Source organism: Megalops cyprinoides, chromosome 14 (assembly GCF_013368585.1).
Source record: "Megalops cyprinoides isolate fMegCyp1 chromosome 14, fMegCyp1.pri, whole genome shotgun sequence".
Classification (NCBI taxonomy): domain Eukaryota; kingdom Metazoa; phylum Chordata; class Actinopteri; order Elopiformes; family Megalopidae; genus Megalops; species Megalops cyprinoides.
The window spans coordinates 20067029-20355386 of NC_050596.1; the positions used below are offsets into that span (position 1 = coordinate 20067029).

Genomic DNA, 288358 nt, shown 5'->3' on the forward strand with positions numbered 1-288358 from the left:
GACATGAATCCCGTTGTGTTTTATAACATGCTAGGATCCCTTCATTTGACAAATTAGTCTTAAGGTTTAGTTTGCAAAACAAAGAAACAAAAGCATGCAAGTATTGTTCTCTTCGACATTAAGTCCCATTTATTGTTTCCCAAGAGAATGGTTAGCCAGTTCCAGGAAAAAAAAATGTTTTAGGGAGCTACAATGTAGCAATTAACTTCGTCAGTGGTGGTTTAATTTGGCTTTATAGCCTCATTTGGTATTTTTAGAGTCAAATTTGGCATATAGCCGCCCGTAAGATCTGGCAATCCAGCGTACTAGTGGTTTCTCCTACTGGCACAATGGTAACACTTTTCCCGGCGCCAGTGCTGCACATGAACATGAAGCCATATTTCATCAAGGCATTAATGAAGAAACCGCAAAACAGACGGATATGGACATCTTTATCAAAACCATAGCCAAATAAATCTGCAAACGGAGAAAGGCAGAAGAATACATAGGAGTGTCTTCTATACGATGCCACAAGAGGGCTTCTTTACAGCGACCTGCCAAGATTAAGGAAATGGCTAGCTAACTAGCTACCAAATTTGTACTTCAGGGCACATTATATCAAATAACCTCTTGAGCAGATTCTGCGCTTTAGCTAACCATCTTGAAGAAAAATACACTTATCATATGGTGTCTTACAACGCAAATCACAACATTGTCTTCCTCGTTCTTAAACAACGAAATAAAGCCACTAGACTAGACTCAGTTGTTTTATTAAGACCAAACTAGTAGATAGATACCTGCTCAGAATCAGACACGTTGGTAAGATAATTGGGCTGTTTAAGATAAAAAAAAAATGTTTAATTCCTTAAAGAATGTAGCCATAGTCACCTATTTTGATCGAATCGAAAGTCGAGAGCTTGCTGACTGGAATGCAATAATGGCATCGAGGAGTCAGATTTCACTATCATAGTAAGTTAGCTAGCTAGCCAGCCAATTCACAGGCATTGTTCTTTGAGTGGCCTTGCCGCTAGCTTAAGTTTGTCGCTACGAGGTCCAATTACTCACTCGTTGCATCGTTTAATCAGGTCTGCCTATGCAAGGAAAATCACCGAATTTCAAACTTTTGTTGCGAGAGCCAGCAAGTACTGCCACGATGTGGACAACTTGTGGAAAACTGATTCTGCTAACTGCAGGCCTTATAATTGTCTTCTGCCGTTATACTGAAGCGAATCACGGTTATTCATATGCAGGTATGATCAGTTGCCGCGAACTACAGCTCCCTTACAGCAAAATATTGCACCAGTAAATGAACCAACTCGCTGTAATGTTTTATGTACCTAGCTAGCCAAGTCTACTTCCGTGTTATGATTCTGTAACGAACGTAGCTAGCAAGTGAACTACAGTAATAACTGGATATCTGGCTTACCTTGCAGATTGCACTTTTCTAAAAGCAAATGAAGAAACAACGCATTACGGAAGTAGATGCTTCTGCTACAGCTCCGGCACGATGATCAAATGGAAAGACATTTGGTCTACATTTCAGGTAGTTGGCTCTAGCTAACTAATGTCAAGCACTGTTGTCACACTTAGCTGGTGGATATAGCTAACGTTTAGCATCACAGTTTTAATAAACTAGTTGGCAGGATTGCTAATAAACATGGATTCGTGTTATGTCCAACATGTCTAGCTAACGAGCTTCCTGTTATACCTATTTTGCACAAAACACTAGCATGTCACACCGCCTTTCAGAATTAGCTATATAAAGTTAAAGATATCAAGGTTTTCCTTTCTTGTGTGAATGTTATGATTTGTTCTAGCAATGTTGTCCTGCAGAATTGCAGCAATGGCCACACATTTTTCTACCCGTGCAGTGTAAGATGTGGTCGGTTTCCGCTCCACAGGTGCGCGTTATAGGTGACGACGGTGTCCACCTTGAGTTCCCGATGCGACCGCGGGACTGCTATGAGCCGGAGAACGTCGTAATGGTGGCCAGATGCTTAATTAATCACTACTGGCCAACAAGCGCCGAGGCAGAGCAGAGTCTGGACATTCCTTTGGTGGCTCAGGAGGTGTGCTTCAGGGTGAAGACGAATAGGGCCAGCGCTGAGTACAACTTATATGTTGCGGGCAAAAGTACGTTAAGTCTGGTCGCTTAAATCAAGCAGCTTATTTACCGTCATATCGAAAGTGGCACCCATGTTGACTCATTACCCCCATTATTTTCAGAGCTGAACAGAGTACGTTTTGGCCTATTTGCGTGCGGACTCATCCTCTTCTACTTTGCTGGGCCGGTGTGCAGGTAAAGATGTCACCTTCATCATATCCAGGGTTACTTAATCTAGATGCTTAAAGCTTGAGCAACGTAAGTTAAACACCTAAAAGCAGAGTGTCACCGGTGATCCTCTGGTTCCAAGTCATGTTTACTGATCCTCGCTGAACACCTATGCCCTGTTGTCAGACTAGCAGCTAGTGAGAATCAAGTAGGCTACATAACATCCTTTTTAAATCAGTCGTGTCACCTAGTCATGTAATGTGATGCAGCCTCTATTTTTCTTTCAACAGGAGTTCCCTGTTTTACTACAGTGCAGGAGTTTCGCTGGGGGTGATATCTATATTTGTCTTCCTGCTGTTCATACTGAAAAAATTCATTCCAAAGGTAATCATTTCTCCAGAACTCCCTCTTGGTCGCAGACCATTTTAGGCAAGAGGATAACTTGTGGAGAAAGGCAGGTCAATGCTTGATAACTGGCTTTGATATTTTCTTCTACAACTATAACAGATTCATACATTTTAGATTTAATAAGATACACTAGACAGCTGTTCTTGTGCATCAGAACACTAGGTTATGTAAAAGCCACAATGCGTAAGCACAACTACAGAGTAGAATAGTGAGCTAGTCAGCTTTGTTAGAAAGAGGTAATGCCATTTAATGTTACACACCCTTTCTCCTCTGTAGAGCTGAAACTAGGTTGGCTCACTGAGTTAAGGTTCTGGATGTTTCCATATTCTTGTCATTTGACATATGCCAGCTCAGTGTGCCAGCTAACATTACTTTTGATGGCTTGCTTATGTTCATGTTCCTGATGCTTTTCCTCTTCCCCACACGCAGAGGGGACTGTTTCTTTTGCTTTTTGGTGTCAGCTCTAGCCTGTCCTACTTTGGCCTCCAGCAGCTGCTGTTTAACTGGAATGAGGTCTTGTCTCTGTACTGGAGAGAAGTTCTAGGTAAGTGACAGTATATGGGCCTATCTGTTCTGTGTGAGCTAAAGGCCTCTAAACCTACTCAGACCTAATATATAGGGAGATGAGTTTTATAAATGCTTAGTTTATGTAACACATCTGCAAAGGTCTATTAAATTGTGTGCGAGTACGTGGTACTTCCAACTACACACTTTCCCTGGCATCTTGTTTTCAAAGAAACCTAAAATAATCAAAGGATCAATTTGAGACATGTTATATGGTAGTTATAAATTTGACATCTAGGTCCTTTTTCCAGACAGCATTAAAGGTTCATGCATAGTGCATCCACATAAATTGTTTATTAATTTTTAAAACAGGTGAAAATTATTTTCTAAAATTACAAGACAGCTATGAACTCCAGGGTATACAATTGTGGAAGCCAAGTTGTATAGATTACACAAGAAAGTATTTTTTCATACTCTACACAGGCTTCAAGAAAGCTTGTGTAGGTTTCAGCAAGCAAGAGCTGAAGACCTTTGAAATAACCACCTTCCCTTATGACATTTAAACATAGCTCCCTTGAACTGAATAAAACTGAATAATCCTACTGAACCACTCTGCTGATTTTTGTTACATTTCGTAAGTGAACATTAACCTCTGAATGAGCAGAATAATTTAGGTTTCCCTCTTTTTGGGTTATCCTTGTTTCCTGTATTGTAACAAGAGGGGCAAGTGTTTTACTGGTGAGATGACAGTCTCTTGACAGCTCAATAGATTCTGTGCACTACTAAATCAATTTCCCTGTCTAAAGCACTTGCATTGAGCACATCAGTATGTAAATGTGAGAACCATGTGCGTATTGGGATCAAGAGAGAGTGAAGCTGCTGGAAAATTGATTTCCATGCTCAAAACAAAAGGACTGGGGAATTACAGTTCAAAAGATACCCCCCCCCCCCCCATCCACACACACATACACACAACTGAAATTCTCTAAGTGAATATTCCCAAATATTCTACATTCTCACAAATGCACCCATTAACTGTCTCATCAAATACAGGAGATTGGGGTTGTGGCTTTTTATCATCAGCAGTACTTTCCTCCCACAGGTTACCTGTTGGTGTCAGGTTTCTTAAGCTTTGCTGTGTGCTACAAGCATGGCCCAATCACAGATGATAGAACTCTGACCCTGATGACCTGGACACTGCAGGTCATCGCCATGGTGATGATGTACCATGGCATCACGTACCCCACTGCTTCGTACGCTCTGTTGGGGGTCCTGGTAGGGGTGAAGTGCCTCCCGCATTTTTGGACCCTCCTGCTGACCACCTGCAGGTACACTGGGAATAGTAATGATAAAAATAACAACACTAATAAGTATAATTTTTCTAGCAGATTTTGGGTATGAGATTGAATTTGACCATGAAATCATGAATCATCTTGGATCTGTATTAATTTCAGATGCTTGTTAATTAGCATCCAGAGTGGTAACTATTTCTGAAGGAGAGCCAAAAAGCCTGCATACAGCAACAGATAATTCATTGATATTACTCATTTCATTAAGATCGCTTTGAAATGAATTGTTACTTGAATTGTTACACAGGAAGGCCTAGAGTTTTATACTGTGTTTAGAGAAAAACTGGGTCTAATTATTAAATCCTGGGGGCTCTTGGGAGAATATTCAGATATCAAATGCTTTGAAGTGAATATATGGACCCTTATCTTGGGCAGCTTTTTTATGTGTAATACATTTATACACCAATATATTTTACTGTGGCAGCTGAAGTTAAGTACCTTGCTCAAAGGTGCAATGAATCTAGACTGTGACCTTCTAGTCACAGGCCCAGTTCCTTCACCACTGTGGTTCCTTGCAGAGTCTGAATACTATCACTTCATTGTCTGTGTTCAATGGGGTTAAATGTAAGTGGATGAGACACCATTTTAGCAAAGGGGCCCGACAACCAGTCACTGTCGTTTCACATTTATTTGGCTGCTGAAAGTTAAGAGCAGTATTTGTATCTGGTTTGACATCCTGATCCTATGTTTTGGGTCGGCACCTTTTCCCACTCTCCTCGCTTTCCACAGACAAATGGGACGGCTGCTCAGCTTCACCCTGGGCCTGTTCAAGAGGCAGCGGCGGCCACAGGTACGATTTCTGACAGAAGAGGAGTACAGGGAGCAGGGGGAGGCGTATACCAAGGCATCGCTGGACGGGCTGAGGGAGCACTGCACCAAAGCTAGCTTCCCTGCGTGGGACACCGTCCTCAGACTGCGCTCCCCTCAGAGGTACAGCAGAAATGCAGTAACCACCACATCAAGGATGAGATCCTTGCCATTCTCAAGCAGATATGTTCTTCAGATCTCCGAGTGGAGAAATCTGCAAATATTATATTGTACTGATCACAGACCTATGGTCACAGGGGGATTTGTTTCAGACACAAAACACCCCTTTAATGTAACAGTGCAATAACAAGTGATTAATGTGTATATTCATGTAGTAATGCAAATTAATATTCAGAACCGTGGGGTGCAAATATGAGGGCTCATGTAATAATAATAATGACCGTTGCTTCACTGATCACATGAAGCAGTCAGATACACAAACCCTTAGGCTGACAAGTCAGGATTTCTCATAAGGAACTTACAGAAAGTTGCATATATACTGTGGCTAATACCCTTAAGCTTCTATTACTGGGGTTAGAATAATGCAGTCTGTTACAAGCTCATGTAAAACAAAGAGACATTGGGCGGAACTTACCCAGATAACATTCTTCACTCCAGGTTTGCAGATTTCCTGCGGGGGGGCTCCCATGTCAGCCAGGAAGAGTCCCACACACACGACCTGCAGTACGGGATGGGGGGTGCCTACTTTGAGGACATGATCTTCTCGGGCAGCAGGGGTGGCCCTTTTACAGGGAGAGGGGGCTCTCAGCGGGGGGGTGGTGATGACATCAGTGAGGACGAGCTGGAGTACTACAGTCCGGCCCCGCCCACACCCAGCCCTCTCCCTGCCCCTACCCTTACCCCTGTCGATAACCCATCCCTTCCCTCTGGTGGCTCCACCCCTCTCCCTCCAGCTTTCAACTTCCCTCTGTGCCCATACCCTGCCCTCCCCTACACCCCTCACCCAGAACCCGAGATGGAGGATCTGTTCTGAGCGGAGCTCTTTTGCACCCCAGAAAATGTGAATTGGGTCGCCTCAGCCAACATGAACATGGAACTGTGCCTTGTACAGTCAGCTATATGTAATATCTTGCAACATCCTACTTTCTTTACTTCAGTCCTGTCAAGTGTGTCAGGTCACTAAGGTTCCTTGGAATTATAAGGAGTCGACAGTGCACAACCACCAGAATCTTACCTTACATCAAATGCAATTCAGGAGTGTGTGGATAGGGGACTGGGACAGAGGTCTGCGCCTTGTCATCTTCAATGACTCTCAGACCCAGCTTCCCTCAAGGCTGACACCATGGTATCACATCTTTTCTGCACAGTAGCTGTGTTTTTACTCTGCTAATACAGTATCAGACTTTTCAGCCCTCTGTCAGAGTAAGAATCTCCCCTCATTCAAAAACTAGCCTGACTTCCTTTTACTTCCTTTAACTGTGAGAAAAACCACAGCCATCAGTAAGTCGCTCATGCCAGAGAGCTTGTTACTTGTTAATATGTTCTGTACTGCCCTCTGGTGTTAGCCTCTGGAACATCTAACCAAGGAATCATATTGTGTGCTGTTGAACAGGTTTTTAAGATCTTGGCAAACTCTCAGGGGACAATCAGCAGGGCTCATCCTCTCATCTTAGTTTTTAATTCAGGAGGCTTTGCATTTGCCTTTGCATTACAGCCATATTTTTGTAAATGCAAGCAACATTTTAAGACACAGGTCCTTGGACATAGTGCACTGCAATGGTGTGTTCAGGAAACTGACTGTGTGGACATTAACGATATTTTGAATATGTTGAATGTAGTTAATAAAATGGGACTTGATTTTATTTTTCCTTCCGTTTTGGCGTGTATTTTGTAGCACATTCTTCTGAAAGGCGCATAATGTAAACGGCATTTCTCTAGATAACCGAAAGGTCACAGAGCCACATGTGGGCAAACGGGAAGCAGAAGGCACACATATTTCAATACGCAAAAAAAAAAAAAAAAATCCTCAAGGACACAAACAAGTGCAATTAAAATCAAGGTCAGTTTGTCCCATTATTAGTACTTGAAGTCAATGGGTCAGCTTCACCTCTGACACCTGTAGATGCAGTTTAAATACCTACACTTCCTCATCAGTAGTCTACACATATTTACAGTGAAATCAGCAGTGGAAATTCTGGGCATTGAGTGGGGAGGAATCCCCATATCTCCAATCCCTCAAATCCCTTACACTTCATAAACAGCAGTTTTGTACTCAGAAGCACGTGAGGAAAACGTGTCACTTAAACAAAGGCTATTTGTTGGTGACAACTGCATGACGGGCCAGGCACTTCTTGCAGTTTAGACAACAGTCATACAGACACGTGACAATGAGCAGTTTAAATCAGTAGTTTGGGAATGTCACCTGGGTCCTGACCCTCTATTTCAAAGAACCCAGTCTCGGCACTACAGAGAGTCAGGGACTTGGAGAGACATTTACAGTCTGTAACGGAAGGTGTTAACTGACGACGACTGGCCAACATCATAGCTGCAGAGTGAGCGTTTTCCCTTGTGAGCTGGAACCAGGCTGGCTAGCTTCATTCAGGCTCGGAGTGGTTTTCTATGGTCATAACTGTTGACCTGCCTCAGCTCAGCCTGTAAGTGTTACTGCTTCTGGCCTACTTAGAGGTGGGCTGGGGCAAAGCCGGGAGTTTTAGAATTATGCTGCTAAAAACAGTAGATGAACATGGGGTCTAGCTTTCTGTTTCAGAACTGTAGCCTTGGACTGCTGATGAAGTCCAGGAAGTGGTCTCATTCTGAGCAGACAGCAGCATTCAGGGTGAAGTGATGTTCTGGTTTTCTATAACGCAATGGAAATGCAATCTTGCTATACTGGGGGTCAGCCAGCTTTGGTTTGAGCTTATGCTAGCCTGGTTCCAGATTAACAGTGGAAAACGGGTATTAACGTCAACCTCAACCTAAAGGCACAGAGTCCCAGAGGCAGTTTCTCTGTAGTCCACATGAAATCACTTAGGCCTCCCCTCATTTTTTGGTCTGGTATTGTGCTTGACAGTTGCCCAATACTAATAAAATGCCTCAGTGTGCCCCCTGACACTGCAGTTACACATGCTAACACAGGTGAACAGTGCCAGTTAGCCCGTCCCTCTGTGTGCGTCATTACTGTTGGAAAGGGTTAAAGGGGTTACTTGAGGACATCTGTGGAGGGGCCTGAAAGTTCCCTGGGAGTGGAGTGGGGTTCTCAGCTGAGTGTCTCTGGTCTGGTGGGAGTGGGGCTTGGCTGGGTGTCCCAGCGGGCTCCGCGAGTTCTGGGGGGCCCTTGCTGGACGCACTGAAAAGCCCCTCGTGGGGCATGGGCTGCTCGGACGTGCCGGGTGGGTCCGTGGGGTGCGTTGTGCCTGAAGTCTCCCCTTCTGGAGGAGTTGTGGAAGTATCATTTGTCTCCTGTAAACACAGGAAGAAAGGACATTAGGCTGGATTGCTTCTGCAGCAACAAAACAAAAACACAAAATCAATCAATAGGTGTTGAAATTATTAGAATTTGTAAGAAAATTGTATTTTCTAGTGAATATACAAAACCCTTTTTTCACCTCGGGGAATTATTAAATGTTCACAGAAATCCTGACCCTTACAGTTTCAGTACATGAACAGACATGTGTTTCTGTTTAATCAAAGCAATATACTTTAAATCATTTATAATACAGAAATCCTTAAGTTATTTAGTAATTTCTCTTCCATTTTAAGTCCTCATATAACAGTGAGAATAAATGCATAAAATATGTATTGTCTATACATGTTGATACAGATATAATGAGCTTGGACATAGAAGAGAATAATACCCCTCTGTTAACATAATTAAATGACATTTCATTTCGCCATTGTATATAACAAAAGTACACACACGACAGCAAAATGAAAAAACTGAAGGATATTAAACGGCAGAATCAACCCAGAGAACACACTTCCTCACCTTTCTTCTGCTCAGATATGACAGCATGAAACAAGACAAAGAAAGCACATGAGTTCATGTCACGTTCTACAATTACACAGCAAATTCACAGATACTGCTTACTGTCAAGGTCCATAAAAGGGGGTCTTCTGACGATGTGATTGAGCGTGTCTGTGCCTGATCTAATCAGTGTGCTTCTCTAACACATACTTAAACATGTCAATCTACCCGTTTCATGTTTTCTGGTTGCAGTTCTCTGGGATACACTTAAGGTTATGCAGAAAGTAGTTCTGTGTCGATCCAGAGCTACGTCTGCCACAGAAACCCCTCGCACCCCTCATCTTCACGGGAGGGTAGTATTCACTGTACCTGCAAGGGCTGGATCTCCGTGGAGGGGTTGTTCTTTGCCATGACAACCATCTCCCGGATCTGGTAGATGGCAAAGGCGATGGTGACCCAGGGGGAGGCGGAGATCACCCAGGCAGGCTTGGTGACGTCTTCCTGCTCCTCTTGGTGCTTGGTCTTTTTGGGTGGAATCTTGGGCTCCACCCGGGGTGCCGCCAGCTCTGAGTGGCTCTGAACCAGGTCGATGGTTGCTATGGGAACTGGGCTGGATGGAACCGGAATATTCTCAGCCAGCATCTTATCCTCTGGGGAGAGACAGAGAGAGAGAAATCCAATATTATCAGTGACGGCAGCATTGTAATCATCACAGAATTATTCTAAGGTGTGACACAACTGATTTCTTACTCTGCATTGTCACAGTAAGAATTCAGAGTTTGCGCTTTGGCAATGAGTACTAACAGCATTTCATGCCAATAGAGAGCACTGAAATGAAGAGACAGAAAGGCAGAGACAGATAACGTGAAAGAGAGTGAAAGAGATGATCAAAATCAAGTCAAGGTTTTTTCCGCTGTGCATTATCAGGCATGGACATGACCTTCAAAGGCCCCTGCGCTCCAGTATGCTTGACATTCCAAGCATGTCATGCCACACAGTGTCACAAAGGACGGTTCATCTTTTCGGCGGCGGTCAAGTGGATGGAGAAAGGGACAGTGCTGCTCTGAGAATTGTGTGACACAGGAGGGCCCCACCTTTGTCCTCATTCCGTCCTGTGAGATATTGGATGAGGGAGAAGATGAGCAGAATGACTAGGGAGGCCATTCCAATTCCTCTGAAGGTCGATGCCAATCCTGGAGGGTGCACATGTGCGAGGACACACAAAAACACACACACACACACACACACACAACATGGTCAGAGGGAAGCACACGGGCCTTTTATCAAGACCTTTTTCAGCCTACATGGAATTTCACTTCACTCAAAGCAGGCCCAAGTAAAACATACACGAATGGCTCAATGATCAATCCATGTACTGGAAAAACATACCTAAAACAATAAAATATTTCAATTTATTTACATCCAAATCTTGGAATAGTATTCTTGAGGCTGAGTAAAGCAATTACTATAACATGCCATAACCACACAGAGGACAAAAGTCATCACAGACTTGGCTATGTGCAGTATGGTGACGCTCTGGCCAATCAGATAAGCAGGTTGGCTGCCAAGCATATTCTTTCCATTTGACTGCATTTCTGAGTAGTCTCACCTTCATGTGACCCCACCGCCTCCTGCAGAGCTAAGGTACAAATACCACTTTTGTGGTGTGAGCTTCAGGCATAAATGAATAAGATGTTTTAAATATATGTTAAAAAATGCTAATGCTGATGCTAAACACTGAAATGTGGCAGCACTGGCCAAAGCAAAGCTTGCACATGGAGTGTGCATTCAGGGGGTGTGGAGTGCAGTTAGCTGAACTGCAGTGACCATGTTGAAAATAGTGGAAAAGGCACAGAGTTCTGATGACAATTTTAAGATCATGATAATTAATGAGGCAGAAGCATCAAACTGCTGCTCTGCTAAAAATAAGAACATACAGCGTGACAAAAATGATAACTGCACAAGCAAAAAAGAGCATCTTTGAATGTTAACTCATGAGGACATTATTTTGTGGATCTACATGCAGTTAGTCTGAAGAGACGGGCAAGAGGGTTGTTGAATATGTAATCCAGATTAGAAACAAGGGCAATAATTATTTTTGTGACTGTTCCAAAGAGCTCAACATATCAGAATTCTAGACGACAACCTTGTCACTGGATTACAAACACAAGCTCTATTGGATTTCTGACACCCTTGATAGCAAGTAAACAACCAAACAAAAAACAATTTCTCCATTGATGTGGTTTGATAGAGTGCATTTTTGTCATTTTTAAAGTGATCTTTTAGGGAATGGGGAGGGGTTGCCTTATAATGAGAGCTGCCTTATATTCCAGCCAACACGGTAATAGATGAGCAAAAAAAAATGTGCGTTGTTGCTTTTGTTAAATGCATACCAAAGAAGTTGACGAAGACTCCGCCCACCATGGCCCCGCAGCCCCTCCCCAGGCCCAGGTGGAGGCCCTGCAGGATGCCTTGGGCGGACGTGCGGAGGTCAGGGGGCACGGCTGCGCTCAGGTATGAGATGCAGGCTGCCCAAACCGAGGCGTGTGTCATCCCTGCCAGCGCAAACACAGAAATACACACGGAGTTAGTACATTAGCTCCAGACAGAGAACCATGGGATACTGCCTGCCAGCTGTGTGGGTCTGCATTCGATCCTTTCGTCCCCCATACACTGGACACAGGACTTACTTTAAACGTGTAGTTTCATTAATGCCAGCGACACTTCATACTCAAAACAATAAGTGGCCAAGAGAGGGCAGCAACGACAGCAACAGTAGGAGCAGTGTAGCGTTACATTCTGTCACCACTCAGATAGCACTGAAGCCAGTTGCTTCTTCCAGAGCACAAAGCACAAAGGACAGTCTTTCTCCCTGCCTGTTTATCTACAGTCTGAGCTGTTCCTGGAACAGCAGGCTTTTTATGGAGGGAAGCCATCCGCATCTACACACATCATCCAACACCTGTCTCCAGGCCTGCCAGAAGGGCGGACAGCCAGAACTATGGCAGGTAGAGGCAGAGAATAAAAAAAAGAGGGTGGACAGCCTGTATACTCTTTCTACAGGAGAAAGGCACAACACAGTCACATCTCTGTTAAAAAAAAAAAAAAACCTAAGCTAACAGCTGCAGCTCAGGAATCAATACTCAAATCCAAAATCTCTCCTGCTGCTAATCTCTTAAACGGTTAACTTCAAAAGAAGGTCACGCTGCAGTCATGTGAATGGCCTCTTAACGGACACTGATCGTTATTGGATGCATGAAGGCTGTAAACAGACAACTCGTGGTATAGTGCTGGGTTGACAGGGAGGGTTTCTCTGCTTCTCAGACCCTGATGTTGACAGCAGGGAAGTGCATTTCAAATAATTATATAGTATAATTATATATATACTCATTTACTTCTGTGTAAGTAATGACTTGCGAGAGATCTACGTTTGCTCACGTTCAGGCAGGAAAAGGAATAACATCAATGTTACTTTATGCAGGGTCCTTAAGCTCACCTTCATTAACATTGAAGGGAAAGAATGCAAGTGGATTTTCACATCCTGCATTCAAACACCGATCCATGTAAATGACAGTGATGTCAAGGTTAGAATATTCAGAAAGTTGAATACTCTCTCATTCCTAGCTGACAGCTGACTGCAACTTAAAATAACCACTCCTTCGGTACTCAGACTTGATTATGTCACGCATGGGTGTGTCTTTAACTCGGGGAGCATACCTTTATGACATGTGAAGCACATACCCCTGGTGAGCTGGGCATGGCCTGCGATTACGGTTTATCATCATCCTGGCACAAGCAACTGCACAGTTGCTATCAAACCTGTTTCCTAACCCTCCTACCATCCTGCCCTCCTGTTAAACAACAAAAATGGTACCTTGGTGGCAGTATTATGACCACCAAGAAAAAAGTGCCATTATCACATACTTTATCATGTTGCCATTGGCAATCCATTAGCATTTCCTTTTGAGATGTGAGATTTTGCATCAGTAAAGGATGTTGTGCTTTGCAGCATTTATGTGATCAGAGCATAAAGTTGCTCCTACAGCTCAAAAAAAACAAAAAGAGTGGAGTTGCCCTCGGAAAAGGGCGTCTGACAAGCAGAGATTTAAAATAACAGAGAGTTCCTGTCCTGAAATGCACTCTGAGCTGAGGCGGGTGCTGCATAATGGCTCTTAATCCAAACACTTCCCGCCCTGCAAAGTCAACAGAGGCTGCCTCCTGAAGGCCCGGCCCTCGCTTACCTTGAAGCACCTCCATGGGCAGAACGATCCAGGCGTTCTCCAGGTAAGAGATGTAGAGGTAGCGCGCCGTGTTGCACGCCAGACCGATGTACAGCACCCTGCGATGGAGGAGGAGAGCCAGACCGTTACCAACAGAGATGAGACACTGCGTCACACCATTATTTACACAGCAGTTGTCTTTCTGGTTGCAAGTCCAGTTTCCAAACCATCAATATTTCTCTCTCTCTCCCCCTCTCACTCAGCCACATTCATGCACACACACACACGCCCTCAGAGTATTAAATTACAATAGCCTCGATGAACAAAGACACCTGAGAGCCTTTCTACTGGACAATGCTGAAAACATGGTGACAGCACAAACAGGGAAAGGGAGGAGGGAAGAGAACTGCTGTCCCAGAGTTCTCTCACACGACCCCGAATGTGTTTAACATTCCGTCTGAAATATTTTTCTGCCGTAAATGATTTATTTTAAATCTGTTTAACAGGGAAAAGGAGGCTTCTTAGAACAGGAAAAGTGTTTAGGAGTGATAACACCCTTAATGAGAGCCCGGAGAGGAAAAAAAAAACGCCTGAAATGTGACGTCTGAGACTCCTGAGTGGGCGTTTTGTGCAATGGGCACTGCAGAACAGGCGACGCATCTCCGTGACAGCCACCCCCCCCCCCCCCCCCCCCCCCATACACACACACAGTGTCAGTGCTCCAGTCATCAGTGGGTGCACCAGCAGCCCCCCCCCCCCCACCTATCACCGTGGAGCCTAAGCACCAGAGTGTGTAACCAATCAAGGCGTCAAATCCTGTTTAGCTTGAGCTGCGTTCCAGCAAAAAAATGAATAAATAAAAATAAAAAGCATCACCTAAATACTTCACCATAAATATGCATAGAAAATCAGCCACGCAGAAGGCAGTCAACCAAGAGTCACAAGCCCTGCTGTGAGCTGATTTAGCAGCCTTCGTCTGCTCCACCACATGGAGTGAATGCACTCAGCTCAAATGGTGTCCAGCAATTACTGGAATCTCATTTTAAAATCATAACATTGTTTCAGATTTAATCTGGGGTAAAAACTGGAATGATTCAGCATATCGACTGATGAGTAAGGCAACAGAAGACAGCAAATATCTCTTTTAAAGTGCCTCTTGAGCAGAGGTGCATTAAACTCCTCAGTACCTTACATTTGACTTCAAGCCAGATTTTGTTTTATGTTGCTGTGCAGTCAAAAATGATCATTTCTGGGTTCTACATAAAGGTTAGACAGGAATTTTAGCAATACGTTTACATACATTTATAACTTAACTAGTTAACTATTACGTAATAAAGGGATAGGTAGGTGTCTTCTTGTAGGCGTGACTATAGACTCTGGCTTAAAAGTGTGATATCGAGCTATTAAAATAATTCATCATGTAGATGCTGCTGAACTTGTCCATTGGCACATACATAATGAATGTCAATGACTAACACGGACATCCCCTTCAAGCATTCTTCCTACACAGGTGGAATAAGAGGTCATACTTTGAATGTACTTTTTAAAGGTTTTAAAGGTCTCACAATGCAGATGGAGTGGGGTGGGGGGGGGGGGGGGGGGGGGGCACTATCCCACTATTTAATCTCACCTGGGATTACAATGTCAAACTAGAAAGCAAAGACTGAAGGCAAACTTTATATTGGTTTGAAAAGGCAGCTAATATTCACAAGCTTTGCTTGACAGATGGGTCTGCATCTGTGGCTGCTGTAGCAAGCCCATTGTGACAGCACATTGTGACTGCCTGTTATGAATACTCAGATTCTGAACACTACATCCATGTTAGTCATGGGAAATGTTTCAATGTAACATTGTAAATGTCTCAAGAAATACTTCAAGTATTGACACAAAAAGCACTAGAAATGCAATCCCATATTAGCTGAAGGTACTGGACAAGTCTCATGATTGTAACTGAAAAGCTGTAGGATGCGTTGTGTACAGAAAATTGGATGGAAAAAGGAAAAGAAAAAAAATTAGAAGTCTGTTGCCCTTTACAAGCAAGCGTAATAAAATTGCTGTACCATATAAATAATGATACCATTTCTGAGAGGTGCCTGCAGGATGGTTCAACATGTGCCAATGTAGTGCCCAATTTAGCTGATAAAATCAATAGCTCAGTGGCCTGGAGACCTTCAAAAGACAGAGAATTGATCCAGTACTTTCATATGAACCCCTCTGTTGAAAGGGAACGTTTAGAAGCACTTGATCACCATTGTTAAGCCTAAGACAAAAACCCCACTGCCCCACTCCCCCATTCAATTACACCAGCAGTAAAAACATTCAATATTAATGAGTATAAAAGTGGTTCTGAGTGAGAGTGTGTTTGTTCAAGCCACAGAGGAACAGAGGTGGCCGGCGCCCAGAGCGAATGCTGAACCTTTGGAGAAAGTGGGCATGCCTCTTTTGTCGATGAGCAATGGCAGATCCGACATTGTGCCCGGCTCCTCCATCCCAGGGACAGACACTCCTGTCCAAAAGCGGCCTCATGGACGCAATGGAGAGAATTCAATGTGTCACCATCGAGCGGGTCACAGCCCTGCCCCTGGGGGCCTCCCCTCCTAAATATAACACCCTGCTCTTGAATGTTGCGGACGGGTGAGAGAGCGGAAGAGTGATGCCGATCGGACAGGGGAGAGACTTTTGCCAGTCACAGACACGCCCTGCCAGTAAATTCAACTATCAGATCTCCAATCAGCAACATAAACAGGATGAGACAGCCTTTTACACATCAAAGGAAACAAATGGAGATAACTCTTAAAACCGAAGAAAAACAAATGAACACCAACAAATGTGCCACTGAGATGAATGGCCCCAAAAGCGAGAAAATTACACACCACATTTTAAATAGTCTAGCTGTTTAGTGATCCATCAGAGGTATATGCCTGAGCTCTCAGACAGCTGAGGCCAACCTCCATTAACTGAATGAAGAATAACTTCACAGTAAAGCCTTTTTTAAATCAGTGCGTGGAAACAATTACGTGTAACTGTGATACACAGAACAGGTTGCCCTTGTGTGGTCTCTGGAACATGAATTCCAGCTAGCCCTGATATAAACGCAGTGAGTGATCACTATAAGAATCATCTTAATGTGAAAAATACCACAGTGGTTGCTGTAAAGCTGTTTTGGGAAAACCTGGAGCATATGCATAAATCACCCATTCTAGAACCCTCCCCATTCCCTTGCCACGTACCGGATGTGGCCCACCAGCTCGATGAGCTTGTGGCTGGTGAAGTAGGCCGCCAGCTCGGAGACGTGGCTCAGGACAGAGCAGATGCCGAACAGTGTGGTGGTGCCCTTCAGGTCCTCCAGGTGCCAGTAGAGGAAGGTGAAGACGAAGCCGTACCCGAAGCCCATGAACCAGGCCACGAAGAGCACGGTGCCGTAGCGCACGCCGCACAGCAGGCGAATCAGGTCCCGGTAGTGAAACGGTTGCTGGGCAGAGCCAGCGGACACCGCCGATTCTTGCAACCCCCCTTCAGGAGAGGAGGGAGTCCGGGCCATCTGCGGGCCCTCTGCCGAATCCCTCTTCTCCGCCTCCTCCCGCTGCGCGGTCACGGGCACGTGGTCGCCCCGGTCGAACTGGAACCGCGTCGCCACCAGCAGGGAGGCGCTCATCAGGACACCGAACACGATGAAAGCGATCTGGTAATTCTTGTAGTCGGGCAAGATGCAGCCGGTGCCCTCGATGAGGAAGGTGATGTGCGTGTGGTCGATCCAGATGCCCACGGAGAGCATGGCCAGGCCCCAGCCCAGAGAGCCCCACATCCTCTGCAGCCCGTAGCGGTCGCGGTGCCGGCCGAGGTACTGCAGCGTGACCGTGTCCACGATGGTGACCGCAGGGGCGCTGAAGAACTCGCCGATGATGATGACCAGCAGGATGAGGAGGAAGATGGTCTCCACCTGGTCTTCGTTGTAAGTGATGATGTACTCTTTGGGCTTGGCAGTGGTAGTTGTGGGAGTAGTGGTTGTGGTGGTTGGCGGGGTGGTTGTTGGGGTGGTTGTGGGAGTGGTGGGGGTCAAGGTAGTTAAGGGGCTGGAGGTTGGGGTGGCTCTGGGGGTGATGGTCCGGGCGGTGGGGGTTGAAGTCATTGGGTTATCCACTGTGTTATTGGCGGCGGATGCACGCTCTGTCACAATTGGCCCAATGGTAGTTACTGTGGCATTGGCATCAACGTTTCTGACATACCTCCGTCGGGAACCATGGACAGACACGAAATTGTGAAAAAGATGGGGGAGGGTGAAGAAATCTCCCACTGCGTCTCGGCGACTCCTGGAATGGTTGGCAGGGGTGGGGGGGACAGTCCTGCTGCGATTGGCTGTCGGGAAGGTGACGGAGGCGTTCGGGGGAGGCACCGTGGGATTCTTCTCTACGCAGCTCATGGCGGCTGGCTTGACGAAGCCGATGCCGCAGTTAAACACAATCCAGCACAGCACGGAGAACAGCAGGACGGCCTTGCCCTTCTTGAAACGGTCGGCCACCACTCCCCAGAAGGGGGCGCTGCAGAACTCGATGAAGAAGCGGATCCCCACCAGCAGCCCGCCCTGGCTGGGCGTCATCCCCAGCTGCTTATAGTAGACGGCCAGCAGGGGGTGCAGGGAGCCGTAGGCTGCGTAGAAGAAGAAGTAGAAGACCTTGGAGATGAGGAGGTGGTTGTCGATCCGTATGCAGCACCTCTCCAGGCAGCCCATATCCTGCAGCGAGGGAGAGATGGGCAGCTCGGCGGGGGGTTCTTCTGGCGTGGCCGACGAAGAGGGAGGGTCTCCCACTCCCTCCAAGGAGAGGGTCCTGAATGGCTCGGCCAAGACATACTTCCTCTTCAGGTCCTCCTCGTCATCTGTCAGGATGGCCACTCGGTCGTCACTTGCCATCTCTGTGGGGAAAAAAAAAACATGAAACAGAAGGGTAAAGTGGTGGGTGGGAATGATATGCAAAGAGACTTAAGACCAAACCGATGTAGGGTATAACTTGCTCACCAAGGACCACCTAAAAAATGTAAAGTAAGAGTATGGGAGCAACTGTTGGTCGCACACATTTCAATCTTGCAGCCCTTCCTTGTGCTCCTGTTTTGTTTCTCTTGTCACCTGTGTTTGAGGGATTTCCGGCTGTGTGCACACAGAGGTGGTCAGCTCACTAAAAATACTTTGTGATCAACAGCCATCGACTTATATTTCTGGGAAACAATTATTGGCCTGCCCGATGCAGTAGAGAGGTGTACATGTGTGTCTGCTGTGGATGCAGGCATCAGCATGCCCGTAACCAGCTATGAGGTCACCGAGGTCCGGACCTCGGTAATTTTTTAGCTAAAAATAAAATTTGAAGCTAAATACAACTGGATAAAAAAATGAGTGTATGAGAACTTCTCATAGATGAGTGCCTGCTTAATTCAGTTTAGAATTGTTATTTAGTGTCCGCTGTGTGAGAGTTTTGAGAGAGGGCGCGAGTGCAGCCCCTTGCATCATCAGCACTTCCACTGACAGCAGCAATTAGAATTCACGCACGTTGGCAGCAGCAGGTGGCTTGTGTATGAACTGGCAGCATACCATTTGGTAAGACAAAGCAATGATTGTTATGCCATTATCTGTAAGAAACGTTCAAAACAGTAACCTGGTACAGCGTCTGGAGTAAAGGGAATGGTATGAAACATGTTTAATATGCGTACTCTGGCCATGATGAAGGCTAGGCTATTTCTTTCATATTAGTAGGATAGTTAACATTTCACACAACGCCATTGATTAAAAAACAGCTTATGTAGGCGACAGTATCAATAATAGTAGGCCTACGAAACATTTCAAAGCCAAATCTGGAAATGAATATAGGTGTATAATGACATTAGCTTGTAATGGTGCTACTCTCAAGCATTTTTCTTTTATTTTTATAGCTAGCTAAGGTAACAAATCACCTTAGCTTAATTATCATGCTTCATACTGTAGACCTATGTATTTTGATGCTCTAGATAATGTTCTTGCGATTTATAATTCATCAGCAATGTGTATTAATATGAAAGCTGCCCCCCGACCTCACTATTTTTCAAACCCTGATTACTGCCTTTGCAGTCACAGCTGGCATCAGATTCCTTTGTGAAAGCTAGCTGGGTCTTCTGTGCTGTATGGTTGCAGGTTCAATCCCTGCTCATTAAACACCAGCCATTACACATAATCCAGGGTGGTTTACAACTGACACCTCATGCACCTGTACAGGTGGATATTTAATAAAGCAACTGAGTTATTATTATCTCACTTTCCAAAAAGTACAATAGCACTTCTCCATCTTGTAATTTAATCAAACCTGCAGGACCCCCTTTCTTCACCAGAACAGAACATCACATGTAAACCCCTGTCAAATTGAGGTCACAAGTTTGTAGCCTGTGCAATAGAAGCAATAAGGCAACTGACACACACAAACACACACAGAATAATTGGCAATGACATCTGGAAATCCGGGCCTGCTTTATTGGAGGACTGGTATTCTTTCCATCCATTTATTGCCATGACAACAAGCAGCTGCACTAAGGGTTGGTCTAATATTATGAGTACAAACAGTTGTCCTCACTCAGGACTACTGAATCTGCCAAAAAATATTGCTGCAGTGTCCAAATGGTGTTGACTCAACAAACACTAACACATGAGGCTGAACATTTTGGGAGAAAAGATAGATGAGCTCAGATCAATACATTAATAGGGGTTTTAAGCTTCACTATCATTTACAGTACCTGACAGTGCTTTCTACAGTTCTTAATTTTGAACATGTCATCCAATATTTTACGAAGCAAACGAGGTTAAGTGCATTGCACAGGGGCAGAAGGACCGAACTGCAACCTTCAAGATTTATGACTAGTTCCGTCTGCGCCACATTGCTGCCTCATTATGTTTTGTATACCCAACGTAGACAAAGTCATGCTAGTAAATTCTCAAATGAGGAAGCAACTACTGACCGATGTACGAGCCTGAACAGTGTTAAAACTGTAAATTCTGTCATTTTTCCGCCGTTACGATAGGAATATATTTCTTTTTGCAACACAAAAAATAAACCAGGAACAAATATTAACATTCCACCTGCCAATCAATGTAATTATAAACAAGAGTTCAGTTACAGGTTAAGTTAAAAAATATTAACTACAAAGTTTAACTGCGACTTCCAGCTGCTATACGAAAGAATTTGTTATTTATGTAGCTATACGTAGGCTATTTATACCTGTTTAACCTTTACAGTGTAGACGCTGCGACAGTCGAGCCAATCGTCGGTGCCACCTGATATAGACCAATGAGTGTGCCGTCATCTCTAACGTTAGAGCTTGTTAAATAAAAATGAACTCAAGAACGGCATAAGCATAGCAGAGAATATTAAACTTGTTAGCCTAATCACCAAAATCTGAAATAAAGGAATGAGATGACAGCTGCCTTTTTTCACCCGCGCCCTACGTTTGCGGAAGTATCATCGCCTGCGTCCCCTTGTGAAGCTTATTATCTTACCAAGTCATTTTGAGAAATTTAGCTCACTACAATTTCATAATGTACGCTCGCTGCCTCCATAAAATTATGTCTTGGATAAAATAGCTAGTCTAATACGTGAGCGTTTTACATAAATTTGAACTAGCGTCATAATTCACAGATTGGCCAAAATTAGAGCAAGATAGCAACACAAAATAAGATACAGGTAAGTTACGTCGGTAAGTCGTCTAGACAAGTTAGACGGCTACCCCGAGGTGGTTGAACAGCCAAAAATGCATCGCAACAAACCAGGGATAAGCCTTCAAAGTCTTTCTGAAATAAATTCACTGTCCATGAGCACTAATTAGCCATTATTGAGAGGTATACAGAAGTAAACCAGAATTCTTGATACCGCCTTACCAGAAATTCTTGTTTTGGAGTTTAGTCCGTTTCGCCACCTCGGCTAGGCGGCAGGTAACCTAATTCGAGCTGTCCGAATGTCTGTCCTTCCGCACATCATCTGCGCATTGTGCGTCGCTCCATCGCAGACTGGTGTTTGTTTTAACAGAAGGGAAAAGTTAGGTCTTTTCCTAGAAAATTAGCTTATAGAGCAGTCGAGTCTCTTCACCATGTTCAGACCAATTCTGAACTAAACCCTAACAGTGAAGCGTCGTTCCGGCTTGACGTCAGTTCTCACCTGCAAAAACGACCAGCAACAGGGAGGGGTCGAATCAGCGCGGTGACGTAGACGGAAGCTGCCAGCCTCCGCCGCTGGAGCCGGCCCGCTGATCTCAGTTCAGCTGCATCTCCACATTAAAGGTCAGCGGGGCCGACGGTTCCAACAAGCTAACTTGGCGGAATGGTTCACATTCCTGCGTTCATTAAGATAATCGATTTTAAACGTCAATTCAACACACATGGCGAACAGCGCAAAGCTGTAGGCAAGCTATGTACAGTTATGACTGTGGCTGTCACTGTCAAATTGTGAATAAACCTCCAATTTTAAACAATTACAAAATTGTAATATTTTAAAACAAATACAGTTCTGCATATATGCCTGTGTAACGTTTCCAGTGCCAAGTATTACTCCTGCCAAATAGGCTATATAAAAGCATGCTGGATAGCTTTGTAATCATTTGGATTACCTTCAATCATACAGTCATAATCTACTCAAATAATTTCTCAAGCAAGGGAGCGGCATTTAATGTTTCTCGTAGTAGGTCATTTAGAAGGGTGTTTTGTACAAGCACTACCACTATGATATCATGTAAACTGACATCGACAATTGATGATCAAACACACATTTTAGCAGTTTAATTGATTAGATATTCAGTACACAGGGATATAATCTTTACAATTTATAGTATAACATATGTTGAAATATACTGGAAATAACATTTGAAACAATTCTGACAAAAGAGACACATAATTCAAAGAAGTACTCATTTCTAAGTGTAAAATTCCACGTGAACACATTGATGTTGTATTACAAAATCAAATCTTGGCAGACAATACTAATGCAATACGGTCCCTAAAATCCTTATCAGTCTTTGTTCATAACAACCTGCTTCAGTTTTCTGCCCTGATACAGTAGGCTAATGTTACATAGGTGAACACACTGGAGATTGTAATTGCTGTGTCAGTTACAGATTCCCTAAAAAGAAAGTAGAACATGTCATCAGCTGAATCGGCTCCAGATACATACTTATTCTGCAATCTAACCCCTGAAAAGTATTATGTAAACTAGCTTCAAAACCATAATACTGATCTGGTCTAAAAACATGTCTTGATGTCTCACTGCATTTTACAATATAACTACTATGTCCCCCTCCCACCAAATGGCAAATAATATATTCTGAGATCCATCGCCCGGAACAGTTAAAGTAAAACCACTTTCAATATAGGTATACATCTGTCACATCCACGCAATATTAGCTTCTCTTTTTAAAAGATCAGTTAACTACACACAATAATGCAGTAACACTGGTTGAACAGTCATTGTGGCAGTGGTCTTACATATGCAGAATATATTCCTTCTTCAAAAACATGACTGATGTGACGTACACACTCAAAACATGAGTAAAAAATATTGCTGCATAGGACTACACTTTTTTAATTTACTCTTTTATCCAATGCTTAAGATTAAGATGTGTATTAACAAAGAACAGCAATAATGAGATTTCTAAGCCAAGACATCACAGCCCTCTGCTAGAAGGGAGACTGAAAAGTAGATACACAAAATCCTGCATTAAAGCAGGTCACTCCAATAGTTGCTGTTTGTAAGTGTGCACCCCCCTATAGAACAGTGTACTACAAGTCACTATCATGCCTCTGAAACCTCCCGCCTTCGCCACAGCTTGACGGGAACTGCACCTTACGTAGATGCATGCATATGCATATTCTGCCAGAATAACAATGGAATAAGCGCTTTTTAGAGCTTTTTAGACTGATAATGACAGGCACCGTGGCTTACTTGCCTGTTTGCATAACTGAACCTGAGGCCATTGCTGATTGATCACACCCGATGCATGCTCAATCATGTCTGCTCTAGAAGGGGAAACAAGCTCATTTTCGATGGCAGGCCCAGTTCAGCTCAACTTACTTTGAAACTCATGTCAAAGGAACGGCAAAACTGAAAGCTTTGGGAAACCGCACAGGAAGTTTCTTTTTTCTCAAATGAAAATGACAGTTACAGTTAGATACAAAGGGCCATTAAACATTTTCAAGTTTTAGAAGACAATAAAATTGAAGGCTCTCTCCTATTTTTTGATATAAAAAATAGCAGGGTTTTGAAATTCAGGCTTCTTAGGATTTAACTTCAAAATTCCAGTTGTTAATCAAAACAAGAAGATGAGAAAAGTCTGTTCCATAGCTAGTCTTTTTCTCCTCATCCTGTTTCAGTCAGAGATGAAGCATAGAAATGTTTTTTAAACTGGCAGGAATCCTTCCATCAAGGGTACTGCATCGAAAAAACAAAGGTATTTGAAAAATAAAGCACTTGCTATTTAGCCTCTGCACTTCTTAAGTATAAAAATAAATTAACCTACAGTTTGAGGTGGTTTGGGTTTGTGTGCATTGAAAAAGGATGAAAGTGCACAATATAAAACTATTTTCTGATAAACAGTGACAAAGAAAGGCTGCACAATACACTGCATGAACAAAAACAACAAACACAACATATTCCAATTCCCCTAGCATACACCTTTCCCTCTGTAGACCTAGACCTGGGTTGACTTCTTTTCCTCCATTTCCACTGTTTTGATGGCACCAGACTGTCTTGCTTAATTTAGGTTCCTGGTGGTTTCTACTATCTTTATCATGCTGACCTGGATTCTGCAAACTGTTTCACTGTGTTGCTTCCATTGATGTTAACAACTCAAGAGACGGACATTTGAAGTTGCCAGAGTTGCTTACAGTTATAATACTTTGAATACTTTCACTTTCAAACCTAAGAAAAACATTAACTCAGGATTAAAATCGGTTTAAGCTCTGCCATTATTTCTACCTTGATATGACTTCCTTCTTCTGTTTCAGAGGAAATGGTGGGTCTACTACACCACCCACCATGATCCGCTCAATGGGTTTGATGTCGTGTGGTGAGTATAGTGAAGTGGGAAAGCAATTAGAGGGTGTACCAGGTCAGTGACTTTTAGATCCAACTCATGCTAGTCTGGTTCAAGATCAGCAGCAGAAAAGGGCTATTAGTTTCTATACTGGGATGGTGGAGAGCAGCTTCAGGACTGCATCAAGGTGTGCTTGTGACCTGTATGCAATTAGCCCGCCTTTATTTGCCCACTTGTCAGCTCCGGTGGCATTTGTCACTGGGTTGTTATACACCAGCTCTGGCCGTTCCTCCAGTTTCCCATCATGCCTCAGCCTCAAACACTCTTTCAGGTCAGCCATGCCGCCACCCATGGAGCGCAGGATGGCGTGCGGGGAGCAGCAGTCCCATTTGAATGTTGTATCCTCGGAGAACACGTACACATCCACCAACCCAAGGACCACACACAGGCTTTTGTACCCAGCGCCTGCAGCATAGTGCACCTGCCCTTTGCAGGCCTCCAGGAGAACACTCTTGACATTCTCTGCTTCCCCAGTGCTAAGAACTGCAGAGGACAGTGCCCCCTTCTGGCTGGAGGTCATACGCTTGCTGTCGGGTTCCTCTGTGGCACACTCTACCGGTGACTGGAGGAAATTTGCATTACACGAGCCAGATGAAATCCCCCAGTAGTACTGTCCAGTCCATCTGCACAAACAACAAAGAAATGCACTCCTTACATTATAATTCTGAAGGTAATTGCTGCCAGCCTATTAAAACAAATGTCAAATAAATATTTAAAAAACAGAAAGTGAATAAATTGACCTCTGAGTCTTTGGATCCAAAACAGCAAATGGCTGGTTAATGACCCCCATGACAGGGACCCCTGTTTGCAGATGGTACGCCCCAATTAAAACTGTCACACACTGCAGTCCCTGGCTGTAGATGTTATTGTTTGGCACAGAGTCATCGATGCCTTTGATATACTGAAACGTGGAATCTGGAAAATGAAACAAGCAAAAATGAATAAATAATAATAAATAATAAATAAGAGGCTACATCCTTGCAAATACCTTTTACTCCAAACATGTGTTGCGAACCATTGTATGAGGCAGTGCAGGACACATCCTCAAATGTATGCTGCCTATGATGACTTTACTCCTGCAGCAGGATTTTCAAGTTACAGTATAGTCATACTCGAACTACATTACCTATGCTTGCTCACTGTTAGGTATCTGTTGTATGAGTGCAAATACTTCAGTATGTCAACTGATTGTATGAAGATCTCCAGTGTGACTGTAAGATGAAAACCTTTTGGAATTTAGATGCGTATAATTTTGTAGGATTGTGTGGTTTTGCCAATGTAAAGACTACTCGGTTACTGTGAATTTCATGGCAAACAGCCCACCAAGCCCAGCTACTGGGTGTTACCTATTGGATCCACCCACACTCCAAGGTCGTCCACTGGAATGTCGATGTCACCTGTGCCCAGGTTGGAGATGACAATGTCAGCGTGCGCCGCTCGTGCCAGCACCTCTGCTGCCTCCATGTTGCCCCCCAGCACCTTAGAGAGCAGTCTGGAGGTATCTTGCTCTGTCTCACACACCTGCACCTGAATCTTCTCACCTGACAACAGTAACAACAGCCATGGTAATTGCAAGGTGATTCAGGAGTTGCAGGTGTAGCTGACTGGCCTTTGAAATGAGGATCCACATACTGCTGCCTTCATTGACCAGGTGTTTTCACTTGAGGAGAGCCAAGTCTAGCAAATACATCCAGTAACTGCTAAAAGATGTTCATGCGTAAACAACTTATCATGAAAGTATCTTCCAAAATACATACCTAATCCATTCATGAATTCATTTGATTCCTCTCCAAAGATGTTGTTTCCAAGGCCTGGGAACTAAAACAAAATGAAAATGTCAAACTTTGAGAAAAATGAGAAAACAAAAAGGCTTCTTTCAGCCTTTTGTGCAGCTCTTTAGTTTGTACCCAGAAAAGGGAAGTTCTACCTGTTTTCCAACGTCATGCTTTATAACCTCTTGGACAAGGACATCTGCGAGTGTTTTGAAATCCGTCACAAACTTCTTATTCTTCTCACCCTCCTTCTTCTCTTCGATGAGCAGGCTGAAGAGGCTCTCTTCCTGTCTGCATGCCCGGGCGATGTTTGCAGCCTTTTCAGATGCCCGCACCAGTGCGTGCAACAACTCGGACATCTTTACCCAACCAAAAACTGAGGGACAGTGACAGACAGCATTAGCTCAAAACAATACTACTGCAAGTAAAAAAGTCAGTTAAAAAATGGTAAAGGCTTTCAAAAACTACTCTAAATAAGCATTTGCAAGACCACAGGACATACCTAAGGCAAACGCATGACATCACCAATGAAATTCGTGAAACAATTGCTCATGAAATACTTAAACTTCAGGTATGAAAAACAGACAAGGGCATAGATAAGAACAGTAGTAAAATATGGCTATGAAGTATATCCTGTAAAAAGGCTATACTATGTCAGCAATTTTCTGTTCTAGCAGTGGTTGCAACAATGTCACTATGGAAGTGTTTCTGCTACACAGACAGGCTGCTTATTTCCAAATTTTCGCACAGACTATCAAATAGGCTACTGTTGGGTAATAAGATTACAGTGAGATAATGTTCTGTTCACTGGGACATAATCTTAAATGCACAATTTCTGTGTAATTCCAGGCATTACTGTGGTCAGTAACATGGAATCCTAGACGATGCCGACAAACGATGTGACCTTTTCATGAGCACAGATACTCAGAATGCCTTGGTAATTGTTACTAACTAAAATGACCACTTTGCAATCATTGCAATTGCAAAGTACTGACATGACCTGTGACTGTGGTCACACAGAGCCTTAGGCTTACCAGTATTGCACTGGTCGCAACAGAAGCATCGCAGTAAATGAATGATGTTCTTGCCCCTGCTGCATGTTATCAGCATGGTATAGTATCACCTGCACTCACAGAACTGAAATGTCTTTACCTGCCATAAGAAAAAACCACAAGGCTACACTAAGTCTTCCAGGTTGCTGTTTAGACAAATTAGTGGTAGCTAGATCATTCAGGCTATTTCAAAGATTAGGTAGCTAAAGTTAACTGCACAGTCACATAATGATTAAGTACTTTTAGATGCATTCAGATATGTCTTGAGTATGAAAGCAGATTATCAAATATTTCACCTTAATGCATTTCTCCCCCACTGTCATATTTTTTTTTCTTTTTGTGGGCGTTATTGGTAAGTACTGACTAAATCCTTTCTTTGGAAAGAACTGGAATGCAATCCACAAACCTGCAAACTAACAGGCTTGAAAACTGTGTAATTCAGACAGCCAACATGACTATCCCAACATAGCTCACTTTTATCCTTGTTTCTTAGTTTATGTTTGGTTTTGTACTTTTACGGCATACCTTTCAAATAAACCCAGTGCATAATATTTATCTTCTCTTTAAACTGCCTATTCAAGATCTTTCACTCAACCTAAAGTAATGCAGTCCTTTGCCATAGCAGAGGGTATCCAAAATTCATTCCTCAGGCCTTCCTGTATGCGTTGATTTTTGTTTCCAAGCACTGTTACAATAATCTCTACCCTGAATTAGCTATTTACAGTGACTTGCCTTCTAAAGTCACACTGTGATAGAAACAGAGCGTGACAGGCAACTCGAACAGATATCTGTGGCTAAGGTAACAGACTGTATGCTACAGACGATACATCCATTCAACTATACGTTTTCATAATTAACCATACTGTAAAGTAAAAATAACACCCATTTTCAATGCAGAGGTTTGTATTTAAAAACCAGTATTCTTTTATGCGCCGTCATTTTATATTCTGGGATATAAGTGAATGTAGCTAACATATTGAAATAGACAGCAAGACACCTATACCTAACTTTGACGGTAAGTATCAACTGGCTAGCTTGCACAATCAAAGAGCGCTGTTATCTATCTAGAAAGGTATAAGTTTCGATTTTCAAATATAAAACCTGTGTCAAATAATACTCGACTAGCTAAATGACACTGTGGTAAAAATGCCAATTCAATGACGAATTCGACCAATGACTGAAATACAACTAGCTATCTGGGCTAATTAATTAGTTAGCGAGCAAGACTACCAACAAGTAACGTTAGCTAGCTAGCTAACGTCACCTACCTTTCAGGTTAGCGAAGAAACATAAGACCGAATGGATTTCAATAAGCTCTTCTTAAAACGTCTTTATGTAAGAGGCCATTCTTAAAGGGTGACACATTTTTTTTCGGGGGACCACCCGCTATTTACATTTAGTTTAACCTAACAAACGTACGCAATCCTGTCATTGTACAATGACGATGTCATCTTTTTGCACCGCTGGAAACCACTCATGTCTCTGTGATGACGTATTTTCCTTTACGTCGCAACACAGTGTCGCCATATGTAATGTACAGGAAATGCATTTCATATTTGAGAACCGATGAAAAAAATAACCAAATAAACATTTATTTGCATGAAACCACGAGCTCTAGCAATATAGTCAAAATAAGCAAAATAAGTCCGTCATACAATCCCTCATCTGCCCGTTAAAAAGGATGACGCGTGAATTAGTTTGGATCACTTTGTTGATCAAATATTGTGGATGTTACCTGCTGTCTTGTTTTTTGTTGGCATAAATTGTGTAGGTTTATAGCAGACCTTTGCGTACCGTGAAGATACAGCGAGTGAGATTTCATGGATTTAATAACTGCGGCTGTTTTAAGTCACATATAGTAATTTCTTTCAAATATCGCCCCCAAGTGATTGTTTAGTGCATAGAAGACCAAAAAAGACTGGACAGATTTTGTTTTGACCAAATCCGATGTCTTGTATTTTCATCAGGGGGCGTGACCTCAACAACTAATTTTGAACAAAATGAACTTGCTGTATTGCCCTTTCGAACCAGATGGAGAGTCCCTTAACATTCTGCGACTCACGAAATTAACCAGTTTTTAAATTTTCATTTGATTTATGATTACCAATGTGATCCCTCGAACTCAGCTATATTATTTTTAGAGAAACATACTCATATGCACACAGTAATATGCATGACTTTGTGCTGACATATGTACGAGAACCCCGGTTGTGTTGTTTTGTTTATGAAGAGAATGGAATCCTATTCCAACCTTAGGCATTCCGTGATGCATGAAAAGGATATAGTGTATGTTTGTGCAATTTCAGTGTTAAGAGTACGAGAATAGCATCAAATAAAAAGGACAAGACCTTTAAGTTTCAACCAAACTCAGTTTTGTTTCATATGCCATACACTGTATTTACTGATAAAATATTGTTCTCAGTATAATAGAGAATAGCAAATACAGTCTTCCTGCTTCAGAGCTCTTTTACAAAGTGTTACACAATCAGATGAGATTTTAGAGGTGTCCTGACAATACATTTGCAGTTGAAGCAATTTAAACATACAGCACATGAAAGTCACAGAGAATTTTAAACACGCATAAAGCTGTCTTTAAGCCTGGGTTTGATGAATCTTACAAAAACAAAACTTCTTTTACAGCCTTTCTTGTTTTTGTTATCATGGACATTCCTCAATAATGCAAATCCATCATTGCTATTAAACAAATCTAAAAATAGCTTGAAAGTATTACCACACTCTAGTACTACTCTGAGTAAGCTGACCACTTCTTTTGGGGGAGCAAAATTGCTGGGAATTTAGCATGTAAAGGTATAATTAGGCTACATAGGCTACATATGTTTCAATAATCAGTTTTCATATATTTACCTTCCCACAGACACTGCACGACTTTAGAGAGCCTTTACTTCATGTTACATTAAGGACTGGTCTACCAAGGAGCCCCAAGCTCTAAGAGTCACAGTACATGTCATTCTCCTCGCTCCACTGCTTAGTGGAGCTGTCATTCCTGTTCCTCTCGGCGATGATTATGGCTGCCAGCACGGTGATCACCACGGTGACGGTGATGATGAGCACGGTGACGGTCTCGGCGATGCACAGCTCTGTGTCCACCTGGCTCAGCCAGTAGCCCCGCAGCTCGGGCGGCTCCCCGCAGCTCAGGTTGAGGTAGTCGTCCAGGAAGAGCCTGTGCACGCTGCGCAGCTTCCTGAACACCCTCTGCAGGTCGCAGTCGCAGTTCCAGGGGTTGTGCGCCAGCAGGATGTGGGTGCTGTAGGTGCGGATGCTGAGGAAGGTCTTAAACTGGATGGTGCTCAGACCGTTGTGGGACAGGTCCAGCACGGCCAGGCTCTTGAGGGGTGTGAAGACCCCCACCTCTGTGCTGGTGATGCGGTTACCCCGCAGGTCGAGGACCTCCAGGGACCGGAAGGTGGAGAAGATGGCATTGCTTAGGTAACTGAGCTGGTTGTTGCGCAGGTGCAGCTGGCGGAGTGTGCTCATGCAGCTGAAGGCCCTCACCTGGATTGAATGAATAGCATTACTGCTCAGGTCCAGTCTCAGCAGGCTGTCCAGGTGCAGGAAGCTTCCTAGATCCAGGCTGGTCAGCTGGTTGTGGACCAGCAGCAGCTCCCTCAGGGAGCCCAGGCCCAGAGAGAAACCCTCGCTCAGGGCTGAGATCTGGTTGTGGCTCAGGTCCAGCCTCTGGAGGCTCTCCAGGAAGGAGAAAGTCCCTCCTGACACAGCACTAATATTGTTGTCATTCAGGAGGAGAACGCTCAGTCTGCGGAGTGCCTGGAATGACACTGCAGTGATGTGGCTCAGCTGGTTCAGGGACAGGTCCAAGTGTTCCGTCGTAGGGGGGATGTCAGTGGGGATATGGGTAAGAAGTGAGCTCGAGCAATTGACAAATCTGAGCTCCCCACTACAGTCACAACCATTCTCACACAAGCTGCTGTGCCGATGCTGTTTGGAACATACCAATGTCAGCAAGGGGAGAGCCCAAACGAAGAGCTGCATTTTTAGAGCCTCTCTGATGAGACCTTTCCAACAAAGAAAGAGGGGCACTTTGTGTTATTAAAATGAATTTATGGCAAGAAAAAGTATTTATTGAATTCACAACTGTGTCTTTCTTTCCAAATGAATTCTGAATGTGTGCATGTTTTTAGCCTGACATAAGGTGACCATTAAACAGTTTAAGTCCTTCACTGAATGACAAGGGTATGATATAGGTGAAAACAGAACCTGTTGTTAAATCACATGGCAATTCATCATCAAAATATTTTTATTTGAAAACCTTTGCAAAAAACATTTTGTACATTTTTTTTTTGCTTTGACGCATCTACTTTGCATTTAGCTGTTCTTTACAATTTTTAAAATGCCTACAATATCTGAGAGCAAGGTCAGCATAAGTGCATTGTATAATGAGAAGTAGTTCTGAATGAACAAAAAGGCTGAAGGTAAGAATGAGTTCACTCATTACCAGTGTGCATGAAGACCTACCTGTGTGTTTGAAGTGGTAGAAGTGTAGGGCCCTGTCTCTGTGAATGAATGAATGTGAAGCCTTACCTGTGTGCTTGGAGCTCTGCTTCTTTATGCGATGATGAGGTTTCTGTTGACAAAGTCAGGGTATGTGGTAACACAGCTCAGGGTGGCAAGGGGCAGGGGTGCTGACAGGGGTGAGAATATGGGAGAGGGTGAGCTTATTAATAATTCACACCACCATGGGAAAGCAGAAACAACCGAGACACAGAGATGTTAAAGAAATTGCATGGGAATTTAGACCCAGATGTGAGATGCAACCCATATTACACTCCTAAAACAAGGTTCTGGGTTACTTGTTATTGCAATGCTATATTGATATTTCTCAGTGAAATATGTGTGTCTATCTATCTATCTATCTGCATGTTTGTGTGTTCATCTGTCTGCCTGACTGTAGGTCAATTTGCCTGTTTCTTTAACAATATGTACTCCAAACGAGGTTGCACAGTCATGTTGATATGTTATGAATCGCTCTTGCTAGAAAGCATTTACCCTTTGTGCTGTGCAAAGGATAATTATGTAATTAGTATTATTTTCCTAAACCTCTCTGTTGTCTCTCCAAAACAGAGATAAAAAACGCACATACATCTGGAATTGTTCTCTATCCTAAAAAAAAGTACAAGCGTGGTTAGAGACCTGACGTATTTAATTACAAACCTGCTTGTTGTGGCCAGTGTAAGTGGAACTAAAGAATCTCAGCTCCAAATATGTTTATAGGTCAGAAACACTTGAGCTGCAAGTGAGACGTGATCAGCCAACAGGCAAACTTCCCTATTGGGTCAAATTAGAGCAGTGCACCAAGAGCCAAAGCGGGTCAGCGAAAATGAGGCTAATGATGCAGAGACGTGTCAGAGAAGTCCCACTGACCCAGTCTGGTCCAGAATGAAATATGAGAATACAAGAAAGATTAATGAAAGAGTAGGTTGATCTGATCTCAATCCCATGCTTAGTAATCCAACACATTTCATCAATTCATCAATACTGTCCCCTCCATCTTCCTCCATCTAGCATCTCAGCCTGTGTATATGTGTGTGTGCGTGTGTGCATGTGTGTGTGTGTGTGAATGTGTGTGTGTGTGTGTGTGTGTGTGTGTGTATTGTTTGGGGTTGGAGCTGCTCTCTTTCTTTTGACCCCTGGGATTGTGTGTCTTTGTTTTCCCTGTGAAGAGGAAGTCAAAAGGGGCCCGGGTTTCATACCGCAAGACCCAGATTCACTTGTCTCGGGCCTGACTCAGGTATAAGGAGCGCTACTCATCACTGGACAGCAGGACCTCATATGAAGGCTTCACCAGATTAGAATCAGCCAGTTGGTAGAGAACAGATTAAAATCAGACAGTTGGGAGTGTGATTATGTTGCCTGCATTTATTCCCAATACCACAGTTCATCCATTCCACTGTCAACACACAGCTGAATCAAAAACAATCAAGGTAGACTAATGTTGATTTCACACTGCCAGGCTTTTATTTTTTTTTTCTAAAATACATTTCCATTTAATGTAATGTGAACTCCTCATATTTTCCAAGCACAGCCATAAATGTTGTTAATGCAATGATGACTCTTTTCTAGAGATTTTTCTGATGTTTCAGTCAGTTAGTTGAAAATGCTACAACATGTAGTATCTTGTGATAGGATAAATTATTGCTATACTCCAAGATGACGCTTCTTACACAGTAAATGGAAAATATTGTATTAGTACTCCCCTCGGTTCTCATGTAAATATTGCTTCTTTGTCCTCAGAGCCATAGATAGTATTGCTTCACCAGTTGTGTGTATGTCTTTCAGAATCAGCAGGATCAATCATTCCCTAGAAGGCTTTCCTGTTATCATATCAACATTCTGCTCTTTGACGGTATATTTTTCCACACAAGTGGTTACACAAGGAATACTTGTTCATTAAATCAAGATATTGTGAGAAATTATGCAAACCCCCAATAACACAGATGATTAATCTTCAGGACCCATTAGCAAAGCAACAAACAAATGATGCATTTGAAGAAAATATGTATACAAATTTTGATAAAAAAAACAGAATGAGTAGAAATAGGTAAAACACCTACCTTTCCTCTCTGTCCTGTTTGTGTTTTCAACTTTCAAACCACAGAGACCAGAGTTGTGCTTGCAGCCCACAGAGAGAGATGCTATTAATGCCCCCGAGACTTCTGAGGCGATGAAATGAATTGAACTTGCTGCTTATGAACTGGGCATGGTCTGTGGGTTATTGTTGATCAAGTCATTCCACTGCATTATGATTCCAAGTCCGATTATCAGGGATGGCGCGATATTGGAGATAAGTCGGAATGTAAACATATCTGCAAGTAGCAACATGAAAAGGAGGGGAAAAGAGAAAAAAAATGATGAGTTTGTAATCCTCTCCCTGGATTATGGGGCAATAATGACATCACTCTACGCTGACCTTTATCCCCAAGTGGTCACTCTCATCCCGGATCTAAGACGCACCACCCCAAATGCCACCTCCATGATGCCAACATACAACGCAAGTTATACTCACTTAGGTGGTGTTCACATAGGTAAATAGGTAGTTGTCCTAAGAGTCTGACATTGACATCAAAGGGTGAATTTTGACTTCATTCTGCCCTGAAGAACAGACTCAATAAAGCATTAAAAAATTTTATTTTGTGGTTACAGTTCTTTGCTCATATTTTCTGATTATGGGCATGGTAGTTCAGATTAGCTTTGATCAATTTCTTAAATGCATTCCATGAAAGACTATGTGCATTCCCAAAACAGTGAGTACAAGCCCCACAAGAGTATTTCTGGCTTGGCAAAACAACGTATTTCAGCTGCAAAAGGCCCTAAGATACTCAATACATTTAACACAAATAACACACAAATAACACAATCCAGAACATAATGGAAAGCTCTCTTTGACAGCGTATACAGAAATATTAGTGTCACAGTAAAACCTGAGTTCCTTTACCTTATAGCTTATTGACACTAGTGATCAAAGATGTACTGTAACTATATTCCATATGCTTTACATTATCGCCATTTAGTAGATATTGTTGTCCAGAGCGCCATGCTGTTTTCAGAATGTGCATAGTGTTTCAGGAAATGCATTTAAGCATTGAGAAAAACTGTAATACATTCATATAAAATTCATTAAAGAAGACAATATCAGAATACAAGAAAATGAAGACAATCTGATCTTTGCAATACTTCCTATCAACAGAAGAGGCAGGGTGACTCTTACTCAAGTATTCTATTTATGGAGCTATTTGAACTTGTGCATAAACGGGAGACACTTGCTGCACACTAAGTGGAACCCAGAGCCAGAATGAAACCACTTTCTGTAACCACCTTCCACTGCTTCATCAATTGTTGATTGATTAATTGAATTGATTGATTTTGACCCACAGAGACATCTGTTCTGCCTGGCTGCAGGCAGAGGCTGGACATGAGAGTGGACAGTTGGCTTGGCCTGATATCTCTGTGTTGCACACAACCATCTCCAAGGACACCTCCCATCCACCAACACATACACACACACGCACACGCGCACACGCACACGCACACGCACACGCACACGCACACGCACACACACACACACACACATGTACACAGACACATACACATGCACACAAGTGCACACACATAAATATACAAAAAGACAAACTAAAATGTGACTAATCAAGCATATGAGCTGAACGGCCTGGTCCTGGAAATACGTGATTATGAAATGCGAGGGTTGGACAGCAACTGATAAACATCAGGATTGCATGCAAATCCATTTCACATCATAGAAAGTACAGCCTGTGATGAAGGCATTTCTGAAAACAGTATTGGAGTGTCCAGACACATACCACAAATATGAGGATAATGAAATAGTCATATGCGCAGTATGCGTGACCTGGTTCTTCAACACATTGCTGCATGATACAATATTAAAAATGTACGACATATTTCTCTATATGGGACCACAGTTTGACTCTGGGTCACAATCAGCTACAGTGCACACATTATAGCCTTGTATTTAATGTATGCACATATTACAAAACCATAAAATGTACACCTTTTTACAGGAGTAAGGCTGTTTAGTTGTTTACACATATGTTTTCCTATAATGTGACAATGCTTTATTGCATAATGCTCCTCTAACTTTTCTGTGTACAATATATCATACGTAACATTCATTTCCTCTCTCTACTGGTTCATTTCACATTTAGGTCTTTATATATCACATTAATATTGTTTCAATTGTAGAAAATATTGATTCCCACAAACATATGGACCATAATGTCAGTGCAATTTATGATTTTTTTCCATATCCAGACTGATTTTATTTAAGGTACACTGAATTACTGTATGTTAACACATTGTTATCTTTGGATTCCTAACTTTAATGTACATTTTGTATTATTAAACAATGCCAATACAGAGAACTCTACCAAGCCATCAGTTCTTTTTATGTGTGATGCAGATGGCAGATTCCTCCCATTATGCTGAACTCCCATCTGCAGTTCCACTATTGACCAGCAGATGGGAAGCATCTCTCGTGCAAGATCAGTCCATGGTTTGCAACTGAAGCAAGTCGTTGAAATACGCTAGTTTTTATAACAAAAGCACATTTGACCTGAACATGATTTGGAGAGGTAAAATTGGGCACCAGGTATCAGAAGGTTGTACTATGAATGACCATCCATGAACCATTTCACTCTTTCCAAATATTTAGATGTAACAGTGAAGCTATGTTGCCTCATTCAGGTCACAAATCAAGGGCTCTGCCTAAAAGCAACATTTCATTCTCAGTGTTTACATTTTTGGGGACTATGTCACACATGTTCCCACCATGTTCTGGTGACACAAATGCAATGACACGTGTTCTGTCTGCTGGTGGTTTCCAACCAATGGGCCTGTGGTGGAGTGTGGCTGACACCAGAAGGAAAGAACAGAGTGTCACTCTCATTGTGAGGGAAAGGGGGGGGGGGGGGGGGGGGGGGGTAGAAGTAGAGAGAAATGGGGATAGAGAGAATAAGATAGACAGACAGAGACAGAGAAAAAAGATAAAAAAGGAAGAGAGAGGGTGTTGAGATGGAAAGATGAAGAGACAGCCAGAAGAAACAGACACGGCATGAAAAAAGTATCCTAAATTTGGCGCTTCTGGCCTCTGATGAAGTCATTTTTATCCAGTTATTTCTTTGCTCACAGGAGAGAAAAGCCTCTTGCTGAGAGAGAAAAGCCAGAGAGTGCAGAGAAATGGACAGCAATAAATATGTAACAGGTAAAGTGCCCAGCAGTAGAAGCATAATGGTGTCCAATCCTTTCCTCTCGATGGTTAAAAAAACAGCAACAGCAAACCACAAAATACAGCAGTTAGAGTTGACTTATTGGACTTATTGATGGATACAATCTTTTGAACAGTGTTTCACAATGTTGGCTTTCAAAAAGTCAGAACATTCCAATTTATGTATTACACAACTTGTTTTGTTCAATTTGAGGCTTAAGACTTTTCTTTAACCAAAATATTTGGTTTTTCATGAGGATACAGAAGAGCTGCGGTATTTGTGCAAAGCCCCATTTCAGTGTGTTACAGTTTTTCTCAATTGATTTGGTTCATTACTGCAAACTGAAGTCTGTGCTGTCAAAACAGCTACCACAGCCGTCTAAACAGAATTTCCACCTTGCAGAATAGCCAAGTTCTACCACAAAATGAGGTATTGTTTGCATTTCTGATAATACCTTTATCGTCTGCATGAAACTATGAAACATACATGTCACCTATTGAGGAGATCATATATTCACCTATTTCGCCATGGAACGCTAATGGTAAAGAATGTTTATCAGAATGTACAGCAGTCCCTTTCATTGAATTTTCTGTGTGTGTGTGTGTGTGAGTGTGTGTGTGTGAGAGAGAGAGATAGAGGGAGAGATTAATTTTTTTGTAAAAAATTTGATCAATTTTTGTAATAGTAAAATATATGGATATTTATATGGCTTTACACAAGTTTGTTGTTTTCAGGAAAGCTGTGTCAAATGTGAGATTTCAAACATTTTCTCACAATGTTTCAGTAAAATTAAAGCAAAGTAAAACAATACTTTATTGCAAAAATGCTGAGATGTTATGCCTTATACAGGCAGCCATCCATGATAACCATTTCAAGGATCAAAATTGCAACAGATTTCCAGTGCTGCCCATTTAAAATGTGAACCATGATGTATCAACCAAAGCAATGCTTGACATGACCAGTTTCAGATATCTTAATTCTAACTGGGTCCAGGAAGGGAAAGCACGAACACGGGCCCTCACGCCGAACATCCAGCTCTCGGATCTGTCTGGCCTCGGCAACAGTGATGTCAAAGCCGTGCATGTATCTCCCAGGGGCTGACTTCGTGATTGCAACATCGAGATGGATGCCAGTAAGGCTCAACGTTAGCACCGCCAGCAAATTTAACACCTATCAGAGAAGAGAAAAGGGCATGTCTATGTTTGTGCATGAATGTGTTGGTTGGGGTGTGTTTGTGTGTGTTTGGGGGAGGGGCTTGAAGGGAGGAAGGAGTAAGCTTGAGGGGTCAAAAACAGAGCTGAACGGAAAAAGGCACAAAAGCAAGTCTATTTTTAAAACAGATGAAGTACAAGTCCATGGTGGTCAACGTCCAGCCTGGGCTTGTGGTTGTCTGGGGATCGTTAGAGGAAGAGGAAGCAGACGTGGCTTGATCTGGATGGCTTATCAAGCCCAGGTTGTGAAGGATCTGCTTTTAACAAATAGTAGCCCCCCCTTCCCATTCCATGAGCCCATGACAGGAGTATTACACAGAGGAGACAAGATACCGCTGACAGCCAATGGTGTGCTTGCCCTTGGCTTTAAATGCTTTTCTGCTGCTGTGGCAGCTGGGATTTGCCAGTGGGGGGCAGTAGAAATCTGCTGATACAGACATGTATGAGCAGAGCTCGACTTCAGCTGCGCTGTGGATGTGTTGTTTTGGCTCGACATATTACATCCGCTGTTTGAATCACTGTAACCACACGCTCACACAGATAGAAACTGACACACATACACACCCCACCCACGCCCAGGCTCGCCCACAGATAAACAGCAGCCCCTGCTGCGTTCCGAAAACACCAACATCCCTTCATGTGTCACCCTCTCATCCCCCTCCTTTGTTGAGCGCTAATTGTGAAAGAGAGGCATACATGAGATTACGCTTTTCATCCCGTCTCTGTCCCCCCCCCCCCCCCCCCCGTGAGTGTATGTGTGTGTGGGGGTGGGGGGGGGGGGGTGCGTGACATGGATCAGAGACATTGATGAATTGTTCCGGGATTATAAACCACAACAACAGTGCAACCATGGTGATCGCTGGTGGGGGCAGGGGTGTCGTAGGGATATGGGGCGACTCCATCAGCACCGGGTCGCTATGCGTCCACCCATTCACTCGCTAGTTTGGGGCAAGGCAACATGTGCTGTCCCTGTCACAACGCAGGGGTGAAGATGTGGCGCTCATAAGAGGCTTCACTGTACCTTAAATACATCATGTGAAAGTAATTAACGCTACATTCCTGACCCACACCCCTTGTTTTCATGCTGGCTTTTCCTGTACTATTAATAACAAATATCATTAGCCCGTGGGGCCCAGCTCTTAAATGGCATATGTTCAGTGTATGTCAACAGGAGCAGATGTAAGCAAATCCAAGCTCTTATAGAGAGTCGGTGTCGTGGCAACCTGGGACCTTGAAAAAACCTTCCTAGAAACAAACTGCAGTGCAACAAGCAAAACAAATTCTAAAGTACTGGTGCCAGCCCAGTAATGTAACCTCAGTGTTTTCCAATACATTCTTCTACTCATTGATGTATGAGACCCACAAAGAATTTGTAAATGTGGAAGGCATTTCTATCCATGAAGGGGTGGGGGATTGTCACCACACCGATATAGGTTATATTATAAATAGTTCATGCAGGCTTAAATGCAACCATTCACTCTTTGCATTTACATTTGCTCTCTCGTGGCAAAATGCCTGAGCAAGATAACTACATTAGGGCAGATCACTGAGGTGTCCATGAAGATTAAGCGTGTTAATAAAATGCCGCAAAGCTGTGTGTTGACGGTGCCATGCTTGGCTAATTTCTGCTACCTAAAGCTTCAAACGGACTCAGGATTCCTGCTACTCTTAAGCAGATTTGATCAAACCTATGAAACCAATGTACTGTAAGGTAAACACATGGCTGTTTCGTGCAAACTGCAACTAATCTGTGGCTGAGAATCAGTGGATTAGTGTCACACAATAGGAACCGTTGACAAGGCGGGAAGGTGATGATCAGGAATGTGAGAGACTTGTCTCAAACCTGCGTACTTTAAGAGCTATACTTCCTTGTCTATACAACTATGAAACTATCAGTAATTATAATGTTATATTATGTATATACATATATGTCATATATATGGCATTATATATGTCATATGTATCTCACATACACACACACAGACACACACACACACACACGCACACACAGACACACACACACTTCACAGGTAAGACAGGTTGGTTTATGGTTTTTGTCTATTTCTTACAAAATATTGCACTAAAAACACCTTATTAGGACCGAAGAGAGCAATCTTTTCTGTCTTTCCTTGTGTATAGTAGGTCCTAAGGTTCCTTAACAACTGTATGCTGAGTCAGTGGCACCAGCTTCTCACCCTGTTTAGCCCTGGCAGTAATGCTACCTCCATTGAAACAACTGTACTCTTGGTCTGTTTACGGATAACTGTCCTTGTCAGGTTACCCTGTGCATCGATATACAGTATTACCTTACATGTTATACATTATGAGGTTGCTTTTCATTAATATACAGTACATAGAAAAGCCAGAACATTTTAAGATCTTGCCATAATGTGAATAACATAACTAGTCGGGTATACGATTCCGTTCCATTGTATCCTTTGTGTCATTTTCCAACCCTGAGAGCTTTTTGTTTTCAAACAGTGCTGCATCGGTCATCAAGAAAAGGGCACTTGAGCTAAAGAGTCTGTAGAGTCCAGAGGAAGCAGGGACTGCACAAAACTCATTTTCCCTCAGAGGGGATCCGCAGTCACAGCGGAGAGGCCACGGTTCGGATAACCCAGATGACCATTGAACCTGACGATTCAGAATGGAGATGCAGAGAGAGAGAGAGAGAGAGAGAGAGACAGAGAGCAAAAATAAAACTGGAGGGAAAGACCGCCAGGAGAAAAGGTAGTGAAAGGTCAGCATGGTGATGGGATGATTCATACATAAACATTTAGATTTCTGCTCTTTGAGGGGAATGGACATCATTAGCACACAGTCTGTAATTAAAGGCAGATGAAATCAGGCTCAAAAGCCCACATGGAGATATACGAGTCTGTAAAGATGATACATAGATTTGTTTCTTCAAGTGGCAGAGTGACACTGGATATTGGCAGGAGGCCACATTTTTATCCTTTTATTCAATTTAGTTATGTTAATTAAATCATGTCTTAGCAATGTCTCCCTCAGCCCTATAGACTTGTTCAAACTCATGGAATGTCATTATCAATATTTCAGACTAAATACATTTTTAACATGGATGAAATCTTTTTTTCAAGATGTTCAAGTTATCATAATACATTCATGGTGGGAGCTTTGTGTTGTGGTTTGTGTTACGATTTTCACAGATTTGCCTGATTTGGTCAGATCCATTTGGTAAGCCCTCACTTATGTTGAACATCTCTTCTAATAAACATCCTTGGTGTAGCTACAATGAGGCAATTGTAACTCTAAGGGTGATGTCACTCGTTGGAATTCCTGTGCTTTTTTGAAACCAGATCAGCTAAAACCAGGCTCATTCAGAGTGGAAAATATACAGTTGTCTAAAGTACATCTCCAGTCTAACACTAAGGCATTTCCCCAGTTATTTCCTTGGTGACAATTCACATTTCTCAAGTCACTGAACCTCAGCTCAGGACGCTGAGATGATAAAGTTATTTGCTCAATATGTTACCCATATCTTGTAGCCAGCTGAGCCCGACAACACTAATGTTTGAAAAAATGTACATTAGATCAGTAATGAGACCCTTCAGCGCTGATGGGACCTACTCAAGCGTGCCGTGACATACGGAGTGAACCAACACACACGGGGAAACGCAGCGCGACCCCCACGTCTGCTGATCGAAAGTGACATACACTCTGTGCCTCCTTGACATTCACCTCAGAAAACCCTAAATATTGCTGCTCCTGCCTCAGTTTCCCCTAGACACAACGAGTGGACTTTTCATGAAAAGTGAAATCCCCTCCGGCGATGATATTTTAGATATATGTAGAGAGAGAGAGAGAGAGAGAGAGAGAGAGAATATAGCTGAAAATATCTTTCTGCATTAATAGTGCTGTAAACAATAATATGTGCATTTCTGTCACTCGATCTTTGTCCCTTTTCTGTGAAAGTCATCATTATAGTGACACAGCGGTGACGTCGTATTGTTTCGGGGAACACTCTCATGTCAGATCCCTGCATGCCTTGTTTGGAAAGTGAACGCAGCATTTAACGAAGTGAATCGAGCGACATGTTTGTTTTTCGTTCATTGGCTGATCCTGTCTATGACGTCTGTTGAAACAGGCGCCATCCACATTGAGACACGTTTCAGATTTAATGCTTCACCTCACACACATCACCCGAGGCATTTGGTGAATTGATCACGCGCGGCAACAGTAATCTCTGTGGGTTTATAAAACTGATATAACCCACGGAGGGTTACACGGCATTGAACGTAACATCATTCCCTCACTCTAAAAATATCGTATTAATATCCGCAATATGACTGATGGTGTGTGAAATTCCTAACTGCTGGACAAACAGCTATTGTCTTGCTATTGTGTGGCCTATTGTCTGTGTTTTTTTCCTTTCCTTAAAAAAGATAAAAAGCTGTATGGCATGTCCTGTCTGGAGTTTAAATTTGGCATCAGTCCCATGCTAACCTGGCCTCAAAGTCTGGGTGGTGTGGCCTGCAGAATTTGGAGAGCATACCTTTGGGTGCTGCGACCGTAGTCTCTTTTGTGTGTGGCATGAACGTAAGTGGGGACAAAAGGGCTTTGTCTCCACCTCTCCCGGCGGTGTAGATTACCATCTGATAAGACAGGGAGAGGAGAATGCTGTTACCACTGACATATGGAAATCTCTGAACTTATTACCTTCCTGAAAGGAATAAAGAACCCACCTCGAGATAAAGGCAGGACTGTACCTTGAAGGGACACAATGCTTTTATCTGTGCCATCTCCAAAATAGTTCTGACCTTCAGAGGGAAAAAAATTAAGTGCTTAAACACATTGCAAATCCTAAAAGTCAACGTTTGTCCTTCCGTCTTTCGCCTGTTGCTAGTTTTTTAGCTTCCTGTTGGCTGTATGTGACTCTGGTTGGCGGTATATGCAGTGAGGAACAAGGTTCCCTATAACCCCAGATGCTAGGTGCCACACCTTGACCCTAAAGTCCGCGTGGACAGAAGCCTGGCAGCATGTGGCCCATTGTACACGCTGAGGCACGTCTCAACATGCCTGAGGCTGGACACAGGCCCTGGGTCCCTTTTGGGTCCCTCCAGACGCAGCAACCTACATGTTCAGAACGGCCAGCCTCCTCAAGGTTTTGCTCCGCAGTCTGGGAGTGGCTGATCAGTGAATCTGATCCCAGCCCACCCTGGCTTATAAAAATAAGTACTGTGTTTGCTTTAGCTGAGAAGCCCCTGTTTCCCCCTACTGGCCTTGGCGGGGCAGCATCAGTGCACTGGCCCCCCGCATGTCTGATTAGCCAATCATCTGAGAGATGAAGGCTCAGTCCCAGTGCTGCAGTTTTAATGTGAGGGATTAAGACATTATTTAAAGCCAGATGGGCACAGAGCTGGAAGAGCCCAGGGTGTTGGCTGGGGGGGAAGGGGGGACATTTCAATAGTAGGAATACATGTGTTAGGTGAAGGCTAATTTGTCCATTGAAGACAACAGACATAATCATCTCATCCTCCTCACTGTCAACATCATCCTTGTCTTCATTTTCGCTCATTTTCATCGTCTACAACAATAACAAAATAAAGAAAAAAGCAGTAAAGGGCTAGGAAAAAACTAAATTGTAGCATATTTAGTGTTTGGCTTCAGAGGGAGCGAAGAGATGTGGAGATTTGCTAATGAGCTACAGCACATGACAACTGTTAGATATTTACTACTTTGCGGTCACGAAATGATTCTGAAATGGAGCCAAGAGCCATTCAGTAAACAAAAAAGCATTTACTGACCGCTGGGTGATAATGGCAGCATCTGCAAATGATACCCGGCACTCTTTATGAAGCTGGAGTGTTTTCGAGCTGTTACAACCGGCTTTGCGTACGCACTGCCGAAGACTCGGCTGCAGTTGAAGAATACATCCATATATGGTCAGGCCAGCACCTGCGGTACATTTCAAAGAGCTGGCAGGGCTTTCTCTGCTTTTCAGAATAAATTTTGCTCCCGATTTCTGCTGCAAAAACTGTATCCTTTGGCCATCCCTCTGACCATGGGATTACATAACACACCTTTATTTTTATACAGTGGTACACTGGAGAATTCTTTTTACCTTCCATCAGTCCCTTTTAAATCAAAACATGTTAATCAGCCATTCTCTCTGTCTCAAAAAAAAAGTCAAGTTACCTACATTTACAGTTCAACATCTACATTAGAGACGAGCTTGATGTCAGTTTTACAATTTTCAGGAAGCTGGACGCCAGTGGATGTTTTACCCATATTTGTCTCCCTGTGCCAGCCTTTAAAGCACTCCCCTGTCACTTCCAATCAGGTCAAGTCCTTCTTATGTTCCTTCTCTCTCCTCCTCCTTTCGCTCCCTTACCCCTATGCCGGACTAGTAAAGCGCATCATAGCCATAACTCTCTCTGTGTGTACCTGGCTAAAGGAGTCCTATTAGAGAGCGACTACAAGGCGCGCAGACGCGCTGTAATCTCGCTTTATTTGGGTCGGGTGGCCCTAAAGGAGGTTATTGCAGACGCTGCACTTTAGAGCCGTGGCCTGAGTTTGTATTCTTAATGCACCAGTTGTTCACCTTGCGGCCCTTTCCATTTAATCCCAGACAGATGACTGCCTGCCTGGGCCTTCCACCATAAAACCTGAATTTACGGTTGGAATTACAGATGCCCTTTATGGCCTTCAGGGGGATCACGGAAGGACAACCCTGATCCTCCTGTAAATTCTCAAATCCCTATTATTTCTTTTGCTTAAAGGTGATATTCTGCGGCACCAAACTGGATGTGTAACCCTGGGTGTAACCTTTTTTACCCGCTTGTCATTGCAAGATCCTGTGTGACCTTCCTTGTGAAAGTATGTCAGCACCTGAGTAAAGACTGCTTTGCTCAAAAACATGCCATTAATAAAAGAAAAATAGCAAAACCAAAATGATTTATTTATTCAGATTAGACAATCTAAAGAAATAGTTTGGAAAACCAATATTAAAGTACAGTGTGTTGTATATGGACTGGATGGATTAAGGTTTAGGATCCAGGTGGGACACTGCTGTCACAGTGCTTCCTGACATTGCTCCTGCACACCTGCAGCTGGCAGTGATGAAACGTGAAAGACTGTAAGTCTGTAACTCTTCAGAAGCGGCTGGTTTTCATTGTAGGCTGAGGGGAATTTTGTTTGAGAGAAGGAGACTTATTTTGTATTTGATACAATAACAGAACATTGTCATTCATCTTGATGGCAATGCCAGCTGGTTGTGATCTGTTGCATTGTGCATTTGACAGTTTTTGTTTTAGCATACATTAATTTTATTTGATATTTTCAACAATTTGTCATGTTCAGTTCTTGTAAGGTGGTAATTTGCGCCTTTGGGCAATATCTGAAAAAAAAACAATGTGCACATGAATTACAAAATGTATGTTTGGTAGTGTTTTCTGACGCATTCTAATTAAGTATATTTTCCTCAGGACAAATAAACCAATAGCTGTCAAATTAACTTAGTTGCCTGCTTCTAACAAGTCTTCTTAGAATTTCTACAAATGACAAATTGCAGAGTGACTTTATGCAACAGGCAATGTTCATCTGACATTGATTTTGTTTTTTACATAACTGGCACACCCATTAAAACATAAGTATATTTAATGCCACTTATTAAAAACACAAGCACAAAATTAATTTAGGGGCCAAATTCTGTTTTCTGCACACAATCATTTTGTGCACACTAGTTCACATCTCACTCTCTAAGATACAATCATCTATGAAGAAAACATCATATCCTTTGAACTCCCTGCCCTGCCCCTAACCCCCCCCCCCCGTGACATGCTCTGAAATAACAGTCTGGCAAATGTACCAGGGCAGGCCTCCATGTTACTGTAGCCTTGAGGACCTGGTGTTCTCTTCCTCTAATTACTGCTTCACAATGACGCAAAGCAGACAGCCACGTAGTCAGAGAGGGCACAGTCTTAATTGTAGGTCCTCTAAGCAAACATACTGAGATATGAACCCATGGGCCGCTGTCACAGAGATCATACTGAGCATGCTCCAAAAACACCCATTAAAACTGCTTATGCTACATGAAGTGAGCATTATTAGAGATTTTTCCATAGCTCTGGGATACACACCAAAGAGATAATACCTGTAGCAGTACAATGGCAAGTGTCTCAGTGTATGTTTGTGTTTATGCTGGATATATGGGCAACCCAGTATGAGATTTAATCACTCTTCTGTGTGCAGTTGGTCCAGCAAATTAAACATAATTATTTGGGAAGTATTTAACAATACTCGCTGACTTTCAGTAAGTGCAAAATTAATTTTATGCTCCAATTAGATACATGTTAAATGATTTATGTGCAAAGTACATATAATTATTCAGTCAGCGGCCTTAGGTTCCCTTTGAGAAACTTGTATTTAGTTATGTTAATTTAACATGCATCTTGTGTATAAGCTTTGAGGGATATCACATTTATGAGCAAAATCTGGAAATGCAAAATCTTCCTCATTGAGAGTTGCATCTGCCAGTATTTGTGATGCAATATTTACTGCTGAATGTGTATTTACAGTACCATGCCTTATGGCCAGATTGTACATATAACTCTAATTTGTGAAACAACATCATCTAAGTATGCATTTAGAAATAAACTCTTGTATGCTTCTATGCTCAGGCCAGTTTTCAGGTAGGCAGTGACATGTTAAGATCAGGTGAAGGATAAATTGTTAAATGTGCAGAGCACTTAATATATTTGGAGCAAGTTCATCCAGCCCTGTTGTTGATATTCGATTTGATTATGATAGAAAAGTTGGTGTAACTGCTTTGAAGTTAAAAAGATGCAGTAAGGGATCACTGGTGTTTCAGTGCACTTGAAAATGTAACAGTTGCGTTGCTAACTTGCATGACACAAGCAATACCAACTGAAGCAAAGCTAATGATTAAAAACATCAGCGATCTGTGATTTTTTTTTGTATAAATCTTCCTTTAAAGAATATGACATTATGCGGTTTGTCTTCCATTCATTATGAGCATGGAGAGAAACATCTGTGGGCATAGAGTGTGGTCAGAGAGCGCAGTACACTGGAAACATGCAAAGCAGTAAGTAGAAAAGTGTCATGCATCAGAAATGGCAATGGCCCTGGAATTCAGAGGCTTGAAATGTGGGAATGCGTTTGGCAGGGAGAGAACAAGAGCAATCAGCCAGCAAGCAAGCAAACAAAGAAAGGAATGAGCAAACGAACAAACTAAGAAATGAACTAGCAGACAAATGAGCTAGCGGACCGTGTGCTAATTCAAGCAAATTCAAGAACGCTTACTGAAGGCAGAAGACTGAAAACGATTTCTTGCCATAATTCCCTCATACTCTCATGCAGAACAATTGCTGAGATCACTGACAAAACCTGAAGACGTGGCTTTGCATTTGTGGAGAGCAGTATGAGAATAGAGGCCTCTGCCTCAGCTCTGCCCGGTTCCTCCGGCACTGTGTCCCCGGGACAGAGCTGGAGAGTAAGCTCAGTGGAGTGTTAAGGCTGAGACGTGCTATCAAAATATTATGAGTGTGTCTCCTCCTTCCGCACATTGTTTGTATTCGCTTCTGGCGGTCCAGCAATCACAAAGCATTACTGTGAACAGAGTCTGGTGGGTCTGGGTCACTCCATTATAAAGCCAAACAAAAAAAAAAAAGAAAAGAAGAGGAAGATTCTCTCTGGCTGCCGATGTTTCAAAAGAACCGTAGTGAAAAAGAAACCCTTTCATTGACCCCGTTTTCAGCTCTGGTGCATGGAGAGAGAGTGCTGTCCCTGGACGATAAACGCTGGCTTTGACTGGGATACGAGGGAACATTCTGAATCCTTTTTAAATTTAATTAAGGTCCAAAAGAGACATGAAGACAAATGCCCTCCATATAAAAAAGGCAGGGGGCTCGGGCCAAGCTCTTTATAGGGTTGTTTAGGCCAGAGAGCTGATGCTTAGAGGTCTAATAAAATCCCATTAAAGGCTGGCTACGACGGCCAAAAAACAGATGAGTTTGTCATGTGCACGGTACAATATGCAGACCCTGTTACCCATATCTAAATCTGCCCGCTTCCACGTAGTCCTTTTCCCAGAAGGGTGTCCTGCATTGGCCAGGTGTTTCTGCTGTCTGCTCAGAAACCCTACCACGGTGGGCTGCTTCCAGGGACCAGTTGTGGGGGGTGTAGAGAGTTAGACAATGCCATGCCGGAGGGCAGGACCCATGTTAATATTTGATGCCCACTGTTCCCTGCTGCATCCACTGGGGCCTTACGCACCAAGCGTTTTAGCAAACCTGCTGTGGCATATTGACTAGAAAGATGGACAAGCTAATTGCTGCCCATGGGAAAGGGCCGTGAGGAAAATCCGTTTCACTGGTAAGTGCCTGCTCATTGACAACACCCTAACAATTGAAAAGGAAGGCAGACAGAGTCACGATGGCTGCCATAAGTTATTGTATGTGTTGTCACTCCAAGACAGAAGGGGTAGAAGCAAAGAAATACTTCCTCCCACATTGTGAAGAATATTAAAAATGAGGAAACCATATTTCAAAAGATTTTCCCTAATCAGGGAAAAAAAAAACTTCCTTTCCATAACAAATAGTGAAAGCTCCTGTTAGAGAAGGGACCAACAGCCCCACATACATCTCAGCCTGTTGAAAACTGAGAGACAGTGACTCTGAGAGACAGCCCTGCATCGACTAAATCAAACTAATGACAAGAGAGACACATATAATAATGAATTCTACAAATGTTTTGTTCAAAACTTTGTCTGCTAATTTACTAATTATAGCCATTACTGTAATAACAGTGTTTATCCATGTGATTCAATCATTCAATGGTTTAAATATTTCTTTCTGCTCCAGCTTGCTACATTTACAGAATGTATTTCCCGTCAATAAAGCATTGTTGACTTGAAAAGGGCGGCAGTGCACCATAGTGGTTAAGGAGTGGGACTCGTGACCAGAAGGTTGCTGGTTTGATTCCCTGCTGGGGTACTGCTGTTGTACCCTTGGGCAAAGTACTTAACCCACAATTGCCTCAGTAAATATCCAGCTGTATAAATGGATAACATTGTTTAAAAAAAACAAGTGTAACCTATGTATGTTGCTCTTGATAAGAGTGTCTGCTAAATGCAAATGAAATGGCAAAGAGAGCAAAAGCACACATATATCACATTATTTTCTATGTGGACATCTCTGCATGTATGTTCATATTCTATGTTGTGCTGTAGGCTTTTTGTCGTAAATTCACTGTTCTCTGTGTGATTTGAATGATTTGGCATCACTGCTTTGGTGTTCCTGCCAGTGAAGCACAACTGACTTGAACTGACTTCAAAAGAGAGAGAGAGAAAGTGTGTGTGTGTGTGTGTGTGTGTGTGTGTGTGTGTGTGTGTGTGTGTGTGTGTGCACCCGCACACATATAGGAGTGCTGGCACCATGCCTGCATTTCAGTCAATATGAATTTTGCATTAAGTTGCTGTTGACGAGACCATGGGATACTGATCTTTGGTTTACAGTCTGATAAATGGATTGTATGGGCTTGAAGTTGCTTGCCCCCCGTTAAGACATCATAAACAGGGATCAAAGAAAAGGGTAGACGGGGTGGAGGAAGGATGCCATGAACAGTTATCAAAAAGGAAGTGGATAAGTGGATATGGATAGGCCCAGGTTAATTGTCTGAAAATTCTCCTCCTGAAGCTTTGTTTGGAACTTCAGTTATCATTATGAGTGTTGAAGGTTCCTGTATTTTGAGTTGTGTGTGTGTGTGTGTGCGTGTATGTGTGTCTGTGTGTGTGTGTGTGTGTGTGTGTGTGTGTATGTGTGTGTGTGTGCGTGCCTGTGTATAGGCCCATCTGTTGCAAAACAGGTTGAAATATCGACTCCATGCTGGGCACACAGACCCCCAGCGGGGGTGATGAAGATTCCACGGTACCACGCTGCCCTTTTTCTTGGAGGCACCATTTCTAGAATAAATTTGATTCCCATCCTGTACTGTCCTGCCAGGTCCATACCTTCCTCAAGGCCTGCTGGGAACCTTGTCCCGACCTACCTTGCCCAGGGTGCTGCCTCCCTGCTGTGGCGGGGGAGTTAAGACAGAAAACACATGTGACAGACTGCCGTGGCAACTGGGCTGACTTCCTGTGTGAGATAGGGGAGGTCAACACTTTATTTAAGGGACTGTTTCTCCTCACCTGTGGCCCATGGGCCTGTGGCAAGGGCAGGAGATTTTTTTGTTCAGACAGAGGAAAGATTTTAGGGTTTTATATCCCGCAAAGAATGATCAATAACATTTCCTTTTTGGCCTTGAGCGAGACTGACCTTTGAAAACACAACCTGTTGAAGAGTTGCAATAGTTTTTGATTGGCATCTTTATCTTGGCTGTCTTATCCACGAGCTGAGCAAACAGGGGGAAGTATATTAATGAATATTACATTGATATTATTATTGATACATTCAGCTATGTGTTCATCAAGTCAAATGGTCAGGTGTGGTCAAGCACTTTGTGTGTTCGGAGTGCCATGTTCAGTACTAAAAGGTGCCAAAACATGCTCTCTAAATTTGTGTGTGCATTTGTGGGACACTGGTGGTCCTTAGGAAGGTGGCATCTTAAACATCTGGCACTGCATTAAATTATGCTGTATTGTAATTTCTTGGCTGCATGTGTTGAGAAACACATTTCAGCTGCACTGTAGAGACACATTGAGTCAAAGCAGAACCTCTGGAAGGAAGCACTGAGTGAAGCCTTTCACATTTGCCCTTTGAAAAGGCAACGTGGCTGGAGGAGGGATATAGGGCGGAGGTTGAGAAGGCTGGTAACACAGCCTGATGCTCACAAGGCATTCTGTTTTTTTCTGTTCCGGCACCTTATGGAAAAATGGGTTAACCAGGTATACTGTCTTTGAAGACACACTCTCTGTCAAAAGAAGGTGTGTCCTGGTGTCCTCTTTCTGCTCTATGTCTCCCATCTCTCTCTCTCCCTGGCCTGGAACAGCATAGTTTGTGTGGGCACTTAGCAGGATGTACCCCTCAGTGATTCTACTCAGTTCCTTCAAGTGAGAAGTGAAAAAAAAAAACATGATTGAGGAGAAAAGAACAGTTGACTCCCCTGGGTACCACAGATACCAGCATACAGTGCAATCTGCTGTGGCCTCCTGAAGAGAGACAGGGAACAGACTGGTTCCCTCCCATGGTTGTTCAGCATGGTTCTGTACACTTACAGATATCGCCATAAAAAAGCTCTCCTGGGGACATCCTGGTTCAAGGGCAACCACAGGAAAAGCTCAAAGTGTTCCCTACCCCATCATTGCAGCTGACCCACTCCATTCTACCACGCCTGACCCCGCCTTTCTGAAATGGTACTTTTCTCTTCCTGTTCCTAACGCTGATGTCGCACCCCCGCAGAGCTCTGTGAAATGACTGTCACTGTTCAACGGTGCTCCGCAGTGCACTCTGTGACCTTCACTAGCCTGCAGCCACATCCCCCTGCTACCTCCTCCTGCCAAATGGCTGAAGCTGTGTGGGCCCGGGCTTGGCTAGCACACGGATGGGGGAAAACAGAGCCGCTGCTGGGTACAGTATCAGGTGCTCAAATGGGTGCTGTCTTCCCTCTGGACCAAGTCAAAAAAAATCAATGCCCCACTGCAGTAACCAGCACACAATGCTGTAGGATATGCCTTTGTTCAGATGAGATGCTAATCTAAGGTCTGACTCAGTGTGGTTATTATAGACCCATGGAGCTTTCAGACAGACCATGTAATCATCCCCCATTTGACCTGGCAGAATAAATCCCTCCCTCTCTAGCTCAGCTGATTTGTGGTGAGCATTCTGGTGCAAACTGGCCACAGTGAATCACCCAGGTTAATTGTAGCAGCATAAGGTGATAGTGGTAAGGACACTATGGTTAAGGTGCTGAGTTTGTAACACAAAGGTCCATACATACATACATACATACATACATACATACAGCATATTGTGTGTAATTGTCAATCTAGTACTTTTCCTAGGTTTAATTTTCAGACCTTCTCTTCCTGCCTTAGTGTTTTGAAATGTACTTAGAGCAACTCTGATGACTATAAAAACAGTAAAATAAACTCTCTCAGCTCCAGGCGATAGACATAATTTATTACATTACAATTTAACAATTACGTAGTCCTCCACCTAACTCGCCAACTGCGGTAAAGTCTAGTCTGAGCCAACAGCCCTGTGGATGTCTTGCGTTCGTTTCAGTTTTGCTCAATATCATCAAGTTTGTCTTCCGCCTCATTGAGAAATGGACTAACATCAAAAATCAATGCTGGCAGGAATGGGGGAGAGGAAAAGGGGAGTTTATGTGTGCAGAGGTGGAAGTAATCTGCACTGACAGGCTATGGTGGCAGGCTGGTCAACGGTGAGGGACCAGCAGAGAGAGAGAGAAAGAGAGAGACAGAGAGAGAGAGATCTATGTCTGAAGCATAGGGTGGAAGAAAAATAAAAATAGTAAGAAAAGAATGAAGAAATCAATGAACACTCAAAATTCCGTGACTGTAAATATCAGAGCAGATTCTACAGAGCTTGGAAGGCAAAGTTCAAAGGACTGGTTTTGGATAGCCAAGAAGTAAATAGGGTTGTGAAAATCTTAATATCTCTTAAAGAAACATGGTTATGACCCTGTTGCAAACCAAGAAGGTGTTGTCTTTCTTTCGTTTCAGAATTGCAGATGTGTTTTAAACCCATTTTCTGTCTCTGCTATTGATATAATTGTAATTGTGGCGCTAGTGTGCAAAGCTTAACTTTCACACTCAAATTTGTAGATGTTCGTAAATTTCATACTGCTGTCCTGGCTAATTTGGAAGGACATACCTAGATTCGCACTGAGCGCTCTCTTAGTCAGTCCATGCTGTCCATCGTAAGGTTCCCAAAATACATTTTGACAGTAATAATGCATTGATAATAGCCATATGTGCACAATATGTTCATATAAAAATTGTAAGGTATGTGATTTAGAGGCAGGCCCATGGGTTGGCCAGTGATGACGTTGCATGGGTTTTACCATTTCCTTTGTTTTTTCCCTCATGGCCACTCTTTATTTTAACCTTACCAAAGACCCTGAGTTTTGGTGCTATTCCCAAATGGCAGCATTCAGGTCATCAGTGATTTTATATGGGTTCAAAGTCATGTTCTTTTGCACTGACACCTTAATGCACATGTGCTCACATCCATCTTTTCCTTAAATATATCAACAGGACAGAGGATGTATGGTCACAAGTTGGGTCAAGGTATGGGCATGACCAATGATAAAGTGGGGTGCTTTGTCAAGCAAGGTAGGGGCATGATTTCAGTTGAAATCCTGAAATGATGCAACAGATGTCCTACCAACAACAGGTCAGGGTGGAAAATACCACTAAACACACATACATAAACACAAAAAGACATTTATCATATGTGCACACAAACATTCCACTCTTCCACAGACATAGACACACAGTCAGTACAAATTTTGCACCAGCCTCTCTGTGGTACTCTCCTCTGTCTTGCAGCTTTGGTCCTCAGTGGCCCATGGACAAGCCCAGTCGCCATGGTGCTCTGAATCCAGGTCACTATGCTCTTAAGATTGCCCGCCAAGCATCCCTGAGGAAGTGCATTACTTACATTTACCATTAGGGAAAATGGCTTGTACTGTATGGAGACGTATTGAATATTTAAAATCCTTTCTATGCGTTCAGAGATCGGCCCTTGTGCAGGTTGGGGATGTACAGCGAGAGTCTGTTAATGGCGCTGGTAGCTGGCATGGCCTAAATGAGCATGCTCAAAGCCAAAGCTGAGCCGGACCATTACTGCACAACACATCTGCCCTCCAGGAGACCCCCTCCCCCCCGCAAACACACACAACATCTCCCAAGATCTACACACTGGGAAAATAGTTCAAAGTAGCCCTACTGGGGGGAACTATCAAGGTCCCTCTTGTGTCCCTTTCGCACGATTGCTTGCGTCTTAAAGCATATACACAGCTGTCGCAAAAAGCCAACGCAAAGGCAAACACTTGTGAATGTATTCATGTGGATCATTAAAGTTGTAAACAGAGAGGCACATGGGGGAGGGGGGGGCAGGGGACAGAGGCCACCCCACAATGAGTCTGGGGATGGGAGCGCAAGGGAGCATTAAAGATGCAGAAATGGTACTCAAGCACATCCTCATCCCTGAAGACTGATAATAAGAGGAGGGGAGCCATGCTAGCCCAAATGTTGTCTCCAAGGCCCTCAGGGCAAGAGAGCCAAGGAACTTGAGCCAATGAACACCACGCATGAGATCAAACAAGTTTTACAAATATCTACATTTACAAAATGCTAATTTTCTTTGGGTCTGCATGACATTTCTGAACAGTGTGAATGAAGTGTTTCTTAAAGTAGATTTATTGAGACAGAGTAGTGAAAACTTAAAAAAAGGTTGCCAGGAATTTGAATGTTGTACTTAAAAAGAATGGACCCATCCCAAGTCAAACACATCAAAGTGGAGGGTCCTGGAAAATGAACCCACTCTTTGGAATGTGATACAATTGATTTAAAGCCTTTGGGAAGGACTGACTGGAATATGTCGAACACGTCCAAACTGAAGTTTTCCATGACTTCGGTAAGTGAGCAGTGGCATCAAATTTCATTTGATGTGGCCTGTTTGGACAAGCTGTCTGTAATTCCCCAAACCTCCAGGCCCATGAAAGGATCCATCGAGGGAGTTGGACCTGGGCTCTGAGTGGGATGGCCCAGCTGGGGAGGGGGCCTATGTAGGTACAAATGGCCCATTATTGCAAGATCCCTCCAGAAGGTAGGGAGGGAACAGCTGGAACTTTTGGGCTGAAAGGTGGACCTCTGAGCAGAGTGGGTCCACCATCATTGTTGTGCCCATTCCTAAAACACATGAAGGCTCTCCTTTTGGTGTGTGTCGGACCCCAGTCTGAATGCTTTGAAATCAGCAACTGATGAAAACTGCATGAGGGCTGGACTGTGCAACTTCAGAGAAAAGGGAGTCTTAAAAGTGTAGGCAGACCAGTGAGGGAAGAGAAAGCCACTTCCTAAAAACAAATCAATTCACTATTCCCTACTTTGCAGGACAAAAATACAACACCCATCCTCCTTGGAGAGGAACAGAGGTATGCTGCAGATTCAGCCCAGGATACTGGGGCTTGCCACAATCTGAGACACAGTTAGTGGCACAAAAACACTGCAATCTTCACTCTTTGGGTCAGTTGTATGACATTGTCTTACATTTTAATTATTACATTTTTATTACATTTTTTCATAATTGTGTCTTGTTGTTTATTTTATTTCAGTTCAAATTCAATTTCACTTTTTCAAATTCAGTTCTGGATGATTGTGAATTACCCATTGTAGCAATTGTATTCTTGTCTGCTTTATTGTTGCATCCTCTGCTCAATATATTATGTGACATGCTTTGGCAGTGCAAATGCATGTTTGTTGTATCAACAAAGCAAAACTCACATTGACATTAAAATTAAAATGATAGATAGGAAAGGGAGAGGGTAGGAGACAGAGAGCAGAAGAGAGATGGGACACACCAAATGCATCCTGAGTGGTATGGCACACGTATGGAACACACATGGAAAAGACGCTTGCTGCCCCGCCGCTTCTCTCTGTTGGGCAGCGATAGTTATTTTAGTCTCCTGCGTGGAGCAGGGGTATCAATGCATGTTTGTTTGCTCCAAGCAGCGAACCCTCACACATTGTCAGGTGTGAAAAGGGGAGATCGATGAGAGAGAGATAAAAGCATCTCCGGAGAAACAGAGACACTTTGTGAGAAATGCAGGGTGTGCTGTGAAGCCCTTTATGGACTGACTGACATGTCCCCCCCCTATTCTCACTGGACCAGAGTGGCTAGCCTCTGCTGCAAACTGCAAAGTACCGCTAGCTTGTTTTTAAAGTACGTCCTTCTTAGTGCATGAAACAAAATGGCGATGCTACATGGTACACAGACATTGGAAAGCTAGATCTTTCTCTCTGTGTAACCACAAGCATTATTATGATATTAACATTATCATTATTATCATTGCTATTGCTATCTTTTCTGCAGATATCCTCATCAGTAAGAGCAGAACAGTGTCAAAGAATAACATCACTTTCATGAAAGTAAATGATTTTCAAGGACACTATCACAAACTGTAAGTAAGACATAATATAAGGCAGACCCACAACAAAGTGGTCACACCTCTTCAAAATATGTTTAACCAAGGAGGAAGCAAGCTGCAAAACCACAAACAGAGGCAGTCAAGGAAGTATATGAGGGCCTTGAAATAGAAAAATGGCAGAATCTCCCTGAGGTTTGAAGCATCTTGAAAATGAGTGAAAACATAAAGTATGGACATGGAACAAGAGTGACAAATTTAGATTTCAAATTAGGTTAACTAGACAGTTAATGTCTTAGCAGAGCTATTTATGCTACTTATGCTATTATACAACTGCCATGATGACTTACGCAATGCAATATACAGAAACAAAATCATATAAGCTTGCTTTAACTTGCCTCCTCAGCTCTCTAAAATGAAGTGGTGAATTTCCCATTGAGATCCAAGGAGATAGCAACAAAGGATGGCATATGGCATGCCAGTGGGCAAGAAAAAGCAGGCGTGGCATGGCTTTTTTGTATCACTACAACTTATTTTGGATCCTGCATATTTGTATCATGCTGTAGCTACGTACATGCCTGGAGCTTGGATTGTATGTTTTGGGTGGTATTCTGCATCTAACGGGTGTTACTGGCTATCTATTACAGATCAACTATTTCAGGCTGCAGTTGTCTATGAAATCACACTGAGGTCTCAACAGTCAATCTTCCCATGCACAAAATCTCACAAAACCCAGCTGCCCTAATTTCAGTCTGGTCTGTGGCTGGCACAAAACATATGGTAGTTCCTACAAATAAAAAAAACCTTGTTTTTAGGTCTGTTATAATGAGCACGTGGGGGAAAATGTAGGTTTGGGCAGCTGGTTATGTCAGTCATTATTTGCAACTCAATTTTCATTTCTTAAAAATGTGTGGAGCACACCTCCCAATTCTGTGTTGATTGTCTTCTTGTTTTATGTAAGATCCTTTACCTACGAAAGACAGGTTTTCACATTCTATAAGTGCAGCTCTGATTAAGCAATTTCACACTGTAAATAAATCAATCTTTCATAATAAATTGGAAAATGCACTGATGAGCCAAAATATTATGACTGCTCACAGGTGAACCAAATAACATTGATCATCTCCAAACAAGGGCGCATGTCAAGGTCTGGGTAGATTAGATGGTAAGCGAACAATCAGTTCTTGTAGCCAATGTGTTGGATGCAGGAGAAATGGGCAGGAGTAAAGACCTGAGCGACTTTGACAAGGGCAACATTGTTATGGCCAGATGACTGGGTCAGAGCATCTCTGAAATGGCAAGGCTTGTAGGGTGCTCCTGGTCAGGAGTGGTGAGTACCTACCAACAGTGGTCAGAGGAGAGACAAACCACAAACTGGCGACAGGGTGTTGAGTGCCCAAGGCTCATCGATGCGCAAAAGCAACAAAGGCTATCCAGTCTGGTTTGAACCAACAGAAGATCTACTGTGGCACAAGTCACAGAAAATTTTAATGATGGTTATATGCCATGCCTGCATGCCATTTTCCCTTGCAAATGCAAGAAGCTTCATCTGAATAAATTATTAATTTACTTTTAGGAGAAATAACCTGTCTACTTTTTAACATTCAAAAGGAGTTTGAGCACTTCATTTTACTATATCATTAACAAGAATAAAAATCACTTTGCTTTATTCATTATTTTGGATATGTACACCTTGATGGATACACACAGAAGACTGGGACAGAAATATGCAACGTTTGTTCATTGAACCAAAGAACCAATATCATTACTTCAATTAATCATTTACAGCAATATTGCTGTGACTACCTAATTGCATGAAACAGAATCATTCAATGTGATTGCACAAGTCCTTTATTTGAATACATTATAACAAGCAGTCAAAAGACATACAGGTCAACTATCTGTTTCCTTTCGTTTTACATCTACAATAACTTTCAGTGTGTTAGCATATTAAAATAATGTGATTAAAAAAAAAAAAGATTCAACATTGACAAAACTTTATCGCTAAACAAAAAAACAATAAGCTCTCCAAAGTGAGTTTCACCTGTATGGCACCATTTTCTTCATATCTAAAGTGTCAAACCTTTCTTCAAAACATGACTTGGAAATGATACAGTACTGAAGGTTTTTATTGAATAAAAAACACAAACCTTCCACAGACCTACGTTTAGTGCTAGAGAAAATAATCTGTTAAATAACAGTGCTTTTTGTCATTTTTTTAAATAGTGCTTTCAACAAAAGTAATAAAAATCACTTTGACTATTTACAAGCCTGCAACTTTAAAAGTCCATTTAATTGATTGTCAGTTTGCTCTTTACATATATTGATTTCAATGACATCATTTAACTGAGTCTCATCGATAAGAAACATCTCTATATATATAAAAAAGAAAACCAAAACAAAATCAAAAAGGCGAGTCCAGAAACATGAGACTGGTTGTGTTGATTGCCATACTTTGTCATAATATTAATAATTATAACAATAATAACAAAATCACCTTTCAGCACCTTTATGATGAAGTAATGACATTTTTAAAAACTCTTTTAAATTATGCACAAAACATTCAACAATGTATTGTTCTAGAAGAATCTCTTATAAATGAAAACTTGCTCGTTTGTTGTTTTGTTTTTTGGATCAGTGCATTTGAGTGAGTCTGACAGTGAACTGGAGCAAGGCGTCACCTGATCCACTCCAGCACCATTGACCCGTCTTCAGTATACTGCCTGCGATATTGTGACATGGACCCCACGGAGAGGTGAAAGTGGCCATTTCTTAGGAAAAAATAACACTTGAAGAATGTAGGGAAAAAAACCCTGTTTCAGCTGAATTCTGAAGTCTTTGAATTTCCCTGCTATACGACCACAGTTTGTCTTGGTACAATTATGCATAACTTTGTAGTTATCCCACATACAGTTAAATACGATAACAAAGAAAAGTGAACAAGTGAAATGAAATGTTTCTATTGATCTCACCCCTCTGTTTACAGTAAAACTGAGATTAAAACTGACCACAAGGTTTAGTGAACCCCAATAAAAAAAAGATAAAATTCAATTAAAATTCAAAAATTCAATTAAAATTATCAGTTGTTTACCTCGACATAAGCGCTTTATGTGCACTTCCAATATTAGAGATAAACATTATTTAAAATTTACTCTAAAACACCAGTAAGTATTTAGAAATGAAGCTCAGGGTTAGTGTTTTGTTGGATGTGCCAAGCAAAAATCAATGCAGATTTATAAATACCTGGAAAATCCAATCGTATTTTCTAATAGGTCCATGACAGGATGCTTTAAATTATGAAGAACAAATACTTGAATTGATTTAGATCCTGCATCTTCATACTTGCCTGATTTTTTCTACTCTACAGATGGCAAACAAAACAAAAAGTACAGAAACCACAGCTACAGTCTGACTTACTCGGAACCAAAATGTACCACACAAATTAGACAGCAGGGGCTAAATTAAATGACTATTTTATATTAAAAAGACATTTTAGATTTAAACAGACTTGCATTTCCTAAATCTTGCAATTTTTAAGAAAAGATTTTCCCTGTGTATTGGCATTTCCTAACCTATAAATAATTATAAATAAAATATCAAACCCAGGTGAAGGAAAAAGAAACACTTTCTACTCCCTCCCCACACCCAAGAGTTTAAATTATCTGACCAAAATATGATTTGGAGCAGTTCCTCTGTCGAAAAAACCCCATTTGTCAACATACTGCAGGAATTTCTCAGTGCTAACAATCATATTACATACAGATACTGTGTTGACAGACTATCGCGAATGGAACCAAGGAAATGAGAAAGTCTTAGCAACATCTTCATCCATCCACCAGCCTGAATAACTGCATGAACGTCAAAAAAAAGGAGACAACACATTCTGGAGAGAGAAAAAAAGAAGTGTATACACAAAAAAGTGATCTCAGCTGTGTCTCTGAACTGTGGAGGACCTGATGTTAACTGTGAAACACACACAGCTTTACCCTGAATGTGTTCAAAATTGATCCCAGACAAACTAAAAATGGGCAATATTACATATGAGGAAAAAACCCCAACAAAATAAAAGTCAAAGCACAGTTTTGTTTTTCCATTTTCAGTACAATCAGAGGTAAAACCCAGAGGTCTGTGGGTCTGGGAGGCTGGGCAGGACTTCAGGGCAGGGTTGGGTGGTTTCAGTGGGCACTGCAGTGCTCCCGTTGGGCACAAAACAATTTCCAGTGTAGGACACGCTGGTGCCATTTAGGATGCAACCATTCTCCATCTGAAAAGGATGAAAAAATACACATCGTGTCAATCATGTCACCTTCATTACCCCCACCCAACCACACACACACACACACGTACACGCACTCTCATTCTCTCTCCAGAGGGGAACCAAATCAATGCATTCCTATTTTGACATTCACTCCTTCAAGGTCTTCTAGTATAAGTAAACATACCATGCATGAATTGACCTGAATCGACCCACTGCTGCCAAAAGCATGTCTGCAATAGCATGTGACACTCCAGTCATTTGATGAGTGTCAGTGATGGAATGCCACTCATCTAAACAGCAAACTTGAGAGAGAATTAGTGTGCCATAACCTGTCAGTGTACTCCTTTATCTTTCTTAAATCAACAAATGTACTGTGCTCTGTGAGAAAATTTGCCTTTACTCCTGAAATGATGCATCCTCAAAACAGAGTTGAACCACCAACCTCTTTAATGTTTTGTTGGAAGTAAATATCCTCAATACAAAGGCAAGGAGTTCAACAGACAATTAGAGAAAAGCCACAGTGTTTGTGTGTGTATGTGTGTGGGTGTTTGCATGTAACACTGTTCCAGAGAGGACGCAATTAACACCTGTTCATCACTGAAGATCTTTACTGATTTCTTTGTGGTAGGTTTTGACGAGTTACCCTGCTAATAAAGAAACAAGGCACAGGAAACTGTTTCTGTCTGTGGGATGAAGAATAGATGATGGTAGAGTATGTCCGTTCATGTCATTCTACAGGACATAATGCAGCAGTTAGTAAAGGTGAACAAACACAATACTGTTCTGTGTGAATTTGGTTAATATATGTTGACCCATTGACCTTGAAACAGTCAGGCCAGTGGCCTGAATCCAGACTAGGACAGGCCTGGACATGGAGAACCGACACTCTACTCTCCCGGAGTTAGACAATGATACAGAACACCATGCTGAGGGAAGGAGTGCTGTGCCAGAGATGGCTGGAGCCAAAGACAGCACTGCTATTGAAGAGCGATTTTTATGGTGCAAGCTTCCATATGTATTGCTTGCTCACTGGCTCACATACTCACCAAGTGTATTCCTGTTTTCCCCATGATTCTGTATGAAATGACTCAACAATGTTATATTTTGTTGGGGGTGGAGTAACAAATACAATTTACATTTTTTTAGCTAGCAAGGTATTTTGTCTGTGGTGCACTATTCAGTCATCACACCCACAATGAATGGAGCCCTGACACTCCAGTGTTGCCTACTCATACAGAGTTTGTGCCTGTGCTCTCCAAACAGAGGAGAGTGCAGTGTTGTGGACCAGCGCACAGACTTCTCTGTGTCCATAACCCATCTGAGAGGCGGGTCTTGGGATAGCAGCTCTGTCCTGTGATAGCCATTCACCTCGTCGCCGCTGTAATCCTGCTCCATACCTGTAAATGGATTATCCAGGAATGATCCTGGTAAAGAAGCTCGCAGAACACCTATGGGTCAGACCCAGCGGGTGTCCTCTGCCCCCTTACTGAATCAACACCCTCGCTTTCTGACTCTGCCCCTAGCTCCCGCTCACCCTCATTCCGGGGGAAAAAGGGGGAGTAATGGGGAGGCCTGTTTAAATAAACATCTTGACTGCCACCTTTAGTGGGAAGTCACTGAGAATATCCAGCATTCAGCTCCCCGACCACCTAGCCAACCCTAACCCTCCATCAGCTAATCTGCACTTCTTCATCATGGTAGCATCAGGAGGAAACTGTAAGTCAGAAAGCTCATGCTTAGCTTGCCACCTATGCTTTCCTTTCGGTGGGTGTTGCTGACCCCTAATGAAATCACAGCAAAGCCAAAGCAAGAGCCCATCCTGGTCTCATCCTCTCCATCACTTTATCTTGCTCCGTCTCTCCCTCCCTGTCTTTCTTCTTCCCTTCTTCCCTCTGTCTCTGGCTCTTTCTCACAAATTCAAATTCAGACTGTGCTTCACTGGCATGACTTAAGGTTCAAAGAGTTACAAATGTGAAATGTATGATACAAAAATAATGGGGGCTATGACCAATGTTTTGCTTCGAGATGTCTGCTGCTCTTGCCTCTAAGGCTATGGGTGGGGGACAAATGGCGGCAGTGTAGCGGCAGCAGTGTAGCATAGTGGTTAAGGAGCAGGACTCGTACCTGAAAGATTGCCAATTTGATCACCCACTGGGACACTGCTGCTGTACCCTTGGGTACTTAACCCACAATTGCCTCTGTAAATATCCAGCTGTATAAATGGATAACATTGCAAAGAACCGTAACCTATGTAAGTCGCTCTGGGTAAGAGTGTCTGCTAAATAATGTAATGTAAATGTCTGCATGCTGTTCCTCCCCAGGAAGAATCAGGATTTTGCTACAGTTTGAGCAGACATTAAAGTTTACCAAGCAGACTTCAGATATGGGGAGCTAATCCTACCTTATGCCTATGTATTTTAAAAAGGATGACATAAAGGGCATCTGTGACACTCTCTCCCTGTCTGTCTCAGTTTCTGTCTCTCTCTCTCTTTCTCTGATGCACTACTGTACCAGTTTTGTTGTTGCTTTCTTGAATCTCCAAAACTGACAACAAAACAATAACAACCACGACAACCAACCAAGGGAAGGATATGGTGGCCAACATGTGGCAGGCCAGGCTGCCCTCCCTGACCAATGCAGTCAGGACCACAATGTCTCAGTATCACTTTGACTGGATGTAAAGCATTTGGTTAAGGCTCCTGTCCACCCCCTGATTCAACAGCACAAACTCCAGATGAGTCAGCAGAAGTGCACTCTCATGGTCAGCTAGCCCTGAGAGGTAGGCTTACTCTGAGCATTAAACAGGTAGAGAAGATTTGCGGTGACCTGCAGGGTGAGACTTCATTATGACATGTTCAGCTGGATCAGATCCAGCACTTGGGGCCATTTTAGGACAGTGGTTTCCTTGGGGATATGTGGCCATTACGTAAAAACCAAAAAAACAACAAAAAAAGGAGGGCTCTGTAAAAGGTCTTTTTTAGGGAGTGACTTTAATTCTTCACTCGTATGTGCAGGAGCAATCCAGCTGACACAGAACGCTCTCACAATGCTGCCTTGACGTTGCAGTGACATTGCCAATGAAACGTCAAAGCAATGTTAGATAACATTTTCTCTACTGGGTAACAGCTGTGATGGAACAGCATGGCTGCTCTGGGGTGATTCTTTTCCAGGAAAACAGTGCTGTGCTCAAACTGAGACATTTCCAAACGTTGCATATGAGCATGTTGGTTTACGTGCACCTGTGTGTGGTGTATTTTTGTGTGTTTTTGTAGTTATTTCACATTTACATTTTGTCACCTGGCAGACAATTTTAACCAGAGCAACTTACAAAGCAAATGATGAATTAATGTTTGGTAAATAAAACATCAGAAACTGAATGTACTGCCATTGTACAGCACAGCAAAGCATTAGAAACAACATTGGCCAGATACAATGATTTTCTAGAAGACAAGGAACCAGTTCTTCATATAGAATGTCCATTATTTTCAAACAGAATTTCATAGTAGGCTTGGACGGGGTTCATCACTTCTTTCTCGATGCTCAGCAAAAAGCCTGGTTCTATCAGATGAGATTGGTCCTTAGTGTACCCTTTAACTGTTAAAAGCTGTTGTACCCTTGAGCATGAACCTTAACCCTAACCAGCTCCTGCTCCTCCATCACTGTGTCCAATCTGATTCCCACATGCTTCTCTTTTGTGGTACTGTAAAGCCCAGCTAAACCCAGATCACCCTTGCTCACATGGGAGAAAGTCAACCCAGGATGTTCCAGGTGACATGGAATAAGGATGTATCCCTTCTTCACCTTGTTAGGTCTCACATAATAAGAAGTCAAGCAGACTTTGCTCAGACACAACCTTCATAAAACACCCCCATACATTCCTGTAGGGTCTTCTGTGGAGGATTGCCTCTTATTATTGTGCATACAACTCAAAAATTAAAGAGCAATGACATTATAAGCAAGAAGTTCACTGAATTTGCATTCCATTGAAGCAACCATCTCCAGTAGTCTCCGTTAGTTGTTAAGTTGTCATATCAGACATTAATTCCACTCATGAGAACTCTCAACTGCTAACAAAATTGCTTAAGCCAACAGACACATGGGTGTGCTTGCAACTCACTTTCACACTCTTTTGTGTGGCAGGGTCCTTACCTTACTGTGAGAAGCGTCTGGTGGCAGCGTGGAGGTGAACAGTCCATAGGATTCCAGAGAAGGCAGCTGATGGGACGTCCCCAGACCCAGAATGTGCTCTAGGGCCGAGTCTTGGGTGGCGTACTGAGAAAAACATGAGGGCGTGGCCCCGTCTGGGCAGGGCAGCTGCTGTTTCTGATGGGCCACAGGACAGGAGGACGTGGAGGCCGCCACTCCCTGGTACACCCCGCTGTTACCCAGTGCTCCGTTCACTGTGAACTGGCCTGCATTGTAATCCGCAAGGGACACTCCCTGAGCATGCGTGACAGACGCCACGTCCACCCCTTCAGCCACGCCCTGCCCGTTGGAAAAGCAAGACCCGTTAGTTGCCAGTTCTGTCTGGCTAGATAGAGACCCCTGGTGGCCATAACTGTAACTCTGCCACTGGGGGTTGCCCGCGGGCTGCTGGCTGAGGGAGGGATATACTCCGTTGACTGTATCACCCCCTTTCTGCTTGAGATGACATTGGGAGTGGAGCTGCAGGAGGAGCTGGTTCTGCTGCCACTGGTTCTGGTGCTGGTGCAGGCCCGGTTCCACTGCTTCGCTGTTGAACAGCGCCTCCTGCTGGTGGTGGTGAGCATGGTCATTCCCCAGGTCCTCCTGGACTCCCACGCTTGTATGAATGTGCTGGGTGACCCAGTGGCCATTGTGAAGGGGCTGCTCCCAGCTCTGCAGTCCGTTCTCTGCTGGAAGAACCTCAGGGTCACTGTGCTGGCACTCAACTTGCTGGCTCCAGGCGTCCCCTTTCCCTGGGGTCAGGTGGCCGCTCATGTGCTGCTGCATCTGCTGAGACAACTGCACGATGGGCGGCTGCCTCGGTGGCCTGTAGGTGGTGTACGGTATGGGCGTAGCCTGAGGGCCGGGGGCTGGGCTGGGGCAGGGCAGGGACAACGTGGGAGGGGCTTGGGACTGGGGGGCAGAGGATGGCAGGGGGTGGGGCGCCTGGCTGTCGCCGACACCCCCGCTCGCCTCAGTCCTGCCCCCCAGGGAGTCGTGGATGTAGGAGAGGATCTCATTGTTGGTCAGCAGGTCGTTGAGGGAGGGGATGTAGTCTGGCTCCATCTCCACGCGGATCATCCGCTCGTCCAGAAGAAGGAGCTCCAGGTCCTCGGCGTTGAGGCCCAGGCTCTCCAGGGCGCTGAACAGCTCGCTGTTGGAGCAGCTCTCCTCGCCGCCCAGCGAGAGGGAGTCCAGCGTGGCCAGGAGCGGGTCGAAGCTCGAACCCTCGGGCCCCACCTCAGCCACGCTTTTCGATGGCGCGCTCCAGCTGTCGTTCCCCAAAGGGCCGGTGAAGCCCGCATCACCCTGCTCACTGAACAGGCTACTGTGGAAGGAAAGCTTGGGTTCGACGGCAGGCTGGCAGACATAGACAGACTCATCCTGCCTCATTAAGGCCCCCAGTAATGAGCTGGGGTCTGGGTCATCCTTGGAGCTCTTGCTCTTCTTGGACTTGCTGTTCTTGCCTTTGCCCTGCAGTGTGTCGTTGAAGCCCGGGATGGGGTAGCTGGTCTGGTACAGCAGGGCTTCTCCTGTGGCAAAGGTGAAGGGGAGGTGCATGGAGCGTTTCCGAAGGTGCTCTCCACCTTCCTCCTCCCTGCAAATGCAAGATACATCACTGTCTGTCTTACACTTACTTCAAAAACCATGTTTTGAGCCAGGAAGTACAGTCTCAACCAAAAACGAGTCCTTGTTTAGGACTTTAAATAACTTACTATGTCAAATGTAGAAATTGTTAATAATTAGCTGTTTTCATAGTGCAATGAACATGCTCAAAACATTAAGTTAATGATAAATTATGACATAACAGCCATTTAGTGATTCATGGATCTGAGATTCTACAGTGTAGCAGACACTGCTTTGGTCCTGTAATCTTGATGGGAAGTGTTAATAAACTTGTACCTATAATGAAAAACAGACCCCGAATGGCCGTTTTTGGGCGTGACAAAAACGAGTGCACTTACACAAGGGGCCTCTGGGTGGCAATGATGTAGTCTGGCTTGCCGTTCTTATAGACCAGCCTGGCGTTTGCCTGGACCCACTTCCAGCGGTTGTCCTTGGTGAGGAGTCTGAACACAGTCAAACCGCTCTCTCCCGTCTTGATCACTGTCATCAGCAAAAATAAATGAGTCAAAATGGGAATGATTTATCACCGTAAACACAAACGTGAGTGCTGAATCACTAGTTATAGGGCACACACAATTATGGGGTGCCTAGGGCTATGTTCTGAAATAAAAAACTATTTTATACTACCATTATAATTTAACAAGTAGTTTAACTTGAAAGAACCTTTTTGTAGAATTTTGGAACGTACAAATATGTGGAAATAATTTGGACATTTTTGGGAAACTGTAAAATGAAGCCCAACAAAGGTGTTTCCATGGACATACCGACCAAACATAGGGTCAATGGTCAACTGACTAATGTTGATTTATAAGTATTTGGTCCAGCCATTTATAACGTTTTATTAAACCATGGAACAACTCGAGGCGCTTTAAAAGTGGACTGGCTCCTCTCTCCTCCCTGAGCATCCAGCCTTGCGGCAGGAAGTGAATCCTGTACAGGAAGTGAGCCCTTAACCTCTCTTCCACGTGTCCCATTGTTGCCTCTGCTGTTTCCTTCACCCCTGCAGCCACCCCTCAGCCGTTCACCATTCTGCGGCTGCTGCATTATAGGGGGGCAAAACACAGGTGCGAGACACTGAAGACCCATTGTTCTCAAAGGCAGCTTTGCCAGTAATGAGATTAGCAGAAAGGCTTTGGCCCAGGCCAAGATCACAGAGGTGTCCAAAACTGCAGGAGCCACTACAGGAAATGTGAAAATGTTAACGGTAAGAAAAATAACACCACATTGTGAAGGTTATGCCTTTGGTATAGCTTTGCAGTGCCATGGAATTTCCAAATCCATCAGCGAGGTTAGGTATTTTGAATACTGAGACATGTGGAAACATGAGGGAAGAATAGTTGGGTAACAGTTCAGAGAATTGGATTTGCAGTGTCAGAAATAGATATAAAGCACCTGGTATTGCTATAACAGCTTTCATCTTTTGAGAAGAAAGATGATCTAAGTTGATCTATAAGCAAAACACAGGGAGGTAGTTGGAGATATCAAGCGTTTATAAGTCAGCCTCACTAGGGCCATTGAATATGTGTGACATTGAGCTCAACATTTTCCATGGGGTTCATTTTCAAATATGTATCGACTTATCTAAAAAGGTTGAAATGATTTCGAAACTCTGAAAAAATATACATGTCAAATGATAACCGTAAGGAAAACTACCGGCAGTTATTCACATAGCCCCAGGTGCCCTTTAAGAATGGAAAAAATGAAGGTTAACATCTGTGACATACAAACCCCATTTGTTCTCAGTTGTGGTTTTTGAAGCGGTTTGCTTTGGGCATTTTTTCATTGTCATCTTATCATCATGTAGTACATGGAGCCTATCTATTTAAATTTTCATAGGAACATTAAAAAAATGCGTACAATTAAAATAAATGCAGTAAATATAAATCATTGAAGGGGGAAGTCCAAGACAGTGGCAGTTTGGTTTTTGTCTTCAATACTCAACCCCTGCACTCTTTTAAGTTTTAAGTCTCAAAATTCTGAAAAATCTCACTCCATTTTCAGGAAACCCTGAAAGTCACTGAGAGGGATAACCTGCTGCTACACTGAATTCTACATGTTCTGGAATCATTAGATTTCCATGTAAATTAAAATCAAGAGAACAATAAGTACAAGTATACATCACATAATATAGCGCAAGACATACTTGCAATGTAGTTCATAAGAGCATGTGAGTCTGCTACAGCACGTGAAGTCACCCTCAATCGTTCACAATATGATTGCTTTCCTGAGCTGGGGGCTTGGGTCTTCAGATCACTGAACCAAATGTGTTCATAGTCTGATTAAGCCACAACAAATATGATAGCTGAAGCACACAAATTCATTGAATTGACTGTCTTAGATCAAAGAGAAGAGAGCCATCTTGTCTTTTTTTGGCAGGACCGAAATCTGTCCTCCAATGACAGAGTGATATACTAATTATTTAGAGAATGGGTGTGTGTGTGTGTGTGTGTGTGTGTGTGTGTGTGTGTGTGTGTGTGTGGGAGGGGGCGTCAGAGACAATTTATATTATTTATTTACTCAGCAGATGTCCTTACACAGGTCAGTTTATGCACCTAGCAATGTTTTTCAAATATTATCCAGTTATACCGCTGGGTATTTACAGTAAAGTAAGTCAGGTTAAATACCTTGCTGAAGGTTACAATGTTAGTGCTGCAACGTTTGGATTACAAACCCTGCTCCTTAACCATGAAGCCCACGCTGCCAGCACAATCTCCTCCCCCTTCTTTTGGTGCATTTTTTCAGATGGGTTTAATGTGTATAATGTCCCTGCTCTTAACTGTGCTGTAATATCGTCATTGTGTCACTTTCAGTTGACTCCGGCAGATCCTGGATCAGAATTAAAACTCCTGATGTGGATTTGCAGCCCCAGTTCACATTTCTATCCTCTCCACGGTTCTGAGGCTTTGCTCAATCTCTTATATAATCTGCGGGATTATGGGAAAACATCCGGCCCGGTACTATGAGTCCAGTGTGGACTGCCTGTTTGCTGGCCTTGACACAGGTCAATCCACCGGTCTGGCTCCGGCCTACTTTTCCCCCTGTGGACCGGAACTGTAGCGTGCATTTCACAGTCTGTGATTCTCTCTGCAAGGCTGGGCGTGGATTCCTACCCATCAGCACCCGAGGTTGGCGGTTAGAGCACGGCAGTATGCCATGTGGCATGGCTCAAAGAGCTCTGTACTTAAGTGGGCAGGGTCGCTGGGTTCACATGCCTTAGTGGAACAAACTGCTTCATGGCTATCCTCTTTCAAGAGTTCGCCATCCCTTTGTTCAGATCAACATGTGAGCAAGAAACGAGGAACGCATTCAGACGTTCCAACCAAACTACTTTTGTAATTATGACTTTAACTGAGCCTGCTATTAATTTCGCAAGCAGCTTGCATCATATCTGAAACTCAATACACTGACCCTGAGAGGAGGTATTGTGGTAAGTCTCACCTGTGTTAGCCTAGGAGGGCATAATAAAGTGCTACCACAATCCTGTATGTCACTTCAGGAGATGGTGGAAAAGTTTAAAAGTAGTAGAGTTTATATGTGACTCAAGGTAGGGGGGTGGAGCGTGAGCAGCCTTACTGCGGACGTGGTTCTCTGCGCAGTACAGCATGTCGGCCGCGTGGATGAACTGGTACCCAGAACCTCGAACACGCAGCTCTGCCTCGGTGTAGCCCAGGACGATCTTGCCCCTGCAAGACACAGCATGGGAGCCGTCAGGAATGAAATACTGAATATCATATATTAATTAAAGTGTATGTAAGTACTTACATTACATTTACATTAAAATAATTAAATATAGATTATTAATACTGATAATGACACCAACAACAACAATAATAATGAGGGTGGGCGTACTTGGCATCGCAGGCCATGGGAGTAAAGTCCAGCTTGTGCTTGGTTCTGAAGATCATGTTCTTGGTTCGGATCTCCAGGATGGAAGGGGGCTGCAGAGGGGTGGCGATAGCAAACAGGGCCAGCTGGGGGGGCACCTGGCCCCCATCATCCAGGCGTCGGTTCTGCCCATGTAGGAACTTCAGCCTGCCCTGCAGGTTTAGTGCCTGGAAGGGCGCAGATCACACAATGACCACGAGGGGCACCAGCGGTGATAGTGTCAGAGTTGAGACTGTCTATTTATGTGCTAGACACTACTTAAAATACCACTCTCTTAGCATGATTAAAAAATAATTTTAGCCCACCTTAACAAAGTAACCTTTCAACAAATCTGGTGTGGCTAGATGACAGGCAGAAGAGCCTGTTTGTGTGTGTTGTGTGTGAGACGTTGTGAGCGCGGTGTGTATGTGTTTGTCTGTATGTGTCTTGCTGTGTACATGTCTCTGTGGCTGTGCGATTGTGTACGTACGCCTTGGAACCGCATGCCAAATCACTGTGTGTGTTTCTGTGTGTGTGAGTGTGTGTGCCTGTGAGAGAGAGGGGGGGGGGGGGGGGGGAGAGAGAGAGAAATGTTCTTCCTTCAAATCACTACTCACTACTGTATTTTGAGAAGTAATGCCAATAAAGCATATCAGAATTTGAATTTCAGAAAGAAAAAGAGAGAGAAAGCAAGAGAGGGGAGGATCAGAAGAAGAGACAGAGGGCATTTATGCGTGCCTAAAGGTTGGTGTTCATGCTGTACTGAGTATATGTGTGTCTGTGTGTGGACTTCAGTGTAGCACTCTAACCCTTTCATGGTGTTTAATTAATGCACCATAGCTGGCTGACCAACATGAACAGTGCCCCTATTGTGGAGGGGCAGTATTAACTGCACCAAGGCATGTCTGGATTCTGACAGACAGCCATACTCCCGGGTCCTGTCACACAGACACGTCAGCTTCCAGCAGTCCATAGTGTCACTGAGGCAGTGCGGAAAGACCTACCTCAATATCCACTTAAGGGTAGGACTTACAGTTCAACAAATTTTCACCCTTTTGAGTTTACATCTGCAGATTTATCACTTTCTTTCTGTAAACTCCCATCGTATTTGTTTTATTTACCCAAACACTTAAGTCCAAAACAAAAAAAGTGCAATGCATGATCTGTGTTTAGATTACATTTTGATATGTCTTCACAGTGTACAGTTTGGTTCTGAGACTATACATCTATGCCAGCACATTTCACTAAACAGACAACATGTTGGTAGGATTGCATTATTTATCTTTAGGGTATTGCTGCTAACAGTTATTTTAGTAACACTTTGCTAATTATAATGCTGTCCTCTGTTTTTAACTGCACTTATATTACATGATATTCTCTAATGCTCTATATGTTAACCCCAGGCAGGGGCAATTAATTAATAAAAACATTCAAGGATGAGCTCCTGTCTCTCCTGGCAAAACTAGTACAGATGCATCTTCTTATCAGGATTCCTCAGTGTGACAGTGAGTGCTGTTGGAGTAGTGGTGTGCTGCAGTGTGTTGGGAGAAAATCAGTTGAGAGCCCAACCTTCAGATCCCGTTTTTTACACACGGGCACTTCGCTGCTATGGAAGTGAGGTTCAGTCTCTATGGAAAAGCAATTGCCATGGTCAACAAGGCTGGGGAAAACAGTTTACCTGCACATATAGTACCAAGCATTTCAAGGGCTTTTGATGTGATGTAGTAAAAATGAATATTTTTTTTTCTTTTTCCAGGAATCTTTTAGTGAAAGCCTCAAATAGATATGCAAGGTAAATCTGACCAGTAAGGCAAATGACTGTTAACATTTTGGAAGAACAGCCCAAGGTGGCATGTAAAGGCAGAAAAACTCTGATGGTTATGAGCGAGTCACCAATCAGACATCCACATTGGATCACATGGGTGGAGTGTCATGAAAAGAGGATTGTCCCTAGGGCAGTGTTACAAAGAGCCTGATACCCAATCTTGATATCCATCCAACAAACCTGAATTAAAAGGGCGCTTTATTGGCGGTACGCAGATTTGTATTGCTAAAACATTTGCTTTCAGAAGCAGGAAAAATATCCAAACAAAAACAGAACAAACCAAACTCTTCCCTTACAAGCTGTGTGAAAAATCCCTTTCCACCCCCTCTTCCCGCCATTCAAGGGTTGGCACGGGTATGTGGATTGGAGGGCGTGTCCCCACTGTCTCAGGATATAGCAGACTGCCAGCTAAGCAGTTTTCCTTCTCTCCAAACCTCCTTTCCTCCCTCTCCATCTCCCTCTCCCATGTTTCTACACAATGTCTCCCGTAAGGTGAACACTATGGATATACGGATTTTACAGTATGTGTTACATCTGGAGCAGATGTTGGAGCTAGGGATTCAATTTCAATCTGTAAAGAACACTACGACAGGAAATAACACAGGTGACATGATTTATGGTGAGTTTCGGTTACCTTTCTCAGCGCGTCTATAACTTTATGGACATATTCTTGTTTTGATTCCACAAAGCGGAGAGATAAAATAAATTCTTAAATTAGCACTCTGAAAGATTTATGCCATACTTTCACAACCTCAGTTCTGCTGTTTTCTTGTTAGGACAAGAGCTGTCCTAGAGCTGGCTGACAAGTAGGCCTAGTAAATATTTAATGGCTTTGGCTCTTCTGCATGTCATTGACATTAACATTGAAGAATATAAAAAAGTTTAATGATGAAAGCAGGCCATTTGACCCATACAGCCTCATCATTACTAGGGCTGTGTCAAGCCTGGTCTCAAAGACTTCAAGGGTCTCTGCTTCCACTGACAGTCTTGGTAAACTCATCTATGCATTGTTAACCATCTGTGTGAAAACTTCAAAATTTCCAAACATCCAACAGAGTAGAAAACACTGGATGGGTGTATACAAGGATGAGACGAGATGAGGGTCTCTTATCGTTGATCAGTGAATAATTAGTTGACTCAATTATCTATCTGGTCTCGCCTTGACAAAGTGACTACCCTAGCGTTGATACAAAGTTGACATTAGTCCCTTAGGCTGGCATTGGGTGAGCAAATTCACACTAATTACAGTATAAAAGAAATACACATACAATAAAACATTTGTATTGTAAATCTGTCATGATCTGTCTGTCCTGTGAGACCTGTTTTCCCCTGTTGATGTAATGTGAAAAATACTTTGCTCAGGAGGATTTGTCTGGAAAACAGTGGGTAAAAAGAAGAGCAGCCCTGTTCTGACTAAGCAAATTCTGCCTTTGCTCTCACCCCCCTCAGATTAAACCCTTTTCCCCACGACCTTGGTGCACTTTTAAGAGGGATTATTTAAGAGAGTGTACATCACAGAGTGGTTTGAAGAGCCATGGTGCTAATAGGGTGGTGTGCTGGGAGGCTACCCCCTGTTCCCTTGCTGCATGTGGCTGGATTTTAACCAGGGAACACCAGGGAATACCCTTATGTTTGGGCTGGTGTATGTGTGCGTGTATGTATGTGTGTGTGTGTGTGTGTGTGTGTGTGTGTGTGTGTGTGTGTGTGTGTGTGCATGTATGTGTGTGCCTGCATGCGTGCATGTGTGCATGTGTGTGTGGGGGGGGGGTGGGGGTGGGGATTAGTGCAGTCATGGGATGTGGCCACAGTGGAACAAGGGAATAAGAACCCTCTACATAGATAATCATGATGACTGTTGTGCTCCGGCCTGTTACACACAGAAGCACACATTCATGTGTGTTCACATATGCTCACACCACACAGAGCTGTATTTATTTTAGTAAAAACCGGTGGCAGTCATTTTACTATATTAAAATAACTTCTAACCCATGGTGCACATAAATACACAAGTACACACACAAAGACAGTACACACAAACAAAGGGAATCATTGTAATGCTACTGTATCCAAGTGGTGATGAAAAGCCTTTGAATAAAGTGCTTTGATTCTTTATGACTAATGGATTGTAAAGGTAAAAGCTTAATGTTAAATCTGTGTTATGAATGTAGCAGAAAAAGCTATGGTTAACCGTACATTTCAATCACATGGAAAACCATAAACAGGTATGCTACTGTTTTTACGCTAGGATGAGTACAGATCCCTCTACTCCTTTACAGGCATTCTCATCCCTCTTAGCCAGTGTTCCACACTGGGATGAGCCTAAGGATCGTACCAGGAAGCCGGAGGAGTTGTCAAGGAGACAGCGGAACCGACACACAAAGCTCCTCTCCAGGAAGGAGGAATTCTCTGGCGGCAGCTGGTCAGGGTCATAGGTCACTAGAGATGAGTTTGTGGCAGGTTCTCCATCTGGGGAAGAGGATATTACTGAACATTACTTTCATTTCATTTGGGCCAAAACCATCCCAGGCATGATTTGTCTGTATGGTCTCATGTGCAGTTCTACTTCTAGTTATTATCATATACCCAGATCCAGGCAAAGGCAGGCACATTTAGTACACAGAAAGATATTCACAGGTAATTCAAGTTCAACATCTTACTCAGGAGCATGTTTGCCGTACATCACCTGGGACTCAAACCGCCAACCTTCTGGTTGCAAATGCAGGTCATTAACCGCTACCTTAAATTCCCAGTGTTTCTGAGAAGTCTGGGTGTGCCAGCACCTTGAAACAGGGACACAGGTGAGACGTTTCTCTGTGGCTCTGCCCCGCCCCTTTTCAGTCCCCCTCCTCTGTTCTGCATCACGGCGTGTCACACCCCTCTCCGCACGGCCCCTGCTGCCCTGCCTGTCTGACCCAGCGGTGTCCGTGCTGCGCTCCGGCTCTCTAATTAGAGCAGACGTCTGCGCGTGCTGTAACATTTACCCCGCAACTCAGGGAGCTTCTCAGAAAGGTCAGAGCAGTTTTTAGTCGCTCCCCTCCGCTATCTGTCTCCCTCTCTCCATCCCTATTCGGTTCGTGAACTTTGAGAAGTTTCCCCGCCCGACTCTCGCTCATTCTTATCAAACACTACAGCCTGATATGATGCTGTATCTGCAGGTGTGGATCCCAGGTGGGGCACTACTGATGTTTGCCTGGGCAAGGCACCTGCACTGCTTCAGTAAATATCCAGCTGTATGAATGGTTGATACGTAAAAGTATAAGACAAGCAAGCCACACAGGATAAGGGCATCTGCCAAACAAATACATGGTGAAGGCTTCATTAACAAACAGTTAGGGTAACAGGCTTGTCATCATTGTTGCTCACCTGCGGGAGACTCCTTTGGTTCAGACACAGAAGCAGGTGGGTTCAGGGCCCAGTGCAGGTTCCTCCGGAACTCCTGCTGATCCTCGGTGTGGATCAGCTCAAACACACTCTGGTGCATCACATCCGTCTGAAGAAGAGGTAACAGAGAAAGGACATCAGATCATCACTGATCACCAATCACCCAGCCACTGACCACTCATTGCAAAGCCATTGACCACTAATCACCTTGTCACTTACCAACAACTAGTGTGTCTACCAGCCCTCACTGGCCACTTATCACCAAGACAGTCACCACAAATCACCCAGTCCCTCACCATTAATTTTCAAATACCTGATCACCCCTCAAAGATTTACATTCACCTTTTACCTACCACTAAGTACCCCCTCATTGATAACTAATTACCCCTCACAAACCACTATTTAATCCTCAGTAACCACTAACCGCTAATCACTCCTGATCACTAATGACCCCTACGATTACTAATGCCCCATCACAGACTGCTAATCTTCCCTGCTCTGACCACTGATCACTATGCTATTGACCACTAATCATCCGCTGACCTTCCACCACTAAACACCAGTATCTGCAGCTTTGGATATATCATACATCTTACAGGATAATCACATATATTAATACATCTATAAAAACATACAAACAATAGACTGCAATCTATCCATTTATCCATCTGTGTCTTTCCTTTTATGTACCTTTCCATGTGTTTTTCTATCTGTTGAGGTTTTCTGTCTGTCTATGCTATTTTCTACAGTAAGCTGGGACCCCCCCCCCCCCCCCCCCCCCCTCCACACACACCCAGCCTTTCATACTGGTTTGCCAGTGGGATCCATCAAGCACAGGAGCGAAATGTCAGGTTATAAAAAGCGCCAGACAGACCCCCTTGTTACCATGGACATGCTGAGAGGAGTCAAATTCAATGTGCCACCCCAGCGTTTGCGGCACGATGGCATGACAGCCACCGACAGACACACATGCGGGCTCCTGATCGTGCTCCAGACTCGCTGTTATAGTTGGACCACCACACACAGCCAAACAAACATCCAGGGCCATGGACTCTCTGACCAACAGCTGTTTATTAAATTAAGAGGCAGCACGACAGAACTACCCAACCCTTGTGAGCTGGACAGTGACAAGATCCTAAAATGGGGAAAATATCCACTAAGAGGCCTTAAAAATATGTCTAATCTAATTTTTTTAGGATAGAGGAGTAGCCACTGTTCCCTCTGTTTAGAACATCTTTAACTACATAAAAAAAAATGAACATAGTACAACCACATTCCTGATTCCCTGAATACTGTAACTATTTAACACTTTAAAAACCCATATCTATCTGGAGAGCAGAAAGTCAGTGGCCGCAATATGCTACGCAAAGAGGGATTTGGAAGAAGATGAAGAGCACTGTGAGCACTGTGTCATTGAGTAGGCTGTACTGCAACAATGGCAGCTCTGTGAGCTGTCTGTTGATGGTATGCCTGAGTCGGGGGGGAGTCAGGGTTACATCACAGATACGTCACCAAGACCAACAGGGCTTTCCCCTATCTTCTTACTGTTATCTTCTTAGTGAGAAACTGCCAAATTGTGTTTGTGTGTGTGTGTGCGGCGTGTATGTGTGTGTGTGTGTGTATACGGGGTATGACTGCCTGTGTGGGCAATACATGCCCAGGCTGCTCTCCATCTTCTCTCTCTGCCTCACTAACACACACGTGCACACTTGCATGCGCATGACAACGCACGTGTACAAGCGTGTGTGTCTGTGAAACAGAGAGAGAAGAAGAGAGAGGGACGCTTGATGCCGGTAGCACAGACCAGTCCTTGGGTGATAATTTCATAAGTAAATTATGTCAAATTGGATTAGATGAGAGGGGGCAGCGTTGTGGTCCAAAGCCTATTTAATTAATCTGACTCAATCCATGGGGCTACAGCTTGGCTATTCTCCTCCACACAAAACAAAGGTGTAAGTGTGAGCGGGGGCATTTGCAGCACACCACACCACACCCACCAATCACCTTCCTGACTGCTCTCTTTCTCCCGCCCTGTTCTTTCCTCATTTAAGGAGCAAGTGATTCTATTTCCTAATGACTTTATCTTTGTTGCAGTTTATTAATGTGACAGAAAACACTATATGTTGTGACAGCGGCTGAATGAAAGTGGTCTTTTTTAATCATCTGTGTGAAACGAGGGAAAGCATGTTATGCAGTCACTGACGGTCGTTTGTGACATCCACATGACAACAATCATCCCACTATCGCACAAAGCTCCAGTGTCTACAGAAAATATGTGACCCTCTCTCTCTATATATATATCTGCGTGTGTGTGTGTGTGTGTGTGTGTGTGTCTGTGTGCGTGCGCAATATGTGTGCGTATACAAGAAACTCACAGAGTCATAATTACAAAGCTGAAATCAGACTGAGGCCTCTACTTGATCAAACCACAATGCGTTTGCCTCTAATTTTCTGACACAACATGGGTTTGCCACTGAAACATCCTGATTCAGATGTGGAAGAAATATAAACAGCATTGCTTCAATTGGCAACTCGGGGTTAGAGCCTCTATGGAGAGGTAAGACGGGTCTGAGCTAAGATCTGCTGAACTAAAATCCTCCTCTTAACCAATAGGATTTTGCCCCAGCGTAGCATTAGCTCCTAAGTATTGCAGCGTCAATGCTTACTGTGTCAGCCTTAAACCCTAGAGCTGCAGCCTTGTCAAAACAAATTCATACCAGCGTCCTGCATACAAAGCATGCCAGTGTCAATTTGTGTAAACAGCAGGGACACAGCAATGTCTTGCTGTTGCACATAAAAGATGCATGAGTTTAACGTTTCCTAAAAAGAACCCCATACGGTGCATCAGATGCATGCCCTTATTACTTCATGTTTTTAATATATAGGGCCTCAATTTAATTGTGCTGAAACATGGCACAGACTGGAAACGCAAGCTGTGCAGTGGGTTTGCGTAATTTCATGTCAGTGCCTTTGGCAAAAAAAAAAAAAAACACCAGGGGAGGGTGGAGGGTTTGCAGTTTGCCTCTCCATTGCGCTAACACTTTTTACCCTGTTTAAGTGGAGTGGTTGTGAATATTTTGTGAATCTGTAACTGCACATTCCTCGTTTCACTGCAATATCCTCAGCACTTGCACAGGAGCGAAGGGGTGGAGCGAATTCCATCCTCTCACAGTCGGCTGAAGAGTTTTCGGGTGCCGAGAGCCATGCGACAAGGGAACCCAGGCCGAGAAAACAAACCCTACCCTGGCACAATGAGGCCAATTGTGATCCACCACTATGGACTCATTGTTGGCGAAAGACACAGCTCCTACTCCAAACCGGATCTGAGCTGTGGGACTCAAAAGAAGTGCCTTAGCTGACTGAACTCCATAAAGGATTAATTAACCTGGCAGAGGTGCAACACAGGGCAGCTACCCTTGCTGATATCTACACAGGATAAAAATAGCAGTGAGGCTGGCACTGATTAACTGATTAACCTGCACCTGACACAACTGATCCAGAGGAAGTCCTGGCGACGGTGCCAGACTAAAAGCAGAGCTTCCCTTTTCAGAGAAACAGTGGAGCCGTACAGACTTGGGACAGACAATGAGGGGGGATGGTCATGGTTGCTGGGTTGGAGACAGGAAGAGCGGGAGGTTACAGGCCAGTTTCTTTTAGGGTGGTTCTTGGAAGCCCTGGCCCTGCCTGAAATAGGCTGGGCAGCGGAAGAGTTCCTTCTGAACCAATGGCAGCTTACCTGCTGGAATCCCAGGAAGTCCTGGATGGTGTGAGAGGAGTAAAAGATGGTCCCCTCTGCAGTGACGACCAGCACAAAACCATTGAGGGCCTACAAAAGAACAGAAGGAGAGGTCACCAGAGAGTCCATTAGCGAAGAACAAGCCTAGGGTTTTCTGCCTTACCAGCGTATAAATTTGGCAGAGAGAAAGAAAGACACATTGTGCTTGGCTACACACTCGGCCACAGGGAAATTCGTTTGCAGTGACCCTAAAAGCTTCCATGACCTTCACTGATTCATTCGTCCCACCCCGTTTCCATAGTGCTGTTATGAGATTTATTTTTGTCATCTGAATGTTTTGTTTTAAAAGTGCACAGAGCATGTGCTTTAGCACTTTAGCTGTGCAAACCCAGATCGGCTTCCATTTGTTTTCCTCTCGAGGGGGGGGGGAAGAGAAATCATTGATGTGAGGTAGCGATTTGTATGGGGGTGACAGGCAAGAGTGGTGCTTTGAGAGACCGGGTAGGGGGAGGGACCCAGTCCAAGATTCAGAGGAGCAGCCACCCCCCCCCCCACCAATGTTGCATTTTGTTTCCTTCTCCTGATTGGAGAATTATGCTGCTCGCTGGCCTTTGCCACTGTGCAGGGCAGAGAGGGGATTTTTCTTCCATTCATCACCATCTGTTGTTTCCTGGGCTCTTAGTCAGTGCCTGCTATTTCTGATTACTGTAATCTGATCACAGTAATCATCTGCCCAGGACGTATGGATGCAAAACATGGATGCCACCATTCGTGTCCCTCTCAGTTTTAGTCCCAGCTCAGTTTTTTCTGACCTCAGTCCAGATATGCAGCAGCTTGATAGAGGCTTACCCTGGTCCCTATACCATGCCTGGAGTTTTCACTCTCTATTCTGGCTCACGGTCTAGCTGCTGAATATTCCCACACGGCAATTCAAACAAACGAAACATGCAGAAGCAGAACCAGCTGCGAACACATGTTCCTACATTCTGCTGATTCGACTATCTCCCTTTTTCCTCTCGAAAGAAAGCCGCAGAGGAAAGCGGTCCCTGGGGAAGCTGGGACACGTGTATGTAAGAGCTGACTAACACCGCTTTTCCTGATCCTTCATTGCAAACATCTGGAGAACAAACACGGGCAATCTGTTTATGAAGCAAGAAAAACACAGTTAACAAATATGGAACAGAGTCTGGCAACCGCACAAGGCATGTACAGCACAAGGCACTATGTGTATGTGTGTGTGTGTGTGTGTGTGTGCGTGCGTCTGCGTGTGTGTATGCTATGCCAGTGAGGTTTTGTTTCCTTCACTGAGTTTTATGAAATTAAAAATTATTCTTTCCGATGAATTTTCAGATCTACACTTCTTGCAGTTACCATGCTCTCATTTAACTTCAAAGCTTAGAGTAATTGGAGTATATTTCATTTCCACTGAAATCTGTAAACTATGTCATGGCATTTGAAAATTCTACAAAAATACACTCAATAGAAAGTTCAAAATGTACAAGCCTTTATTCTGTGATAAGCAAATACAATACATCACACCTCATAACACTGAAAGATCATAGATTTCTGAATTGTACTGATTCATAACTGAGCTAATTGTGGAAGTCACCTGTACACTAGGACATTCATAAAAATAAGCTGGATGAAAATGATATTGTGGCCATCCCATTGTATGTGAAGTTGCCACAGCTCATTGGCTGAAAAGAATATATATTAAAACTGAAAACTCAACAACAAAGGCAGCCTTTGGAAGTGTCACTCATTAACAACAAAAACACTGCCATTTTTATAGACCAATGACATTTTTATAGTTAATTGACAAATCTAAAACTGACATGCTGTTTCTTATCCTACATTCACAAATCCTTAGAGGGGAGAGGATCAGTCTGGATCCAGAGCCTCACAATCTTCAGAAACATATTCGTTGTCCTACTGTCCAGCTACAGGTCGGCCCAGCAGATATAAATCTCTATATGGCTGCCATTTCCTCGGATAATACCATTCTGGCTCTAAATATGACGACTAGTCTAACAACACTCGTATCTCTCCCTCTGACACTTCATGATCTCAAGACATAAAATAACACCAAGGAGACACCCAATACTGAGACTTGGACAGAAGTGGGAATCCGTGTGGCACACTGATTAGGGAACTTGACTTGTAACCAGAGTAACCAGAAATGGAGGTCGGATCAAATCCTATGTGGAAATTCTGTTGTACACTTGAGCAAGATACGTAAGAATAACTGCTTTAGAAAATAATCAGTCATAAAAGTGGAAGATGTGCACAATGCAAAGCATGTAATTTGAGTTTGATAAGGGAATCAGCAACGTGGATCTATAACAGAATGGTGTGCACTTGAAATGGCAGGGAAATGTCACAATGTTACAGTGAAAACAGACAGTGATCTGCCCTGAAGAGGATGTGACAGGCACCGCAGAGGTCAGAAGGAACTGATGTTGTGCTGAGATAAAAACAACACGCTTTAGCTGATTTTGGGTGACTGAGAAACAAGGTCTTCTCAAGGCAGGGCAGAGAGATAGAGAGAGAAAGAGACCGAGTGGGAGAAACAAACCAGGGCACCAAATAACCTGGGGACAGGAGGTAGAGGATGTTTAAGGACGTCCCACTTCAACACAAAGACAGGGGGTCACTGGCGGTGTCACAGATACATCCAAACAATCCCACACAGACCTGTGACTCATACCTTGTTATTCTGCCAGAAATTACCCATCACCCCCCTCCCTCCTTCCTGCACATCCTCGCGCTCGTACCGTCCCGTTCCCACAATTCCCCAGAGATGACCCATGGAGAGTCAGAGGCTTTTTCCGCTGATCCAGTGAGTGGTAATTATCTGCAGCCATTTCTCCTTTTGGCACGGTCCAGTGAAACGCAAACCGTATAATGTGTGGTCGGGTGGTTCCATATTTTTTCGTCCTCTAGTAAATCTATGTATGGAATCAATCGCGCCGGTTCATTCGCGGTATCAAATATCTGATTCCCAAGGCTATGCAGATTAAGTTTGGATGGGTAAACTATAATATCCCCATCCACAGCAACAGGCCCATCCTAGTCTTTCATTTATGACTTATGGCCTATAGTCAAATGTGGGCCCACATCTTAGAAATTCTGGTGCCCAATGCACCATCAAAGCCATGATAGCCTTGAAGACTCTCAATGGCTTTTAATAATTTGATGAGCTACAAAAATAAGAGAGAAGCTGCTGCCTCTGCCAGCCAGGCTCCCTATCACTGACGGACCCGCCACCTCAATCCTCCTAACGGCAACACACCACACACAAACACACACAAACCCGAGTGGTGCTGTGTTTTTCTGAATAAATATTTAGGTTCGTTTGTCTGCTGAGGAGCACACATGGCTCTCCCAAGAGGGCCCTGGCTTGGGCAGTCACCAAACATCCCGATCAAAAATGCATCTTTAATGTTTCATGGGCCTGTGGCCCTACAACGGTCCTGTAGGAATTCCACCGCAGCTACCATCGACAGAGAGAGAGAGAGGGAGAGAGAGAGAGACAGAGAGAGAGAGAAACAGAAATAGAGAGACAGAGAAAGACATGGGATTTAAATTGTATTCAAAAGTTAGATTTTACTGCTTTGCCATTTATGTTGTAAATGTGGCATTGGTTTGGCAACACAACTGTTTTTTTGAAATGCCTTCTGAGTGATGCAACTTGGTTTCAGCTGAACTGAACTAAGAGAGGATGGGGGAAATGGAATGTTATGTTGTTCTTGTATTTAATAAATTTATTATTGTTCTATTTTCATGCCTTTTCATTTGATTGCATTTTAATATACTGAAATAGCAAAGGGAGGGAAGAGCTGTATTACGCATATCTTTGAAATTCTTTGGTAAAACTGGATAGCTCCTTTAACCTAATCTTGACGCTTAGTGTAATTTGGATCTTTTATCTTTGAGAGACATAGAAAGAGAGAACGTGAGAAACAGAATGAAAAACAGGGAGAGAAAGGGAGAGAGAGAAAGTAATTTTCAAACCTAAGATCTGCCCACTATGTACAAATTTCCCAGCAATGAAAAAAAAACTAATCCTCCAAGACGAAGAGAGAAATACACAGCACTTTTTCCATAGTATGCAGTGAGTGACACAGTAGCAGCTATGGTATTTTATTTCATGATAAATATGTGTGTGTATATATAAACACATATATTTTACTGCCCATTGTAATTTATATACTGTTTATATATATACTGTATATTATACATGCTTTGGCAATACAAATATAAACTTTGTCACGCCAATTAACCAAGCTGAATGGAACTGAACCGAGTGAAAGACAAGAGGGCCAGAAAGGAGGAGGGAGAGCTGTCAGAAGCATGTGCAGATGTCTGTGTTTGTTTTCTCAGACCTTATGTTATTTGGCCTGTAGGACAGACTTCTGAGTGACAGCAGATGCTGGCAGCCAAGGCTGAAAACTCAACAGAAAATAAACATTCAGAATGACTCTTACTTTTAAATCATACTATTGTAGGAAATGGTGCAGTTCTCTGCTTACTGCGCTTCAGGAACAATTTGGGCTTGTTAATTCATTACTACCAGGCCTTTACAAAACACGTAACTTCATGAATATAAAATGAACAAACTCACAGAGTTACTACTGTCTACCTCTACCTCATCCCCTCCAAAAAAAATAGTCACCAGTTTTCATTTTATTATTCATGTTACATTAAAAAGCAGAAAATAAAGATCATGCATCTTATTTCATTCTTCCTCTACATTAATTTTTCTTCTTTGTTGTAAAAAGTGACAAAAACTATGTGCCAGCTAAGCACCAAAGCCCATACTTTACTAGTGTATGTGGGATATACAATAACCTGACTATGATCAGGAGATGTTACATAATTGGCAATGTCCTACAAAGTTAGCGTGTTTTTATGTTGGCCAGATTTTACTGGCTCAGAGCTCATAAGCGCCTCCTAGTGACTTATCAGATGCCCAGAAGTCCCTGGGCTGTCATCAGTGAGAGATGAGGGAATCCTCCAAGCAGCACTGGCTTCCTTGTAGTCCACTTTGGGACTTGTAGTGCGTAAAATAGAAATCAGCAGCTGGTGAGTATATCAGATATTTGCACATACCTTGCTTTGGTCCTTCCTCTGTGAATGCTGGAGGTATCACAGTGAGGTGAGCTTAACGCTACCACTGCTGATTCTAAAGTTTATGAAAAAATTGTTTGTTTTAATTGTTGTATGTCTCAGGGTCATAACAGGGGGAAAATATTTAAAAATTAAAAAAAAATGCATTTCTTGGTTTTGCCATGCTCTGGGTCTCTGGGGGTGTGGTTTTTGTCTGGGTTTCTACATGTCCGCTTTTGACTCCATCTCTGACTCACATTAAACAAGCTGACTGTACAACCCACAGTTTTCAGAAAGACTGTATATTGGGAAATGTCAATGAACACTTTTCTCCTCTCTTTCTTTCCCCTTTAAATAATGGATGTCCTCGCAGCCCCTCTATAATTCATGGCCAAGTGTCTGAAATGGAGCACAGAAAGACAGGCGAGCCTGCTCAGAAATAGCCCATGCTTTCTTCTCTCTCCTGTCCGCTCATGATGTCATCAGATAATGCAATCTCTCTCCCTCTCTCTCCCTCTATCTCGCCCACGCCAGTTGCCCCGCCTGAGGGGAAGATTCCTCTACTGTGATAACTCTTTGACAAAGCGCCGCTCTACTTGATGGCACAACAGCGAGGGCCGTTGGACGGAGATGCCACCCCCCTCTCGTGGACACGCCGGGTCTGTGGGAGTGGGAGGAACACTGGCCTAATTAGGTAGCACAAGCAGAAATGCACGCCGTCCCTTTAAGTGCTGGGGGTGAGAGAGTGGAGGAGCGGTGGGGGTGGGGCTTTTTCGGATGCGCTAGTGTATGGACGTCTGAACTGATTAATATCGGAAGCGCTCTCTCAGCCAAGAGACAGCCGGGCCACTGCCAAATCCTTCTTTATGAGGTCTGTCTCCCCTTTCATTCCCTACACAAAAGGGCCCCTGTCTGTTTAGAAAGGATCCTGGCCTTCCAATAGCAACCAGAGAGGGCAATTAATGTCATGGCATAGGCAACCTTTAACCCTGTGAGGGCTCCACTCTTTTCTCCCCTGCTTTAGTCTTATAGAGGTGGGCACCTTGGCAAGTGACCTAACACACATTTTCACAATTCCCAAGCAGAACATCAATAAAGTTAGTGACTACCACAGAAGAGACTGAGGCCCAGATAATTACCAGAGGCTAGCGAGTGCATTGTGGGTGAGCGAGTACATTGTGGTTGAGTGCATTGTGGGAAAACGCTTGCAAAAATGCATGTGGGCCTTCCTCAGCAGTCCTAATAAATGAAATGAGAAATTTGAGGACTGTTTCTTTGCCCTCAGTACATATGCAAATCTTTATATGTATATGGATGAACTGGGATGAAAATGCAATTAGTGGGACAGTATGTCTTGTTAGCATATCACAAAGTATGCGACAATAGGGCGCCTCTTTAGAACGACTGGATTACATAACTAATCTTTGGTCATTGACTTTACCACCTGTGGACCTGCATTTCTTCAATTGCTTCTTTCACTGCAGAAAATATAGCCCTCAGCTCCATCCCAGTTTCACATGGCTGAAAGAGCACAAACACGAGAGAGAGGATAACACTCTGCTGTTTTCAGGTTCCATATGCTAAACCATTCCATCCATAGATGTGATGTTTAAGCAACCTTTCTCCCCACATCCCTTTTTGGACTTGAGGCCAACCAGATGACACACTGGGCTTGCAGAACTAACATCAAACATCTACGGCCAGTAAAATTAATTTTTATTCATAAAAAGCCCTATTGACAAAGGAGTAAATAGTGATCCAGGGATACTGGGAGAGAAGGAGCTCTGGCAGATGCAGACGCTGCTTGCTGCTCTAGTCCCATAGAAGGCGGTGCTGCTTTTCGGTGAGTGATGGCCCACTTGAGCGCTGTGTGTGCGTATATGTAAATGCAAGGAGTTACACTAATCCCTCCCATTAGGATCATGGTCGAAACCACCCAATCTCCCCTTGATCCCATTTACAATCGCAAACAACACATCTTCTGGAGAGGCGTGGTATGAGGAATAAAGTACTGGTCACAGGCCAATGGAAACAGCTGGGCTGCGTGTCCTACAAAGGCATGCACATGAACATGCACACACAGCGCACAGAGGCAGCCCTGGAAAGCACACCCCGGGATCAGTGCGTGACTCCTGAGACTGCACTCTGTGAGCCGGGGGGTGAGGGTTTGAGGGGGAGGGTGATTTTTGCTCAGGTGCGGGTGGGGGTGGAAAAGACAAGCCCCGAATGTCTCAAAAAGGAGGGACGCCTTGGGCGGATGGGCGCAGCAGCTCCAGGCTCCCGAAGGTACTACTTTGTACGCGATGCCTTCAGGGGGGTTGGGATGTTTGCGCTGGAATGGGTCTGGGCACCTATCTGAGGATGATGAAGAGTCAGATCTGAATTAGACTGTTGGTTTTCACCTTGTCTAAGTGGTCTCCTCATGGTCCATTCCCTTAAAAACCAACATATTGTTCTTTGGGGGTTGCATGACATGGATGGAAGACATTCCGCCTCTTCCACTGCGTTGACCCCAATTCAAATTCGTCTAGCCCCCCCCATCCCCACCGTGGTTGGCTCTGAGGAGATTTCCCCCCTCCAACCCCGTCATGAGCTCACCATTAACGTTATTGGATTGTCAACTCCCCTGATTCAACACGAAAAGGGTGTGGGGATGCACGGGGAAACAGAAACATACATTTTTTGGCGGATTTTTAAGATGGCGATGCGTTACACAAATACAGCACAGTTCTGGCTCAGTTGTGCTACCTGCAGTGCTCTTGTTTCTTCCCAAGGGGAGCAGGTTAGTGGGAACTGCGTTCGGCGGAGAAGAACACTAAGGCGTGTCTGTGACAAATGACTGAATGGCGGCGAGTAGCAGCTTTACACATGGGCACCGCCTCTTTTTACTCCAATTTGCCGGTCGAGAGGATTAGGGACACAAACTAGGTTCGCGTGACCCAAGATCCTTCTACAGTGGCACTTTGGCCTAGGGTCACGACCCTGGCCCAGACCTACGAGTATGTTTAATGGGGTCAGGCGAGGAATTTCACAGAGGACCACAGCAGAGCATGTAGCGGCTGTCACACAAGTCACAGAGACACTTCACTTGGTTTCTGCTGCGAGAATATGTCCCTGAAATGCTCCTGAAGAGCTGACCAACGCCATTATGTGCCTTCATTTCAGTTTCAATATGCTGAACCACTACACCTGGCACAACAATGCATCTGCAATGCCCTAATATGTAGAAAAAGAACTGCTTAACGAAGCTGTCACTTACGTGCATGGGCCACATTACAAACAATGCATGACATCATAGTGTATGCGTCTAACTCTTTCAGTGGAGACATTTACCACTTACTCTTTTTGTGTTTTAACTATTTCATTTTGAAACTCATTGGCAGTACTATTTAAAACATTTAGGTAACACTTTCAGCCTTGAGACAGTTCATTACCTTTAATGTGAGCTCATGGATTTGGCTCACAAGTGTTTTATGGATATATAACCATGTCTGATGTTTTAATGAATAAGCCAGCCCATATTTCATACTGGGTCTTGCAGATCAGGTTAAACAGAATGACAGGTCAGTAGCAGGGACTCTAAATATGGAGTTAAGAAGTTTTTCCCATGAGAAATTCCCTACAGGTGCCATAAACTGAAGGTCAGTCCCGCATAGCCGTGCAACAGCAGCACACATTTAGGCCATTGGGAAGATCGGCACTGACTATTTGTGGTGCACGAAGTGATTCCGAACTTTCGATGATTCACTCGTGCACACGCAGTCAGCTGCGTGGTCAGTGTAGTCAGCTGGAGTCACGATGCTCTCTGGCGCATCCTGAGTACGCACCTGCAACAGAAGTTCTCCCTCAGGCAACCAACCCTCCACCAATCCAGCGGCTTTGCTGTTGTCATGGTTACTGCTATTGGCTGTCAGCGCTTTCCCAGCATGGTTCTTCAGGGCAACTGGATGGGGGGAGAGAGAGAGAGAGAGAGAGAGAGAGAGAGTTACAGATTTGTGCAAAATCGAGAATTCTGAAAAAGACATCCTTTGTGTACATAGAAGTTCCCCCAATCATACATGTTAGGCACATTTCCTCTACTGCAATCAGTAGAAAAAAGAGCAACTGTGGGCCAATATGTCGAGCTGCACAACTACCTGCAGAGCACTCCTCCAAACTAGACTTTACCCAGAGAAAGACCCCCTGAAACAACTTGCTCAGAAACATCAGATTGGACAAAACTCAAACTGATACAAAGAACAAAACACTACATTTCCAATATTTGCAAGATGAAATTAATAAAAAACAGAATGCAACCCTAAAAAGAGATGATTTTACCCTGAAAAAATATATTACCAGTGTAAAAGACCAGAAACAAAAACACATTTTAACAATGCATAGAGTCAGTGACTACTGTCTGGCAATTGAAATGGGGAACCATAAAATCGATGGCTGTTCAGAGAAAAAAGACAGTGTGCAGACAGTGTGATGCAGGAGAAGTCATAACAGAGGAATATTTCCTACTCATCTGCTCAAAATAACTACTAATTAGAGATACATACCTCTCAAAATGTAATGACAAATTACCATAATTCATGACATTACTGAACTGTGAAAAAAACAGCAATAAAGGCAACACTATATGCATATGCCTGCCACAAGGCAAGGGACAATAATAATTAATTTGTAAATCTTCTTGTTCTCTGTTAACCATTGAATAAGGTGTTATTGTTATTCTTGTTTGTGTTACAACAGTAGTGGTATAATGGTGATTATTATTTAATTATGGTGATTATTATTTAATTAAAATGTTTCATTATTTTAATAGTTGTTATTTTATGCTTTTTATTATCATCATTACTCTTTATAATTTTTATCACTCTTTTTAATGTCAGTCATCATACAAACGCTTTAGTAGGACATCCACAACAATTCTGTCACGCCAATAAATCTCATCTGAATTTGAATTTAAATTTGAGATAAAGAGAGAGAGAGAAAGAGAGAGAGGGAGGGAGGGAGGGAGGGAGAGAGAGAGAGAGAGAGAGAGACGCTTTATCACTGGAATAATGTTTACAAAGCACTGCTGTGAATGTCAGAATGCTTTATGTGTAGTACACTAAACACAGTACACAAGACAAGCTCCCAGCTCATTAACAATTGATTACATTCCTCCTCAAGATAATACTATACAAAACCAGGCCTTTTACCCTTTAAAAACTTGGTTATATCATAATTGCCTGGGAACTGAGCATATTCATGTCCTAAAATAACCAGAAGAAAAAAAAAGTCAGTGCTTTAAATGTCTAAATCTGCTCAGTTGTATGCTGGGGCTGATGGGTGGTGAGGCTCAGCTATCCCAGAATTCAGTGCAGGCGTGCTTCCCTCCTGCTGGTCCAGTTTCCCCCCTGCTGCCAGGACCCGGGCCTTGCTAATGTTCCATTTCTGTGCTAATAGTCCTCAGCTCAGGGCCCAGGCTGTATTACACTGTTATTTTTAAGCACTACTGATGTGTTTGCAAATGCTCACTATGGCTGACAGACGATTCAGCGAGAGAGTGTGGGCCAGCACTGAGAGAAAAGACAGAAAGAGAAAAACAGGGGAGAAAGGCAGAAAGTGACATATAGATAGAGAGGGATAAGGGAAAGAAAAACGGAGAGAGGTAGAGACAGACGAAGAAATGGAATGAGCAGGTAGAGAGAGAGGTAGAGAGAAAGATAGTGAGAGGGAGAGAGCGGCAGACAGAGAAGGAAGCCTTTTCTGCATCAAATCAGCCTGCACAACCCCTGTGAACATTCACTTGTTTTTTTTAGAAAGCTGTATTAATAATATTCAGACACCACGGTCAGAGGGAAATATAGAAACAAGAGTTGAAAATAGCTTTTCCAGGAAGTTCTTTCCCCCAAGCACACGGCTAACCAGTGCACATGTAAATGACAACATGAATTTGTTGACACACTACAGACAGTCCTGATAAGATAATTGCCAGAGATAGCTGTATTTCTGTTTACTTTCAGAAGGAAATTGAAGTGAATGGCAGAGACACATCCTTCAGGCATCACTAAATTAGCTCTCCTGCTGCTTGACCAGCCCCCACCCTACTCAATGCTCATTGGTCTATTCATAAAAGGGTCTCTGTCAGCATTGATGAGAGGATGTACCTTCAGGCCGTAAAAACTAGGAAGAATTGCTTGGAAAATGACTTTCTCACTTCCTTAACAGATGCTTGACAAGAACAATTCTGCATGTGCACTGGCCATTCAATTCAATTCAATTCAATTCTCTACTTGTTTCCCAAAAAAAACAAAACAATGTGCTGATGGTAAAACTGCATACGATATGTGATGAAACTAAAACAATTAAGTCATTTTTAATTAATATTTTAATACGCTTGAAAGTGCTTTTGCATCAGCAAAAGTCTGCCAGTAACCTTGTAATTCTCCTTCTTGAAGTAATCAATCGTAATTGAAAAGAAAGAAAAAATGACCTTCACTATCCTATCTTTATCCACCCCCCCTTCCAACCCCATTGCACAGATACATGCACACAGCACACAGATAAACCGAGACACAAGACATGCACCCAGACACACTGGGATATGTAGATAAAAAATATACACATTGATACACCGACACACAGACCCAAACACACTTAGACACAACAAAGACACACAAACCCAGAACAAAAAGCCCAGGTTAAGGAGTCTGAACCCTGGAGGAGATCTCATTGCACAGATGGTGAAGCAGTCTACAACTGAGGACTGGCCACCAACTGCCATCCAACAGAACCTTCCAAGCAGCACTGCTTTCTATCATGCTCCCAACTTCCTGATCCAGCAGCTTTCACAAGATGCCAAGCACAAGGTATCCCTCAGAAAAGCATCGATATACAATAGATGGCTGGGTATGAGGTCACATCCACAGAGCGTGTAACTGCACTAAAAGGTGTAATAAATACTCTATTAAAGAAAGATCAAAACTGTGTATTTTACACCCTCATAGATACCATAACTTAAGATGGCTTTCTGCAGTTAACGACTTATTGGCGCAGTTAGCTAATGCCGACTACATATTCTGACAAAAAAGCAACCTAAATGGTGGACTGAGGCAGTTAGGGGGCGAGTGAGCCCATCTAGGAATGACATGCAGAATGCAATGAGACAGCGGGGCCGGAGGACCTCGCAGCGAGCGAGATGTCTTTCAGATCTCCTTCAGCAAAGGACACGAGTGCCACGACATGCACTCTTCCCTTGTGCGGTACTCAGGAAACGCATTAGCGTGGTGAAAAAAGGGTCACCAAGGGGTGGGACATCTCCACAACACCTTCGCTGCTGTCAGTTTTTATGGGGTGGGAGTGGGGGGGAGGGTTTTATCTTAACCTCACGAGTGAGAAAACTGGGACATCTATGCCCCCCCCCCCCCCCCCCCCCCCCCCCTTCCACATCAGAGTGATCTTATTATTATTATTATAGCTTCTACCATCATCTGTATGCCCACATCAGAATTACTCCCGGTCAATAGCTGTATAACAACAACACTCATGTCTAGGACTACAAGCAAGGCCGTGCAGACCTTCTGGAAGGCAGGGGCCCAATTTAAAAAAGGGCATGGCTCAGCTATGATCAGCCTGGCAGGAAAGGGCACTTCCCCAAAAGGTCAGGGACTCAAGCCCCCATAGCCCCCACCCAACACATGTGCCCGACTGTTAGTCATAAAGTTTACCTGTATGGCTTAATGGTAAGGCGCAGACCCTGGTAACAAAGCTTGCTAGTTTGATTCCCAGCTGGGGCACTGCTATTGTACCCTCGAGCAAGATGCAATACATGAATTGCTTCAGTAAATACCCAGCTGTATAAATGATGCATATACAATAGAAACACTTCAGATACATTTCATTACAAGAGTAAGTGTACACATATACAGTGCATGGGTTGATGGAAGCACTATAAGGCAGCTGTGAGGCTTAATATGCCTATGTCAATGTAGAAAATCAGAGCAATTTCCCTCCCCGCGGAAATACTTGAAAGCATGATGGACAGCAGTTTTTTGCTGAATGTACTATGCATTTATGAATCATGCAGTAAGGCCCAATATCAAGATGTGTGCATGATGCAGCCAATGAAACATTTACCCTGGGGTTCATTTTCACATGCTTCTGCAAAAAAAAAAAAAAAAAAAATCTATACAGTCCTATACAGTCTACAAATTATTCCCACCATTGAGAATTTTAGAGACCAATTCTTCACACTTCAATTGACAGACACTTACAATATCTTCTTGCAGAGTGAAAAAGTCTTTAAATTAATGAAAAAGTAGGAAGAAAACAGCTGTGTCAGACCTCAAACCTGCCAGGAAGCAAACGAACTGATGAAAGCTCAATCTCCATTAGATAAACTGTTCAAGCTGTTGTTCAGCAGGTTCCACACTGTGAATCTGGTCACAGGTATCTGAGGTATTCACTAAAAAAGCTTTAAGAATGTTCAAAGCAAACAACTCAGAATACTTGTACCTTAAAAAATGACAGACAGAATTGTCAATGGGGGATGCAGCATGCAAACTATTTGGTCCATAAACAGAAACTCTGTAAAGCCACCCTATGCCATACAATGGAGTTGGCTAGTGATGATATCACAGTGGAACAATGCCAGGACTTGATATGACTATCATAATATTGCATTTTTCCTACAATGCCTTGCCACAGTATACATTTTTTCAATCAATGTGAATTTCTGGCCAAAAGCAAATGTAAAGCTCAATGCCAGGGCTTGAGAGGTCATTTCATTTGCTTTTTGTTTTTAAATAAACAACATAATTGATTTACATATAAATCTTTCTGTTCTTGTGATGCAGTACTCATTAGATGTGCAATTAAAATGGGATCTAAGTACCCTGTCTTTATTGTACTGTTATTATTTACTGTCTGTGACCAATATTTGGAAAAGACGCATTTGTCTTATTTTAAGTGAATGATTACCAACCAGACTTCTAATTATTAAGTATTCTGGTCTAAGCTGGAGTCTTAGAATAATTAGGATTTTGAGCTGGGGCAAACAGATTCATCATTTCCAAAAGCAAAAAAATAAAACATGCATCCAGAGTTGTATGTGTGAGCATAATTTTTGCAAAAGTATATAAATAACATATAAAAATACTGATAGCGTCAAAGGGCAGCATCCTGTGAACAGACCATGGTCAGGGAGTAGGGTGGTTTGCAGGTGAATGAATTTTTGATGGCCCACAAATGCAAATAATATTCTAGGTAAACAGTACATAAGGGCAGGTTAAAATAAAGCCAAGTATGAATTCATCATGTCAGAAGATCCACATTGTATCAAAGATCAGGACATCTGTAATCTTGCCAAAGAAAACTGCATAATGAGACTCGCTGCACATGAGTAATATGGACTCTGTTTTGTGCATTTACTTTCTGAAATGCATTTTATTTCACTAATCAATTTTTCTCTTTAATTTAGAACACTTTATTCATCTAGAAAGACTAATAAATGTTGTTTTTTTTGCTAAATGTACTGTTTGTTGAAAAATATTTATTGATGGAGTAGCTCCAAAGTGTGTGCTTTTGGAAAACACATTATTAAAAATGAAAACAGAATCTTGGGTTTTGCATGACTGTGCATGACCTGGAGTCAGTGGTTTTATTTTTTCCTTTCCAGGAAAATGTTCCTTTGTGGCAATTCAAAAATAGTGCTAGCAATTGTAAAACGGTAAAAAAAAAATGAAAAAACAGCACTGACCTTTCTGAGCTAGTCAGCTGTCTGATTATTTGCAGTTTACATGTATTCATATTGTGAAGACAATATTTAGCAAATCTGCAACAACTAAGAGCTACGTCATGAGGACAATGAAGGCCCAAAAAAAAGAAGAGGGAAAAAAAAGAAATAATACAACGTGGGTGACAGAGACAGAAAAATGAGTTCTGAGTTTTGAGGATGCCATGAGAGCTAAACTACCATGGTGTGCTTCTCCAGAACAAAAAAACAACATCGCTCGTTGACCCCTGACCTGGACAACAAAACTGTGTCTCGAACTGACATGACCTCTGACCCCATGGTCAGCAACAAGCCCCAACCGAGAGGACGAGACACAAAAGGGAGACGAGGGCACAGGCGGTGATGCCACTGTGGGTGCTAGAGCTTGCCGTCTGTGCTCCGCATCCATGTCACATGCTGTCTGCCCCTTCACACGCAACGTGGCCATGGGGCGACACGCCAACCTGATTCCCAGAACTCTATTCCTCAGACAGCGAGCAATCTAGTGACCTGGGCGGGGCATGGGGGGCAGAGGGCTGCCTGTGGCAGATAAGGTCATCTGATTGGGGGGGGGGGGGGGGTGTGTGTGTGTGAAAACGAATGTGTCAGCAGCATTCCGACGAAGACGCTCCAATTTCATTAAATGAACCATGAACACATTTTTGAATGACAGTGGGGACGACTCAACTATCATCTAACCCGGGATTATCAAGAGACAATAGCCAAAAGCGCACGTCATATTGACCTCATGCTAAATTGATTTGAGTTTTAATGGATTTTTGATTTTGGCACATATTAATTAGAATCCAGTTTGGGGAAATCTAATTAAAATAGAATTAAATTGAAAACCACTCAGCCACATATCAAAATAATGGTTACAACCTCTGAGCACCACTGGTATTTTACTGTAAGAAATGCCATGTTTTGACAGTCAGACCATACACAGATTATAACTTTCCTGAGGGATGATGACTGCTCCTTGCAAACATAAGACAAAAAGACCACTAGTGTTCTGTGTAGATTACTTATTAAAGTTTTGAAACAAAAGACAATAACCCACAAAAATTGCACAAATGCTGCAAATTGCTAAATTGTGTTGAAACAGCACTTTTGGCAGAGTAATCTCACAGGTACTCTGTACACACATTGAATTACTTTCCACTCAACATCATGCTGAAACAAACATGAAGTGAAACCCTGTGCTTGAGTTTTCCTACAAATCCACTGTGGGACCCCTATGGCTTCTTTGCCATGGCATTCCCATGAATCCACTGGTTCTAGGTTCAAGCACCAATCTTATTGATTGGACTGTGGAAACAAGCATGTACCAGGAACCATCTCCCAGCACTCTCAAAAATGAAAAAAAAAAAAAAAAATACGGAAAACAAGGTGCTTTTCATCTGTAATCAAATTAAATGTTCTCTATAAAGGCTCCTTAAGAAACTCAACTCAATTTAACTTGTTCAAAGTCTATGTTGATAATTCTGAAGAAAAAGAATCTTTTGATAAAACCATCAGTGATTTAATTCTGTTTCACCAAATTAAGAGAGTAAAGTGACCCATGCTCACAGTCATCAGCCCAGTGGATCAGGCTGAATATTTTAACTTTCGGGACATTTATCATTCAGAAAGGAAAAAACTAATGAAGCATAACTGCACTTCAAAAAATAATTATTAGAATAACAGCAACTCCGACATGCCAGCTCTTATTAGTTGTGATCAAAATTTGGCACCCTGCAAGTGAACACCCTGCATGGCCAAAGACAGCGACAGACACCAGTCAGAAGGCACAGACTCTAAAGCTGCCAGGGGATTGTGGGAAAATGCCCTGGCAGGAACGGTCCGGTTCCAACTCTCCGCAGGAGGTACTACAAACAGTGATTGTTGTCATTCTATCAACAAACAAATGTGCTCGGCTTTACACAGAATGGATAGTGTTTCTTTCATAGCATTGCTAATGATGACACAGTAACCAAAGATGGTTAATATCTGCTGAAATATTACAATGTAATATAATTCTACAATCACAGTGAGCTATTGCTTTGATTTGTGAATAGATGTATGTATATTTGCACAAATATGTGCAAATACTGAAGCCTGTGTTCAAAGCTGGGCTTTAGTACTGTTGTGATCCAGCCCAAAGACCTTACACACTAAGAATGACCTGTCCCACATATTTGAGTAAGTGGTCAACTGTACAGACAACACTATAGCCCAAAACATGTTGAGGCCTGGTCGGGTTTTGTCACTGACCAGTGATGGAGCCATCTGTCTCTGTGCTTTTTCCTTTAGATAGCCTTCTGGAGTAATGCACTTTGAAAATGTAGCGCTAACATTCAGACACAATCCCTGATGTCGCTGCTAACATTGGTGTCGCTTGTGATTGGAGCTGACAGGGGAAACAACACAAAGCAAAATTTGACGCTTCCCCAGTGATTTTTCCTGCTCACACAACTCAGCTTCTGAAAATACAGAACTTGCAGTAAGAACAACACTGTAAAGTGCTGGAGACTGATAAATGTCCAATTGCCTAAACCACCGCTTACTACTTGCCATGACCTGATGCAAAACACCCAAACTAAAATAATCAGCAAGAGGACATGAGATTTCTGTGAGACTCCTGACCCAAAAACACCCCCTCCCCCCTCTCCCCTCCCCAACAACTACAGAATGGCTCCCATGGCTAAAATACAGATTGCTCAAAAGACACACAAAAGTGGCCCACTGTTAAAAGCACCGGTCTCACCATAAGTTGGATACGTTAACACAAGCTATATTAAACAGAGGCAACCAGGCAGACCCCAGAGAACAGTTTCGTGCTGCTTCTCAGTGCAAGAGCAGCAGAGCTTTGCAGAACTGTGCGTGCTCAAATGACACACGCTCCGTGACGAGTGGGCCCGCACCCCTCTTCGGTCTGCGGAGCTGTTTGTGGAATGGGCTGCTGGGGGTTAACTCTATTGTGATCCTGCTATGCTGCAGGTCACTGAGCAACGTGCCTCAGAGCATGTGGGGAAGGGAGCGCATCAGCTGGGCGGAAGAGTCGCCCCAATAAAACATGAATTAAACACGATGATGTTAATTAGCTTTCTGAAAGCCTGTCTCCTGTAAAATACCTCCCACTTGAATTAACTCATTAACAAAATCCTACCCACCCCCCCATCCCCAGATGCCTGATGCCTCCCCACTAAAAGATACAATAACAGCTGAAATGTGCAATTGGAATGCTGGATATGATTAACTGAGTTTCAATTTCCATGCTATTTCTTAATTTGATGAATGAATGAGAGCCCCTGGGCCCGATTCCAGGCAATTCCATTAATACCGATAATATTAATGTTGTGCATGCTGTTATTCAACTCTCATTAATGATCTGCCTACAGTAAGAAGCTATTAGGGTGAAATTATCTGTTGTCACTGCAGCAGCAGCAGTGGTAGTGTAATGCCGGACGGCAGTCTTTGCTCCGGGAGGGTATACATAGGGCAAGGGAGGAAAACGCTACTCAAATAAAATCAGTGCCCTGTCTGTCACTATGACTTCCTGTCTATCTGTCTATCTGTCTATCCTGTCTATCTGTCTGCCATTCACAGTTTAAAACAGTGGTGGGCTGGAGTGCCCTCACGCTTGTCTAAGTGAATAAACAGAAGTGGGATATGAGGTGCAGGACAGGAAGTAAGTGTAGTAGAACTGCAGGCTGGTGAGGGGAGAAGCACAGTGGCGATTAAAAATTAACACCAGGAGGCTATTTGTGTGAGTGTCACGTGTTGATGACATCACGGGGGTAGTCGCCAATGACACACAATGCCCTGGACGCCTGGGAAAGGAAAGGGCTCCGTTGAGTGGGGAGTGCCGGTCGCTAAGCGTGCTTCTCTCAGCACAATGGACGAGGCAGTGCTGTTCAGCGAGTGATGAAAACATCAAAATATGAGCTCCTCAGCCGTGCACAGATGACCTCGGCCATCGCTGTCATGACCCCTCCATTTCTGCGCAGCCTGGAAACGGGAGGGACCGGAAGAGAGGCGTCAGGGGAACACAACCGCCTTTCCCTCATCATCCCTTTGCTGAGCTAGACAGTAGCTCTGCCCTGAAGGTCACAGATTGCAACACTGCAGCACAGTGGTTAGAGAACTGATTTTGCAAGCAGAGGGTTGCCAGTTTGAATCCTAGGTGTAATGCTTCTGTCACTACCCGTGAGCATAGCCCTTAAACAGATCTTCTTCAGTGAATGGCCAACTATAAACAGACAGGCTATTTACATCACATCACACTGAATAAAGAAAGATTAAGTGCTAAATATCACAGCATAAACCCCAGGCAATCACACAGCATAAACATACTCCCATCTACCAAGGACTCCCCCACCCCCACCATTCCATCAAAGAACCGTATGGGACGCTGGTGGAGAATCCAATTAAGTCCCACTAAAACAGTGACCCGGCAAACCCGCCAGCTTGTGATTGGACTCCCTGGGGGCCCCTGACTCCTGCCCTACCCCTGAGTAATTATTTATTAGCATTGATGGGTCAAAGGGTTTTGGAGTACGGGCAGAAGGGTGTATAGGCCAGGACCCCTGTGCTTCAGATGCAGGTGAAATATTCATGCGAATAATGGTCTTCAAAGGTCAGACCAACAGCCACAGTTGACCCTTCCCTCCTCCTCCTCCACTTCTTCACCCCCCACCTCCCCCCCTGCCCATTAACATGTCACCCCCCCAGGGATTAATGGCACCCCATTTAGGATTAATGGCAACATCAGATGCTTGCAAATTTGAAGAAGAAATTATAGCGCTGTTCATTTTGTTCTTGGATTCCTGATTATAGCTTAATTAAAAGCCTTAATTAAAAACCTCCCACCTACTTTCAGATCCTCCATTCCTGTTCTCTTGAGTCTATCTGGAATATACCCACAGATTTATCACACAAAAGAAATTACACATTTATGCTGAAACATGAACAAATTAATGATGCCACATGGATGCATTGTGCACGTTGTACTCTGTGCTACATTTAAAATGCATTGTGCAAGGAGAACAGTTGCAGATCTTCACAATAAGCAAGCCATACACATTAATGTCCCCTCCTCAAAACCCGCCGTTTCACTGACATGGCAGGGCACAGAAGTGAAGCCTACATCACAGTCATGTGGATTTCTGCTGTCACGTCATGAGGAACGGAGAGCGTGGAGCGGGAATCACGGCATGGTGCTATTTTTGGTACGCTAATGAGGAGCGGTGGGGTAAGCCTTGCTTTAAGAGGGACATGCTAATGATACAGCCCCTTTTAAGGTGTGTAGGTATGACCGAGTCATTCCTTACGTGTAGCTGCACCGTGTACACAATGTTGCCATGCACCTGTGGCTCCTGATTGGAGAAGCAGATAGGAGGGTGGAGTGCACTTGTACTTTGCAGGTTCTCTGCTTTAGTAGTGACTTACGGCTGAAAAACAATCTATGCATATAAACGTGCGTGTACACGTGTGTGTGCACATGTGTATGTGTGTGTGTCTGTATCTGCGTGTGTTAATTATCCTGCCACAATGGTGGATTTTTTTTTTCAAGGGATAAAGATAGCTCACTTATACTCCCTCGCTCTCTACACATACAGATGAACACACACGCGAAGGCACACGCTCCCGCGCACACAGAGAGACACACACATGGATGCACGCAACACACACACACACACACACACTATACATACATGCATACATACATACATACATAAGCGCACAGAGACATGCAGGCAAACGCACGCAAACACGCACACACCCTGCTGCCTGCAGAGCTGCTGGTGCTCGGTTCACATGACCTCTCTGATTTGTTCTGATTGGATGGGCGGCTGAGGCGTGAGACCCTGCACGTCCCCTGGCTGAGTTAGAGAGGGTTCCCAGGAAGAGATCGGTTGGGATGGTGTATCCAAAAATGGGGAAAGAGGCCCTATGCAGTGCCCGAGTTTAAAAAAAAAATGGAATATTCACATGGAATAGTCACAGCTAACAAAGAATAATACTACATAATATGAGTTGCATAACCTCTAACCTGCATTCAGCAGATTGCTGATCCCTAATTGCTCATCCTGCTGATACACTGCCATAACTGTAATTCTGTAGCAAAATACTGGGACACACCAGAAGAGCTATGCCTCTCTACTTTTTTGTCTCATTATATTGTTTATAGACTCTTTAGAAAGGGACTGATCATTAGTACTCAAATAACCATGACTGCACTGGAAATCTGCTTCAAAAATGAACAATAGCTGTACTTGTAACTGCTTTATTTTTTAAACAAACAAACCATATACACGAACCCAAGGGCACTTTATGAAGCTACTTTAAGATCCAAGTGAACACAAACTCACAAGGTCTGTCTGGATAAGAGGACAGACCATCCTACTTGTTGCTTGATTTTTCTCTGTCTGCTTTTAGGAATGGAAATGACCTACAGACCAAAACTTTTTAAGTAAACTCAAACTGAGACACGAGGCTGTATTCAGTCATTTATGTGACTTCTGTAAGAAGAGCGGGTTTGCACATAGACCATGATATTTTTCAAAGTGACTGTCAACCGTTCTTAAAAGTCCTCTGACCAACTCTGTTTTGCGAGAGGGCGTGCGTGAGTAACATCAGACAGACACGCTTCTTTTTCTCTCCCCATCACGCACTGCATTGTGCAGAGGGTCTGGGCTGTGAACACTAGCTCTTGGCCCAGATAATTGAGAGAGGCCTAATCCTAAAGCCAAAGAAGAGCAGAGAGGCGGATAGAGGGGGAGAGGAAAACATGACAGGTCCTTGTTAAACCCTTAAAAAAGGGCAGGCGGTGTCATGGCAAAATGGGAGGGGGACAGGATTTGGAGGAGGGGTGGATGGGGAGGAGAAGAGACCATTCTCAGAACCCCTAATCCAGCCTCTGTCTGAAATCTGTCTAAAAACAGTGCAAATGTTTTTACGCTAAAATGTGGTCTGAGTTAGGGGCAGAGGAAGAGGGTAACACAGACAGTGACTGCTAGCCAGTCTGTAGTGTCCTGTCTCTTCGTTTACAGTTTTCTCAGGAATTCAGCTGAAGATGTGGTTTAACGACACTGAAGACCCTCATAAGGTGGAGCATGTGGTAGGGCTATTAGCATCAAGCAAGCAGCAGTGGTTGAGGAAGTGCTTCGTTCTATGATTTGACTCCAGCATACAGCAGTCACACTCTGCTAGCATGCGTCAGGCCTTGCTTCTCATAAGAGGATACCTCTGTGCGGCCAAAACACAGAGTGTTTTCCCCAGAGTTCTACCTGTATATGCACTTAATTACTTTCAGACAATTAAATTCAAGTTCCAGTTAGATAGAGGCCTATATGTTAATGATGACTGTTCAGGAACATGCTTATAAAGCTGATGGTACCCTTTAATCAGTGGCTAATTATGCTCTCAAGTTCCGTGAGAGCATAAATCCCATATTCCACACACACACACACACACACACACACACACACACACACACACACACACACACACACACACACACACACAAATGGGCTACTTTGTGAGTGTGTAGGTCTGGCAGCTGCCAGCTGAGACCAATTCTTAATTCCTCAGGGAAAAAAATCATTGCAGAAAATATATTTATGCATGTACGTACAAAATCAAGCTTCTCTACATCAATCACATCCCTTTGATGAAGAACAAATGGCTGTAGCAACAAAGCCAGAGTGTATCAGTACTTCTGGAAGCTGGTTAATCTTCAAAGGAACAGCATTTTATATTTCCCGTCATTAAAGGGGACATCATGCCACTGATGGTATCGATGCTGTTTCCCAACTCACTCAGCTTTGCTTAAACTACAGTCAAGGATCACTCTCGGTAATTACAAAACTTGTACATTTATAGTCATCTTACTTTTTTCAAGGAAGAATAAAATGAAAACAAGACAGTGAGATTAATCCATGTTCTCTTCACTTCCCTTCTCTTTCTGTTTTGAGAGATTACCAATATGGGCAGAGAGAGGAACCAAGGAAAACCGAACCTAATATAATCTCAGAGTAGATTGGGAATGTGATCTTAGAAACAAATACGTGAGACTATACAGCTCTAATGTTGACAGGCACTTCACTCCACTGCTAGGGAGCTAAGGAGAATTTTGAGTTTAAGGAATTGCAAATACGTGTTGGGTAACCAAGCTCACAGCTTGTGATTAACAGGTGGGTCAGAGTTGTGGGTCAAAGATTATTCTAATCTTGTTCTAAATTTAAACTCCTGCTGACGCCTGAGCGCACCAGAACAATAATGATACTCCGATTCCATCTATCTGACAGGTTTACATTGCATGTTCAGAATGAGAGGGCCACATTGCAAAGAAATGCTATTCTCTTGTTCAGGAAATATAGCATATAATATCTATGAGTCTCATTGATGTTAACATCAATGCATAGCACAGGTAAAAAGTGGAGAAAGATCGTCCAAGCTGCTACAACTCAGTCCAGATAGCCTGGATATTGCATCTCTTCCTGGGAACCCTGGCACAGCACGCAAGGTAAGTGAGTATGATAGATAACTCTAACCGTTAATCAGAGACAGTGAGCTTTATGGAAGGTCAGAGCTTTATGGAAGGTTGTGGAAATGACCTTCACACCCCACCACTTCATTGACAGTTTCAGCCCAGCTGGCTTGTTCAGAAAGAGTTCTTACTTCTCTTCGTTCCTTCTAGGAATTCACAGAATGAAGCATGCTCCTCCGGAGTATACAGTGGACTGATTCGCCCCTGGTGTGGCACACCTTTACAGGGCTTTAGCCTTAAACAGAAGCACATGACTTGATTAAGTCGATCGGGTCGGTTGAAGCCTGGGATGGAGGAAACAGGAAGTGCTATGGAAAATAAGGTAAAAAGGGGGTGGTCCCAAGAACTCTGAGTGTGGCTGCACTTCCAGGAATCCCGGGCATATGATGCCATGCTGAGCCCCTAATAGGCTTATCTCTCGTTTGCCGCGTGTTTCCCTGGGAGCTGCTAGGCCGGACCATTTCCTATCTGTTTTGGAAAAGAGAGTCATGTGCCGTTGAAGTACATCTCACCTCTCGCTGTTTTGGGACACCTCCCGGTTTACACCCGCCGGGCCATTCCTCACTCAGCCAGAGGCCGTAATCCAGCCTGGCAGAGCTGCCATTCCCCTCTCCTGCCCCTCTGCTGAACCCTGTGAACTCTGCTCCCGAAGCCTGTAATGGGACCTGATCCAGAATGGGCCTCTGTATAATCAGCAGGATCCGATGCTGTACACACAGGCTCACCAGCCACCTCTGTGTTACACCCTTCTTAAGGAATTATCTCTGTGTGACACCCAGCTTCACTAAATATCTCTCTGTAGCACTCAACTTCACCCAACAGCTCTCTGTAACAGGCAGCCTCAACAATCAGCTCTCTGAAACACACAGGCTCACTAGCCAGGTCTTTGCAACATACAGCCCAGGCCAATCAGCACACAGCAACACAGCCTCACAAAGCACCTCGGTAACACACTGCCTGGTGAGCTTTAGCAAACAAACATGCTGAGGGAGATTGCTTTTCGTGTGACAGCTGCCAGTATTCCATCTGGGTTTTGGGGACGACGGCAGGGTGGGCGAAATGAGACTCCAGTGACAACATCTGCCTCGATTAAAAGAGCCCCGCGCTGACGCCAGCTGCAGCCGCCGTCACTAGGCGACGTCACGCATCCAGGAATCACAGCATCTGCAGCCACACTGCAGGGATCACATGACCCAGCCACAAAAGGGACCTGATGCCACTGTAGCCTGCGGGTAAAAAAAAAATACAACAACAGGCAACTAGCGAGTGCTGACGTATATTCCATTACATAGCGAGAAAGGCAGCAGCGACCATTGTTTGCTCTGTGTGTGTGTGTGTGAGTGCATGTGTGCGCGAGAGAGCGAGAGAGAGAGAGAGAGAGAGAGAGAGAGAAACAGTTACAGCTCTATAGAGATGTACAGATTTTTTTCTTTTGGGTATGATACTCATGTTATTGCAGAGTAATTACACAAGGAAAGAAACCAACAATTCACAATACTATTTGTATAAATATTCTTTAAAAATGTACCAATGATTAACATTAATAATGTATACACCTTTGTTTCGATATCTATGAATGCCCAGATGTAACCACTAAAACACCTGCAAGCATAACAATGCCAAGCTGTATGACATCTGGACTGAACTTCATAGAGGTCACAAGGAGTAATGGTTTTCATGTGATTTCATGTGTTCAAGGTGTTTCATATGATATAACTTTGAGTATACTACACTGCTGATAACTTGAGCAGGCTCAAGCAGCTCTGGCTCCCCTTAACACCAGAGAGACATTACACTCAGTGTTCCTTCCTGGTTTAGCTATGGAGTTCCTGCCTCTATTTAAATTAAGAACTCCTGGTGCTAGCAGTATCAGTTACTGAACACAGACAGAATGTTCAGAGCAGTACACAGTGTATCTGTGACCTTGATTACAGGATCTGTATCTGGTCTTCAACTGTTCTTTGCATACGTCAACATGCTTAACTGGTTGTTTGTGAAACTAAAGGAAACACAAAAATGATTCTTGGTTCTGCTAGAACAGGCTGGATGTGAGGATGAGAACAGTGGACCTTTATTTTCAAATTTGCAACTACACACTTAAATCTGATATCGTATCTCGTTCAAACCAAAAAGAAAAACATGCCTGTGCTCTGACCACCTGATCGGCAATGTTGGTAACAATTTCCAGCCAGGAATGATAAAATATCCCAACAATGATGAAACTTCATTTCTTGACTCAAGGGGAATCAGATTCATTCCTTCAAAGTGATGCAAAAATTATTAAACGTCTCCTAATCAGTATGTTATGGAAACGGGCTATAAACAGCTCTGAAGTGACCTCTTTGCTGGCCCGGTCTAGATACAGTTTGATGTTAATCGGCACCAAAGGCTCAGAGCCCCAGCTTGTCCATCAAAACAGGAGAAAAAGGGAACAAAGCACAAAACCGTTCCAGATGTGAGAGGATTTCTGTAATGTAACAATGTTTCATGCCCTCCCCAGCAGAGGGGCTGGCATCACTTACCATCCAATAAAAACTATGACCAGAATAGACCCCAAATTATAAAAGAGTTAAATCATCAATGAGTGGAGAAGTTGCTGGCGGCATGAAGCGTCTTTTCTCGCGCATACGCCAGATGTGCCTTGAGCACACAGCCAAGTGAAGTTCAGGGAAGACTCGGGCGCTAACAAAAAGCAACAAGCTTGAGCCTTGGACTCTGCCTGAAAGTGGCTGTCAGAAGCTGTGGTAATGAGTGTTGCCTTCAATTTGGGAGGTGTTTACATTAGGAAGTTAATTTCAACAGTATACATATGACCAAAAAAAAAATTCTCTTTATCTACTCTATTTGTCTTTAGGAGTAATGAGGGAAAATGTGTGGTAGATTCTGGTAGATTCACTGGCAGAGTACTGAACGGCAGTCCTTCCTTAGTACAGAATGACTTCATTTCTAAGGTCCATTAAAAAAGCCATGGAAATATTTTCTCCTTTTATGCCTACAGTTTAATTAGACTGAGGCCTTATTTGACCTCACAAGCTTTCAAAACAACAAAGGTGATGCAACTATAACTATACACCGGGCAGCCATGTCTCTAAGCAATACATTCCTAAATGGACACAATGGTAGAGAAGAGGCCTCAGTAAGCAGACTCTCCATCTCTGGATTAGAGGTTCCTTTGGCTTGTGTTAAAGGGGTCACACACAGTAGCCTAATAACTAAGTCCCAAGCTTCAAGCTCTCAACATCTCTGCTGTATTTTAACATATTGATGAAACAATTCAATATTACTTCTACTGTGACCTCAACACAGTGAGGCCGGTGTCTTGAATAAAAGGAAAGAAACACATCAGGGCCATGCACATATTACTACTGATGTGCAATATCATAGCTCACATTAATGCAACAAAGATATTTTAATATTCCTTTAATGTAACAATACTTAAAGCATCGTCAGGCAATTACATTTTGATTTGATAACTTACTTTTGTTGCCAAAAAACTACTGCTCTATGACAAAACATCATGGCACTATGGAGATGTGGAAAAAATACAAAATATGGTTGTGTCATCACTTCAGAATTGCTGTGCATTAGTTACGGGTCAATACGTCCAAGCCAACTGGGATTTTAAATATACAAACTCATGTCATGGTCACGGATGTATATTTCTTTGAAAGGGAAGCAAAGCTCCAAATGTGAATGTGTTCACAAGAACTGTAAAAAACAAATTAATTCCGGTTTTATATAAAGCATGTAAGTCTAAGAAGTTGCGCGTCAATAAAACAGCTCTTGCTGCTGCCAGGGACGCGTCTGAAACTGTGGGCTGCAAAAACCTGCACAGAGGCCAAAACAGGCACCACCCCTTCCCAGAATTCCCTTAACATGTGTACAGCCAGGCATTCACTTTCCAAGTGGATGTCAAAGTGACACAGTAAGACCCATAATCAGGGCCCCCAGTTTGGAGTTTGTCCTTGAGTTTGAATACCTAAATTCAGGGTGCTCCTTCTTAACACAGGAATTCCTGTCATCTTCAGTGATCACTCAAAATGCTGTGTAAGAACAGAAAAAAGAAGTATTCCCTACTTCAACTCGTAACTCAGCGTCATTGGGTTACATAATCACTGTTTTTATCCACTGCAGCTTACATTCTATATGTGTACAGCTGGATATTTATTGAAGCAATACTTCACTAAGTACTTCAGTACTTTGCTCCAGGGTGCAACAGAAGTACCTTACATGGGAATCTCAACCCTCTGAAAATGGGATAAAAGGCAAGTCCATGTCACCACCACCAGTAAGCAGTGAGCCACTCCCGGAAGCTCAGCTAATTTTGAAGAGACCATGAAGGTACAGGAGAACCAAGCTTATTCCTGTGTCTGTGTGGGTCAGCATGCCTGTTTGCATGTACCATAGGAGTAATGAGAGGTTTGCACATCAGTAGTCAGACTCTCTAACAATGCTGTGCTAATACAATAAGCATTAACATGGATGGGATTATTGTAATTCAATCCTAGAAACTAAACCAAAGGCTTTCTTCTCTTAATACCCACAAAAAAACAAACTCAGATATAAGTACAAAGTGTTACCATATGAAGGAAAAATTTATTAAAGCTTCTATAACTTAATATTGTGACACTAATACAATGGAACTGTGCCAACATTGACAAATAATGATATTGCTGTATTTTTACATCTGAAACACAAATGGAGTACTTCCACCTGCTACTGTGTACATGCCATGGTCTACACAGTGCTTCCGGGAGGTTTCTTACACCACTGCTTAATGAGAAATCCAGAAATCCCTCAAATAATAACAAAAGGGTCAGGTCTTCAAACCTGAGGCACTGGATAACAACCAAACACGCCAAATAAAATGGTCTTTGAGTGAAAACACGCCAACGTCTGATGTGAACTATGATAAGTAGCAGGTAAGAAAAGAAAAAGCACACCTTTCACCGGTTTCTAATGACCTCACTGCTCTTTTTCTCTCTTCCACAAACCTCCTCTCTGTACATGTTTGTTTTTATTGGAGCGCTTGCAGAGTAATGGATATCACCTGACAAGCATGGCTGGGCCTAGGCACAAAGGGCGGGGCGTTCCCCTGGCTGTAATGACCCTTAATTTGTGCTTTAAGTACAAAATAGAGTGACATATGAGAGCGAAAGACCGTTCTCAGCCTTGACAGCGGGGCAGCTGAGGATCTTATTTAGATAAACAAGATCCCCTTCCTCTATTTCTCCCCTATTCATCGTGCCCAAATTCTCACTCCCTCTAGAAAGTGTTTGCGACCTGGAACAAAGGGAAGGTGGAAGAAAGTAGCCTATTACTCTATTTCAGGTTTAAGCCTGCTGTCGTTGTGCTAGGTGCTCAGTTTTCTCAGAAGCTGTCAAAGCCTATACGCTTTCCTGGCAGAGGGTTGTTTCCCCACCTCTGCTTGCTCAAGGACAGCCCTTTTACAGAATTCACCATTCTGGTTGGGTAATGCTTTCTTGGAAAAGCAGTTAGGGGGAGGTTCATAATATGTGCATATACCACAGCAGAGAGAAAGCTGTCCTTTTAAACTGCAGGTAAGGTCCTGTGTACAAATGGTCTTTGAACAGGCATGACCCCCACTCCTAGTACAAAGAGAGCTCCCACTGTGATATTGAATCAGGCTCTCTCTGTGTCTCCAGCTCAACATATAACTTGATAAACTCACCCAGAAGGCTTAACTGAATGCCTCTGTTTTCTTCTGAAGGACTGGTGGAAAGGGGGCAGATTTCTGATGAACGGCATGGAGTGAAACTGATTTGGAGACATATTACCAGCGGTAACAACGTTAATGTTCACGATGCTTTAGAATGGCTTGCAGATCCATGGCTGTTGTGTGACCAACATAAAAAGAAAGACACAAGCACACTTACAATGACCAAGGTGCTCACCGTGTTCCTGTCTGCCTCATTTGAACAGCATAACAGGGCCAGACACATGTTGTGTGAGCAGCTTGTTACTAACGCATCACTGCAATCAAGAGTTCAATTCACTGTTCAGCGCTATTCAATTCCTTTTTTTCCACATAAAATTCAGTTAGCTTTCAATGCAAACTGGGTTGTTTCTTGAGCTTGAGACTGAAAAGTGAATTAGTCCCGCATTATGGTTGAAAGATCCTGTCATTGTCAGTGTAGGACTCCTGGCAGCCATCTACACAACACTGTGAATAAATGGAGCAAACAGGCTTGTTTCGGATGACAGCCGTGAAAATGCACTTGTTGAATGAGGGATAAGGAGCACACACGCACCAAGCATTGAGCTTGCGCTCTAAAGTAGCATGTGACATTGTGAGGCACTATAAATAACCATGTGATTAATTCTCTGTGGGGGGAAACTCTATGATTTTTACTACAAAAAACAGGCAGCATGTCTTCAGTGGAAATTCCTTGGAAAGCACAGGAGTAAAATAAGAGTCTGGCCCTAGTGCCCCAAGCCTAGAGAGCAACTTAAGTCCCTCACATCAAACTTGACTGTAGTGACAGATTCTCAAGAAACACAGTATTTATGCATTGCTATTTGTAAATCATTATACATTGATGAGTAATTTCCTGATGAGCTGCCTCTGATCACGTTCATCCAATTTTCCCGATGGTGGCCATTTTGAATAACAAGACAAAACTCAACAGGGCAAATAAAGTAAGCTGCCTTCCCTTCCCCCTGCATGGTTTCTTTTGCTACGTCAGCACTATCAAAGTCCCCCTTCACACCTCCACTGGCAAACCCCCACCATTTATTGGATTTTTTTTCCTCTTCTCAAACCCTTGGCGAAACAGATGGTTTGAATAACTTGCACAGAGCAAGAGCATTTCCCATGCATTGCACAGATGACGTAAGTCCTGGCCTCAAACTGTAATATCTCTCTGCATGTTTCATAAACTCACTGATGCTACAGCAATAATAAAAACCTTTTACCATTCTGCAAAAAAGTAGGCATGGCCTTTTAAACCCTACGAAGAAAGAAAATCAGCAGGGCTTTTATTTGTTTTTTTTTTCCTTTTTGATTAAATAGGATTTTTTTCCCTCTGCTGGCCTGGTTCTGCTTGTTCCAGGTGCGTTCACTCACCAACGCTCTTTCATCAGAGTGGCCCAAAGCTGGCTTCCCATGGCCTAATTTCAGGCCCGGTCTTTCGGCCATGACCTGTTAAATAATCAGCACACTTTCTCTGCGTCACAGCTTTGCCCATCAAGGGAGCAAGAGGGGACAAGAGCTTGCAAAAAGTGAGACATGAGACAAACCAACTTAACAAAAAATGCAAATGTATAATGTACATTATAATATATTGCACAAGAATAATACAGTATAATATAATGCATAATGATCTACAACAGCAATGAACATAAACAACGTAAAATAAAAAATGACACACTACAAACATTTAGTCAATCAATAGCACAAAGCCACACAGAGATATAGAATGCTCACAGCTTAGTGAGGAATAAATAAGCTGATTTTTTCACTCTGCTAATAGGCAGAAGCACAGGCCCACAGGAAAATCTGTGAGGTCACAGAAGTGCCTAAGCCAATCATTACAGTGACATCCTTACAGCCAATCAGAATGATGGAGATTGCTGATGTCACACACTAGGATGGCACACAATGCATATATCTGAGCTTAAATTGTGTTCTCTAATCAGCTGCACCTAGAGGCAGAGAGCTAACAGGGAAAAGACAGTCCTCAGGAAAGCATACCGAAAAAAGACCAAACATGCCAATGTGGACCACACTGACAGCAGACATTGGAATTTGACACCAACTGCTTTCCATTCAGCAGCTATTGTGACAATTAGCAAAACTGTTAGCATAAATCAGGATGCTAATTGCTTTAATACATCCTGTGCAATGCAAATGTTTGCTTTCCTTCCTGACTATTAAATCCAAACTTTAGCTGATCTTTTCCATTTCCAGGAGATGCCTGTGGGATCAGGGGGCTACCTTGTGGCATTAGAGACAAACAACATGCCAAGACACTGATCAAAGCCCAGTTCTAGCACTGTAATCAGTGCATGATTACAACTGTGTGGACACAGGATGAAGTAATGAAATTGATATGTCATAATTTTCCCTTGTGCTATGGGTAGCATGAGTTAAACATGCTTAATGTTTCATGCAGAAAAACCAGTTCTCTCTAAATGATAAATGTGAACCATAACATAAGCCCCTCAGAAATAACAATAAAAAAACACTTTGGGTGTTAATCTTCTGTCTATCTTCATTGTTATGGAAACTAAGCTTCATGGGTAATGCTCAGTTGTTGAAGGAGACTTTTTCCAGTTATACTGGCACAAAGGAGCTTTGGCAAACTTAATTTCACAATTTAGAGAGGGGTGTCATTACAACCGGGACAATCTGCAGTCATAGGATTCCATTATCACTACCAGCAGTTAGCAAGTTAACTTACTGACCAAAACTAGCAGCATAACATTCTGGGAAAAAATGCATGAGTGCATTAATATAAACATATTATATAAGTACGTATATAAGTACATATTTATCTCATCTTATCTGCATAACATATCTTGCACCTCTGTCACTCCAGCTATAGCCATGCTCTTGAAACTCGATACTAAATACAATGTAGAAGACATTTCTTCGTGGGTCCTCTAATCACTGTAACACCCATGTGGGAGACGCTGCTTTGAGTGAGTGGTTTCCCCATGGTGTGACTTAGCACAGACTCTGATGCGGATATATGATTATGAAGATTGTTATTACCGCAATCATCACCGCCACTTGCTTCCCGAGAGCTGGAGCAAAGCGGTGGAACGACGCCACAAATTTTATTAGGCCTTAAAAAATGACATAACCCAAAAGCAAACACAAATCCGCTTTAATGGCATGGGCCTAATTGTTTCCACCCTTCTCTGTCATCCATCATTTAGTTCTGAATGGCGCTGTAATTAGAGGATTCGGCTTGCAGGCTGCCCTCTCAGAGCCTGGCGTGGACTTCACAGCAGCTGGCTCTCTGTGGAGGTGGCACAAGAGGCGGGGCTGTGATTCAGACTTGCCAGGAACTGCTGCTGAAAGCGGTCACTGGGAGGGGGAAGCGGAGGGACGGTGGTGGCTGGAAATGTAGAAATTTGTGCTGCCGTCTTGGGAGTGGCCTGGTTGTCAGGTTGCGGAGATGAAACATCACCATGCTGAGAGTGACAGATATGCAGTGGCTGTTATGTCACATAATGACGCCAGCTGTGTCGATGCACTGCTTCCAGGTTCTGTCTTGGTTTAATTATGAGCAATAGCAAATCAAATAGCAAAAATAGAAATACAAATAGTACACAGACCAACACTTGCTCATTATCCACTCTCCCCAGAATATCTGTAGTAATGCATATTGCATATGTATACGTCTATATATAATAAAAAATATATACATACCAATGTATACACACATATAAAGACTGCATATACTTTACTACACATACTCTGTGGAAAGTGGAGCGCCAGAGAAAGATAAAGAGCTCAAGGTAGAGAGGAAGAGGCAGACAGGGAGAATTATCTAAATTGCATTTATTGTCAAGGCATAAGATGTGAAGCTAATATCTCAGCCAATTAAAGTTGATTGTCTCTAGCAATCTTTGTCAAAGTGAGGGCCTGGCTGTTGCACTGGCAGAGCATAGTGTAACGCTCTTTGAAGGATCCCTAAGCACCTTACCAACTACACCCCCACCATCCAACACACAGCGTCCTGAAAGGGCCACCCCCCCCCCCCCCCCCAAAAATATATATACCCATTTTCATTATTACAACTGAATCATTTTATAGAGTAGCCTCAAAGGCACAATCACCAAAGGTCCTGTGGTTTTCTAAAGCCAGTGCCGCAGCTAGATTTGAATTGATCTGAATTGAAATCTGTGACCTATCAAGGAAGACCTGGTGGAAACTTTGCTCTACAACAGCTGTGAAATTGTCAGATCACCTCCGTTCCTGGTATTCCTCTTTGCGCTGCAAAACGCACATGGGGGAAAGTGTTCCTCATCATAATCGACCTGTACACGTTGCCCGGGCTAAGCCCCCGCTTTAAAAATTGCAGAAGTGATTCGCTAAAAGCCTGCAAAACATATCTAATCCCTGCATGTCAAACAGCATTTGTGCTGTTTACACATAACAAATTGCGTTTCACGGCAAAGGCGAGGGTACTGGAGACCTTGCACGGCTTACACAAACGCCAGCGAGTTTGGCAGATCGGAGAGTTTCGTTTTCTGTGCTTTGGGGTGAAACACTGCTCATCTAATTAAGACTGTTTTACTCCCTGATGCTTGACTAAATAAAGCAGGCAATATTTAAGAAAAAGGGAAAGCCTTAGCACTCCCGTTTCTCCCCCACTGCAGTCCAATATACCATTCAGTCATATGGCTATACCACCATAGAATTCCTCTCAGAAGGACCTGAAAAAAAAAAAACACTTCACAAAACGTGCTGATTTAATATTGACATTGTAGTCCTTTCCCTCCAAATAGCCAGGCTAAAATGAGCTGAAAATGACAGCAATTCCTTCTAGCCAAACACTTTCTGAAAATGTGTTCATCTAAAAATGGAAAAAAAACACTGATGACATGAACATCTGTTATGTTAATAGTTAAAGAATAAAACGTGAAATGCTCATTTTTAACACGCAATGTGTTGCATTATTACTTCAAAATAGACCACAGCGCTGAACAGATTTGCTGATTGCTGATAAACACCTATCAGACACAAGTAACTCTGATGACAACTGAACTCCCCTTGACTTCTATTAGAGAGTGGAACATCGTGGACCATTAAGCAAGAGACAGAAAAATGATGATGTGCAACACAAGTCTAATGCACTGAGCGGGTAAAGCATTCCTGCCCTATCCTCCCTGTCTCCAGCTGACAGCCTGGACAGGAAGCGGGGAGGTACCATGTCTTCTCATCATGTGTCCTGAGGAGCCCACATCATATGTAATTTTATGAAAATATTAGGGATGTAACAATACCAAAAGCTCACGGTACAATAAAACCACAATTAAAAAGTCCAAGATACGACATTTATCACGATATTAAAAAACGAAGAAATATGATGACTTGATTAAACAATAACTCAGCAATTTTTATTTGTATAAAATTTGTTTTTCCTTTTAACTTAAAGTGCTTCTGCTTTCCTTCTTTAATAAAATAAAAGTAGCCAGCCAGCCATGACCTAAGCATGTGCAAAAAATTGACATGAACTGTCTTTGGCAATGAATGAATGAACCATGTATGTACAATTGCAAAACAAAAACGATACAAATTTTCGACAAGGAGAGATATACTATACAGCTATACTAGCTGTACTAGCGAAATAACCATGTAATATCCTGGTAGATTTCGTCACAGTCCCACGACAGCATCGAGACATTTTTTACTGCGATATTGCGAAATTAGATATATCGTTACATCCCTAGTACATATCCTCACTTTTAAATATTAAAACTTGTATAGAATAAAAATTATGGAATTTAAATAATGTAGGCAGTCTGTCAACATGTTTGAATATTTAGCCTCATCTTCATGAAAAGACCTTGAGGGTGGATCTTTTATTTAAGTTGTTACAGCAATTCTTTAATCTCTGTTTTCACCCTATAGCCCAAAATAGAGCACAGTAGATGGTTAACACACCTTACCTGTTATATATAGCCCACCCTTCTGAAGGATCCCCAACCTCTCCTGCATTGCTCCCCACCTTTCTCTGACCCCCCCTCCCATATTCCATACTTGCACTATCTAAACATCTTTAAAATATTAACATTATTATATCTTGGTGAGTGATGATCCAAGTATATGCAGGTCCTATTGCCACTTATTCTGTCAGGAATGAAGAGAATGAAACATGATTTTCTCAAGTCATGCAGATATTTCCCATAATTACTTCCATTGCATTTACAGTCTTTCTTGATAGTGTTTTTTTTTTTTAACCAGTGCTATTATTACATGATCGTAAATTGAAAATACAGGAATGAATCTGCAGGAACAACGACAACAGCAATTGCAAGTGCAACGACAACACATCCACCCTAAATCATTTCTGGACTCATTGTTGTTTTAGCATTTTTTTTCAGCTCAAACTGGAGGAAGTCACTGAAGGTTTAATCATTCCTCTGCTTGACACACACTGTAACTCCAGTGCTACTGTTATGCCCCGAAGGTAATTCTCCACGCAGTAGTGAGCCTCAGCCACACAGCATGTCCATGCGCACTCTCGGCTCCAAGAGCCATTCCCAAACTGCGCTCCGATCGTGGCCTCTGTTTTCGTCCCGCTAACCTCAACAGCCATTTTAAAAATCCACAGCCCTTAAACAAACATTCCCCTCCCTCCATTTTATAAATTCTTTAAGCTCATTTATTTAATTATTAATGCTTCACAAGAAAGCAATGCCTGCATTGCAGCAGTTTCTTTTTTGGAGAATACTAGTTCAAATCGCAAGTATTTCCTCCTCAATAATGAGAAATATGAATGTATTTTCCAGTTGCATAGGAAGGACTTTAATGAGCATTTCATTGTTGTTTGGTGCTATTTCAAGCTCTGCATTTGCTTGAAGTCTAAAATACTGCTGACGTCGTAGCCTGCATGAAATATTCAGTGTGTTTCTCAAGAATAAAACGATGTGAAGGGACGCAAGCTTCCAGCGGCTCTCTGAAAAGCCTTTCCAGATCACAAATTATTAAATATGCTTTGAAGGTATCGGGAAATACAAGGCACAAAAGTGCCAAAGAAGATGTATTGTTTTGATGTTTTAAAATCAACCTACTTATAAGTCATGAATAAAGAGATTTCTTGAAGCCACCTCAGCCTGCTTTTAATTATTGTCAGATTAGTGACAAAAGCCTGTGTATAAATAAAAAAAAAAGACTTGGCTCGTGCAAGTGACTTACAGTATCACCCTGGGTAGCAGTGTGGAGGAAGGACCTCCTATACAGGAGGTTTCATATTTGGTTCTTGGGTGCGGCACTCCCCTTGAACCCTTGAGGGAGGTACTTAACCTGAATTATTTTGGTAAATATCCAAGTCTATAAACGGATAATATATAAGCTTTATAAGTCGCCCTGCGTAAGAGTGCCTGCTAAGCAAGTAAATAATTGCCTTGTTTTCTTTAAGAATTTGCTGCCTTGCAAAACTAACCAAGCTGCATAATATTAAGACAAAGAGTGAAATTTGCACCCCCTGCTCAAAGACGTTGTTTCGGTTTCAGTATGCCATTAGTTACCACTTTGGCTTTACCATTTATTAAGTGCTCAAAAACGAAACAGTACTCCAAATGCTGAATATTGATATTCAGATGGTTCAGTGAACATTGATATAATTGATTTTTTTCACAGCACCTCAATGTCAATGTCTTCACTAACACAGCACATGATTTTTTGTTCAATGAAAATCCAGCCACTCTTCTTGTATTGGAGAAAGTACACATGCAATTTGCATGGTAAAGATGTACAGTATGTTAAATATGCCAGCCACACATGCCATTTAGTACTATACAACATGAAACTGTAAAATGTTACATATAAATACACACATACACACAATGTCTTTTAAATAGAATCTGTGTTCTCCACATCAGTATTGGTGAATATTCAAATACGTTTATTTTGTCAGCAAAGGTTGAAGTTCAAAACATGAGGTCATAAATGCCATGTTATCTGTTAGGTCACACCACAAAGCAGAGTGTGTGTGATATGTGTGTGTGTGTGCATGTGTAAAAACGAAAAGAAACATTAGATTTTAATGCCATTACCTATTTGAGCAACAGCATTTTTCTTTTTCCATCATTTGTATTTTTTGCACTTCTCCCCTTTTCAACCAGCTTTTTGAAGTTGCCAATCACGCATTTACGCCCATTACCGCTGAACCCACTCAGGAGCACGGGGGACATATGCAATGCACATGCATGCCTACCATTTCCACACTACAAATTCCACAGTGCATCAGGAGACACACGCTGTCAGAGGACAGGCGTATCCTCATGATGCACTCGCAGGGGCTCAAGCAAGTCCCAACATGCCGAGAGCGGAGAGACAAGGGGACCCAGGTCAATCTGCCCACCCCTATCCCCGGCAGAATGAAGCCAATTTGTTCCACCAATGTGGGCTCCGGGTCACTGTCGGCTGTGTCAGGCCATGGGGCTCAGCCTGAGTTTGAAATGTGCATTTTTACGTCTCTGGAAAAACTCAAACAGGCAACTATTTGAATACGAGAAGCTCAGCTTTTGTTGATAGAATTGTGGTCATTGTCATTCTTCTGATCAAAACAGTGTGTTCTAAAGCACATACGATACAGAATTCAGTGTTTAAGGCACAGAAAAAGTCAGAATTAAGAATACTGGGGGGTCAAAAGGTTCCGGATTTACCCAAAAATATTTACAAATGCCTTTAAATGGCCATAACACCTGTGTTATTACAGTGTGGCTGGAAAGCAAAGACAACATAACTGCACTGTACAAAGGCACATCAAGCAAAAAGGAGGACATCCCACATATTCCATTGGGCCACTAGGCTGTGGCAATTCCAATTGTAACCGCCCCCGATTAGGCTCTGTGACATCAAAATGGTGAATATGCATGCCAGAGCAGTGTTCTATTGTATGAGCAGCGACTCGGCCTGACAGAGGCACACTCACCATTGAAGAAGTTCTTGGCCCTCAGGAAGCTCACACTCAGACGAAGGATGGAGAGTTTATCCAAACTGGAGGTGACCTCCTCGGGGAATGGCAACAAACTGGCCAAGCGGTCAAGTTCAGAATTTAACCGATCTCTGTGCCGTTTGGATGGGTTCGACTTGACCCCTTCTGCTGGGGGTTGTTTCACCCTGAATTGAAGAAAAAACAGACAAGCAAATAAATAAATAGCAATGCTGAACAGAAGTCAAACAGGAGTAATTATTTGATGAACATCCTCAGAATTCTGAGTACAGTTTTGTCAGCATGTATTTATATGGAAATAATTTGGTTTACTTCACTTGCCATGTCTGTAAAGACAAATAAAATATTTCAATTCATTGTAAAGACTGAAGAGAAAAACTGAGTGTTCACTTTCTTTGTATTAAGATTATTAGGTTATGAATTCATTTAGCAAAAGCCTTTATTCAGTTCTGAGGAATGCCAATGCAAGTGCAAAGCTTATTTCAGCAGTGCGAACTGATAGCACAGATTCTGTTCTTGCCCACATAACACAAATATCACCATTGTCTTTGTCATGTTCCTCCACTCATAAAGTACACAGTCAATTTAAATTCTCCGTGCTATTATCTTTACGTTGGGTACCATGGGTGAACTGGATATGTTAATGATTAAAGTGAAATAATGCATATTACTGGATGTACTCACTGGAAACATGGAGAAATGTATTATTATTATGCATAACAACAAAACAAGAAAGTAACATTAACAAATGATATATTTGTAATAATACATTTTACTCTTTCGAAACACGCTAAACCATTCTGGTCGTAGTACGAAAATAATATGCGCTAAACTTTGAGCATAAAGGGCGTTTCAGATACGCATTGAAACGGCTGTAGGAGATAATTAAAACAACTTTCACAATCTTTCACACATAAACCCATTTTACACGGCGTGAACGCTGGCAATCTCTCACGGTTTAAATTCCAAGAACTGGGTTTATGGAATGCAACGCAGTCAAGTGGACAGCTAATTACGTAAAATGTTAAACAAAATGCCCGCGCGCCCTACACCTGTGCCTCCACCACCCGAGGGAATTCGTACCCTCTCGACTGAAATACGAACTTACGTTTTTATTGTGAACATAAATACCACTTGTGTTCACCAACTAGTTACAAGTGTAAATAAATCCTGATTGAGCAGGCTGTGTGACGGAAGATGGCGTGCGTTCCAACAACAACCTACTTTATTTCGAATCCCCGCTACCCCAGTTACACAAGTCTTGCTGAATTTTTGCATTATGTTAACGAGTTCCCCACTATTTGTGATAAATATAATTTATATGAACGAAAGTAATGGCTCTAGTTTAAAGACTACGTTTACATAGGCAACAAACGGGCTCTCTGACTCGGAAACGCCTGACTCTCCCCTACCAACTCACAGTTGATTAGTTCGGTGCGCACCGTTCGCATCAGTGCAAGCCGTGGCCTATGGCAACCAGAGGAAAGATTATACTGGATTTCATAAAATAATATGGAGAAAACTACTGTCATCTAGAGAGGAAACGTGAGCAATATTTAAAAACTATCGAGAAATTGGCAAATGTATTTTGGTAGACACAGGTTGCACAATACACAAACAGTGGACGTTGCATTTCACAACTGATTCTGTGGTGCATTTTGCATGTGTTAAACATGTCAACGTACATTTATTTACGTTACACACGACGATAATATTTATAAATCGTGGTAGTATGCATCAACGTAAGGTGGGATGCCTTCACTGAAAGTTAGCGGGTAGGCGCACTGGGAGAGCAATGGTGCTTTACGGGTAAACGATCTATGCAACGGACACAGACGGGTGAAAAATACAACATCGGAGGGCAATCTCCACTTACGTTCTCTGCACGGGTTTTCTCCTTTTACGTCCGGCATACATGTTAAGTCTACCAGCAGCCTAATTCCGTATCCACAGAATTCAGTGCACAGTATTCCCCGACCTACATAAAACCGGCAAAGAATATCCACTCGCTAATCTTCCGAAGAAATGACAAAAATGCGAAAGATGAACAGACTGAAACAATTTGATCTAGTCTCGAAAGGAACTGAGGTGTTTCCACGCTTCTAGAGCTAGCACTGTAAAACAATTTTATCTCTGTAAATGCAGCCTACGGTGAAACAGGTCACCGTTAAGTGCTCCGGGATCCCTCTGTGACGCTACATCAGTTATGTTCTACCAAGAATGAACTGCAAAAACCAAAAGAAATATATATAATATAAAAAGCAAGTTAAAGAAAGTAAATAAAGTAGTCCATCCAGCAGTCAAACAATTAACTGAGCGCAAAAGTCTGTCTTACTGACACCAAATAAAAAAACTGTGTTTGCAAGTGTTTCTCTTCATCATTTTAGCGGTCTTGTCAACTACTGTTGCTATGACAATGCATAATTAGAGCTTCTGTGTCCATTAAAAGAGGCATGCACGTGCTCATACACCCGCAAAACAAAGTTGACTAATTTATCTGCCAGAAAAACTGCATAAATTGCACGGTTCCCTTCTCTAGCACATCGCTGTAAACCTCCTCTTGTGAGACGACGCTGTGCGCGCTCTCGGCCTCAGCAACCCTAACAACCGAGTCAGCGTACGCTCGTGCGTCGGAGCCGGCTACCGGCACAGATTTGTGCAAGAGCGCGCAAAAGAGCAGGGGCCTGTGAAGGATAGCGGCGGCAGAGGAAAAAATCTCCTGGAAACACGGCCGAGCACGTCAGTGATTGCGCGTTCACGAGTAGCCTAATTTGTCCAATAGGAAGCCAGTTGAGAAGCTGTTGTAGTAGGACTAGATGGGCTTTGCAATATTTAGGTCGAACGGTTGTTTTATTTTTATTTGACAACTCATGAAAGCAAAAGCAAATATGCCACTGGTGTCGTTTTAAAACTTCAGAATATTAACATACATATTTCTTTTCTTTTCTATCAAATTTAACGAATATTACAAAAATACTAAAATAACGTTAGCCCCCCTGAGAGATTGAATAATATTTCTAAGCCATGAAACATGCGGTGTTTTCACTGGAAATGCCACCGAAATTAAAACGCTATATCTTTAAAAGCGTATCAGAATTCACTGCTAATTGACATCTAATATAAATGACATCTAATATAAATTCATATAGTCTCAAATTACAGCCTTAAAAGTGTAACAGATAGTGATAACACGTGATATTAACATATTTCTCCGGTCGATGATGGAGGTAATTCTGATGTACCATTTACCTAAGATGTGAACATTTCCAACCTGCAATGACAATAGAGAATAGCAACTGTCATAATATAGAACAACACATTCCAATATCCAAATGACAACTCCAATGATGGTTTTATAATAAGTGATAGCCATGTAATTAAAGGCATCTGATCCCCTGTTCTCTTTGATATAGCATAACAGTTGCTGCAGAGTACCATTCAGTTCTGACAATTCTATTATTTTGCTGCAAGATAATTGTTTACTCCCATAGACAGCACATAACGTGTTACTTTGTGCTTGGAGAAACAACACAGCGAAACAATACCAGCAAAAGACATTCGGATTTTGCGCTTAAGCAACAGACTGTTAAGCGAGTGCGTGCGTTTGTTTATACCCAAGGCAAGTCCCAGAGGGGGCCCGCCGTGTAGTCATGACCGCTTATATGTCTTGCCTACACAATGGAAACAGAGATGTTTTCAGCATTTGTTTTGCCTTCTGATTAGCTTAGTTCAGTTGCGGTTCTATTATGGTAAAAAGATATATGTCTATTTTAAGGAGTAGACTCTTAAAAGCGGAGTGTTTAGGTTGAGAGAGTTGTCCAGTCCTCTGGGGAAATACAAATATCGGTTTCTCCAATCATTGTGAAAATAATAGGCTATTTGAGAGATGGTCTCAAGACACACAGTAACACATACTGCTAACTAACGTCTATATCATTGAATGTTCCAAGACCTCAAATGGAGTGAGATTAGAAACAAGATGTGACGGTGACATATTCTGCCTGTAAATGAGGATTCCCTGACTGCGCTGGCTAAATGATATCCAAATATCCATACAAATGTATGAAATACATTACATATGCTCACACCTCCTTTTGTAACTGAGTATTAGTATTTTCTGTTATTACAAAGCAGAAAAGACTTATTATTAGGAGGCATTAAGACGAATCTAGGTCATGGGACCCTAAATTCAAACGTGTAATTATATCCCCTCTTTTTCCCAGACCGTATTTAGTCTCAAACGGGTCCCGCTACAGCTGAAAAATGAAACCTTTCAAAACCCACAACTTTTAAGAGGGTCGTTGGCTCCTTTCCCCTCTTCATTTTCCAGAGTTAACAAAAGTTGCTGTTTATTAAGAAAAAATAGTAATAAAGATATTTCCTTCTCAGCATTTGAGTGAACATCAAATTTCTTGCGTGCGAGCATTGTATTATACACAGCTGATTCTGCTATTGAATTCCTGCAGTTCTCTTTGAGCAAGTCTCTCATATTCAAGCAAAGCGCAGGGTATTTCTTAAGGGACATCTTAAATTTCACTGACTCACTTTGTTGCAGGATAGGCCTACACTAAATGGAATTTCTGAAACATTGATCTCTCGATGTTCTCTGCCACAAAATTCATACTGAATAGATTTTTTGTATTCTTAGTACTTTGAATTATTCTTAGTTTTGAATTGTTTTGAGTCGTTCGCTTCAGATTTTAGGTAGAATCTCATAGAAAAATGGTTCTTACCTAATTTGCCTAGGATTAAAAAGACTTTGGGACATGAACTGAATAATCAGTGGAATCTGAAAAGTCGGCCAATGTTTGAACAGCTTAGTAATAAAGCTGGGCTCTTTAAAAAGACAACATTACCCTGAGGTTCAGATGACAAATATTAATTTCACCATCCATGATTATAAAGACAAAAACATAGTTAATACTCTCCATTAGGGGAACCACTGCATTGTTTGTGGTCAAAAATAACTTTTGATAAAGACACATATGAAGGATCTAGGAGACAATAAAACCCAGGGAAAGTGTTTGGATGAAGCAAACATGTATATAACTATCTGCCCTCTAACTGACTTCTTGTGTGCATAGTGGATCCAGCAGAACACTTTCTCTAGGCAACATTCAAATTTATATGTCTGTTTCAACTCCCAAATTGACATACTTGTTAAATGATAACTGCAATGCGATCTGTAGCTGTGGAAAAGCAATATGTGCCTGTGTGTATATATCGTTGCACCCTTCCATTGTCCTCACTCTCCTATTTTATGTCTCTGTTCATTTTTTCCCCAGTGTTGGTTGTCATCATGTCTAGTGTGAACCCTTTCCCCTACACTCCTCAGTCCCTACACTTCAAAGAGCTTAAGTGCTATCTCTGGAGAATGTTAAATCAGGTAAATACACCACGTGCAGTCATTAGACATCAGATGATCTTCTACCCAGCCACAAAGCGTAGGAGCTAATGGTGTATGTTCTAGGTTTTTCTTGATTGGAGGTTATGGTGGTTTTGGCGGGGGGGGGGGGGGGGGGGACTATTGAGACGTGACAAGGGAAAAGGATAAAGTAATTCAATAAAGTAATGGTGTATGTGTGTAGTGTTGCTGCTTGTCTTGACATGAAACAGAATGATGACAGGATGGCAGTGATGAAAAAGTGAGTTTTAAAATAATAATCCACCAGGAAATGTGATATAAGCTTGTGGCAAAGCTGCCTGATACTTCTCACAAACTGTGAAGAGAAAGATTAATAAAATAAATAACTGACTATTAAAAAAATCACCAAACAAACAATCAGTCTTGAGCACACAGTCAAACTGCTGGACCCAGGTAAGCCTTTTAGCAACAGCCACACAACTGTATTTGATTGGCCTCGCTAACCAATGGCTGGTTCCTAGACACAGGCAGTGATAATTAATCAGACAAATAATGAAACAATTAACATGTTTAGATACAATTACACACACATTTGATCAATTAACAGTTAATGATCAAACAGTTTTTTGGGGGGGGAGGCAGGTGAAGGGGGCCTTCATAAAGCTACTTTTTAAAATATATCAAAGAATGTCAAAGAAATAAATGTGGTAAATCAATGTGGTAACATTGATGCCCTCTTTGGAACAGTTATACATTTACCCCCCTCCCCCAATTTTATAGTTTGTTGCAGTTCTGTGAGAAAACTTTCACTCAGCTTAGCTTTTTTCTATATGTAATCATAATAATTATAAGATAAGGGACTGATGACTCATTAGAAAAAAAAAAATTCTGGGTGGCCTTCAAATCACTTACAACATCTGTTAATGACTGTTGAGGGGGAAATATCTTCACCACTCAACATGTGAATATGCAGTAATTAACAGAAAATGAAAAACAAACATTTTTAAAAAAGAAATCTGCAGCCTTTAATCAATTGAAATGCAAGGACCTCTCAAACAATACTCTCTTTATTTGACTAATGAAGAGTAATGCAGTGAGCGGGAGCCAGGGTTTTAATGTAAATATCTCCAAGTGCCATGGGAGTAATTCATGCCACTCGGTGCCAACCTGCAGGGCAAAGAAACCACACAGGCTCAAAGAATCCATGCCACAGAGGGAACATAATCTATTTAATATGGAGCTATAACTCCCCTGAAAGGATGACTAAGTCAATGATTGATTGGGGTGGCTATAGATGAAGAGGAACTTTGGAGCGATCCAAGAACGGGATTTTGATTGAGCTGGAGAAAATGACACATAGGTTTAGGTCAGACAGAAATGAAAACAGTTTTCAAACAGACAGAAATATATGAGGTGTCTTTCATGTTGCCTGTTACTGTGCTGATCAAGATGTAAATATTAGTGGATGTAAATATTGCTGGTTTTAGTAAATGCTGTAAAGAAAATTTACTTACTTACAGCACGAAGATCACTGCCCTCTTGTGGCCATAAAAGTTCAATCATTAGAGATACCATGTTATGAAAACTGTCACTTTTTTACTCTCGAGCAATGGGTCCTTAACAAAAACACCTTCTCTGTATATTTTAATGTAATTTTCATTAAGTTAGGGATTCAAAATTCGTACCACCTTGCAATGATGATTTGATTCCAATAGCATTATGAGTTGTCTCACAGGTCCAGGAAACCACATTAGGGCATTACCACTGCTAAGGTAGGGGAAGGATTCTAGCCACATTTCAAATTACTATATATTAAGACCCTAAAACACCCTTAATATTAAGTTAAATGAATCATTTTAAAAGATTACTTTTTTGAAGTGTCCATCCTAACATATACTACATGGTCACACAATGATTTGTGAAGCATTTTAAGTCATTAAAAACCTCTTTAATGATACAAAGATGAAATATTACAATTGAGAAGCAAAAGAACAATAAAGCTACAAGATACATACTGTATTAAAAACATGCCAATTAAAGGCAGAATAAATGACAGTCTGGAAATGTAAAAACTGTATATAGTATGTGGGGGCCTTTTTAAGGCCACCTGGCGCAAACATAAAGAAAACGCAAAAACACAAATAATAATTATAAAAAAAAACTGTACATAATACACTGATACTGCATTTCAATGAACATAGACTTGGCCTCACACAGAAACCATTCAAAATACAGGAAACAGCATCTGCACTAGCTGGTGCTTCCATTGTTAAAAAGCAAAGCAAAAAACTCCTTACAAATCGAGAGCTGCTGAGCGTCATAGGCCCAATCAAAAAAAAATCATAAATCATTCCAAATGCTCTGAAGACTTGGCACTCAAATATAGAGTAGCTAGACACCACAAATACAAGGGCACTTGTTTCAAAAGTTGCATGTTTCGTCCTTGAAAGTCAGGAGCTTCTTGGAAGTATAGCAATGAAAGCAAGGAAGTGCTGTCGCAATAATCGCCTTCAGAATGAAGTAAAACTGCAACTTTCTCAGTGAGCATGCGAATTCTTACGGAATCTCTCTGTCCATCACATTCAATGATTGCTTCATCAAATTCATTTCTGAGTTCATAGCGACAAGAAAAAAACAAAACAAAACAAAAAGAAACTGCATCTTTCACAACATTCACTTGTCATCATCCAGGCTGTACAATTCACACCCCGGCTGACGAGCGGCCGGTCATCAAACTGTGCAGACGTGAACAATGCTCTGCGCAAGTCTGAGGAATCACGCAAGATTGCAGTCTGGAAAGTCAGCCTTTCAAACAGCAGGAAATCTAAATAAAGAGCTATCTGTGAACCAGAACTGTTCACAGAAGACCATATTTTTGTGGCAGGAGCATCGATCCTTAAAGCGATCACTTAAGTTTATGAAGTAATTACTTAAAATAAAATATTTGTAAACCTGCTGTAGTAGAGTTCCATACCATCACATACCTTACTGCGGGGTCTGAATGGACAATACTCAGTGTGAGTTAGTTAGAATCTCTCACCTCTCTCACAATGTTTGAAAACTCCTTACATATCTCACCTATCCCAAGCCCTCTCCTAAACCTTCACAGAAGAAGAGAAATAATGGAAGAAAGAGAAAACAACATGCAGTAAGCCGTTTCTTATCTCTTTATGTCACCAACTGATTGGAGACCGTAAGGCACCTTGGTATGAGAAACACATTCAAACAAAAAGTCTGTCATGATTTAAAAAGCGCCCACATTGTGTTGCCACTCGCGAAACACAAGCACTTTCATTACTTGTGCCGGGCTTTGGAAATTCACTGACATATGTGTTTGTCCCACTAGCCTCTTGGTGCCGTACGTCGTGTGACATCGATACTTTTGTTGTAAAACATAGCTGCCATATTACTGTACTTCCAAGTCTTCACTGTAGAGTATGATGGGTGTCCCTTTTGTAGTTGCCCAGAAATAATGAAAAACAGAGCAATGACAAGTGAAGGATATGTCTGCTTTGGTAGGAGGAGGTGAAGGAGACAGTGTGCATTGGCTCTATTGTTCCCAAGTCTTTCTGTTCAACCACCTGCCATTCACCTACAACAGCACTGTAACTACTACAACAGAAATGCAACTATTATGCACTTTAAAGCCACCATGGACTGCAGGGGCTTCCTGAAAACACACAATAGTTCACATAGTGCAAAGCCTCTTAAAGGTACTGGTTTCTGAAGACAGTAGCAATGTTTTATCTTGTATTTGCATTCCTGTGTGTAATTAGATAGCAGAAATAGCAGTTAGTCTTTGTTACCTACTGTAATAAATTCATGCAGTGTCTTAAATTTTAGTCAGTTTACAAAATAAATGTTTTGGGGTGTATTTCAACATGATTGCTTGCACCATCACACTGAAGGCGCATGCTTATACTGCACTGGGGACACAGCAGTGGCCAAAATCACTTCAGGAACCTGAACACCTTCCTGTGAAAAACCGACAATGGCAGCTAACAGGAACAGAGCTAACAATGCACAGGAAGGAACACGACGGATTATAATCCCTTCTCTCTGTATGCCATACTCCCGTACTAATCTCACCCAAACTTTCTGACAGGATTATTATAACAGATACAATGCATTTCCTAGGCTACTGTCTGCAGTTCACTCATACACAGGCCTATATATGGGCAAATACTGAATATGAAACAAACCTCAAACTGATTTATACTGCAAGAAAGTCATTTCGGTTGTTGTAGTTACTGAATGAAACACCACAGGGAGGTTAGAACAGTGCCATATTGACAGCCCAGCAAGAGGTTACTGTCAGCTGTGTACTGCTGGTCAGCTGAATGCTCACCTATAGGAATGGCAATGAATGAACCATGCTGCATGCTGGAAAATCTCTGTCATCTGCACAATTATCTCACCCCAAAATGCAACATTTACAATTTGCACAAATCAAATGTTTCAGAATTCTAGGGGGGGGGGGGGGAATTCTAGAATCTGTTCTAGAATTAAGGGGGGGGGGGGGGGGGGGGGCAGTAGCTACATCCCTCTGAAGTCTGAGTTACCAACAGAAGCACAAGTACATAGCACAAAGGAAGGATAATATCTGTGAATGACAAACAAGCAAGAAACACAAGAAACACATTAAACAAAGAATGGCTCAATGACATGTTAATAATTTCAATTAAATGCGTATAAAAATATAAAAGAAGCACGTTTTTTTTAAAACAAAACAACGCTGGATGAATAAATGATATCCTTTATCGTTAACAATCTGATTAACATATCTTGTTATTATATGATATTTTGAAAAGTAAAAATGAAACACAATTTCGAATGCAAGAACATCATCAGGGCAGCAGCCTTAATATGCTGAGCAGGGAATTCCTCCTATGCGACCAGCCTCTATGCGACACACCATTTCTGTTACAGTCCACTGTGCATTATCTCACTGGAACCCATGTGAAATCCAACAGGTTCCTGGGAATCACCTCAAGTTTGTGGCATATGTGGCATACATATATATGTATATATACTTATATATTTAGATACGTATGTTACATTTACATTTACACTACACTGTAAGCGCTCAGACAGATCCAGATCTTTTCTTTCATTGGCTTTTCCAAAATATTCAGCTGTGCCATAGATTTGAGGGTGAGATACTAACAACACTCTTTCCTGGAGTGACCTTTTACCTCCCAGCCACGGGGCATATGGAATTGATTTACAGGATATTAATGTGGCCTGATTCCACTACAATTGCTAAGATCACTCCTGTTAAGTCGAGTCTAGGGTTTTCCAACAAGTAATGTGGAATCTTTCTGCCCAAATCAATTCCCAGGAATCTGATTCTGATGACATCGTACTGTGACCCGCCTTGTTTACTTCATCATACTGATCATGTTTGAGGGTGTCATGCTGCACCAACCTTGTGGCAAAAATTCACTGATATTAACACCGTTTGGATGGTTCATCCCCAATCTCTGTTCTCACCATGCCAGACGATCCACTCAATGTGAATATCAGTGAATTTGCACAGAATTTTGCACAGCCAGATGCCCTCAAAAAGCAATACAGTCAACTTGCTGGGTAATTCCTCCCATAAACACACACATTTATTGCAACTGGTTTCCACAGCTCTGGCATTTTCTTTTCTATGAATACAAAAATCAGAACAGACACAATTATCCAAAAACACACAAAACAAAACAATGAATATATTCCGGTGTGAATTCTTGCTCTGCTCCAAACAAGACGAAAGGACGAATCTGGCATGAGGCACATCTCTCTGGGTAGAACTCTGGTGAAGATCTGTTTCCAAAGCGTGACCTTACCAAACGTCACAGCCTGGTGGGGCAGGGTAAGGAGGGGGCAGGGTGGGTTGAATACCTGCCTTTTTTTTGGGCACAAGCTGCGAGGACAGACTGAGATCGAGGCCGACTTTCGTGTCTCTGTAAAAGCCAAAAAGGGGGAATTTCTGGGGGCACCTACAGAGCCCCCACGGATGTGGCCCACACCTTCCCATTTGTGATTGTTGCGCTGCTTCTCTGTCTCTCTGCCTTTTGCTTCTCCTACTCTAGAAGTCACAACAATTGGTTTGATTGCTCTCAGAAAAATACGTGGCTCCGTTGCTGAGGGGAGGGAATGAGAAAAGTCCGTTTTCCTCTGGCGGATGGCTCGGGATCTGTGAGGAGAACCAAACAGTCTGGTATTAATTTAAAGCAGGAAAACATTAGGGAACACTGTAGTTTCTTAAGCAGACTAGGGGGGTAAGAAAATATCGATACACTTGAGTATCGCGATATTATGTTTTGTGATACTGTATTGATTCTCAAAAACACTATTGATTTTTAATTAATAGTTTACATTCAAAGATTCGCGGTAGACAGTGGTTCATTTTGTGTTGTGTTTAAACCCCGACCGCTAGATTGCAGTGCTGTAATCTATCTTCAGCCATTTGACTCTTCCACTCCAAAGTAACAATGTAAACTGAGACAGGAAGTAGCGTAAGGGCGCACCGTTAACGTTAGCATGAGTAAACCGGGCTGACTAATAACGTTACCACCGATGGCTAAATTCGAAAGAGTTAGACTGGCTCCCGTGACATACAGAGCTGAAGTGTGGGCTCATTTTTGCTTCCACAATACAGAAGGCACTAAGGAGATTGACAAGAGCCATGCCGTTTGCAAAATGTGCCATGCCAAAATCAAATACTCAGGGAACACAATGAATCTGAGAGCACACTTAACAAGACACGATTCTGATGTACAGCTAACGCAACAGCAAACCACTTGTTTAAAACGTTAAACGTTTTAAACAAGTGGATCCCTCACTCTGGAACAAGTTCACACACCTAAATTACCACCGACCTCAACTTGTGCAACCAAAATAACTCAGTCAATACTTTATTTCATTTGCAAAGATATGCGCCCTCTCAGTGCTGTAGAGAATGAAGGCTTCTGTAATATAGTGAATACAATGGAGCCTCGTTACACCATACCCCGCCGGCAGCACATCACTGACATCGCTGTGACCAAGTTGTACAAGGAGGTAAAAACGAGGGTGCTGGAATCTCTCAGCTCAGCTGAGAGAGTCACTTTGACATGCGACGCTTGGACATCAAGGGCCACTGAATCGTACGTAACGATAACTGAGCATCACATAACAGATGAGTGGAAACTGGACTCGTATGTGCTACAAACAAGAGCGATGCATGACAGCCACATAGAAAAGAACATCGCAGGGCTACTAAAGGAGGCCGTTACTGAATGGAGATTGGAAGCGAAAGATCCCGTCATTGTAACAGACAATGCATCCAATAGACATGACCCACGTACAATGTTTTGCACGCGGCCTGAATCTCGCCTCGCAGAAAGCACTGAAATTGCCAACAGTGGAGTGACTACTCAGCAGGATCAGACGTGTTACAACCTTTTTCAGACGCAGTACCATAGCCAGCCACCAGCTAAAACACAAACAAGACCTGCTCCAGCTACCAAAACACAGGTTAATCACAGACATTGTCACAAGGTGGAACAGCTCTTATGACATGATAGAAAGACTTTTAGAACAACAGCCATCTATGCAGCGCTCCTTTCAACAGAGGTCAGAAAGAGTAAAAAGGATATCTCCACACTGAGCTAGGCTGACATCACATGTGCCGGGGAAGTGCTCAAGGCACTCAAGCCAATGAAGGATGCCACCTTGGTAATGTTAGAGGAGAGCATGCCCACTCTGTCTATCATTGCACCACTTTATGCCAAGCTTGTCATGGGCACAGAAGAAAGCCTGGATGACACAAAGACAGTAAAGGACATCAAGGCTGCTCTAGCACAAGATCTGGGAAAGAGATATACCAATGAGGGAGACAGTACGCATGGCATCAGCTCTTGATCCCAGGTTTAAGGATCTACCCTTTTTCTTCAAAAAAATCGCAATCTATCATCTTGCTTACAGCATCGCAATATAGCGCAATATATTGAATAGTAACCCCTGTATCATGATACGTATTGTATTCTTGCCAATACACCTTATGATTTCTGAGCTCTAGAGGGAGGTGGGCTTACCTGTGTCTGCCCGCTGCAGCTGAGATATTGCGCTTGGGACAGCAGGCTCTCCGGGGAGAAGTTGGGTGTCATCTGGCAGGACGTGGGGCTGATGTTGGTGTCCCCCTGGGAGATGGCCGACGTGCCCACGATGGGCCCGCTGGCGTTCCTCTGGAAGTAGCAGGAGGCCTGCGGGGGGCTCTCGTTGTAGGAAGGCACCTGTGTCTGGCAGGGCACAGTTGCTGCCAGCGCCCCCATGTTGCTGAACTGCATCCCGTTGACAGGGACCTGGGGGGTGCTGTTCTCAAACATACAGCTGCTGTTTCCTGCTGGGGGCAGCTCGTGCGACAGCACCCCCTGTGGGTGGGGGTGGTAGACGCCGTTGGGTGTCTTTTGGGGCCCGTAACCGACCCTGCAGTTCTGTGAGCTCTGACGAATGAGACCTGTTGCGGGTTGTGTTTGAAATCCTGGGGCCTGACTGAAACGGGCCGGCAGATGCTGGTGGCCATTTTGCGCTGCCGTGGAAAGCGGCTGCTGCTGTTGCCACGGCTGCAGTCCCTGACTTTGACTGCTCTGAGTCTGCAGGGAAAACTGTCCTTGAAGGCACATGGACGGCGACGGACTCAAGAGGTCCGACTGTACGGAAACATTCGAGGTGCAAGCCTCCAGCAGATCATCTGCAAAGTTAGTGTTGGGGATGGAGGGAAGCCACTGGCTCTCCTGGCTTGAGGCCAACTGATTGGATTGGTTGACAGGATTCTGTGGCTGGAAGGGTATTTGCTGGACTGGCACCCCTGGTTGTGTTTGGTTCTGGAGGGGCAGAGTCATTGGGTTGGGAAGGCCTTGCCTGGCGGCGGTTTGAGGCGACTGCATTTGTTTTTGAGGACACAGCCCAAGGCTGTTCATCTTGGTAGGATTGTGCATAGTCTGTGAGACAGGCAGGCCATGCCTCACCTGGCTGCAGCTCTGAGCACAGGATTGTGTCGACGTGAGGTCGAAGTTCATCAAGTTGTCTTGGCCCAGGCTGTTTGGGGCGCAGAGCTCAGACAGCTCCAGTGACTGGGTGAACACGTCAGCTGGCTGCGTCTGCTGCAGGGCAGGCTGCATCTGGGCGGGGCTAGTTAGCACTGCGGCGACTGGAGGATCCATGTGCGTGAGCTTCTGCATGCCTCGGACCTCACTTCCTGTTCCCAGAAGGCTTTGCCCTCCCACCCCCAGGAAGTTGGACTGGGGATCAGCCACCGCCTGGTCACTGACCATCTGATTGTGGTGGTTGAAAACCTGGTTGACAGGCAACATGGAATTCTGTAACTCCACCCCTGGCAGGCTTTCTGTCCCTCCTACAAAGGTGCTCTGGTTGATGAGTGAGTTGTTGGGGAAGCTGTTGTTGGTATTAAGCTGCTCAGGGCACTGGCTCATGCCGTTCTCCTTGAAAAGGGCCTCCTCCACGTAGGTGAAGATATCGTTGGTGAGGATGTTGTTAAACTCGACAGACATGTCGTTGTTGCTGATGTTCATCTTCAGCAGGGCGCTCTCCCACTCCTGCAGCTCCACCGGGTCCAGCTCCTCCAGGGAGGAGCACAGCTTGCGGTCTCCTATGATCTGCTCCAGCGTGTCTATCATCGCCCTCATCGCGGTCTCCTCCTTCACCAGGCCGTTGGTTTTCGAGGCTCCCTCCTGCCAGGTGTCGCCGGGGACGTTGACGAGAGCGTGGCTGTCCATGAAGGCTTGGTCCAGGGAAAACTGGTGGTCGGTGTCGGGGGGCTGGATGTAGACCGAATGGTCCTGCTTCAGCATGGAGCCCAGAAGGGAGTTGGGATCCAGGTCCTTCTGGTCGGGCATCTTCCTGATTTTGGCGGCTTTGCCGTTGCCCGGGATGAGAGGGAAGTCCAGGCTGGGGCCGGTCTCGTACAGCAACCCCTCTCCGGTGGCGAAGTTGAAGGGAAGCTGCAGCTTCCTCTGGCGCAGGTGCTCTTCACCCTCCTCGTTACTAAGGAAGAAAGGGGTCAAAAGTTATCGCGGAAGAGAGCATGAGAAGAGATCCTCAACGGGGCATGAAGGAGGGAGGGATCATTTTTGGGGGGACTGGCCGGAATATCTCGCTCATCCATACTCACGTCAAGGCTCTCTGACGTGCAATGATGAAGTCGGGCCTTCCTCCCTTGTACACCAGCCTGGCATTGGCTTGGACCCAGACCCACACGCCTGTCTTTGTCAGGAGCCTGAACACCGTAAAACCACTTTCTCCTGTTTTTATCACTGATGAGAGAAAGACAGGAAGTTCAAAAACTATGCCACACTTCAGCTCTGCGAGGGCTCTCTGAATGTTAACAAACTGACACAGGAGCATCACATTATATTACATGCATTTAGCAGACACTCTTATCCAGAGCCACTTCCAGCACAACACAACATAAGTGTATCCATTCAAGTTAAATGAGAAACAGTGTCAGATCAGGCTGACAACAGGCTCACAGACCAGTGAGTGTGAGCACAGGAGCGAAACACAACAAATGACTTAGCACATGAGCTTTTGTACATTGTAACTAAATTCATAAACAGGCCAAAAAGAATGTATATATATAAAACGTACTTCTGACATGGTTGTCTGCGCAGTACATCATGTCGGCGGCGTGGATGAACTGATAGCCAGAGCCTCTCAGACATAGCTCAGTTTCTGTGTACCCCAAAACCACCTTCCCCCTGTAGAAGAAGAAAAACGATTTAAGTGCATGCATGAGAAAAAGAAATACTATCCATCACAGACAGCTGACACTCAGCCGTGACCCACTACTGACCTTCTTCCACAAGCTGCTCTCACGTCTTGTAATTCCTGGTTAAATGAATGATATGCAGCCATGTTTGAGCATGGCATAGAGCATAGCATAATTCCTATTCCTGTGGCAGTAGAAGCACACTGCCTGGAATGGTCACCAGTCTATTACACCCCAAAAACAATCTATTTTAATGCTGAGTACCAAACATAGAGGCAACAGATACCAAACTCATTGGAATGACTTTGCCTGGGACTGAACCCCCAACATTCCAAGGTTGGGACATTCAAACCCAGCATTTTTTCAAAGAAACTATGTGCATCTCACATTAAATGATTTAATTGAGTCTGAATTAATTGAGAGCTATTCTGGAATGAAAACCAGCATACAACGTGGGCTGGCAGAATCAGAGTGGAAAAACTACTCTCAGCAAACTAGTTGGATACATACATTTTGAATTATCACATGCTTATTTTCAATCCCTGGCTGAAAGAGTGTGGTTCTGAGGTGTGAGCTTTTGGCCCACCTGCTGTCAATGCCCATAGGCGTGAAGTCCAGCTTGTGTTTGGTCTGGAAAATGAGGGTCTTGGTCCTGATCTCCAGAATGGAGGGGGGCTGCATGGGCGTGGCTATGGCGAACAGGGCCAGCTGAGGGTGCACCATGGTCCCATCTTCGGCGACTTTGTTCTGACCGTGGAGGTACTTCAGCCGCCCCTGGAAGTTCAGGGCCTGAACAAGGACGAGGGCGGGAGAAGAGCAGAGAAAACAAAACTTTACTTTGACTGCCAACCAACCAACGGTCACGTAAAGTTGTTTACTGCGTGTGTTTCAGCCCTGACAGGTCAGAGCCATAGAACCATAATTAGCTGAATATCCAAATAATTCTAAAAATCAGTACAAAAAGGTTGCCCTTTTCTAGGCAATGTCAACTTGATTGAAATATACCACACCAACAAGTACAAAATCCCGGTTACTCCAGGAAACGTCCAGTTGTACTAATGGCATACTGATTGTAATGAGAAAAAATCTCAAATACTCATATCCAGGGTGACATATTTGTACATGTATAGTGTCCATTTATAAAGTGGCCAATCCAAGTCACTACAGTGCCACATTCAGGAGTAAGACCAACAACAGCGTAGTACAATGTCAAGGTCCCTAACTACTGCTGGTGACCTTAGGCGACATTTTACCAGGAAGCCAGAGGAGTTGTCAAGGAGACAGCGAAACCGACACACAAAGCTCCTTTCCAGGAAAGACGAGTTCTCTGGGGGGATGTGTTGGGGGTCATAGGTCACAACATTGCTGCTGACGTCAGTACTGCTTTGCATGCCAGGCAAACACTCTGCATAAAAACAAGGGAAAAGGAAACAAACATGGGAATCAGCTACATAGGGAAAAGAACATAGGAAGAGATACATAAAATCAGATACATAGGAAAAAACAAGAAGAATTCAAGTCCCTAATAGAAGCAGAATCACAGGCAATACATCACTGACAAACTTAATCAGCAAGTTTATAGCACAATGCAATTTTTCAATTTAGTCCACATTAAATCTTGAGAAGGGACTGGATTACATCATGGTAATTGCCTCCATTTTGGGTCATGATGGCCCATCAGTGTTTTTAAATTTGTCTTAAGTCTTTCATAGAGTCCAGGGCGGAAAAAACATACTGTTGTTCCTGTTCTGCATCATTGCATTCTTTGATACAGATTGAATGGTCTGTGCGTGCAAAACCAAAGGCTTCAGGGGCACCTAAGACTGTTCTCTGAAACACCGTCAGCTACTGAGTGTAGTGCTATCATGCAACATGAGTGCATGGAATCTACTGTACACACCAACTTAATGGCCCTTAGGGGCAAATTTACAAAAGCTTTGTATGTCCAGCCAAACACTTTTCAAACCTGTGATCTCTGCCAGGGTTTGACTGCTCTGTGACAGCACAGTCATACTTTAAATAAAGAACAGGGACTTTCAAAGACTCCCAAAAATGACTTATTTCCAACCACTGGTCTTGAAATAAGAGGGCTTGTTTTTTTTTTGATTGATGTTTCATAGCTTCTGCAGACACTGACTGAACTCTACAGCATGTGGATCACCGGATTAGGCGGACGAACTGAGTAAGGTGAACCATCCCGAATATTTAAGATTTAAGTACATCTGCTATTATTTTTATTTTAAAAAAGGTTCACTCTGCAGTCAGTGATCCAGTGCTTAATGCTGTTATATTCAGGGTCCCAAAATATATAGGAGCGCTAGAGATGTTGCACACATCACTGTACCCTCCCTGGCCTCCCATGACACCCACCTTCCCCACTCTGCTCTGGGTTAAACTGGTTGGGGTTGAGGGCGAAGTGAAGCTGGCGTCGGAACATGCTGCGGTCGTCGGTGTGGATCAGCTCAAACACACTCTGGTGGACAACGTCAGACTGCGCAGAGAGAAAAACAGAGAAGGCGAGGAGCAGGTCAGCTGATGTGGACACGGTTAGGTGTTTCTGGACAATAATAGTACTTATTCTGAGAGAATTCTGTTTATCCTTTAACGGAGCCACGTAAGGAACTGCTTTTGGTTGGTTTATTAATTTGAGTAGTACACCAGCTTAATAACCCATATCATCACAAAATCTTTCAAGGTTTTGCTGAACAAGAACAGTGTGTTGTGTTAAGCTTAGGGTCTGAGGGTTTGTGTCTTGGTATTTCCCTCTCGAACTACACTGACTCACTGGACCAGCAAGGCTACCTTGACATTATTGCTTCCTCCAGGGCGTAGCTAAAATGATGGATATGACTTACAACTTCCCTGTAAATGATGGCCAGCATACGGAGCCAGAATGACTGGACTAACGCCTCCCTCTAAAACTGGCATCTCCACCTACTGACACTGTGTGCCCACTGCTTAGCTCTGTGCCCTGAAGCCACTGTCCTGACATGACCCTGGAGGGAATTCCATGCTCCGCGGGCTTAAACAAACAGCACATTAGTGTTTGCATCAATTAATACAGTCCTGTGGTAATGTAAGGACACACACACACACACACCCACACTAGGGGCAGTATCAACGAAACAGGAGACACATGACTGCTCCTATAAACACAGACCTGGAGTCAGAGAGTTTTTCCCCCCTCCCACCTCGGTGAGTCCGAAGGTGACTAAACCTTTCTGCCTGTTAAACAATCACGTGCCAATACCAGCCAGCAACCACACAAAGGTCTCTGGTAAACACATACTAAGTAAAAAAAAAAAACACAAATAAAACATCCTAACCTTGAGGCTGTTGTAAACATTTTTATTTCATACTGTTAATCTTTCTCATTTCCGCACATGGGCGGCCAGTGTGAATTTGGTATGTATTCTACCGCTGGCAATATCAAAACACTTATCTGGTGCTGGGAGCTGAGACCTCAGCAATAAAAAGGCCTTTATTTTAGGGAGAGGCAGACGCAGTGTGAGTCACTGGAACAATGTTTTCCCTATGGCTCTTGAATCCGCTCTCCATACCAGCTGTCACTCGTGATCTTATCGGTGCGGCTTTTGTGCCGTTCGGCCGCCAAGTCAAACAGCACCTCCCGGGGGACGCGTACAAAAGCTCAAACATACTCAGCCCCCGATGTTCTATGAGGGCTCTGTCCCCACAGGGGGCCAGATAGGGTCTCAAGGCAAGAAAATGGCTCCCACCGTGATTTCTATTTGATTCAGCCACTGTTTGTGTCATCCTTAACTTCAAATAAGAAATTTTACTATTAAGAGTATCAAACTTAACATGTCGCAAACATGAACAAGAGAAAAAACGTGTCATTTTACAGTCTGCAAATACTTTGGGTGATGCTCTTAATTAGTTTTGTTTTTTGTGTGGCTGTGTGGAAAATATTAAATTGGTTAAATTGCTTAGTGAGACATGGCTACCACAGTGCTGAGCGTAATGCTCTACCTGTTTTTAGGCACTTTTAGGGTGCCCTCGTAGACCAAGACCACATAATTTTCAGGTGGGAATAGGAGCAAGAGATGGGCAGGGGCTAGGAGAAGGGAAAGGGCTGGGGTAGAAGTAGGGGTGGATTAGGGGAATCTAAAATGATTGTGTGCGCACTTGCATGTGCATGTCTGTATGTGTGAGAGAGTGTGCATATATATACATGCCTTGGTGTATGTGTCTGTGTCTGTGTGTATGCATGCCTGGGTGTGGTGTATGTGTGGGTTTGTGTGTGTGTGTGTGTGTGCGTGCGCGCGCGCATATGCCTGTGTGTACTTGAGTGTGTGTTCCATGGAGTGAAAGCTCTCGGATAAGACGGGCCTGGACACGTATTGCTCCGCTGCTATTTGGACGAGATGTGAGGAAGCCAGATCCATCACAACACGCACCCTGAGGGGCCCGGCCACCCTGAGGGACACGATACGCGCGATTCAGGGGCTACACGCACTCCTCCCCTCAGCGCCCGCGCTGTCCCGCACGCTCGCAACCCGCGGCCTCTCCTTCTGAGCCGCAGTCAACGGCGAGCGGTAAAGAGCAGGCGCCTCTGACACGGGACGAGCCACAGTGTCATGTGACCGTGTCAGGGCTTCATTTCCCCACGCAGCCGCGATGCGCGCGCTGAGCCGCTGTGACACCGCCCCTCTCTGTCTGCGGTGTTGGCAGAGTATCAGCGATCTTTCTGAATGAAACTCCCTCCTGTTTTCTGCAGTTGCGGTCAGCTGGCCTGGCATTCGAGTGAGCAGGTTTTTCAAGTTTAAGGTAGCACCAAATTAAAGTACTAACTACACGAGTCACACACAGTCAATAAAAAAAAATAGCGCCTCGTCATATTTTGAAGTTTCGCATGTGTGTGGAGAATTGAGGTGAAATTATCAGGGTTTTGTTTTCAAAATGGCGTGCTGTGAGAGTAACCAGTGCAGAGGCATGAAGCATATGAAAAGACCAAGGATTTGTTTCGACTCTACACAGTCTGTGTAATTTCCTTAGCAGCATGGAAGAAATACTTCAAAATGTACACTGTAATGAGTGCACATAACTTCGGCCACATTGTAAACTTGTAATGTCAGGAACCACTCTCTGAAAGTGCACTTTAATGTGAATCAGAAGAAGCAAGAGACAGCACAGGTCCTGTAGTTCTGTGAAAAAGAAGAGGCAGCACTCTACGATGACTGTGAGTCCTCTCCATCAACACCTTTTCATATTCTAGTTATGTAACGGGTACATGGGTTGTGTATGAGCTACTCTGACGATGACTGACAGATCCAACCTTTGCCAAACCGTGCACTCTTCCAAACTCTTCTCTTTCAGACGTACCACCTCTACTTTTGCTTACAGATTACCAGCGGATCGAGCCCAAGGTGGTCCTTTAAGCCGACATGTACAGGGTGCAAAAAAAAGGTGCAACTCACCTGGTGGAAGCCGAGGTAGTCCTGAATGGTGGGCGAGGTGTAAAAGACGTATCCTTCCGCTGTGACCACCAGGACAAAGCCGTTCAGGGCCTGGAGAGACAGACAGGGAACATGTCAGAAACAGGGCTGCAGCTGCTCACAGACCCAACACACGCGGTACTGCTCACGCGAACCGCAATGCCTTTCGGCCTTAACTCCGAATGCAAACTGGAGCAAGTTTGACTCATATTCCTTTTTTTTCCATGTGTTTTTTTCATTCATTTCAGTGATTATCCAGCCAATAACAGTGTCAGTAATGAAAAATACAAAACAAAAACACAAAAAAATGTTCTTTCCTTATTCGGGTTGAAGAAAAAGCACATTGCGGTTAGGTTTAATAAAAGACATACAGACGATTGCACACAATACACAATGCTCACAACCAAAACACAAACGCAGACGCACTCACACACGTGCAGCCAGGCATGCGCACACGCACACACACACGGACGCTCCACCAGAGGGACGTGGCACTGAAGCTTGTGTGCAGTGTCTCTGCTGGCAGGACGGGGGAGGTCGGATAACCCTGGCTTTGCATCCCTCCTCTTTCAGCTCATGATTATGACATAGAGGCTTTGCAGACACACTTACCCGCAGTGAGTTTTATACACTACGAATATTACAAACATTCTCGCTATTCGTACAGCAGGAAATTCACAGAAGCGATAGAAGTTCAATACTTTATTCAAGGGTACAAGATCAGCGCCCATCCAAGACTTCAGCCAGGACATTCAGGTTTGAAAAAAAATCCTCCACCACTCCAAATTGCTTAATATAGATGGTAAACTGCAGGTGTGATGAGGAGGTTTAAGGATTATTGCACAAGTGTGGGGGGGAAGATACTGCTATAGAGAGTATTGTTTCACATGTTCCCATGGACAGACAGGCCTGGAGTCAATCAACACTTGCTCTTAACCTCACTCACAATTCAACAACAGTATTATTTTTTACAGGAAAAACACACATTTTTCAGTGCATTTTGGTAGTCAAATCACTTGCCTAACTGTGTTTATGATGAAAAGTAGCAGCACTTTCACTGAATTGTGAATAGAGGTGAAGGACAAATGTGGGCTGGATAAAGGCCACAGTGCTAACATTGCTGCTGATTACTTCAGGGTTAAAGTTAGGGTGCTTTGTTTTCCAGCCTATGGAAGCTGACAGAGAGAGCTGCTGATTTATCCAGTTTTGCTCGAAGTGGAACTCGTGCAAGAAGTGTTGAAAGTTTCAGTCTTTTCAAAGCACTTGAACAGGTTACAAAGAGGAAGGAAAAACAAACATAAAGAACAAAAGAAAAAAAGGAGGAGCAAGAGAATAAGAGGTGGAGCGAGTAGGAGAGAGAGAGAGAGAGAGAGAGAGAGAGAGAGAGAGAGACAGAGAGGGACAGACGGAGATTTCTTCGCTTAGGTGTAAAACATGTCAGCAGAGGTGTGAAAATACAGCCTACATTCACACAGGGGCTTAAACAGTTAATCGAGAAACACAAGTAGAGAGGGTGATGAGAGGGAAAGAAAAGGGGTGAGAGAGAAAGAGAGTAAGAAATGGAGAGAAATGCAGGAATTCATAGTTATTTCTGTGCGTTTCTGTAAAAAACCTACCATGATGAATACTAGGAGACACTGTAGTGACACTGTGTAACAATAATGGTGAAGGAAGGAAGCGAAGCTGCAAAAGGCACAAACCAAGCCTTCTTGAAGAGGCACTAATAATTATGTGTCTGACGTCCCTCTCAGTTGAAACCATACACACCTCAGTAATATTGGCTGAGTAAATATTACACAACAGCAAAGTGTTGAAATGCCCTCTTTTTGTTCGGCATCAGATACCATGACCACACTTGGCAAGAAACATAGGGACAAACTATTTCAACTGTGAAAAACGTCCCAATTAAATTAGATGCCTTGAGATACATAGGGCTGTATTGTTTATTTTATTTTTCAGTGTTGAGACAGTAATTTTCTGAAGCCATGCAGCTGATGAATGTGCTTGGTACTGTAGAGCTGTGGGCAACAACGAACAGTGGAAACGAGCACACAATACAAGCTTTGTCAAAGGCAATTTTTTTTACTGGAATTTGGGTTTTACCGACATTCAAAATGCTGAGCTTGTACACTAATTCTGCTGAAGACTGGCACTTTTATCAGTCTGTGTGTGTGTGTGTGTGTGTGTGTGTGTGTGTGTGTATGCACGTGTGTGCGTGTATCTGCATATATGTGTGTGTGTGTGTGTGTCGGGGTTGGTGGTAAAGTACTGCTCTGGATTTTGCTTGATTTTGCTTCAGCCAGGTGGAGAGCTATTTCCCTGCTTCTATCTCCTCCCTGCACCATCTGTGGGGTGTTTACATTACTGTTTACAGCATGAACATTTTTTTCATTACTGAATGTATGAGGATTGAACAGAGAGTAATGCCCACATTTCAAATAAACCTACAGGAATCCAGTTACAGATTGGTGCTGCAATATTTTATGTTCCCACCTCTTCTAAGATCCTGTCAAAGATGTTTCAAAGGAGCTTTTGTTACTAACTAATGTACTTGCAAAGTCAGAGAGAGAGACAGGGTGAGAGAGACAGAGAGAGAGAGACTAACAAAAGAGAAGAGACACAATTGTTTGTGGGGCTGCTTAACATAAGCCAAAAAGGTGGAAAGAAAAGACACAGGGTGATGATCAAGTTAAATATTTAATAAGAGCAAATAAGAGAAAAGTCTAAATTTTACCCTCCAAATCCAAACTTGCTGTCACCCACCTGTAGCAGCAGGTCTGCTTCCGAGAAGGTGACGCCGTCGATTGTGGTCATGACCTGCCCATTCCCGCCAAAGGACACGGCCCGGTCCCCCGTCCAGCCTGTGCTGCCCTTCTGCATGGTTGCTGCAACAGAGGAAAGGGGCAACTTCACTCCAGCTTGCTATATCACAATCTCATGTGCCTAGAACACTGGACGTAGTCTGTGCTTTTAGTACGTTGTTCATAATGCTCGCTGCCAGCTTCAGAAATTATCCTAATTTTTAATGTTATTCAACCAACAGACCAACTCCTTTATCACCATTCCAATGCATTCATCCACTGTCATACTGTACACACATACATGCATACACACACACACACACACACACACACACACACACACACACACACAAGCACTATGCACACAAATATGCGCACACACACACACTCACAAACAACAACAACAACACAAACTCAAAGCCCTGTCTGGGAAGCCAGAGCTAGGCCCCTCATTCCAAACAGCCAGAGAGACCAAAGAGACAAGACAAGGCTTATGTGACTGAACCGAAGCCAAACATGCTCCTTTTTTTTCTTCCTTTTGTCTTATTTATTCGATTTCTTCCCGGAGAGAAACCCGAAGAGAACAGGATTAGGACAGGCCGAGAGAAACCGCAGCGCGTACACAAGTGCGTCACGCGGTGAAACCTGACACTCGGCTCTCGCTCTCCAGATGTTCAGCGCCGCTGTTCTATTTTCTGCATCGCCTCAGAGACCCGGGCACAGACCAGAGATGTCCGAGGAAATTCCACTTAATCACAATCAGCTTCAAAGTCTCGTTTTTGGAGGTCGCCGCTTTGTTTTTTTCTGTCTGAAAACATCTCCTTGAAAATGATCTTTTTCTTTTTTTTTTGTGCTGGTTCTCCTCCAACGGCATTGTCTTTATTCAGAATGAGAGAAAAGAGAGAGGGGAAAGCACAACTGGCATCCACAGTATGCCAACAATGGTGCAAGTTTTTTTTTTTCCTGATGTTTCGCAACATTCAAAAGATCCTTGTAAAAAACAAGTGTTTCATTGCGTGATAATGATAATGAGCGGGCTATACGACCGTTGGTCGGACAGAAGAACTGGCCATCGTTGGATGCACTGGGCCCAACACCACAGAGCAAGCCAAACCCCGGTCCCCACTTTCTACCGGACAGGAATCACATAATCACTGATCTGTATTACCAAGGAAGTAGGGCCCAGAAGAAGGGATACAAGGCGATCACCTCTTTCACTGGGGATGCAAATCAACACTGCTGATTCGAGCTGCAGTTTACACAAGACACCCAGCGCAGCATGGGGTCAGGGGTCACCAACCACATCCCCCCTTGCGGGCCGGCCTCAGACTGGCCCATGTCATGCTGTCAGTGCGGAGCTGGGGCGGGGGGAGGGGGGGCTCTGTGGCTCTGACCCTTACGCAGTGTGGGACTCCAGACCGAGCTGGTTCCCGAGGCAGCGTTCCTCTCTGGGTGGGGCCCGCAGTCATTTCCTCTGTTACAAGCTCGGGCCGACGCACTATTTCTGGAGCCATGGCTGCTTATCAACTCTTCAGTATCGCAAGAAAAAAAAGAGATGAGAGGAAAAGGGAAAAAAAAGAAGTTTCCAGCTTAAAACCCAAAATATCTTCCCACAGGACACAGATGTTTAGAGATAATTTTGAAGGGGGGGGGGATGCAAACCCAAAAAGAAACCACTTGAAGGGGAGGCTGCCGATCGATATGGCCGTTTAAATAGCCGCTGTCACGTGCTCAACCACTTACCCCAAAGGAAAGAACGGGGGGGGGGGGGGGGAGAAGGCAGTTTAGAGTCTGGCAGACAGAAATGTGGTGTAGTTACCTTCCCATATTTATTCCCATAATCACTGAGGGGAGGAAAAAATGGCAACGTTTTTTTCCGCTAATTACTTTCAGGGTCAGAGTCGATATACAATAAGGAAAATCACACAGGGTAAGCCTTGTAGAGGTCTGACTGAACAAGCTCATCAAAGCACTGGAACGTACCGGTCTGTCAAACACTGCCTTTTGTAATTTACATGCTAACTCTGGTAATGGGCAGCATCCTGGTGCGCTTGCTCATGTGCACCGTGCCCTCGGAAGCCCTTCCCGGAACCTTCCGCCGCGGGCTGAGAGGATGGCATGCGTTCGGAGGGGGTGCTCGGGCGGGTCAAAGGGATTTAGGGGCCTGCGCTGTGTCTTGGGTTCTGTGGTCATCTTTTGGTCGCCGCCGAGGAGGAGCCCGGCCACCACAGCGGAGGAATGACTCTGTGGGCTTGGCCTGGAAAGGGCTTCGACGAGAAAAACAGATCAGGCCTGTGAAAAGAGCCGCTGGGCCCAAGAAGCAGCGACTTCATCTCGGACTTTGGAACTGAACAGGAGTCACAAAGTCTACCCTACCCGATACTCCACATTGCACTGAGTGATGATTACACCGCTCCTCTCCCCACCAATGCACCCCCGACCTCTAGCTAAACTGTGATCGATACTTTACACAAGTGAGTTCATGTACTTCAGAGGCCACTAAGAGGTTGCCAGTACATTTGTGTTTTAAATTAATGCCTTTTATTCCTAGTCCTTTTAAGCCTTTTCAAACGACACAAGGCCTGTCATTAAGTATCATATTTATAGCAACCCCGCATAAAGCGGCATATCTGTGCAATCATTATAATTTCTATTTTTTTCCCCCCTCGGAACTTCACTTTTCATCATAATATTACATTTCCACAGACAGGGAAGTGACCGCTGGCAAAAAAAGGCATTCTCATTCAACCTCTTCCCAGAGAAGTTTGATAAGAGCTCGGTTCCTCTGTACGGACTCTGTAAGGCAACACAGATGTCTAAATCCCTTAGCACCGGGCCTCAGGATATGACTTTACAGGGGAGTCCATGGCAGGCTATTCATTATGATAATTGATGAGTCTCAAGAATTAATAAAACCATTGGCAACCAAGAGAGAAAAGGGCAAAATGCCACATCTCATTTGTTTTGCTCGTTTTAGGTTTCAGAGATGACTTGCAGGCATGCACGTTTATTTTTTTATTCGTCCTTTCTTTTGTGCATTCTTTTGTGCGCTGAGTAAAAGGCCTAAAGATTACATCCATGCTTCATTAATACTGGGATCTCCTGCAGTCCTCCTTCCTGTTTGTAACATGAGCGCGCATTAGGATCTGTGGCACGTTAATGGCACCGTAATCATACCTCCAGTGTTGAGAGAAAGAAAAAAAAAACAACAACCATAATCTTCCAACCGCAATCTGACAATCTGGATTATTTAAAAGAAGATTTTTTTTTTTTATTTAATTTGAAAAGTTTCTGCCCAGAGCTCTGCTAATATCCTACCATGAAATCTGATAATTTGAACAACTGGGGGGAGGAGCCTGAAAGGGGGTGTGTCCTATAGCTGACTTGCTTGTACATGCCCTCTCACTGACAAATAATGCAAACCGCACCATTATAAGGAAAGGTCAAACCATATCCTGGATGCCGTTACATGCTGCTAGTCTAACCACTAGCTATGGTTGGAATTATCCACAGATCACTTTGAAATGGTCTGCACTGCTAATCAATTACTATTTGTTAATCGTCAAAAGGATTGTCGTAATCCAGAGCATATGGCCACTGATACAGCGCAACCAAGGCACAGTCTTCCTGTGATTGGTGTGTGTTTGCAGTGCATACTGACATCACGAGTTATAAGCCAATCCTGGTCAGGGTGAAAGCAGGGGCGCAGAAAGCTATGACCGGAAGGACAGGTGATACATGAATGAACAGCGCGTGGGAGAATGGACCAAGCCATGGCCGTTGCAGGCTGAGAGGCTGTTCCCATCCCAACACTGTCTGCGAGAGATGGAACAGACTTGGAATGCAGAGCATGACTCTGAAAGAAAGCTTTGTCCCGGCTCAGAGAGAAACCAGAAGATAACCACTGGCTCACAAGGCACCGCCAATAAGAGCTACAACAATTTTACAGTCTTCACTGAGGACAACACAATACTGAATGCACAACTCCAGCACTGTTACACAGTGCAGTTAGCTTGGTGACAGTGCTGCAGCTGTGAGAGGCTTGGTCTCAGGACAGAAGATAGCAGGGCTTTACGGTGTAAACTGCCTTGAAGAAGTGTTTCTGCTTCGCAAATGTAACACAAACGAAAGAAACAGTGCAGTCTTTGTAAATCCCATGACAAGCGTGAGCGTGAGGAGGTGGAATTAGCACTCTGAAGTGTCTCTGACAGCGTGCTTCTCCCTCTTCCTGACATGCACAGTCGGACCGCTCCAGGCAGGGCTTTACACACACAACCTGCAGATCACTTCAAAATGCCACGGCACATCAAAGGAAGGGCTTTATATTACAGATAGGACTGATATTTCATTCATTTTACAGGGGAGGACCGCATATTTTCTGATGTTCAAAAATCCTTGTGAGCAGGTATGCCTGTAACATAATGCCTACAGCTGAATTCCATTTTTGATGTACTGTATATACTGACTGCAGTTTTTTGTATAACAATATATGGAAAATGGGACACAAACGCATCACAGTTAAATAGAGATGGCATATCCCACCACTAACACCAATATAACATGGAGTAGGGGTGTGGGGAAATGGAGAGTGGACCTCCCAGGAACTGAATCACGAAATGACACAGTGTGGTAACATTACCCCATTGCTAAATCATCTGGGCCCCTTGCTTAATGCAGCCTTAATGGAGTCACACTGCCAGCTAAAATCATTTCCCTTTTTGTTTGTTAGGAAACAAGGCAAACAAAAGTTTATGCTGAGACCCCTACTCTGCGAGTGATGAATACGTCGTCTGTGGAATATTTACACTGGAGCTGTGAGGTCCTTCACCACCGTGATCTGCATCTGCAAACCCCTTTCTGTCTATAATTCTTTCACTACTGTTTATGAACAGAAGTGAAGAAACAGAACAGATAAACTGTTTCCTGTGACACTGTAGAGGAAACGGTGCCAAGACTCTCTCCTACTGTGTGTGTGTTCACAGAGCTCATAATGCAATATATGTCGTTAAGATTATATATACTTATATAATAAATGCAGTTCCACATGATTTCATACTCACTCACTCACTCACAAACACACTCACTTACACACACACACACACACACACACACACACACACACATACACACACTTACAGAGCCCTCCAGGAGGAACACACATCGAGCCTTCCTGTGACTCTTCTATCCCCACAAGGCTGACGTTTTGCAGACAGGGCGTGATTCATCGGTGCTTGGCGGCCAGGGGAGGAAACCGACTCCCGGCGCGGCTCGGGTCCGACCCGCTGCTTAACGACCATCGCGTGCGGAGCGAGACTCCGTCCCTCAACACCTGAACCCCATTAGTTAACAAACTGGACTGCTTCCCAGTATTTTTTTTCCCACTTTTTTAACATTTCTTAAACGGTATTCAGTGGTAATGGCTACCTCACTCGCTCCTCCTTAGTTCTTAAGTTCATAAATCGCACGGTATTAAAGTGCAGAGGAGCCCCCCTGGCAATTACAGTGTGTGGGTAGATTATCCAAGACAACCAAAGCCCATTCCGAGAGTCTGAATCAATGAGGTATTAACATAACAAAAAGAAACATGATGGAAAATGAGAAAGAAACGGCTGTCGGGAGCTTTTAGGTCCTTTTCCTCCCAGAGAAAAGTACCCTTGCTCCCCAAGCGAGGCCCACACGGTATTAAAACAATCCTGCATGCAGCGTAAAGTAATATGTGTGTGGCAGTTCGAAACCTGCGTGTTAATTAACGATTTAAAGTGTCAGTGCTTTCCCCGGTGCTCGGTCACACAGTACTTGGTGTTGCTCCTGAGCTCGGAGAGTTTTCCCGAGCCGTGCCAAAGTTTTTATTGCCCTTGCGCGGCGCGCTGCACGTCGCGTTTAACATAATTTATGGAAGAATATAACACCACAGGACAGTTTTATGCGCTAACTTTATACATGAGTCATCCCGAGACCTGTGACATGGTTCTTTTCCTCATATTTCCTTAATCTGCGCTGCTTTCTGCGCTGTCTTCTTTAGCATGTTCCAAAAGCATCCCAAATATAAGCCGTTCTTCACATGCCACAATAAACTATTCTCAAAATACACATGCTAACTCTTCTCTAGAGACATGCACTATTCATAAAATTCCACCCCATGGTATGGACTCCATGGGCCAAATGGAATGCTATTTATAGGCTTAAATGGCTTTGGTATTCATCAGTCTTAAAGCACTCCCCCAATGAAATAGGAACATATGACGGAAGAAAAAAAATTCTAACAATACATCTTTAACACACATGTATTTACATTAATTGTATTATAAATTAACAATATATTATTTCATTGTAACATTGTAAATATATTTCAACTTAAGAGAATATTTCATAACTCAGGCATACAATTGCAGGAGGGGAATGCACTTTGGTAGGGTCTGAGGTGAGTTACCCTCACCTTAAAATGCTGTCTTAAAATTTAATGGATATCCAGAAATTTCTTATATTATTACACGAAAGGGGTAATAATAAATATAGTTTCTGAAATATGAAAATTACTGGGACATATATCACAAGTGCATCTATTTATTTAGAATTTTACATTTTACCACATACTGACATACACTAATAATTCAGTGTGTCTTGAATGTGCATAGAGTTGATTATGTGAAATAGTTCAGTGTGTTTTGGTAGCAATCATAGTGGGGGTTAAACCTTATTAGTCCCCCCAGTGTAGGGCCAAGAACACTGCAGGCCTGGGTATGACTCTAAGTTTTGACTCAGAGTCACTTTTGTTTTGAGGTTTTAATTCTTCTGAATTCAGTGGTTGTGTGCTGTTTTCCATTTGTGTAATATTTCATGTTCAGGAAAAAAAACAACACTGACCAAAAAAAAGAGAGAAAAGAATAAACCATAAAGTGAACCAACAGAAAAGAGAAATGTTTCTGGGGGCTCTGGGAACTCCGCGGGTTCAGAATCTGATGTTGCAAAACTGACTTTGATCCCGGGCTGCCCACCTTCTAACTGTAATTACAAGCAGCTGCTTGAGCAAACCCCAGTCCCCTTATAAAACCAGAGAGCCCCTCCCTCACTTTACAGACCCCCCCACACCACCCCCCCCCCCTTCTGCCTTGAGACTAAACCACTTCAGCCACTAGGGGTTCCCCTAGGGTCTCAGTCATGTTCCTGGCATTGGAGACTGCACATAAAACAGAACCACTTAGCGCCCGGCCTCCCCTGCCCCTCTCCCTCCTACCCCCCCAACCAGACAGGACTGCAGAGACTTTGAAACCCCAGCACTGAATGGAGCCATTGTTTCCCTCAGTCTGGATAGCACTGCATCGCGCCCGTTTCTCTTTTGGTTGGGGGACAAGTTCTGACTCGCACCCACTGCCTCTCAAGAGAGTAGAATGTGGTTATCTGTGTTTTCAGATCGACACTTTCTGCAGACGACAGGACACTCCCCTCCCCCGGCTGCTCTTCTTCCAGACTTCGATGTGGCTCCCCAAGAGTGTCTCTCACATCTTGCTTCTCCTGCGCATATTTCTGAAGAACTCCTCTCATGTGCCATACCGAACAGATCTTTCCGAAACGAATACCGTTAATACTGCAGGAAGTGACCACTGAGCTGGCGAGCCTTTCTTTGTTGCTGATACAAGTTCTGCCACGCTGTCCCCAGGTGCCCACATTAACCCAGATCCAAACTTCTGGGGATTTACTGAGTGCCAGGCTTTTACTGATTGGAATTCAACTTTCCCCTATCTGTCCATCTTTCCAAAAAAGGACTGCAAGATAAATGTTGACAGCTAATATCAACAGAAACCTATTGCTTCTAAGAGCCCACCTAATCCTGAGGGGGTTGCTGGGGCTTTGTGTACAGGTGAAATAATAACTTTCAGGTGGCCCTGACTTGAAAACAGAACCACGTGTCCCACAGGAAGGGAAAGAAATATCAGAAGCATTTTGCGTATGTGTACATGCATGCACGCATGTGGTTGTTTGTACATGTTTACCATGGGTGAGTGTGATTTATTGTGTTTTAAGTTCTGCATAAACTATTTCATGAGAGAAAGGAGGTCAACAATAATACTAAAAGGCACTAAGGGTGGATCTACGACTAAATAAAAACCCCAGATGAGTGTTGGAGAAGCATATATAAATGCCCTGCAAGAGTCATTTATAAAAAGCCATTTGGATGGTACTTTCAACTTTTCCTTGGGATCATTCTCAAATATTTATCAACTTTTTCCTGGTTATTGCAAAGAGCAAGAGAGATAGAGAGAGAAAGAAAAAGAGGGAGAGAGAGAGTGAGGAAGACATGGGAGTCCCTGGTGGACATTGGCTCTGTTTAGACAGCGTACTTCCTGTCAGAGGAAACGCATAAACCCTGAGATGTCACAACGACTTTCTTTTTTTCTGTTTTTGTACTCTGACTGGAAGAGGCCTGCGCGAACATTAGACAATCTTCTTCAGGAAGTCTAAATTAACAGATGATGGGGCTGAAATTACTCTCCATTTGGCTAAAGGTAGTTATGGAGGTAGTTTCCACTCTGAGGGGTGTTTGATTATGGTGACAAAATGGCACCCTTTAACCTTCATTTTAGACCCCCCACCTGGTATTCTAATACTCTGACCCAGACACTATAAATCTATACATGTCTTGTGCAGACACTATAAACCTATAAATGTCTTGTACAGACACTATAAAGCCTTACCACTCAGCCCTGGTCCTGCAGGGCTGTAATGTCTGCAACCAGTCTTTTTTTCCAGCCAGACACTTAACCTCTGCTAATCGCTGTCTTAATTGAAAGGATTGAACTTGTTTCCCCTGTTCTGAGAGCACTGGCGATTGTATATAACATAAATAAAAGGCTCCTTCATGTCATACCTGATCAAGTTCAACAAATTAAAACAGGTTTCTACGGTACAAAACATCTGTTCACAGTTCCAGGCATTTCTACGACTATGGTTGTGGTAAGGGGGAAAACCTGCCAGATCACAGGCCTCAAAGCCGAAAGAAGAGCACTCCATCTTGGCTCTAAACCTCTTTTCCTTGTTGTGTTAGAATTCTCTGAGACTGGCTGAGGGGAGCCATTGTGTTCCCGTTCCCCTGACCCTGCTCAGCGTGTCACATACAGGGCTAGGTTCATTTGGCACATCTTCCTTTTGCCGTCTCCGACAAGGAGGGACATTGACCGGAGCTTGTCCACACCGCAGTGCTGGCTTTTCCGGAGGAGCACATCAACAGCTGGTGAGTGTCACAGTCCATAATAAATCTTTCTAAATACTCTGAAGACTTGGTACTCAAATATTGAGTAGCCAGACAGCACAAACACAAGGCCCTTGTAAATGGGTTTCTTTCTTCTATGAACGTACTTCCTCCGGCTGGGTGTGACTCATGCTCATTCTGGGCCATTCCTTTCCTTTTCTCGGCAACAAAGGGAAAAAAGAGAAGACTTCAAATATACAAGATGATAGCCTGCTCTCGAGAGCCTGGCTTTGTCCACTGCTCTCCTGTGTAGACGTGTACTACTCAAAGTACTACTGCGGTCACTGCATGCGTCTTGGTGGAGCGACTTGAGCGTAAATCAGAGTATACCATGTGGGGTGCGGACTTTGCCACAGCGGTGCCTCGCCATGACTCACAGTCAGTTTGTTGTCTACGGGGGGCAGGACACTGAAAACTCCTGACATTATAGACGTTGGAAAAAACAAAAGAGAAAATTCCCACATTTTATTGCCGTTAGCATTATTGCTTTAATCAAATGCAGCATTTAGGAACAAAAAGTTGGCGGGCACAAACAGCAGTCCCCTCTCCAATCTAATTTGGACAAGGCCTGCGCCTTACCTCTCGCCCCTCTCTGACTGGTCCCTGGTTCTGCCTGGGAGGGTGACTAACTGGGAGGGGTGACTAGCTGGTTTAGGGGAGGGGGGCGGGCGGTGGGCACGCTGTTTCTATGTCCTGTTTCTGCCTCCCTCGTGCAGCCAGGCCCCGTCGCGCTTTGGGGCAGAGTTCAACGCGGGGACACGGGCGCCGAGATATCAACAACCACCGCGCTGCGCGGTAATGTGCCGCAGTAAACGCTAATGGGGAACAGGGCAAACAATTCACCCTGAGAGAGCGAAACAATAAAACAAACAGAGAACCGCTGTGGGCCTACTCACGCGAACACTGAGGAGAGAAAAAAAAAAGTGGGATGTGTCGAAACGACCAGGTTTCAGCAGGAATCGATTTCGCCACACGGGAGGGGGGGAGGTTGCTGGCCTCATCCCAAAACATTTCGGCTGACTCCCTGGATGGGGCACAGAAACGACAGTCTGGGGTTTTACAAGCGCGGCCATAACAGATAAGGACATGGCCAACTGGCACGGCTCACACAAGCCCTGGGGGCCCGTGTGTGCGTGTGTGTGTTTGTGTGTGTGTGCTGAGATAACAGAATTGACTCTTGGTGTCACGACATAATCAACGCCCAGAGCTGAGAGTAATAACACCAGACTATCACACCAGCCTTTTTTGTTTAGAGCATACTTGGGTTCCTGTCATGACCTATGCAGGGGATAGGATTACTTTCCCCCCTCCCCTCACCCCTACATAACCCCCACATCTGCAGGACGCTCCCTGTTGTTGCCATGTTGAAGTCTGTCTAGGTAGCTGCATTTGCCAACACTGTTCTGCCCTGTTCAGCTGTCAAACTCTCACCATCGTGTCTCGCCCCCTCTGTGGGGGCGGCGGTGTAGCAAGGAGCAGGACTCGAAACCGAAAAGTTGCCGGTTCGATTTCCCGCTGGGGCACTGCTGTTGTAGCCTTGGGCAAGGTACTTAATCCACAACTGCCTCAGAAAATATCCAGATATTGTTGTGAAAAAAAAAAAAAAAAAACTGTAACATGTAAGTCACTCTGGATAAAAGCGTCTGCTAAATGCCAATAATGTAATGTACTGTAATGTTTCTGTAGGTGCACTAGCCCTCCTGCAAGACTTCCAATGCGCTCCTCATTCCCCAGTGTGGAGTGAGGAGAAAAAGTATCTGATGTCACAGACATTGAGTTGGAGTCACAGACGCTGACTACCGGACTTGTGGCTCAGAAGTCAAAGATGAAAACAGCTACCACTGGACAATTAAAACTTTTCATGGGTAGCGGTAAAAAGCAGTGTTTGCAGAAGGGGGCAAAAAACACACATGCAAAACAAACAGTCTGCTGTTATAAAAGCACACATGGTTTGCTGATTCATTTGCAAATGGGGTGTGGGAAAATCCAGGGCTTAATCCAAGTAGAAAAGTAAACTCACCGCTATCATATGTAATAGCAGCTAAACCAGTGCAGTAGTTGTGTCGGGGCTCAGGCAGGGACTCAGGCGCGGACCACGGGAGCGTCGGGTTCCGTGCGTCTTTAATGGAATCGTCAGGCAATTCGCTAATCCGAAAACAAGCAGGGTCGAAAACCGGGAGACAGTCCGTGGACAGAGCGAGGATCGGGAAATCGGAGCAGGCAAGGTCGGGGAACCGGACAGGCAGACAATCAAGCGAACAAGGCAAGGAGGCGGGCAAAAACGAGGTCAGGGTACAAGCAGGGTCGAAAAACGGGAAACAGGCAGACAGAAGCATAAAGCAAACGCGGGGACGAAACAGGCGAAAAACACTGTGACGAACTAGCAACAGGACAGGGAAAAGCAGGGAAGATATAGGGCAGGGCAGACGAGGGAATGGGAAGCAGGTGTACAGGCAATCAGGCGGGCGGAGACCGGGCGGGGAGCGGGGCAGGACCAAAACACAGGGAAAACAAAAGCACATGGGCAAAGGAAAAAACAAAAACTCGACAGCTAAGGAGGCGGAGCACTGACAAGTTGTGTACCAATAAAAGCCAATGACTTGTTCTATGAGAGGAAAAAAAATGGACATACCAAATATTGATCAAATATTAATGGCCATTTACTTAGCAAGTGCTGGGTATGTTCAACTCAAAATTTGCCCTGGGGCCATTTTCAGATTTAATGCTAAGCTCCAATTAGATGTACATGTATAATGTTAATTGATAAGTTGCAGTTTTTTCCACAGTACAGCCCTAGGTGCCTTTTGAGCTGGTAGATGGATTCTTTCCAGGGCATTTGTGAAGTGGATGACTGTCCTGTGATGTTAGGGCCAAAAGATTCAAACTACTTTTGATTCATCAGCAAAAAAAAAAGATCAAAACCAGTGAAGACGGCTGTCTGTATGGACAAGCATCGCTGGAGGTCCGTTTACTCTGTTGTCAGATGGTAAATTGATGGCTACGCCATAAAAAGGTATTTAAAGTCAAGCGGAGCACTGCTGAAATGAGCAGGCTGTAGCCTGTGTCTGAGGCTGTGGTAGAGCCAACAATCACAGCACGGAGGCATACAGAATGGCTGGCCTTCTAAGGAAGACACAGAATATTCTAGAATTGCACTTTGGATCAGTATTTGAATACTTGTCAATTAACAAAAAAAAAAAAATGAAGTAAAAAACCCTGCCCGTAATCACTCCTGGGAGATGAATGTGATACATTTTTTTTAGTTTGGTAGTTTTTTGTTATGTTTTTTGTTCCCTGATCGCTATTAATATCCCAACTTTCAACACTTTTGATAAGCCCAGGCAACATATTTCCAGTCTAACGTCGTGTTCCTGGCACACAGAGAGTCTACCAGAAGGTCATTTCCTACTCAAAATCACTTCATGGCACGAGAGCGCAAGGTCTGAGCTCAGGCCAGAGCCTCTCTGTCTCTCTCTCTCCTCTCTCTAGTAATTCACAAAAATATAAATACAGAGAAGAATCCACACAAATGTCCACAGAAAGGATAAGCCCGTACTTGACGTTTGGCATTTTCCATAATAACCCGGGAGTCTTCAAGAAAGTAGTGCATTCACAATGTGCTTGTAAACTCTATCAGGGGACAAACTGGCTGTTCACTTGTGAATCACTGTTTTCATTAAAGAAAAGTAGAAACCTGAGCAGTATATGGTTGGAAAAAGAGTTACATCTATATCTGTATATGAAATGTTTTTTTGAGTCTTGAGACCTAAAAGATGACTTGACTAATGAAGTTACCTTGAAGCCAAGGTTCTCCTCTCTTTCACACAGGCAGTGGAAGAGAAAACAGCCTCACATATGAAGTTGCTCTGCCCTCTCTCAGCGTCTTGGCCAGTCACTTCTCAGTTTTGGTTCCCCGCTGATCTTAATTACCGAACTCCATGTCCTTATGCAGCCAAGCAGTTCTCCCTTACCCCCCTCACCCCCCTCACCCCCCTCCCGCTCTCCCTCCCTTCCTCCAGTTCTACTTTTCCCAAAACTTCACTGTCGGCTGCCAGGGCTGGAAGTTTTTGCACGCTTTCTCCTCACGCGAGGAGGGCCTTGGTGGCTATGAGAACTGAACTGAGCCCCCCTTGCTCCCCAGCCCCGCACACACGTTCTCCCTGCCCCCCCTAACTGAGTGAGCCATCAGCCAGGCAGCGGCAGGTAGACACAAAGCCGCTCATTGTTGTATGGTTGGCCACGGCTCGCACTCTCACACTTCATAACTGTTGCATAAAGACAGGCAGAGAGACGGAGGGGGGGGGGGGGGACACAGAGAAAGAAATCTAAGGTCTACTTGTGCTTCCTCCCCAGTGACTGCAGTGGCCCCACTCTAAGGCAAACTCTGTGACCTTAAGCACCAGTGGAGGTGCCCTGTCTCTGACTGAGTGACAGTGGAGATGCTCTACCTGTGACTCCGGGTAACAGCAGAGGTGCCTAGTCTCTGAATGTGCGTAAGAGTGGAGGTCCCCATATCTCCTTCTGAGGGAGGAGGTGCCCTATCTTTGACTGTGTGAGAGTGGAAGCTTCCTATTTCTGAGTAAGTAAGAGTGAGTGAGAGCGGAGGTGTGCTATCCCTGACTGTGAGTAAGAGTGGAGGTGCCCAATCTATGACTGAGTGAAAGTAGAGGTGCCCCATCTGTAACTCAGAGTAAGAGTAGAGGTGTGGAAGTGACCTATCTCCAACTGAGTGAGAGAAGAGGTACCCTATCTCTACTAGTGAGTGAGAATGAAATAGTGCTATCTCTAACTGAGTGAGAGTGATGTGAGAGTGGAAGTGACCTATCTCTGACTGAGTGAGAGTGGAGGTGTGCTACCTCTGACTCTGAGCAAGAGTGACAGTGCCCTGGATTCTGACACAGAGTACCAGAGTGGAGTGTCGATGGTACTCCTGAGTGACGCCACGCACCTGTGGTCAACTCAGGAAGCACATGAGACAGCGCAGCTGTTGCGAGAGCGGCACTGGCTTCTTTCGTAAACACCAGGCAGCCCGAATACCCTCCTGCTGGGAGGAGTTGGCGCTCGCTCTCTCCCTCTCTCCCCTACATAACACGACAGCAGCTTCCCTGCAGACAGAGTGCGTTACGCCTCCCCTCGCAGGTTCAGAGGTAAACACACTGCTGGGTTCTCTGCTTCGATTCGGTGACGTGCAACAGTCGTGTACAGACACACAGCGCCTGCCTGCCAGGAGCAGGCCGTGGCACAGCTGCGCACGGCCCGGCCAGCTGTGCAATTAGAAGCATCTCAATGGGGCCTCGGTGACGTCTGATTAATGTGTCATGGTAACTGCTGCAGAAAAGCAGACAGACCTGACCCGGAGCATCTTTGAACCATAAGGAGAAAAAATCCCAAAACAGTAAAAAAAAACTCCTCCAGACACACAAACGATAAAAGGAAGGAATGCACACATATATGCACCATACAGACACTTTCTCAGTGACAAATAAACAAACACAATTACACACTCTGAACCCCCCCCCCCCAATCAGCAACCACACTGAACACTCTGACCCCCAGACAAACTCCACCCAATGCCCTGAGCCTCCATCAACAACTCCCAAAAAAATAGCACTGTGAGAAGGTTACTTAAGGACGAGGAGCAGTCATACGTTTTTGGTTTCTAGCAGCTTTTTGATCCAGGAAATTTTATCGATGGGAACAGTGTCTGCACTTCAAGATGGCTGGACTGTTTACACAATAAATTATTAAAGAAATTCTAGTCTTTGCAATTCAAAGTTTTTTGGAATGAATATTTCATTGATCTGTAAAATGTTTTATTGAAATATGCACAGCAGAAGTAATTTGGACAAAATGGAATGGTGTTACAATGATGTTTTTGTGTATGACTAATATTTTTGGGATGGACGATTTTGTTTTTTCACAAGGCATTTTCATTAACGTCACAAACCCGCACCCAGTGACCCTAACCCTAACTGGTCACAACCGGTCACAGGCATTAACCCTAACCAGTCACAAGTGGTCAAAACCAGTCAAAACCAGTTATAACCGGTCATAATTGGTTGAAACTGGTCACAACCGGTCACCCTAACCTTAAAACCCTAACCCTAACCCTAAAACCCTAAATCTTAAAGCCCTAAAACCCTAACCCTAACTCTAACTGGTCACAACCTTGACTCAAACCCACAGTCCAAGTGCCTCCCTCTAGCACATAAAGGTGCCTTAACGCTTTGAGAATGGCTGTATGCTTGCCAGGAACACTGTAGTTTATAAAAGAGATTAGCTTCTTAAGAACACTAGGCCCTGCAGAGCAAATCACATTAATTCATTAGCCACGTAAACAATGTAGCCCTGCTACCCATGAACAAAAATGGAGAGAAAGGAATAAGGATCAGAATTTCACTGAAGCTAACTGAAAAAAAGATTCAAAGATAAAGAAGAGTACACGTGCATACTGTACACACAAAAACACACGCAAATGCACCCACGCCCACATAAACCCTCAGATGGACATGTACTACACACATTGCATGTAATACTGTTCATCAATGTGTTTGTCAAAGTGGAAGAGTTAAAAATGTTGAAGTGTCACCTTTTTGTGTGACACTGAAACATAAGGTGGCAGCAAGCTCTAAATAGAAGGTGGTAGATTTGACCAGATGGCTGACAACTATGTGCGGCTGGGGTGGGCCTCGCCAGAGGGGAAGAGGGAGACCGTCCAGGAACAGCTTGGCAGGAGAAGATGGGAGTTATAACGCGGAGAAGGATGGAAATACCGCTGTATGCGGGTACCCCACCTTAGTGCGCAATGTGGGATCCCTGTGTGTTCATTGCTGATTCAAGGCACTTCAAGGTTTTTGATACTGTGAACAACCCTTTGCTTGCCCTCCGACAACTGCTCCTGTCCCATGCCACTTCATCAAAACTGTCCTATTCCCTTCTTACCCTCTCTCTCTCACACACACACATACACACAGAAACACACACCACTTATACCCTCTCCTCTCCCTCGCTCAGCCTCTCTCTCTCTCTCTCTCTCTCTAAATAAACTCTTTACACGCAATGCCACTGGCAAGGCACCACTTCCTTGCTGCATCTGCCAATTACTGTCAGTCACTGGCCCTGGCTTTCCTGGAAGAGAGCAGACCGCTGCCTGGGCTCAGCCAAAATACAGCCGCCTTCCCTCTCAAAAAGTGTATGTGTGCTGTGAGGGGGGGGGGGGGGGGGGGGGGGGCTTAGGGTGGGAGCTGGAGAGTGAGGGTAGGGCCCAGGCGGTCAGCTAAATCCAAGTAAAGACAAAACACATTAAAACAGAGTAGAGACGAAGGAGGAGAAAATAAGACTTTGAGTCGCTGTGTGGACTCGGGACCATAAGCCCTTGCGGTTTGGAGCGCTGCGTCTGTTGGAGGGACTGGACCATTAGGTCTAATGTTTCCCAGCATGGGAGCAACCTCAAGTGGCTAGCTCATTTGAACTGGCACTGCGCCCGCGGGGTGAGTGGACGTGACTCTAGGAGAGCTCTGGCTGCCGTCCGGGCCTCCTCCAGTGGTCCCTTTGAGCCCAGAGGCCAGACTCTGCCAGCGATGGCTGCTGTGACAGTAAGTGACACTTGAGGGAAAGGCAGAACGTCATCTGGCCGCCCTGGTTCCGTGGAGCCTGGTGCAGGAAAGTGTGGCGTGGCTGCCTCTGTTTGGTAAAACGCAGGCGTCCGGGACAGAAAGTTTTTACAGCGAGGCACATGGACCAACTTGACTGCCATCCACCCCACCCTGGTAAACCAGCCTCTAATCAGAAACAAAACAGCTAGATCCAGTGGTAAACCCGAGGGTAAGGGTGCTTCACTCACAAAGCTGCATTAGGAAGTGACAGAATTCAAATCCTGCGCTATGAAAGCAGAATGGCTCGGCACTGAGAGGCAGACAGTTTAAAAACTCTAAAAACAGAACACACATTTCACAGCCTCATGGGGCTGAGAATAAACACCATGTGACAGGCTGAAGCTGAGGACGACAAAGCTGTTCTGGTGCCGGTTGTTTTGGTGTGACATTTATCGTGTTTCGTTTTATACTGCTATGAGTGCTCAGCGGACTGTGAAGCCTGCTGACCTAGCAGAGTCATTTAGTGCAGACCCCCACTCCTTACTTGGTTCAGAAGTGACCTCAGTGCTTAGTTACAGATGGTCATACACTGCTGGGGGGTGTTTGTTTTATTTGTTATGTAACAGGTGAACGGAAGGTGTGTGGCTTCACTTTGCTGGAGGGCTTTGAGGAATCCTGCCAGCATACAAAGTGAGAAGCTGTGCTGCTTGGCCAGTCCCAACGCCTTCCTCAGAGCACATGTGGTGAGATCACAGACATTTCGCTGCCCACCGTGAAACATGCACACTTGTTGGGTGTCTCATTTTGCTTTGCTGCCTCATGTCTGCTGCTGGCTTTGTTCTGTCGTTTTATTGGCCCCGATGACTCGCGGATGAGGCACCGGCCTATGAGCACACACTTCCCCAGTGGCACACGTATCCTTCCCCATGGGGAAGCTGGGAGAAACTGAACTCCAGGCCCCTGTGCCGTCCTCTTCGCTTGCAATGCCTATGTTTTCGAGCACCGCCCTCCATGACATCACCCCCTTCACCTGTCCAATTACCCGACACTCTCCAGCTGCTGCTGTCGACGTGTTGCATAAACGTTGCTCTACCCAGAAGGACAACTTCACACACACGCACACGCACAGACACATTTTTTTATTTGACTTAGGGTTTGTCACGGTGTCTGACAAGCACAGTTTATTCTTCTCCTTGGCACAAGGCAGAGGTTATTCTTGCCAAGCTGATGCCACGGCAACAGCACGAATAAAAAAATACAAATGTGTTAATGAGGTAGCAGCCCTTCCCAGACTACACACTGCTGCTGCCTGGACGCCCTCTGAAATAAGAGCAGTGAGAGAGGACTTGAGGAAGCAGATTTATTGCAGTTTGGTACGGGCACAGGAACAGTTGTGTAGCATTCACTGAGCCCCTCTGAGCCACTCTGTGCTTCAGCAGAGAGGAACGCAGTAGTGCATCTTTTTCACTCTCTCCCTCATTCTCACACACTCACACACACACACAAACACACACACACACACAAATACACACACACACACACACACACACACACACACACACACAAACACACACACACACAAACACACACACACAAACACACACAAACACACACACACACACACACACACAAACACACACACACACACACACACACACAAACACACACACACAGATGTACACACATGCACTGTTGACATCAAAGAACGTTATTTCTGTTTATATCACTAGGATACTGACATGCTAACCGTGGGGGGCAGGACTGGGCAAGGGCTGCAATGGAGAGCTATCATTGTGAGCGTGTGTGCTTGTGACTCGCAGACTGCGGCTATGCTCGATCAAACATACTCTACAGAACTGGGAAAGCAGATGTCACAGGATGACGCCAAAGGCCATGTCACTTCTAGAGCCCGTGTCAGGGGGAAAACCCGAAACTGCCTGAGCGGACGTCAGACACACGTGCGTGCGCCCACAAAGGTTTAGAGTGGAGTGTGTGCTTCCTCCCAAAGCCATGCTTCTGACAGAAAACCGACATAAGTTGCCTAGCCTAAAGTGTGGGCCTCACCTGGGTTTTCCACCTCAAATATGATTTCCGATCAGTGTTACGTAGTGAACGTTCGAAATGGGTTCCAGTAGGCTCTGGAAGCTCCTGCCCATGCTCATGTGATGATGTTGCGAAGAAGGACCCAATACACACAAGAGAGAGTCTGAGAGAGCTCTGTGAGTTCCACTCAAAGCTCTGCGCACCACAACATGCAGGAGAGGCGCCACGAGTGTGGCAGAGAAGCCCCGCCCTGTGGTGAGGAGAGAGTCTGCTGTGGGGTCAGAGGTCGCTGTGGGCACCAAGGGAGGGGGGTTCCCCTCGTGACGACTTCCTTCCAACTGAGGGTAAACCCACACTTCCCGCTGGTTACACGAGGGAGACCACAGCCCCTTTTCTAACCTTTCACCCCTGACCCGTGTGGATGCTGATAGGCTGAATCACTTGCCGCTTGTGACATTTCCCTTATTGAAGCACCTTGAGGCCCGCGAGGCTTGGAAAGCGTAGCAACGGTACCATGGGAACGGCAGAGGAATTAATCTAACTATGTGCTAATAAGCGTCAGCACTTACACCTCATTAATTTGAACGTGAGCCCGTCTCTCGCTCCCGGCTAAAGGGAAGTCATTCTTCATGCTGTATTATTCATGAAAAGAGCAAAGAAAATGAGAGCAGTTCCAGCTGCAGGAGTGGCACTTTCAATTAAATGTAAATTTGCCGGCTAATTCCTTGCGTAAACATGTCAAAGCAAGGCTTCCTAAATAAGCTATTTGGAGTGTCTTGCATTCATTATCTTATTTAGGCCATTTTATTTTGCCCTCCGAGTGCTGGTCAACCAGTCGAGGGAGGGATGTGTTGAGTTATGGCCTAGCTTGGAGCGGTATGCAATGCCACAAACAGGGAGCGACACCGAAACATACTGCATTACAGAAAGCGACTGTTAATGGAGTGCCTGCCTTGTGCCTACGGTGCCCTGTCTTTGGTCTGGCTAGAGCAGTTTAAGCAGCAGGATAACTACCACTGCACGTGCGCGTGTGCGCACGCACACACACACACACACATGATTACAGGATTACAGGTGATTACAGTCAGGTAACGCAGGGATAAGAGAGGGGACAGGGGATACTCTTGAGGTACCACACCCTCCACATCCTGCTAGCAGCACCGCTACAGCCAAAATTAAAGGGCAATGCCAACAGCAGAAAAACAGATTGTGGACTTACACAGAAAATACCGCACACATTTGCAGTTTACAAATACAGAAATCAAAAACCGAATCTCAGCATCTTAACAATGTTTACAATAAGCATGCCAGCTTTCGAATTGGATGACACAATGGTAACAACGACACTGTTCCAGCAAAGGAGAATGATGGAAGGACGCTTTATTTACTGCAGTGGCTGCTGTTAGCCGTAGGTAGCCGTCACTGTCCTGTAGCCTCTAATTGGCTGTACAATGAAACACAGGCCCGTTTCTCAGTACCACCTCTCAGTGTGTAAGTCAGTGCTGCACAGAAAAGCTTGCTGCTCTGAGCTCGTCCTGCACTGGCCCTTGGAGACAAGGCCCAACAGCCTCTGCATCCTGCCTGTTCTGTCTGGGCCCCTGCAGCTCACCAGACATTCAAATCCAAGCTGCTTTACATAAGTGTGGGCATGCAAATCTGAGTCTGTGTGTCACAAAGAAACCCCCACAGAGCAGAGAAAAAGACTACTGTGAGCTGACACAGGGAAGCATGCAGTTTTTTTCGGGGCGCGCCGCCTCACCCTTTAACCACGTTCGGACCCGCTGCGGAGCAAACAACAAACAAGGAAGTAGGGATCCTATCCAAATCAGATGCCAGAAGCTGAGATGAACATGCGCTGTTGCTGGGAGCCTCGCTTTGTTATGTGTACTTCATGTACTTTGTGTACTTTATGTACTTAGTGTACTTTATGTACTGTATGTGTGTGTGCGCGAGCACAACTTCTAGATCTCGGGTTCGTTTCATGGCTTGCATTTAAAACCTACCTTACATGATAGCTGCTTATTATGTTTGACTCCATTCTGAGCTGTGTGGCATGCTTCAGCCTCGCCAGTCAGAGGCTGCTATAAAAAAAACCATGTGTGTTCTACGGGCGGCATCACTACAGTGCTATTATGAAATATGGCTGACAGATGCCAGCAATGCAGATGACACAAAGGCTGCTGGGTAATAACAGGCTGTGATGGAATGAAAAGAACAACTAATTGGCAGATATATAAAAAATAAATAAGACCAAATTAAAACCACTTACCTGTCATGAGAAACACCAGGCACGGCAACAGCAGACATGGAAAAAGAACGAGAAATTCATTAGTTTCATTGCCCCAGACATAGTCAGCTGTACCATTTCAACATTCTTCCATACACACCTCATTTCCATGTGAAAGAGTTATGGAAAGAGATACAGGGTAAGTAGGTATAACATATTTGGGTTTGGGGAGGAGGACTTACTGGGAATCTAACCCAGAGTGCATAGCATGAATCAGGCTAGGAACACAGTGAATTACTGCAGTTCAATAAGAAGACTATTCAACAGTTAAACAAGAGCAATCGCAGATAGCAGGCCCGCATTCCTCTGATTCAGACACGGATGCATGTGATAAAACATTGGTACTATGTCCCTGTGATGCATGCACACAAATAACAAAAACAGAATGACATATGCACCAAGCCAAATATGATGTGCTTGTGGGAAGGAACAAGGCAAAAGAAGACTAACCCTAAAAGTCCTAAAAATGATCATCAAATCTGACTATGACTGAACGACCACCAGGAGCATCTGGATGTCTGAGAGGAACACATGTAGAGTGGCCACTCTATCCTCGAAAAGTGCCCTCTAGTGGGTGGGGGATTAAAAAACACAAAAATGTTAAACTTCCATATGAACTGACCTTTTGCAGCATGAACAAAATTCAACACTATTACGAGAAGTCACAGGCACCCAACTCTCTGTGGTTTCCTATGCTAAAACCATGCTCTCAATGCACACTAGGAGAATGTAATAACTACATCGGACATTCATTGACGACCCTCCTTGCTAACAACACAAAAGACCTGTTGTCTGCTGAATGGATCAGTGGTGTTTAGTGGTGTGTCATTAACTGGTGTAGGAAAAGGAGGGAGACTGAGAAAGAGCCAAGAGGGCGAAAGAGACCCGCTTTGATTTAAATATGGAAACAGGGCTCCTTCTCGGCACATCTGGAGCCGGGAGATTACTGTGACACAACCTTGTATCCCAACTCAACCGCTGCCAAGGAGTATCAGAGAAACATGTTTATTTCAGTCCTGTGGGGGAGGGGGAGGCTGGTGTAGGAGAGAGAAAGGGAGGGAGAGAGAAAGGAGAAAGAGGGAGAGAGAGGAGGGAATGGGACAGAAATTAAAACATGTTAGCTATGCAGAGGGGATATTATCTTAATCTGAAAACATTTAGTTCCAGTAGATCCAGCCCACAGATCTTTGCTTGCACGCAGGGGCTTGGGGAGGCTGTGCAGACACTGCAGCACTAAAGATAACTGCAGCCAATGAGCTGGAAGAGGCGGAGCCCAGAACAGAGCAAAGTCTCCTCCTCCCTGGCTCCTCCAGCTATTAATGGGACCATGAAAGACCCTCTACTTCACATGGGATCATTTGGAAACTCCTTTCTTGCTCTGTGTTCTTGCAGTTTTCTTTTTCTATTGACATGAACTAGCTGAACTCATGATGCAGTGAAGGTGACTCAATTTCCTTTGTCCAAGGTTGACAAGGTTGCCAAGAAATGCACCACATCAGTCTACCATACATGATTTGAAAAGATACGTCTCAGAAAGTGTCTGCGACAAGAAGATGTCGTTCTGCTGGAGGGTGGCCCTTTTGTCTGTCCGTCTCCACAAAAAATGTAAACCTGGTGGCCACGTTCATCTGAGTCTGCCTTAGCCACTCAGGGGAGGAGAGGGGCGGCTGTTTAAGGGCTTTGGTTTCGTCTCTCATGGTTTAATTATGGCGAGTCTTCCGCTCTCTGCACTCCGGGCATCCTGTTTACATACTCTGGCCCACAGATAAAAGCGAGCGCCAGTGGGGGCGGGGCTTGTGCAGGCCCTCCCCTCAGGCTGAACCACAAACAGACACAATGAAGGGGTTGTGTAATCGCACCGCACATCAGAGCGTCCCTTATCCCTCTCCGTGTGGGACCCACAGACGAAAACCACCCCCCAAAGGTAGCCGTTTCCACAAGTTTCTGTGAGTCTCAATGAGGCACCATTTTGATGCCAAGTGGTCAATACATCCTTACATAAGTGAGGACTGTGTGACTGCTATTCCTGGATCCATGTACAACATGACATAAAGTGCAAAGACTTGGTTTGAGGTTTGGTTTATGGTTAAGGTTAGAGGTTTCGGTGAGGTTGGTGAGATAGCATAGTCAAATAAATCTCTAGTCTGTGTTCAACATTATTTTCTGTGCAGTGATGCATGCTGACGGTATGAACAATTTACATTGGTCTTACTGTATATTTACAGTTTAAAGACATAGTTATGCTGCCCACAATTTACAGTGGATCCATGTTCCTTTCACTAGTTATCTGACTCAAAATTGCCATCTGCTTTGGGGGAATATGTCAGGTCATTTTCATTGTAGTTTGGTAAGCAACACCTTTTCTACATGGAGTAAAACACCTCTTCCATGTTCCAGTAACACATCCTCACATAAACAGCTTGGGAATCTGACTCCGGGCATTGCGTGCGATATTGGGATGTTTATTTCCCACTCGACTGTTTGACATTTACAAGAGAAAAATGAGGTGATTGCGATGTTCTGCAGTCACACGGGACTACTGGTCTGGACACACACATGCTCACACATACACGCGCATGAACGTGAGCAGACACACACACACACACACACACACACACACAGAGCATTTCAGGACAAGATGTCAATAACACTGATGAATAAAGGCAGTCTGGGGAGACATTCTTTGTGCAGAAAATGTTCTGTAACTCCGACCGAGAGGGGACTGAGGGGTAGTCTTCAAACAGCTCTCATATTCCCACAAACACCAGAATCTGACACACAATGTTTAAAAACACAGAGGAGCTCATCTGGAATAAAAATGAATGAATGACTGCCCTATTCAAAAGCACCCTGTGTTCTGAGAGAGTAAAACCCAGGGAAACTGTCTGGTGGGACGTACTGACCACTTAAATATAAATCAGCCCAACAAAAGCCATCAGCATGGTGTGTGCTTGGTATGATATCCAACTGAACAATTTCCCTAGTGTTCACTTTTGAACACTTACTGACTTTTTTTATAATTTAAAGTTCAAATTATATTTATGAGAAACTGCACGGTAAACACAATTCTTCAGAGAACAGTCCAAGGAGCTCTTTATATTTCCAGACCAAAAATAACTTCCTTCTTGCAGCCGTCTGCAGGTAGGCTATATTTCAGAACTGCAGCGGCACTGTACCCTGGTAATGTACCATACAAGTCTTACACATGGGCAATTTCTACAGAACAGTACTGCCACTGTGAGAAGGCTAAGCACGACAAGAAGGTAGAGGGGACTGTAATCTGAAGACATTTCCCTCATTCTGAATGGAGCCATTTGGGCAGATCGACTCCAGTAATGCTGTTCTGTGTTTGTCTGTGCATTTCAGGTTTTGGCCTTGTTTCAGACTGATGCGAACACACCACAGAAAATGATTCTTTCTTTTCATTACAGTATTTACAAGCTTGGCAGCCATGCTTACTCCAACCAGCTTCCGCAGATCTTGCTTTACATGTCATGTGTTTACACAGCTGGAGATATTCACGTTACACCCCCTTAACACAAGAGCGGAGCTCGGCCTGGGATTTGATCCTATAACCCTCTGGTTACAAGTGGTGTTTCTAGAGCGTACGCTGTACTCTGGCCAATATTCAGCCTGCTTGGTTGAAGCCATTCGAGGATCGGCTTGGGTCATTACATCTTCAAGACAGCTTTTTTGTGCTTGGTTCTCTCTGTGACCTTTTTAATGGCTTAAGATGGGGAATTAAGGGCCCCAAACCTCATGTACAAACTGAGCCAGCTGGTGCTACACACACATACACACAATACAAACACTAAATTAGACAACGGTGGTGTATATGCTCTCTCTCACACACACACGCACGTGTCCACGCACAACCATTAAATGGCTCATCTGCTGCTCATACAGCAAAGAGAGTGCTTATACAAACCAGGTGTCTCTGCTGTGTTGTTACATGTTCTACTAGCCTTCATTCTCCACTGGGTTATTGGCATCGTCTTCATTTCAGCGAGAAAAAGGATCATATTCCTAAAGCTTCCTTCACGTACTTCGATCCAAATACATTTTGCAACTGCCTTTGCATTCCTGGGCAGGCATACCAGGAAGCCTGTCCATCTGCAGGCCCATGTGCTAATCAAAGAACCGCAAGCATGAATAAAAAAATAAAGTGGTGATAGCTCAACATAAGCCAGCAATGTCACTCAGACACTGTCACCAAGTCTGTATCAGATGCCCTTGTCATTTGATAAGAGACTCGGGCACAACGCCACAGAGCACCAGAATAAGACGTGTGAATTCAGAAATGTAATATCAGCCACTCATCACTCCCCCGCCCCCGTCCCAGGATGTGCGGCAAGAGGATGTGTGCCTGACAGCTGAGGAGGTCTTCACACCCTCACCAGCTTTGGTGAAGAACCCCCCCCCCCCCACCACCCTGCCCCGCACCCTTGTAGAGAGGCCCACGGCATTGTGACAACACCTCTCCAGCGGTGTGCTGACAGACAGGGGAACAATCCCAGCCCTAGTGCTGGAGACCTTGAGTGTTCCCCTTTGCTCCGTTCTCAGATCTCCGGCCCGCTCTCACGCAAGCCCTGTCTCCCGGGAGACCCGGCGCCGCCAGGAGGAAGCGGAGTGGATCTCGTCCCAGCGGTCGAACGGCACGGAGGGAAAAAGGGCTGCTTCGCGGGGCGCTTCGTCAGGACGGAAGTGGAGCAGAAAAGTGTTTCTGGGGGAGGCCGTACAGAGCGGACGCTGCTGGGCGTCCTTTACGAACCCCCCCCCCCCCCCCCCCCCCCCAGACTACCCCCTCCGACAGATTGCAGATAAAAGGGCTGCTGCGGGGGCCAAAGCAAACAGCTCTCAGAGACGCGTGAAAGGCTTTCCCAGGGTGCAGTTCTCCTTCCAGGGCTGACTTGAGTTACAACTGCTGTGTTGTTTTCTTTTCTCTGCTTCACACCTTCCTGCCTTTACATTTTCACTAAGAGGGAGGCAAATGACTCCAAGTCCTCTTGCACAGAACATCAAGGCCTTTTTCTCTTAATGGAAGGATGCACGTTTTCTTAATCTATTTGCCAAACACACTTGTTCCAGTCCCCATTTTCAGTGACTGGTGAGGGGCAACACTCACAATCACCTTCTCAGGCCCTTAAATTCTCTGCTGTTAATGTATCCAAAGTCCACTTTACTGATTGGTGCGCTAACATGAGACCTGACTCCCTGTAACACTAAGCTTCTGGGACTCACAGCCACGCACACATTCACGATTCCACACACACAAACACACACACACACACACAAAAACACAACCACAAGCATGGAAGTGCCCTTTGTAGCTCAAAATAACATCAGCACACATTTCCTGAAGAAAACCGCTCTGAGGGAAACCGAATACAGCACAATTGACATGTCAATCCTGCAAGGTTTACGAGATACCAGGCCATTCTCACCTGCTCACAGTTTCCACGGCAAAGCATCAACACAAAGCTGGCTGACAAAAGATCACTTCGTTCGTGCTAACAAGCTAATCCCTCTCTAAAAGGCTCGATTGCATGTTTTTTAATGTGCGATTAAAGCTGGGGAAGAGGCGGCCAGCTGTGGGCGGGGCACACGGGCGGTTTCAGAATACAGAACACATAACACAGCATTAAGAGGCTGGATGAAGTAATGCGAAACCAGGGTTTTCAGGACATTGTTGTGGACGCTCATGTGAAATTGGAGATCCCATGTCTGCTTCTATTCACCAAAGGAAGCTTGTGCTCTAACTGTACCTGTGCGATAAAGCAGGCACCTTGTCTTTATGGCGGCAGACTCAGCGGGCCTTTACACAGGTCACATAGGACAGATGGACTCAGGGTGAAGGCAAACTGGCTGAATTCCTCCACTCAAATAACGGAGCCCCTGAGGGTGAGCAGAGGATAGCAGCTGGTCTGTAAGGCCAGATGGGTTCAATAACCAGCATAGTCCTAACATAATACAAGGACCTTAACCTGAACTCAGAGAAGGTCAGGAAAGAACACCGATTTGGAGTGACAGGTATGATGACGATCATGACGCCGATGGTGATGATGACAATGAATGGTAATGATGATGAAGATGATGATGATGATGAAGATGGTGAAGATGAGGATTATGGTGAGGGTGATGGTAAAGATGATGAATGATGGTGATGATGGAGTGGAGAGTATCCTGGCACTGCTTGATCCAGGCAGGTGCAGTGAATCCTTCTGCCAAAAGCAGGGCCAGAAAACAGATACTGCAGCTGTCTGGAACACAGCCAATGCTACTGATGACTAGAACACAGAGCTGACAGGAGAGCAGAGAGAGACATGGAGACAGGAATAGAAAATGAACAGAAAGAGATGGGGAAGAGAGGGAGAGACAAAGAGAGAGGAATGGACAAACAACAGAATGAGATAAGAGATAGTGCAAGAAAGAAAGATCAAAAAAGAGGACCAGGAAGACATGGGAGATGAAAGAATGGGTCACACATTTCCATGAAGACCGTGGTGTCCAGCGAGGGGTTCTGCTATAGTAAGACGAATCATTCAGAAATATATGCATGGAAAAATCAGAAGGAGTGGAACTGAGTTGGCGCAATGAGTAAACTTGAATGAGCCTGACTTTAGCTCCCTTAGATAGAGTTTCTTTCTTGATGCCTGTCTGGTGCTAAATGTTAGAGGCCAGATTCTGAATTGACAGGACAATGCTCTGTGTCAGAAGGAGAACCTGTCCTGCTAAAACTCTGTGCTGAACATGGACCCTCACACGTCTTGCCTCCAGGGGTGTCCTCCTCCTATGGGAGATCCAGATCTCAGTGTCTTTCCAGTTGAAAGGGTCAATCATATTCCAAGCTCTCTGATGCGGTCCTTCTGCAAAGGACTCAAGGAAAGGAGAACATAAACAGCTCTATGGAACATTTTTAAACAATGTGTAATTATTATTCCAGGTCTTAAGACTTCGCTACAAGTCTCCAAGATCCAAGTCCACGCCCATGTTGTTGAATCCTTCATGATTGTTCGGTGTGTTTAGCTTGGCTTCCAAACTCTCTCAGCTCGGAGGCGATGACATTCTCTGCCCGTTCCAATCTGGCTCAGCGGGCAGGGAGGAAAGGAGGAGCTTTTTCTGCTGTTGCTGAGGTCAACCCCGCCTCCCCCATCCTCAACCCACCCCTGCCCTCTTCCCACCAGGCCTGTCCTCGAACCTTGGGCTGCACCGCCTCCAGAGATCCTTTCACAGTGAGGACAAAGATGGCTTCCTGTGTAAACAAACCAGACTTCCAGAAATGTTTGACAGGTCTGCTAGCTAACAGGGTGAGCTGTTTGGCTTGTGTGCGTGTGGAAAAAAAATGACGGGAAACGATGAATGGCAGAGGTCTGAACTGGTTCCCACCCCGAGGTTGCAGCCTCCCTTCCTTGCTGACACAGACGCTTCGGAAGAGTCAGGGAGAGACTTGCCAAACTTCATCATAAAGCGATTTGCATTTTATCAATTTTTTTGTAATATCACTTGTGAGCATGGCTCTCTTTGCAGCTGGAGGACATGCTCTGGCTCTGATCAAAGCCTCCTGTCTGTGTGCAGTAGCACAAACAGTCTGAGGGAGCTTGCCAGTGCTCTCCCTTGTGACCAAATTGGTAAGACGTCACCTTTTCAGCTTTCTTGAGATTTAGGAACTGGTCCATCACAATCTGTCATGTTAACTCCATTGGTCTATCAATAATTTATGGTTATTTCAACCATGGGCATTTCAGATGTCTTCATATCATGGAAGAACATTCAATTTTGACCCAGTAAGCCCCAGTTTTGGGCCTCAACTCTGACTAAAAAAGCCCCAGTTCCAAACCAGGTCTCCATTTCAATCCCTCTGGATCCAAATAATAGCAACCAACCTTTTTGTTTGACTGAAACACAGTTAAAATCAGCTGGCTGAAGCCTTCCCACATAGCCGGCAGGACTAAGTATTTATTTTCATGTGGCGCCGAGTTTTCGCAGGGCTAACAAAACGCTCCAAGAAAAATCTTTTCAAATGAAAACAAGGGCTTTGAGGCAAAAAACCCCAGAGCGGTGCTGCTTGTGTGGAGAGCGCCGTGCGATGTTTAATTATGGGCTCGGAGGTTTGTATCCAGAGCGCTACAACCCCACATTAAGAAATTAGTTGTAACTGGAAACAGATGAATGGGATGTTTTCAATGACCTTAAAAAAAGATGCACAACCTTCTTTCTTCCTTGCTGTGACACATAACTGTGCAGCCAGTAGAATATTCTAATGTTCTAAATGAGGGAGGAGTTACCTCGTAATGTCTCATTCCTGAGCCGTCAGACACAGACTCGAACTCAGGCGCACTTCGACGTCGGCCGTGTCACAAAAGTAAACAAGCAGTGAAAGAGCTGTCTTGTCCCTTTAATGGCATTTACCATCTCAAATGTTTTGTTTTCTTCTTTTCTTCACTTCATTTTTTTTGGAGTCTTTATCAAATAGCTGGGCTTGCCCCCACAAGAGCAGCCGCGCACACTGTTTTGACTTGGGGGATGGAGGGGCATGGGTGCTGGAGAGCCATGCTAGCTGATGCTATCTCCATAAGAGTGGGAAGGCCGCCATGACGGGAGGGTGCTGTGTTTTGTTCTGTTGTTTTTGTCGTGAGGTGGCTCCACCGGCTGCATTGCCATTATTCTTGTGTTATTTAAACGTCTTTCTTCAAAAAAAAATGAGGAAGGCATGTAGCACTTGTTTCTTGTCTCTGGGTGAATAGTATATGTTATTGTTCACCTGAGCATATGATTGGATGAAAAATGCAACCTAATCAGAGCTACTGGTTCTAGAGGGATGTAGGTACTGGAGGCTTCTATTCCAACCAGTCAAACAACAACCTAATTCAAGTAATCATTGTCTTGATCAGATGACTTCAGCTTCACTCTCCACTGCAGAGAGTGCTGGCAGGTTGTGGCCCTCCAAGACAAACATGGATTTGCTGTGGTACAGATGTGTGTGTGGTGTATGCATGAGAGGGTGGGGCTGGGAGTAACTGGCCTGAGGTACCGGCCCGTCCCACCAGATATGCTCGGCCTTTGTGAGTCTCTCTGTATTAGGAGAATCTCACCAGTTCAGTGTCAGTTGTGGTCAACATTACAGAAGCAATGACATCACAGGGAGAGAGAGACAGAGAGAGGGCCAGCTTACGCATTTTAAATCATCTTAATTTTATCAGTAAAAAAATGTGATAATTTATGATGGTCATTAATTCAGAAAAGACAAAAGAGGTGGCCCTTACCTCTGCTCCAGTATTCCACATACATCACACACAACATGAATAAATTAACATCAATCCAGAGAGGAAGAGGACAAAGAAGGTAGACAGAAACAAAGAAAAAAGGAAAGGAAGGGAAGGAAAAGGAGTGAGACATTTTGGCTGCTATCGTTCTAGTTGTAAATAAACTGAAATCCATTACTTGACCCTGTATGAGTCACTTATCTTTTGTCACACTGTCCTGTTTTGGCCACTGCCTCATGGCTGTGTCATCACTTGCCGACATAACAACTGCAGAGGTGTGCAGACGTGTCAAGAAGCAAGTTGCCGTGCCGGACAAGGCTAAATGCCAGTGCCTAAAAGTCTAAATATGCCATGCATACCTGCTCTCAAGTAGAGCTGACATCCTTCAGCCCTCTCACACTGAAGGGCAAGGTAAGAGACCAAAGACAGTGTGCAAGGTGAGGTGGCACCACCGTCGGGAAGGACATCTCCCACGTCCTGTGTACATGCCTGTATTTGCCCATATTTACTTGCCCCTATCTGACCAGGTCAGTCAACTGTGACCTCCATATTTTGGAATGATCGCCCAGGGAGACAAGGTAGGAATGGGTCACACGGACCTACATTAGCCAATCAGAAAATGGCCACAGGGAGAAGGAATTATTCACCCGGTCAAAGGTTAGCGATGCCTTGCTCTTACGCCTGCAGTGTCAGGTCAGGCTGGTTCACGGCTCTGGTTGGGAGGGGTAAGGTTATCTGGCACCGTTCTCAGTTCAGCAACTTGGGCACAGAGGGTCACTTTCATAGCTGCTAAGGGTGTGGTGTCTTATGTTCCCTCACATTTTCGCTGACCCCAATTCTGTTATTACTATCCAAAGGCCATTACGTTACTCTTGGCGACACCCGCCAATGCAAATATTGACTTTCGACATCCCGCTGAATAAATCCAAACTCTTTTTTCCTCCCTCAACAAAGGAGAGGCTTTATATTTGTTCCTCAGAAGACAAAGGCTCAAAAAGCAAACAAGAGACTGAAAACAAAAGCTCTAGTAGGGGAGCTGTACCCTGAATATCAAAGAAAGGCCTTCTGTCACCCCTCCCAAACAGCTCGAAAAAGACACTGAGGGGATGGTGGGAGATGAAAGCACTCTCAATTTGCCCAAGACCAAAGCACAGGGACAAACAGCACAAGTCCCAAGGGAGGGAAGAGCTCTTTTATTTGAATGACGATAGACCCCATCCTCAAGGAGAACCGGTCTCCCATGAAACCCTGCACTTGACCTCTCTGCTGCTCTCCACACAGGCATCCTTCTGCTTTTGACACAGAGGGTGCTTCAGGTTAACAGGCTAAGGGGTCAAGCGTGGCAGGAAAGGACAGATGGGCAAAATGAGGATTTCACTGAACTCAACGAGAGCGTGGCTAACAGTCAGCAACATGTGGTTTTGATCAGAATAACCTCAGCGTGTGTGTGCGTGTGCATGTTTGTGTGTGAATGGATATAGGCTATATATATGAACACACATATTTTTGCCCTGTGTGCCTCACATAAAACTGTCAATTACAAAAAAGACATTTAGACCCATCTCTTCTGAATCATTAAAATCAGATGCAATCAACTGGAATCCAATGTATTTGTTGTAAAAGTAAAAACATTTACCGTGATGTGCACAAAAGGGGATAATACGATACCACATTAGATGTCCAAAGTGTGATCATTGGAATGTTCCTAACTGTCTCCCCTGATTTGGTATCTCGATGAGGTCAAAGGTCATCATCGTGAAAGACGAATGTTACTGAGTGCCTGTGTCATTAGTTGTGCTCACGACAGTGTGCTGTGCTGTTCCTGCAGTGCCAGTGGGAACCGTGGGCTACGCCTCCATTATTCAAAGGTCAGAACTCTGCAGTTGCATTAGCCAGCAGTGAAGACAATCCTGTCACAGCCTGATGGCCAGTGGCTGTTTCACTCACCTGTGTCACCCGCATTTAGACCAACTCTGACAGCCATATCCACCCGGATTCTATGACAGCTTTCCATTGAACACTTCCGAACCAAGCCTCTGAGGTTCAAACCCGATCGGACAAATTCAAACGAATAAAACATTCTGTAAATAAGGCCTGTGCTTAGATACATCTGCCCGTGTAAACCCATAAACACATGGAAGCAGTTCTCTAACCCCACACTCTCAAGTCACTAAACTATAAATAATGCATATGTATCTATTCCGTTCCATACATACCCAGATTATTTTACCTAGATGAGTGTCTGCTGCAGGCTATTTATATCAAGGTGATCCATCACAGGCTTCGCCATCGTACCCGATGATGTCATTGCTGCCCGCCCTTCCTCCCCTCCCTGAAGACTCATCCCTGTAACATCTGCTTCTGCTCCGTCAAGCAGGTTCGGCTCTGGGGGAGTTTGAGCCACGGCTGAAGGGCTAAAGGCCACGGTGAGTGGTACGGCCTGGATTTCAGCTGTCAGCTTCTACAGCTGTGTAGCAGCACTGTGATGCCCTACACAGGCCCTGTGTGCGCCTGTATGCTTTTCACGGCATATTCCCATGGAATATATATATGCGTGCGTGCAGGTTTATTGAGCAAGCTTGCCCTTGCCGCTAACCCCAAACAGTGCAATTTCAGATCTAGCTAGGTGAGTCCGTGCTGTCATATTGCAAAGCTGTGGGGTGAGGGGTGGAGGACAAAGAGAGAACAGGAAGAAATCTTGTCAAAACCAACTTGCTCCTCCTCAGCAAAGTAGCTGTGAAATTACAAGCAACTTTTTCACTCATCAGTAAAAAAATCCCAGCCTTATGACTTTCTGTACTGTGTGACATTTCAGAACAGAGCACGAGGATGAGAGAACTGGCTAGAGAGGGAGGGGAAGTGGGCAGGGGCTGGGTGGCAGGGGGTGGGGCTTGAATCTAGCACACTGTAAAATCTACATTTCCTCATCAGACAGAAATATCAGCTTGGAGACAGGCCCAGCTCTGTATGTAATGCCTCCAGGGCACCAACAGAAGTGGGCAGGATTTTTCGTGGTCAGTCATGTGCTGAACAGGGCCTGGGTTGAGGGGTGGGCGGACTCCACAAAGAGCAAACACTACTCCTGCTGAAGCGGAGATTTTATCCAGCTCAATGACTGCTTGTACTGCTGTCTCATCCAGAGAGCCCACTTACCTCGGTGCACACAGCAAAGCAGAGCGGGTGCTGTAACACCTTCCACACAGCTCTTCCACTGGTAGCACTGGTGCTACCAACTTTCTCAGTTTGTCGCACCAGCACATGATTTTTTCGCACCCTTTTTTTTTTGGTACAGCATGGTATTAATCAATGACCTTGCACTACTTTCAACCACAATGGCTAACGCAGTACCCGTGCTGGAGGGACACCAAAACAGCCTAATGATCATCATGCAGTCGCACGAATGCGACCAATTTTAACTCGTACACTCTCAAAAAATGGTCGCATATACAGGCATATTTGCAAGTCGCACTGGTGCACCTAGTTATAAAATTTAGTTGCACTGACTCCAGAAATGGTCACAAAATGCGACTAAATGGTCGCAGTCTGGAGCCCTGCACTCTCTGACTGTACCCCAGCTCTGTTCCACACAGTATATACACACTACATGTCAATTTTTTCCACACTGTGTCAAACCCATGAACAGTCCCCTCACAGCCACAGTTTGGTCACAACCTCCAGAGGAAGGCTCCCAGTAATCAAACCCCCTGGGTATGTCCGCTGGGAGCTCTCCCTTGTTAGGCAGATTTACTGCCCCAGAAATCCATTGCTCATTCTGTCTGCAGGAAGCTCTGCCACCGAGGCTATTAGCGCACGGCTTTGGCTCGCCCTGTGTCTGAGGGAGACGTGCAGGCCAAAGGTCACACATGCCTGTTTCAGGAGGTCGTCAGGGGGCGCATTTTGTGGCCTGTTTTCATGGCTGCCCCCCGCGGTGGGGGCATGCTCCCAACCTCACCCAATTCAAACAGCTGTAAAAACATCCGGAGAGGGGGGTGATGAAATCAGGGGACAGCTTTGTAAGAGAGTTAGAGAGGGGTTAGTGGGGAGGAGTCTTGTTGGGATTTGGGGGTGCCAGATAGCCTGTTTGGATGGGCAGGTGGGGAGGGGACAATAACATTACATTATTGTCATTATTAGCAGATCCTCTTACCCAAAGCAACTTACATAGGTTACAATTTTACATATTATCGATTTTTACAGATGGATATTTTGCTGATGCAATTTGGGTTAAGTACCTTGCCCAAGGGTACAACGGCAGTGCCCCAGCAGAGAACTGAACCGGCAATCTTTCGGTTACAAGCCCTGCTCATTACCACTATGCCCGTGGCAATGCCAAGAATCCCTGTCGATCGGCAACAGGGCCCTCATTCCGTGCCGCCTTGCTCCAAAGCCTGAGGGACACACCCCTCTGAAACCCGTCACCGGCAGAGTATGATGACTGTGCTGATACCAAGCCTAGCAGAAATGTTGTGGGTGGGAACTCATGCCCACCTCAAAATGTCTAAAATCTGAGAAGTCTTACTTTCATCCCAATCATCCTGTTTTAACTAGGTGTTTCGTGACACAGCTGAACTGAACTAAACTGAAAGGGTAGGGGGATTAAAAAAAGAACAGTCAGAGTTCATTCTCCTTGGTTCACAAGCCTGGATACACTTCATAGCTCATATTAGACAACAACCCCCTTGCTGCAGAGTTAATACTATTACATATTGGGTCAACATACAGTGTAAACTGAAGGGGTTATACAGCTTGCATAAAAAATATCCATTATTCGGTTATTCAGGTTACAGACCTTGGAACATTGGTACGACAGCTGCCCCACTTGGGAATTATACCTGCTACTTTGGGTTAAAGGCTGGGCTCCACCTCTTACTACACCTCTGTATGTTAGTCACACTTTTCACCAGCCCACCATCACAAAGGGATTTTATCCATTACTTTCCTTTTCTTTCTCACTGAGGCAAAGTGAGCCTGTCGTCAGCCTCGGGAAGCCCGCGCCTTCCATCTGCTGCTAACAGCTAATTTAGTGTCACAGAATACTGGGGAGGGTCAAACACAGGTCCTGTGCGGACTCTGAACTGAGATCAGTGCATGTGCCGTGGCATCGTGAATGTCACTCTGTGTGCTGTATAAAAGTGTGTGTTGTGTGCCGAGGGGTGGATGACTCTCTCTCCCTGTCAGAGCTAGCCGTGTGATTTGGGTGAGTGTCCGCATATGACGCAGGGCTTGTGACAACGCCGGGGGACACGACTCGGATGCTATGTTTTGACTTGGCACCTTTCCTTAAAAGGAAATGTGCAGGACAAGGTCTGACCAATTCACTGATGAATGCTGCAGAACACCACTAGAGTGAATTGATTTGCGCCATAATACTGGAGGCTAATAGTGATAGCAAAGCCTTAGCTAGCAAAGGGTTGGAAGAAAAATTTACTGGCAACAATGTACTGATTGTGATACTCTAAATTTCATCATGGGTAGCTATGGTATTCACCTAATCTGCCCCTAGGGTCACAACCATGTCAAGCATGATATTATCATCAGTATGGCATTTCTTGCAAGCAAGGCATCTGAAAATTCAGCTCCATGTCTGGTTCAGACTCGTGAAGGAAAGATATAAAGATGAGATCTGAAGAGAGAATGATGCAAGTGCAGCTTTTATTTCCCACAGAATGCACACTAGTATCCAACCACATGAAACTACTGTAACAGCAGAAGGTGACCAAGGATCAGAGGCCATGTTGCGCACACAGATAGAGAACTTCCGGTGTAGGCTGCTTCACGTGTCAGGGTAGCAGGGGAAGCACCGAACAAATGTAAGGTGTGTACTGGTTTTGCTTCCCCTCTTTGGACTGTTTCTCTTGACAATTGAGGTCTGCGAAGCAGGACACAGACCTGCCCAAAAACAGAGCCTCCTCTCTTGGGGTGTCTGGTGACAGGGTTTCTCTCTGCGTAAATGCTGCCACCTCAGTCAAGAGGAAAAGGACTCCTGGAGAGGGCTTGAGAGGAATCGAACCCAGAAGAAACTCGCAGGGCCTGGGTGACTGTGACCCTGTCAGAAGGCCAGAGTTTTGTTTATGCTTATTAGGTGTGCTATCAAGAAATAGCCTCAGACAGATGACCTCTTCTGACAAAGAGGAATAAAGATAAGGAGTAGATAGATAAAGGAATATAGATACTCAGTCAGAGGGTCAAGGGTAAAGACAAAGACACCTTCAGCGTCTGCTTGGTTCTGCATGGGTCCTATGAGGAGGAAACAGTGCTGGACTGACTGCTGGCTTGGGATCTTTGACCTCCTCTCTCCTCTGTGCCACATTCGGGTGGCCATTAACGCCCTCCCCTCCAGAGACACACTTCCTTTCCTGGCTTGTAGCTAACGGCAATGTGTGGACTCACTGAACCTGTCTGTCTTTTCACTGCCACCTCTGTTTTTAATCAGAGTTTAACCCACAGACCTCACTGCCATGACTTCTTTGTGAGTCTCCTCATTGAGAATCAATTTCAGATCAGATTTTTCGCATACATCACATACCTTGCACAGGCGTTTTTGACACGGGACAAATAGGTCACATACTTATTCAAGACCTTTTGCCTACTGATTCCCATTGAAGTAAAAGCACACACACACACACACACATACATGTACTCATCCACAGTAGAGCAACGGATTACAGGAGGTCCCAGCCAGAATTCCAAGTTTTTCATTATATACTTTTTAGATACCCTTATCCAGTTACCACTAACCATCATGATCATTGCTATACGCTTGTCACTAAACACCCCTCGCGGGTGAGATTATTAAACAAACCCAAAGATGGTGGCGGCGCCGTAGATACGTCACTCCTTCCACAGACACCTGCTGCCCAGCCACCGAAAAGCCAGACGTTCAACGATGCATCAAAACAGATAGAACAAGGAAGTGAGAGACATGGTTTTTTTTCCGCAGACGCCTTCCTGAAGGCCGTGCAGGGCAAGCGCGTGGGCACATGAGGGCATGCCGACTGGCCGGCATTCCAGAGCTCGGCTCTCTTTGATCTCGTTAAAGCTGCCAGCTGAGCAGCGCGAGCACTTAATAAAAATCTATTATTAAAAGGTACGATTGGCCTGTCAGGGGTAATTAGAATTAGCCGTGTGTACTGGAGCAGGTGTTTATTTTCCTAATAGCATTTGGGATGAAAATATTCCCATCAAATGGCTTGCCAGGGTAACAGATTCAACAAATTAAAAGATTAAACCCTGTGTTTCAATTAGTCCAGTTCAAAATAACTGTGTAATATAAGGGATGCTGATGGCTAAGAATAATTCCTAATCACATATAGTGCCCTTTGACCTGGACAATGCAATTGATTTTCAGCCTTTCCTGGGATTAGAGCAGGCAGAAGATTTTGGAAGCAAAGGGTAACACAATGGCAACACATATCACCTTGCCAACCAGGAGGTAACTGAGGTGATGAGTTGGACTAAATGTGACTAAATTTCAACCAAGGCAGAATTGTGGGAAGCTGATAGGAGCTCTGGATTTCTGTGAACACAGCAGGGGGGAAGTCCTACCACAGGAACGCCTCGAGACCTTGTTCCACAGCATGCCAAGGAGATGTGAAACCATTGCTAAGGCAAAATGGATCTGCTAGATATTAAACTAACAATTTGCTGTGTTTTTGGTATTATGTATCATAATCAAGATTTTCATAATCACACCAATTATCTTCCAGGGGAGTAATGCTTCTTCACCACTACTGTGTATGCAATACATTGTATTATGAGACAAAGCAATGCAGTGGTTGAAGATGGTTTCTGGTTTGTTTCTTAAGTAAATCGCTGCTATTGTACGATTGAGCAAGATACTCTGGGCTACCAGAAAGGTTTGAGTCACTGTCTGTCTGTCTGAATGGGTAATAAGTAAGCTGCCCAAATAAACGGCATCCGCAGAGCAAATAAATAAGATTTGCCAAAGGTTAAGCCTATCGGGCCCTGCTTTCGGGATTCGGAATGCCACACGGTCCACCTAACGGCACTCCAGCCAAGAGACAAGACACACTTCTTACAGTGCTCCCTTCAGTGTTTGTCATTCAGGCATCTATAATTGATAAGCGAGGTTGCTGACCCACTTCAGGCTGAGGGGTGAGGGCACATTAGCACATTGCTTGCAGGCAGAGGCACACGCCAGAGGTGCTGCTGTAGTCATTAGCAAGAAAAACCCATTTAGGAGTCAGGGTAGGACTGGCGCCGCTCTCTGGAGACACACAATGACAAAGGAGGAGCACAGATTCCTGTGTAAAGCCTCCTAAGGCTCCGAGCGACACACTTAACTTGGCGTGAGCACAGCAACATCTTCTTACAGATACTCAACTTCACTCTCCACTTGACTGATTGTTAAAGAGCACCTGGATGTGATATCTGAACCCCAAGGGAAATATTCAGCTGGGTGCACAGAAACGAGCACACAGCACATGGATGGTACTTACAAGCATGATTTAGGGTACAAAAATGCTCTGTTTAATTACAAAAACAGACTGTTGAATCTGATGTCTAACTGCCTGCTTGGAACAAATGCCTTTAGACACTCGGACCCTCCACCCTCGGACCCACCACAGGGTTGTGCAGGAAGGCGTCTTATGCCGTTCTCTGATGTGCTTTTTTCATCACACAATACCACTAGGCTGGGAGAATTTTGACATTTATTTTGGAAACACGCCTTACCTTTCTAAATGCCAGCCAAATTATTCTGTTTAGATAAACCCGGCAAGATCTGCTTTCACCGAGAATGAGATCCTCTCACTCTAACAATTCAGTGATGTGCAGTGACAGATTATTCAATTGCCTGCTTGTGTATAAAAAAGGAAAAAAAAAAAAATGACCCAGTACAATGTCTACCCAACATGCCTTTCAGAGGACATAAATGCATGATTCATGGGTTCTTTTGTGGAAAAAAAGCACACCTCGTAACCAGATCTTCCCAATCTGATTAAAGAAACGTCAAGAATCACCTGTGTTAATTAGAGAGTAAAAGGCATTGCAAGGGTAACAAACATCACTCAAAATCTTCCAGACATCCATAATCACGTGCTAAAGATGCTGGGTCTGTCACCAACCACCAGAACCCTAGTCAGCCATGTCCTATCAACTTCAGCAGCTGCTTTGGTGTGTGTGTGTGTGTGTGTGTGTGTGTGAGGCGATGTGTCCTTTTGCACAAGGAAGTGAAAGAGTACAAGCACTGAACGCAGTGACTTCTCCAAAGTGTGTAAATGATGGAGTCCCTTCCTCTCCTCTGCACAAGATGTTACGAGCCCATTTTTTTCATAGCTGGATTTTTGTTAGAATTGACATGAAAATGTCACCTTACCATGCAAACTTTAAACATAAACTTAAAGCTAAAACATAATGTTAAATATGAGCGGAATATGGCAACTTAGCATTACATAACATTAAAGCTATAATATGCATTAAGGCGATAATATGTAAACAAGTGTAGGGCAGAGTGCGGTGAACAGCTTTGATACAGTGATTCCCAAATCAAACCGCCGCAAGGTGGGGGAAAATTTGACACGCCCTTGGTTCGTGAGCTGAGGGTGGTGGTGGGGGGAGGGGGTGATTTGCATTACAATACGACAGGCATTCACCGTGCAGTCACCACACCTCATCCTGCCAAACCACAAACACTGCATGCATTTTCATACCGGCCACCCCCCCCCAAGAAATAAACAACCAAGAATACACCTCGGGCTGTTCTCTCAAAATGATTATTTAGATACACCAAGCGCATAGCCCTTCCAAAGCTGGTTTATAACTGCCTGGTATGTCCAACCAAACACTTCCCCTGAGTTTTATTCTTCTTCCTCATAGCCTAGGTGTCCATTAATTGTGTTTTAGTGTACACCTCTTGGACGGCAGCACGTGTAAGTGCAGTGAACAAAGGGGGGCCCAGTGTCTTAACCATGCAATAACATCAAGTGATAGATTTCCAAAAAAAATATTTCTGAGGGGAATTTTACATTCTGAAAGGCAGAAAGGTATTTGAATAAACAGAACCCTGTTCTCCTTCCAAACACAACTTTTCAGCATCCACTTTGCCAGGGGTGTGTAAGCTTGTAAGCACTGTCTTGCTTGTCCTCGTTTCACAGTTAAACAGCATTAACCGTATGCAACATTCCTTTTTTAACTACAAGATCTGCCCTCTTAGTTCCATTCACTCAACTTCTCTGTCTAAGCACTGCCAAACCCACTGGGACAGGTTGAGACTGACCATTGAAGAAGCTCTTGACCTTCAGGTATCCCACGCTAAGGCGGAGCACCGACAGCTTGTCCAGCCTCGCCCGCACATCCTCCGAGAAGGGCAGCAGGCTGGTCAGCTTATCCAGCTCGCTGTTCAGCCGATCCCGGTGACGCTTGGAGGGGTTGGACTTGATTCCATCAGGAGGCGGGGGCTTGGGACTGTTGAAGAGGAAGAGACAGAGCACAGACACGTTAGTCACTTACCACGTGGGTTTTTTCTTTCCACAATGCACACTTGGTGAGGAGGTTGTACTTGTTGTGGGAGACATGCTGTTGGGCCAGTGGTTAGAAATCTGTGGGAGGGGGAAAGGAGTGGTGACGTAATGCTTGAAAGCATTCTCATTTCAGTCGTTCCTTGATAAGCCGTACAAGGGGAATTCCACCCAAAAGGGTAAAACGGATAAGGATATACATAGGGATGGCAGGTATGCCACCTGCCAACTTATGCATTAATCTTTGCATTAATCATATTTCACAAGTACCCTTTTCTACCTACGAAACATTTCAAAACTGAGCAATATAATGTCACCGAACAATTTTGAAAACAACGATTCATGTGTTTATAATATCAAGACTTGACACTAACTTGGCAATGAAATGTTTATAGCTAGTCTAGACTGCAGCCCGTTTCAGATTGCTTAGTGTAACCTTGCTTCATTTTGATCAGTAATTTCAACTGCATACCTACTTAGTATTTGTGAGCAACTTGTCGTTTTTGCATGCTGAAATCATTTTTGGAGAATATCTACACATATGATCTCCCAAATTTTATAAAAAAAAACTACACCCTACAGAGAAGCCTTTAATATCAGCCAGACTGTGGGAGGGTCCACCTCCTATGCTAGCTGTGCTGGGAACACATCACCTCATCTTGGTCTGCTCAGATGGAATTTGAAGCTGACAAAAATCAGGGCGACAGCGAATGATACATGGGGTGCACAAAGGTCACCTGAAGTGAAGCAGGCACAAGGGCACGCAGGCAGCAGACAGCCAGCTTCATTGACTGAGTGTCAGCGGAGGTGTGATCTAAGCCAACCCCAATGTCTCTCCTCCCCTCCACAGTGCAGGGCTGGATGACCTTAGGCCCCCGTAACCACAGCGAGACGTTTCAGCTGCTCTGCACACCTGGTGCCTCTGTGGCTCCAGCTGCCCGGAGTGTCGGGTTACAAAGGCCGCATAGACACGTCTGACACTGGCGCTCATAGCACAGACACATACTGAGGAGAGCCACTCTACTGAACACTCATAGAGCACAAGGCCCCGCACAGTGAGCACTGAGCTTGTGGGGAGATGAGCGCTGAGCTTGTGGGGAGGTGAGGGCGGACTCATTGATTACTGTATGTGCGCTTTATTTGATGTCTGCCTTATGATATTATAAATGACGCCATAAGCATTGGGGCGTCACTTTGTCCACAAACAGCAATGTCCCACTGTTTTTAACACAGCCACTTTTGCTTTGTCTCTGTATTCTTTACTAATGTCCAAGTGTCCTTCTTTGCATTTTTTCTATGCAACACACAATGTGAAGCACTCTATGGTGAACCTTTGGTTAAAAGATATGTAAATGACTGATTGATAGATTATCTGCACTTTGTTTGAAGCTTGCTTTTGTCAAAGGCTTTAAACATTTGGTTTGTCTAAAATATTAAAATAAACTTACTTCCTTTTCTTGCAGCGCATGTGGAAAGGCCTTTTAAAAACCCAACAGCTATGGTTATGCCTTACTCAGAGAAGAGCCGAAGGCACCCAGTCAGCAAGAGCGGACGTGTGAGGGAAAATTAAGTTAGACACAATTCAAATTGCAAAAGGTCTGATCCAATTTCAGCGACTCAAACCGATCACGTGGGACATTAAAATAATAACCTACCAAACTTTCTAAATAGACAATTGACGGTGTGTGTGTTTTTACATACAAAACTTGTCACACACCCAGCAGCCCTTCCTGTTTCACTGAAAAGACTGCATTTGCAAGCAGATATGAGTTAGAAATAGGTCACAGCCCAGGGCTATATGAAGGAAGGTCAGAGACGTCTTTCAGAGACGATGTCACATGGATGCCACTTTCTCGTGGATGACTCACGCTCAGAAACATACACTCTATGATAACGTGGCATAGCAGCTAAGTAAATGAACTTATAACCTTGACTGAGAATGTGTGATTCCTAGGTGCACTGTTGCTGCACCCTCAATCAAGGTACTTCTCCAGAGCATATCCAACGGTACAAATGCATACTATTTCCAATGAGGGGAAGTAATTCACCCCAAATAGCAGTATCTGCCAAGCAAATAAGCAATATAAACATGATAATATGGCTGGGCTGGCTGGGTGACTTGCTGCAGTCTTGTATGAGGAAGCTGCGCAAAGTCAGTATGAGTTCTCTGAGTGATGCTGTGCCTGATCGTGTACAAAACTCCCACGACACTTGAGGAGGAACTTCAACATGCCTTCCTGTTACCAAATGCGCATCACGACAACCACAATAAAAAAGCATGGAATGCATAACGGCCATTGTTGACAGTTGTACACCTTCTAAATTGACAATCCCATCCACTTCCTCCATGAGAAACCTTGGGCAACAAAAGTGGGCCTGTAACCCAACTCTCTTCCCATTCTATCTGCCGGGTTGCCCCAGGGGATTTCGGCTGTAACCCAAGCCAGAACTTTAGACCCAAATTATACTTTCCCAGAAATAAAATCAAACTGACCTCACAAAAAAGGCCTAGGGGGACAAAGGGCCGCTTTCAGCCCATTTCGTTTTCCACCTCAAGCTCCACTCCGCGTCATATTTGGCGCGCCCAGGGGTTGACCTCATCGTTTATTCGTTCAGGAATGCTCGTTGTTTATATGGCTTAAATCAAAGAAGCCTTGACTTATACGAAAAAAGACCACACTCAGATTACAGAGCAGGAAGGCATCCCGGCTATTGTTTTGTCTGCTCGAGATGGGTGGTAGAACACTGCAGGCAATATTACTGATGATACACATTTGACCAGTGCCAAAAAAATTAAAATGCAAAACTGACTGTAATTTAACATTGCTGGCGGACTTGTTAACCATGTTTAAGTTGTGTATACAGATACTGTCATGGTGCTACTCTGGAAGAAAAAAAAGTCATAAAGCACCACAGTCATTAGTTGTGTTCCACATGCTTCAGGCAGAGATACAGAAAACGTCTACACTACAGATTCGGACTTCCAGTATACATACTCATACCTGACCCAATCCCAATTGGACCTGACACTGGTTGGGTCAGATTAATTATGCAATTACATGAAATCATGAATTAAAAAGGGTCAAATTTATAGACTACAAAGTTCAGCTGCATTGCTTCCTAGAATTCCACTGCAATGCATTATATTATTGGCTTTTAGCAGATGCTCTTATCCAGAGCGACTTACATCAGTTACAGTTTTTTTTTTTTAAACAATGTTATGTATTTATACAGCTGAATATTTATGGAAGCAATTCTGGGTTAAGCACCTTGCCCAAGGGTACACCAGCAGGGAACTGAACCGGCAATCTTTCAGTTTCAAGTCCTGCTTTTTAACCACAATGCTATACTGCCATCCCAAATTTTTTCTCCTTCTGTTTGTGACAATGTCACTTTGAAAGCTAAAAAAGGCTGACACTAAAGATGAGTGTCATCACTGGAGCTTCTTATCTAGCCTCACAATAATGGTAAAGGAAAGATGGATTGGACCTTCAATCACAGACAGTTTTTTTCCCTCTATGGTGTTCTCTTTTCTTCCTATATAAAAACATGTAACATTTGTCAGTGATAATCAGAGAGGACCATATACAACCTTTTTAAATTATTACAGGTTCAGGTGAGGCAGGGCAACAAAATCAAAAAAGCTTGCTGGGCTTAGGTTCAGGTCAAGATATTTTTCTCAGGACAGTTTTGGACTTAAAATTCATACCCGACCTGTGATCCACTAGTGTATGTTAAGTCCCTCCTTGTTTTTGATGGGGTTCCATGAACAGTGTGTATGTGGGGATGGTTGCATTCATTTCATTTTACAGAACTTTGAAATCAATCCCGCTAAAGAGACCATTTTTGTGACATTTTGAGATTTAAAAAAAGTCAGTGTGGGGGTTACCATCACCTAACCCTTCTTTTTTGCTTTGAGGAAAAAATGGCAACCACATGACACCCAATAGCAGAGCTCTTTTCCTGTTGCAAGTTTGAACACGCAGGAGGATCTGTTATCTGCCCTCAGACGTCTTAAAGCCTTCATGCTGCCTCTTTGCCTGGGATTTTTCATTTCAGAGTCTACGACAACCTCAAAGAGATTCCTATCAATCATGAACACCAGCATAGACGAGTGAGAGAGAAGAGAGAAAAGTGAGTGAAAAAAGAGATTTTCAGCTAAAGAGCACAAGTACTGTCCCTGGTCATCAACCAAGTGAATTGGTTGAGCATTCTCTATGCACTTCCTCATTTGCAACTGAGAAAATAATAATAAAAAACACTCCAAGTAAAAAAATGCTCTAGACTAAATAATTCATGTCTTGAAATGAGCTTTCTGCATTTCTGGGCCAGATCAGGAGGCTACCCATTGTGGTCTACAGCTTTCACATACACCTCCATCTGTAGGCCCACAGCTACATATCAAACAGCCATTAAAGCCAGTCTGTGTGTATCCACTGGCTTTCCCTAGGGTACAGGGCAGTGGTATGGCCCAGGCCTGGCCCCCAGAACTGAAATTCAGGACCAAGACTCCCAAGGCTAACCTGAACCAGGGAGTTTCTCAGGGATCAGCATAATGGCATGACCATCAGAGAGGGAACAAGAACAGAACAAAACAAACAACTATCCGGTTTTTAAAAAAAAAAAAAAAAAAAAAGCCAGCTGCTAGCTTCAGATATCACAGCTCATAAACACCTATGAATTTTGAAGGCTCTGTTTCTCTGTTTCGCAATCCTTCTGAGAACCCACAGAGCATGCTTTTCTTTCTTTTTTTTCTTGGTTAAAATGGCTTTTGAATTAATTTGGCATAACAGACCTTGTCAATTATCTCCTATCAATCCTTTGAAATACACACTTTTTCACAGCTTACTTCTGTTAGTATCTGCCCCAAATGTCTGAAGGCAGCTGGCATTTTAAGTCAGTCTTACAAGTGAAATGAAAAGTAATCAATATTAAACAAATAAGAAACAAATGAGAAAGAAATGAATTCAGGAACTGCCCTTGTTTTCATAATTCTGTAATACTACAAACATTTTCAATTAAACCTGTATTTTGCAGAGCAGCTGTCAGAGAACTGTCAAGAGATGTAAAATTAAGATCAGGTAGGTCAGCAATTAACAGTTCAACCAAACATAAATGATTGAGCTCACTTGGAAAGAAAACCCAGTTACACTGATACACACACTTCATGTCAAGGGCTTAAAATGCTCTTCATGATTTACAGTGTTTTGAGGTACAGGGTTACTTTGTGGTAATGCAACTTCTGACTTTCAAGCTCTCAGAAACACAAGCCATTGATGGTAAAATTCATTGTTTCTTACACCACAAGCACACAGAAAACCTTAGTTAAGATAAAGGAGACAGGAAACCAATATGTAGGCCTAATGGTTCTCTTTCATAAGTTCTTATTGAAGATAATATTTCATAGAAGTAACCAAGTTACAAGTTCTTGTTTTAATGCTAAACTTTCAAATTAGGTTAAGCAGCATGTGTGTGAAGTGGTGATGATTATGCTTTTGTGACTACACATGTGTGTCTACATATCTGTGTGTGTGTGTGTGTGTGTGGGTGTGCCTTTACGTGTTTGTGTTTGTATAATTGTGTTTTTGTGTATGTGAGTATGACAAATAGGTACTTACTATGTGTTAGGTTGATACTTGTTAAAGCTTGCCACCAACTTTCTTTGATGTCCTACTCTCTAACAGCTTTGGCTTTTGCCTCATGGATATTCATAATATAGAATGGTTGTTGTAAAAGTTTCCAAGCAGCCTCACCTTGATTTGATGCTGCCAAGAAATCATGCCCTCTGAGTACTCTCCTTACACCAAGAATTACGAAAATTCTTAAATTAGTACTTTTACTGTTTGACAGAAGTGCAAAAAACAATACACTGGAAGTCAGCCACAGGGACAATTCAGAGCATAGTCCAAAAAGGGTTAATGTTATTAGGTTCATGTAATACCTTTTTTTGGATAGATGGCCTTATCCGGGGGGGTTTCCATAATTAATGGATTTAGCTATGATACAACTTAAGTGCAAAGGGAATTGTAAAAAACGCACTTCATACAAACTGCAATTTACAAATGAGCACACATCTCAATCAGTCATCTCAAAAGTAACACAGCTTGATACCAACACTGATAATAAGTACACACAGTGGGTTGTAACAATGGCATTCTCTGGCCTTTTCCACACACATATACTTCATTGCAGGACGAGGCAGTAAGTACCTAAGTCTAAATAAGTACATGTGGAAAAAAGTTGCTGCACTGGGCTGGAGTGAGAGACACTGGAGTGAGAGCCCACTGTAACGTTAATTTAGGAAACAGTCCAGATGTTTTAAGGATGATTTTGCCTCTTCATTAGTTTGAGGAAGGGGAAAACTAACAAGCCAAGGTAATGAAAATGGAAGTTTGTAAAATACTTAACAATACATAACAATAGCAGCTTCCTTTGAATACTGTATGTATATCTACAATGTTGCTGCAAAAGTGTGGTCCTAATGCAGAGTACTTTGAGCCATTAATGGTGTGAGTTGAGGCAGGTGAGCTTACTAAGTGAAAGCATTCAAAAGGCCTTTTCCACTCAGTACAGGTGATACAGGAAAGATATGTTATAATGTAACCTAGCTGCAGCAGACTTATAGTTGCTTTCCTCGACTCCCTAACGGACAAAATATGCCCATGTAGTGTTAAATGAATCACATGCTCACAAACAAATTATATAAAATCTAGAAAAGTGACTAACTTGGCTAGCTTGGCAACATCGTCTAGGCTGGCCCACACACCTGAAAGAGCTACTGTCCACCATCATTACAACTGTTCAAATTCCCCTACAATACAAATCAGCACAGAGCCCCCTCTCTCCCTGGATAACCTCTTGCAGAGCTTATAAACATCTGTTTTTGATTGAACAGAAAAAAAAAACAAACCCGCTATAAAACTGCAATTGGCTCAGAGAGTGCAACATTTTACACCTACCACTCTCACGATAGTTTATCTTAAAACCGAGGCTGACTGCGTGGTGATAGCCATTTGCATGAGGCTGAATGAACTAGTCAGAGAAGTTGTTTTCCTTGTCAGCGAGAAGTCTCTGTGTTAAGTTTTTTGGGACAGTTTCCTGGTTTAATCCTCAACTTTGTAATTAATGGGAACAACACGTGTAAGATAGTAGTGGTGGCACTGCTATGTCTGTCTGTCTGCCTTTTTGAGCGCCCGTGTGTGTGTGAGTGTGGTTGTGTGTTTGTGTGTAAGTGGGTGGGGAGGTGGGGGGTTTACTGCATTATTAATGCTTGCGCTCTGCAGCCAAAGATACCTCCTCTCTCCATCACCACCACCACAACCACCACCACCATCGTTCATAATGAGCTTTTGGTGTAAAAGCAACCATGTTCTGATGGTGCCAAGTCACGGGGCTGTAATCTGAGCCATTACAGGGGGCCGGACTAGCAGGAGATGGCGGAGTCCACCTGGAGCACTGCCCGTTTCCACCGTGCGTGGCATAAGGTGGTAAGTTGACGGGACACATCGTGGCACTGTTTTTGCTTCCTCCTGGCAGCCCTCAGTGGTGGCCGCACGTGTAACTGCCCACTCAGCATCACAGAGGATTGTTTCCCCGTCTAGGAATCCCATTGTGTAAAAGTGAAAGCAAGGTCACTTCACAGCTTGGATTCCAGGCTGTTTATTTTCACAACAGAGCTTTGGCATGGTATTTTCCTCCCATAGCATAAATCTGTGTGGGATTATGCCCTACGGAACAAGCGAGGTATAAGTCAGGATCACCTACACTGATTTCCTTACCTTGTCATTTAGGTGTGTGCTCAACCATGAAACCATTTCAAAACTTCAAAATCCATCACACTTAAATTTGATCATCAGGTGTGCATGTATAAAAACTGTGCTATATTACACCCTCACCCTCCTAGTGAGGTACATCATGAAATTCAAAGAGCCACAAAGAGTGATAAGAGATAGACAAACTGCTGTGTTGTCCTGCTTTTATTGGCTGGAGGAAGAATATACCTCAATATTGACCAGAGACTGACAATGTTTAACAAAGATGTCCATTAACTCAGATATTACACTGATAGAGGGAGACAGAGAGTCTGAAGGAGATAAAGAACAACATAACAGGAAAATGCCACTAATGTAAATATAGGCGATAAATCAATAGTGCCCTTATTTACTCGGCAGAGACCCTTATTCAGAGTGTCTTTCCTGTCATTACAGTTTTGTTTTTTTTACTGCATTTATGAAAGCATTCTTCAAGGGTACAGTCACAAATCTGGGCATTAAACCTGCAACCATCAAGTTACAAGCCAAGTGTCTCAACCACTAAACCTCACCGCCACGCCTGTTAGTGATGGGTGCTGCCTGAACAGCTTCTCGCCAAAGAGAGGAAAAACAAAAGTCCCAGACAGTACGAATCAAACACAAAATTGTGTTGTGCCGTCCACTCAGAAAAGCCCCAGAGAGTTTTGAAATGCCCAGTGATGAAGTGGCTGGCTCGCTGCAGACCACCCACATGCACAGTGGCCTACAGAGAAGACACACTCAAGCTCCCATTCACAAAAAGGCAATGCCTTCCAACACCCCCATTTAGATCCCCCCTCCACCTCCCCCCAAACCTCACCGCCTTCCCTTCCCACACTAAACCAAAATTGCACTGGGAAATAATCAAGACATATTTTCACATAGCGAGGTCTGGAAACAATCACAAAACAAAGCCACTGCTTACAAGGATTTCATTTCATATCATGTAGGCAATGTATTGCTGTACATTTTAACTACTGTATAACTACTTCGGTATTACCTACAGATAACATTTTAACAGTCTCTAACTTGGAATGCCATGTTTTGGTATAAATCCAAGTGCACATCTGGATGGCCATAGCCATAACCCCTAACCTAACACCAAACCAACCCCTCACCCTTGTTTGGTTTACTTTGGATCGGTAAATGCTGTGCACATTAAGGCTACTTATTTAACTTCAGTACATTTACAAAGGTCACAAATTAAACTTTGAACCTGAATTGCCTGACCAGTTTCAACAGGTAATACATTAGCTACAGTGTATGTAAGCCATTTTGTATAAGGGTGAGATTCAAGCAAATATATAGTAGCATTGCCTCCATATAAAATATGACCAATATTTCTCATCTCTAAGAGCTTTTTGTCAACCTCTTAGTGTTTCTCCTGGTGTCTGTGAGCAGAGTGCATTCAGAAGTTCTCAGAAAGAGCAGGTCTGTGTCAGTCTCTGGGAAATGCAGGACAAAAACATGACCTCGGTTACAATGCCGTCATTGTAGACTGACAGCGAGTGCATTGTGCTTGACTCAGGTAAGGTCATTACTCTTCCATTCAGAGCACCACTCCTTGGACCGAAAGTCAGCCTTTGCTTTTGTCCCAGAAGGTGATGAATGAATTGGGGCATTCGTACAAGGGTTTACTTTAAGTACAAGGACATTTTTTTTCCACCTTTGCCACCGAATGGGCCAATTGTTCAAAAACAAGCAAATGAGCAAACAAGATATGATGTCAGGTTATAAGCCTGCAATCTCTACGCCCCCCACCCCCCCACCCCCCCCAAAAAAGCGAAGGTTACTGGACTTGTTATGCATAGTCAATACCTAAACTATACCAAATCAATGTATCTGTGTGGGTGTGGGTAAGACAGACACAAGAGATCAACTAATGCTCTATGAAATCTGCATGTTTTTGGAATTGCAAGGTGTTGAAATCACTGGCACAGCAGTATCCAGCACCGACTGCGTTTATTCCTGCTGTGAATGAGCCCTTTGTGCGACGTGCAGACACCTCACCGTACAAAACCCTTACTCTCCACCAGCCACCCCCATGTCTTTGTCAACATTGGTGGTGTCGAGACAAGTTATCGAGAACGGCCCCGTTTATTTTGGTATTTAGGGAGATTCTGTTTAAAAACTGCAGAGGCACAAGGGTCAACCTTTCTTACACTGGTGGGGGGGTGTGAGGGTATGCCCTGCACGGTGGGTGGGCTGGGTCAGAAACATAAACACGCATTGACTAAGTGCCATTACTTTTGCTGTGCTTCGGTGCACATAGTTGCACAAACATAACGCTCGCAGGTACACCGAGTGTAAATAAAATGGCTCCAGAAATGAGGTGCATGGCCACGCCCCTTTCCATCTGCCAACCAATGGTAAAAACAACTCAATTTAGGACAAAATACCCACATTTTCTACTCAACAAATAAACCCACAGCAAACATCATCATTTTCATTGCCCTGACATGTAGTTGCATACACAGGCCAAAAAACCTTCATTATTTGACCTAACCTACCCTTGACATTAAAAAAATAAATAAATAAATCAATGACCAAAACACACCCATTCTCCAAGTAAAAGATACAATGCTCCCAGGAATTTAAGGCGCAGAGGCCAAGTGAAAGTCAGGGGACAGTTGTGAACTACAGAGGAAGAATTCAATCTAAATGATTTAAGGTGCACAGCACATCACCTTGAGTATTGCATTTTAAAAAGTACTATCATTTTTTTCCATTCTTACTGATCAACTTAAATAAATTTCAGTGGCTGCCGAACTCGTGATGAAGCACAGGCAGGGAAAAGACGCTGGAAGTTACGGACAGAGCGGTCAGAATGAACGCCCCGATTGACAGTTCTAGACATACTGTTCAACTCTTATGCTTGAGTCCCATGTGAGACTGGACCGTGACCTTGAAACGCATGCAGAAATGCTCCATTACACATGGATTTATGCAGTTTTCTGTACAAAACCGTTTCCAGCTCTAGTTGTTTGTACACCTTTTTCGATACTCTTCATGCGTGGACGAATACCTACACCTATGAATCAAATGGTATCCCAGTGGTGCAAACCATATTATTAACCACTCGTCTTGAAACTTGAACTTGAAACAAACATTTAAATAACTTGGTAACACATGTTTATACCACGTTGGCAAGCTGCACGCGTTTCAGATTTCGAACTCGCTGACTCTCACAAGCGCTATTAGTATTTCAGTACAGGCGTTTCGCTATATTAATTTTTTTAAAAATTGTATTGGGGATAACATTAGTACAATAATACAGTTAAAACAAATGACGATGTCATTTGTGTGTTTGTTACAAAACGTAAATTAAATATTAACTACGGTAGTAATAACAACAAGTCCGTCCCATGTTAACGGATGCAACAAAAATGTCCTTCCAACAATGCAGATGCATGGATTGACAAGAACTTGCATTTTGCATGTGTGGAATTTCTTAAAGAAGAAGAAAAAAACTATTTTAAAAATGTACAGCACCCCCCAACCTACAGCAAAAACCATAATCAAAATTCTGTTGCTTTTACGTCCACAGTTGTGTAACTTGATTGCGTGACTTACAAACATGATAACTTGAAAAAAAGGAAAGAAAGAAAGTTAAAAAAAAAAAAAAAGTGTGTTCTCATAATGAGAAGAAACCGTATATCAGATTACAATAACATAGCTGGGGCCAGCACCCCCCGCCTCCCCCCTCCCTCCTGTAAGCATCGCGTGAGAGCACCGCCAGCTCGCGACTTGATTATGATTAATGCAAGAGTACTATTTCCATGCCAGACCAAAACTATACACCAAGACTGACTCTTAAGGTAACCCTGCAAACCGGAGAAAGCGCTCAGGAACACGTTTTCAGATATATGAATGCGAAATACGCGCAGAATAACTACAGCAATACAAACCTGCGAATATTAATGTATTAATCTTTTCATGTTTTACAAGTCTGGAAATTATAGCGCACTCTATGAAAATGAAATCGAATCATAATATAGCCGCATGATACAGCCACATGTACAGCCACCAAATATGAAAATATGCAGACTGGTGCTTTATCAATACTTACACTTATTTTACTGTTTATTTTATTAATTCATTATTTCGTACCATTACAAGTCATTAACTGATGATTTTACTTTGTGTTCATTTGGTCGTATAAAGGTTATGAAATAGGAATTAAATTCTCTATGGGTAGCAAATTAGCCAATTACAATTGTGCGTTACAAAGCGCAAGTAGTTATAATTATAACCAGCCTATTTCAGTCTGATCAGTATGTATATAAAGTTTTTCGCAATAACTGAGTCATGTTTGAAATTACGTGAAGTCCGGTGTTGTTTCAAATAAAGTAAACACAATATGGAGACTTCCATGCTCAAAATGCACTGTCATGTAGATTCTCTTTAAAATAAATAACCCTTTAGCAGTCCAGAGTCGTCTTTTCATGCACTTGGTGAAATGACTTTACTTCAAACTGTATAACACCTATAGTTACACCTTTACACCTTTCACAAGTACTGTAAGGTGGGCATCTAGCTACATACCAAATAAATACAAAGTTGTAGGAACGTAACGTTAAAGCCATCGCTTCTCGTCGCAAACTTACATTTTCTGTACGGGCTTCTTACGTTTCTTCGCCGCATATATTCCAACATTCCCCAACATCATTCCTCTCTCTAGTATAAAGACTTGAAATGTAGCTATCCACCAAGCTCCGTCTCCTCCTTGCTGGCGACTTCCGAAGCACGCTAAAATAAATGCCGAGAAAATAACCTCCCAAAAGAAATGGAGTTGGTTGACATGCGGATCCCCTCTCAGCGCAAGACTGTCATATCCAAGGATTCAGAAACGACCCTTCTCGATACAGAGTCACATTCAGGACTTCTGGAAGGTTAAAAGTTTTGGAAAGTTTCCTGTTCCACAGCGGATAGTAATGGCGTGATCAGAGCAAATTTTCCTTCTTCCTTTCTATTTTTTTGAGCTGTCACTCTCTACTGCCCCCAAACAAACTGTACTCGAGATCTAGTTTCAGGGCCACTGCGACCAATCAGTGCGCCTGTAACAGAGTGGATCTCGCCGAGCCTACGAGTCGTTGCTCACTATTGGTTCAAACATTTTCAGGAAATCATACACATAAAAGTGCCGTCTTAAGGTGGACTGTGTGTTAGTGAAGTTTTGAATCGGGTACGCGAGCGACTCCTGTCCATGGTTGCGTCGATGAACAAGGTTTCAATGATTTTTTTTCTGAAGACGTTCAGGATTGCTTTCAGTGCATATGAGCCACAGTAATCCGTTTAAGAGCTCTACCTACTATGTTTTATTTAGATAAAAAAACGTTGAAAACATATATCAGTTTTATTACCAAGCACTTTGTCTGTTCCAGACAACATAACATAAATTCCCCAATTATGCACCTGCATGACTTTTTCTATCAGGGATGATAGACTTGCAGCCTTGGGCCTCATCTGGCTCCTCAGAGTTTTATATCTTGCCCCTGAAGTGAGTGGGAAGGAAAATAAATTCACATATGAGTTGGAATAATGCTAATATCCCAGTTTTTATTACTGGCTACCATTAATTTAATTAAATTGTTTAACAAAGTAAACAAAAATGAGGGTACATGTGAGCAAGAAGTGTTCAGATTACCCTTATACAAATGAATAAACGGATGAAAAGTGCATAAATTTTAGTTTAGTGAGTAAGGAGCAGGACCCATAACCTAAAGGTGCCTGGTTCATCTCCCCAGGGGGGGACTGCTGCTGTACCAATGCACAAGGTCCTTAACCCACAACTTCTTCAGAAAATAATCAGCTGTATAAATGGATAACATTGTTTAAACAAAACCTGTAATTGATGTAAGTCGCTCTGGATAAGAGTGTTTGCTAAACATTTTTCCTGTGACTTTTTGACAGTGTCCATTTTGTTTGCCTGTAGCTGGTGAGGGTGCAGAAAAAGACCAAGTGCGATGAAACAAATTGAAATTTTTGCCCATTTTTTCCATGAAGTAAACAATGTCTCCATCTGCCATGGCACGTTCAACATTTTTTTTTTCATTCTTTTTAGAAGCAATTGCTGGTTGCAGGTGATCACACTCTTTACTTGGCATTGTACCAGGCTACTTCCCCCTTTGCATGTTCCATAAACACACCTACTTTTGTCAAATGTGGTGCAACAGCTCCTTGTCCACAGCAAGTGCTAGGAAGCTATCTGTACCAACTAACTCCTGTGGTTAACCTGCAGCTAACTGAAGGGGTAAAATGGCCTTATAAGCATGGCCACCTTCAAGTTCACCTAGACCTCTGTAAGTACAAACAGGCTTTAAGGTTTCCCTCCAGTTCAGTGGCTTTGTAATTAGTATTTACCCAGAACCTGGAAAGTTGGGGTTCAATTCACAGCCTAATCATACCAAAAACATTAAAAATTGTTCCCACTGCCTCTGCTGTGCTTAGTATGAGCAGATGGATTGAAGGTAAAGTTCTTGAGGCAGACTGGCTTCCTGCCTAGGGTGTGTAGCTGCTTCACCTTTCAAGAAATCAGGATAAACTCTGATTACAAACTACAAGCAAGCCAAACTTGGACACAACTTTCTATTATTTGTTTTTCTCTCCTGGTCATAGAAGGGATCTGTCTGTAACTTGAGCTGATCCAGTTTGATCCTTTCATTGAAATCAGGGAAAAAAAACTGGAGTTGCTGGACTGGGTACTTTGCCAGTTTTTTGTCTCTGCTGCTGTTTACATCAGAATACATTGTTAAATTGTCTGAGAGTCTACTTTTTCCTGGAGGCCTTGGGCTTTTATGGGAATAATATCAAACAACACACCATAGCATATGCTGCTAGTTTGTATCAAAGTAGCAGCTCCTTTTCTGCACAGTATCACTGTGCCATGGAGGTAAGTTCAAATGAACATTACATGCCATTGACACACCATTGCCCCAGTACACTATTCTTCTCCAGCTTTCACCTCTGTAAACAATAACGTTTATTTAAAAACCTCTTTGACACTTCCTCATACCATCTGTCAATTACATGTACCTGTCCCTATGCCAAAAGCAGGACAACATCCCAAATTATGGAGTGTCACTGCTTGTTTGCGTTTTTGATATTTTATCAGAGATAAAAAAAAAAAAAAAAACAAAACATATCATTGTTTCCTACACTGGCTGACTTCAGAATAGTTTCATGAAAAGTTTCATCAAAGCTGATTGGCTGAAAGATGTTCCATGTATTCATCATTTTAGCTTGCTATGCTCTTAGATATGTAAAAGGATACGATCTGCCCTCTGGGCCCATCCGCTGGAAATGTATTTAATCACTTCCTTAACAACGAGACAAAAGGTAAAAAAAGACGCCTGTCAGAATTTGCGGACGTGCTTACTGTCGCAGTGTTCAGACACCTGCTTTTCAAGTCCTTCCACATTCTAACCTGCGGCAATGCCTCTTGACCTTTTATTTATGTAAGCTACAGCAGTGTGTTTAGACCAAGAAAAGTACACAATGTGCCTGCCACAAGACATGTAAAGAGGGCCTTCTGGGAAATGTAGTCTCGCCTGAAGATTATAAAAATCATGTGTATTTCCAGTTTGGAAATTCCACACACAGATAAGTACCTCTATAAACCTCTTAAACAAAAGCATAAAGAAATGTAGTGAGAAAAAAAAATCAAAAACCTCCATTTAAAAGAAACTTATTCTAGTATTTCAAGACATCCAGGCAACAATTTGCAGAAAATAATGTACATTTTTGTAATAAAATGTTGGCATAATAATAATTAATATATATTTGTGTGTTCACTGTGAATGCCATACTATAGTGCTACTATATGTTTTGTGCTGTTTCCAGAATTTGAATTTAATCACATATATAGTGCTTCACCAGGCATAGTTCATCATGTCCCTTTGCTTTTATGGCTATGACATGTTCCTGTGTGATCATCATTGAGCTATCAGCGTGGTGATGAAACGTCTTCATTGAAATATCCAGTTTGTCAAAGGTGAGCATTACTGAGCTGCTCGGCATTTCATGCACAGGAATAGGCTACACACGCTATATTACATAATCTGTTTGATTAACAGATGTGCTTATCCAGGGCACCTTTTAGAGTGTAAGCTTTACACGCTACACACTCATACCCGCTGCATATTTCACTGAAATAACTCAGTTTAAGACTTTTTTTTTTGAAAACAAGGGCACAACTAAAGTATTCTACATTGAAGGTAAACAGGTAAACATGAAACTGCTTTTGATTTTTGCACTTCATCCACCTTCATTTTTCATTTGCAATCATAAACTGCATGTGTCTCATTTTTTAACATTGTGAACATATATGAGGTGCAGAAAACACTAATGCAGGATTCATGCACTATGTGACCCAGTTTGAGTTGAATGATAATTAGGCTGACTGCTCTTCAAACGTTCTCTTTCCAAGATTTAAGAGACCCTGATGGGTAATTTGATAGACATTGTGTAAATGGTTTCAAATACAAGTCATTTTACTGTAGTTCTCACTTCATTTCTCATGTGTTAGGAAGTCACAAGACACAATGATTCATGAGTAAACTTTTGAAACAAGTTTTTGAAAAAAAATATTTTTGAAAAATTGAGAAGTGATACATTGAGAGGCCTCAGAACCTTTGCAGTATGGGTGCACACAGCCAACAGCCAAACCCTTGTGCAGTCTTATCTTCTGTATAACAGCTGTATCTAACTGGGGCTGAGTTTAATTTTACTTGGGCAACCTCCAGAGAACATCAGGTTGCTGTTTTGGAAATAATGTTCGCAAGCCTTCCCTGTGGACCAAGGAAGCTGAGAGCACTGTGCTGTAAGAGGTGCTGTTGTTTTTATATGAGAGGATAAACTCTGGTTATGCTTTATTGTGGTCATTCAAGAGCCCATCCCACCTATTAAAAGAGGAAGGGTGTTAACTGTGGTGTCCTGTTAAAGTTCACAAGCTGTCTCTCTCAATCTAGCCACCTAATCATCCCCTTTACAGCTGTCTATCTATACAACCCCTTACATTCCCTGGTTTGTTTGCCCAGAAATTTGCTCCAAGTTTAACTTTGTGATTAAATAAATAAAAACTCATGACTATTTTGGATGTCTCAGGGATTAATTAGGATAAGTAATGTCATTTTATGTTATTATATATTTTTGTGTCAGTGTGGAATCATTATTAAGGGTCTTGTTACCAGGAAAGAATAAATTGGATTCACAGGTAGGCCACTGCTGTCGTACCTTTAAGCAAGGTATTGTACACAACCTGAATAGTTTTAGTAACCAGGCATGTGAATAGATACTGCACAAAACCTTGTAAAAAATTTGTAAGTCGCCTTGGGTAAAATAACATATTCATTTAATGGTATGTGTCTTTGGTTTTCCCACAATATTAATTTATTTTTGGAAGTAATTCCACTACTATTAATAAAAGCTTATTTACCAAACAGTATATTTAGGTTTTTGCATTCATGTAACAATAATGTTTACTAGGAACAGCATACAAAAAGTAGTTTTGGATGACAGGTACTTGCTATAAAGTTTGGAACCATTGTTAACCAAGGTAACCAAGGCAGCTGCAATATTCTGCAACATGATAAAACTCAGGTATGTGCTACTCTGTGGAATCATGCAGCGAGTTTAGCAAAAAAATCCCCCTCATAAAAAGTGAAATATATCAGCTATAATCATTGATGTGGAAATGGTAGCCTCAGGTTATCTGTTTAATAGTTTAGAGTGATGCTTGAAAACCTCTTTAACAAAGATTTGCTTCTGAGTATTCAAAAGTCCCAAAGCCACAAACCAATAAATGAACTTGCAAACAATTGAGAACATGAAAAAAGTAATTGCTAGCTCTAGCATGCATGTGGTCCTTGGCTTCTGTAAAGGGAGAAAATAGAGAACTGTCGAAACAGAACTGTTTCCCATAGCTTTGGCCACAATTTCTCTATGAAATAAACACAATATACCCCAAATCCAGGTTGGCCTGCTTTGAGAGGAGAAATGTCAACATTCGAGGAACTGAGTGCCGCATAAAGGCAAAAAACGTATAAATAACACTATACCCTGTGACTCAGACACATTACAAATGATAAACTGTTACCATTATGTTATATAACGAATGGAGGGTCAGTCAGGTTTTCCGTTGGTTTTGATTTGCGTGTTGATGAGGCTATATATGGCTACCCAAGAAACCAGTTTACAAGAAGTGCTACTGTGTGTTCGTACTGAGGACAAAAACCACAATAGTTCTGAAGAAAGTAATGACCACAATTGTTTTCCCCTTTTAAGAGCTTTTTAATACAAACAATTTTCACAGCAACTCTTCAAGTCATTATCCAGAATACTCTGCTGCTTTAGTGAGAATGCTAGAATGTTTTCAGCCAATCTCTACATCTGACTCTTTGATATTTTGTTTCAGACATGTAGGGAAACCCAAGGAGTGTGCCTGGACAAAGAATTTATGTGTCAGGACTATGAGAGGCCATTGATCAGCTGTATGCTTTGTGCACTATGTTCATTTTCAAATACTGACACTTAATGTCTTCTTTTAGGCACAGTTTTTCCTAGAACTGTGACGCTGGGTTTTCTAGCAGAATAAAGCAGGTAGGATCCATGTAAGTCTTTGCCTCGGTGCAGGAAGAGACGTGGCTCAGCAGCCTGTCTTGGTCGTGGACATCATGATGTCATCAGTACCTACCTGAGCATACCCATCTCCTTAGCAACACAAGTCACCATCCTGTCACCAAGTCACTGTCCACTGGGTTGCACTGCCCAGGAAAAGTCTGTGTTCCACCAAATCAAAAACACACAACACACAAGATGCTGAAGGGGAGTGGCACTAGAAATGAGATTAGCTGTTATTCATCCAGAAATTCAGTGTATGGAATATTGTATTGAATGTTATATTGCTCAGTCTAGTGATTATATATATATATATATATATATATATATATATATAAAAAACATATGCCTATAACATTACATAATTCAAAGGACAAATACATGATGGCCTGGCTTAAGAGCTGGACTGTCAATCAAAAATCTATGACAGTTTAAGTAAAAAAATTCCCTGAGTTGGAAAGTGGGTGAGAACATTTTAAGCAATGTGTGAAACTAGTTTCTTTAATAATTTGGAAGGACCTGGGTGCCACACATTTTCTGGTACACTGCACTATGGTGTTTTTGGGGCCACAGTGTTAACACTGTGTGGGCGATTCAGTCACTGTGCCTGACAGAGAATGGAAAAACAAACACGACCTCCAAACACTGCTGCGCAGCAAAAGAATTGTCACTGATTAAATGAAATAAAGGTAAAGTCAAGCAGCTGTGGCAATATGGAGAGAAAAGTAGAATCTAACCAAGCGATCGGTATAGCTACACTGTCTCACAACAGAGGCCATTTTGTCAGTCCTTAGAGACCTCATCATTTCCAATTTCATTTTCACACACAGACGTTTCTATTTAGAAATTATTGCCAAGAAGAGCACTGTGTATGAAAATGACTCCTGTGAGAGAGCATTGACACCAAAGCTCACATACTCATTTTTCTTCCAGCGCACCATGACTCAGCATGCTTGAGACATTAATCAAAAATGAATCAGTGTACTGGACCCAGATGAGGGACGAGAAGTTGGATGTTGTGTAATTTGGGGCCATACCTGGAAAAATAAATAAAAAGAATAACAACTCAGTTCTCTGGAACAACTCGGCTGTCTTTACCTCAGGAACAAAGAAAAAAAAAAACATATATTTTTCAATTAGCAGAGCTATGCCTGCAGAGGCTGTGTTCTGGGAAAACTCAGAAGGGTGCATTGAAAGAGAAATGTGGTAAGTGGTATTTGCAGTTTCTTCACTTGAGGAGTGGTGGCGATCCAGTCAGTGAGCTAATGACAAATTATAAGTCCAGTAATCACATAAAATCCTCATTAGTGTGCGCTAATCCATGGGCGCAACTGCAGCACCATTAACATCACAGCGAGAAAAGATGTCTGTTCCCTCTTTATGAAATTACTACTGCCTCAAAACAAAATTGAGTGACATGTGGTGCATGTAGGAGCATATGTCAGAGAGACATGGAGTCCTGTTGCTTAACGTCAGGTAAACGGGAACTGGTAACTTGTTTTTGTTGCGTTTTGTGTCCTACAGTGACTCCTTACTCTGCTTCTGCTTCTCTATAGGACTCGGCAGAACCACTTTCACACTAATGCGTGACAAACAGCAATAAACACCAATGTTGGATTTGTGCAAATTAATCAATCAAGGTTGTTGACCAGCAAAGGTAATTCATAATTCAAAATTCAAGCCAGTAATAGTTGATAGTGGATTGCAGCTGTGGCCATTTCTCTGGGTTCTTCATCTTCCAGTGGCATTGGTGTAGTGTGCTTTATCAGCCTATAACATAATGGGTATGGTGGAAAGGAAGAGAGCAGCCAGTTCAATTCCCCTGGGTGAAATTTCTGTTGTACTCTTGGGCAAGGTAGTTAGCCTGAATTGCTTGAGTGAATATCCAGCTGTATAAATTGATAACATGTAAACTTTGTACGCTGTGTAAGTTTTTCTGAGTAAGAATGTCTGCTAAGCAACTGTAATGAAATTATATGGTTCATTTTTATCTCGCACCACAAGTACAAAACAGTGCAGGCACTTATTTGGGAAAGTAAAACAATTTCACCCTAAGAAAGTTTATGATGTTCAAACTAAGAACTGTGAATTTAGTAGAAATTCAAGTGAAAATGTAATATTACTTTTGTTGTGATAAAAAACAAACTTGCATGCTAAACTACAGAGCATGCTATCACTCTGTTTACTTAAACTGTGCCAGGAAGAAATATTAATGCCAGACAGAAACTTGTTTTGAGGACCTTGGGATGTAAATTATTTATTTATGAACATACATAGCCTGAGGTTGCATGTTTAGGTCTCACACATTAGATGAACCTGGCCTTTGTTAACCCCTATGGATGACAGTAGAGAAAGTCAAGTTTAAATCCAAAATCTGCTGATACATGCTAGTGCTGGGTAGGGATGTCAGATTGTGGTGCAAGTGCCTTGAGAAAACAGGAAAAGCTGTTAGTGCAATGGGTGTGAATCAGGCTTGGTAGAAGTACAGACGCTGGAAGGGAAAAGGTCTACTGTGGTCAGAAAGCATTAAAACCAATTCTGTTGTCATAGAGAAAATTTTGTTTAATTCTAAACAATGCTTCACTGCTGAATGTTTCATTGCTGATATGCCACCCCTCTGGCACTGTTAAAATGACTTTCTGCTGAAAAAAAAAACCTCATAAAAATAAAACTTGCTGTAAAACAAGGAAATTCTGGCAGAAAAACGTTCTCTCACAGGGCTTAGGTAGCAAGACCTGAGTGTGGCAGATGGTTGTATATTGCATTGTGTGTGTGTGTCTGTCTGTGTGTGAAAGTGTGTGTGTGCGTGTGTGTGTGTGTCTGTGTGTGAAAGTGTGTGTGTGCGTGCATTTGCTTGTGCCTGCCTGTATCAGTGTGTGGCCCCCTTTTATAAATCTGTGAGAACAACGGTGCTCGGAAGTAGTGTAAATTCACGTTTTCTAAAAAAAAAAATAACTCAATGCACTACAGAGCTTGTCAAAGATGATTGAGCTTCCACGTGTGCATGTAGAGAAAAATCTTTAATCATCAAGTCTATATGCCATGTCTTTCTTTGCCAACATTCATAGCTCATCTTGGATGATAGTGGTTATGTGAAATGTTACATAGGGTTTGGTATGAATGATGAAATTTTCAATCAGGGATGTGTCTTTATCAGAGACTGCAAGTTCATTTTGTGATTAGATCATGTTAAGCATCTTGTTACACCAACACAGATAGGTACCTTAAGCCAGCATGTACCTATGTTTACATATGTAAATGAATGTGCTTCACATATGCTGAATATAAACACATGTATGTATAAGCTATTAGTCAAGAGCTTATGTCTGGTCACATTACTGTATGTTTAAGCTTTGCCAACCTCATTTCTTTCCCTGTGACAACAATACTAATTGTGATGCTTTCTGAATCATTTAGTGCCTTTGGCAGAAATGTAGTCACATTGCATGTTGTTTAGGTATACTTTTAGAGAGAATTTTACAGGGTAAATTAGCCATAGTGCGCTAAAGAGGCCTGGTTGTTTTTAGTAGCACTGGCACATTATTTTCCACTTACATTAGGTAAATCCATTCAAAATATGATGACATTGCTTTATTAATGTAATCACATATTCAATTAATTCAATGTTATTGTTATTCATTGAATTAATGCAGCAGACAAAACAATATTCAGTGCATAGCATTTCTGCATATCATGCAGCTGCACAGCTGGATATTTACACATGCTATGCAGGTTAAATGTCTTGCTCAAAGGTCTGGCAGAAGTGGGGAACTGAACTAGCAACCTTTTGGATCCAGCTTTGCATGGTTAATAATTGAGAAGCTTGTCCTTTATTGTGTGTTTTTAGGACTGAAATATAATAATACTAATACACAAATGCATATCCATATCATGTGCACTTCTGTGGATTTTATATTTCCCACCCTTACACGTAGACTGTTAATAAACTGTGTGGAACATTTCAAGAACACATATACTAAACATGGGAAACATATGATATCTTACAGAGGTACTTTTATACAGAGAATGTACCTGGCATTTATGGTGAGTGAACTGCAAGACATAAATACAGAAACAGTGATAAAAACCATGCAGTGTTTACGGCACAAGTACACTCTTAAATCAGGCAATTAAAGAATTAAAGGGCATTTAAGCCTATAAAAACCCCAGAGGTTTATACGTTTTGGCGACACAGCCTGAAACTGTGGTATAAATCCACTTTTAGACTGCAAATCCCGGATTACCACAGTGTTTATTAAGACATGCAGAGGCGATTTCTAGACCCTCCATAATCCTTTAAAACTGCAAACACTTTTTCCTTAAACACACTATTTTATGTATATATCAAATTGAATAATGTAAACACTAGCACTTCCAGTGAGGCAGCTGAGACAAGTAAACCTGATCTATGTATATAATTCATATAATTAAACCATCATTTATTGTTGCTACAATCATCTGGCAAATTTAGAAATGGCAGCTGTCCCATTTTAAATATTGCAATCACATTGTTGTGTCATTTACAATAATGCCCATAATGTGGATTTTCTTGGTAGGATCTAATTGCCATAGAAATTAATAGCCTCTGTCCTTCCAAAATGATTTCAGGATTTAGTTAGGATGTTTTTAAAAGGCTTTCTGTCTGCCAGAGGGACACATACATAATCCAAGGTTATGTTTGCCTTAAACAAAAATTGCTCAATGTTTTCTTTTCTGTATTTAACTAAATCGTTTGATGAGGCGTGCCCCACTTCCTTTTTTTCCCTTTTTATCTCTTTAGTCCTTGCCAGTTTTTGCACTTCAAGTCTTGGCAAGAGCTCACAGCTTTTTTTCCTCTGATTTGATGTTTTTGCCTATAGAAAAAAAAAAAAGAAAACAGCTGAGAAATGCATGTCCGGATCATTACAAGTGAAATATGCTGGGCATCCCTTGACAGGTTTGACACACGGCCTTGTATACATTTGCAGTTTCCATGGTGATGGCACAAACAGTTGCTCTTCGTTGTTTGAATAGCTCCATGCTCTGAGGCAAACGCGCTGTAGTACAAAAACCTGGATGCATTATAAAAATCAAGTTGGATGCCTGACAGGTAACACTTGAATTACTCCTGGAGATAAGCATCAGCAGAGGCTGAACTGGCATAATGGTCTGGGCTAAGGGCAGTTTTGTAAGCTCTTGTCAGTCAGATTAGCAATAGCAACTATGCTAACTGTTGAAATGGCCTGCTGTTGCAAAGGTTTTGTTTGTTTACAAAGAGATTTCACTAATAGTTGTAATTCTTGAATTGCTGAGCAAATTATTAGAGATTTTACCAAATGTTAAATACCCTCTTTGCTATGTCACAAACTTGTTTCAAGCATACAGTGTTTTCCTGGCTTTACAGTATTGTTGTACTGTACATCTGTTCCCTTCAGGGTTCCAACATGTTACATCAAGCCAAGTGTGGTGACTGGAAGTAGATGAAACTCGGCAAGCATTCCAGAAAGGATCCTTCCCCCGATACTGGAATCAAGACAAATAAATCATTCTTAGATAAACTTGTGCAATGTTTTTCTTTGACCTGTACTTGTAGACCCATCACAAATCTTTTTTTTAAATAAAACTGGGCCAGACTTGCTGGGGGTAGTAAAGAGAGTGAAAGTAGCAGTGCAATTTGACTTGATTGGGATAACCCAATCATTTTATAAGCCACAGTTTTATGACTTCACTGTTGCTCATGATGTCTCTGCTGCGGTTACAGGAATTAGTGTACATCTCTGCTACCTCTGTTCCAAAGACCCCCACACCCCAAACAACAAGCAAACAAACAAAAACTGTGCTGTCCGTTTCACCAGGCAGAGGGAATGCTTCCTCTCAGAACCACTCAACTTATTTTATACTACAGCTGTCAATTCAATCCCCTATTACATCAGGCTATCTGATCATTATCGTGTGATTCTACAAGAATGCATCAGGATCATGTTGTTTAATAATATAATATAATATAATATAATATAATATACATTCAACTGCCACAGGGTTGCAGAGGAGCTAAATCTGTAGGCCCCATTGTGATGGGGAATTACCCACTGAAATGCATTTTATGGTGTGAAATAAAGGCAAATAAAAAGGCGAGGTATAGCACCATCTATTGGATACAAAGAAAACAAACAAACAGTGCTGGCAGTTTCTTATTTGCGAGAAATAATTCCATGTGGGCGACTGTCACAAAAATGACTACATCTATTTGTATTTCTCCATATAAAACACAAGGAATTATGTTTTTTCTGGGGTTCGCCTTAGTTCTGTAAGAAAATGCACAACAACTTTACCAGTCTACGCGGAGGACGAGGGGAAGCATGCTCAGGCATGCGATTGGCCACACTTTTGATGACTTCACAGAAACGCGACAGGGACTAGGAATGGACCCTCTGACGTATAATTTTCGCATCGGGTGGAGGAGGGCGAAGTTGGGGTCAATTCGGAGCCGTAAGGATCTGCAAATTTTGGAGCATAACTGATGGCTCTACGGGTTGTTCGGTTGTTCACCCCTTCGGGTGCAGCCGTCTTCAAAGTGGGGTCCACGGTTCAGATGGTAAGACATTCTTACTTGTAGCGCGAATCATGTTCATGGTCAATTAGACCTAGCGAGAGAAGGGCCTCTGGAATATAGCTATCTAGCCTCCGCTACAAGGACATCAAAACAAGCAAAGAGCACTAGGTTGACATGGATCGGCTCTGGCTATTTAGCTGGCAGACTGGTTGGTGTAGTACGTTTCCTAACTATCTAGCTAGCTAATGTGAACTTCAATTACTTAAGATGTATCGAGTTAACGTTAGATAAGATAGATAGCGCACTAGTAGTGTTTGTCTTCGTTGCAGACTGACTGGCAGATGTACCTGTAGCCTTTCAAAAATTAGCTCGTTAAGTAGATTGTGTCCATTCATAAAACGAGATATCCACCTGTCTAATCGTACTTTGCTACACAGATTTTTGATAGCTAATTTGCTCAAGTGAAAATTGGCATATGCCGAAAGATAGCTTGCTAGCACAGTTTAAACATGACTAGCATAGTGTTAACGTTTACGTGTAGAAACTAGAAGCAGAAATCACTGAATGTACGAGATGACAGTCCTAATTACCAATATGATGTTCTCCAGGCCAGGATTCACACCGGTGCCCCCAGGAACCTGGAATATGGCTGGTTGGCGTATGTTTTGGGCGAGAGAACCAAACCAAAGTTCAAAGAGTACAGCAAGATCATCACTATTGAAGGAAATTTAGCCTCGGGGAAGGGGGCTCTGGCACAAAAGCTGGCAGACAGGCTGGGTAAATACTTTCAAATATTCTGACATTAACGGAGAACTACGTAGCTGTGAAATAATTTCAGATGTCTGGTGTTAAAGCCTTTGAGTGGCTCAGGGGTTTATCTTTCCTTGGATAGTTAACCCTTATCTATGATGTCTGCTAATGTAGTGGTGGCTGTTAACTAGAACCAAAGTTTTGCCCCCCCCCCACTTTGCAGCAGTACGACATGACAAATACATTGTTATTACATGCACCTACTTGTTTATGTTGGTTTTCCCTTATGTGGACTGTAACTTGTGCTGTCATCTTAGGCATGTTGTACATGCCTGAAGCGGACATTTACTACCTGGACAAAGTGACAGGAGAGAAGGAGCCTATGGACACGCGGTTCAATGGGAACTGCAGCCTGGAGAAGTTCTACAAGGACCCCAAGGCGCCCGATGGGAACTCGTACCGCCTGCAGTCTTGGATGTACCATGTCCGGCTCCTGCAGTATGCGGATGCCCTTGAGCACCTGCTCAGCACAGGTAAAAAGAGGGTGGAAAATCGCATTCACAAGGAGCTGCACCAGCAGCTGTTAATAGCTGATTTCGTGGTAATGATGTCAAAGGCCTATCTAATCATAGTGGACTTAAAATAAATGGACACTTTGAAGCTTTACTGGGCCAAATCAGGATTTGGGGAGAGATTTATTAATATGTTCTATAAATATACCAAACCTTAGTTTATTTGAAGCACAAGTGACCTTGCTACTTCCATATTGTTTTTAAGAATTATTAATGATTTATGATTCTGTTAATCCCTTTGTCGCAAAAGAGTTTGTTTACAGAAGTTGCGGAAGTCATAGGATTTCTCTTGATTGTTATCTGGCAGATCCCTCAGTGATAGCCATGACATCATTGATTGGTGCAGACTTTTTTCACCAATGTACAGTGCAATTTCCATATGATGAAGGGAAGGGAAGGGACTGGGTGAGTTGTACTCAGTATTTCGGAGCTGGACAATTTGACGTGCCGCCACTTTCTCATCTGTTCAGGTCAAGGAGTAATCCTGGAGAGATCTCCCTATAGCGACTTCGTCTTCCTGGAGGCCATGCTCAAACAGGGCTACATCAGGAAGCAGTGTGAGTGAGCGTTAGTGGGTTAGGGGCTGTGGGTGGGGTGGTGTGGGTGAGGGGGGGGACTATAAAGACCATGGCCATGATACAATGTCATATGGGGGGAGAAAAAAAGGGTTCATGTTTAAATTGAAGGTCACCTGCAATTACAGTTATTTATCTGTATGTATTTACCTTAATTGGTAAAAAGCTTCTATAAAAAGTTATTTTGAAAGTGAACCCCATTGACCATGATTAGTTGCTTTATTCACATGTGACAGATGGGAGAGGCTAACAAAACACTCTCCCAGGATTTTTTTTTTGCATCCAGGACCACTTTTGGTGCTTTTTAAGCAACATATAATCTGCACAAATTATTGCCTTTTTTAATCTTATCTCTAACTCAAGCCCTTTTCTGAGCTGCTTTAAGGTTCATAATCCACATATCCACATATTAATAATAATGGAGAGGTACCATACCACCAGCACAGAGACTGACACTTTCCCTGTCTCTGTCTCCTCTGTGCTGCAGGTGTGGAGCACTACAATGAAATCAAAGGCATCAGCATCTGCGAGTTCCTGCCCCCGCATCTCGTCATCTATGTGGACGTCCCCGCTGAAGAAGTGCAGAAAAAACTGAAGCAGTCAGGCCAGGTGGGGAGAATGACATGTGTGAAGGATTCTACCAGATTCTCACCAAATTCTCAGTCGTGTTTAAGATCTGTACCCTTGTAATGTCTCCATTTTTCAAAAGCAGTTGTCACCCACGATTGATCTCGTCGCCTGGAAACTCACTGGTTGACCGCGCACAGAGTTACTATATATATATGGGGGATGATTGGTATGCAGGGCATCCATGTTTAATCTGTAAGAGTTTTACAAGAAGGTTCCAATGCAGCATGCAGCAGGGAGATGAGTCAGCTACTTGTTACTGCTTCTGAGTGGATAGCTGTTGGTATTAAGAAGGCAATATACTGGCCTCACATGGAAGCTACATTAGAGTGGTAGACATTAAAGTAGATGCTTGAAGGCAATCCATTGTGGCTCATTGTGGTCATGGCTCTAAATAGGCAGAAAATTGACTTCAGCTGTACCTCCAGCCTAACGACTGCTCTAAACCTAATCCGGAGGACATCGCCACTAGCCGTGTGCTCTCTGTCCACCCCGTCTTATCCTAGCAAGCGAGCTGGAACAGGCTCTGGAGATAGGTTATCCAGACTGGAATTGGCCCGTGAACAGAACTACATGAAGGTCGTTAAAGTGAGTTTGGCATGGCAGCTGGAAAAAGAGTTTTAGGGAAGTGGGGGGGGCAGTACTGCAGGTGTAATGTGGACTAGTGCTTATCAAAGTGGGTAAATGGAAGATTGCAGGTGCAAGGCCCTGATTTGGAACTGCTTGCAGTGCCTTTGAGGAGGACTGCTATCTGGATTGGCCCGGTAAATGTCAGAGCAGTATCGCATTAATGTATGACTATGATGTGTGAAACGGTAGATACGTAGGATGCCTTGGGTAAGTCAAACAAACAAGGTTGGGTGCTGTCACAAAATTTTTAGATTTGGCTGTGTTAAATTTGTCCTGATTTTTTTTTGCCTTTGTGCTGTCAGGATGGTGTCTCTTATCTTTGTTGGTGTGTTGATGGGAGAACAGGAAGCAGAAAGATTTAGAAATTCACAGTGTGCATCTAGGGAATCTTCACAGGGTAACTTCGGGAGGAAAATGGGCCCAGTGAGTGAGCAAACTTTGACCAATTCCCAGCAACTCCCCGTGTGCCCCACACACGGCATGAGCATCCCGGTGCGTCTCTTTCAGAAGACTTCCTGCGATCTGTTTCCCACTGCCGTCCTGAATTCCCACTTACCCCCGCGAGCTGGCCAGCGCCTTCCTGTAATTGGCGACAGATGTTGGTGCAGGAGTGTGCGCACTAGTGTGTGTATATGCGTGTGGGTGTATGCTTTTGTTTCTGCAGAAAAATGGAGAGTCAGAGTAAACTTGAACTTATCATCTGGTCGTGGATTTTTCCATGGACTCTGCCTTGGACTTGTGTTGTTGACTCCAACCTATGAGTCACACGTCCTGCTGTCAGAACCACCTACCTCTGGTAGGCATTGGACTAACATTTGGAAGACTAATCACCCTTGTTTCTCTTTTTCCCTTTTATGACGAGGGATTATTAGCTGTGGTCTTGAGTAGACGGGAGACTGAGTTATGCTCTGACATGTCGTTTTTGCTTCAGACAGTAGTCCTGCCAATGCTTTGTCCTACTTTGAGAATTTGCATTCTCTTGAAGTCAACTCTTTGGTGAGGTCATTGCCTTACCTTACCCTCACCCCAGGTTTCAGTGGAAGTTGGAGCCTCTGCCTTCTCCGGCCTCACAATGCCCAAAATATTCAGCTTCATTTTCTGATATTCATTCCTTCATTTTCTTCCTTATGTATTTTATCGGTTACTCTTGCCAGAAAATGAGCTTATTTTAAAAACTGCAAGTTGAGAATCTGCTATTACGAATGTACTGGAGCAAGAGGCAGCTTGTCGGCGTTCTCTGGTAAACTGGCTAAGATCAGGCAACTCGCTGTGTCTCGGGGCTCGGGGGAGGAGGTGAGCCCTCGCGCTCCGATGCGGATCCGCAGGTGCAGGCCTGGAGGTGCGGCATAAACATGTTTTCGGTTTTCTCACCTGGTGCGGCCCCTCCCTCCGTAATGCCCAATTTTCTGCCAGCGTGTGAAAATAAACACGGTAATGAAGAGAGACACTTGCTGTAGCGGTTCAGCGGCACTGCTGCACACGTGGTTTCAGTTAAGCGGGGGGATTGGAGGGGCTCAGGCCTTACAAAGCCACCTCAGTCCGGGCTCACTTTGTGCTCTCTGCAGCCTACCCCCCCCCCGCCGCCCCACGAGAGCCTGCCTTTAACATGTGGTAATGTTTAATAGAAATACAAACTATTGTTTAATGTAAAAAAAAAGGGGGTAACGAAAACAGTTAATGCTTGATTGCGGTTTAAGAACAAAATTGCACATTTTTATCATGGGAAAGCAAACGCGGAAAAGCTGTTTGACACATTTGAAGGCGTGTAATATGAAGGGTTGTCAGGATGTGTCTATTAACTGAGCCTCACTGGAGAGTTAACGCTGCACCCTAATGATGTTTGTGATTTCTTGTACTACTGCTGCAAAGGAAGGAAGGAGGACAGATGGTCTGTGTGTGAAGATGGAGGGTCAGGGAATGACACTGATGAGCTTCTAAGTTAGGCTGTTAACATACTTCAAGGTTTTTTGATCCTTGCTATAAGAGAAATAATAATACACATCAATAGATTTCTTCTCTGACCTCATATTCACATTTATAATATAATCAGTGTTCTTATTTTTGCACCTGTAGTCAGTTCAGATGAATTGCAAATTTCTGTGGATCCAAGGCTGTAGAGAAGTGAATCAGGCAAACCCTTTGCTGTTTGTGCTTGCGTATGTGCATGTTCATTCTGATACAGCAGGAATATCAGCAGTGACTTAAAAGAACAGTCGTTTTTTTTTCTGCAGGCTCCTCTTCAGAACGTCCCTTTGGCCTATCTGAAGAGCATTGAGGACTCCTACAAGAAGAACTTCCTGCCCCAGATCAGGTGAGGGGGGGTGTGCAAGGTTCCTATTAAAGGACTGACCCTCTTTTCCCGTGAGCCGCCAAGGGTAGCTCCCATCTCTTATGTGGTTCTGTAAAGAGCACAGCTGCTGGAAGCGTCATAGCTGTGAGCCTGTTCCCTCCCTCGCCCCGAACCTAAAATAACAAAGCCCATCCTGTGGTGTGCGCTCCCTCCCACAGCTAGCCATAGCTGGGGAATGTGCCATTAAATAAGATACCAGAGTCCACCTGGTGCAGCATGGAAACGGTGCCAAAGAAAAAAAGATTTATTGAAAATACAAAATGAGGAGTTTTTTATTCCATCACGCAGTGCTATCCGTCAACCTTTGGCTTAGTTCAAAACTGATTTGAAGCTAATTTGTGCTGAAAAAATGTAGTATGTGTTTAAGAACGTCCCTCTTCAGTACAGTATATATACTGTATATGGTTACGCAAACACTAAAGGTATTTTTAGTGGGCTTGAGGACTTAATACTGATAGTTTCTCTGTGTTCAACTTATTTCTAGTAAGGAAGCCGAGTTGCTGGCCTACGATTCGGTGCAGGTGCAGGATATTGAGAAGGTAAGTGGAAAAAATGGCTGGTGTGGAATCGGGACCACTGCATCATGGTGTGCAAACGGTTGGCCTGCTCCTCACCCCTGCTGAAACAGTGGAGACTGAAATGTGTTGTTGTAATATCTCAGCAGAAGGTATTAGAAATTAATACTCGAGTTCCGTGTCACGTGTCAGGTCTCTCTGGCTCTGTCCAAGCCTACTCAAGTCAGCCACTATAGGTGTTTGGGTTGCGACTCCTTTGTCACCCTTTGGGTGCATTGCAAGCTGGTCAACCTGACTGGCCTCCTATTAATCATAATGAGGTCGAAAGTGCCTTGTGGGGGTTGTAGTTCATATGAAGCACACGTTGGTATAGGGCAGCAAGTTTGACCCGTAAGGCAGTGAAGCTGTTTACAACATCAGCATAGGAGGGACTATCTTAAGTAATCAAGTAGTAATCTGCTGGGCTAATTGGACACTAGAAAACAGTAGTGCAAGTTGGCATGAAGCAGTTCTTTCCTCTCTGTTTCAGCCTGTGGAATAGTACTGCCTGGAAGGGGTGTTTTGGTTCCCTCTTAGTTTCTTTTCCTCGATCTGAGGGTTTTTTTATGCACCTCCTCCTCTCTGTTTTTGCTGTCTTTTCCAAGCTATTGGTTTACATGAAAAGGGCTGATGGATGTTTGCATTTCTGCCAATCTGGCTTATGTGGGAAGGGTAAATTTTTACTCATCGAGGCTTCTGTAATTATCCTTGAAACAGCTCTGTTACTGCTTAACATTTTTTTGATGTGAGTGGCCAAGAGGTGCCTTTAATGAATTTTAATGAATTTGTTTTACTGTTGTCATAATTGAGGACTTTAGAGGGCCATGACACCATGTCTCCTTCTCTTGATTTCACTTTTCAGTCACGTATTTACACAGTTTTACATAGTTGTATAGAGCTACCAGTTTGGAAAGTTTAGTTTTCTGGACTAAAAGGCCCATTCCGGGCATTCTCTGGTGGCGAATTCTGGGGCCACTAAGGCCGGGCCACCCTGATGGGCCTCAGGGGCCTTTGGGCCTGGCCATATTAATGTTACCGTCAGTTTCCAGGGGCCCCCATGCTCTCTGTATTGGCCTGCATAGGCCCTGCTTGTCTGCAGCTGATTAGGGCTCAGACTCCTGCCGCACTCCCATGAGGGATGGGCTGGCTGAGCCTCAGCTCCGCGCCGGCAAGAAAACCCGACGGCTTCCCACGGGCCACTTAATCCTCCCAGAATCCTCCAGACCAGCGGCCAGGGCTGGGTGATTAACGGTTTATAGCAAGCTGGCTCTGAATGAAAGGTTCTCGTACTGATCATGATAGCGTGCTTGTGCGTGTATGTGCACGTGTGTGTGTGTGTGTGTGTGTGTGTGTGTATATAAGAAAACAGTTCAAACAAGGGCAAGATCACACTGAGAGGTTGTTCTCAGTCCAGACCCCAGTAGTTCTGTCCAGATCTCAGCAGTATTTTCCCTTGGCAGATGGTGGAAGACATTGAGTACCTGAAGTTTGAAAAAGGACCTTGGGTGGAACAAGATGATGTCTCCCTCCACTACCTGCGAATGCTGTGAGTATTTATGGACAAACAAAAGTACACCAAGGTTTTAGGCTATATTATTCAGAGGGTGAGAAGGACATTGTCTTTTCCCTTTTGACTGAGGTTTTATCGTGTCAGATGTAACTGGCACAAAGGCAGGGGTTGGTCTCACATTGTCCAGGCTGGCATATATGAATGAATTCCCCAGCAGCTGTGGCTAAGCAGACAAGACATGTGGGCGAATTCACACCCATTTTCCTTTGCAGCTGGTCTCAGTTCTTGCGCCATTTCTACCAGCCCGTGGAATCAAAGCACGCCGCAAATTTCACCCATGCGTGCAAAAGGACGCCATTGTGGGCACTGGGAAATTCGTAATTGGGAAATGTTGTTTCTGGAAGCCTGAAAGGAAGTCCCTCCTCTCGGCACCTGTTCGTATCCAATTCCACGGGCCTCCAGCGCGGTTGTTTGACGCAGATATATTTTAAGTAAAATATTGTTAATCAACCATCACACTCTGCAAGGCGAACACAGGGTTTGAGTTACTGATGAGGCCCTGCTTGTCTTGGCAAGCCTGTCCCACATTCTCCGTTAGGACCGAAGTGAAATGCAGGGGTGGAGCAGCGAGATAAACCTGAGAGTGTGGGGCTCATGAATAACCTGAAATGAGAGACCCATCTACCGCCATAATGCACCTGGATGTGTCCCAAATACGCCTGTAATGAATCACCCTGGACTGTCTCTCCTCTCCAGATAACCAGATACACATCCAGTTGTTGCAATGTTCAAAGAAGGTTTTTAAAAGATTAATAGGCCACTTTATAGACTGAATAATGGCTGGAGCAGAATTGTCTGATTCATATTGTTCATATTGAAACTATTTGGGTCACAGAGGGAGGAGGAAAACTCCCTTGCAAGCCTTAGAGGTCTGGACTTTTCATCCATAAATTCTCTGATCACTGCCTGTGTGATGGTTCTGGAATTTTTATTCCCTTCTTTGTTAATGGTGTGTGGGGGGGAGTACGTTCTCTCCCACTTGCAGGCTGTCAGCCTCAGCTGACCTGCTGTTGTGAACTGTAGCTATATTCTTGAGTGGTGGTGGCCCTTGAGCTCTGGATGGGGGGGGGGGGTGGGGGGGGGGGGGGGGGGGTTGAGATGTGTACATTTTTACCTTGGTGTTGTCTGGCTTTGACCAAGCTGGATTTCTCCACACAGAGGAGAGTTAGACCACCAATCACACAGGGCCTTGTGTGACTCTCAGGGCTTCTGTCAGCAGCACAGCTAAGGCCCTGAATTAATCCCAGGGCTTCTGTTAGCAAGACTCATAGTAGCTCATGTGACTGCATGGGCTATCGGACTGCTGCTTTTAATAGTATACTGTTTTGAAATGTGCTCAAGAAGGGAAATGCAAGACAAGCCCTGAAATGTCTTGGTGTGGTTGTGACTTCAATCTCCTCACAAACTTGTTGCTCTGTTTCTCCAGGGCTCAAGACAAGCAGAGAGTCATCAGCCTCACTTGCATCTCCAGGTTCCTGCCTGAAGTCACTATTGGGGCTCATGAATACGACAAGGCCTACTATGACTACAGATCGGTAATGGAATGGGGGGGTTGGTGGGTGGTGGTGGTGGTGGGGGGTGGTGAATGGGGTTGGGGTAATGTTCAGCTTGGGGGAGACAAGTGTGTAGCTGGAGAACCCCTAAAGGCAGGCGACTGCAGAAATCAGAGGAACAAAGCAACCTTGTAGGGATGGAAGCAAGGTGTATAAATTAGTTTCCTTTTCCCTGCTGACCACCCCTCAGTTCTCCGCTACTTTGTTTGAACAGTGCATTTCATTTCCACCAATGCAATATGTGAGAAGCACACAAGTTTATCCACATGAAGTGGAAAAGACCTATCTGTTTTTTTTTTTCTCTCGTGCGTTGCTTTTTCCTTAGAAGTAAAGGCTCATGGACCTTTTCTACATGCTTATTTTATTATAAGGAAAAAAAAAATATATTGAAATAAAATGACAGTTTATGTAGTTTTCCATGAGCTTCAGATTGTACACAATGAGGGAACTGATGGTACAATAACATTGATATAATGGCATCATAATTGCAAGAGTGAATTTGAGCATGGTCAGAAATTCCAACAACTGTGGGAACTAATTTTACTTTATAATTACGTACTAGATGACATTGCTATGTGTGCATTGTCAAAACAAGTCTTTCCTTTTTCTCCATGCCGAGTTAATGTTTTCCCAGATTATTTCAGCAGTTCAAGTCATTCTTGAGCTTGATTGTTTGGCAGTCTTGGTTTGACAAATTGGGAAGGACGTTTATTGAAAAGAGCTGTTTCTTCTGGTGGTCGCTGACATTTCCTGACCCACCGCAGCTAACCACTCTGTCAGACTGAAACACGCAGCACACGCTGGCCTTTTAAGTCTGTGGTGGTCCAGGTGTGGTTCAATGCCAACAACCGTGATGGACGCGCGACCAAACAGTTGGGTTCAGTAAGTCACACATGGCAGCAACAGCAGTGTCCCACTAGAGATTCAAACTAGCAACCATATGGTCACAAGTCCCTAAACATTTGTCCCTTAACACCTCCCAAGCGTCACTGCTTTGTAAAACTTGTGGGTAGGGAATAATAAATATGTATGAAATATTGTATTTTGGAATTCCCAGCTGCCATTTGTTCTTATTTGGAATGCGTGTGAGGGGAAGTGTGGGCAGGCTCTGGAGGAGCCAAATATGAAAGTTGGTGCCCTGTTTCCCTCCATGGCGTGCTTGCGGCGTTTGCCAACTCGCCAGAAGGGGACGTTTGAGCTGCCTGCCGAAAGGCTACGCGTATGAGAAGTCCGCTTTGCCCGCGTTCCGTGACTGCTGACGAAGTGCAGATAGGGCTTATAGTGTTTTGTTTGGCTAAATCAAACAAACCCCGCCAAGGACCTGCCAACGCGAGCCTGACGAGAATGCAAAACTGCGGACTGTTTAAAAACAAGGGGAATTGAGGCAAGATGGTAGGAGCAAGGCTCCAAACGGAGCACAGCGTCAGGACGGGGTGGCCCGTAGAAGCTGGCAAAAGACGGAAGGAGCTGTATCGGTGAATTCATTTTTTTCCCCTTTGCAGTATACCATACAAGAAACAGTGCTGCTAGTTTTTTGTGTCCAGAGCTTGAGAGCTACTTCTCACAGCAGGAGTATGAGCTGCACTTGGGGTGGGGAAACAGGTAAGGGAAGGGGGGGGGTGAGTGGGTGAATGGAGGCGTTGGCCTACGCTCACTCCATCTGCGTGCTAATTAGCCCGTTTTTAGCTCCTTTTTTATGTATTGTGTTTACACATCACATTTGCTGTGCAGAGAAGCTGGGTTATATTAGAGTGAGAGCTGGAGGGAACTCGCTTACCGTGTAATGAGCGTTCAGGGTGTGAGGGAGAGCCAAAAGTTCACCCCCTCCCCACACACACACACACACACACACACACACACACACACGTATGTACGCACACGCCTGAGAAACAAGGACACCTCCCCTCACCCTTTCCCCCTAGTCTTAATTAGAAGCAGAGGAGACAGATGGACCACTGTGATGTTAACTGCTGTAAATTTTCTGGTCCTCCTCACCCAACTCAGAAGAGGGCAAAGGGACACAAACTTGGTGATCAGATCTTTAGCGCATTCCCCCTAGCAGCAGGAGATGGTCACAGGTCTGCACCGTTTACCTATCGCAAGACGCGTGGAGGCTACAGGTGAATAAACAGCTAATGAGTTGACTCAATTTCAGCTTGCTCGACGGTCTGTGAGAAAGTCCTTCAAGCCATGCCCTCTCAGCCAGTGTAAGTGCGCACAGCTGAGGGCCTGTGAGTTTGATCCAGGGTGCTGTGCATCAGATGTTGCTGTGGTGAGTGATGATTGGCGGGGATTGGTGATTTACGGGGTCCCTCTTGCTGAGGCTCCCATGGGTGCAATGTAGACAGCTGTGTGTCGCCCTGCCTCGCTCAAGCGCATCCCACTCCCCACCCACCCGCCATTGTCGCTGTTCCAGGGTTCAGTCAGATTGAACCGAGTGGGTGGTCCGTCCATGCTTACGGGAAAAACGCTTGGCCGCCATCTTCAGATAGTTGATTTAAAAAAAAAAAAAAAGAAAGAAAGAAAGAAAAGGCACCCTCCTTGCCAGGGAATTTCACCCACGGCGTGGGTCCAGCAGCCTCAGAGACGTCTGAACCGCAGATAACTCAAACCGTCGGGTGGCCTGGAGGTGTTCAGAGCGGGATCGAACCCGGACGTCCTGCCAGAAGCCAGCAGGCCCTTTTTATCAAGACGAGAGGAGCGCGAGCAGTCGTCCAAAACATCCTTATTTATAGAACACGAGAAAGAGAACAACACTCAGACGCAGAGTGATTGGCTATTTAAAGAATTCTGTTTCCCAGCAGGCAAGGGCTGCTTTTGGAATGGAGTGGCCTGCAAACCTGAAGCAGATTGGAGTGCTGTGTTTTGATCCTCTTTGCCAGTATTAAAACACACAGCAAGGCTTGTCTAGCAGAAACAGCTACTGTTGTTGTGAAAGTTTTTGTAATGTTGCTCCAGCTGCATGTCTAAACACGTTTTGATTTAGTTTTTTCAGTCTTGTTATTAGTGTTTTGGACTCGTGTATTTCAGGTTTGTGCAAGGTGAATAGATGGTTTGTCAAATTTGGTAGAGCCATCCCGGTTGAGATGAATCTGGATTTTTGTAGAATATCCAAAAATATGAAATCTAGCAATATCTTAAAATGTGAACCCATAGTGTGCTCAGACCAGAACCCCCTACAGAAAAGCTCCCCTATTGCCTGAAAATTCTACTGACATTGAAGAGATATGTAGACATCAGGTGTGACACCGAATGGGCAGTCCAAAACTATCTAAACGATACCGTGTTATTGTTGTATTTAAATTGTGTAATTAAGAGCGGGATTTGTGGTGCTGTTTTATGAGACTATTACGTTCTGGAAGGTAGAGTGTGGAGTAGATTTCTACCTCCATCTCTCAAAGGACTAGAAGTGTTCCTCCTTGAAGAATGGTCCAGTATCCCACTGGAAACAGTTCAAAACTTATATATTAGCATTCCAAGAAAGGCTGAAGCTATTCCACAGGTAAAGGGAGATGCTAATACAGGTAACTCTGTTTTAGTCAATTACTGTCATTTATTGTTTTGTGTTTTGAGGCTATGTTGTCTACCCCCTGTACATATACTGTACGTTTACATAATCACTTTGGCAATGAATGAAACAGTGGTACAGTTAAAGTAAACAGTTATTCAGTTATTCAGAAATCTACAACCTCCCACCCCTTTAATTTTTTTTCTGTCTTTTCGTAACTTGTATTTCTGCTTTTTTAGGGACCGTGACTGGTTTTACAATTGTTTGTTTTGATAACAATGATACACTGTTTGGGGCTAAGCTACACTCTAAATTCTTCAGCATGCAGCATATTGATACCATTCACACCACAAATCAGCTGGAAGGAGCACTGCCATCCCCTAAATCAGTCTTCCTCCTTGTAATTTAGTCGGGGGTTTTTGGCAGACACATTTTTTTGAGTCTTCAAACAGATGTTTGTAGCACTTTTATAACTTGAAAATAGAATGAAAACATATCATAAATCCTTCAGAGGAGAGCTCTTCACTCTTATCGAGCACTGTTAAATTGTGGTACGGTTTGATGGCGGAGGTGGATTTTATGCTCCCTGTAACAAGAGAGGCAGCCTTGTTGCCCTAACTGACTCATAGCTCCCACATCCCTTGTTTCCCAGATGTATTGAGCACAGAGTGAAAGTGTGAGAGAGAGGCAGAGAGCCCATTCAGTCTGCAGTGGGCTTCTGGTGTGTTCAACAGCGAGTGCTAGATGCATCGCCTGTAAGCCACCCAGAAACATTCGTCTCAAAGTGCAGGCACCCGTTGCAATGTTGCTTTCATTTCCCCCCGCCCCTCATGCTGGATTCTCTTTCCTCTTCTCCTCAGCTCCCGGGAAAGATGTTCGCTCCAGGTTACAACAGGGACGTCGGTGACAAGTACGTCTGGCTGAAGTGAACGGAGAGAACTAGTTCTGGAGCCTCAGAGCAGGAAAAAAAACAAAAAAAACAAAACGTACTTACAAAAACCCCCAGTCTCAGAGTATCAGCTCTTCACCTGTTTTTCTGCTCTGTGGGAAGAATGCAAACTGGTTTGCATCCTTGATTGGATACAACCAGCACGTCCTCCTCTCAGGACCAGTTGTATGTATTAAAGGATAAGTTATGTCATAAAAAGAAAGTGTATTCATTAAACAAAAAGCAAAACTTTTCAAAAACACGGTGTCCTTGGACTTCATGAACTAACATTTCAGCTAAATTGAGAGACCAATGCAGGTGTAGTCACCAAGGGTTTAGGAAGTAATGGTTTTCTTTTTTAATAATAGGGATAATGAAGTTCGAGTGGGGGGGTTGTGGACTTTAATATGTAGTAAATTACTAAGGCCCTTCATTGGGTGACTTTTAGAAAAGTGTGCCATCCTATTTAAATTTAATTGCACTGCAGAATAAAATACTCATGACAAAGTAGTTTAAACAGCAGGTAAGGCCATTTTGAACTAGAAAGGCTTTCTGTTCAACTTAATGTGCAGCAGTCTGATTATGGCTTAGATTGGAATGACCCAGGTTTGATGAGAGGGAAGTGTCACAGATGTCACGGGTGGTAGGAGGGACTACCTGCGTGCAGGCGGTGACTTCTCTGTGGATGTCATGAGACTCGCATGGTAGGAAACCCCTTATTCCTCTCACACAAGGAAGCACTACAAACTCATGTATTTGTACACGTGGTCAAGTGATCCAGTTTGTAACTTGTGAAAATCTCGTACATGAAAGTGATATGAATCTTGGTTATGGCCTTTATCCAACATATGCCACAAATATGCTAGTCAAACTTGAATGTCATATGTATACTTTGACGATGACAGTCATGGATGCTGATTCACTAGCTCTCTAACTTGCTAGCTGTATGCCAGCACATTCAAATATAAAATCTTGATAAAATATTGAAGAGCAGTTACTCTTTAAAATAAGAAAATCTTGCCATAGATATATATTTGTTTATTCAGAGTATTGAGCATTTATTCATCAGTATTTTAGTAAAGTAAGAATGTCTGCCTCCCTTGAATCTTTCAGATTAAACAGAAGAATTCAGCTGTGTTCTTAAACTTTAACTCCAGGTGGGACTCAGTGGGTGAAACAGTTGAAAATCCCATTAAAATGAGAACTGCCTGAACAATGCACCAAACATCTTGTACTGACTTGCAGGAGACCAGGATTATGGGAAATGCCTCACCACAGTCAGATTTTAGTTGCATACAGACTACCAGGCTGCTTTCTCCAGTAAAGATTCTGTTGGCTCCTTGACAGGAACTGAATAGAATATGAGTATAATAAGACTGCGGAGGGTTGGTGGGGAAAAAAGAAACGAATTGAAAACAACTGGTGCAGTTCATTGTTATGGGAATGTAGTTTGAATGTAGAAAGATAATTATCTTTCCTTACTTTCCATAATTGTGCTTGTTATTTTCCATTTCCTCTTTTTCCTGAAGGATTTATTGAGATTTCGACTTCCCCAGTATGGTGCATTGCAGGCTGAAGCGTGAAATGGGCGGGTGCAGGGGGGCTTATGGAACACATCCAATCCACAGTGTATATTGGTGCCGGTGTTCATTGTTTTCAGCTGGTTTGGGCAGATCGAGTGGAAAATCCATCTCGACCCCACAGCACAAGCCATCAAACGGTGGAGCAGTTGTCAGCGTGGCCCATTGTAGCCGTAGCCACGGGGGAGTAATTACGCCCTGAAAGAAGGGAAATGCTCGGTGACAGACTGAAACTGTGGGAGCCTAAGCGCTCAGTGGCGTTTGGAAACTGTTAATTTAATTAATTTGCATTAGGCTGGATCAAAAGAGGCCTCCGGGTCTCGCTCGGCTTGATCTGCGGAACACGCCGCCCCCGAGCCCCTCTGTCTAAGCAAACTGCGCCCCCCCCCCCCCCCCCCCCCCCGATGTCAATATGTGCAGTCTGCAAAGGGTCGGGCCATTGGCACTTTGGCTCTCTGTTGGTCCTGATCTGATCTCCTCAGCCCTGATTAGAGAACGCAATCAGAGCCACACAGTGGATCAAATTTATCTTGTTTCATCCTTGGTTTATATTGGGTATGTGAATCACAATCATCCCAACCTGCCTGAGGCACTGAAACATATAAGGGAGGTTTATTGTGGCTATTATTAAAGGCTATTACAGGGATAATGTAGTTAAGTAAGAATATATACAAGGAACAAGAGGCAAGGGTGTCCTTGATGATTATTAACAGCATGGGTAAGTGGGGTTCTATTTTTTGACTGCAGGTGTAGGAGGGCAGTAGAAAAAGTAACCTTCCTGTCAATGTAGAGGTCGAACTGTAGGCCCAATCTGGGCTGCCTGGTGCTGCACCTTGTGTCACTTCTGGGAGATTATGTTTACGTAATTATTTTTTAAGTAAAAGGCTTTCACTACATGGTCAAAATGTACCTCCACAAGGTACCTTCAAATGCAGAGGTGGTTTGATGCATTATTATCCAATTCACTGTTTTCTCCACAAGCTGTGCCACATGTTGAGCCGCTGTTGTGTCTGCACTTTAATTAACTGGCTCTTTTCAATTTCATTCTGATTTTTCCCAAAAGAAATAAAAAACATGCAAACGGAGCAGGATTCGTTTGCGGTCCAAAAGTTGGGACCAAATTAGATTTTCGTAACTCTGCTGATGCTATCTCAAGCAGCAGTGTCCAGTGTTGTTCCTAATTACTCGACTTCCCTTACGCTGGCAAAGTTTCCTGAATTAGCCTTCGGCAGATCCGAGCGCAGTGATTAATTCCCGCTTCCTTTGTGTGCTGGAGAAGTCTGCTCCGCTGTAATTGAACCCAGATCACCAGCACTGATAAACCCTAATTGCAACAACGACCAAGTGTTCACACGAATAGGGAATAGGGAATAGGGAATCTCAAATTACTTTCTCCTCAGATATTCCACACCCGCCTCATCCCTTGTGTGGCTTATTTATTCTGTCAATTATTTGAGTCCAGATTTGCTATGCTGAGTTCAGCACTTCATACACAACATGAATAACACAATATGACACAACAATTGGCATGTTTTAACTTCAAAAAAAAATTTGTGTAGGGTTTCATAAGCATATCAGCATATCAACATTACTTTGGGAAAAAATCAAGGTTTTGAAAAAGATTGGAAGTAGAATGTGGAAGCTTGCTACATTGACAACATGGCCTAGCTTGAATTAACTGCAGCCTCACAAAAAAAGGAATATGTATCCGACAGAATTTATTTGAAATCATACAAAATGTTCATACAAAACGTTCATACAACGTACGAATGCTCAGACAGCATCTCGTCACTTGTAGAAAGTATGAGTTGGCAACTACTTAATAAATTCCTCATTGCAGTGTTGTGAAGTCATGCGTGTCCAATCACATATCCATAACAATATTGCAATGCTATCACAAGCCAAGCCACAGCTCTGCTGCAATGTTGTGATTACCTACTGTGTTATTTGTATGCGTTTGTCATTGCTTCTTTACTTGTGATCATATGTGCAACTTATTCTGATACTTGTCAGCTTGCTCTTTATTGGCTGAAAAAAATTGGTTTGCAATTTGATAAAGAGATGCAATGTAGTACAACAGAGCCCAATAACATAGCTATTAGATTGCTGTCCCCTGTTGGCTCAGTAGCATGTGCAAGGTTTAACACCTGAGTTAAGTCAATATTTGTTGTTCTATTACCTGCCTTATGTGCAACAATTCCAGCTCAGACTACTGTCTGAATGCTAATTAATCCTGCTTGGATTTAAATCTGGAGAGTCAGTAGGTGTCATGCAAGCGTACCCTCCCTATGGAATCAAACCATGTTATGGTTTACAACAAAAAACGATAAGCCCTGCAGCCAGCAGAGCATAGGTTCCCTGTGCCAGGTTTGAAGAGAAGAAAATGATGGTTTTTGAGATGCATTACCTTTTTCTTCCCTCAGGGGGGCACTATTAACCCATCTGATCTCACATCACACACCTGATCCACACCTCTGATCACTTCCCTTTAAGTGTGGATCTGCAGGATAGGTGAGTCTAACATACTTTTGTCCACCAGAGAGCACTATTGCGCCATTCGCCTTGAGTCATTCTTTTTCTCCTTTTGAATTATATGGCAAAGTACACGAGATTTAGTCTTGTGTTTATCCTTTAGGTGCAGTCAGTATTAAGAAGCTTTTATTTTGACGTGCACACTGCAGGTACATGAATGTTTTATAGACCCTAGAGGGTCGTATCATCCTATAGTTGTTATCGTGGCTTCTTATGCACTAAGGCAACTTCTTTTCTGTTTTAGAAGATGTTGCAAAATGGTTCAATAATGGATGTTAAAAATAAAAGATCATTTCTATTTCACATTTGTCTGCTTATGAAAAAAGAGCTGGCCATGAATACTTAATAAAGTAGGATTGTAGTCTTTAAATTTGCTTTAATGGTGTTTATCCCGTAGCATAGTGCTTATGTCTCTCTTTTCAGATATAGAGGCCCTTTCTTTGGAGGATAGAGTGAATGACAGGACTTTTGCAACACTCTCACACAAGCAAACTCCATCAGCTCAAACTCTTTCAATCAGCAGGGTTTCCTGTACACCAGGAAATGACACACAAGTCTGTGACAGGTGGCATGCTGGGTAGGGTTCGGACTGGATTGACTGGGACAGCTGGTGGGGAGAAAAAATGACAGTGACGACAAAGAGCTATCATTACCAAACAAAAAAAGTACATACAGGCAGCGGTATTTAAATGTGAGCGAGATGGTTTTCATGTGGAGAGGATTTGAGGGAGTGGGAGTGTGGGGTTGCAGTCTCACTGTGAGACTTTTATATCAGGAGTTCTTTTTTGTGTATCAGTGGGATAAGTAGTGGGAATTCCTGCCTCCTCACTCTTTATTGTCAGAGTTCTACAACTGTGGAGAGAAAGAGAATTTATATACGAGTGTGTGTGTATGTGTTTATTTGAATATACTTTCCTTTTACTCTACATACTTGTACGTAAGTTTAATATTGTTCATTACTGGTTCGGGAGGACAGCTTTTGTTTGTCTTGCCAATAAAACATTGAACTGAACTCAATTGAATTCACTCAAGGTTAAAACTGGTGGTACTGTAGTGGTCTAATGGAGCAGAGGGTGCATTTTCCAGCAGCAAAATTCACAGCTGTAGGGGGACAGAGATAACGCACGACAAGGATGGATATGGTGTCTCAGCGGCTCCTGTATTCCCACAATGTGAAGTCTTTTGGGGGACAACCTTCACTGTGGGACTCTATATGGTAACAATCCTTCACAATGTTCTACAAACATCTCCGTGACCCCCTTGCAGATTTCAGTGCCACCCAGTATGGCACGTCACTGATTCATGTCCTCGGCTTCAAGGGGGAAGGGGGAAGGGGGAAGGGGGAAGGGGGGGGGGGGGGGGGGGGGGGCGGTGGCTTTTGAGTTCACTTGCAGAGTCTGTCCTTCCCATCCGTCTGCAGGCTGTGACGTGATGAGGTGGTGGAGGTGCTGAAGGTGGTGGTGGTTGTTGGGGGGGGTTGTGAATTTAGAAATGCAGCTCATGGTAACCCCGAGCTGACAGCTCTACGTCAGATGCACAATGTGCGTGAGGTTTGTTTATAGGCATCAATAAATCACCCAGTGTGTTGTGATGCTTAGGTGGACGATGCCTTTGAAAGATGCAAGGCGGAGAAGCTGCTCTGCCAGCTGTGAACGAAACTGAGGGGGCCCAGGGGATTGTGGGTGTGACTGCTCTCCTGGGAGTGGCCTTTTATTCTGAGGGACGCTTGTGACAGTTAGACCAAGCTTCTGAAATCGCAGCCGGTAAGGTATGAGACCCCATCCATAAATGCACTCTCTGTGCTGGGGTAATAAAGACCTGATCTACCCTGACTTCCTTGAAGCACATGCATGCACCCACGCATGTCCTTACTTATGCAGATACACACACCAACTCACCCATGCATGTCCACACTTATACAAACAGACACACACCCACCCATGCATGTCAGTACTTACAAAGACGTATATACTCATTTACATACATACTAAATAGAACACACAATTTTAAGTGTTGTTACATGCCCCTCCCCTTTCTGTTTCTCTCTGAGATGGCCTGAGTGCAGTTGGAGTCAAGGTGCTGCTGATCTCCGCTAACGAGCTGTGCTGCTGACCCGCGCTAATGAGCCAATTGGTCGCACCTGTGCCATCCTGGTTAAAAGCAACTTTTGCCTGCAGAGGAGTGATACCCAGGTTGCTCCCCAGCCTTAGACCTTGTCTATGGTTTTGGGTTTTTTTTTTCTTTCCCTTTCTTCTTCCTTCCCAGTTTATTGTCTTTTCGTTTATATTTTGGGCTTCCCTGCAAGACGTGAGTGATCCTTCTGTCTAGCATAGTGTAGATAGAAAGAGTAGACTAGGAAGTGGACCGGAAGACACTGTGTTTTGTGAACGGGAGAGAGGTAAAGATTCATAAGACATTTAGACCAGCCTAGCCTAGCTCTCACGTCTTGGCCCTCCAACTCCACATTTGTACCCTTATTTTGTTTTGTGATGGCTTCTTATGTTGGGCTCATTGCGAGGCCGTAACAAACTGGGGACTCGTCCCGGACCTTAAGTGGGGTCCTTTTTTATTTTATTTTTATTTATTTTATTTATTTTATTTATTTATTTATTTATTGGACCCATTGCCATTTTTGGGTTGGGATATTTTTCTCACTTTAGTATATATGTATGTACCGTGCTGGTTTGGTTCTTCGCTGCTTGTGGAATGTTTTTACATGCAGCGGAGTTGTGTAGTGATTTTTTTTTTTTTTCCTTTTTCACTACTTTTGCTGTCTTTTTGTTTTGAGTTTTTGGCCATTTAGTAATTGAGTGGACCGTTTGTGGGGGGGCAAATTTTGTCTGGCCCCTGCTCTCTCTTTCTCTCTCGTTTTGATTTATGTAGTTGCTTTTGGGTAGTCCTGTGTTTGGTGGAATACAGGCTTTGCAGTGCAACTTTTGTTTTCTGTAGTTCTTTCTCTTGCATTATTGAGCTTTGTGCTTAGAATGGAGACTTTTGATTTGCAGATGTTTGACACTCCTTCCTTACAACAGCTGGAATGCTGTCAAAAGGCAGAGCTGAGAATTTTTGTATGGACCCCTTGAAAGGATCCTACTAGAGGCACAGAAATGTAATATGGCAAATTTTTTTGGTGAATGTATATCCACAAGATTTCCATCAGACATGGCAAATTTTCATGTCACAAACATCTCTACAGATGGAAATCATTGAGCTGGCCCCTTTTCACTTGGCTTTTTCTTTCACTTGGGCTGTTTACTCATGCCGTCTTATCTCTGATATCAGTGCATAACCTATTTATGACCCTCATTATCCAGGGCTTGTCTTGCCTGTTGGAGTTTGTGTAGAAATCTTGAAATTACAGATTTGATCACACAGACATAAAATGCGCTGCATGACTTCTCAGCCAAGAATGCTTCAAAGGAAGTATGACAGGTTTTTTTTTTTTTTTTTTTTGTCATTCATGTGAGAGATTCCACTGTCATCTCAGTTTACCAGGATATCTCTTGAAGGCATTACTTTATGAAGAATGTTTATCTAAAATGGTAGTATTTATTGTGCATTTTGTCTGAAAAGTCCCCCAGAACAATTCTAATACCTTGTAGTAGCAATTCAGTGTTCTCTCCTCTTTCCTCCTTGGCTTTATCTTTTCAAAAGCACAATTTTCCGACACTTATTTTCCACTCGATGTTTATTGCAAGACCTGGTTCTAGTGTTGTACTCCCAGATAGGACCTCACATTTTCCTCTTAGTCATATTCCTCACAAATGCATACTTACTGGAAAACCTAAAAGTTAAGTGATTTTGCAGAAGACAGATCTGGCTTTCTGTGCTCAGAAGTGAAACGCACCACCAGGAAGTAGACGTAACCAAGAGCTAAAAGATTAGACCTCATACTGCCTCCAAGAGCCAGCAAATGAGTGAAAGAGGGTCGCAGGGACTCCATCTCCACTGCAGAACTGGAGCCAGTCAATGTCAAATTGGAGCCAAATCTAGCCAAATTACTATGGCACAGACGCTCTTCCGTTGTGTTACCCACAGCCACAGCTCTAGCACATGACATCACACATTTGGAGAGTCACAAAGGTTTTTCATTTCGTGTATTCACACATTTATCTGTGCGCTGATTCAGTGGGAGATCATTGTCTCACAGTGTTTTCATCCTCAGCCGAATGTTGCCATCTACCCAGATTAAAATGACTGCCTGGACTTGTCTGCAATCCAGAGCTGAGGCTTTCCTGAAATTCTAGCCTCCATTTTTTTTTTCCCCCTACTTTCATTACTACTTGTCCTGGCTACCTGGTTTTCATTGTTGCTGTGATTTGCGATGCTGACATGCTCCTTTAGCAGCATACTCCTCCCCTCAGGATTTAGCACAGACAGAAGCAACATACTTAAGCAGTGTGCCAACTCTCACAGCTTGCATTTAAGTAGGCCAGCATCCGTAATGATAGCAGGTTGATCTGAAAGAGTTCTCTTGAAAATACATGTTTCAAGACATATTATCAAAAACTGCGATAAACTTGATTGAAACAAGCCAGTCTGGTGCCTCTACCTTCCTCTACAGCTGAAAATGGGTATGGGACTCAAAGCTTTGTAGAAGGTTTTTTGGAAGGTCCAGTTCAGTAAACTGCAAAATGTATTTATCATTATTGATGCTCTGTGTAATTTCTTTTGCTGAGGCTCATTGAAAAAATAAATACAGTGAAAAACCTATATCAAAAGCAGAGCTTTTTGCTGGAAATTCAGAGGTTGACTGGCCTGTGCTCCAACTCAGGTTTTCAGATTTTCATGATTCCAACTTGCGTATTCTGTTAGAGGCATTGTTTGGTGCCTGGACCAGAAGATTCGAGTCTACATCCAATCATCTGCTGGCTGAAGGGTGTGTCTGAAACCCTTGAGACAGAAGTTCTCCAGGACCAGCAATGGTCATTATTTGGTGACTTTGGTGGTCCTGCTCATTTCTGCTGTGGTGTTTGCCAGTCTTTGTGAGCCCTTTCCTGCTTTTTCTCACATGGAATACACGCTTCTCTGTCTGCTTATTTGCTCTACTACAAGCGATCAACCGGCTTCTTTTCAGTCACAACAAGGTCCTTAGGGTTGCCTCAGGCGATGGTAGCACTCTCTGGGGTTCCCATGGGAAGTGAAAGAAAACCCCCTGCTTGCTGATCTGTGCTACTCTCCAGGAAGCTCACCTGGATATCTCCCCCGTTGCAGGATATAAACGTATATGTGGATGACAAAGTGTGGAGTAGTGGTACTTGACTTTGCAGATTCAAATTCCAGATAGTAAGTCAGATTCAGCAAATATGTTGTACAACAGACAGAGTATATACTCACAAGATAAGTGCATATATTCAACAGAAAGGTATGGGGGGGGGGGACACCATCTGCAAGGGGCTGCTGAAGGAGAGACCTGATAAATTTACCACACAGACGAGGAAGTGTGTGATAAAACTGATGCTTTGGAAGTACAGACGTACCCCCTGCAAAAAAAGCTGCACAATGGAAACAAGATGCTTGGCAGCAAAACAGGTTTCCCAGTGTCTGAGCTGGACGATAATGATGTCTGAATTGACTTTTTATAAATTGTAGAGAGATGCCAGGTTAGGAAGAGATTTCATTTCTTTTATAACAGCAACTGAAAGGACTTTTTATACATCGCAGGGAGATGCCAGGAGGAGATTTTATTTCTCTGATAATAGCATCTGAAAGGGATTTTTATACATTGCAGAATGATGCCAGTTCAGGAGGAGATGTTATTTTCAGTGAATCTTTCAGTGTTGGAGCAGGGGTTTTCGACAGCTATATCTACACCTGCTAACAATGGGAGCATTTCAGACGCAACACTTGTGCCACAGGTAGACATGTGGCTTAATTCAGTAGAAAATGAGCCAGGACATCACCGCAGAACTGGTGCAGTTCATCCACACTCACACAACACAAGCCTGTTGTTACCAGCAACGTTAAATAAAAGTCAAATTCAAATTTCCATATGTAAAATACATTATGAAGAAGTTCGAATTGGCTTCAGGGAATCTCGAGAAATTCAGTTAATTTGCTCCCTGGCTATAATTAAACCCCCAGCCTTCATAAATTACCATTTCATTAAGCAAAATTTGGAAGCAAAACAGATTTAAATATTCATACCTTCCCCTCCTCGCACTCCTGGCCCCTCTGATTTGATTTTAATGACATCACTTTGTCTTAAACAAATGAGAGATGGCAGCATAAAGGCCTATTTGTTTTGCCGCTAATGACTCCACCTGAAAGGTGGAACTGTGGGAGCGAGTGCAGCCCTCTGAACAGAGACAGAAATCCCCTCTGGCCCTCCTCTCTACTCTTCTCCCATGAAAACACTGACACACGCAAGCTTCACCCAGAGGGCCTGTTTTCAGAGTGAGAGAGAGGGCGGGAGAAAGAGGAGAGAGAGTTAGTGAGAGGGTTTTCTTTTTGCTTAATTTCTCTTTCCTTTTTTAATCTCTTCACTGTTGTTTGAGAGCACAACACTAAGCAGATAATTCACATGTTATTTTGATAAATCTTGTGATTCGGTGTGTTATTATTATTATTATTATTATTATTATTATTATTATTTCAATTTCTTAATTCATCTGGCAGATGCTTTAATCCAGGGTGAACTGCAGAGTTTCAGAAGGTGCAAGTGGAATCTGTGGTGAATATATTTCATTGGAGAAGTAGAGTCAGAGCCTCACCCCTCAAAAAAGTGATTTGATTTTGCTGAGAGATTTTACAAGCAGATATGCTGTAATTTGTCTTCTCATCTCTGCTATTCTTTCTTGCTCCTCCTGCGTAGACTTTTTTTTAGGGTTGTTCGTAATTAAGCAAAACATCATTTAGGCATGTTGCTGAAAAGTAAAAGTTACACTGCAACATTGTGATGGATCCATCACAAAATAGAAACCGCAGACAGACCATTAAGACTGGTGAAAATCCCTTTCCCAGAATCCCTTTCCTTCTTTCTTCCTTGGGTTTCCATATAAAGATGTCCTGGATTGACATTCAACATAATATGCAACTGCATCCATTCACGTGAGCATTGAGTTCTGCATATCGTACATGTTGCATGTTACCCTGGGTTGTGTAATGCTGGGGAGAAAGATGGCACTCAAAGCTTGGCCCGGTGGCGTATTGCCCGCGTTGCTGTTGTGCGGTCGTAAATATGTCTCACAATCCCTTCCGCCTGCCTCCCTCTCCTGTCCGTGGGCAGAGCTGCTCGTGTGATCCCTAATGGAATGCAAATGGGCTTCTTTTCTCCTTCGGACACGTTAATGGAGTTCTCTACAGAGCTCAGGAGTCTGGTCGGATGTCGGGGAATGGCGCGGGTTTGAAAAACGGCATTGTGTATGATAAGAAGTCATTTCTGGGCGAGTAAATTGCTTTCCTTGTTCTGCCGCTTTTCAATTAGTCACCCAGTGCGGGGCCCTGCCGAAGCGGGCGTGTAATAAAAACGGACCTTTAATTTATTGCGCTTTTTTGCCGATCTGACACACAAGAGAAACTGAGCCAATTAATGGGAGGGTGGGAGCTCCGTCTGGGGGGGCCTGGAATGGCATGCGGAATCAGGTGGCCCTTTGAGACTCGCCGTGACATCCGTGAAATGCAACGTGCGTTTGTTTCAGAGGGCTCACATTGCGCCCCATCTGTGTTGTGCATTGTAAGAATTCATGAAAGATAAAACCTTGGACAGCTTTGTGTAGCTGAAGCAGTGCAGGCAGGCTCCATGCCACAGTCATCTTGATTTCAGTTTGACTCCCCAAGGGCCACTCCTCCAGAACTTTGCATCCTGATTAAGGAAGCAATTCCAGTTTTGTAGAGCTGCTTTTTGAAGTCCAGAAATGATTAATCTGGATTCACTTGATTCCTGATTTTTAAAAAAGAGTGCTGGATCATTTTCACACCTGAGAGGATCAAAATTAAAACCAGGATGTAGCCACTGTATGTATTTGATGTGAGAAAATAACCACTTTAGTCTTTCTTTGGGGGGTTTTTGGAAAGGAAAAAATAACCATTTAATTTTGCATAAATTTGACTGGGCCACATCTTCTTTTGAGAAGGACTGAAAATATTACAAAAATGTCTCATCACTTGTGATTCCAGCATGTTTTTAATGATTTTAATGAATTTCTTTTACATGCACAGGCTCTTTTACATATATGTTGAAATACACCTTGTAGTGCTAACTTTGCTAAAATGGCATTCAAAGTTGCATCGCGGACAATTACTTCAAAGTGGCATCGACATAGTCATATGGCATTAAAGTATGCATTATGCTAATTGGAACTGTCCAATGACATGATATAAGCAAGTGTAAATAGCACAGCGTGTTTATATAAGACATTCTTAACATTTTATCCAAGAAAGTAGAATATTATGTGCCCTATCTGCTTGTGCTTGCTTCTGTGAAAATAACCCTAAACTGTGTTTTTCATTGAAACCGAGACAACATACATTTGTTTCATCCCATAATTAAAGTCTGAATCTATCTAGTAAGATCAGAACAATGCAGTGTTTTAGAGCAGTTATCTTTATCTGCGCTACAGCAATTCGAAAAAACCTGAAAGCAGCAGCATTTGATCACCATTAAATGTCAGATGAGATTACTGAATCCAAACCCAAATCAGAATAATCTTTATCCTATTACAAAGTTTTGAAAAACTCCATTTCAAGGTATATTCCTGTATGGAGGGGGGACAAACCTGATCTTCAAAGTTCTGTAAAACTGGCCCTACATGGAGCAATTCTGACTTGCCCCGGATGGCCTCCACGCGGTAGGGATCATGGTGCTGAGCCGCGTGGATACAAAAGATGTGCTTTCAGGGCTCATGGGGGCTGCCGGCTTTGAGAAACGACCTTCAGGAGGGCATGCAAGACGAGCTCGCTGAACAGCCATGCAGCGATACTCAGGCATGAGGTAGAAAACATGGACAGACAGATGGCCTCTTTGCTTTAGCGGCTTGTGGTGTGGTAATTGGCAACATGGAACCGCCTAGCTTTGTTCTTGGTTTGTTTGTGGTGCCGGGGTACGGTTAGTGACCCTGGTGTGTGTGTGTGTGTGTGTGTGTGTGTGTGTGTAGGGAGGGGGGGTTCATGGCCCCGCCCCATCATAGATGTGCAGAAGCCCTCTCGAGCCACTGCTCGCCAACAGCCAGGTGCTAATGAGATTATTAGATGCAGGGTCTTGACCAGGTTCATCCTGGGGTGTTGCGGATGAAGGTTGCCATGGAGAACTGACGTATCTTTTTTTTGCTGCAGCGCTTTGTGAAAAAGCATGTGAGAAAGTAGGAGGGAGGAGGAGAAACAGGGGCCTTCACAGTGGAGGAGGCATGCTGAACTCCTCTTTATATTTAACTGTTCCCAGGTTCGTTTTTGTAATTCGCAATCAAGGAGAAAGTCAGTGGTTATTCATTAGTGCAGTAAATGAATCTCATGGCACCCTGTACTGTTGTTCATACTAACTTCTGATTGCAGCAGTAAGGTGTGTGTGTGTGAGTTTACCCAACGTTTTGGGAGTGAAAAAGTTTGTCTAAAATTTTTTTACTCAGAAGTTCTTGCTGGAAGAGAATATTACAGCTTTGATTTTCATACCAGAGGGGAAGTCAACAACATCCGTCAACTTTTCTCTTTTTTTTTTTTTCTCTGTGCAATAAAACACAGAAAAAAATAGCAGCTGCTCCTCTTGGGGGTCCCAGTATTCTCAGCTTTCCTCAGCAAGAGTAAAAATGGTCCCAGCGGAAAATGTATCATGATGGATGTGAGCGCATTCTCTCGCTCTCTGTCCCAGCCTTGCTTTGATAACAAGCGGCACAGTGATGCTTCAGAGAGTCCTTTGCTACTGTCTTGATAATCTTCAGTCTCATCATGCTTCAGTGCCATTGGCTGCAGCGTTCCTGTATGTGAATAAAACAAACAAAGCATTTATCACAACCTGGCAGCTGGCTGGCTACTGTTCCTCCACTCCGCAATGGAAGTAATGTAAAGCTTGGTAACGCTAGTGCCTTGGGCTGGACCCGCGTTTGTTCAAATACAAGTCAAGAGAAGCTTCCCTTTCTTTGTTGAAAAAGGGTGAACATGCTTGCCCCCTTTATTTTGCCTGCACATGGTGAGCAGGTCGGACGCCTGGCAGATTGCGGTAATCTGCGGGATGGATTGGCGTGTTTACTGGCGTGAGCATGATTCGCTGGGGCGCCTGGCGAACCTGCCGCACAGAGTGAAACCTCCCTCTTTTTATTCCATCCCGTCAGCATTGTCAGAAACATGGCTGATACGGCTGAGCGGGCTGCTGAATGATGCTGCTGGGTTTCGAACATAACTGTAGCTGTATGAATCCTATTCCGCATGACATCGTCACTAAACACCAAAGATATTGTGTAAGCTGGTGTTAACAAAGGGAGACTTCATTGCTTAAACCTGACAGCATGGGTGCATATAATATTAATAATATAAGAAGAAGAGGAAGGAAAGAAAATCAACCTCTACAATGTAATGTAGTGTAATGTCGTAAAGTATAATGCCAGGATGGCTCGTTTCACCCACAATCAATTGTGTTACTGATTATATTATATATATATATATATATATATATATATATATATATATATATATATATATATATATATATATATATATATATATATATATATATAATATTTTTTATTCTTCCCAGTATTTTTCCATTGATTTCAGTGACCCACCAAACTTGTGTGGTACAGTTAAAAAATGTGTACTTGAAAGTCACTCGAAGTTAAGGTCAAAGTCCCATGGCAGTTAGACAGAATCTGTCTCCTTCCCTGTCTCAGAAGCCATCAGAATTAAGGATGCTCTTTTTTGCCGAGTGTTTTCTGTGTGTCTGGCAAAATTACGCTGTTGGTAATGAAACGGGAGGCAATTTTGCAAGGAGATATAACAGAATGACGGTTCGCTCTAATGAGTACAAAGCAACAGAATTACAGCGCGGTGTCAGGTGCAGTGACAAGTGATATTTGGTTCCCACTTTTAATTAAAACCAAGACGGCCTAGCAGTCAACTGAGTAATTAAACCCAAGGTGCTGAATTATTCTACTGAAAGTTTGTCATGACAAACAAGTCAGTAGGATAACTTTCATGGCATCCCAGGCTCTCCTCTTTTACAGGGAACGATTTCAATTTGTCTGAAACAGTACTCTCCTGTAGGTTATGACAAGTTGAGAGCCGATGTTTCCGTTGCTGCCTCTAACTTCAGCGATGTGTTTTTGTGTCCATTGAGCATGTTTTGCCATTTTCACGCACCTAAGGGGGGAATTGTTACCTGGGTCTGTGTGCTACACAGACTCAGCGGCCTGTCTGAGGTTTGAAGATTTTTATACCAGCCTCTACAGGATCCAACAGACATACTCTCCTCCTCATCACAGCTTCTTTGTTTCAACATCTGAAGAAGATCTGATCTCTCCCAACTGATCAAGTGCTGTTTAAGCATAGAAGAATACTCATTACCGATTGCATTTCTGCCTGTTTTTGGATAGGGATTTCTCAGAGAATATATATATTTTTAAGAGTGTATCTCTCTTGGAAGACATTTCTCTCTTCGATTGGCCTCCTAGGGTCTAAGTAACCAAACCCCCCTTCTCCCATGCATCTATTTAAAATGCATGGGATATCCATAAATATAACAAAATGCTCAAGTGTGCTTGCATTACTCCCAAAACAGATCCAAATATCTGCTGACTGGTTTGTTCAGCTGTGCATTTCAGCTACACTGGTGTTTTTTAAATGTGTGTGTTTGAAAATAACCATCTGAAGCCTGAGGCAGATAGTATTTAAGGTAAAAGCTAGGTGACTGAGCCAAGTGAGACTTACAAAGGGCCACATTAAACGCGGATCCCTAGTGGCATTAAGCAAATCTTTAAAATTGTGGCTTTTCATCTCATCCTCTGCTTCCTCTCCATTTTTATGTTGACAAAGGGTCACAGATTACTCCACACAGCTATGTCTCCCACAGCTATAGAGAGAAAACTGTGTGTAATAGGCTCACAACAGAAATTTCCCTGTCTCTTCTTTTTTTGTTTGAATGTCTTATTTCAGGATACCAAGATTTTTATTTTTTTTAATCAATGTTACAAACATGCACTCATTTTTAAGTCATCTGGGTTCACTAATCCTGATATATCAGCTGAACAACATATTGCACTAAGGTCAGTTAATCTGTGCAGTGTCAGTCCTCCCCCCCAAAAAAAGCCCACAGTATAATGATGTTGCTGTGACCTGTGGCTGGAAAATGGCAATTCTCTGGTGTTTTTACACTGTTTTACCATCTCAAACGGGACATTCTCAGTTTTCTCATCTTAAACGTGTTTGATCTGTTTTTTTCTTTCCACATGGGAAATAGATTCCCACCATCCAAGGTCATTAATCACTGTTCAGACTTTCCACCCAAGCAGCTACTCTGCCTCCCCAGTAGAACTCACTAGCACCACTAGCTAAGGCCACCCCGCTAAAAGAGTGGAGGAATTGAGAGGCTTTCGGTTGTGTTTTGATTCCACTTATAATTATGATGACATCACTAGGGCCTCAGACCCTGCCTGCTTAGTTAAGGGTTACAGGTGTTTCCCAGTCTGGTGGTGGTGGTCCAGTGGAGCAGCAATAAGTGAAGTATAATGCCTCTTCCGCTCTGCCGACCCAATTCCTGTATTGGTCGCCGCAGGAGGGTGATTCATCAGCACTGATGGAGTAATTACGGGCGCAAAATTTATGCTGTTATCTCTGTTGATGAGCACTCGGCACCCCTTTGCGGAGACAAGACCCCAACACTCACTGCCCCCTCAGCACACATTGCTAGAGGGGATGAACATTTTTTGGCAGCCAGGACACAGGGCTGGCGCTTTGGCTATGATCTCTGAGAAATCAGGACAGCGCTGTGTCTGTGTTGGGGGAGCACGAGCCTATAAATCGAACAGTGCAATGGAACAGCCAAAGTGATATTAATCTCCTATAATAAACCTGAGGATTGAGCTCCTTCAACCCCCTTGGCTGCAATTAAATCCTACAGTAGTAACTGAGGAGAGGAGCTGTTTGAGGAGCGTTCCTTGGGGTCAGCGATGCCACTGATGTCTCCATTAAAATCTGAATCTAATATTCGCTTATCTGTCTCTGCAGAAAGGGTTTTAAGACTGCAGATAGACCGGGGTCAACTCTGACACCTTTCAAGTCCTTTTCATGTTGCCTACACTGTAATTTAGTACCATGCGTAAAATAACGGCGCTGCCTTAAATTCTTGCCCACATGCAGAACTCTGTATTTGGCAATGTTAATTCTCCTTTGCCAGGTGTCTGCCTAATTCTGGACTTTTTCAGTCTGTCTTTTTATTAGAAATTATTTTAGTGACTTCCAAACTGTTTCCTTCCCAAGTTTTATATTAGTGCCATATTGGTTTACTACTAATGTTCTGGGTATTGAATGGGATAATTTAAGTGTATAAGGAACAGTGAAGGTCCCAACACCAAATTCTGGTTGATTTCACCACCCTACTCAGGCACGTATGATCCCTCCAACTGCTATTTGACACTGCAGGCAATTTTGAATTTGCATTGTACATTATTTCATTTGGAAACTTTAAATGTGTTACATAAGTCCTGTTCGAGTCGACACATAGTTTCATCAAGGAAGTCAAGCAAATTTCTTACACAAACCTGGGAAACCTGCATTAACCATTGCCTCTGATTCTATTTTTCAAGAATAATTCTAAACTGTCCCTAATAATGTGTAGACTGTAAAATCATTTATGAGATTAAACTAATTGGCCTTTTCCTCCATTTGTGTAATCTCATTTCTTATGCATCAGTATTGGTATTGTTCCCAGTCTGCAGGAATTATTCCAGTTTCTACAAACTTACATAAAGATTTTTTGCTAACAGTTTATAAATGATTTCCCCACTTCTGGCTATATACTGTACCTACTGACATTGGTCTTTGTAATTTTCCCTTTTGTTTATTTTGATATTATCTAACATTTCCTGGATATCAGATGAAACACTACTGTGTACTGTGATACTGAAAAAAGAGATTAGGTTTAGATTTTGATTGCTTTTTGCATTCTCTGCGATTTCCTCCCACGTATTAGCCTGTCAGCCAACTATAACACTAACATGCATTTTGCATTGCAAACTTATTAATCTCTGAACTGTCCTTGTAAAATATATACATATGTATTTAAAATATATATTTTGTCAGAAGTGCAGACATATCTGGCAACCTGTTCAAGAAGACAATCAGCGGCTCACCTCACACATTGCAGGTTTGCTCTTGCAACAATGTCTGCTTGGAATTGAAGCTTCTATTGACATGGTAGCATCAAGCCTGCATAGCCAATGAACTCAAGCCCATTAATAAATGACATGAGTTTTCTGTCAGCTACAAAAATATGGCAAATCTCTTTAAACTGATAATATCGGCTGTATCCACAACACCATTCCTCTCTCATGGATTAGATCCCTTTTGACGACCCAGACATTTGTCTTGTGTTGATTAAATATCATCACCATTGTGTTTGACTTGGGAAAGAGAGAATGGGGAAAATAATATCGAATCCAATCACTGCCTTGACAGCAATGGTGAATAATTTGAATCGTTTGCTGCTGAAATGCACTAAAATTGTGTCTGAGCGATCTGTGTCCTCGTAAAAATTTGACATTATAGGAAATTTATCTTATATTATTGCGCAGCCAGATAAATCTCAGGCATAGACTGCCGAGGGGCATAGCTGTTTTTTGAGCAGTTATTTCATTCCCCTTTGTAATGAAAAGCTCAGTTGTTCTGAGTCCCGCCCATTCCTGACTGCGGCTGTTGGCATGTGAATGAGATTCAGCAGCTGGCATGGTGCATCTATATCCATTTAATGTATCTCATGCTCAGGTAGTGAGCACTAGAATGTTTGGTGTAAATCTGACACTTTTGGCAGCAAAAGGCAACCCAAAAAAACGGCTCTGTGACTCTGTGCCTGAATTTGCCTACTGACTGAATGAGTGACTCCCCCAAGGTAATAGCAGTGCATTTGTTATATCACTGGATTGAGAAAATAAGCACTTGTCACAGAATCTACCAAAAAGAACTCTCTCTGAATGGTACCTGTTCTCTTTTTGTTGCTAATTTGATTTCAAATCATTCCTTCATCTCTCTCATTGCTGAAGCTTGAGCTTCCAGTATACTGGGAAATGACACCAAAGGAAATGAAAGACAACAGCACGGCATACACAGACATGCTCTGCAGCAGGTTGCTGGAGATGATGCCTTTGCAGAGCAAGAGTTAGTGAACCCAGTGGGGTTCTCTCCTCCCTCCTCCTCGTTTAGGGAAGCAAATCGTGGAGTCGAGGCGAGCGCAGGTAGAAGAGTCCCTGTGGGCCGCTGAGGTAATGAGAGGGAAAAAAACAACAATGATGATACAAACGGGCCTGGAACGTGGCTGCCGAACGAGGCTGCAGGGATTCCGCATGAGTGATGGGATGCAAAAGCACTATAAAGGAAACAGGTCCCAGTGGAGATCAGCTGATTAAACTGAAGCTGCTGGAGGTGCGAGCTACATCCTCTGAACACAGCACCACAAAGTGCAGGCCCTCATATTGGAAACCTCATGTTGGAAGGTCCTCCAGAGTAGTGCCTGAAACTTTAATGAGCACCCAGTATTCTCTCTCGCAGAAAGAAACCAAAGGAAACTGTTTGGTTGGAATTTGGCCTTCTGTAGGCCAGCTACTTCCTGTCCGCTTGGTTACTTGGACCATTGAGCTGTTGCTGACATATAAATATAGGTTAATGGCATTTATATGAACTTGGGTTGATTGTAAAACACCTTCCCATGGAAATTTATTTTGCCAGGTATTATGTGTGTGTGTGTGTGTGTGTGTGTGTGTGTGTATGTACATAACTTCTCTGCTCTAGTTTCTAGTGTAGTTTACCTGGGGCATTTTAAGCACTTCCTATTTTTGCATAAACACTGCAGACTGGGGGCTCCATGTGGTTTAACAATATATGTGCCCGAACCTGAACAACAGCTTGTCATTTTCCACCTCACTAAATATTCCATACAGCGCTGGGTCGCCTTGCTCAAAATACCCCATCCCATGAGACGATCTCATTGGCCAAAGGCATCCGCAGCTGCAGCGAACGCATCTCATTTTTCTCCTCCACAGGGACTTTGAAATGGGTAGTCAAGCATTTACTCATGTAGAAGCCAATGGGGGTAAACTGGGTCCTCTCCTTCAAAATTCATAGGAAAGAAAAGGAAAAAGAAGATAGGGAGAGGACATCATCATAATGCCAGCATGGGAAGCAGGATGATTTCTTCAAGAGTGAAAGCTGGATCTTCCAAAGGACACCATGAGGGTTAACATATCTGTCGTAATACATATGTTATAAAACATATCAATGACCGTCTTATACGCCATCTGTAAATAATACTTTAAAAAGTGCTGTACAATACTCAAAAATTCCATTTTGTCTTGTTCACTGTTTTCACGTTACCACATTCTATTACTTTTTCAAAGAATATAACATGTAGATTATAGATCATATGAATTGCTTTTATCTTTTTAGGATCCTGTACATACCTCTATGTACAAAATTCTTCCACAAATGACTTGTAAATAAATGTCAAGACCATGTCAAATACAGGTCATGAGTAAAGCAGCACTTCCATCAGCTGTGATTAACTGAGCTGGGATGGAGCTGAAACCAGCATACACAGTCACTGATAATGAAAAGAGAAATAAAAGAGAAAAAAATGAGCATTTTTTTCTCCCTCAGGCCATAGCTGTCACTGTGGACAAGACAAAGAAGAACAAAGAACATTCCCATCACTTGCATTGAAAAACACTGATCTTTGTCATAGATAGTAGTTTTTGACAGACCCCAACCAAAACCCTTGCTAACCTGTCATAGATAGTAGTTTTTGACAGACCCCAGCCAAAAACCTTGTTACCTGAAAAGGCTCTCCTGTTCATTTTGCAGCTGGTGTCACGTACTTGCTTGGTGAACTATGTACCATAACGGCTGATGTAAAACAGTCAGAGAACGTCTTTTCACCTGAATACTGCTGGAGTGGAAGTTAGACAGAGTGACAGCTCAGCCAATACAGCCATTGCCAGTTGCTTCTCTGATTATGGCAGAGATGGCAGTTACAAAGCACATCTGCCATTGTGAATTTATCAAAAGTATTCAAGAGCTTCTTTTTAATTGAGGGGGATGGATTGCACTTGATTTTTTGGCAGGCTCAGGAATTGACAGAGGGGTGATTAAGCTCTGAAATTGTGTTTTTTGTGTCTTTCATTTTACTCCTGAAGTTTGATTGCTTATTACTCCTCTGAAGCATTTTCCACGGTACTCTGGGTCATCTGTGAAATGTGGAGTTTAACATCAATTAGCAACGTTTGCTAATGGGTATTATGGCACCTTTAGTTTTATGGTGATGAAGCACTTTCTGGTACTGTGAACATAATAAGATGGGGAAATATATTCATCAAATCAAATGGCAAGGGATGAGACCTACTTAAGCATTTGAAAGGATAACAAAGGTACTAATTAATTTTTTTCACTTCTAGATTATTTTTTAAAGATAATTATCTTTTAAATTTCCTTTTTTAAGATTAAAAACTTACTTAATTTAATACTTTGGTGAGTTCCTCTACAGGAGGCTTTTAAACTGTGATCCAGATACATTTTAAAGAAATTATTACTTTGGCCTTAGGTAAAAGCAGATGACTGCATTGTTATTGTATATTATAATTTTAAAAGCCTAATACTATATGTACACAACAGTGCAAACCAACATTAATGTAGCAACTGTCACACACTGGCCCAGGCTAACTGTGTGCCTCTCCTTAATGTGCTTTGTCCTTACATTTGAGTAGCAAATTTAAGTCTTATTTTTCCTTCCTTTCATTTGATTTAGGTGATTCAGGGTCTCTGCGTTTTGCATCATTACAGTACTACTACTAAAAGACCCTTTCCTAAAGTCATCTAAGTGTTAAAGTCAAGTGAAGGATAAGCACATTGTGAATGTTCACCGAAGGCTGAGCTTCAGTCGACCAGCAGAGACAGCATGCTGGCATGACAGTGACACTATGATAGCGATGGGAGAGTGGGGAATTCATGAACCCCCTCCAGCCCCCCCAAAAAAAAATAAAAAAAAAATAAAACGAATGGCTTTGTCATGTGTTTGCAAGTAACTGATTTCCACCAATCACACATTTTTCTATGGTAGCAAAGGCTTTTAATTTGTGAGTAAGTGACTGAGTGCTGAGGAATTCCACCCATTATGGGGTTCATCCTTCCATCACTAGAGTCATCACTGACACAGGAAGGAGTGAGATGTGTTTGCTGTTCATGGATATGCTGTACTTACTGAGACCTCAGAGACATGCTGAGCTCGGACAGTTGCCAGCAGTTACAAAGCAGCATCTGTCTTAGGTGGACAGATATTATTTTCTCTGAACGGCAACCAAAGAATTTAAACTTAATGTCTTCCTCCTGTGTGAGCCAGTTGGGCCGCCCACTGAAGCCGCGAAACACCTGGACACACAGACACTCCTCGTCTGCTGCAGCCATTTAGCGGGAACTGCTTATTGCGCAATATTCAATATCTGTAGCAGAAACATATTGAAACAGAAATGACTGTGAGATGACAGCCCGTCTCTGGGGTAGCTGTGCATGCCAGTGGATTGTCACAGCATTGAAAACAGAGGGACGTCTTCATTACAAGGTTGCACTGGGGCTAGGCCTCAGACACATTATTATGTATAGTTTCAGGATGGATTACATCAAGGACACAACACATATACACACATACACACATACACACACACACACACACACACACACACACACACACACACACACACACACACAAACATGTTATATATAATATATAGCTAATGCCATTTCTCATCCTGGTTCAACCCTACCATTTCACAGTATCACCACATCACAGCCAATTTCCTGAACAATGATGAAAATCCACAAAGCTCGGATTACTGTGAGCTCTCATGTCAACTCACAAATTAATCCACTTATTTCTTGTTGGTGTGCTTAATGCGGCTCAAAGTGCTGCATCCCCTGACTATGGGACATAGTACTCAGACCTGAAACCTCAATATTAGCAGTATGCAATAATGTAGTAAAAAATTAGAACACATCAACTTGTTTATGTAATATAAAATAGGATTATAAAACTATTGCCCAGGTGCAATGCCTGCGTGTCATGCTACTTGCCCTAAAGTTTGATTAGCAAAATTAAGCATGGTCCAATTTTTGTAACACAATATTTTTAATGTCCACCACTAACAAATCTGTAATAAAAAAGCAACATAATCATAATTATACCTCCATTTCTTTGTTTGAAGTTACTGACAAAGCACTTTATGGTTAGATTGATTCTGGGCCTGTTTCTTTTTACATTGGCCAATGTTCTCTCACAAACTCTCCCTTTGGGATAATTTGGACATTTTAAAAAAATTAATTTCTTGCTTTCAGATGCTGAGTGAGAGCCAAGTCATGACTGGGTCTGAACCTATTCAAAATTGTTTTCAAATGAGCAGCAATGAAATGCTCACTTCTTTTTGTGTGTGGGTACATATGTGTTAGTATGCATCTAAAAAGTATATTAAAGTTTCACAGGAAAGCTTCTCCACTTGGGGATATTCAAAAATCTGGAGAAAAAACAAAAACAAAACAAAAAAGAAAGCAAAAAAAAAGAAAAAAAAAAAAGCCAAGTCAGTTATATAAACACAGTTCACAGGAAGGCTAGTGGAGAAGTTTTCCCAAAGTTCCAAATGTTAACTCCTGATTGGCTGTCCTACTCATTATCATACTAATAAACCTTCACCAACAGTTTATTGGAGTGAAACACAGAGAGTGAGTGAGAGCGTACATATTATATTTTTTCATTTAGAAATGCAATCACATACATCACATTTATATTTTTAGCTCCCTTACAGAGAGTGAAGGCGAGAGGAAAAAAAATGTTTATTGCCCATTTCTTAGGATGAAATGAAATTGCAGTTTTTATAAGGTTATCAATTCCTTTGACCTAATTTGTATTGATCAGGGATGAGCGTACATTTACCCGCGGTGACAGATAATATGTCTCAGAGATCCAGGGCAGGCGGAGAAGAGGTGTGCGTGAGAGATGGGTCTCTGTGCACAGAAAGAAACCTGCAGTGTTTAATTTCCTGTTGACAGAGCTGCACGCAATACCTCCAGTATGTATTTCCTCAAACCCAGCCCACAGAAGGTTCTCTATTAAATTAGGTCCAAGAGAAAAATACACCCCGCCCCCATCCCAACAGGCTATTTTTCATCCTTTACTTTTTGTAATATTTCACAGTTCCACATTGACTTTTGTCTTATTGCAGATACAATATAATCACCAATGTACTCTATTTCGAATCCACTCTATTTCCGTTTCCTCTGTCTCTGAAACTTGTATGTTGTCTATCAAAATTAAGTGCATGGCCATATTATTGGTATGATTCCTGTCGAAGCAGAGGGAGGAGGTGCCGTGACCCTCATAGCATAGCATCACATCCCTGTCAGGGGTGTACAGATTTATATTACATCAACTTTGCTTAGCAGACATTCTTAACTGCAGTGATTTACATCCCTTAATTTTTTTTTTTACACTGTCCATTTATACAGCAAGTGGGACAATTTGGGTTATATACCTTGATCAAGGGCACAGCACCAATGGTGCGCTTGGAATTACCACCTTTGGGTTATGAGCCCAGTCCTTTACCTCTTAACCATGCCTCTGTCCCCAGTCAGAGGACAGATCACTCAGACCCAACTGACTGCAATGCACTTCAGTTTTGAGCAACACATTTAAGCAAGCATTGTTTTCAGTATACACACGACATCATGAATTTAAAGTCAAAATGCTAGCAAGCTTAATGCTTGCTTGAAACCGGAGCTGCAAATTAATAACAAAATGCCACAGCATTAGTACTTTTTCCCTTATTCTCTGCAAATTAGAACAACATGGATGGAGAAATTTTAAAAAATCCTCAGTGCCACACATTTTTCAACCTGATTTTCTCTGCACCAACTATACAAATGCAATGCAGTTAACAGTTTCAACTGATCCAGGAGTTATTTTGTTGTACCATGGAGCTGGAACAGTGCGGATGTTTTGAATGAATCAAGGTTACAGTTGTCTTCGATTTGCATAGTTTTACAGTATTTCAGAGAAAGTTTCAGTGCTTAGTGCTTTGCTGGGCCAATATTTCTTTAACTGGCTCATTTCATCACATAAACATCCATGAATGAGTCGGGAAGAACATTTTTCTCCCCTTGACCTACTACATCTACGGGCAAGCTGTGGTTTCACTTATTTATATGTCCCACACAATTTTTGGCCATTGTTAGGACATGCTGTACTGGCAGGAAAATGGATGAATATTTAATTTATTCATTAAAATAAATGTCTCTCTGGCACCTGTATGTTTTCTTCAATGCCCCCCTTTTTATAGCCATCCTTACACCATAGACAACTCTCTCGTAGACTGACATGCACCACTGCAACAGCTTTGTTGAAAATGGCACCAATTTCGTGCTAGCTCCTCCAGAGGCCAATCTCAATGTGATTTAACTGGGCAATGTATAATACAGTAATAACACAATGTGATCATCCATTTGCTTCTTTAACATTGTTACTTAAATATTATTACTGTAGTTTCACCTTGAAATGTCTGAATGAGGTTGCAGTATTTGTAGGCATTTGTCATGGTCACTTTCCCAAAATGGCATGAACAGTTTTTTTGTTATTTATTTGCTTCACAGATGTCCTTATGCTGAGCAACTTCCGCATATTACATTTTACAGCCTATCCATATGGTTATATAGCAGGATATTTAATGTAATGCGTCAGCTTATACACTTTCTTCAAGTTGCAATGGCAATAAAGCACCTAGGAATTGAACCTGCAGTGATCTATGACAAGTTCAGTTATGCAACTACTATCCTATACTGCCAGCCAAAAAGGCTCTGGCTGTCTATCTATCTTCGTCAATCCTGTTTAAAGAAGCTGTTAGAAGTGGAGCAGTGCCGATGACCCAGTGAGAACTATTTAAAAAGTTTCTCAGTGCCTGGCAAGGCTTCAGTATCCAAAGCCTTGTAAGCAGTTTTCTCTGATGGTTTTTCTCAGATCAATAGAATTTGATGCGCTGTGACTGGTGTTAGGCGTGGGATGGACATCTCAGAGCTGTTATCAGCTTCAGTGTTATGACTTGGGGATGGGGTGGAGGTTTTGTCTCAGCTCATGATTCCTCACAGGCCCGTTGTGTCCATGATACTCTAACCACTATATGATTATTAATTTCTAAGGTCTCTAATTTCTAAGGTATTAATTTCTAAGGTCTCTAATTTCACAGATATTGCAGTGGTATTAATACGGGCATCCTTTCACAGCCATTAAGAGCATATGAAAAAAGTTCAGGATCAGCGCTGAAATGGTTGTAACAGAGGCAAAAAAGTACTACCTGTGTTTTCCTCATCAGGCAGTGGTTGGGTGGCTGAAACAAACGGAGGTCTCAGCCTTGTCACAATGGTGCAAAGGAAGAAATGCATCTCAATATTTAAAACTACTTACTGGAGGGCTGCACTGGTGATACATTGCTGATAGCAAGTGCTGATGTGGCAGTGTCAGCACCTGAGCAAATGCTTAAAAAAGACACCCCCCCCCACCCCCAAAAACAAACACCCCTTCCCCCATCCGCTGTGGAGAACCAGGGCTGCTTTTCTGGCAGTACATCTGCATGCTTGCTGCTGAGCTCTGCATACTGAACTCTGTTTCCAGGGCACACAGCCATGCAATATCAAATTAGGATTCAGACACTTCAGGTTAGTAGGCGAGCTTATGACCACGGGGAGTTCCTTGTGTTGTTGCGAGGACTGGCATTGCATGGAAGCTTAGGATCCTCCAAATCAGAGGCAGGAGGGGTGTGAGGAAACAAACAATCTCAGAGCTCTTTTCCTCAGCTCAAAGTTTATAGGGCACCGGGGCTGTTTTCTGAAAACATATGCAACTTATATTATGAATTCAAATGCATATAGTTTTGAAACCTTTCCAGGGATCCAAACATAGTACACTGCCATTTTAAACAGCAATGCATGGAAAAAAAAGCTTTTTGTTGAAACCAAGCTAACCAGTACCTCAAAATGTCTTAGGGTTGTAATGTGAATTGATATGAATACAATGGCCTTATTGAAAATGAGGTCCTGAAAGGAAGGTGGAGGCTACAGGAAGGAATTCAGATGAAAAAGTCAATGCCATTTACAGTGATATCTGAGCCCAGCACTTCATCATTGTCCTTTTATAATGCAAGAGAAATGAACATATTGTTAATAAAACATTCGACAGTTAAACAATAAAATCAATCTAAAATATCTGCAGCTAATATTGTCCTACACAACAGGCTATTTAATACCTTATTTATTTTCATCTGCACACACACACACACACACACACACACACACACACACACACATACACATACACACACTTTGATAAGTAGCTAGGCCCTGAAACACTAATTTGCTTTTGCACTTCTGAATTCTGTAACTGAATCTGTGTTACACCTCATTAAAAGTTTCTCATATTAGACTTGTGTAAATATATTTTTTGTGATGATCTTGTGAGATTCAAATAAGTGATTAATTATAGTCTTGATACACAATGATAGCTGGGCAAAGCGCTCAACAGTAGGTGGTTAATTCAACCTACAATTTTCACAGCTCTTTCTGAAGTTTCTTTCTCCCCTTCTTCTTTAATATGTGAACTTCAAAGTCCTTCCTGACATGCAAGTAAAGATTCTGTATGTATATTTAAGTGTGTTTAAGTGTATATTGGAGTACATCTTCGTATGTATGTTGCTGGTTGATTAGGTTCCCCTTGATGTACCCACACTCCCTTACAGCAGTAGGTCTACTCCTTCCTGTGTATTCAACACAGGGCAATCAATTGCCTTATGGACCATTCTGTCGCAGACTCATAAACCAAAGGATTCATATCGCGCTACAAGCTAGAATGAATGCTTGCATATGTTCTCCACACACTCTTCAAAGTTAGTATCAGGGGGATGATACTCTTGACAAGAGAGAAGCTGAAATGCTCTTATAAAACAGCCCTTGATTTGACACACCCAAAGCGCCATGCTTTCCTGCATAAAAGTGAAGTCTGAGGGTTGAACAAACAACACGTTCAGCTTTCATCACAAAGGCTGACGTTTGAAGCACGCCTCTTATCTCCCTGCATGAGAGACTCATTCAGAGCATGCAATTCTGCAACACACTCAATGAAGAAAGCAATGTGTGTGCTGTGGTGTCGCAATGAGACGGAATTACAAGCGTGATTTCAAGCAGCCACAAAGACAGAATTGGAGGGGAAAGGCTTTCATCTGTGCAGTGGGCTAATCCCTCCTTTACTTTCTTATCTTCGTGAAATCTCCTGACTGCAAGTTTGATGTTACAAAATTTGCAGCTGGGTAACATCAGAATTGGCTTTATTATTAACTTAACTATTTTAAAGGTAAAAAGAAGAAACACAAGAAACTATAGTAGAAACTACTATCTCTATAAGTAGAAACACAAGAACTATAGTCTTTGTTGCTTTCTTATGACTGTCTCCATATTGCACTAATGTTACTTTTCGTGTCATTTGAAAACACAGCATTGAATACCTGAATTCTCTTGAGCTTGTACAGGATGTTTCCAGTAAATTAATTAACTTGGCAAAGCTCTATTCTTATCTTCATATGGAAATGAACGAACGTGAAATTTGCGGAAAATGTTGACTAATCAATCTTCTGGCACGGCACCTTGAGGTCTGCTTTCGCCTGCCGGCGATCCACATTGATTCGTAACCGATGGTAAACACATTAGCCAAATTCTCCATGGGGTTGGGCTTTTTCCTGTGAACTGGCACCGGCTCTGCAGTTGTGCAGCCTGCATAGTTGGACTGAATCCACTGTGTTTGCTGCTCAGACGCTAATAACTCCTCTTCTGCCTCAGGCCACTCTTTAGCCTGATAAAAAATAATCCCCCTTAAGCTGCTTTGCTAAATCACTTTACCGCATTATTTAAAGCACAAATTTCAGTCCTTATCTCCACCTCATAAACCTTGATTTTGTGATGGATGATTACCTTTTTTTGTCTTTGAAAAGGTGATAATGAAAGCACTTTGAATGTTTAATGGATGAATTAATTTGCTGCCTCAGCCGTAATGTAAATGACCTCTCCTGGATAACTTTTTTTTTTGGCAGACAGTACACAATTTAAGGCAAATAATCACTGAGGGTAAGGCATCTGAATATGACACACAATGCACAAAACATCTCTTTCTGTCTGGAATTGATATGAAAGGCTTTTCAATAATGAACATGCAATGCATAATTCTACCATCATCAATACAAGCCATGTTTCTGATATCCTCCCTGGGCTGGAATCATAAAAGCCATAAAACTTTTTTACAATTGCATGGAATGGTACCCCTGTTCTATAAAACATGTGCAAACTCTGCTGTTTAAATTGATGGTCCGAAAACCACCGCAAACACAAAACTGCCACATGTCAATCAGAGGGATCTCATGTTGTGACATGACTTCTTCATCCAAATACAGATTGACACCAGGAATTCAACCCTCGTCAGATATGTATGTTTACTGTGCCCGATCTAACCTCACATCTTACTGCGTATTGCTCCTGCTGAAATCTCTGGCAATGACCCTATTGGAACTGGGTTTGATGGTTCTACAGAAGTGTTTTCTGAACGCCTTCTTCATATGAGCTCATTGTCCCTAGATTGTTTTCTCGATGCAGGATTCATGCTGAAGCTACTGTACATCTAAGCATCTCATCCCCTTGTGAGCACAATATTTAGATTTCCCCTTTGAAACTTTTCTGTTGTTGTTGATAGTTCAAAAAAGGAGGGGTAGAGGGGGCAAATCAGCTGGATGCTAATTAGAGACTGTTTTCATCAGCAAAAAAGAGGTCATTATTTTAATCATATGCTAATAAACTGGTTGCGGAGACTTGCGTAAGATGGCTCATTTGCAGCTTTTGAGTGATATATTCTGCTGGTTGTCTTGGATGGCATGGTCAGTCAGAACATGAAGACTCATCTTGTTTCAGTTTGTCTGTTGCAAGCACTATATATGGTATAAAAACAAAAAATGTCTGATTTTGCTGAATGCTTTATACATCCTTCTGTCTGTCTGCACAATCCCCAGGTTTTGTCTTTATGGTTCAATACACTCGTTGCACAATGCATGCAAAATTCTTCCAACTTCATGAGCTGCACTTTCCTTGTATCAATACATTTATTTCTGCCCATCCCAATGCTGGAAATGGAATATGTTTTAGTTCTAATGGTGTTTTTCCATTTGCTTTTAGTCTGAATTACCTTTATGGGAATAAATAAAATATTTGGTCTTCAAAATAATACTGCAGCACTTATATATTTAATATTTCAGGAATGAAATAAAAGTTGTGATGAAGGGCACTTTGACGGAGAACTCTTCAGTCCGGGTTCAGCTATCTCTGGGGTGGCCGATGAAACAAATATCCCAATGTATTTTATCATGTTTTATATTCAGAGCTGGAGCTGGGCTGGTATTTTTATCTGCAGCTCTTGGTGGGGCCTTTCTGCTCTGATTCTCTCAAGTGGTACTCGGAACCCTCCCGATGGAGCCCCCTGTCCCTGCTGAACCCCACTCTGACCCCACCCACACCCTCATTGGACCAACACAGCTGCAGCCAGCTGCAGCCAGATCCTTAGCCAACTCTTGGTTAAGGAACCAGACGCGTGACTAGAAAAATGCAGGTTTCATCCTAATTTGGAACCACACTGTTACACCCCTGAGCAAAGAACTGGCTTCTGCAAATATTCATCTAAAGGAATAGGACACATTTAAATAACTTATGCAAGCTGCTTTGGGTAAAAAGCACCAGCTATTGAAACGTTGATAATGTATGATGTTGATCTAGGCATACCCTTGTGATCTCAACACTGTTGATGTTTGGCACTGATGCTTCCAATGTGGTTAGTGGTGGCTTGTTTTCATGCCACTTTATTAAATAAACTTAGTAAGTTGCTCTGAATAAGAGCATCTGCTAAATGATGATAATATAACCTAATGCAATGATAAAGTATTGGGACATTGATTGGTATCATGTCACAGACATGTTTCATTTTTTGTGACATTCAAAAGTGTGACATGTTAGATAATGTCTGCAATAGGCTACATCCCAGTAGATGCTCATCACTGTTAACACTGTATAAAGTTAATTTGTTAAATTAGTTAAATTCGAATTAAATTCTTTTCAAACCGTAACAACTTTTTAAACCGATGAAAACAGAAAACTGTGGTATATGCCTGCAGGCCATCATAAAAGGAACAGATCTGACAGCTGACAACAGCAAACAACTATAAAACACAAACATGTTTGATGCAGCCTAATTGCTTTGCCACCAGAATGGACTGTCAAAGCATGACCATGGAAGAGACACCTGTTAGATTGTTTATCAAGATTTTTATTTGAAATTCCAATGTGACTTGTAATATCTTTTGAACTTTCCATGCACAACAATCAAAAAAGACAAAGACACTTCTGGAGCGCTCGTTAAGGGCTAATGAGATAGTTAAAACGGCCTTGCAATAATGAACAGCACTAGAGAAATACCGGGGGTGTTGAGAGTAAATTAGATTTGTGTTCAAGCCTTATTCTCAGTGACCATTTCTTTTACAAATGCACATGCCTATATCCCAGATATAAAAGTAATGACTTTGTGTTTGGCATCCTTTGTTCAGTGTCATTCCACAATAAAACAAAACAGCATCACACATGAAAAGCTATTTCACTAAAAAAGAGCTCAGATTTAAATTGCAATGTAATGCAACTGTAATAAAGGCAGTTTTAAGCTTTTCTACTAAGGCCCTGAAAAGCACCATGCTACATTCCAGTGAATAATGGTGCAAAGATGTGATTATGGCTTTGAACATTCACCCCTCTCTTGTACATCACAGTACATAATCCCAAGGTTTTAAATGAGAGACCAGCTGAGTGCTTTGATTAGAAGAAGGTCAGGTTTGTCCTGGATGGGGCCAGTTTCAATCAAAATTACCTGACCTTGAAACCCAGAAATGTCTCTTTCCCCAAGGTGCCCTGTGGTACAAGTGATCATTTTTAGACAATACTATATATCCTCCTCCATTTCCAGGATTGAACAGTTTTATCATTAGATTGGTGATTATGTTCTGACTGAAATACATCATTTCTCCTTCTCCAGTCAATATACGTTTCAAATAACTCCACAACAGACAACAGAAAAAAACCCTATACACTGTAAAGCCAATGCTGATTATGGTTTATGGATAATAAAACATTATAGGGTTCCAATATAAAATATAGTAAACAATAATGATATACAAAAGGAGGGAGGGACAGTGATAGCTGAATTGTGATGCAAACAAATTTCATCTTAATTTGGGGAAATCTGGAACCCACGTGGGGTGTGTTGGTTATTTGGTTTACTAGTGATCAGACCAGTAGGCCTGCATTGACTACTGGGTCCCAGAAGAAGAAGCATGGCACCAGACAAGCCTTTGAAGTGGACGTTTGAGCTGTCAGCTGCTCGAGCCCAGAGTGTGTGAAGTGGCAGCAGCCATCCGTAGCCATGCTTGCTGAATGCGATCCCGGGCTGTGTCTACCACCATGGCTGGCATCAAGGAGTCCTTCTTCTAAATCCACATATCTATAAACATTTTTTAAACATTGGTCTTATTCTCAGAGAGAAAGCACAGAAGTCTCTGACAACTAGGTGCACCACCCTCTGCATATAATCACCTTTGAATGATTGTATTTCTGTTCCTCATTTCCATCTTCACCAATGCAGGGACAGACTGGCGATGTATTAACTGCACAGTGAGGAATCTCTTTGTGACTCACTTTGGTATTGGCACTGCAGGTTTTTGGTTATGAAGACCCTTTTGCTTGCACTGAAAACTCAACCCAGTGTAAAATGCTGGACAATGATTTTCGAGGAGGGAGGGTGTCTAATTGTTCTGAAAAAGCTGTTAGCTGCAGCCACTGATCACCCAGTTTTTCAGTTTGTTTTTTTTTTAAAGTGTACCCATTTTACTGCAGACACTGTCTGCTGGGGGGACTACAAAAATAATGTAAGGTGGTTCTATATTAAAGTACTGAGTTTGCTGCAGCATAAAAAGTATGAAATAGAAGTCAGCTAAAAAACATGCTTTAAATGTCTTTTCATAGGTCTGTAAGCATTGGGCGGTGCATGCTTGGGGGCTCACTTAGGGGCGGGTGGGGTGAAAGTAGGAGAGTGCCTTTTCTAGTAAAAACTTAGAGAGTTCAATGGCACTTTTGGGTCTTTCTTCCAATGTCCCATGTAGAGAACCCCAATGTGGATACTCTTTTGGGATGTCCTTGAATCTCATATGAAGTACTCCTTCTTGCTCTCATCCATGGCTTCCTGCAGGGAGGGGTCATTCTTGAGTGCGGAGTCGGCCGTCTCGGCAAACTCCGTGCCCTTGGCCTCATTGGTGTGGTAGGTGCCCTTGTGCCGGTACATGTAGCGACACAGCACCACCGCCAGGCAGATCAGAACCAAGATCACCGCAGCAATGACGCCTGCCAAGGTAAAGGGGGCAGAATTCAGACTCAGTGAAACACACAAGACAGGAAGGTGCCCTACAGCACCTACAAAATTTTTTTGGAGTGCCAGAACTCCTTTCAGTTGTGGTTAATTACCAGAGGCAAAATTGTTCCTTTGGACCTAATTTTATTAAAAAAAACCCACATATACAATTATACACATTATACAATTAATATGTTACTGAATTAATAACATGTTTGGGATGTGCTCTTAGGAAAATTATCCTGATGTGGGCCTCTGACACTGAATGAGGGATGTAGGGATAAGGTATAACCCTTCCTCAATTCCTCCTTTATCAGAGCCCCCACTTTACCTCATTATATTCTATCACCTTACATCAATGATTTTCAGTGTTTATCTGCTCAGCATTTGCTCCTTGTTAAGGGTAAGTTATAAACTTTACAGTGCAATTTGCAGCCCATTGATGTTGGCCAGTAGTGAGAGATGAGCTGCTAATAGGCAGGCAGAGAATTTATCTTTGAACTGATAATGGGTTAGAATTTTTTTTCCTTATTAACAAGCTTAACAAGCCACTGATTCCTTTTTACATAATTGTGTCTAATGTTGTAGCATTACCTGTTTAGGTAGTGCTACTGGATCAAAAACTAGAGCAGCCTAATTGTCCTGATAAAGTAGATTCTCTTGCTTACCCACTGATAAAGCTGGACTATTGGCTGAGCAATTTGTACCTTGCTAATATTTAAAAGTGACAGTTCTTTATCCTGATTTTGAACCCATGGGTCCAATATCCACTATACCACATGCTTCTTATCTTCAGAGCATGGGCACATTGACTCTAATATCAGATGCTCTGACATAACTAAGGCTACAGACTGACTCCAGCTCACCTCCCAGGATGGCGTCAAAGGATCCATCGTCCACTTCGGCGCCTGCTGAGAAAGAGAAATGGCCAGTCAATGCCAGGAGAAGACTCCATACGGTTACACACACACAGACCCATTGCAGTCAATTCTTCATCACCTCTCACGAGCTTGCTAATATGCAGGGAGGTTGCATCATTTTGACAGATCGAGCTTATTTACAGTCTCATCATATACTTTGCAGGCACTGTGTTTGATCAGGCTTGCATGTCTTACTGTTTGATTGTTGTTCCTGGGGACATTTTGACTGAGGTAAAACAGGCTAGACAGCTGGTCCCCTGAGTGTGACGTCTGGTGCTGTATATCCATCAAAAGAGGAAGAGCAGCTAATTAAAGAAAGCAATTAAGGTGTGGCTAATCATAAATTATAGCACAGGAACATCTGTCCACCCTGACTCCGCTCTCTCTGAAGGACGGCACACATTCGACAGTGTGGGGGTGTGCGTGCGTGTGCGGTTTCTTCTAGCTATCCAGTTCAGAAACTTTCTTGCTCCAGGTGTGAGAAGCAGAATCCTCACATCACTAAAGTGCTGCAAGACTCAAGACAATACGGTGATAGATCCACTAATGCATACAATTAGAGCACACCTCATTAACGCTTAATTACCCGCAACACCTTGGCGTTAGCCTATGATTAAAGCATCATTAATCAGCATTGTTTAAACTGCGGGCACGCTGTCAGTCATCACAGAGCGTGTACCGCTTGCAGAGCCCTCTCAGCTCTCAGAGGTAGCCAGAGCAAACCAGAGGAGCCGGTGGGGGGTTTGGGGTGTGTTCATTGGTTCATTATCACCCGGTTTGCAGGGTCACAGGGAGGCCTTTGTCCAGACACTTGCATCCTCAAGCCTAATTAAACCACTTTCCCTCTCCGCAGTTTCCTATGGTTTCCCTGTCTCATTTGTGCATTTCCTGCCTTAGAGGCTTTTGCAAGTATAGGCCTTGTTACCATATATCAGGGACATTTTCTCTTTTCTGAAAGGACAGAGCTTGTCACTGCAGTTGTCTTTTTGCTTATGATGTGTAAAAAGCAGGGGCCTTGTAACAAGATTTTTATGCTGTTCAACCTATGGTACTGTATTTATAAAATTTTCACATTTTCAAGGGATATGATGTTTAGTACACTCAGTTAATCAGCCAGAAAAGGGGTTTTGTGGAAATTCCTCCCCCTCTTCATGAAGCATCTCTCCTGAGTTGAAAGGAACAACCCGGTGCACTTCGATTGACATCACACTGGGTTTTTTAAAACACTTTGCTTTCTGTGTGAATGCTAATGGCGTTTCAACTCACACCTGTGAAAACTTTAAGGCAAGCAAACAGATAAGGTAAAAGTGTACATTTTTATGCACTTTAGAGGAAAAAAAATATCCCTTTGTCACTCCAGGGCACAGCAGTGAACTGGAGAAAACAAGTACACAGAAGTCTGTTTTTGTGTGAATAATGCAATAAACTGAGACTGGTGATAAAAGAACAGTTATCTTCAGCTCTAAAATAAACACGCCTCAAAGCTCAACATTGTGTTACACAGATAATACAAGACAACAAATGTAGATTTGCCTGTATTTACAAAAACAGGGAGTAGGATTTTTATTGAGATTTTTTTCCATGAATTACTACTTTTACTATTACACCCATTGTAAAATGGGAGGTGTGATTCATTTTAAAACCATAACAGTTTGAAAAGGCACTTTAATTGATAAGTGATTAAATCGAAGCTGTATCAATTCTTTTCATCTTCATTTGGACAGATGCTTTCTCACTCACTGAAATGTCCAGGCAGGTATCACAGAGCACTGAATGTACAGTCGGTCCACTGTCGCTAACAGACACTTGTCATAGCCTTGAGAACAGCTCGTAAGGCAGACCTGTTTGCGATTCCAAAACTGAGAGGAAGGCTGCTCGATCTGAACAGGGTTCGAGGTGGGTCCAGTGGTCCCCCCCACCCCCCAAGGAGACAATGGCACAGCCTTGAGCCGAAGATGGAAAGAAGCCAACACGGGGACACAGCCGTTAGGTGCCAAACGGCATCTAGGCACTGAAGGCCCTATTGATTTTGGACGTTCCAGTCAGCACGAATGAGGGAATAAATGTGCCCTGGGGGCTGAGTGTTTTCTTTCATTGTGCTCCCAGAAGTGACGCTAATCTGTCTTGAATACAGTGCAGTGCAATTACACTCGTAAGTATTACAGAGCACTGGCCCCAGATTAGCTCTACCCTGCAGCCCAGTGGCTGGCATCATGATGATACGATTCCTTTAAGGAGGAAATAAACACTGCAAAACTGCAAACAGTGCTATATAATAGAATGTTGACCATGAGAGTTTTTAAAATGGTTTAATTCTGAAAATATCACTGTCCTTTTTCTTTTTAAATAAAAACTGTCTTTCTAAAAAAAAAAAAAAAAACATGCAAACGTATACCAAACACGCCAGTTTGATTGTAAATTCTGTGATGTAACTCCCAGCAAGGTAATTATTTTGTATATTTTTCAACATAGTGTACGGCATTAGCTTAAACAGCTCCAGGTCCTTTTTAACACAATTTTACATCTTGCTTGAGGAGACCTATAAATAACCACCAAGAATATTGCATTTAGAGCAAAGCAAAGTGAAGGCTGATCTGTTATTCTCAAAGCAATCTCCATGAAGGAGGTAAAAATGAAAACACAACTTCTTTTTGCAAACTGTGCATAAAGGATTCTAATTAACCTCAGGTGAATCTTAACTGTATTCTCAGCCTCAGCTGTTAATAAACAATAAAAGTGGAAATTGTACATCTGTTGCAGCTTAGCTTCTTTTTGAAACTTCCAAGATGGATTTGCTGGTAAAGTTTATCTTTGGGAATTATGCCATTATGACACTGAGACAAAACTTGCTGAAAAAGGTTTGTGTTTGTGTACAGGTGTGATGACATGGATTGTGAGCGGGTAGCAAATGGGGAATAGACCATTCATTTTATGGTATGAAATGATTTAATAGACACTGTTTTCTAAATATGCTGCTCCTACTTTAAGTTTAGACTTGCTATTTACAGTTACAATTTAATCCTTCTTGACAGAAAAGGGTAAAATAAAGTCTAAAGTGGAAACGTCATTTCCTCTTGACTACTATGATATAGGTGTTTATTGACTGTTTCACACTTTATAAGTCAAAACATGTCAGTTAAATTCTAACCAATTAAACAGACCTCCAAAGTAAAATGTTTTGAAGGTGATCTGGTGAGTCTTTGGTTGGAAGAGGTGGTGGCGCTGGCGTTGATAGCGGATGGGATTGGATTGAAGCTGAGAGCCGTGTCTTTGCCAGTTTCTCCCAGCAGGGAAGCCTGAGCAGAGGCGGGAAGTGATACAGCCGTGCTAAACCGAGGGTGAAATCTCCCTCTCAGGGCCTGATGCTCTCTTTTGGTACACTTCCAAGAAGATGGACGTTTGCCGTTTATTATTTAACACAAGAAGGCCACTCAGGTGGCTCGGCTTTATAAAGACATCTTGACATCTGCAATCTACAGCACAAGCTATGGGCAACAGCTACAAATGTAATTCCCAGGAAATGGGATGATACTTATTAAGTTTGTAAATGACAGTTTCACTGGGATCAACAAAGCAATACGAAAAACAGAAATATAAAGTTACATTTATTAGGAACAAAAAGCTTCCCTTTTTCACTGTGTACTTGTTCTTGCTCCTCTAACCAAAATGAATATCTGAGATGTGCTTCTTTCCTTTTCTTGAGCAAGGCAAATCTAGGGTCAGGAGGGACTCTTAGAGACAGTAATGTGCATGCCAGAAGCTGGATGCTTCATTTTTAACATATGCTCATGTGCTTCTGAGGTGCAGAAATGGCTATGCTCTCTCATGTTGAAGTGCCCTGGGCTTCCACTTTGACTGTAATTGGTTGGATTACTTTTTCCAACCTCGTTCATTATTTATGTAAGTCTTTTCAGGGTAGCGGTTCCCTACATATTACAGGTACTACACAATTTTATTACCGGTTCTTTCATTTCTTACGTAAGATTTGGAGATGAAAACATATTTTTTATTTATCATTTGAAGCAACGGGAATAAGTGAAAAGCTACAAATATAAGATGTAAATGGCAGTGCGGGTTGCTTTCATGCTGGAGTGAATGCACAGTCTCAGATAATGTGACCATTAGAGCTTCTGCTGAATCAATATGCTGACCCAGTTTCAAATTGTAAATCTAGAAGAGCATGAAGGATGACCATTTTGGTTAAAGTCACAGGGCTACAAAGAACAAACACCAGAACTGAACTGGTGCAAGAACTTGAAAGAACATATGGCCTTATTACATTTTTTTCAACATTTTGAGCCCTTGCTGCCAGGCTACAAGTATACAATATAAAAAAGTGTAAAAAATCCAGCTATTTTTCATTGTTTTTCCCCTGCCTGAACATCCAAGCATGGCCCAAGAGTATCAAGGAAAAGGACAGGAAAAGGACGAATTAAGCTAATCTATTTGACATTGGTTTTAAACTCCTGGCCCATGGAGGAATGGGTGGGGGCATCATAGTGAGATCATTCTGGGGCTCCAGCTGTCTTGTAGAAGTTAATGAGGTGCAGGAGGAAGCTCATGGGAAGACAGTGATGTCAGAATGGGATCCCCAATGGAGTGCAGTTCGCCAGTCGTTTCTGCGTTTGAGAGGTAATAGGAGAAAATTTCAGCCCAAGGGGGAAGGCAGGGTTTCACAGATGTTAATAACGTCCACACCCCTTTTGCCTTCTGCATGGGAGTATGCGTGGCTGAATGTGCAAAACCCAAAGGTAGTAATTTTTGCCATAGCTGTCAAAGTGGATATTTGTGTAATTTAAATACACATTAATGCAAGTAATCGCTAGTCAAGCGATCTGCTGTACTTCAATTCCTCTTCATTTTCTGTTTGGAATGGACAGCATTTCCCAGCTGAACAAAAAGAATCAAAGTATAGTTATAGAAAAGGGCACTATGAAATACCACAGACATCATCTGCCTACCCCCATTCCAATTATTTCCAGAGAACTTTTGCTGATTGCACACATTGAAATTTCCTGTCACTTTCTGTTCAGATGAACTGTGTCTTGAACTTTATGAATTCAGGAGGAGAAAAGTAACTTCTATTCAAGAAAAACCTGTGGCTCCAATCAACCCATTTCAATTAAGTACTTTTGTTCTTATTTTATCAGCTGTGTGGAAAAGGAGGAACATCATCACAGTATGGAAATTTTGCAGGCTGTGAAAGAGTTGAACAATCGCTGGGTACACACTCTGAAGTTCATTAAAGATTCTGCACATTTGAGATGAAAACTAGCTTGAGAAAACCATAGGAGATCAAGTGTTCATATGTTTTTTGCAGTAAGATTATGAAGTGTCATAATTAAACCACAACAGGATACATGCGATCCAATTAGGAGCCACCACACAGTTACCTAAACTCTGCCGCATGCTTGTGGTCATTAAGTGTGTCCGTGGCTGGAGCTGTGCCCATGTGCAGCTGTGAGAGACAGCAGTCAGCTCAATCTCCTAATCAGGCCGATCTCCCGTGTCAAGATCACGTGAGAACCATGCTTATAGCACGGGGGGGGGGGGGGGGGGGGATTTACTAATTATGTATCTGCTGCATCGTGACTTTATTTTAGTAGTTTAAGGCGTGGAAAATAAGTGAGTGTAAAATACATATATTTTAAGGTAAGGTTTCATCACATAATTGCACTGCAAGACTGATCTGGTTGCTAGTTTTTTTTTTTTTTAATTAGGGGAGGGTACAGAATGGTATTTTTTAAAATTTGAGAATAATGTATATGAAATAGGAATTATTGCAGGTTATACTATTTATATAATTCAAAGAAATTTCTGGCTCACAAATCAAGCTGTACAAGCTGTTTTTCATATTTGAGTGTTTTAAAGATACATAGGTCTTGAAGGAGAAGGTATCATACATTTACCTTTCAAGCACGAGACATCAGTCCATGGGAGATTCTGTCAGGGGATTGGTGCTTGCTGGGATCATTTAGTTCAAACTTTAAAGCTCTGTCACACAGCCCTCTGCAGAGCCTTGCTCCCACACCCATTCTCTCTGGACACCTTCACTCCTTCCACCTACCAGAGGTTCTGGAAGCAATTACTGTGACCTGAGATCACAGTACAGGGCCCCTTCCTGTATGATGTCATCACAATCAGGTGAAGCCTGGGACCAGATCCTGCAGTATGGTTCCTTTGGATGCATGGTCACAGCTGGACTTACAACCGTGTCTAGGCCAGCCCTCTTTTTTTTCATTGTCTTGCTTTTTGTCTTTATCCAGCATTCTTTTTGGAAACACCAACTGGACATATAACTCTTGTCTCACTGGGACAACCACTGCACTCATACAGGAGTGCTAGGGTGTAGTGGATGATATCCTTTGCCACACACGCACATCAACTGCAACTATTTTTTTCGCTCCACGAGTCACCCAGTGCACTCCAGTGAGCACAGCACCTGTTGGAGCATGGCTGTATGTTCACTGATGTCGTCTGAGCATCCTGTAGGCAACTGACAAGTCACAGGGCACCTCCGAGTGGTGAGATGTGCAACCCCTGCTGTCATACCCATGCCTATACTCAGCAGAATGAAGCCAGTTACTTCCACCTCTGTGGGCCCTGGGCAATTATTGGCTGACAAACCCAGACCATAGAACTCTCAAATGCTTTCAAGGGAAGTGCCTTAACCACTGCACTGTCAGGTACTCTCATTACTCTTGTTCCTTAAACTTTATGAAAATGCCTATTAAAGCCCTTCAAGATGTTTCGCCATATTTAAAATTAATTTATTCAAGTTACATTTTCGGCTCTGAACTGGAACAGGCATTGTTACTCAGTTGATAATAATCGGCTTCTGGATTGCCTTGGTAGCACTGAGAGAGTGTGGCTTCATGAACTTCCAGGATGGGTGGAGCTATCATGTGCTTTCAATCATTCACTAATTTAAACAAATTAAGTGTTTGGATCGGTTGACTGGAGCCAGTTATTGACAGCACATGGCAGTTTCACCCATCATGAGGTCTGTATGGTGTACTTTTATCCACTCAGTCTGTTCCCCTGTAAACTTCTCGTGCCCTTTTTCATCTCTTTTTTTAGCCTGTCAAATATGTGCTCCATCAGGCTGTTGGATACTCCAAGTTAAGCATAAAGTTATCTCACATGGATATCACTGAAACAATTATTTGATTTCTTTCATAAGCTGTGGGTGAATGAGCAAAGTATTGGTACCCAAAGACTGACATTTTACAGTGTGTCTCATGTACGTATCCTACAGTGTTTTCCAGATTTAAGTGTGTAGGTTGTAGCTAGTGGTCACCACGGTGATATGAGATTTCAGCCTGAAGCTCCTTGCAGCAGACTTCTCCGAGGGGGGGGGGGGGGGATTCTGGGCCTCACCTTGGCAGAACTTGCTGTTTATTGTCAAGTGAGCTATAACAGCACATGTGCAGCCCCTCTCCCACTTCCCTCATGTCATTACACAACATCTCAAATATTTGGCAGCCAACTTGTTTTTCTATCTCTCCTTGTACCTCCCTCCCTCCCTCTCTGCTTCTTGCTCTGAAGAGTTATTTGATACTGTTTCACGACAAAAAACTTTCACCATTACCTATGACCACACAATGTAGTAAATGTCATGACGATCATGGGCTGAAAGAAGATCCACAGTTTAATTTGACAAAAATATTGCAAGGCTACACATTTCTTTGCATTTAAAAGGGAGTAAGTACGACACTGTTAATAAAACATGCTATCCTGAAGAAGACCAAATCTTTCTCTTGCTCATCACTTTATGCATTTATTTGCTGATGATTTCCCAGCTGTCAGTTCAGTAGTCTGGGTTGACCATGCCGCCCTCACCGGACGTGACACCCTCTCGCTCTGAGCTGGCAGGACGACCTCCCAGTTTGGGAGGGCAACTACCTCTTGAGGCCGGCCGCTCCAAATGCCTGACAGACGCTGGCTTTCTTTTCCCTCATTAACTTCAGAGGTATAAAAGGAATCAAAAATCTAATTTGAAACGGGTCCTGAGCAGGGCTCATGCAATTTTAAACACTGCAATCTCACAGTCACCGAATTCGACCCAGAACACTGGCAAAAGTATGACTATTATTTTATTAATTCATTAGCTTAATAAAGCCAGACATAATGAGGGCACTTTGAGAAGTGGTTAGGGGATATTTATTGACACCAAATCATGCTAACCTTCCGTAGACACTACCCAAGGGTATTAAACATCTCCTGTGTGTTCATAAATATTTTGTATTCACATATGCAAGCTTATCATTCTCATGACAGCTCAACTAAAAAAACAATCTGCCAAGACAATCAGGAATATTATCAGAACAACACTAATGTGGAAATCAGTAAGATTCACTGGAGTATTGTCTCTTGTACAGGATTGCAAGTTCTGTAAATATAGAACAAGACATTTGGACTCATCTAGATTTTGTGAAGACACTGTACTATTGCTCAGCACTATTACAAAAATTAATCCTCTAATTTTACATAAGATGAATTACTAAACTGACATCAGAAGAACATTCAAATCTCTCTTAAGCACACAGTACATCTCAGGACTGTAGAATGAAGAGATTATTTTGAGATTATATTGTGTGTGTGTGTGTGTATGTGTAAACCATTAATGCATGCAAGCCCACATATGTATGGGTCTCTGCCATGCACTAATATGTTTTAATTATTGGGTGTCTCAGCAAACACTTTTCACTATATGAGATCAGGTTGGCTGTCTGTTCCAGCATCTGCATACAGTAGGAAACAGAGCAGTGGACAGCTAACAAGGAACAAAAGAAACTGTCAAACAGTAACCACCACACTCAGCTAAGTGTGGAGAAAGTCACATGTTGGACAGAGGTCTGACATGACAGCTTATGAAAATGTCACCTTTCCATATCTCCTGCAGCGTATTTCCGGAGGGTGGATGGTCATTTAGAGATGGCTACTGATAGCTGCTAAACAGCGACATATGGCAGGCAGGATGGGCAATGTTTTCTACTCAAACAAGAAAACTTTTACACTTAATCATTCAATACAATTAGCAAACAATTACAAAGATCATAGGCAAGTCTACCCCTATTCGTCCATCACACAGTATTAACAGTGTACCACTATCCCACCAACATTATAATCATTACAACAGTAAAACACATTCATATTAACAGAATGCATGCTGTGCTTTTGCTCCCCCCATTGTGGGACAAACTGTTTGTTTGCTCAGATAATATGAATGTGTCCTGAATAAACCCTGTCTGAATAAATCTCCCTTCTGCATATTCCTTTATTCATTTATTTATCATGTTAGTATATGTCTGCATGATAAAGGTATTTTTTTTTTATTTTTATATTGTTACGTACAAGGACGTCTTAGTTCCCCTATTGTGGAACTCTCATCCAATTAAAATTTTGAATTCAGAAACTCTTGAATCTGTCCTGCCTTGACTTCATTTGTTATTCAAAATTTAACTGTGTACAGCACCCTGAGACACCTTGACGTATGAGTGTGTTACATTAAAATATAATTTATTGATTGATTATTTTCAGAAGAGAATATTGGCACCCCTCGTTAGAAACCCCAGCTCCCATGCTTACACATCCATGTTTTAACCTTGTGTGTTCTGGGACCTCTAAAGGGAAAGTTCTATGAAAGGAAAGTCAAGTCAAAGACCTATGAAAGGAAAGTTCTAATTCCCCAGTATTCTTGTCAAACATTATTAACTGCGGAGCTGAGCCCATTTCCGAAACAGTAGGCATCAACGCCCTGTGAGAAGTATGATTTTTCCTGTTACAGCTCAGCCAGAAAGCATCTCTGCACCCTAAACGATCACAGCAAACGCTTCCTGGCAGCCTGGCAGCTACGCTCTTCCCAGGGAAGACACGTTTCCTCTGACTGTTTCTTCCGCTCTCCCCCCTAGACGAAGCTGACAGCCCAGCGCGCTTCTACCCTTCAGCACTCTGTCAGCGCGCTGTACGCAGATGCAGTGTCAGGTCAGGCCTGCCCAATCAGCTCCTGTGCATCTGCATGCTGGCGGCGGAGGCTTTGTTTTAGACACACCTGTTTCCTGTCTCTGTGGGGGAGGGGTGGGGGGTGGTTTTGGGCTGGGTCACACTAACTGTGCGTCCCGTTTGATGGCGCCTGTCATCCATCACTTGTCAAGCAAACGGTTTCTTGTCAACAAAACGGCCTTTGTTCCTCAGTTATTTGCGCTTTCTCCTTTGAATCAAGGGCCTTTCTCACACAATAAAAGTCACACAAATGTTGATGTAGTTACGGTGCACATGATAATTTTGGCAGACAGCTCAACACACGCATGCACAAAAGCAAACATGCACGCATGCACCCACACACAATATTTACAACAGAAGCAGTAATTATTCTCTCATAGGTATGGTTCTTATTCGCATCTTGCCTAAACTGACAAAGCTTTCAGAATTTTAATTTACTTACAAAATTATTACAGTATGCTGTATCTGGTGTGTATGTGTCTATATAAATGGGTATGTTATGCAGATGTGACATGTTACAAAGCTGATACTTGGTACATCGTGACTTGGTACTGTTTAGTGAAGAGGTATGTTAGAGGTGTCTTTTCCTGTGTATAATGGAGTAGGTCCAGGCTTGATTGTTAATTGGGGAGATGAAAGAAAGTCAAGCTAAAAGCCTCTCAGTGTTGTAAACATACTACGGAGGGCTGCAGCTGTGAGAAGTAAATGTGGGCTTAATATGTAAGGAGTGACATTAATGAAACCAATAATTACCACAACTTACAAACAAGGTAAACCATAGGAAATACACACATGCCAACTAGACTTCAACCTTTAAAAGACATAATTGATTACGAAATTAATGTTTTGAAATAAGATTTTGCTCCCTCACTTGCCTAGTCAATTACTGCTGCTCCTCTAAGGAGGTTCAAAGGCGAGCAATCATGAATCATATTATAAAAAATGAGAGAGAAAATAATTGCAGGAAAATTGCATTCTCATTGCACAGGGTTATCTTCAATGAGAGAAAGTTGTTCTGTTTGTATCTGGAGGGAGAGAGGCGAAGCATTTGGGCTTGGGGTAGAGATTTGCACTGGGGTAGAGATCTGCTGTGTTAAAACACCTTGTTTTCTTGAAAAAAAAAAATCATTTTATCTATAATTCTTAGCAAGGGGATGGAATCCTCAAGGTATGCATAAATTAATTAATTTGGGGTCAGCACTCATCTTATACTTAAGTACATTTAAAATTTGGATATTCAAATGTGTCTCATCCAAAACTTTCTGACCTTAAACAATTTTTTTTTCCGCACACACTTACACATTGGTGGGTGTGTTCAAATTCTCCATCTATTTTTGCCTACACTTGTGTTGATCTCCCCACCCGTCCTCCATGCGCACACACACACACACGCACACGCACACGCACACGCACACGCACACGCACACAGACACACACACACGCACACGCACACGCACACAGACACACACACACACACACACACACAGACACACACACACACACACACAAACAAACAAACAAACAAACAAACAAACAAACAAACAGTAGCAGCTGCAAGGCAGGTGCCTTTAAGGTAAAAATAGAAGCAAAATGAGATGGCAGAGCAATCCTCCGCTCAACTGAAACTGAAAAAAAAATGCCTTTTAACTGTGCTGTGTAAGTCTGTACCTGCTCCACCACCTTCCGAACAAGCTTCACTGAAATGTCTTTAAAAAGTGTAGGGCACACACACCACCCTGAGAGAGACTGGGTGCCAGCTCGCCTGTGGATTTTAGCACGGAGGAGCATGCAGTGTGATAACTCCACAGTAGGGGACAGCACCGAGAGCGGCACGACCTGCTGCTCTGCACTCCCCCAACCCCCTCAGTCCCCCCCCCCCCCCCCCCCCCCCCCGCCCCCGCCGCCTCCCAGCCTCTCTGGTCCTCGATTCACTTGTTGATGCAGCATCATGTCAGAATCAATTCTGTCACAACCGACGAGCTCTCTCGCCACAGAGCCTCTGCCGCTCTGACCGACAGTCTCGTTAATTAAAATGCGACCACTGAACGCGGGGCTCGTGGAAAGCCCGGGAGAGATCACTCCTGTAAATTGGTCAGCGGGGGCGAGCGCGTGTTGAGTGACACCCCGTGAACCTGCTTCGCTGCCTTATCTGTAAGCAGAGCTCGTCCCCTCCAACCCTGCCTCCTCCCCCGACCGTGCACGGGAAGGTCCCGTTTGCTCGGCGGTGACGAGCGGGTCCGAGGCCTGTCTCAGAAAGCTGCACAATGTTATCAGTGCGGCACAGGCTTCCTCTCGTAGGGCTCTGTGCTGCGCCCGGAGAGGGCGACGAGGTCCCGCCCGCCTGGGTGTTTGGAAGGGCCAAAAACAATAACCGGAATAACAACCCCCCCACACACCCCCCATCCATTATGCTATGTGGTTTCAGCGGAAAACAAGGTCTCCCTCTTCCTCCCTTTCTCTTCCTGCCTCATTGTCTATCACTGCTGTCTCTCACTTTCCCTCTATCTCTCTCGATCCCTTGCTGTCTTTTTATCGTTCTTCTGAGTTCCTCTCACCCCGTCTTTCTAATTCATTTAAATTAACTTCAAAATATTTGATTGGCACGATATGCACAGACTATAAATTCTGCGAAAACTTAAAAAAACCTATCCTCTCCTTCCTTTCTCTCTCTCTCCCTCTCTCTCTCTCTCTCTCTCTCTCTCTCTCTCTCTCTCTCTCTCTCTCTCTCTCTCTCTCTCTCTCTCTCTCTCTCTCTGTCTCCCATTTTCAATGCCAGTGGTTGTATCTGGCCTTTCTAAACAGAAGCTCTTTTTGGCATTTTGTTTTCCTTGTCCCCAGCCCGATGAGAGGGCCTGTTGTCCTCCTGTTGACCAGTCCTGAACTGCCTTGTTAATGGCTGTAAAATCTTATGATGGTATCAGATGACCCACTGTAAACCATGTGGGCTGTGGGGGCTGACCTTACCGTGTCTCATTTTGCCAATTCAATCCCATCTGTAGCCATCTATTCCTCCCTGAATAGGCTCGTTATCTAAGCTCTTGACTGAAGACATGTAACCACTGGTTAGTAGAAGTATTGGATGAATCATGAATTTTGTTTCATTAGTTCATTATTCTTTTCAAGGATCTCCAAGCACTTGACAGTATAACAAAAAGTCATCTTGCCACCACAACCATGTAACATTTAACGGGGTGATGCACAACAGCTGTTTTAAATGAGCACAATCACCACACATCAGCTGCAGACAAAGGAGGAATTTGAACATCCATTTCATCTGGAATAAACAAATGGCCGGGTTACAAATTTTGGTGTAACCTGTTATATAAATGCCATGGGATCTTAACCGCCTGCTTTGGATTGGAAACTTGGTGTAATCCTGAAAGACGGTTTTGCCCACAGCATAGCGTTCTGGTGATCTGAAACGCAGGGTTTTCTACCTAGCGATGGAAGATTGCACCTTACCAGTCAAACAACATCTTCAGAGAGCGCAGATGAGGTCGACATACCTATTCAGGCTACAGGGTAGTATAATGGTATGTGAAAGTTAAAGACATGCTTACAGAACAGAACAGAGGTCTATGATTTGTGCTAGCATGCCATTAAAAGGAGAGCTTAACAGCCATGATACAGGCAGTTGGTGATGCTACTATCCAATAGGTATACATCAGAAACTGAACTTGATGTCTTGGAGTGGTCCTGAAATTGAGCTGTGGGGAGCCTTAGTCTTATCGCTGGAGAGGGGCTGCTATACTAGAGGTCTCCTTCGCTGACTCTGATAAACAGACACCCCGCTGTAATCTTTCAGGCCAAACCTGATCCCTGATCCCTCTCTGGCCCACTGCACTGCACTGAGAGGCTTGAGTAACACTCCTGGTATCCCCCCCCCCCCACCCCCCACAGTCCTGCTCCATCTCATCCACCAAGTAAACAAGATGTTTTTTCCCTGAAGATACAGCTGAAAAGCTGTTTCCTGTTACATTTCTTTTTTGTTTGGATTTTCTGGTTCCATCTCAGTTTCTTTCATCCAGGCACAGACTTTCACCTCTTCTCAGCTGCAGCCTTACTTTCCCTCGCTCTCCCTCAGTGTCTGCCGAGGTGAGAAAAACCCCCAAAGCTGACAGCAGGAGAAAATGACAACAGGCATCAGAGAGCGGTGCTCTCCCAAGCACCTGGCCTACTGTCCTTAAGTGAACTTCCTGACTCCCATGCATACCCTCTGGCTAAAAAAATGACGAGTGAGATGCTCCCTTACCCTCTTGTATGCTCAGGGTGATTGTGAGAGTTTTCTGTTTGTTTGCTTCTCTAAAACCCCTTGTGGAGAAGACTTATAGTCATCTGAAAAGTATCTGAAAATACTATGCTCTTACAGTATCACTGTCATCTGGGTAACTATGCTCTTCCAGCCTCACTGTCATCTGGGTAACTATGCTCTTCCAGCCTCACTGTCATCTGGGTAACTATGCTCTTCCAGTCTCACTGTCATCTGGGTAACTATGCTCTTCCAGCCTCACTGTCATCTGGGTAACTATGCTCTTCCAGCCTCACTGTCTTCTGGGTAAGGTTAGACAATGAAAAATGTAGTCTCCAGCACTACTGACAAATGCAAGTAAAAGAGGGAATGTTTAAATGAATGAGGTTTAATGATGATAAATAATATAATACTCAAATAGTAATTTATATTTTTTCTTGAAATTAAACAACCAGTTCCAAAAACCTCTAAAACCCCTCGTGGAGAAGAGTTACAGTCAAATAGGACAAGACAGGACAGTGGCAGCTCTCACACCTTGGTCATATCAGATACCAGCTCTCAGCTCACAAAAGGAGAATGCACAGGCTGTCCCTTCTTTAAATAGTGAATAGATAATGTAGATATGACAACTGTCATTCTACCCCTCGAGTTAACAGTGCAGCGACACCATTCCCCAAGCAACATTTCTGGACAGAAAAGTAATTAGGTTTTCAATTGCCATCTGGACCCGATTCCATGTGGCCGCAACAGAATGGCTCTTTTTAGTGTGAGATGGACGTAAAATAAAATACCATGCTCATGCCGCTCAGGACAGACATCTTTCCCCCCAATGAGTTTATGTATATGAATATGAATATATGTATTCACAGGCTTCATCTAACAAACCCCAACACGGAAGCTTTTTTTGTCTTGACACTCTTTTCAGACTCTGCCACGTGCCCGCACACACATGCTCACTCACAGACCACGTCTCTGAAATATTCCAGCAGCACTTTGGGGGGAATTCAGTGGTGGCATCATTAAAGCTCCATTGCTTGGGAGTGCTGTGTATATTTATATTTGTGCTATAATTAATGTACCTGCTGGTATTTCGTGGTGTTTTCACTTAAAGAAAGAAAGGAAAAACACGCCCTTCAGGAATAATGAGGAGTAACAGTCAACACAAGTACACAATTAACATCAGAAACAAATTACCCACATCGTACTTTGGGAAAACATTCGCCGCTGAGCGTGGAATTAATCTGTGCTTGCTTAATCATCCACATTCAGACAAATAGTAGGTATGGTTGGAGCTCAGCTAGAGGGAGGCCCGGAACCTTGCTCACAAAAACTATGACAAGGCCTGTATTGAAATTTTACTCGCTGTATTTTTCCCCTCCTTCCATCTTAGTTCAATGGCTTTGATAGATGAGAGTCAACATTAGGAAACCTCCTTGTGCTGTTCCACTGTGCTGTGCTGTGGTTCAGACTGTCAGAGTGATGCACTGTGTGGCCCAAACGCAGATGGAATAATAAAACTATGACTCTTGCAGCACAAAGCCTGAGCAAACAAAGGGAAGAAACACTTGTATTTTCCCTCAATGTTTAGTGAGGAACACTAAAGGACAGAACTGAATGTGTTCCAAGCGCTTTGAAAGAACACACCACTCAAAATAGCTTTCCCAGGTATTGTGCTGCAACCCTAGTGAGAGGCCAGATCATTTGGAAGGAAAAAAGCTGGATCAGAGCAACTTAGGAAAATGCTAAAGGGAGAAAAAAAACACTCACTTAGACACTGCTGTTACTTGAAGAACAAGGTTATCATCTTCCCCATTCTTTGTGCTCATGTTTCTGATCATCACGCTGCACAGTGGCTGTGTGGATTCACAAATAATCTGGCGCATTTCACTCACAGTGCCCATCATAGCAGCTAATGCCTTAAATGCATCTGTAGAATATGTTTGCTGGCTTATTTGCCACTTACTACCTTCCAGCCCCACCCTCACCAGCTGTCAGCCCAGTCAGTCAGGGGTCTAAAGAGGGCCAAGCCCAGTGGGCAGGGGTTGGCTGCCTTTCCCCTGTCACACCAGAGACAAGATGACACCCTGACAAATGAGAAGATTTGTTTCCCACTTCTCTCCAAGCGTACACTTTGTTTCAACATGGCCTCTTGACGTGTCTTCTCTGTCTGAGGACAAGAGTTATTAGATACTATATTTTAAGCACGTATGTGTCTTAACCTATTTATGTGCACATTTTTTTTCTGTGTCATAAATATACACAGGGGGTTCTCTTATCTACTGACATCTTTTTTGATATGCAGTTGCCCTTTTGACAGGTCTGTTTTTGCAGCAAGTTAAAGCTAAACACTCCTCCATATACAGAGTGATCCTCCAGGATGTCAGACACTTCCTGCTTCCTTTAATCAAGGTCATCAGCTCTGCACTGGCTGCCTGAGGTAAAGAGGTCCTCCATTACCATAATTTTACAAGGAATGGGGGCTGAGCTGAGACCGATATACGTTCTCTGTGTCTCTGGGACTGGTTTATTTTCCGTTATCTGAAAATACTATGCTCTTACAGCCTTGCTGTCATCTGGGTAACTTTCCCAAAAACAAGGTTAGACAATGAGAAATGTGGTCTCCAGCACCATTGACAAATGCAAGTAAAAGAGGGAATGTTTAAATGAATGAGAATGAAGCTGAATCATAATTTAAAACATAGTACTTAAATAATAATTTATATTTTTTCTTGAAATTAAACAACCAGTTCCAAAGACAAAGCGAATCAGATTATTATCAATTAGATTATTTGCCAACATATGGTATTATCAACAGAATTTGTTAAAATAGTATTATCACAGGTGTTTTACAAGTTTATCATGCTTAGAATAAAACTATGAGAGCAAAAGGCCACCAAATATTACTGTGATGAACTTATAGATAGACTTATAGAACTTATATAAGAGTTATAGAAGGACAAAGAGTACCACTCATCAGCCAATTTATTTATTCATTTTTTGTGTTAATTCGTTATGGTTTCTCCCAAAACTTCAGGCCCAATTATAATGAGATTATACAAAAAAAAACAGCAAACAGGCTAAACACAGTGCAACCATTAATGTGCTTAAACTTTTTTTCCCCTTGAGAGGTGTAAGATTATTCGCCTTTAAAAAATAATAGTAATGATAATCACACATAATTATGGCTGATTAACCGCTGGCCCCTGCCAGCTACTTCCCAAGAGTATCTTGTGATTATCTTTGCTTTTGTCCTGTCTTCACTCAACCACTCAACCACATGCCCTCCTCATTAACATAAGGACAGAGGTTGAAACAAGTTCAGAATGCTCTGCTAAATGACATCACTATATTTGTAAATGACATCACTATGTCATTTAGTTCCTTGCGGCACGGTGCAGTGCAGGGGGTGTGCAGCAATGCTTTGTAGCTGATGTCCTGTACTCACCTGTTTTGTCATTGGCGGTCTCAGTGAAGCCTACAGTTGTGCTGTTTGCCATGGTTATCTGCTCCTGGGATGTCCCAGTGAGGGATTGAGGAAGGGCAGCTGAAGCGGGCGCGCAGGGGGCAGGGGAAGAGCCAGGAGAAACTGGAGGGTGCGGGGTTTGGGAATCAGAGTGGAGGATGGATACTTTCTGCTCTGGTTTCACGCCTCTACAGACAGAGGGAAAGGAAAAGGAAACCGCATACGTCATTTATTCCTGGTCACGCGTGTCAGACTGTTACAGACAAGTCAACACACAGGTTCTCATTATATTTTCATGTCCAAGCCAGAGTAAAAGTGGATAAATTTCTAGGAAATATTTTGAAGCTGACCGCTTACCAAAAAACAGCATCCTATTTGCCAATAACAAGCACTAACAAGGCTGAGAAATGACATGCTAATGTGAACGTTTAATGAATCCACATGAGAAAGCACTAGCGCCGTTTCAAACCACCCAAGCGCCCTCCAACAAATGAAGGAAGGGCAAGATTCTGTGTGTAGCCTTGCACAGAACATGAGCTGTGCTTTTATCTCTGCAAAGCACAAACCAGTAAAGACCACCTCCTAACACCAAAGTTCCCAGACCCCCCCTCCCCTCCACCCCAGCCTCAAAACACACACACACGCACACACACACATAAACATATATCTCAGCTATGCTCAACCTCTTGCATTCCTTGCTCACTCCCCCTCTCTCTTCTCTTGCGTGAGCTAGGTTATCGACTATTGAACCTCACTGGGTAAAATCCAGAGTGCCATGTGAGATCTGTGCATGGTGGGTAAAAGCAAGTGCTTTATTGAGAACAGGCACAGCCATGGTGCTGTTGTGATGGGAATGTACAAACCTTTTGATATCACAGAGTCATATATAAACCATGGGACCAGGGGGAAAAATACAGACAATTTCTCCTCACATTTGTACGTATATGCATGAGCTAAATCAATCAGTAGTACATGTACAGATTTCACGGCTCTTCTTTCAAACAGAGGCTGTACTGTTGTGCTTTTGCATTGAAGATAGACCTTTCATGGGCTAAAACAGTCTGGCATCGCTTTAGGCACTCAGGAAGTTGGGAACAGCTTGCAAAAGGGAAGAAGTCTGCATTTTCACCAAAAGATGTGCATTTTGACTCACTGACTTGCAGGCATTTAAGGCCTAGGGTATGGACTGACTGACCTAAATCAAACCTAATCAAATTTCTTTTGATGTTGACGAAGAGTCTCTGTGTTCGTATCAGTAACTGGGATACTGAGGGGCGGGGAGGCAGATGTCAGTCACAGCTAAACTGAGGACTGTAGAAAATCAGCTTTTTGAAGATATATTTTGCATACTTTATTTACTGACACAGTGTGTGCATGCTGCGTCTCCTCTGTAATATATACCCCTGGGAAACCATTCCATGGAGTGCATCTATTCTCATCATTGATGCTCCTCCAGTTCATTAAAGGGAACGCTGGACTAATAATAACTTTCTTCTGATTCCAATGTTTGAGAGGGAGAGAGAGAGAAAAACAAACAAACACATTTCATGAAAAGCTACATGGGGTCAGGCTTGGAACTTTCTCAACTGCTAGCACTTTGAGTCTGTGGCATGCCGTGGTGGAATGGTGAGCGAAAAAAATAATCATATGTTCCTCATTATCTCTGTTCTAGGGCGAGAATGGAAAATAGACGTGAGCGACACAGATGACAACAAGCACATGTGATTTTTCAGCTTGATCACCGCAGCGATGACAGAACGAGCTCAGTTATTAGTTACGTGGTGGGAGCTGCCTGCTTGCGCTTTTTTTGCCCTCCCTCTGCCCTTCTGAAAGGGCAGCTTGTCTACAGAATAGAATACGTCTCAGAGGGAGAGAGAGAGAATAACAGAGAATAACATCCTTCAGGAAAGGCACATTTAGAAAAAACGGAGCACTCACCAAAGTTTCCAGACTCTGTAGAGCAACAAGTTTCCTCTGCAACTGAAACTTCTCAGTCCTCTTATGGAAAACGAAACAGCAACATGGACGTGACTGTGTGTGAGAAGCAGGTCCACTTTCTGATTACAGATGACAATCCTGGCATTTCAGTCAAAGAACCGTATGCAGTGTGAGTGTTTTTTTTTCTTCTTTAGAGTAGATGTAGGCCTGATCTGTTGCCTGCGAACTGCTCTGGTTGTTCCCGTGCTAATTATTTCTTTCATTTGGGCCAATGGCACACTGAGCCCCTCCCCGGCCATGCAAATGACCTACAGCTGCAATGTGAGTGAGATTCACTCAGAGGAAAAGGGGTGGGAGGCAGGAAATGCAGGGGGGCGGATGGTGACAGCAACAGAGGGGAGGGGAGGGGAGGGGAGGGAAGGGGAGGAGGTGGGCTGCATCTAACCCTGGCCACCCCACCAAAGATTTGGTCTTGAAAATCTGGGAGGAGAGCCCATTCACAGAGATCCCTAAGGAACCATTTGCTTACTTTATTATATTACTATTACTCATTTCTACAGAAGCCATCTTTCCATCCAAGGCAACTGCAACATCTTACATTTTTACATATTATGCATCACAGATCTGGGTATTTTATGAATAAATTCACCATAAACACTCTTCTCTTGAGCATGACGGCAGCGCCTCACCTGGGAATTGAACCTGTAACCTGTTACAAGTACACTACACAGCCATCCTCTACCTTGACTTAGCTAACTTCTTTAGCAGTTAAAGGAGGTGTGTGAGGAGTTGCTGGAGGCTTGGGTCTCGCTGCACAATGCAAAGTTCGTCCCCCATCTAAGCGCCTTCCTAATTTCAAGGCCTGGATTGTAATCAGAAGCCACGATAAAACCCAGACCAATTTCGAGCTACCAGAGTCGCCTAATTAAATTGGAGACGGTTTGCCTTTGGCCTGACATGATTACTAAAAGAAAAAAAAAAAAAGTAATTTCGTCCTTTAATGGAGTTCTGTTTTCTGCTGCAATTGTCTTCAACGGAACCTCAGTTTTTCTATCCAATTTTCCCATGAACCACGGAGCATCCTTCTGTCTGGCCCTGTCCCTCTGTTCACAAAAGGCTGAGTGGGCTTTCATCCTCTCACTGATGGAGAATTATCTCAGCAAATTGGTAATTGGTATCAATTATCTGACATCTGAGAGGAGAGACGAAGCAACGAGGCAGGATGAGACAGCTGACTGCCTGGGAAACGGACACTGTTCTCAACGCTATCACCCAGACAAAAGGTGGGGCTCATCTCAAAAAGAATGTGTTTTTAAACATGGTCGCATTGTGGCTTGAATGCGACCAGAGGGCAGTCTTCATGGAAACATGCACAAAACATTCTCTGAATGTGAACACCTGTTCTTCATATGGGAAATAATGGATTACCTTTATGTTGGCCCAGACCATGGTCTCCTTGTTTGTGCCTTTGTATGTGCATGTGTGCGTGAGTGTGTATGTGAGCACATTATGACTTACCTTTGGCATATTTGTCTTCTCTCATTTTTTATGCTCCTTTTCTGCCTTTACCATTAATTCATGGTATTTTCCATATTCTGAATGTGACCTTGGTTTTTTAGTCTATACTATGGCAGTTTATCATGTCTGATGTTAGCTTAGAAGTTCATTCATGTTAACAGGTACCTCCCCCCTCTCATCCCCATGTTTGAAGGTAAAGGTAAACTACATAGACTGTAGTTGTAGATAGGCCGCATTGTCTAGTCATCCATTATTTTACACCTGTTTCTTCCAAAGCCTGTCAAATGAATAAGTACCCATGTCAGAGAACAACCCATTGCATAAACAAACCAATAACCACTATGTCAGATTACATATGCATGTGTTAGACAAACATACTGTTCTGTCTGTTTCTAAAAAAACACATTGACAAATGGACACCACACACTTAATGAAAAACATTTAAAACATTCATTAACAGGAAATACCACATCTGGATATAGCAAAAAGGTTTTCTGATTTGAAATAAAAGTTTATTCATAGCTTATGCAGAGAGGGGGCAGACTATACTATACATAGAACTTTTTCACCCACTTTTCTAACTTTGAATGTGACCGGGAACTCACTCTTTGTTCCAAATGTATTATTTAAGGAGGCAAGACTTAGAAAGACTTGGGAAATAATATGGAACCCATAGTAATGACCTGGATGTCAGAGATTTATAAGAACCGATTGACATTCTTTCTTTTCACAAAAAACACACCCCAACTGCACAGTAATGTCTCATCAGAGACCTAGAGCAGGAAATTGAAAAGAGATGTAAAATCGAGATCAGTATTCACATAACAGCTCGATCCCATATTAGAAAATAAAAAAAGGATACACAGGAATACACAGGAATTCCTTAGGACCTAGGTTAAAAAAATGCTTTGCTGTGGTGCAGATTCATCTGTGAGAGTGCAGTGTCCTTCTCCTGCTTGAATCTTGGTGCTATTGCTTCACAGTGCCAGAGTACCACAGTACCATAATTAGTGGCATACAGTCTGAAATCTAGCAAAAGTTAGTTAGTTTTTGGACTAACTTTTTAACTTACATTTAGATCACCAGACACACAACCCCCCAAACAGAAAACTACACAACTAAATTACAAGGATTATAGAGAAAAAAATTATACACAGGCAGACTGTGATCCAGTCAGTCAAAACAAAATGAATTAGTGATACAGTTAATCACATCCTGAACTGAACAAAATGATTCCATTCAGGAAAAACGGTTGAAACGCCCATCACTTTAATTACACAGACAAACTTAAATTGACACACAGCACTGGAACCAAGTGTGAGCCTTCAAGATTTATCTTGTACATCTTGTGTGTGTACACAATCTTGTACATCAGGCAGTGTGTTTTGATATTCCCTGCATAAGTGTCTTTAAATTTCATGTGACCATTTGATTGGAGGAAGAAAGTCACGCAAGTACAACAACAAATGGCAAGAGACTCCTATCACAAAAAAGTAAATTTAAGTCAAGTGTCACAGTAGTGGAGAAAAACAAAGGTGAAAATAGTCTATTTTGTGGTGGCCAGTCATTATGAAGGTATGGTGTTCGTTCATTGTTTGTCTGAAGTAGGGAATCGATAGCAAAACAAAAGTTGGAGAGGTGCACTTTGTGATGAAGAGAGTCTATTAAGTGTTATTAATGCACTTCACGCGCTGAATCTTGGACGTGGTGTCCCTCTGTGCCTCCGCAGTTCCTCAACTGACTGTAATGTAAATAAGGGAGCGCTATCTGTAAACAGAATGGCTTTTTAATTGCCGCCATTTCCTTTAAAAATGAAACTGATGTTTGTTGTCAGACCCACAGATGCTAACCAAACGGTTCAGGGCAAAACTCTCTTCGTGGGCACCAGATGTTCTTCAATTGTCTGGGCTATTACATTAATTACTTTGAAAGCACATTGTCCTACCGAACAATGTGCTCGAAAACAGAGATGGGGGTAACTGTAGGGAAGACGTGCACATCAAATTTATTCATTAATATTTCAAATGCTAGTGAAATGTCTTCCATTTGTTTATTCAGGCAGGCAACTCAAAATGGTTTCATAGTATGAAAAAAACATATATGTAAACAGGTTCAGCTGTACATATATCAATCTATTTTGCAAATATATGGTCATAGAATGCACATACTGTTATCTTCCAAGTTATAAGGAGCTAGTTTGTTTTGTTAACATTGATATTTTGGATCATACATACATACAGCCATTGGACATAGAACTATTTGCCTGGATGTTCAAAATTTGGGAGAGATTATCAATCATTCTCAAAAGTATTGTTGACTTGGTGTGTGATTTGCAAGACTTGTTGACATTTTCCATAAAACTTCAAGTTCTGGTTAGATATGTGTTAAATGAGATGTGACAGGAAGTACTGGTAAGATTTTAGAAAACAGCCGTGGTTGCTCTAAATACAAGAATTTTTACTCAGAGTATTTTACATCAAAAATACAGCTGTCCCAATTCATTTTCATCATACCTGGAGTGCTCAGCTACTGAAAGCTTTTTGGAACATCATGGTTGAACTTAGCAGGCCAGGTACATTAGAAAAATGGGTGTTTATTGTCATTATCGCAAAAGTGTGAAATCCATACAGCGATGCAGACCGGGCTTTCCTCGTGATTAATAAATTCGACGAACATCACTCGCTGGTGCATTCCCGGGAAATCAATTGGGGGACAAAATTGCGCAAACAAATCCATTAGTCTCTCTCATCCCCCGGGCTCTAATTTTCTCTGATGCTCCGGTTTTAATTTGAATCGCTGCCGTCATGGCCGTGAAACCACCAGGTCAGACCCCGTGTGCCGTGTGCTGTTGACAGAAAGCTCCGAGGGGGCATCATTACTAACAGTCAACAAAGTCCTAATTTGGAGGGTTGATGAAATTTTTTCCATTTCAGATGGCACCGGCCGTGAGCTGGTGAAATTAATTTTCTCAGAGTCCTTTTGGCCATTCGGAAGACCATTTATACATGGAGGCAATATCACAATATCCATAATGTGTGCTATCAAATAGTACATGCCACATTCATCTCTAAACTTCATTACAACATATATTACAGACACAACATTAACAAGCACATTACGCTTTAGCCATTGAGGGTTATGAAGACAAACAGTTTGTAAGTCCTTCTGGGACCCTCTTATTGGAGAGATGAATCACTGCAATGAATTTTGAGATTTGGGTACTGGATGTGGTTGAGTCCTTTATCTTTTGTATTTCCAATTCAAAGATTATGGAAATGGTACCCCAAAAGTATTGAGCTGGTAAGACACATGAAACACTATGGCTTTAAGTTACATTGATATTAAAATATTCCTCACCCACATGAATTTAGTTTTTCAAATGTATATCTCAACAGAGAGCAATGTTTGCTGTCAGTGTGGGTCGACTGGGAGCAATTGAAATGAAACAGAGGAACTTGGGGCAGAAAACATGAAATTCCCAATATAACTCAAAGGGAGAAAAGATAAGTAAAGATATTTTCATGTCTCAGGGTAAAAATGGAAATATTTTCATGTTTTAATGTCTTAGGATAAAAAAAACACTGTTTTTTGGGAAGAACATCATGTACACCCATCCAAAGACTCCACAAACTATTTAGAAGCAATACTATATCGTGTTCACCTCCTGGACAACTTTCAAGTTTGGCAGAATATAGGGTGACCATATGTCCTCTTTTTCCCGGACACGTCCTCGTTTTGGGACCTAAAACATGTGTCCCAAAAAGAGGATGTGTCCGGGAAAAAGAGGACGTATGGTCACCCTAGCAGAATAAGAAGTTGTCTCTTAACATTCCCCAACTGACCGCATTTGTGAATGTTGTAAATGGCATAAAATGATAATCAGGAGTTGAATAACTGTTGAATAACTGTCTCCCCAGTGTCTGTCACTAGTAGACATCTTGTTGGATGTGAACCCTGGCTGAAAAACATTTCCCCCATAGTGGGATAATAAAGATAACCTTGACCTTGACCTTGACATTGCCTCATCAATGCTATATGCATGGACTGGAAGCAGGCACAGAGTATTAGGTGAACAAATATCATTTACAGATCATTGTTTCTGTGCCATGTTGTCTCCAAGTACACTCAGGATTTGCTTCACTTCTGAAATACTGGGTTTGATTTAGGACTTGAAAGAAGACAAGAATGAGCAACATTCAAATTAAGATTTATTTGTTGTAGTTTCCCCTTAAAATATAGGATATGAATCTAAAATTAGATAAGGGCTTAGATCTTAGATCTTAGATTAGCCAAGCAGATCAATTTTCAGTGGAACATGATCATATTGGGTTTATGAATAAGCATCAGTGTTTTGACCTTTGACCCTTTGGCATTTTTGTAGGATCATCTCCTGCAGTCTACTGTTGTCAGAGTCTACTGGTACACATTGATAAAACTCTCTGGTGCAGATCCTGACAGCTAGTGTCCAAAACCATAAAATCTCAAACTATATCCTCTTGTGAAATACAACCATGGATAAACCTTGCTAATGCCCATATCTGATTTTATTCTGTATCCGTTTCCAGTGCCACTTAAGCGTGATCTATCCTGAACCCTTTATCTATCTGTAATGCTTCATCTGGATTATTGATTTTAATACAACCCCATCCTGTGTGAACACCAAACATCACATGGCCCTTTTTCACCCTCTGTGTATACAGTGGGATGGTGTTGTTCTCCACTGGAGCCTTTGGAGATGACTCTTTATGCTCCAACTAAAATGGGAATGTGTAGTATTAATTCAGTTAAATGTAATATAAAGAGGAATGAAATAGAAACTCTTTACATGGTCCAGACAAAATTAGGAGTCCTTAACTGAATTAAACTCCCCTAACTTATCATATAGATGAACACACAAGACACACTGATCCCAGCAGTGTTGTAAATGGTGAGAGAAAGGTAATGGATTTTATAATCGAGAAAGTTGAGCACCTTCAGAGCATACTCCTGCACCATTACAGGAGAGATGGAAAAAATAAGGAGTGGGTAAATAAGTGTACCAGCCAGATTAGTCAGTTAGAGTGGGGTATCAGAGCTAGCTGCTTCATAAAGGCAGATTAAACATGTGTCAGGAGTTTCGTCTGACAGTGGTAATTGGTCGTGCTGCGCTCCCTGGGAGAACGAGGGGGCTTGGGCATGCACCAGGGCTAACTTAATGATTGAATTATTGGTTTTTTGGCGGGGTTCGCTGGTGCGTGCTCCGCACCTGCTGCCTATCTGGTTAAGGGGACGCCAGGGCTATGTAGGCAGGTGAGTGAGGGCAGCACAGGAGAGACACTGATGGAGGGCGAGTACATGGGGATTTATAAAGTGGGAATTACGGCCTGAGTTTCGTTTAGTTAGTTAATTTCTGTTTCCTTTTTTATTTTTGGTGTGCATGGGCAAGAGGTTGTCAGTGTGCATTTTGGGTGGCTCAAGAGCTTACACGGCGAGCCCCTGAGGGAGAAGGGAATCAATCAATAGTTCCAGGATGCAGCCGGGACCGAGGGGAGCCCCCACCCCGTGAAAGTGCGTGCCGGGGAGGTGGATCCCCCAGTTGTGAGGGAGGTGATACTGCAAACTGGCTAATGTGTGCGTGAGTCCCCGGCACAGGGTGGAAAGGAAAGAGGGCTGACCGGCTGCTGAATTGTCTCCCTCAGAGCAATCCTGTGGAGCCGGTGCAAGTTGCTAGTGAGGAGAAGACGTGGGTCGCCACGGGAGTGACACGGAGGGCTTCATCTTTTGAGCTTTGTTTTTATTTATTTTTTTAATTTTGGGACGTAGGCGAGGCCTGGCACGGTGGCCGAACTACGTCCCCCCCTTATATTTCTGTTTTGTTCTGTGTGTGTCTTGTGTGGTGTGCGTGTGTGCATGTGTGGAGCCTCCCCCGCGGCAGTGGGATTCCCCCTGGCAGAGAAAGGAGCGGTCCTCTCTCTCTCCGTGCCCGGGTGGTGGGGGCGCCAGATGATGGAGTGTTTTGCAGTGGAGCACAAGTGCAAAAGGATATTGTGTGGTGTTTGGGGGTTTTTTGCGTGGGGTTGCATACCTGCTCATCTGGGCCTGGGGAGGGGAGGACGGGAGTGGGTAGCAGGCCAGGGGTAGGAGATCAGCCGCGGGTGGGAAACATAACAGTGTCTATTTTTATGAAATTGTGTGTGATTTTTTTTTTTCTTTAATTACTGGAATAAAGTGCTGTGTTCCTACTCACCTTGTCCTGGTGTCCTTGTGGCGGGCGGATCCCTAGGAGGGAACGAACCGGTTGGTGTCCACTCCTGACACATGCCTCAACATTTGTATGATATCCACCAAAATTCTGTAAATGTAGAAAGATTTTAGTAACTCAACAGCTTACATTTGGTCCAGCAGCCAGACCACCTTTTAGCTCTCTCAGCAAATTGCTGAAGCTACATGTGGATTGGGCTTCAACAACACTTGGATGAGAAACCTTGTGTGAGCATCAGTTTGCTGAGAGTGGTGTTTGCAGGACAGTAGAGGATGGTCCTCCCTCTGGACCAAGTAGAAACAAAAATCCCCAGAGTCACATCTCCCAGTTTAATTGGCTAAATAAACCTCTCCCTCTTCACCTCACCTGATGTCTGATGAGCTCTCTAACGCAGAATGGCCTAAGTGGGGGCTACATCTTGATGGTGATTGATTTAAGACAACCCCCAAACAGTAGAGGGCTCTTAACATCCATAAAAGATCCTATCTGTATTCAGTCCACTGTTATTATGATCATTTGCTGACCATTTGGAATAGATTATGCTTTCCATATGATGCTCCCCTCCCCCATGCTGTTATAGCTTGTGGCCACAAACAGATGCAGTGCAAGAACCTGACAAAAGGAGAGAGTTCTGGGGTTTCTCAGCACAAATTGGCATCTGTAGTGGATTAGAATGAACCCCTTGACAGCCTTCAGTGTCAGATTAAAAAACGGAAAAAAGAAAGGAACACTTTAATTTGCTTTAATTGCCAGACCCGGCAACTACAGCGACAAGCCCGACGACCCAGAAAATGAAACCTGTCTCTTGTCCTGACACAGCTGCATGCACTTCCTAGTTGAAGAGGACTGATTAAATAAAACAAATACAGCTCCATAGCTGATCACAATTTTCATCTGTTGTCCATGTCTATTGTAAAATACCTCCATGCTTAAAATATCAAACAGATTCAAAGACAGACATGCCCATGTTGCATACAGATCCTGCTTGAGATTTCTTTGCCTCAGTGTGGAACAGAGGCTGGTGTTTAGCTAGAGGTCATGATGGTGTCATGAGTCACGAGTGAGGTTTCATGAACACCATAATTGGAGCTTGAGGTGAACCATATGACATGCATCGTTTTGCTGATTGAATATTGCACAAATGGTGGTCGAATGGAACACGACAGAGAAATGCTCTGCGCTTCGAGCTCCCACGGAGTTGCTAGAGCGTTGCGGACAGAGTCCTGCGGATGTTGTTTGCAGCAATCCTGGGTGGATTTGGTAGGAGGAGATACAAGTTGTACATTGATTCTTGCACCGTAAGCTTTCGGGGGTTATCTGTGAAGTAGTTATCTCCAGTTATCTCCTGTGCTGCAACTCCTGTGGTGTGCGTGGAAGTCTCCTTGACACAGTGAAACCAATAGACATGCAATAGGAGCACCGACATGATCTCTCCTTTGGTATAGAGCTACCTCCTGCCAACCTCCAGGATAGATGAAGCGATCACAGAGCAGAAATCACTGCTGTGCGATAGTGCGAGAAACAAAAAAAGCCATTTCACAGGCTCAACCCTCCCGACTTTGTAAATGACCTTAGAGCCATGTCCTCATTATGCAACTCATTTCTGACTGTATAAATGAAAAGAAAGAACAATTATAAAAAAAGCCCCACTGCTAAACCAAGGGAGGAAATTCATTGCTCTAACTGAAATAAAACAGGATGGGTGCATTAATTAGCTTGACATCAGTGGAGTACTTCCAAAGTCTTTACAAATTCTATCCCTTAATTAAGGCATAATAATTATGTCGTAATCTTTGACTTTAAAGGTGTAGGAATATGGCAGTGATTAATGTTTTTGCTCAAAAATGTTGTTTTGGGTATACTTATTTTCATCAAACACTTGAAATTTTATGTACACAAGCAAGGCATAAAAATAAGTCTAAGCTATGGAATATCTGTTGTTCCAGAAGACAGATGGTCTGAGACAGCATTTCCTAAATAGACCAATAGGTGGTACTGTGGTCCTTTAATCAGACATCAGTGGTGTTTGGGGGGGGGGGTGGGGGTGGATGCCTTGAGAGGAATCACTCGAGCTTTTCCACTGTCTCCAGTTTCACTTTGCTCTTCTGCTCCTGAACAAGACCTCCACAATCACAAGGAACGGTTTTCATGAGCACTGCGTGCTCTCATAATTCATTACAAGGAGGAAACATCTTATCATCATCAAATTTGAATGTCGAACTGAGACTCTGAACTACAATGGTGTATCACAGTGACTACGTGGAGATCAAGTTCATTCCCCCAGTCAAAGAGAGACTGCATCATCTTCAGTATGTACTGCGTTCCACCAAATGCGCCGGCTTTTATGTCATCAGAGAAATCATTCATTTCTCTTAAGACTTTACGTCAAAGGGCATTTGCTGGGAACAGGGCTGCACTTTGTTTTGCTTATGCTGGAGACAGGAGTGCGAGACAATGGGCTTGTTAAGTAGCTGAGTGGCTCAGAGTCGCCCAGAGCCACTCAGCTAATTAACAGTTTGCTCAGTTTCGCTCTCTCAGAGTAACTCGGAGCACTGCCGAGTGTTTCCAAACAACGGGCAGTGCAGCAACCAGGAAGCAAGAACAAGCAAAAGGATGAAACCACAGACTTTGTTTACTTTTTCAATGGTCTCTGGTGAAGCCTAATTACTAACACTAGCTAGCACCTTTAGGGGGGGCAAATCATTACTGATGAGCAAACACTCTTAGCTAGCAAACTAATAACTAACTTGGCTGAAGATGTACCCCTCTTCATTTGGAAACGTGATTTAAATTGGGTGACTGTATGAAACAAGTGTCTTTCCAGTTATGTCTGGGTGTTTTGAGGAAGAGGATGTCTACGTTTTACCTTCAAAGCTTAAGACGTCCTGCTGTTTTATTGCTTCTGTCTCTGGACTGGTCTCTTTAGATGTTTAGCTAACTCCAATGTTTGAATATGCTGTGAGCAGCTGACCTCTGCATGCCGTCATTCTGTAAATGCCATTCGCTTCCTCACTCAGAGCAGTGCACTGTATTCTGTACTCTGCATTCAGACTGAGAAACAACTCAGCTACTTAGCGCACTGGGTTACAATGGGGGGGTGATGAAAGTGGGCCAAGGTGAATTTGTACCGAAAAGCCCTCTTTCCTCCTCTGCAAACTCATACGTTTCTGCTGATACTGACTCTCCCAAGACCCAGCTGGGCAGAGGCATTCAGGGCTTTAATTTTTATCATCCTTAACAAAATGAGAATGCATGAAAGCTGGGATTAAATCAAGAATTTGGCTCCCTCGCTAATCACAGTTTTTGAACGGCGCTATGCTGGGAGGTTTATGTTGTTCGCTCATTTTGTGTTTTCAGCTTTTATGGCTCTGCAGTCCTCAGTCTTGGGAACGCTACCCTCAACCCTTGACCCTGCCAGTCAATCGATTGGTCTACCAATGAAAGCTCCAAAGCAAAAAGGTAAAACTTTGTCTGGACATCAACTTTAGAAAGTTATATAATGGGCCCTTTGGAAAAGAAATAGAATTCGTTATTGATTAGATGGAGAAAATAAAATTTTGTTTCTTGCAATGCTGGCATTTCATCCCACACACTTATTACTAAAGTTCCCAGCAAGTTTTAACCCTTTCACTGATTTCCAATCTTTATAAAAAATATGCTGAAAAATATTTTGTAGACACTCCATCAGAGACAGTTTTGAATAGTACATTTAGAATTGTTTTTCAGAAGCCTTGGATGGATTTCATGAGAATATACTGTTGGGACTTTGATTTATGTGATCTGAGATGCTCTTGTTTTGCTAGAGGGTGTATCTGTCAACATCAATGAATGTAAACAGAGACATGCACTTTGAAATCCATCCCCGAAAAGACAGCCTTTCATAATCTGTTTTGAGGGTCACGGTGGTCCCAGCCAGAGTGATCCTCTCATCCTTCCTGTGTTTAGTGGCTGTGTCTGGGCTGGCTGGCAGCAAGCGTTTATGGTGGAGTAAACACTGCAAGAGCGTGGTGGGGTGACGGGTCGTGGAGTTGTCTTTCCTCTCAGTCTCTGTGCGGGTCCCCCAGCCACCCGTGTATGAGCCAGAAGGGGGGGGGGGTGGGGCTGGAGGCTGGAGGGGCGTTTGTCGAAGCAGCGGCCACCTGCCGATCTGTCTGGTGCCCGCGTTGACAGTATCAGATTGATTCAGCTCCCAAACACAGGCAAAGCTTTGATCCTTCCTCCTCTTCCTCTCTCTCTCTCTCTCCCTTACATGCAGTGCAGGCAGGCGTGAGCGAGGGTGAGGGAACGCCAAGTCAGGAGTCAGAGGCTAATACCAGACGGTTGGAAATCGATCACGCTCGGCTTCCCCCCTGGGGGTGGGCGACTGTGACAGCGGGAATGCCAATACGCATCGCAGAAACCGAGAGATAGGTGTGGGGGGGGGAGAAACACGGCTCTGGGAGTGTGCATGGAGGCATCACTATGTGTCAACAAATAAACAGCAACTGGGAAGGTATTTCAGACCGCTGGCTGGAGACTTAGAGTGGGTACGTGTTCATCTGTGTGTGTGTGTGTGTGTGTGTCTGTGTGTGCGCATGTCTGCTGCATCAGTGGGGAGGCACAGCTTTCTGCCACAGAGATCTCTAATCTTTGATCTCTCTGCAGGGCCTCTTTATCAGTCTTTGAGCATGAGAGGGCTAAGCCAGCGATACACCTGCCTCTCTCTTGAGTCCAAACAGAAAACAGATGGCGTTCTGTGTAAGAACCACAGACTGTTGACTAGTATTAAAGCTTTACCAAGCTGCAGTGTTTCCAATGCCCCATCGTGGATATCTGAGATTGCATTTAAATGAACAAAGACAAGAAAGGCACAAATGTTGTCCTAGATATTAAGCCTTGGTCACAATTCCTAAACTCAAAAGTGGCAAATCAATTACCGTGCTTGTTTATGTTTTGCAGATTGTTTGTCATGGTGGAACTGATTTGACCTGCTCTGGAAGGTTGAGGCATTTTCTGCAC

General features: G+C 43.2%; 8 protein-coding genes across 12 annotated transcripts; 2 read left to right on the top strand and 6 right to left on the bottom strand.

Moving 5' to 3' along the window:
* The first annotated feature begins 1119 nt into the window (after positions 1 to 1119).
* nemp2 (nuclear envelope integral membrane protein 2) lies at positions 1120 to 6731 on the top strand. Its single transcript, XM_036545479.1, has 9 exons — positions 1120 to 1229; positions 1413 to 1522; positions 1881 to 2112; positions 2206 to 2278; positions 2542 to 2635; positions 3089 to 3203; positions 4266 to 4491; positions 5242 to 5442; positions 5938 to 6731. Exons 1-9 carry the CDS (start codon positions 1133 to 1135, stop codon positions 6311 to 6313), a joined length of 1524 nt encoding a protein of 507 aa, XP_036401372.1. The 5' UTR covers positions 1120 to 1132; the 3' UTR covers positions 6314 to 6731.
* Positions 6732 to 7082: 351 nt separating this feature from the next.
* Positions 7083 to 21621, bottom strand: LOC118789153 (major facilitator superfamily domain-containing protein 6-A-like). Of its 2 annotated transcripts, XM_036545481.1 has the most exons (8): positions 21353 to 21621; positions 16695 to 18375; positions 13486 to 13583; positions 11638 to 11799; positions 10339 to 10437; positions 9614 to 9894; positions 9266 to 9272; positions 8657 to 8739 (listed from the first exon to the last, which is right to left on the bottom strand). In XM_036545481.1, the coding sequence occupies exons 2-8, from the start codon at positions 18371 to 18373 to the stop codon at positions 8729 to 8731; spliced, it is 2337 nt and encodes a 778-aa protein (XP_036401374.1). In that variant the 5' UTR covers positions 18374 to 18375; positions 21353 to 21621; the 3' UTR covers positions 8657 to 8728. The 2 variants fall into 2 exon arrangements, with proteins under 2 accessions (XP_036401373.1, XP_036401374.1); XM_036545480.1 differs by lacking the exon at positions 9266 to 9272 and having other exon boundaries at positions 7083 to 8739.
* A 2368-nt stretch (positions 21622 to 23989) lies between these two features.
* On the bottom strand, positions 23990 to 28817 carry LOC118788966 (inositol polyphosphate 1-phosphatase-like). 3 transcript variants are annotated; one of them, XM_036545196.1, is made up of 6 exons: positions 28648 to 28817; positions 26483 to 26703; positions 26313 to 26373; positions 25902 to 26096; positions 25296 to 25470; positions 23990 to 25178 (listed from the first exon to the last, which is right to left on the bottom strand). In XM_036545196.1, the coding sequence occupies exons 2-6, from the start codon at positions 26684 to 26686 to the stop codon at positions 24641 to 24643; spliced, it is 1173 nt and encodes a 390-aa protein (XP_036401089.1). In that variant the 5' UTR covers positions 26687 to 26703; positions 28648 to 28817; the 3' UTR covers positions 23990 to 24640. The 3 variants fall into 3 exon arrangements, with proteins under 3 accessions (XP_036401089.1, XP_036401090.1, XP_036401091.1); XM_036545197.1 differs by lacking the exon at positions 28648 to 28817 and adding an exon at positions 27676 to 27701; XM_036545198.1 differs by lacking the exon at positions 28648 to 28817 and adding an exon at positions 27362 to 27383.
* Positions 28818 to 30325: 1508 nt separating this feature from the next.
* LOC118789290 (insulin-like growth factor-binding protein complex acid labile subunit) lies at positions 30326 to 31390 on the bottom strand. The gene has a single exon (XM_036545634.1). The coding sequence runs from the start codon at positions 31388 to 31390 to the stop codon at positions 30326 to 30328; it is 1065 nt and encodes a 354-aa protein (XP_036401527.1).
* A 29174-nt stretch (positions 31391 to 60564) lies between these two features.
* On the bottom strand, positions 60565 to 119431 carry ahr1b (aryl hydrocarbon receptor 1b). Its single transcript, XM_036544901.1, has 11 exons — positions 119252 to 119431; positions 117355 to 117542; positions 88271 to 88386; positions 79335 to 79424; positions 75581 to 75707; positions 74550 to 74683; positions 70378 to 70580; positions 70102 to 70211; positions 66867 to 67008; positions 64867 to 66499; positions 60565 to 60723 (listed from the first exon to the last, which is right to left on the bottom strand). Exons 1-11 carry the CDS (start codon positions 119290 to 119292, stop codon positions 60565 to 60567), a joined length of 2943 nt encoding a protein of 980 aa, XP_036400794.1. The 5' UTR covers positions 119293 to 119431.
* A 7833-nt stretch (positions 119432 to 127264) lies between these two features.
* On the bottom strand, positions 127265 to 195435 carry ahr2 (aryl hydrocarbon receptor 2). Its single transcript, XM_036544816.1, has 11 exons — positions 195067 to 195435; positions 182429 to 182616; positions 141719 to 141840; positions 138938 to 139027; positions 135870 to 135990; positions 134753 to 134904; positions 134086 to 134288; positions 133379 to 133488; positions 132903 to 133044; positions 130807 to 132775; positions 127265 to 128924 (listed from the first exon to the last, which is right to left on the bottom strand). Exons 1-11 carry the CDS (start codon positions 195126 to 195128, stop codon positions 128817 to 128819), a joined length of 3267 nt encoding a protein of 1088 aa, XP_036400709.1. The 5' UTR covers positions 195129 to 195435; the 3' UTR covers positions 127265 to 128816.
* Positions 195436 to 207497: 12062 nt separating this feature from the next.
* ndufa10 (NADH:ubiquinone oxidoreductase subunit A10) lies at positions 207498 to 221485 on the top strand. The gene is made up of 10 exons (XM_036545997.1): positions 207498 to 207650; positions 208217 to 208385; positions 208676 to 208891; positions 209401 to 209487; positions 209993 to 210114; positions 212994 to 213073; positions 213597 to 213651; positions 215127 to 215212; positions 216663 to 216771; positions 221158 to 221485. The coding sequence occupies exons 1-10, from the start codon at positions 207576 to 207578 to the stop codon at positions 221224 to 221226; spliced, it is 1068 nt and encodes a 355-aa protein (XP_036401890.1). The 5' UTR covers positions 207498 to 207575; the 3' UTR covers positions 221227 to 221485.
* Positions 221486 to 252951: 31466 nt separating this feature from the next.
* On the bottom strand, positions 252952 to 275841 carry gypc (glycophorin C (Gerbich blood group)). 2 transcript variants are annotated; one of them, XM_036544904.1, is made up of 4 exons: positions 275602 to 275841; positions 273646 to 273851; positions 255893 to 255934; positions 252952 to 255019 (listed from the first exon to the last, which is right to left on the bottom strand). In XM_036544904.1, exons 2-4 carry the CDS (start codon positions 273695 to 273697, stop codon positions 254823 to 254825), a joined length of 291 nt encoding a protein of 96 aa, XP_036400797.1. In that variant the 5' UTR covers positions 273698 to 273851; positions 275602 to 275841; the 3' UTR covers positions 252952 to 254822. The 2 variants fall into 2 exon arrangements, with proteins under 2 accessions (XP_036400797.1, XP_036400796.1); XM_036544903.1 differs by having other exon boundaries at positions 255893 to 255937.
* Between the last annotated feature and the right edge of the window lie 12517 nt (positions 275842 to 288358).

Excerpts from the sequence above, each read along its gene's own strand:
- LOC118789290 (XM_036545634.1), bottom strand. The coding sequence starts at position 31,390 with ATGCAGCTCTTCGTTTGGGCTCTCCCCTTGCTGACATTGGTATGTTCC.
- ndufa10 (XM_036545997.1), top strand. The coding sequence starts at position 207,576 with ATGGCTCTACGGGTTGTTCGGTTGTTCACCCCTTCGGGTGCAGCCGTC. Across the intron at positions 207,651-208,216 it reads TGGGGTCCACGGTTCAGATG|GCCAGGATTCACACCGGTGC; the intron begins GTAAGACATTCT and ends GATGTTCTCCAG. Across the intron at positions 208,892-209,400 it reads TGAGCACCTGCTCAGCACAG|GTCAAGGAGTAATCCTGGAG; the intron begins GTAAAAAGAGGG and ends TCATCTGTTCAG.
- LOC118788966 (XM_036545196.1), bottom strand. The coding sequence starts at position 26,686 with ATGTCCGAGTTGTTGCACGCACTGGTGCGGGCATCTGAAAAGGCTGCA. Across the intron at positions 26,374-26,482 it reads AGCATGACGTTGGAAAACAG|TTCCCAGGCCTTGGAAACAA; the intron begins GTAGAACTTCCC and ends ATTTTGTTTTAG. Across the intron at positions 25,471-25,901 it reads AGTGTGGGTGGATCCAATAG|ATTCCACGTTTCAGTATATC; the intron begins GTAACACCCAGT and ends TTCATTTTCCAG.
- LOC118789153 (XM_036545480.1), bottom strand. The coding sequence starts at position 18,373 with ATGGCAAGTGACGACCGAGTGGCCATCCTGACAGATGACGAGGAGGAC. Across the intron at positions 11,800-13,485 it reads GCCCATGGAGGTGCTTCAAG|GGATGACACACGCCTCGGTT; the intron begins GTAAGCGAGGGC and ends TTGCGCTGGCAG. Across the intron at positions 9,895-10,338 it reads AGGACGGAATGAGGACAAAG|AGGATAAGATGCTGGCTGAG; the intron begins GTGGGGCCCTCC and ends GTCTCTCCCCAG.
- ahr1b (XM_036544901.1), bottom strand. The coding sequence starts at position 119,292 with ATGTATGCCGGACGTAAAAGGAGAAAACCCGTGCAGAGAAC. Across the intron at positions 74,684-75,580 it reads ACCAAAGGAGTCTCCCGCAG|ATGGAGAACCTGCCACAAAC; the intron begins GTGAGCAACAAT and ends CCTCTTCCCCAG. Across the intron at positions 70,212-70,377 it reads CCCATGGCCTGCGATGCCAA|GGGCAAGATCGTCCTGGGCT; the intron begins GTACGCCCACCC and ends TGTGTCTTGCAG.
- gypc (XM_036544903.1), bottom strand. The coding sequence starts at position 273,697 with ATGGCAAACAGCACAACTGTAGGCTTCACTGAGACCGCCAATGACAAA. Across the intron at positions 255,938-273,645 it reads GACCGCCAATGACAAAACAG|CAGGCGCCGAAGTGGACGAT; the intron begins GTGAGTACAGGA and ends TCTCTTTCTCAG. Across the intron at positions 255,020-255,892 it reads CTTTGACGCCATCCTGGGAG|GCGTCATTGCTGCGGTGATC; the intron begins GTGAGCTGGAGT and ends TTACCTTGGCAG.
- ahr2 (XM_036544816.1), bottom strand. The coding sequence starts at position 195,128 with ATGATGTTGGGGAATGTTGGAATATATGCGGCGAAGAAACGTAAGAAG. Across the intron at positions 134,905-135,869 it reads CCCAGAGCAGAGTGGGGAAG|AGTGTTTGCCTGGCATGCAA; the intron begins GTGGGTGTCATG and ends GTTTTTATGCAG. Across the intron at positions 133,045-133,378 it reads CGCAGACAACCATGTCAGAA|TGATAAAAACAGGAGAAAGT; the intron begins GTACGTTTTATA and ends TTCTCTCATCAG.
- nemp2 (XM_036545479.1), top strand. The coding sequence starts at position 1,133 with ATGTGGACAACTTGTGGAAAACTGATTCTGCTAACTGCAGGCCTTATA. Across the intron at positions 2,113-2,205 it reads CTTATATGTTGCGGGCAAAA|AGCTGAACAGAGTACGTTTT; the intron begins GTACGTTAAGTC and ends CATTATTTTCAG. Across the intron at positions 2,279-2,541 it reads TTTGCTGGGCCGGTGTGCAG|GAGTTCCCTGTTTTACTACA; the intron begins GTAAAGATGTCA and ends TTCTTTCAACAG.